At 37.8% G+C, this 212,782-nt stretch overlaps 3 protein-coding genes across 13 annotated transcripts; 1 reads left to right on the top strand and 2 right to left on the bottom strand.

Annotated features, from left to right (window-relative positions):
• Nucleotides 1-6,955: 6,955 nt before the first annotated feature.
• On the bottom strand, nt 6,956-44,457 carry SGCG (sarcoglycan gamma). Of its 3 annotated transcripts, none has more exons than XM_037527020.1 (8): nt 44,350-44,457; nt 35,427-35,621; nt 33,412-33,513; nt 27,701-27,788; nt 25,192-25,311; nt 13,164-13,236; nt 9,792-9,915; nt 6,956-7,514 (listed from the first exon to the last, which is right to left on the bottom strand). In XM_037527020.1, exons 2-8 carry the CDS (start codon nt 35,619-35,621, stop codon nt 7,341-7,343), a joined length of 876 nt encoding a protein of 291 aa, XP_037382917.1. In that variant the 5' UTR covers nt 44,350-44,457; the 3' UTR covers nt 6,956-7,340. The 3 variants fall into 3 exon arrangements, with proteins under 3 accessions (XP_037382917.1, XP_054543765.1, XP_037382918.2); XM_054687790.1 differs by lacking the exon at nt 44,350-44,457 and adding an exon at nt 39,291-39,316; XM_037527021.2 differs by lacking the exon at nt 44,350-44,457 and adding an exon at nt 38,891-39,004.
• LCP1 (lymphocyte cytosolic protein 1) lies at nt 39,112-195,773 on the top strand. Of its 7 annotated transcripts, XM_054687783.1 has the most exons (19): nt 39,112-39,575; nt 42,005-42,059; nt 71,616-71,770; nt 106,066-106,161; nt 156,860-156,954; nt 157,866-158,029; nt 158,188-158,317; nt 159,670-159,802; nt 161,766-161,847; nt 163,351-163,516; nt 165,432-165,574; nt 169,114-169,209; nt 171,263-171,458; nt 173,444-173,522; nt 174,050-174,164; nt 175,049-175,182; nt 186,292-186,415; nt 189,095-189,219; nt 192,531-195,773. In XM_054687783.1, exons 5-19 carry the CDS (start codon nt 156,891-156,893, stop codon nt 192,661-192,663), a joined length of 1,884 nt encoding a protein of 627 aa, XP_054543758.1. In that variant the 5' UTR covers nt 39,112-39,575; nt 42,005-42,059; nt 71,616-71,770; nt 106,066-106,161; nt 156,860-156,890; the 3' UTR covers nt 192,664-195,773. The 7 variants fall into 7 exon arrangements, 6 of the variants coding, with proteins under 6 accessions (XP_054543758.1, XP_054543760.1, XP_037382916.1 ...); XM_054687784.1 differs by lacking the exons at nt 39,112-39,575; nt 42,005-42,059; nt 71,616-71,770; nt 106,066-106,161 and adding exons at nt 146,110-146,274; nt 147,110-147,313; nt 153,697-153,805; XM_054687787.1 differs by lacking the exons at nt 39,112-39,575; nt 42,005-42,059; nt 71,616-71,770; nt 106,066-106,161 and adding exons at nt 146,110-146,274; nt 147,110-147,313.
• On the bottom strand, nt 70,680-106,452 carry LRRC63 (leucine rich repeat containing 63). 3 transcript variants are annotated; one of them, XM_037527023.2, is made up of 10 exons: nt 105,778-106,452; nt 105,320-105,487; nt 94,711-95,448; nt 94,199-94,255; nt 91,975-92,135; nt 86,571-86,669; nt 80,388-80,524; nt 78,765-78,848; nt 75,820-76,059; nt 70,680-71,738 (listed from the first exon to the last, which is right to left on the bottom strand). In XM_037527023.2, the coding sequence occupies exons 2-10, from the start codon at nt 105,405-105,407 to the stop codon at nt 71,579-71,581; spliced, it is 1,764 nt and encodes a 587-aa protein (XP_037382920.1). In that variant the 5' UTR covers nt 105,408-105,487; nt 105,778-106,452; the 3' UTR covers nt 70,680-71,578. The 3 variants fall into 3 exon arrangements, with proteins under 3 accessions (XP_037382920.1, XP_054543763.1, XP_054543764.1); XM_054687788.1 differs by lacking the exon at nt 70,680-71,738 and adding an exon at nt 73,812-73,849; XM_054687789.1 differs by lacking the exon at nt 70,680-71,738 and adding an exon at nt 74,319-74,592.
• Nucleotides 195,774-212,782: the final 17,009 nt, after the last annotated feature.

Below are 212,782 nucleotides of genomic sequence, written 5' to 3'. Positions count from 1 at the left end.
ACACAGAAAACCCTGTTTAACCTTTGTGATAGTTGATTTAGTTGAAAATTGTGTTTTTCTAGTCTTTTCGTTAAAAAGTAAAGATTCACAATCCTTTATATATGTAGAACCCCTAGATCCAATGTATTTCAGAATTTGGACTTAATAAAAATAATGCAGTAAATATGTTTTCATGAAGCATTTCAAGCATCACAGGCAATACCCTCCAGTCAAATATACTAATATTTCTGCACTTATTCATTCTGAATGTAGGTCTTTTTTCACTTTTTGTTTTTGATTTTTCTTTGGTACCATTTGATCAGAGAAAATATTTGATATTTCAATCTTCAAGAAATTGTTACTTCAATATGTTGTTTATCCTAGAGAATGTTCCAATGCACTTGATAAGTATGTGGACTCAGCTTTTTGGGGTGTAGTACCCTATAAATAGCTACTAAACACAACTGATCTATTTCCTTATTTAAGGCTGTTGGTCCCTTGTTAATTGTTTTTTGTCAGGTTGATCTGTTCATTTATGTGCATAGGTGTTGAAGTCCTCTACTATTTTGTATTACAATCAATGTCTGTTTTTCAATTTGTTAATAGTTGTCTTACGTATTTTGGCATTCCTTTATTTAGAATGTGTGTGTGTGTGCTTGTGTGTGTGTGTGTGTACAGATGAGTGTTATTTCTTGCTACTTACTATTTCTTGCTACTTATTTGTCCCTTAATTTCATAATGTCCATATCTGTCTCTTTTTAAACTTTTTTTGGTTCGAAGTGTATTTTATCAGATTTAAGAATGGCTGTTTCTGCTTTTTTTAGAATACCAGTTGTATGTAGGATTGTTTTTGCTACTTTTTTTTTTAAGAATCTGTTTACTTTGGTATTGGATAGGTCTCCTGGAAACAGCAAAAAGTTGGGTTTTGTTTTCTGACCCAACTAGCCATTCTACATTAAGAGTAATTTGTGATACATGAGGTATTGCTATTGCCTTTTATCTTCATTTTTTTCTGGTTAATGTTTAATTCCTTGTTTAATTTTTGTATATTTTCTACTTTTCAGTTTATGTAGGAGAGGTCCTTTCAACATTTCTTGTATGGATGATCTAATGTTGGCATGCTCCTTCAAGTTTTGTTTATCTGAGAAGGGTTTTATTCCACCCCCTCATATCTGAGAGTCTTGCAGGATAAGTATTCTTGCTGAAACTTTTTATCTCTGAGTATTTTGAATATGTCTTTCCATTCTTTCCTTATCTGCAGAATCTCTCCTGCAAAGTCTGATAAAAGCCTGATTGGAGTAACTTTCTATGTTACCTGCCTTTTCTGAACCCTTAGCTGCCTTCAATATTCTTCCTATATTTTGAACTCTTGGTAGTTTCATCACTGTATGGCTTGGTATAGGTCTCTGCATTTAACTAACTAGGTGATCTTTAACTTTGTGGACTTGTGTATACTCAGGTCCTTTCAAAGTTTTCTTCTGTTATTCCTTTGAGTATGGTTTTTCTTCCCCTTTAACTTCTCTTCCCACTTGGGGAAATCCATTATCCTTATGTTGCCTTTCCTGATGGAGTCGGATAGTTCTTGAAGTGCACTTTCATTTTTTCCCTTCTCTTCTTTCACCTGAGTCGTGTGCATAATATGTTCCACTAATTAGGTCCTCCATTTCACTTTTTCTGCCCCTATAGGTTTCTCTCAAGTTCTTGATCTTGTTTATTGAGCACTTTGCATTGTGAATGTCTTTTATTTAAAGTTTCAATTATGACCTGTACATTAATTTTATTTCTGATTTGATTCATTTTTAAAAATTTTGTTGAATCTTTCCTTAGTTTTTTTGAGGTCTGATATATCACTTTGACTTGCTTTTCTGAGATTTCTCCTGTTTCTTGAGGTTTTTTTTAAATTTTATTTTATATATTTTTTACATCATTTTTCATTTTTGCACAATGCATGCATTTTCATCTTGGTTATAGTCCCCATACAATTCCCACTCCCCTTATTTTGACCATAATCCCTCCTACCCTTCATCCCCCATAGTGTGTCTCTGGTTTATAGTTTGCTTGTTGATTTTGATTTTGATTTTATTATAATTAGTCTTTTTCCTGGTCCCTTATTTAGGTTTTCTAAATTCCTACTATGAATGAGACCATCCGGTATTTTTCTTTTTCTTTCTGGCTTATTTTGCTGAGCATCATCCCTTCTAGCTCTATCCATGTTGCTGCAACTTGCATGAGTTTATCTTTTTTGATTGCTGAGAAATATTCCATTGTGTATATGTACCACATCTTCTTGATCCAGTCATCTATTTTTGGGCATTTGGGTTGTTTCCATAGCTTAGCTATTGTAAATAGTGCTGCTATAAACATAGGCATGCAGGTGCCCTTTGGAATTAATGTTTCTGTGTCCTTTGGGTAAATACCTAGGAATGGAATTGCTGGATCATATGGAAGCTCCATCTTTAGCAGACTGAGGAATCTCCACACAGCTTTTCATAGTGGTTGGACCAATTTGCACTCCCACCAGCAGTGCAGGAGAGTTCCTTTTTCTCCTCATCCTCGCCAACATTTGTTTTAATATGTGCCATTCTCACTGGTGTTAAGATGGTATCTCATTGTAGTTTTGATTTGCATTTCTCTGATTTCAAGTGATGTTCAACATTTTTTCATATGCCTGTTGGCCATTCACATTTCCTCTTTGGAGAAGTTTCTTTTTAGCTCTTCTGCCCATGTTTTGACTGGATTATTTACTTTGTTTTTGTTGAGACTCTTCAGCCTTTGTAGATTTTTGTGATCAGTCCTTTATCATTAGTGTTGTGTGTAGAAATTTTCTCCCAGTTGGTGGGGCGTCTGTTTGTTTTCGTTATTGTCTCATTTGCTGTACAGAAGTTCTTTAATTTGATGTAGTCCCAGCTGTTTATCTTTGCCTTCACTATCACTGCTTTGGGTGTTGAGTCTTTAAGGAAGTTACTGAGGTGTATGTCATGTAGTGTTTTGCCTATATTTCCTTCTATATATTTTGTGGTTTCAGGTCTTATGTCTAGTTCTTTAATCCATTTGAGTTGGTTTTTGTGCACGGTGTGAGGTAGTAGTCAAGCTTCATTCTTTTGCATGTAGTGACCCAGTTTTCCTAGCACCGTTTATTGAACAAATTTTCTTTGCTCCATTGCATATTCTTTGCTCCTTAGTCAAAGATTAGTTGACTGTAAATTTGTGGGTTTATTTCTGGATTTTCTATCTGGTTCCATTGATCCGTGAGTCTGTTCCTGTTACAGAACCATGCAGTTTTGATGATTATGACTTTGTAGTATAGTTTGAAGTCTGGGAGTGTGATGCCTCCATTCCCTTCTTTTTTTTTTTTCCCCCAGGAGAGCTTTGGCTATTTGGGGTTTTTGGTGGCTCCATATGAATTTCATCAATATTTGTTCTGTTTCTTTGAAGAATGTCATTGAAATTTTTATTGGAATAGCATTGAATCTGTAAATTGCTTTTGGTAGGTTGGCCATTTTGATAATGTTAATTCTTTCAATCCATGAGCAGGGGATGTCTTTCCATTTCTTTGTGTCTTCTTCTATTTCTTTTAACAGTGTTTTATAGTTTTCTTTGTATAGGTCCTTTACCTCTTTTGTTAGATTTGTTCCCAAGTATTTGATTTTTTTTTTTGTTTCAATAATAAAAGGGATGGTTTTCTTGATTTCTTTCTTCAGATTTATTGTTTGTGTATAGGAAGGCTACTGATTTTTTGTGTGTTGATTTTGTGTCCTGCCACTTTACTAAATTGATTGATTAGTTTGATTAGTTTTTCTGTGGAGTTTTTGGTGTTCTCTAGGTATATTATCATATCATCTGCAAATAGTGATAGTTTGACTTCTTCCTTCCCATTTGGATTCCTTGTTTGTCTTTCTCTTATCTTATTGCTCTGGCTAAGACTTCCAGTATTATATTGAAAAGCAGTGGTGAGAGTGGACATCCTTGTCTTGTTCCAGACCTCAGTGGAAATGCTTTCAACTTTTCACCACTGACAATGATATAGGCTATCGGCTTGTTAGCCGTATGTTGCGGTATGTTCCTTGTATCCTTAGAATTTCTCTTTTTTTATTATTTAAATTTTATTTTTATATTCCCCTTACATATACAACCCCCTTATTATGACCCCAAGCCCTCCTTTCCCTGCCCCCCATCCCGCACAGAGTGTCTCTGGTTCATAGTTTTTGTTGATTTTGATATCTTCTTTCTTATAGTTATTCTTTTTCCTGGTCCCTTATTTATGTTTTCTAAATTCCTGCTATGAGTGACACCATCCGGTATTTTTCTTTTTCTTTCTGGCTTATTTCGCTGAGCATGATCCCTTCCAGCGCCATCCATGTTGCTGCAAATTGCATGTGTTTATCTTTTTTGAATGCTGAGTAATATTCCATGGTGTATATGTACCACATCTTCTTGATCCAGTCATCTATTTTTGGGCATTTGGGTTGTTTCCAAAGCTTAGCTATTGTAAATAGTGCTGCTATAAACATAGGGGTGCAGGTGCTCTTTGGAGTTGATGTTTCTGTGTCCTTTGGGTAAATACCTAGGAGTGGAATTGCTGGATCATATGGAAGCTCTATGTTTAGTAGGTCAAGAAATCACCACACAGCTCTCCATAGTGGTTGGACCAGTTTGCACTCCCACCAACAGTGCAGGAGAGTTCCTTTTTCTCCACAACCTCACCAACATTTGTTGTTGCTAGTTTTTTTAATATGTGCCATTCTCACTGGTGTAAGATGGTATCTCATGGTAGTTTTGATTTGCATTTCTCTGATTACAAGTGATGTTGAACATTTTTTCATATGCCTGTTGGCCATTTGCATTTCCTCTTCAGAGAAGTTTCTTTTTAGCTCTTCTGCCCATTTTTTAACTGGATTATTTTCTTTGTTTTTGTTGAGTCTCATCAGCTTAGTAGATTTTTGTGATCAGTCCTTTATCATTAGTGTTGTGTGCAAAAATGTTCTCCCAGTCAGTGGGATTTCTCTTTGTTTTTGTTATTGTCTTTTTTGCTGTGCAGAAGCTCTTTAATTTGATGTAGTCCCAGCTGTTGATCTTTGCCTTCACTGTCACTGCTTTGGGTGATGTGTCTGTAAAGATGTCTTTGATGTGCATATCATGTAGTGTTTCGCCTATATTTCCTTCTATGTATTTTATGGTTTCAGGTCTTATGTCTAGTTCTTTAATCCATTTTGAGTTGGTTTTTGTGTATGGTGTGAGGTAGTAGTCAAGCTTCATTCTTTTGCATATAGTGACCAGTTTTCCCAGCACCATTTATTGAATAAACTTTCTTTGCTCCAATGCATAGTCTTTGCTCCTTTGTCAAAGATTAGTTGACCGTAAATCTGTGGATTTATTTCTGGATTTTCTATTTTATTCCATTGGTCTGTGTGTCTGTTATTGTTCCAATACCATGCAGTTTTGATGATTATGGCTTTGTAATATAATTTGAAGTCAGAGTGTGATGCCTCCATTCCCTTTTTTTTGTTTTTCAGGAGAGCTTTGGCTATTTTGGGTTTTTGGTGATTCCGTATGAATTTCATCAATAATTTTTCTATTTCTTTGAAGAATGACATTGAAATTTTGATTGGAATAGCATTGAATCTGTATATTGCTTTTGATAGGACGGCCATGTTAATAATGTTTATTCTTCCAATCCATGAGCAGGGGATGTCTTTCCATTTCTTTGTGTCTTCTTCTATTTCTTTTAACAGTGTTTTATAGTTTTCTTTGTATAGGTCCTTTACCTCTTTTGTTAAATTTATTCCCAAGTATTTGATTTTTTTTTTGTTTCAGTAATAAAAGGGATGGTTTTCTTGATTTCTTTCTTCAGATTTATTGTTTGTGTATAGGAAGGCTACTGACTTTTGCATGTTGATTTTGTATCCTGCCACTTTACTAAACTGATTGATTAGTTTGATTAGTTTTTCTGTGGAGTTTTTGGGGTTCTCTATGTATATTATCACATCATCTGCAAATAGTGATAGTTTGACTTCTTCATTCCCTATTTGGATTCCTTGTATGTCTTTCTCTTGTCTTATTGCTCTGGACTTCCAGTATTATATTGAAAAGCAGTGGTGAGGGTGGACATCCTTGTCTTGTTCCAGATCTTAATGGGACTGCGTTCAGCTTTTCGCCATTGAGAATGATACTGGCTGTTGGCTTGTCATATATGGCCTTTATGATGTTGAATTATGTTCCTTGTATCCCAAGAATTTCAAGGGCTTTTATTATGATTGTGTGTTGCACTTTGTCGAAAGCTTTCTCAGCATCTATTGATATTATCATATGGTTTTTATATTTCTTTTTGTTGATGTGTTGGATAACGTTGATTGATTTTCGGATGTTGAACCATCCTTGTGTTCCTGGAATGAATCCTACTTGGTCGTGGTGAATTATCTTATGGTGTATCCTTAGAATTTCAAGGGCTTTATCATAAATGTGTGTTGTACTTTGTCGAAAGCTTTCTCAGCATCTATTGATATTATCATATGGTTTTTATATATTTTTTTGTTGATGTGTTGGATTACATTGATTGATTTTCGTATGTTGAACCATCCTGGAATAAATCCTATTTGGTCATGGTGAACTATCTTATGGATACTTTGTTGGTCTGATGGCTAATGTTTTAAGGATTTTTGCATCAGTGTTCATTAGAGAGATTGGCCTGTAGTTTTCTCTTTTTTGTTTTGTCCTTGTTTGGTTTTGGTATTAGTGTAATGTCGGCTTCATAGAACATGTTTGATATTATTCCTTTTCAATTTTTTTAGAGTTTGTGAAGGATAGGCACTAATTCATTTCTGAATGTTTGGTAGAATGCATTTGATACAATGTGACCTCGTTCTGAGTCATTGTCACCAGTAATGGGGAAAAATAATAGCTAACCCAAAGGATTGTTGAGAGGATTAAAGAAAGACCCTCACACTGTGACGTTTGTGGAAAATGTAGGTTGATTTTTATTGCTCATTGACTGTATATACGGAAAGAATGATTATTTTTTATAATTTATTCCTTTACATATTGAAAATCAGATTAAACTATTTCAAAACCTGACATTTTCCTGTGAAATCCACCTAGTGGGATAAACACATTTTGATATTCTTTGACTTCTGTGTTTAACATCCACATGCCACTTTGAGATCACCTAGTTTTATCCAGGCACTTTCACTGGCTTATTTTTCTTTCTGAGTTCCTTTTGAGAGTGTGTCCTGTTACTGTGTGCTGTCTATACATTAGAGGGTGTCAAGTTGCTTTCTAAGTGTGAAGACATGATGTGAGCACTTAAACATTCATTGACATGTTCGCTGAAATGAGGCAGGTGCTATGTGGAAGATGCAAACAGGTTATAGACAGACATGACTGTTTTCGTGGCATGTGGTATCCACATCAGCTACAGACAGGTAAAGCTTTCCACCTGGACACACACAAATTTCATAGAGGCTTTGTGAGCTGCCGGCAGGACTCCAAGTCCCATCAGCCAACTTGGGTAATAACAAAGTTTCAGCATCAAGCACAAGCTGTTTGAGAGAAAAATGGGAGAGGAAGTAGTAAAGTAGGAATGAACGTGATAAACATGAAATCCACATTCTCAAATGGTTCCAAATTAATTTTTTTCTCTGCATAGAGAATACAGTAGGCAACTGGCTTTACTTAAGTCATATTATAACTATCTGATTTTTTTGAAGCCTAGTTCCTGATTCACATTCAGTCAGGAACTTAATAATTCCTTCTCTAAATTGGAGAAAAGTTACTTTTTCTTTTACCCATTGTGGTAGTTAGGGAAATTTGCGATTATATATCTTAAAAATTCTTTTATGGATTATCTGACAAAAACTGGAATTATTTTGCTGAGTCACAATTACCTGTGGTCCACACTGTATGCTGGCTTATCTTCTCCTCAATAGGATAACATACAACTCACAGAAATATATTTATCTTAATAATTTCTACCTGAGAATGTTGGAATTTATCCTGGTTTTATTTTTCTATGAGAGGCAAATTCATCATTAGCTATCTACAATTTCCCTAACTTGTTACTATTATTTGAGACTATGCTGCCTTCTAATAGATGCTGAAAAGCAGTAGGTACACAGACTAAAACCAACCAAATAAAATGAAAGTTGCCAAATTTTTGCATCCTATTAAAATCTATTTAAACTGAACTGCAAACATATTCTGGCCAATGATTGAAATCTGGAAGTCTTTTGAAAAATAAAAATAGTCATATTGAGCAGCAAAATGTTACCTAGTCTAGGGCACTCGCTTTTTAGAAGGAATTAAAGTGTATTGTAGGCAGGCATCATTTTCTTCCAACAAAGTTAGAGCTTTTGGCTTACATAACACCCATGAATTCCAGTCTTTTAATAAATTGATATTTGCAGACTGTATTTCCTCTTGGCATGCTGACCATATGTGGGAATCTAGGAGTGTATTGCTGGGAAAGCTCTACTCTGGTCTGGGACACTCAGAGTAAAATAACCAATTAGGTGGGTTTTTGGGGTTTTTTTTTTTGTCTTTTTTTTTTTTAAAGAAGAACCTATTTAAGTTACTGTCCAGTGTTTGGGGATCTTTGGTTGTTTTTCCCATATATACTTTGCTTTCCCTAACTTGTTAGCTTCTCATCTTTCTTGTGGTTCGTTGGTATTCTTTAGTTAATTGGTCAATTTTTTTCCTGCTTTTGTAACTAGTAGTCCACATACTGCTTCCTGGCTCATCTTTATTTGCCTTTGTGAGACAATATTTTGTGGGATGCCACACATGTCTTCACATTGACCTAGCTCCTAGTAATAAGGAATATAAGCATTAAATGTGGGTCAGGACATATACTTCTTGTAAAAATGACAATTTATGGAAACCACTAATATTTCAAAATTAAAACCCATACATACATTTTCAGTGTAATAAATTTTCAAGTATGTAGTAACTTCATGATTTAGTAATGAAATTCCAAAATTTTTGATTTCTATTTTTCTATTCATCTGCAGCTCTTGACTTCATACCAATGAGTTGAAACTTTCAGGGGCTTTTCCAGATGACTTGTGTAGGTCCTGTCCCGAGCTGCCACTAAGGACACTATTTGCTACCTCAGCTACACCAACCTTTTAATATAATTTCACAATGTTGTCATACATGCTGCCACATTGGTGTTTCAGAACCTCATGACATAGGTAAGCAAATATTTTTTTCCCTATTTTATAGTAAGATAGACCTCAGAGGCTTGTTAACTGTCCTGAATTCAAATTAGTGTATTGATCTAGTCCTAGAAAAATACATACTGGGTAGCATGTGAACTATTGCCACATTATGACTTCTTTTATCAGTGATTTTTTTCTTTCTGGACTTGAAGTTCCAGGTTTTATCCTCATTGAAGCTGTCTTTAAAGCTCTTTTCATATTTAATTTCCATTTAAACACTGTTTTTTTGTAAGCAAGAATAATGCTTTAGGCAATATCAGATGATGGTTATCATTTGCAGGTAATTCTCAGAGTCAATTGAAATGGCAGAATTGATAGTCTCTGTAAAATCAAAGTCTGTAGTATTTTTCCAAAGCTTAAAATAATAAGAGACTTTATATAGCACAAATACCAATCCAAGAAATTTGTGTGAATCCAATATAAAATCATTTTAACTGTTTTTGGCCCTTCTTTTAATGCTAACTTATCTTTTGCCTTCCTTTTCGGTTTCTGCTCTTCGACTTTCATAATACTTCTTTACAAACTGCTATAAATTTAAGGTACTGATACCTTAAAGGACATGATACTAGTATCATCAGGGGCTTGATTTATTGAACTCACCATTCCATCACTACTATGAAAAATGATATCCATTTGAGAAAGGCCCTCAATTTTCCCAGCATGAGCTTTAATATAAACACCCTTTGGGGCATCCATGCTTAGACTCCGTGTGGGGGCTTCTAATCTGAAATGGGGAAAAGAAACCAAGAAAAAATAGTATTAAAAAAGTCACCCCAATAATGAACAGTTCAGCACAGAAATATGGTTAATAAAGTATATAGTATCTCTGTGTCATTCTTGAATGTTAACATATTGTATATTATTCATTGATAAATTCAGAAATAATGTGCAATAAATAAACTTAGCTTTAATGAGAGTTTATGAAATTAGTGTGCCCTAAAAGTAGATAAAAACATTAAACAGCCCAACCCTACACAGCAGTTTCAGATGTTTAAACATTTTGGCATAGCACAACAGAAGAAAATTCTACTTGTGAATAACTCCTAAAACTAATTTTTTAAGTTAAAACACAAATTTGTTTTGGAAAAATACAGATTTAAGTACAATATATGTATTTGTTACATGTTCATAAAATAGAAAATAAGTTTGTCCTTTAGGTTTTGTTTGCATTTTTTTTATAATTTAGGAAGATTGTTACAGAGCAGATGCAAGGATTGTTTTAAGAAGCCTTGTACTCTACAGAACGAGGAAGACACACACATGAAGAGGTAATGGCAAATAATTTTCCAGAATGTAAAAAATAACAGGAGTTTCTAAAATTGAAACAGTATGTCAAGACACAAGTATGAATTCAAACATACCCAACACCCAAACACTGTGGCTAAACTGCACAATATTAAGATTAGTGAGAAAATCTTGAAAATATAATGAAGATCAGATTGATTACAAAGAACCTAAAGTGCCTAGTAGTACTTTTAAAATGCTGATGTAAATTTAGTCAGTCTGGAGGAGATATACTTCAACTTAACTATTATTCAACTCTGAAGGAATTAGACATTTCAGACCCAGAGGGGAGAAGTTTACTATAGATCCTTACTGATAAAAGTACTTATGGAAATGAAAACCAGAAGAAAAGAGTATTCTGCAAGAAGCAGAGTAGACATTAGAAAAATTAATAAAATGTGTCATTAAAGATAAATATGGGGCCTCTTTGATGGCGCAAGGGGTTAAGACGCAACCTATGAAGTCATCCACAGTCGCTGCAAGCATGAGTTCAATCCCCGGCCAGGGAGCAACCCACAGCAGACCTCTCCTGTCTCACCCGCTGCTCCCCTCAGCAGTATATTTCAGTCAATCTGCCTATTCTGTTCCCCACTCTGTCTCTGGTGAATCCTCTCACCACCCCCATACCTCTGGCCTGTACCCCAGTTCTTATATGCATAAATAAATAAATATTAAAAAAATAAAGATAGGGCCTCCCCTGGTGGCACAGCGGTTGAGCGCTGGGCTGTGAGGCTACCCACAGCCTCTGCAGCGCCGGTTTGTTCCCCGGCCGCTGGCGAGGGTCCCACAAAAAAAAAATATATGTATATATATTATAAAATATATGTATAAAAATATATATGTATATATATATATATTTTATATATATATAAATATGTATTGCCTGAAAAATATAACAGTGGAAGACAAGTAAAAATAAAAATTGAGAGGGAAGTTTGGATAGAAATAACTTTCTAAATTTGTTAGTATTATTTGGGAAAATAATGAAAATGCCTTAGAAAGTACTAATTTATCTCCATGCATGTGAAGAATAATCATTAGAAGAATAAATATAGAATATTGAAAGGAAAAATGAGTGGGGAGAATAATAGAAAAATTACTAATCAAAAAAATCAGAACAGAGAAACAATGAAAAGAAGCAGCACAGTAAATCATATAAAAATATAGCAAGTAAACCAATGATCATAATATGTAAATGGTTAAATTCATCTATTAAAAGTTAAAAAATATATAGGGGTTAAAAGAAAAGCTCAATTCAAGAAAATTACCCTAAGAGAAATAACTAAAACATAATAGGGCAAAAATATTGAAGAAAAAGTTTGGGAAAAGGTAAATTAGTACAAAGGAAAGTAGACCTGTGTATAATAATATTAACACCAGACAATATAGGGGCAATGACTTAATGATTCAAAGGAACAATTAACAAGATTAGTTGACACAGACTTGTATGCATCTAAAAATGCATAATGAAGAGGAAAGTCAACAATATAAAATTATAGTGGGAGTTGTAACAAACTTCTTTGTGAACTGATAAAGAAGGCAAGTATAAGTATATAGAAGATACTAACAATGGAATTCATAATTTGGTATAATAGTATATATATGTGTATATATGTGTATGTATATATACATGTATATCTATGTATATATATACACCTTGCTGTAAAGAAAAGGACATACTTTCATCATAAAAATTTATTAATTCCTCTCTGCCAAAAATCTGGAAATCTTAAGTAGGAAGGAAAAATTTCTACCAAGAAATAAAGAACTAAAATGGACTTAAAAATAGAAAAATTGAAAATAACTTCATTAAAGAACTGGCATTGATAGAATAAAATCCAATCTCCCCCAAAGTACTGGTTTTTTTCATTCTGCAGATGAGTTTATATCAAATTTTCAATTGTTCTTATTCCTTGTTTCAAAGACGAGGGAAAGGAGACCTGGGAACTTAGACTAAAATGGAAATTTCCTAACTTGATAATAGATATTTACCAAAAATCTATAGCAGACATCATTTAATTTGGAAAGTTAGAAACATTTCTCAAAGTCAAGAAGTTCACACATATTTCCATCATTTTGCTGGCAGAGCAATTAAGGAGAGCATCTTGAAAGAGAAGCGGGGTCAGCCATGGCTTCTGCAGCACAATGACACAGTATACTCACAAATATGTTTAAAGGCCTTGAGGCTCTCACTTTGCAAGTTCACAATGGTATTATTTATTTGTTGTTTAATACAATACAAATATACTATTTGTATTTGGAATATACAGTTACAGCAGTAAATGACATTCAGTAGTCTAATGATAAAGTAAATATACATGGGCATATATAGCAGGAATTAGGTAATTTTATATATTCTGATATTATTTAAGGATGTACTAAAGGTTACAGACATGTTAAGTGAAGTGAGCCAGTTATAAAGGGACAAAGAGGTAATTCCACTTATATGAGGTACACTTAGAGTAGTCAAATTTATAGAAACGGAAGGTAGAAAAGTGTGGCCATGGGTTGGGGTGGGACTAATATCACTGGGTATGAATACATAATGATTAATTATAAGCAGAAAGTCATGAAAATAAAGACAACAAATGGAGTAAGAATCTGAAAATAACTACTAAAACATTATCCCAGCACATATCCAGCTATCTTCCACAAGAGAACTTGTTTATATTTGAACAAAATTCTTACCTAAGGTCCTCAAAAGGGTCAGCTCTTACAAGGGGTGTCTCCACTGAATGTTCAAAAAGAGCCCCTTCAGGACCTAGACAAGAAACAAAATGTATCATTTTACAAAAGTTAAGTAAATGACACTAAACAAATTAAAGAATTAGCCGACATCTTTGTTGCTGGATTTGTGTAGATCCTTTGAGTTGTAGATAATAAAAACTGGCATAGATCTGCTTTCTTACTTTTCCAAGGATTACGTGATTTCACTAGGTTCCTAGAAACAAATACTTTTCAAAGCATTTATAAATACTTATTTTAAAATTAGAGTGCAATATTTAATCCTTAAATTGAAAAAGTAGTAATTTCTGTTGAAAATTGCTTCAGCACATTATTTTAGGGTGATTGAATTTATTCAATTTTATGGCTAAAACTTGTATCTTATACTATCTGTTTCTTAGAGCACTACAGGACATTTATAGAAAAGCAAAAAGTTTTAAATATTTGAAATTGAATTTCTGATTTCTAGGAATCCACATGTTTGTTACAGAGGCTGGCACTCTGTCAGCTCCACTGCTTCTGATTGTCCAGCATTTCCCCCTGGTGCTGTTAAGTCTAGCACTGTCCCACACCTCTAGCTGCCACCACGAATTGGATCCTGGTGCACTGCTTACAGAGTGCCACCAGCTCCAGGCTTTTACTAAAGGGACTGCCCCATCTTTACATGAGCAGCTTTTGTTTTAGACTACTGGGTACAGTGGATGCTATCTGGAGCAAGAGCCAGCCACTGGTGATCTTAGAAACTCTTTTCCCCAGTTGCCCCTTTGCAAATAAACCCCATTGTTGTTGCACCTAAGCCTGAGTGGTGTCTTATAACTGTCAGCACACAAACAGAAATCACAGATAGTGACCTCTCACCCCCCTTGGCACTGTTTTAAATATATGGAAGGTGTGGACAATGATTTTCAATACAGTAGCTTATAGACAGGAAAACGTGACAATTTAAGAATGAACAAACAATCCAGTTCCCTGGAAAAGTAAAGGATTTGATAAGGAAATATATCTTTCATATTATATTTAAAACATTTCTTATTTTTATTGGCTTATACAGATTAAGTAGCACCACACTGCTTATAAAAATACTTTTTTTTAAAAAGATTTATTTATTTATTTTATACAAGAACCGGGGTACAGGCTAGATGCGCGGGAGGGTGAGAGGATTCACCAGACACAGAGTGGGGAAGAGAACAGGCAGACTGACGAAATAAACTGCTGAGGGGAGCAACAGGCAAGACAGGAGAAGTCTGCCACACCATGTGGGACCCTCGCTGGTCAGCCGGGATCGAACCAGCGCTGCAGAGGCTGTGGACAGCTTCACAGCGCTGCGCTCAACCGCCGGCGCCACCACTATAAAAATACTTTTTTATGATTTACCTAGGTGCAGCTGCCTGTCTTAAGCTCTACCCTTTTTTTTTGACGTGCCTCCTTTGGCCCTTCTGGTACCTCCCCACCAGTCTTTTAGGCCTCTCCCCTGTCGCAGGGCCCATTTGCAGTTTGCAAATAATCTGTTCATCTCCTTCTTTGTTCCAGAAGTGGCCCAGAACTGTCTTACATTGTGCAGAGTTTCCTTTTTAAGAAACACTGAAAGCAATTCAAATGTTTACTTTCAAATATACTTTTGCACTGGTTTTGATATTTAGCATTGAAATAAAATTGCTGGTGTGAAAGTTTCCGAGACACTAGTTTGAGAAATCATAAGTCTGAGCTAAAAGGTTTTGTCAGCAACCCTTACTAATTTAACAATTTACAATATCCTCACATTTTCAGCACAGTATTGCTAACTAGATCAGTTTTGTTAATATAGCTACTGCTTCTTCAGTAACATTTAAATATGAAGGATGAACAAAGCATACATTGAAAGCCCTCACTCAAGAAATAATAGTTTGTGGCACATAAGTAAAAGAGACTTTAATCAACATAAAACAAAATGTCAAAATTACAAACCAGATTAAGTAACATAGTTAACAGAAAAATATAATCAACTGAAATAAAAAAACAAAAGTGAAGGGTAACATTTCATGCAATTTATATTCAGATGAGAAACAGATGTTCACACATGCTGTAACAGGATATACCTCTTAAAATACTACTTAAGCAAAGCTAAATGATAATGGAAGTCATTATGTAAAGTAAGGCTATACTGAGGATTGGAGTTTCCACAATAAACTGTGCTAATCAAATTTTGTAGTTCAATGTCTGGTTTGCCTGAAATATAAAAACATTTTTCTATTTGACATGGGAAATAATTTAACATAGTATGCACGTGTTATCCTTTATCCTTTTCCCCTTTATCCTTTTCTTTCCCCCCTTGCTTTTCCTGATTGACAAAATGTAAAAGAAAAAAATAAAGAAAAACCACTTCAAATCATCCATTAATAAGACAGGTAGAGATACACTATAGTTTTATTCACTAGGTAGATTTATTGTCTAGGTTTATATAACTGTTCAAAACGTGACTAGAAAAACCTGCTATGAAGAAACTAGGATGAACTTTAAAATAATCATCAAAAAATAATCATTACTTTCCATAGCTAGGAACAAAAGGAATGCAGGCCATAAACTTGTATAATTATTTTTTATCTATTTTATATAAACAAATGAATTCATGAGTAAGAGAAAAAGTCTCAACACATTTTAACTATAAACATACAGTCTTTACAAAATCCAGCTAGAAATTGCAATAGGCTATAATTTTAAAGGCAATTATTATTTTAACACCACTTCAATTCTTTTCCCCCATGAGCTAAATTTTTAAGAGTGTCAATGGCACTATTTTACAAGGAAATGTAACTCCATAATTAGTTTTTAAATGCATGCCAAGGACTTAACTTCTAATATTACCAATTAGTGATATTATAGTATCATGTGATAATGGTAATACATTGATAGGCAGTCTGTAAAATAACATGTTAATAATAATAATAATAAAAGTACTATGTTTAACTAAGAGGAGCAACTTTTTATTATTTGACTTGTAAATGCTCAAATTATGTGATGTTGATTATACCATTACTGTTAAGTCTCAAATACTCCTAAGATCTATTTGCATATAAAAATGGATGCCTCTAAATAGTTTCATAAAATAACTGTCAGTAAATGGTTGTTGATTTTCAATGTAATTATATTTCATTTATATTTGTAATCATATTTAATGTTCCCAATCAAGATTATATTAAAAATTGGTGTAATATCTGTTTCCTGTGGGAAATAGTACAAATTTTTGATTGTATATTCTAATTTTTTTCTAATTTTTAACAGAAAAAAGTTCTACTATATCATATAAATAAAACTATCCTGTATAATATGACCCTGTATAAATATATTTATGTGGGGAAGCATAATCCAAAAAGAAAAAAAACTCAGTTGAACTTTATAACTTTTTTTAGAATATGTCACTGAGATTAGACAGTAAATGATCTGGTCATTTCTACTATAAAGTATCAAAAGTATTTGGATGACACAATTCTTCCCCTCTAGATCCTGGAACAATTTATAGTGAAGATACAGATTGTGATATAAAATCAATTGAAATGGTAGTGAAGGCAGTTGACGGAGTTCATGGATAGAGCCCAGTGGTTGAAAGGGAAATTGCTTCAAGTTGACCATTCTTCCCACCATGATGTTGTTCGAGTACTTAAGAGTTTAATATTAATACTTCTGTTCAAACAGTGGATGATACCCACCCTGACCTTTGTTAGATTTTTTGTATCTACAGAAATCATTGTTTATAAGATTAACCTTACACTTTTATTGGACTTTTATGGACAAATATGGCATTTCAAGTGCTGCCCAAAAAAAAAAAAAAAACATCCATTGCTTTGCTTTACAGCCAAACTTCCACGTAATGTTTCTATTGTCTATTCCATTCACATTGTCACCACTTAAAACTGTTTTTTGTCCATGAAAATGCTTGTGTTAAGATAATAATGACCATAATAATCAATTCAATGGTAATTTCTCTCCTCCTATTTTCTGGACCTCTTTGCAAGAACATAGACTCTCTTGATTCCATGGCTCTTGTGGTATTTCTCCCTTAACATTGTCTTCCTTCTCACACTCCTTTGGTATTTACTCTTCCTTTACCTCACCTTTAGTTTTGGCATATCTCAGCATTCAGTAAATTTTTTTCTCATTTTTTAAAAATTTTTTCTGCTAAGTAAGTGATCAACAAGATAACTAATACTTTTGTTTTTGTTGTTTTTTTAAAAAGATTTACTTATTTATGCATAAAGAAATGGGGTACAGGCCAGAGGTATGGGGACTCACCAGAGACAGAGTGGGGAACAGAACAGGCAAACCCACTGAAACACACTGCTGAGGAGAGCAGCGGGCAAGACAGGAGAGGTCTGCTGCACCATGTGGGTCAGCTCCCTGGCTGGGGATCAAACTTGCGCTGCAGTGGCTGGTGATAGCTTGATAGTGCTGTCTTTAACTCCTGCACTACCAGGAAGGCCCCTTTTTCTCATTTTTTTAAAGACCTTCCACCAAACCACCTATGCCATACTCCATCTGCCTCCCTCTTCCTAACCCTTTATTCTGAGTTCAAATTTTTATTCCTTCTATTTTTAGCATGTAATTACTTTTGGGGTATTTATTTCCCACAGATGAGTGAAACCATCTGAAGTTGTCTTTCACTTTTTGACTGATTTCACCCAGCATAATTACCTCGTTTCATCCTTTTTGTCCCAAATGCCACCATTTCATCTTTCTTCACAGCTGTGTAATATTCCATTGAATATATGCTCCACAATTTATCTATTTATCTCAGAGTTCAGTTAATTGACGATAGCTTCATTTACATCTCTAATCAAGACTTAAGCTTTGAGCAATAGATAGCTCACATAGCCAATAGCTGATTTGGCACATCCATTCACTTGGCCTTTTCACAGATATATTCAATTAATGTGTCTACAGTATTAACTGAAGTTTCTTTCTGCTAAATTATTCTCCTCAGGCTTCTCCATAACCAAAGGAGTAAGGCTATCATTTACAAACAAGTGCATCTTTTCATCTTTGATTCCCTTCCAAATGCCTGCTATCCATTTGATCCCAGTTTCTATGTTAACCCTTAATCAGGAGTCATTAGCTTCCCTCTATGTCATTGCTATTACCTAGTCTAGGTCACCATCTTCTATCACACATTACTAGTAACATCCTCTTAACTGGTCTTATTGTTTCCATTCTTTTCTCTTTCCTTGTAATGGTTATATTGATCTTAAGATATATATTAAATCAAAGAATACCCTGTTCAAAGAATTCAGTCCCTTTCCATTGCATTTGTAACATGTGCCCCCTGGCACTTCAGCATCAGCATCAACTGAATACTTGTAAGAAATGCATATTCTTAGGTTCCATTACAGACAGACAATATATATATAGGCAAAATCTCCAAGTGATTCTGATATATGCATGCAGGTAATATATGATTTTTCTCTTCTGTTATACTAAAATTGACGTCATAGCTTATAAAGAGGTCTAGGCTAAAAAAAATGAGCATTTTGCTAATGCCTTGTATAGGATGACCTGGGTTTGAAGCCTCTATGCTATTTATTTTTTTTGAAATTTTTATAAATTTTATTTTTATATTCCTCATACAATTGCAACCCCCTTATTTCGACCCCAAGCCCTCCCCTCCCCACTCCCCACCCCTTATAGTTTGTCTCTGGTTCATAGTTTTTGTTGATTTTGATTTTCACTTTCTTATAGTTATTCATTTTCCTGATCCCTTATTTAAGTTTTCTAAATTCCTGCTATGAGTGAGACCATCCGGTATTTTTCTTTTTCTTTCTGGCTTATTTCGCTGAGCATGATCCCTTCCAGCGCCATCCATGTTGCTGCAAATTGCATGTGTTTATCTTTTTTGAATGCTGAGTAATATTCCATGGTGTATATGTACCACATCTTCTTGATCCAGTCATCTATTTTTGGGCATTTGGGTTGTTTCCAAAGCTTAGCTGTTGTAAATAGTGCTGCTATAAACATAGGGGTGCAGGTGCTCTTTGGAGTTGATGTTTCTATGTCCTTTGGGTAAATACCTAGGAGTGGAATTGCTGGATCATATGGAAGCTCTATATTTAGTAGTTCAAGAAATCTCCACACAATTCTCCATAGTGGTTGGACCAGTTTGCACTCCCACCAACAGTGCAAGAGATTTCCTTTTTCTCCACAACCTCGCCAACATTTGTTGTTGCTAGTTTTTTTTTAATATGTGCCATTCTCAATGGTGTAAGATGGTATCTCATGGTAGTTTTGATTTGCATTTCCCTGATTACAAGTGATGTTGAACATTTTTTCATATGCCTGTTGGCCATTTGCATTTCCTCTTCAGAGAAGTATCTTTTTAGCTCTTCTGCCCATTTTTTGACTGGATTATTTTCTTTGTTTTTGTTGAGTCTCATCAGCTCTTAGTAGATTTTTGTGATCAGTCCTTTATCATTAGTGTTGTGTGCAAAAATGTTCTCCCAGTTGGTGGGGTTTCTCTTTGTTTTTGTTATTGTCTCTTTTGCTGTGCAGAAGCTCTTTAATTTGATGTAGTCCCAGCTGTTGATCTTTGCCTTCACTATCACTGCTTTGGGTGATGTGTCTGTAAAGATGTCTTTGATGTGCATATCATGTAGTGTTTCGCCTATATTTCCTTCTATGTATTTTATGGTTTCAGGTCTTATGTCTAGTTCTTTAATCCATTTTGAGTTGGTTTTTGTGTATGGTGTGAGGTAGTAGTCAAGCTTCATTCTTTTGCATGTAGCAACCCAGTTTTCCCAGTACCATTTATTGAACAAACTTTCTTTAACTCCAATGCATATTTTTTGCTCCTTTGTTAAGGATTAGTTGACCATAAATCTGGGGGTTTATTTCTGGATTTTCTATTCAATTCCATTGGTCTGTGTGTCTGTTCTTGTTCTAATACCATGCAGTTTTGATGATTATGGCTTTGTAGTATAGTTTGAAGTCTGGGCATGTGATGCCTCCATTCCCTTCTTTTTTTTCAGGAGAGCTTTGGCTATTTTGGGTTTTTGGTGATTCCGTATGAATTTCATCAATAATTTTTCTATTTCTTTGAAGAATGACATTGAAATTTTGATTGGAATAGCATTGAAACTGTATATTGCTTTTGGTAATATGGCCATGTTAATAATGTTTATTCTTCCAATCCATGAGCAGGGGATGTCTTTCCATTTCTTTGTATCTTCTATTTCTTTTAACAGTGTTTTATAGTTTTCTTTGTATAGGTCCTTTACCTCTTTTGTTAGATTTATTCCCAAGTATTTGATTTTTTTTGTTTCGCTAATAAAAGGGATAGTTTTTTTTATTTCTTCTTCTTCAGATTTATTGTTTGTGTTTAGGAAGGCTACTACTTTTGCATGTTGATTTTGTATCCTGCCACTTTAATGAACTGATTGATTAGTTTGATTAGTTTTTCTGTGGAGTTTTTGGGGTTCTCTATGTATATTATCATATCATCTGCAAATAGTGATAGTTTGACTTCTTCTTTTCCTATTTGGATTCCTTGTATGTCTTTCTCTTGTCTTATTGCTCTGGCTAGGCCTTCCAGTATTATATTGGAAAGCATTGGTGAGAGTGGACATCCTTGTCTTGTTCCAGATCTTAATGGAAATGTTTTCAGCTTTTCACCATTGAGAATGACACTGGCTGTTGGCTTGTCATATATGACCTTTATGATGTTGAGGTATGTTCTTTGTATCCCAAGAATTTCAAGAATTTCAAGGGCTTTTATCATGAATGGGTGTTGTACTTTGTTGAAAGCTTTCTCGGCATCTATTGATATTATCATATGGTTTTTATATTTCTTTTTGTTGATGTGTTGGATAACGTTGATTGATTTTCGGATGTTGAACCATCCTTATGTCCCTGGAATGAATCCTACTTGGTTGTGGTGAATTATCTTATGGATACATTGTTGGACTCTGATAGCTAAAATTTTATTGAGGATTTTTGCATCAGTGTTTATTAGGGAGATTGGCCTGTAGTTTTCTTTTTTGTGTTGTCCTTGTTTGGTTTTGGTATTAGTGTAATGTTGGCTTCATAGAACGTGTTTGGTATTGTCCCTTCCTTCTCAATTTTTTGGAAGAGTTTGTGAAGGATAGGCACTAATTTGTCTCTGAATGTTTGGTAGAATTCATTTGTAAATCCATCAGGTCCTGGGGTTTTGTTTTTGGGGAGGTTTTTGATTACCATTTCAATTTTGCTGCTTGTAATTGGTCTGTTTAGGTGTTCTATTTCTTCTTTATCTAGCTTTGGGTGATTGTAGAGTTGTAGGAATTTGTCCATCTCCTCTAGATTGTTGAACTTGTTTCCATATAACTGTTCATAGTAGTTACTGATTATTCTTTTAATTTCTGCTGTGTCCGTGTGATTTCTCCTCTTTCATTTATGATCCTGTTTATTTGTGCTTTCTCCCTTTTTTCCTTTGTGAGCCTGGCTAGGGGTTTGTCTATTTTATTGATTTTTTCGAAGAACCAGCTCTTGGTTTCATTGATCTTTTGGATTATTTTTTAAATTTCGATTTCATTTATTTCTGCTTTGGTTTTTATTATTTCTTTTCTTCTACTAGTTTTGGGGTTTTTTGTTGTTCTTTTTCTAGATCTTTGAGCTTCGAGATTAGGTTGTTTCTTTGAGTTCTTTCTTGTTTCTTGATGTGAGCCTCTATTGCTACATATTTTCCTCTTATTACTGCTTTTGCTGCATCCCATACATTTAGGAAATTGGTGTCCTCATTGTCATTCAATTCAAAGAATTTTTTAATTTCTTCTTTGATCTCTTCGTCATTCCAGTGGTCTTCCAGTAGTGTGGGTTTCAATCTCCATGAGGTAGGAGTGTACCTTGCCTTCTTTTTATGGTTTATTTCTAGTTTGATGCCTTCATGGTTGAAAAGATCATTGGTATGATTTCAATCTTGGTGTATCTGTTGATGTTTGTCTTGTGTCCCAGTATGTGATTGATCCTGGGGAATGATCCATGTGCACTTGAGAAAAATGTGTTCTCAGATTTTTTTGGGTTTTGTGTTCTGTAGATGTCTGTTAAGCCCAAGCTCTCTAGATCCTTATATAGAGCTTTAGTGTTTTTACTTATTTTTTGTCTCGTTGATCTATCCATTGTTGATAGTGGTGTGTTGAAGTCTCCCACTACGTATGTGTTTTCTCTGATGTCTGTTTTCAGAGATGACAATAGTTGTCTGATATATTTTGGTGCTCCTTCATTTGGTGAATATATGTTAATGAGTGTTATTTCTTCTTGAAGTATTGTCCCTTTGATCATAATGTAGTGACCGTTGGGGTCTCTTTTTATCTTTTTAAGTTTGAAATCTGTTTTATCTGATATGAGTATAGCTGTTCCTGCCTTCTTTTTTGGTCCATTTGCTTGTAGGATTGTTTTCCATCCTTTAACTTTGAGTCTATTTTTATCTTTTGTAGCTAAATGTGTTTCCTGGAGAGCTCAAAAGGTTGGGGTTTTTTTTTAATCCAGCTTGCAACTCTGTCTTTTTATTGAAGAGTTTAGTCCATTTACATTTAGAGTTAGTATTGATATGTTAGCATCTGTATTTGCCATTGTGTTTGTCTTTCCTTTGATTTTATTTATTTATTCTTTTAATAACTATTTTTTTTTTGGCCTTCTTTAGTTGTTATTCGTCCCTCTGAGGTTCTGGCTTTAGGACTCCTTGTAGTATTTTTTGAAGTGGGGGTTTAGTTGTAATGAAATTCCAGAGTTTCTGTTTGTCTGGGAAGGTCCTTATTCTTTCTTCATAGAGGAAGGAGAGCTTTGCGGGATAGAGTATTCTTGGTTGGCATCTGTTTTCTTGGAGTCTGTTGACTATGTCCCTCCATTCTCTCCTTGACCCTAGTGTTTCTTCGGAGATGTCTGATGTCAGCCTGATTGGTTTTCCTTTGAATGTTATCTGTTTCTACCCTCTTGTCAGCTTCATTATTTTTTCCTTGTCTTGAATTCTTGGGAGCTTTACTATTATGTGTCTTGCTGTATTTTTCCTTTTGTCATGGAAGTTTGGTGTTCTTTTGCTTCTTGTATATCAATTTTCAGCTCCTTCTTCACGTTTGGGAAGTTCTCTTCAATTATTTCCTTGAATATTTTCTCTGTTCCTACATCTCTCTCCTCTCCTTCTGGGATTCCTATAACTCTTATATTTCCTTTCCTCATGGAGTCAGATAGTTCCCAAAGTCTTTCTTCTGTCTTTTTCCTTCGTATTTCTCTTTCCTTTTCTGTTTTAGTTCTTTTTATTTCTGTGTCTTCAAGAGTACTTATTCGTTCTTCCATTTCATCTATTCTGCTTTCATTGCTTTTCCCAGAGTTCTTAGCGCCTCGGTTAATTCTTTGATCTCCTGCATTTCTTTTACTTCCCTCTTTAGGGACTCAGTTTCATTCTTCTGATCGTTAATTATTTTTCCCTTATCATTGTTTTCCTTTATGACTTCTGTCCATTTTTTAATCATTGCAATTTTAAATTCTCTTTCTGGATGGCTCAGAAGTTCTTCCAAGTTACTGTTGTTGCAATCTGGTAGGTGGTTTTCTTTTTGTGCTGTGCTTTTTTCCTGAGGAGTTCCTGGTTTGCATGTGGTTTTTCTACTCCCTACTGCCTGTTTTCTAATTTGCTGTATTCCTTGGGACACTGTGTTGCTGGTACTGGCCGGCATCTTGGGCAAACTTCCCAAGTCACCTCTGGCTCCTCTGGGAGCCTTCTGCCAGTTTCAAGCAGTCTTTACTGAAGAAAGGTCCCTGTTCTAAAATGCCGATGTGGGGGACATGCTCCCCTGCGCGCCCAGTCTGCCCCGGCGGTGGGTGCTGCTCCCCTCTGGGCTCGGACTGCAGGCAGGAAGGGGCCTAGTGTGGGCGAGCCTCCCAGCTCACCTCTGGCTTCTCTGGGAGCCTTCTGCCAGTTTCAAACAGTCTCCACCAAAGAAAGGTCCCTGCTCCAAAATGGCAATGCCGGGGACATGCTCCCCTGTGTGCCGGGTCTGCCCTGGTGATGGGTGCCGCCCCCCTCTGGGCTCGGACTGTAGGCCAGAAGGGGCCCGGCGTGGGCAAACCTCCCAGCTCACCTCTGGCTCCTCTGGGAGCCTTCTGCTGATTTCAAGCCGTCTCTACTGAAGAAAGGTCCCTGTTCTAAAATGGCGATGCGGGGGACACTCTCCCCTGCGCGCCCGGTCTGCCCCAGTGGTGGGTGCCACTCCTCTCTGGGCTCAGACTGCAGGCCAGAAGGGGCCTGGCGTGGGCGAACTTCTCAGCTCACCTCTGGCTCCTCCGGGAGCCCTCCTCCAGCTTCAAGCAGTCTCCACCAAAGGAAGGTCCCTGCTCCAAAATGCTCCTGCGGGAATGCCCTCCCCTGTGCACCCAGTTTGCCCCGGTGGTGGGTGCCGCTCCCCTCCTGCCTCTATGCTATTTATTTGAGAATTTTCCCCAAAGACTTCATTGCCCTGCAGTACAATAATATTCAACCAAAACCTTTATTGTCAATTTCATACAGTAGACATCAACCCATTTTTTAAAATGAAGAAACAGCATACTAAGATTAAATAAATTGCCTGTGATCATGCAGCTGACATAGGAATAAAAATCTACATCTATCAAGTGTGTATTCTCCTAACTATACACTGCTGGATTTCTGATGACCAAGGTATTTGGGAAACCTGGCCATTTATTGATTAGGGATTAATTAATTTCCTATAATTAGATTTCTTAGTCTTTTAGGGAAAAAAAACTGCTTTAATGTGTATTGTCACATAGGTTATGAATTTTCTAGTTTGAACTAGGACTACAGAATGAGGGTACTGAAAAGAGGAGTGGGGGGACAAAAGGGTGAGTGTCTATAGAAGAAGATTATGGGTGCTTTGGTGTTGGGTATGGTATGATACCATACACCTGAAGAGGTGTGAACCTATACTTCTAAATTATATAGCTTTGTTAAGCCAATATTACCCCAATAAAAAAAGTTACAAATAAACAAACCAGAATTACTACATACCAGTTACTCGAAGTTTATCTACACCGATTACCACTTCCTTTTCATCAACAGTAAACAGTGGCTTGCCATCCTTGTTGTTGATCTGAAACTGTTGACTCTGAACATCTACCATTTTGGGACCTGAGGAATTAATTTAAAAGTTTATTGTAAAATATTTACTATAAGCATTGTTTAAATATCTATTTTTACACATGCTATCTCACCCAGTAATACCAAATTTCTAAATATTTAAGATTTATTACCATTATGTTTTTCGACTCTGTAATTAAACCTCAGTGCTATTCATGGCAATTATCTTGGATGAATCCCCTTTTATTTATTCTCAGATTGCTTTGTTGAAGTTATATCTGTTTTGACTAAAAAATCTTGGTTTTATTTTCAATTTGTAAGCCTTTCTGTGACCAAAAGATCTCCATGGACACAGCTCAGACAGGCCATCTTGCTCCATCCATCTCATCTCTTGGAATACTCTCCCAGGTTTAAACTGGCTTTTTCGTCCTTCCCATCTTGCACAATATTTAATTCAGTGGTAACTTGATTGTAATTTAATTCCTCAAATCTCCTCCCCATGTTATATGGAATATTTTCACAACTATAAAAATTATAAAGAAACTACACTTTCAGCTAATTACTTGAAGACAGGGATGACTCAAACTACAAACTTTGAGTCAAAGGACAATAATTTACAAGTCCTAGGGCTATAATTGACCACATTCCTGCTTCCAATTCTGATTTCTCAAAGGTTCTGTGGTGACAAAGACAAATCGAGAAAAGTGTGGGAAGACAAATGAGAGATGTTAGTGAAGGGCCATTTAAGGGACAGAAAAAATATTGCAGATTCTTTACATATTATTAATTACTTGACAGTCTATAAAAACTAACCACATAAAAAAGATGGGTCACACAATATCTATAGAGAGTGAAATAATTTAAAGAGAAAATGAAAAAGATAAATCACAAATACTATAAAACTCTTCAAGAAAATATAATTTTGACAAGTTCAAAAATGTATGTTTGTCTCTAGATCCACTGAGAATTTATTTCATTAGACATTATAATCAAATAAACTTTTAAGCAAAAGAATACAATTCATTATTTAGGATAGTTATATAGATTAAAGTAGAACATAAAATGTGGAGCATCTGTATTAGTACAATAAAAAAGGAGTCATTGGGTTAATACATAGCTGTAGTTTCTATTGTAACATTATTCTGTTTTGTAAAAGTCGTTTAAAAGGAGAGACACTTGGGCCTCCCCTGGTGGCACAGCGATTGAGCGCTGGGCTGCGAGGCTGCCCGCAGCCTTTGCAGGGCCAGTTTGTTCCCCGGCTACCAGCGAGGGTCCCACCAAAAAAAAAAAAAAAATTAAAAGGAGAGACACTTAAAGTTACCCATTTGTGTTAGCAGTACACTTATCATATATTTTCTCATAATCTTAAGGGCCATCCAATTTCTTAGATTTAGCAAATGCATAGCATGTTTGATAGTACAGAGAATGTATACATATTCCTTGTACCAGCTGGTTTGCTCTTTTTGTTTGTTTTAAATCTATATTCTTTCTTTGTAATCATTTTCTCACCATGCTCGATTTCATGCGACCTCAATTCCATATGACCTCATTCTCTGGCCTTAGCTGACTCATGGGTGTACATAGCTGACCCAAGGTAGTTGGTTGAACAGATGAGTTGGGCCAATTAGAGAACTTTGTTATGAATTTATAGTTCATGATATTCAAGACTACATTGGTTGGCACTGAGAGCTTTCGTCAATCAGATAGAGAATCAGGGAGGCTAAATAGAGTTAAAACTGATGCAGTGATAATACCAAGTGAAAATGATCAGTTGAGATATATTGGAAAAGAAGTGTCTAGAAAGAAAATGGGCAAGGGAGGCCTTTAGCCTTCTGATCTCTGTTCTCTCGAGGTCAGCTCCTAAAGTTGAGCGTGGAGCTCTGTTCTCTTGAGGTCATTAACTTTACCTTGATCTTGAATGGTCCTCTAGTTCTTGAAATCAAAATAATTTTAATTAAATTATTTCAGACCAGGGCCTCCCTGGTGGCACAGGGGGTTGGGCACCACACTATGGGCCAGTCCACAGCCTCTGCAGCACGAGTTTGATCCCCAGCCTGCCACATGGCGCGGCAGACCTCTCCTGACTCACCCGCTGTGCCCCTCAGCAGTATATTTCAGTCAATCTGCCTGTTCTGTTCCCCACTCTGTCTCTAGTGAATCCGCTCATCCTCTCACCCCCCCGCATCTCTGGCCTGTGCCCCAGCTCCTGTATGCATAAATAAATAGATCTTGAAAAAAATAAATAAATAAATTATTTCGGACCATCCTCCCGTGTGGTAACTATTCTTTCATGTTGTCAACACAGCCTAATTGCAAAACTCATACTTTGATCATTCCTAAATAACTTTGAATTGTTTAGAAGAAAAAGCAAATTCATCCATTCATTTCAACTATTTATGGGCCACATGATTACAAATTATTGTGATGAAGCTGGACTCACCCACTTTTAATCTGCTTGTGACCTCTCCTTCAGAGTTTCGTGCATTTAAAGTCACATTCTGAGTTGACTGTAGAAGCAGAGACGTGTCCTAGGAAAGGATTTACAAAATTAGCCAGATGGATACTATTTTAAGTGACTATATTTTATATTTATATATAAATTTAGGGTTGATATAAAATAGTTTCTCCATAGTCACAGATCCAGTGATCCTCTTTCATGGGTTTAATTAATAGTACTTTCTCTTTTACAAGTAATTAAAATTTCATTTTTATTATTTATCTCTAGGACACAATGTATTTCAAGAAGATAAATCAAATCTTCTATAATATGGTTAGCACTTCTATAATAAATAGAAGTGCTTACATTCAAAATGCAAAGGTTTCTCACATACTTAAAAGCTTTCCAAATTTATTTGGCCAACCCTATATATTTTTCAGTTTTTTTTTTTTTTTGAGAGATAAAGTGGTTTTATAAACACTCAAGTGTTTTCAATCATAGTTCTGATTGGGTGGTTTTGTTTTATACATTATTTGCTTTTATATAAACAATTTTCTTCAAAAGGAATATAGTAATTTTTGGTTGTTGGATTTAGATAGTTTTATTGCTCATTCAGAGGAAATCAAATATCTTCCAAAGTTATAGGGAATAATGTCTTTTTTTTTTTTTTCATAAAGGAAAGAGCCCTTTGGAATTTTATCTACCTGGCGAGAAATTCTCCAACTTGCTTTTTGAAAACAGATGGATCTGTCTCACATTTAATCCTGTGAGACGTTAATACTTGTTTTTGCACTGTTAATAATTTTCTAACTAGCATGATAATAAGAATTAATAATAATTCACCAGTAGCATCCATTCTTTCATTTCATCCTTCACATTATGAAGTATCATTACTCCTAATACATAGATAAAGAAATTAAATTCAGAGGTTAAATTATAGCTCACCCAAAGTTACAGCTAGTGAGTGACATTTCCATGACAGAACCTAGTCTTTAGTTGCCAATTTCCATGCTCTTTTTTTTTTTTTTTTTTTTTTTATCATTCTCCTGGAATGGTAGGATAGGGCTCAGGTTAGAGCTGTGAGATACACTCCCATTCTTAGACTAAGGAAGTTACTCTGGGAAGCACTTATGTTGTCTGATCCAAGGAGGATCCTCAAATCCTTTGTCACCCTTGCTTTCCACTGCGGGGATAGAAAGGTTAATTGCTTTCTCATCCCCTCTTGCATGCAGAAAAAAGCGAGTGACATGCTTCTAGCCAATGAGATTTAAATTATCTCACATCTGCTGAGAGTGGGACTGGGAGTTTTTGGGCAAACATTTGAAAGGGTTACACACAATGGCATTGCATATTTCCTGTCCACATACCTGGGATATGGCCCAGCAGATAGCTAGTGACTCTGGGGAAGGCAGGAGATGGTAAAAATACTGATCCCAATGTTGCTGAGTGCTAAACCCATGATGTAGGTGCCCTTTCCAGCTTCTTGTTATGTGAGAATAAAAGAACTTATAACTAGATTTTCTCTTGCTCATAGTAAAGCAGAAATTGCTCTGTAACAATATTAATAACTAATATAAATATTCCCTGAACTATTTACCAAATCCTCTCACATGGAATTTCACTTGTTCTTTAATCTACTTTTTTGATAAGTAAAACAACTGACAGGTAACTGTAATGTTTACTGTGAGGTATAGGGGGCATTATTTCAACTTTCCAGATGAGGAAGGTGAGAGCTACCTCTTGCGAATTAATTTTTCTGTTTTCATAGTTAGCTAGTGATATCCTTTAGAAAAATTTTGTGATATTAATAGATGACAAGTCGGTAGAAAAAGAGCTTCTAAAAAAACCTCAGATTTACTTTATTTTTTCTTTTCTTAAAATTGAAGTATCATTATAGTAGTATATAAGATTCAGTTGTATGTCATTACAATAAACATCTGTATATTTTACAGATGTTTACCCACTGCTAAAAGCCCAATTATATCCTTCACTACACAATTGAGCCCTTTCCCTGATTTACCCACCCCTCCTTCCCTTTTGGTAAGCAGTCATTCGTTTTATAGTCTAGACGTTTATTTTTAATTAATTTAGTTCATCATTTGTTTGGTTTCTGTAAAAGAGCATTTCATGTTTTCATTCATCTGAGTTGAATTGTTGGCTATATTTATAATTATCACATTTATATATATATGGGACCATACTTTCATCCCAGGAATAAATCCCGCTTGGTCATGATGTGTAATTCTTCTTTTAGTGTATTGTTGAATTTGGTTTGCTAATTTTGATGATTTTTGCATCTCTGTATAGCAGGGATATTGGTCTGTTATTTTCTCTTATTGTGATGTTCTTACCTGCTTTCAGAGTAATGTTCATCTCGTAAAGGCTAATTGGAGACATTTCGTCTTCCTCAGTTTCTTGGAAAATTTTTGTGAAAAATAGATATTAGTTCATCTTTGAGGGTTTGGTAAAACACAGTAGTGAAATTCTATGTTCCTGAACTTTTGCTTTTTTAGGGGTGTGACTTTGCATTAAATTTTCAATTTCCTTTCTTGTAAATGGTGTGTTCAATTTTTGTATTTCTTCCTGATACAGTCTTGAAAGGTGCATAATTCTAAGAATTTGTCCTTTTTTTTTTTTTTGAGTTTTTCCAATTTGTTGGCATAAACATGTTCAGGGTAGTTTTTTATGATTTTCTGTATTTCTTTTCTGAGATGTCTGTTGTAACTTCTCTTTTGTTTCTTTTATTATTATTTTATTCTTATGAGTTTTTTCTCTTTTATTCTTATGAGCCTCCCTAGAGGTATGTCTGTTTTATCTTTTGAAGAAACTCTTTATTTCATTGATCATTTTTATTGTATTTTTATTTTTTTCATTAAATTCTGCTATAATTTTTATTATTTCCTCTTTTTAATGGCTTTTGGTTTCATTTGTTATTTCTTTAGTTCCATGAGTTTAGATTATTTGTTTGAGCCCTTTTTTGTTACTTTTTTTATTTTTAAAGATTTTTTTCATTATTATTTTTTTAAAGATCTATTTATTTTTATAAGAACCGGGGTAGAGGCCAGATGGGTGGGAGGGTGAGAGGATTCACCAGAGACAGAGCGGGGAACAGAACAGGCAGACTGAAATACACTGCTGAGGAGAGCAGCGGGCGAGACAAGAGAGGTGTGCCGCGCAGTGTGGGTTTCTCCCCGGCTGGCTGGGATCGAACCTGCCTTGCAGAGACTGCAGACAGCTTCACAGTGCAAGGCTCAACCGCCTGCACCACAGGGAAGCCCCCAAAGATTTATTTATTTATTTATGCATACAAGAACTGGGTACAGGTCAGAGGTGTGGGGGGTGAGAGGATTCACCAGAGACAGAGTGGGGAGTACAACAGGCGGATCTACCTAAATACACAGCTGAGGGAAGCAGCAGGAGAGACAGGACAGGTCTGCTGCGCCATGTGGGTCAGTTCCCTGGCTGGGAATCAAACTCACGGATAACTTCACAGTGCTGTGCTTAACCCCTAGCACCACCAGGGAGGCCCCCCTTTTTAGTTTCTTAATGTAGGCCTGTATTTTTCATTTCTTTCTTTTTTTTTTTTTTTTTTTGGTAGGTAGCAGTTTTAATGAACAAGAGAACTTAAGTTGCATTGTCTTGGGCAGCAAAGCAAGTGGTTTTCTGTACCTAACTTCCACCTCTCATACAAAATCTCAAGGTTTTATAGAGGCTTTAACTGTATCTAGTCATGTATACAACCCACATGGGCTCAACAACACAGTGCAAAGGCAAGATTGCATCCATCAAACAGTTTTGAAAAACTCCAGAGAAGGGAGTGAGAAGTCTCCAATTACTCTGGCTGTTTTTGTTTTGTTTTTTTAAGATTTATTTATTTTTATACAAGAGCTGGGTTACAGGCCAGAGGCGCGGGAGGGGAAAAGGACACACCAGATGCAGAGCAGGGAGCAGAACAGGAAGATGACAGAAATACACTGCTCAAGGGAGCAAGGGACGAGACAGGAGAGGTCTGCTGCGCCGTGTGGGACCCTCACCAGCCGGCTGGGATCGAACTCGCACTGCATGGTCTGCAGACATCTTCACAGCACGGCACTCATCCCACTGCGCCACCAGCGAGGCCCTGTTTTGTCTTTTTCTGTCATGATGTTTATTTATCATACATTTGGCTTCCATCCTTGTTATAAACCATCAAATACATTGCTCTTATTTCTACTTTAGTAAAGTATCTTTTCAAATATTTAAAATAATTTATGAGTATCTAAAATACTTTAGATACTTTACATAATACTTTACATAAATTTGCTATTTTTTTATAAAAGGTGTATTAGAGATTTAAAAAATCTGATAATATAGAACAAAGTATTATTAAACACAAAATTTTAAATTTGCTATGATCTAAGATCTAGGCATCTGATTTCAGTCACCACACTATTCTTCCTGTCTCACATCTTAAAAAATATGGTAAGGGATCAGTCAACCTAACTCTGAGGAGTAAGAATGGAAAGGCTAATTTTTAATATTTGAGTTCTTTCTTCATATTTGATTTCCTTTTTTTAATGAAAGTTTATGGTAATTCTCCTTGGTTTTAATAGTGCTTCTGTTTAATACACCAAAATGTCATCAAGATGGATGTGAGTGTATTAATTGAATAAATTGACAGAATCAGGCTCTTCTATGTATTAGCCTGTGATATTCCAAGTCATAGTGTCAATTGAGATACTTTCAGAAGTAAAATGATTGTGCCTAATACCTGCTTGTGCTTTACATGCTAGAGGATCTCTCCTTTGATATGTGTGTGTGTGTGTGTGTGTGTTTAAGTTTCGCTCTATCACTTTACAGTTGGTAATAGAACTTGGTGGTGGTTCTGATGTCCAGTTGAGTAGTGTACAGTTACCTCTCTTACAAGACCAAATGTTTCCCAGTGGCGACTTTTTGTCTCCTTTCTAATTCTCCTAGAGTAGCTGGAACAAAATCTGCTTGTAGGAAATACTGACATATCCTTTCTTCCTCTATATGTGAGGAAAATGAAGTGTATATTATTCATATAATTGGTAAGTTATAGTTGGATGAAGTTTTAACATTTTATCTTGATAATATTACTTAATCTAGCAAATTGTTTATATCTACAATGAGGTCATAGCATCACATAAGGAGAACAGAACATTTTACAAAATTTTTTCTATTTTTTGCTTGACTCTACTTGTTATAAATTCCATATTTGTAAATGAAGACAATGGTGATACAGTTTTAATTTGAGATTACACAGTTATAGTATTGATTTTTCATCTATTTTTGGATAATACCATAGGATGATAATCTGTAATTAATATAATTAGTACAGAACATATTAATACAAAATAATTTCTTTCTAAACCTATCATACAATTAACATGCCTTGAAATAAGCATGGTGTTATGTTTTAAATTACTTGCACTAATGGAAAGAGATCTAGATTGTTTTGGGTAAAAGTTTTCATTTCTAAACTCCTTTACTATGGTCAGAATTGGCGAGGCCATCAAATTCTAGTCTGAAGCACATGAAAATAATCTCTTTAGAATGTAATATCAGAAATAAGTTCTTGATAACAAGTATTTTATAGTATATGAAAAATGTGTGTACATATATACATTAAGAAATCACTGAAATATATTGGATTTCTGTCCTTTTATTATTCTTAAAATACAAATTATTTAGATGTTTCATCATTTTCTTACCATTCTGGAGCGTATTTCTTTGGCATACAATGGGAATAAAAATTCTGATTCTCCTTCTAGGCGAAGTCCATCTTTTATAACACGCAAGTGACCCATTCCTGTCTGTTGCAAAAGATGAGACAATGGGTTTTTTAAAAAACTTTTCTTTTTTACTTCAGCAAGACAATGTCATTGTGCATCTTAACTTTTGATCCCATAAACACTGTTATTCTTCAGTGGTTTTTTGTTGAAGGGCATCATTAAAGAATTCGCAATATTCACTACCAATTAGCAACAGATGTCCAGTGTTGAAGAAAACACCATGCTCAAAGAGGACATCTCACTAGGAAGTACAGGCTAGAAATAGCGCAGTGATGATGGAAAAAAATTGCTGATCTCAGTGATTAGCTATCCTAAGTTGCGAAAAGCACCCAGCAGCTGGCATTATTTAATAAATAAAGATTTATAACACCTAAAACTTGTTTTAAATGCTGTGAGAACACAAACTAGCAATATGGTCACTTTATATTCATATAGTTAGCAAAATTAATTCACACATGTTTCTAATATAATGCACATTTCTATTCACCAATATATATTTACTGACTGTGTCAGCGTCAAAAGGTGATTGATAGGGCTCACAGCCACAGGTGCGACTGTGAAAGTCTGACAGTCTCTGGGACACAGAGTGGCTTCTTTTTCCCAGGCTCATTTAAAGGTCTTCTTCCTAGTAAATTATCTTACTTAGCGTTTTGCATAACTGAGGAACTTACTTCAGATTGACGTAGGGCCGTCTAGTCAACAGTGTAGCTGAAAGATCCCATAATTTGTAATTTGAAGATTCCAACCTTGATTAAGTCTCCAAAAAGTATTAAAGTATTTTAAATTTAGACATAAAGTGCAGATAATATACAAAAACATCTATGCCACATGTTGTATTACTTTCATAAAGTAAAACTGTACAATAGAACTAAATACTATTCTGGCATTGCAAAAATATTGTTTTTGCACATTTTAACTAGAAATCATTACTTAAATTTGACTAAATATATCTTTGTTTACTAATATAATGTATAACATTTATACTAAATATTTAATATATTAAATTTATATTAAATAACATATTTCAAGCTATATTTTGTTTGGATTGGTATTTCACCTCTTTGCAAGTATGAAAAGTAAACATTTATGTATTGTATTATGCCAATGAAATTAATAATGTATCTACTGGCTGTACAACTATAAAAAAATACAGGCAATAGCATAGAAAGTAAAGGCTAGTAAGTCAAGGAGTAATCTGATTATAAAAAGCCCATGTCTGTATCACACCGTCCAGATACACATGGGAAATATATTAATCTCCCTGTGATGTTGACTGTGGTGTTTTTTTCTCACTGTGACTATCTTGCAAAATTATGCCATTCTACATTAAATGAGTTTTTTTTTTCAAAAATTACACCAAATATCATCAGAGCATATAAAATCACTCAGCTATCCTGAAAACATGAGGATATTAGAATAAAATATAAACTCCTTAGGACTACTGATATTTTATTGTTAAATCTGTTGTTAAATTATCATTTGACCTCTGGACAAGAATTTATTGTATATCAAAATGAAGGGTTCTTTTAGGAAAATAAGAAAGTAAGATTTTAATAGTAAATATGAATGAGATTAGGAAAGCATGAATTGAAAAAATTTACAAATTAGTCACTTAGATCATTAAGCAATCATTACTCAATAAATCTCAAACTTGGATGAATCTGATTTCTTCACCATGTAGAGACAATGACTAATGAGAAAAATTACAATAAAATTACAGTAAAAGTAAACAAAACACCCAGTACACTATAGTTCATAGTAAAGTTTAATAAAAAGGTAAAAAGATTAAAATTTTATATGTTTGTTTTGCTACTGATTCTGATCCAGACAGAGAAGAAACACCAATTACACTAAAGCAAGCTTCTACTCATACAATATGGTTAAAGTGATTCAACAAACAAAACAAGAACATCTTGCCAGGAAAAAATACTTACTGGGAAAAACCACATCACTTTCAGAATCCAAATTGTGAGAGCAAAATTCACCAGAAGAATGACGAGCAAGAGAAGAACAAATAAGTAGAGGCAACGCTTTCTCCAGCCATAAATGCCAATCTTGCAGACAGATTGGTTCCCTGGTCTCTCAATGTGGGTGCCTTCTGTGGTTGTAATGTACTGTTCACGTACCATCTACCATGGAGGGGGGTGGTGCAGGGAGTGAAGGGAGGGGAGCAAATGGGATTAAGGATGGAGGAGGGAGAGAGGAGGAGAGAGAGAACTGGTTTGTCAATAGTGATTCTAAAATAATATATTTTCATCCTAATAGTACATTTCCAAAATTGATGATTTTTAAAAAGAGAATGAAATATTACTTTGAAACATGTCACTGTGTTCCAAACACAGAGTGGCATTTCATCTGTCATTAAAAGTATCTTAATTATGACATAGCCACTTGAAATCGGTGATCATATTTTCAGATGTTAATAAATAAACTCAATATGTATAAATCTTTTAAAATTCTGCAGGATTTAATTTGGAATTGAACTATCATCCCAAAATAATCAAGTTGTCAAGTTCTCAAAAGATTCAGTGGGGAAAGAATCAAGTGGGTACCTATATAGCTTTTAAGCAATACAATTGAATTTGTAATTTTATGTCAAATGATTAAATTATGTCTTTCTTCAGCTACTAAATTACAAATAAAAAGCTCTTTGTACAAAACCGACCACACTAACTTTTGCCTATAATAAAGTTCCTAAATAGTAAACTACTTCCAGGAATATCAGAAAATGTGTTTGAGTAAAGATATATATAAATATTTATTATTGCTTTATGTAAATTAAGGTAATAGTTTTTAGTAACAATTTCATTTCTATCAAGGGATTTTACAAAATTATTCATTTTCCCTTTATGTAAAGGAAAAATGGTTTTAACCATTTTAACTTAAAAATGGTTTTAATGGTTATAACGTGAAGATACGAGATCAAGAAAACTTTTTGACTACAAATGTAGTGAAATGATGAATCAGAATAAAAGATATTCTCCTCTGGGATTTTTTTAAATGCAAAGGTCGTGCATTTATTTTAGGAATGGCTTGGAGGTATTGTCCTTACTTAAAGTAAATCATAGGCTGAAATAGTTATTGAAATCTCTCTCCAATTTAACAATAGGTAATTTCTCATGTTTTGCTTATATAAAATTGTGCTATTCATCATGATAATCTCAAATACTCAGTAAGACTAATAATAACCTACATTAGTCAAGACTTAAATGTTTAATGATTTCATAATGGCATTATTTATTAATTTCTTTGAACTCCTCAATTTTCCTTATATTAGAGTCCTCCACCACCCACCCAGTTGCTCCAGTCAAAGTCTCAGAAGTCATTCTTCTTTTTTTTTCTTCCAGGCCCACATCACCAAGTCTCATCAACCTCACTGTCACAGAAACCCCAAATCTGTACTTCTTTTCATGCCCATTGCCATCACACTCATTCAAGCCACCGTGAACTTTCATCTACACAACAGGAAAAACAACTTTCCTTCTTCCCTCTGGAAGCCATTCTGTGCTCAGTAGCCAAATGTGTAAAATGCCAACATTCCACACTTTTCTCCACACTTAGAACATCCAAATTCCTCTTTCGTCTATCAAGCCATGCATGTCCTAACCTTTGCTTATCTCTGGTTTCACTACCATTTTGGTTTTGGTCACTATGTTCCATCTGTGCTTTAAACAGACCAAGTTAATTCTCACACAGGATCTTTGTCCTGGGCACTCTCCACCTGAAACACTCTGCTGGCTCCTTCTTAGTTTCCAGGAGCAGCTACATGTAATCTCCTCAAAAAAGCCTTCTCCAGACATAGTCACTCTCCATCATGTCATTCTATTATTTTTATTTCGAAGTTTGGTCATTTTGTGAAGTAAGGTGGCTACCTCAGAATATTTGTAAAGAATATACCAAGAGACTGCAGCTGGATTGGGAAAGGTGACCAGAGTGACTGAAACTGAAAGCTAGTGCATAATTTTACAGTACTATTACTAATCAATAAAGATAAGTTTCCTAAGAATGTATGTGTGTAACATACACACACACACACACACACAAAAGAGTTTCCATCTGCTATATATATCTATTCCTATATATATATTCCATCTGCTATATATATCTGTTCCTAGTTATATATTCCTATATATAATTTCTTATTGGTGGTATAACAAATTGTCACAAACCCAATAAAATTTTATTATTTATAGTTTTAGGGTTCAAGTCTCAAAATGGTTCTTCTTCTAAGGTTAAAAAGCAAAATGTTGGCAGGAGGGTCAGGGAAGAATCTGTCCTTCCCTGGGCCTCCCAGGTGGCGCAGCGGTAGAGCGCTGGGTTGCGAAGCTGCCCGCGGCCTCTGTGGCGCTGGTTCGATCCCCGGCTGCTCCCCAGCCACCGGAGGAGGGTCCCACATGGCGCGCAGACCTCTCCTGCCGCCCACTGCTCCCCTCAGCAGTGTACTTTGGTCCTTCTGCCTGCTCTGCTCCCCACTCTGGCTCTGGTGAATTCTTTCACCCTCCCGCGCTTCTGACTGTACCCAGTGCATGTATAAACAAAACAAACAAATAAATAAATAAAAAAAAACATGCCTCTATTAAAAAAAAAAAAAAAAAAAAAGAATCTGTCCTTCCCTGTTCTGTCTGCAGTAGGCTCACTGAATTCCTTGTCTGCAGCCTCTAGTTTCCATCCTCACATCTCCTCCTCTGAATCTGACCCCTCTGCCTTCCCATAATAAGAATTCTTGAGATTAGATTGGGCTCACCTGGATACTCTGGACTAATCCTCGCACTTACTGCCTTAATGTAATCACACCTGCAAACTCCTTTTTACCATGTAAAGTCCAAGAAATTAGGACATGGGCATTTTGGGGAATCATTATTCTGCCTACCATAGAAATCTTTTGTTCACACATAATAAAATTGAGAAAACTTTAATATCCATTTTAGACAATTTTGTAATGATTTACAGGAAAGTTAACAGCAATTCTGCTATAGAGGTGCCTCTTAAACATCCCTATTTCAGTCCTGGACACACCCATTTTGTTTATTTGGTTGTTTACTTGTTTATTGACTGCCCTTTAGAATAAAAAATCCATGTGGCTCTTGTTCATTGTTGTGGCTTTAAAATACTACAGCTAATATGTAATAGTCATACAATAAAATCTTGAGTGAAAGAATGAGAGGCCTGTTGAATTTGATAAAAATATTAATTGAGCAAACTTCTAAGGATGATGCTAGAAACTAGAGCTGTGACTTGGGCTGTAACTTAATCCATTAAGATTTAGTATTTGTGGTATAAGCCCAGTACTCTTCAGCATGTACAGTGTGAATCCCCATCCATTCTGGGGTTCTAGATGCAGGGCCAGGCATGTTGCCCAGGGCACCCTGCCACCAGGCAGGGAATCTCAGCTACCCACCAGCACCCAGTTCTCCACTCTCTGGCCAAGGAGGGTCCTCCTTGGTCTTGGCAGCAACTGCCCCCATAGGCCCCCACATGCTTCCAGCCTCATCTCTGGCTTGGAACACAGAGGCAGGAAGATGCTCCAGGAAAGGACAGCTTTGTTACATCACAGCCCCACTGAGAATGCCAAGCAGAGGGGTCAAAATCCCATTGTTACAAGTTAAATATGATGATAACTCAATGGTTTCTGCTCTTTACATTGAGGGCACTGGACAAAGCTCAGTCTGGGAAGGCTCTGTGGCTGAAGAGGTGACATGTCCTTTTGGGTTTTTTTTTTTTTTGCCTCCTCCTGCCATGGCACTGCCTGCCATTGACCTCCCCTGCCCTGCCCTCAGGTGACCATGGGCACACATCACCTGCTGAGCTCTCTCTGTCCATCCCAGTGTCTTAATTACTGTAGCTTTATAGAAAATCCTGGAATTTGGGGACATCACTTTCAGCTTTCTTCTCTTGTTTAAGTTTGCTTAATAGTTGCAAACTTTCTGGAAGGTGAGTCTTGTGGGAGGCTCAAGTTTCATAGATCACGACCCTCAGAAGAAAGGAACAATGGGGAGGTGGAGCCAATCTCCGCACAGAATACAGCTTGCTGTGGAACAAGAGGTAGCGTGACTAAAATCACTCCTCAAACCAAGATGAAGGAGGTAGGCCCTAGACCCCCTGTCTACCTCCACCACATGGTAAGGTAAATTAAGAAGAAGACAAAGATAAATCCCCAGCACCCCAACCACACAGACATAAATAGCAATAAATAAGGCAATATATATGCCCAGGAAGCAAGGAACATCTCAACACAAGATGTAAAAGCGAAGTGATAAGGACAAAAGTCCCGGACACAGGTAAAGGAGACAGCAATAGAGAAACTATCTGACAACAAATTCAAAACAACAATATTGAAAACGTTAAATGAGACACTGGGAGATCAGTCAAAGGCTGACAGACAGGCTCAAAGTCTCTCAGAAAGGAGATCCAGGAACAAAGAGAGTCCTTCACTGAAGAGACTGAATATATAGATTACAAAAAGAGATTACAAATGAAATGCAGACAAATGTAGATAGTGCTTCACACAGAATCAAAAAGACAGAAGGAAGCATTTCAGCAGTGGAAGACTTACGTGAAGTTCCTAGAAGCATAGTTTGAGATAAGGATTCCTATGCAAGTGATATATTAAAGGAATGCTCTCTGGTGGCCCGTGTCAGGCAATGAGACCAGCAGCTTAGGGCAGGAGAAGGAGTTGGGCAATGATGTGGGTTGAGATGAGGGCAATTCTCTGGAGAAGTGTGCAAACCTTTTTTGGCGACTTAAGAGCCAGTTGAGTATCAGTCCTGCTGAGGGAAGGGGAACATCTTATATTACAGAACCATTTATCCTGTGTAGCTAGAACCCTCAAGTTTGACATTGTTTACAAAGGAAGACAGAGTGTAACAAAGTGTTGAATTAAATTATACTTGAAAGCTGCATTTAACCAGAGATTTAGGTAGCCTGTCATCTACTTCATTAAGACGTTTGATTTTATAACTGATGCTGAAATTTCCAGGCAAACCAACTATTAAATCCTCCTTCAAAAACCTCAATTTTCCTTGTCTTTAAAAATAGCACTTCACTAAAGTCTAATTCTAAAAGATATCTACAAATAATTAAGAACAACTTTTTAAAAATAAGATTGATTTATTTATGCATATTAGAACTGGGGCATAGGCCAGAGGTGCAGGGGGTTAGAGGATTCACCAGAGACAGAATGAGGAGCAGAACAGGCAGATCTACTGAAATACACTGCTGAGGGGAGCAGTGGGCGAGACAGGAGAGGTCTGCTGTGCCATTTGGGTTAGCTCCCTGGCCAGGGATAGAACTCATGCTGCAGTGGCTGGGGATAGCTGGATAGTGCTGAAACTTTAACCCCTGCATCACCAGGAGGCCCAGAAAATTAAGAACAACTTTTTAAAAAAGTTATTTAAACTTGTCAACCAATCTGAGTTTCTTTTTAATTGCAAATCTTTAAATATGTAAACAAAAAAGAAATTCTCGAGGTAAACATAATTAAGTTTCTTAGTTATCAAATGTGGTGTATATGAAACTTGTGACTGTTTTGACAATTCTTTGAAAAGTTTCATAGGATTTTTTGGGCTGTGATTAACTTCAGTCCTTATAGTCACCATTTCTTTGGGACTGGAAAGATTTAATATGATTTTCAAATGTGAAAATTACACCTTTACAATAAATACATCCTGATATGGGGATAGCACACTTCACACTTCTAAGTTTCATTGAGATGAACATTTTAGAATATTTTTTGTAAAGATTTATTTATTTATGCATACAAGAACTGGGGTACGGCCAGAGGTGTTGGGGGTGGTGAGAGGATTCACCAGAGACAGAGTAGGGAACAGAACAGGCAGAATGAGTGAAATACACTGCTGAGGGGAGCAGCGGATGAATCAAGAGAGGTCTTTTGTGCCATGTGGGTAGCTCCCTTGCTGGGGATTGAACTCGTGCTGCAGTGGCTGCGGATAGCTTCACAGGTTACATCTTAACCCCTTGCACCACCAGGGAGGCCCACATTTTAGAATATTTTAACAAAGATTTTCATTAGGATCTAAAATGTTTTATGAAAGAAAAATATTCACCTGTGCAGTCATTTGATTTATTTTTTTCCTTTATAAATATAAAGATACTGTTAGGGATTTTCAGTTCATTTGGTGACAATAACAGGGAGGGCTGTCTATTTGTGTTCTGGAATGTACACATTCCTCTCAGCATTGCTGAGTGTGGAGAACATTCTCTTTTGGAGCAAAAATAGCCTCAGCCTAGACTCTCCTGCCTCCATAGGCCTCCTGGTGCCTTCTTAGGGAATCCAGGAGAAGCAGTTTAGAAAACTCATCACCATTTTGAGGTCCTTCCCTTACTTCCTTTTAGTGGAGGAGAGAATAAGAAGCTACATGTTTTCTTGTTACTGATGGTGGTGGTGAGGCGGAGGAGGAAGAGAGGATGATAAATAGAGCTAATGCTTACCAAGAAGGTAGAAAATTTCTAAGTTTCTTGTATGGACTAAACTGATGCTCCTTTTTTGCTTTAGGAGGTACATACTATGGCTAGCTCCAGTTTTACAAGTGAAGAGACTGAGGCAGAGGGTAAGTATTTCACACAAGGGCATACAGGTAGAAAGTGTCAGTCTAACTCCATAGCTTAAACATGAGATAACTTGTAGTCACTACTTCTCCGTTGATAGTAGACTTTTCAGAGATGTCTCACAAGTACAACCAAGTGAGAATCTTTAAAGTAGAATTAAAATAGCCACAAAGCTAAAGCTGGTTCTAAGATAACCTGTTTATAGCAATGAGAACTGCCTGTTGGTTCCATTTCCCAGTCTTCAGGTGAGGCCATCGTTTGCCTTTTTATAGCTTTCCTGTCTACCTACTTCCTTCATGCCCCCACTTCATTCGCTATGGCAACCAGAGTGACCTTCCCAGAGAGTAAATCTGTCCATACTACTTTTCTGTTGTAAATGTTCAAATGGTTCTCTACTGCCTTAGAATGAAGCACACACTCTTTGGGCATAAGCCTTCCTGACATCCCTAGGCTCATCTTCCCTCAGTGGGACATGACCCACCAGTCACATGAAGTCAAATGGACTCTGATATTTTGAGAGGTCTTGAGACTTTTGAAAATCTACAAATTATTAGATACTCCTGTATCTATCTTCCTATAAAATTCTCTAAGACAGAATAACATGTAAAATTAAAAATGAAGTTGGAGTCCGAAAAGGCAGGTATAGCAGAAGGGGAATTCTAGAATACTTGTGAGAACATCATAACAATGTCTGTCATTATAGTAGGTCCAGAGATGAACAAGCTAGACAGGTGCTGAGGAGACTGAGAACAAAAGGTAGAGGGAAGGACAGAAAGAAACACAGAAGGGGCATCTGAGGAAATGGGAAGGTGGTGGAGTCACACACAGGACATACAGTGGGCATGGGAGGACTGGGCTCAGGTGCGAAGAAGCAAGTAGCTTAGATGAGCCAAGAAGCATAGGAATGAAGGGAGATCATAGATCCTACAAAATACACAAAGTAACTTCATAATTTACATTATTATTTGATTTTCATATTCAATATAATGACTAGAAAGGATGCTTTTTAAAGGATACCTTGGGGCCAATTTTACTTTCAGCATTTCTACTGCAGCTTAGGTAACTTCTTTTGGAAATTGGGATTTGCTATTTTTTGAAATTCAATATATATGTCTATATGTATTTTTTAAATATATGTTGATTGAGGTAAGGTTGGTTAATGATACCATATATGTTTTAGGGATATAGGTTCATATTGCTGCACATGTAAATTATCACACCACAACCACCAGCAAAGCCCCAGCAATCCTCACCATAGTCCAGTGGGTCCCTTCCCCCTTAGTCCCCACCCTTTACTGTCCCATTCTGGTGGCCTCTGTTCTGCAGTGAGATGAAATTAAGTACTGAAATATTTTGAAAAACTACTTTGCATTTTGCTTCGAAAGAAAGCCACAGAAAAATGTTAGAACCTGTAAAAGTAAGGAACTTGTACACTTCTTTGTGTCTAGCTCTACAAAATGTTTCCAAGAAAATAGCAAAAAATAAACAGTACATTTTCTGGGACATTTTGTACCAGTGAGTTACTTCATCCTGCTGACAAATCTTTTAGCTAGTTGGTTATATTTTCCCTTATTGTCTCTTCTCTACGCCTTCTTTTAAAAACTTGTTTTCTGACTGTCCCATATTAACCTAGGAAACACAAACAACTGACAACTTTAGTAGGTCAAAGCATCATCACCACGTGTTCACCTTTTATCCTAGTTATACCTACTTTTTAGTATATATTTTGAACAACAATTTTTTTTTCACAGATTTTGGGAGAGAATTGCCTTCTTTTATCCAAGAATAATTGGGAAGACAGAGTTGGTGTTTTGCTCCTGTTCTGCTTCTTCCCAATTTACCAAACAACCTGGATTTTTGCTCTTATTAATTTAAATCGGCTCCTTAATGCCTACGACAAAAACACTGACAAACTGTACAGCAAATGCAATTCTAAACAGAAATTTAAGAGTAGTGTAGCAGTAGGGTATCTTAAAGAGTCAACTTTGTCAAGAGTAATTACAGTATACATTGAATACCTGATAGAAATTGAATACCTGATTAGAAATACAATATTATGCAAAAGTATATAGCATGTTAGTGGTCAGGAAAACTTCAAGAAAGGTTGAAATGAGAAACTAAGTACATTTTGTTGCTTCTTAGTATGTAATTATTTTCAGATAAATTTATTAAACATTTTATATCACCTATGAAGGAAATTATCAAGAAACCTATATCTTTGTGAATTTTTTAAATTGTACAATTTTTAAATCACAGAACTGTATAAAATCCAAGTTAAATCTGATTACTTACCTTAGATGTATTAGAAAAGCACAGTAACTTTAATCAGCTTGAGGGCGATCCAAGAACAAATGTTTCAAACTTTCCCATTACTTGTAGAATGAAAGTGAACGATTTAAACTCCTCCAACTCTGCCCGGAAGAAAAAGCTCTCACATGTTGGCCTTGTCTCATATTTCATTCTCCTCATATTAGTAACAGGCATCTCTAATTTTACTCAATGACATAAACAGCTCATACCACACTTAAAATTGTTTGGGCACCAATTCCAGGACACAGACCTAAATGCCAAAAAAAAAAAAAAATCTTACAAAACCAACACTTAAACCCTGAATCATGATATTCTTATGTAATCATAACTTTCAATAAACTTTACCTTAAATGGGTAGCAAAAGACATCTGAGACTAGTTTCCAGTTGAATCTAACATTGACCAAAGCTCATAAAAATCACTTGAGGTTAACAGGAACATTTAGAATGTGTGACTCTATTAGTATTAAATGTATGCTACTACTCTCATCTAAGTGAACTGTCTATTATTATTTTTTACTGTTTAAAAACCAATTTAAGTCTCTTTTTAAGTGAAAATATTTAATATTTGAGGTGATAACCTTAAATACCAATCGATATAAACAGAAGATTAACAAACTACATGTCAACATAATGACAGCTCTTTTCTAAGCAGCCAAGTTTATATTATGTTTAATAAATTATGTGAATGTAGCAATATGATGTTATCTTGGTGTTCTTTATTTAAAAGGAATGACAGTAAGATCATTCAATTTCTATATGATGTAAACAGACTACATATCACACTATTGGATAATCTTAACCTTTTGCTTTGCATTATTTTTATATAGCCTGCTTCTCAGTATAATATAAAAGTACATTTTATACTTGAAATTTATATTTCAGCATTATGTTTTGAATATGAGAAGCAAAGTAATGATAATCCATGTGCTTAATTTTTACTTTATTTCTTCTCAAGAAACTGTTTCACTTATTCTATTTATTCACACTCTAACTTCTTTTGAAATTTGATACTGCTTACACCAACAGCTGCATGCCTTAAATTAAAAGCTTCAACTAATCATACATTTATTTTTAAGACATTTAAGAAGCTTTCATGAATTCTCTGCACCTATTTTTCCCATTATGGCAGTTCAGTTAGATTTAAAAAAAAAAAAAACACTATAGCACAACTGTGAACTCTTAAAAATATTGAATACATTTAACATTGATGATATGGATGCATTTTTCAATCAGTTATTTCTGAAAAGTCAAGATTTGAGATACCTCACTCAATATTCTGACTGAAATGTCACACATTTGAAAGGATACAGTTTTTCTCTTGTGACTATCTTGACTTACTTCCATCAGAAGAAAATTTTTATTCTTTTTATTCCAAGACAAGGGTCTCTCTTATATTCGCTTTTGTTAACAATTGTGGTTTTTGTTTTTTCCTCTCGGGATAACATTGGTTTACATCAGTGTGCTTTAGAAATCAAGGATCGGGCCTCCCTGGTGGTGCAGTGGGTTGAGCGCAGTGCTGTGAAGCTGTCCACAGCCTCTGCAGCATGGGTTTGATCCCTGCCGGCATGCCAGCGAGGATCCCACATGGCGCAGCAGACCTCTCCTGTCTTGCCCTCTGCTCCCCTCAGCAGTGTATTTCTTCAGTCTGCCTGTTCTGCTCCTCGCTCTGTCTCTGGTGGATCCTCTCACCCTCCCGTGCCTCTGCCTGTACCCCAGCTCTTGTATAAAAATAAATAAATTTAAAAAAAAAGGAAAAGAAATCTAGTATCTCCCCCATCAAGTGTCATTACCCCAGGGCACCCACCACCAAAGTCCATTGTCCTCTCTCCACTTTGCTCTCACCCCTCACCTCCTGGTAGTTCTATAATCAGCTTTCTAAGGTTGGTTCTTAGTTTGGCTTTATCTGACTCTTAAAGTTTACATGACTTTTCACCAGCCATTACACTGGTTTTATAGCAATGGACTTCTCAATGTTTTTGAGAGTGCTTTGTAAAAATATTGAGTTGTGTATTGGATTTCCACTCATTTAGCACTATCAACTGCTACATTCAGTTATGCAGAAGGGTGACATTGTGAAAAAAATTTTTTGATTTTATAGGGTAGTTGAAATTATTTAAAACAGGATCTTCAAAGCTTTTAATGTAGGTCTAGTTTAAGTTTGTAATTCACATCACACCTTGTATGTTTTCAATAAAATAATCACATTTTAAAGCTTATAAGAGGTCTTTAAAAACTTAATATAACACTAAGTTTTATAAATGTAAATTTTTTTTTAAGATAACAGAATCCGTAAGGGCATGTAGAGAAGTTACCTTGAATGACCCTGGGCTCCACTACAAATGCGCTTCTAGGCACCAGTTGGAAACTGAGAACTCACAGATAGGAGATAATTCTGACAAGTATTCATTGCTAAGCTGCCATTTTCCTCAGGAGAAGATAAAAGATGGGCTAAACCAAAATTACAAAACTGTCAAATTCTCCTTAAACCCTACAAAAATACACTCATTATTGCTTAGTACCTTCTCTGTTAACTGGAGAACTTGGGTCATTATATCGATCATATATAATTATCATATATAATAATAATTTTACTCTTCTGGAAGAGTAAAAAGTTTATAATTCACCATTCTGAGAACACTCTGAAGAACACTGCATGACCTTTTCTCCTTTATTTTTTTCACCAGTGCTCTAACTTTTGCTTAAAATGTTCTCAGTTCTCTTTTTTGTCTGACAAATGTCTACTTTTAAAACAGCATTTTTCATGTGCTATTATAAAAGAAACACTTTAGAAAATATGAAAATACATAAAATGGAAAAAATAATCATCTTTATTCCCACTAAAATATTAGAGCTGAAACTGTAAAACTCTTAGAAAAGGACATGCAGCAATAGAAAAATATTTAAAATGTGGTATTTCATTGTTCTTATATGCATGATACCAGTCTTGATTGAGCATGATAGTCTTATATAGTAATTTATTTTCACATATGGTCAGACTGATTTTTTTTAATTTTTTTAACATATTTTTATATTTCCCATACAATTGCAACCCCCTCATTTTGACCCCAATCCCTCCCCTCCCTGCCCCCCACCCCCTATAGAGTGTCTCTGGTTCATAGTTGTTTGTTGATTTTGATTTTCACTTTCTTATAGCTATTCTTTTTCCTGGTCCCTTATTTAAATTTTCTAGATTCCTGCTATGAGTGAGACCATCCGGTATTTTTCTTTTTCTTTCTGGCTTATTTTGCAGAGCATGATCCCTTCCAGCACCATCCATGTTGCTGCAAATTGAATGTGTTTATCTTTTTTGAATGCTGAGTAATATTCCATGGTGTATATGTACCACATCTTCTTGATCCAGTCATCTATTTTTGGGCATTTGGGTTGTTTCCAAAGCTTAGCTATTGTAAACAGTGCTGCTATAAACATAGGGGTGCAGGTGCTCTTTGGAGTTGATGTTTCTGTGTCCTTTGGGTAAAGACCTAGGAGTGGAATTGCTGGATCATATGGAAGCTCTATGTTTAGTAGGTCCCAGAAATCTCCACACAGCTCTCCATAGTGGTTGGACCAGTTTGCACTCCCACCAACAGTACAGGAGAGTTCCTTTTTCTCCACAACCTCGCCAACATTTGTTGTTGCTAGTTTTTTTTTTTTTAAAGAGGCATGTATTTTATTCATTTATTTATTTATTTGTTTGTTTGTTTATACATGCACTGTGTACAGTCAGAAGCGTGGGAGGGTGAGAGAATTCACCAGAGTGGGGAGCAGAGCAGGCAGAAGGACCGAAGCACACTGATGAGGGGAGCAGTGGGCGGCAGGAGAGGTCTGCGCGCCATGTGGGACCCTCCTCCAGTGGCCAGGGAGCAGCCGGGGATTGAACTGGCGATGCAGAGGCCGCGGGCAGCTTCGCAACCCAGCGCTCAACTGCCGCGCCACCTGGGAGGCCCGCTAGTTTTTTTAATATGTGCCATTCTCACTGGTGTAAGATAGTATCTCATGGCAGTTTTGATTTGCATTTCCCTGATGGCACGTGATGTTGAACATTTTTTCATATGCCTGTTGGCCATTTGCATTTCCTCTTCAGAGAAGTTTCTTTTTAGCTCTTCTGCCCATTTTTGACTGGATTGTTTTCTTTGTTTTTGTTGAGTCTCATCAGCTCTTTGCAGATTTTTGTGATCAGTCCTTTATCATTAGTGTTGTGTGCAAAAATGTTCTCCCAGTTGGTGGGGTTTCTCTTTGTTTTTGTTATTGTCTCTTTTGCTGTGCAGAAGCTCTTTAATTTGATGTAGTCCCAGCTGTTGATCTTTGCCTTCACTATCACTGCTTTGGGTGATGTGTCTGTAAAGATGTCTTTGATATGCAAATCACGTAGTGTTTCGCCTATATTTCCTTCTATGTATTTTATGGTTTCAGGTCTTATGTCTAGTTCTTTCATCCATTTTGAGCTGTTTTTTGTGTATGGTGTGAGGTAGTGGTCAAGCTTCATTCTTTTGCATGTAGCGACCCAAGTTTTCCCAGCACCATTTATTGAACAAACTTTCTTTGCTCCAATGCATAGTCTTTGCTCCTTTGTCAAAGATTAGTTGACCATAAATCTGAGGGTTTATTTCTGGATTTTCTATTCTATTCCATTGGTCTGTGTGTGGTCAGACTGATTTTTATAATCACCATTCTTCATGTCCTCTTGTTACTTTTTCCCACCAATTCCTCTTTAGCCTCAGAGACCTAATATTTATTAATATAAACAATTTTTGTAATTTTATTTTATTAAGTCATCTTTTATGTAAACATCCAATATTTTTAAATTATTCTGACTTGCTTTACTACACATCATTCTTTTTTCCTAATGGCTGAATAGCATTCCATTATGTGCATACACCACATCTCTTGATCCAGTCATCTGTTGATGACCATTTAGGTTCCTTCCTTGTCCTTACTATTTTAATAATGCTGCTATGAACATTATAGAACTTTTTTTTTCATTGATAGTTTCATATTCTTTGGATAGATGCCCAAGAGTGGTATTGCAGGTCATATATTTCTATTTATAGGTTTTTAATGTATATCTGGATTGCTTTCAATAATAACTGTACCATTTCACCCTTCTCCAAAGAGTTTAACAGGATTCCTCTTACTCTGTACCCTCTCTAGCACTTGTTGAGGTTTTTTAATATGTGCCATTATTACAGGTGTGAATGGCATCTCATAGTGGTTTTAACATGCATATCTCTTCTTATAAGCTATTTAAGTGATTAAAAATGTTCTATTTTTTCATGATTTTATTTAATAGATACACATTACTCATACTGTTCTATGTCCTTTGAGTATAATAATTAAAATTAAAGGCTAAGAAATCAATGTACAAAACTCAATTGCATATTTAAACCGCAGTAATGAAAAAGCTGAAAAAGAAATTAAGAAAATAATTCCATTGATAATAATATCCGAATGAATAAATGATTTGGAATAAATTTAATCTAAGATATGAAAGACTTGTATACTGAAAACTACAAAAATTTCCTGAATTAATTTTAACAAGATATAAGTAAATGGGAAAATAGCATGCATTCATGAAAGACACTCCCCAGTAAAATCTCAATGACTTTTTTTTTTTGCACAAGTAGAAAAACCCATCATAAGATTGAATGGAATAACCAAAGCAATCTTGAAATTAATAAAGTTAGAGTACTCACAGTTTTGATATTTAAAAAAAAACTAGGATATTATCATAAGAACAGATATATAGATCAAAATAATAGAACAGAGAACCCAGAATAATCCTTGCATAAATGGTCAGTTGATTTTCAATAAGGGTGAAAAGTACATTCAATGGGGAAAGAACAGTTTTATCCATGAATAGTGTTTAGAAAACTGAATATGCCACATACAGAGAATTAAGCGGGACAGCAAACTTATATAATAAAGATTAACTTAACATCAATTGAAGACCTACATGTAGGAGCTAAAATTTTAAAACTCATTGAAGAATAGTGTAAAATCTTCAAGACACTGGAATTGGTAATAGTAGCAATGGAAAACACAAGAGATGAGATAGATGAGGAGAATTTGGAACACAGTGGTTGGGTGGTTGCTTTTGGGAATGTGAAATGACATACCCTCTGTGTAAAAGGAAAAAAAAAAGTTAAACACAGAATTACAATGTATTCAGTCCAATCCAGCCCCTGGTATGTTGGGAGAACAGTATGTGCTGAATGAACTCCACCCAGTAATGTTCTATGTATTCCACTGACACCTCCACGCCAAGGAGATCCCAGGCCAGGGGACTACAAATCCCATCATGCCTTTCATCTGCTACCACGCTTGACTTCCTGAAGGAGGGAGGGTGTTGCTGGGAACGAAAGGTGGAGTTGACTTCCTGAAGCGGGGGTTGCTGGGAACTAAGGGTGGCGTTAAGCAGCCATAAATTGCTTGGTGTAGGAGGGAAGCACCTGTGGCCTGAGCTCCCTTGGTATTGCCTGCCTTCGGCGAGCTCTCGGCAGCCCCAGCGCAGACAGCGTAGGCGGTAAGCTGCGTTAACCAATTTCTCTCTCTTTCTCTCTCTCTTTCCCTCCCCTTTACCCTCCCTTTTTATTTCCCTTGTAAATAAACCTGTCATTAACCTTTTCTATCTGTGCCTGCACTCTGTGCTTGTTTGAAATTTTTTTTTTTTTAAGCCTGCGGGTAAGGACTCACACCCAGGCCATCCCATTTCCTTTTGGGGTTGTCCTGTAACAGAACTGAAAGCAAGAACTTGAACGGATACTTCCACCCCGACATTGGTAGCAGCACTACTCATAATAGCCGCTGGTGGCTCGCGTGCACCGGAGCCCCTCAGCGGAGCGTCGTGGAGTCACGGCGCAGAGGCTGGTGTGGAGAGGGCAGAGGGCGAGGGAGGGACAGGGAAACACAGCTGTTGCGCCGCCCTCCAGGAGGCCAGTGAGGCTGGGTGGCTACGGGGGTCTTTTCAGGGTTGATGGGACCAGGGTGTGGAGCGGGTCACTCTGAGGTGGTGTGTCCATGTGTCCCCTTGGCTCTGTGACCAGATGGCATCCCTGAGGGCGGATCCTGCATCTTTTGGCAGAAGTAATGGCAAGTAGGGCCTCCCTGGTGGCGCAGGCAGTTGAGCGCCTCACTGTGAAGCTGTCCGCAGCCCCTGCAGCGCAGGTTCAATCCAGGCCAGTGAGAATCCCACGTGGCGCGGCAGACCTCTCTTGTCGTGCCCGCTGCTCCCCTCAGCAGTGTACTTCGGTGTGTCTGTCTGTTCTGTTCCCCACTCTGTCTCTGGTGAATCCTCCCACCCCCCCGCACCTCTGGCCTGTACCCCAGCTCTTGTATAAATAAATAAATCTTAAAAAAAAAAATAATAATGGCAAATACAAAAGGCTCAAGGGGCAGAGGAGTCTGCTTTGTTCAAATGATCATGGCTGGAACAACTCAGGAAGAGAACAGAGAGCAAACAGGATAATGTTAGACTGCCAAGATCAAGGTAAAGAGTCTGGATTTTACTCTGTGTACAACAGGAACATGCTAGAGGATTATGTGAAGAGATTTGTGGGTTCGACTATACATTCGAAAGTGATCTCCCTGAAGGAGGGAATGCTCTGGGTAGAAATGAAGAATAGGCAAACATTTGGAGGAGATTCCAAGTGCATGTGTGAGATAATGGTGCTTGGAATGGCAACAGTACTATTACAGGATGGGGAGAGGGGCACTCTAAACCCTGCAAAACTGCCTGCTCTAAATAGGTTCTGCCATCCACCACATCAACACAAAACATATAAGACTTTAATGGAAAGGTACTTTAATACAATTAGTAAACAACACAGAAAAGACAAAGAATATAATTTCTAAATAAAGCACCCAAAGTTACCCATCCCCTCATGGGTAAAGGTCCCCCCAAACAGGATGGGCCCACAGCAAGGCCCAAAAGCCTGCCACAAGTCCAAAGCACCTTTCAGTGGGGACCCACAGAAAAGGATCAGAAATAACCAGACAAGTCTGGGAGGAAAAGAGCAAAATCAAAATCAAGATAAAAACTGCCATTGTCACCTCCCCACAGTGTCTCACCCACATCTGTTTCAGGACCAAAAGGCCAGCGTAGTTTCTTCACATGTCTCTGTTCCACGCGGCTCCTTCTGGCTCCCCATCCTGCTTGCTTCCTTCTTCAGTCTCCTCTGCGGCTTCTTTTTCTCCCTGCTCAGCTCCGCCCTCCTTTAGGTGGGGCAGGAAACCTGAAACTTCCCCTTTTCTTGGGGACCATCCTGTTACAGTATCAGTGAAAGTTGAGAGAAATTGATGGTCTGTTTTTCAGGCAACATGGTGATAAAGAAGACTTCAAAACATATCTATGTGTTAAAGAAATGCAGTAAGCAAAATTATGTCTTTGGTCATAATCACAACTCGGCACCAACTCAGCACATGAGGAGATTAGTTGATTGGTTGCGAATGATCTCTCTCCCTACTTTCACCTCTGTCTTTAATTTCTGTCACAGCTAATGTTGCTTTAGGAGAGGGGAAAAAAGAGAGATCCATCTGTACAGCAGGTGGCAGCATTGCTCTGAGTTCTGTACATCACAAGCCTCAAGCAAAGAAACATGGACCTGTAGGTGAACAAAATCAACAGCATTTCAGCATTCTACCTTGGTATCTCTGAAGGAAGAGAAGCAGCTAGACAATTACCCTTTAGGAAAGTGTTTTAATCAGATTGTGCTTTAAACTTGTCATTTCCCTTTAAGGACAACTTGTAGCGTTTTTAAAAGGAGGAGTTAGTTTTTTCTTTCCAGTCATTACAAAGCACCATACTTCTTGATAAGCCTGTGGTGCCTTTATCATTTGATAGAAGGGCTCTAATGACTGTGTCCATAGGCAAGTAGGAGCTGCATAGTACAGAGCTTCGGAACCAAGTGCTCATCACCTGAAGCCAGAAGCAACTGGCTACCTCCTTATTTTCCCAAAGTAGATTATGGGTTGTTGAAAACCAAAATTGGAGTGGACTGAGAGATGCATAAGATGTGTCCCTGCTTCCAGAATGGACTGTACACCAAGTATATGTGAAACAGGATAGAACCTAGTCCAACATACAACTTCTGTGGATTCTTAATTTCACACTTCAAACTCTTCTCGAACACTCAGAAAGCACAGTATAAGTTCTTATCTGACCCCATAACATTTATACCCTGATCCAACTTTCATATTCATATCAGCCTCAATAGATGTTTACATTCTTTGTATAGATACTTAAAAGTGAAATTGGTGGATCATAATTTTTAATTTTGGGGGAACCTCCACGCTGTTTTTCAGTGGTTGCACTAATTTACATTCTCACCAACAAGGGTAGTTTTTTCTCTGTATCTTCACCAACATTTGTTGTTTCTGGTCTTGAGACAGGCCATTTCACAGGTGTGAGGTGCTATCTCATAATTTTGACTTGCGTTTTCCTAATAATAAATAATTATCAACATTTTTTTCATGTGCCTGGTGGCCACCTGATGTCTTCTTTGGAGAAGTGTTTGTCAGATCTGCCCATTTTTTGATTGGTTTGTTGGTTTATTTGTTGTTGAGCTATGTGCCTTCTTTATATCTTGGGTATTAACTGTTTTTCAGATATATGATGTGCAAATATTTTCTCCCATTCAATAGGTTGTCTTTTCATTTTGATGATGGAGGAGCTTCTCACTGTGGAGGAGCGTTATAGTTTGAGATAGTCCCATATGCTTATTTTGCTTTTGTTTATCTTGCTGTTGGTCCACAAGGTCTATATCACAGAGAATATTTCCTATATTTTCCTCTGTGTTATTTTTGTGGCTTTAGATCTTAAATCCAAATCTTTAACTCATTTAAATTTTTTTTGGATGGTCTTAATGACCCAGTTTCATTCTTTTCACATGGTTGTCCAGTTTTCCCAACAGCATTTGTTTTTTTGTTTTTTTTTTTTTAAAGATTTATTTATTTATTTATACAAGCACTGGGTACAGTCAGAAGCACTGGGTACAGTCAGAAGCGCGGGAGGGTGAGAGAATTCACCAGAGCCAGAGCGGGGAACAGAACAGGCAGACCGATGAAATACACTGCTGAGGGGAGCAGCGGGCATGGCAGGAGAGGTCTCTTGCGCCATGTGGGACTCTCACCGGGGGCTGGGGATCGAACCCGCACTGCAGAGGCTACAGGCAGCTTCGCAGCCCAGCACTCAATCGCTGCGCCACAAGGGAGGCCTCCAACAGCATTTGTTAAAGACACTTTCTGTTGTTCACTCTTGGCGTCTTTATAATAAATTACGTATCCATATATGTTCATTTATGAGCTATCAATTTTATGCCATTGATCACTGTATCTGTTTTTATTCCGGTACCGTATATGTTCATTGCTATCACTTTGTAGTATAGTTTGAAATCCAGGAGGATGATACCTCCATTTTTCTTCTTTTTTTCTCAATATTGCTTTGGCTCTTTGGGGTCTTTTGTAATTCTTTTAGTAATGTTAGTCCTATTTCCTTGAAGTGTGCCATTGGGATGTTGAGAGGGATTGCACTGAATCTCTATATTGCTTTAGGTAGGAGGGCTATATTAACAGTATTAATTCTTCCAAGCCACGAATAAAGAATATTTGCAAGCTTTCTTTAGCCCAGTGTTTCTCAAACATGTTGATCATGAAAAAGTCACCTCCCTGCCCTCACCAACACATGACCATAACTTCATTCTCCTCATGTGAATTGCTTCTAGATAGTACACCATTTGGGAAAATACTGGCTAGATGATATCTAAGCAGTTTTTCATTTTAATAACCATTTAAAGGTATTTTGCTCTGATGAGGAAGCATAATTCTGAGTTCTGAATGTAGCCCAGTAAGAATCCCATTGTTTGAGTTCAGTCCCACTCTGAGAACTGTGAGCATGTGGACAAGTTACTCTAAGCCTTAGGTTCTTCTGTTTCTTCACTTCTGAAGAAGCTGAAGAAAAACCGCCCATCAACATCGGAGTACTAAAAGGCTAAAGGGGGTGATACCTGTGAAGTTTGTAGATCAGTATTTGACACTAAGTGGTAAATTAAATGTTGGTCACTATTATCTAAGAGTTTATTCTGACTGTAATTTCCTCAGGGCACTGTGGTTCTAGTAGGTGTCACATCTTCCCACAAGAGGGCACTGTTTTACAGGCTAAAACATTTTTTTCTTTAAAATGTTTTCAAATCTAGTTGGAAGGTCACACAGCTTAGCCTCCGTCCATGGCCCAGTTTATTTTGTGAACTACTGAACCACAGATTTGAGAGCCATAAGAGACTGTGCAGATGATCCGATCCAATCTGAATTTTACGATTACAAGCCACAAAAAGTTGACTGAGGGGTGCTGAGTGTAGCTTACAAAACCAATAGAGTGATAGGAAATACAGTAACTTCATTCTCTGTGGACCTGGATTAGGACAGAAACACCATCTTTCTGGGAGGAAGAAAGATATCAAATGGGTTAACAGTAGTACCAACGAAAGGAAGCCACTGCTCTGTGTGTGTGTGTGTGTGTGTGTGTGTGTGTGTGAGAGAGAGAGAGAGAGAGAGAGAGAGAGAGAGAGAGAGAGAGAGAGAGAGAGAAAGACAGAGGAGGAAGAGGGAGAAAGAGGCAGAGATCAGAGATCTATTCACCCAGGAGTGAGCAATGCTATTTTTACTGACTACATAAAACTTGCAGCCTCTGATTTCTGAGGTGAAGTAGTCCTGGATGGAGTGTGAGGTTATTGAGCTAAGAGCTTTGTTGCATTTAATAATATGATGACAAATGACAACAGAAGTTAGAGCCTGAGTCAAGTATCTTATGTTAGCTCCTCCAGAACTACTCCCCACACTTCTCCACCCTGCTGTCTGCAGGTCTAGCTATAAACTGTGTGCCTGTGGTTCCCTTGCCTCTACACTCCAGGTGGGTTTGTGAGTTTAAACAATCAGGAACCCTGTGGGCCTCCCTGGTGGCGCAAGGGGTTGAGATGCAACCTATGAAGCTATCCACAGCCACTGCAGCACGAGTTCACCCCCCAGCCAGGGAGCTACCCACATGGCGCAGCAGACCTCTCCTGTCTTGCCCACTGCTCCCCTCAGCAGTGTGTTTCAGTCAGTCTACCTGTTCTGTTCCCCACTCTGTCTCTTATGAATCTTCTCACACCCTGCACCTCTGGCCTGTACCCCAGTTCTTGTATGCATAAATAAATCTTAAAAAAAAAAACAAAGAAATGAACAATGAAGACCTGAAAGAAGACCTGAGAGAAGAAGGATAATGAGGTCACCCAAATAGCCTGTTCTGTATAGTTCTCTCCTCTTTTTAGTTCTGGAAACTTCTGTCCTCCTCATTCCTTCAGGCATCTGACATTCAGCGTCTGGTGTAGGTGGCTAACATTTTGGCTAAAATTGCTTGTCTTGTCATGGATAATGCTGTAGACTGAATGTTTTTTCCCCCTATTTCCCCCAATACACACATAATTAATATGTTAAAATTTGAACCCCCAAAGATGATAGTGTTAGGAAGTAGTCTTTGAAAGTTGCTTATGTTAAGGGTAAAGCCCTCGGGAATGGCATTAGTTCATTTATAAAAGTGACTCCAAAAAGATCCCTAGCCCTTCTACCGCGTGAGGACACAGCAAGACACACTGGCTATGATGCTGGCTAGAGGTGACCATGCTGGCACCTTGATCTTAGACTTTCCAGCTTCCAGAATTGTGAGCAATATATTTCTGTTTTTTTATAAGCTACCCAATCAGTGTATTTTGTTATAGCCAGAACATACTATGACAGATATGCAAGAAAACTTTGTGTACTGACCGTGATCCACAACCATGCATTGAATGGCACTGTCCTGAGTAGAGTGGTTTCCCCATAGAATTGTACAATCTTAGAACTTTAGGGCAGGAAGGTGTGCTAGATACCATCTAGTTCAAACTCCTGGTTTTTTGGTTGCGAATCCCCAAAACCTGAAAGAGTTAGCAAATGTCTGAATCATATGGTGGTCTCATCATCAGAATTCCCTGAAATTCTCAAAGAATTGACTATTCCGTTCTTTCGGAATAGTCTTGAGGTTCCATCTGGTTTAGTGACTCAGTGGAAGAGCCTCTTGGGTGAAAAGCATGATGTGGAGGATAAGCACAGGCTTCCAAAATAGATATGAATCATGTTCTAGTTCCCTCTCTCACTAGCCGAATTATCTTTGGGAAAATTTCTTAAATTCTCAAAACCTCAGTTTTGAAAAACCCCTCAATTTCTTACTTTGTAAATATCCCACTTTGAAGGTTGATATTGGGATTAAATACACAAAACTGAAGTCTTTGGTGTTTCCTCTTGTGCTGGGCAGAATGATGATTCCTGCGGAGATTTCCATGCCCTGATCCCTGAAACCTGTGACTATGTTATGCTACATGACAAGGGGGGGGGGAGTTAAGGCTGCAGGTAGAGTTGGGTTGATAATCAGCAGATCTTGAGATGGGTGGAAGCCTGGATTATGTGGGTGGATCTGATGTAATCACAGTGGTTTTATAAAAGAGAGAGACAAGCAAAATTAGAGAGATGGCAATTTGAGAGAGACAGCCTGACATTACTAGATTTGAAGATAGAGGAATAGGTCATGGGCCAAGAAATGTGGGTAACTTTTGAGATTGGAAAGGACAAGAAGATAGATATTCCCCTAGAACCTCCAAAAGCAACACAGCTTTGCTGACAACTTGACTTCAAACCATTTCACACTCCAGATCTCCAGAACTTGTTTTGGGTCACTGATTTGTGGTGACTATTTAAAGCAGCTAAAGAAAATGAATACACCTTTTATCTGAATGTTGTTCCTGTTTCCATAGAATAGTCTTTTTTTTTTTTTACATTTTTATTTTTTTTATTTTTATTTTTATTTTTTTTAATAATAAATTTTATTTCCATATTCCCCATACAATTGCAGCCCCCCATTCTGACCCCAATCCCCCCTCCCACCCCCGCCCCCCCAAAAGCGTCTCTGGTTCGCAGTCTTTTGTTGATTTTGATTTTCACTTTCTTATAGTTATTCGTTTTCCTGGTCCCTTATTTAAGTTTTCTAGATTCCTGCTATGAGTGAGACCATCCGGTATTTTTCTTTTTCTTTTTGGCTTATTTCGCTGAGCATGATCCCTTCCAGCGCCATCCATGTTGCTGCAAATTGCATGTGTTTATCTTTTTTGAATGCTGAGTAATATTCCATGGTATATATGTACCACATCTTCTTGATCCAGTCATCTATTTTTGGGCATTTGGGTTGTTTCCAAAGCTTAGCTATTGTAAACAGTGCTGCTATAAACATAGGGGTGCAGGTGTTCTTTGGAATTGATGTTTCTGTGTCCTTTGGGTAAATACCTAGGAGTGGAATTGCTGGATCGTATGGAAGCTCTATGTTTAGTAGGTCCAGAAATCTCCACACAGCTCTCCACAGTGGTTGGACCAGTTTGCATTCCCACCAACAGTGCAGGAGAATTCCTTTTTCTCCACACCCTCGCCAACATTTGTTGTTGCTAGTTTTTTTAATATGTGCCATTCTCACTGGTGTAAGATGGTATCTCATGGTAGTTTTGATTTGCATTTCCCTGATGACAAGTGATGTTGAACATTTTTTCATATGCCTGTTGGCCATTTGCATTTCCTCTTCAGAGAAGTTTCTTTTTAGCTCTTCTGCCCATTTTTTGACTGGATTCTTTTCTTTGTTGTTGTTGAGTCTCATCAGCTCTTTGCAGATTTTTGTGATCAGTCCTTTATCATTAGTGTTGGGTGCAAAAATGTTCTCCCAGTTGGTGGGGTTTCTCTTTGTTTTTGTTATTGTCTCTTTTGCTGTGCAGAAGCTCTTTAATTTGATGTAGTCCCAGCTGTTTATCTTCGCCTTCACTATCACTGCTTTGGGTGATGTGTCTGTAAAGATGTCTTTGATGTGCAAATCACGTAGTGTTTCGCCTATATTTCCTTCTATATATTTTATGGTTTCAGGTCTTATGTCTAGTTCTTTAATCCATTTTGAGTTGATTTTTGTGTATGGTGTGAGGTAGTGGTCAAGCTTCATTCTTTTGCATGTAGTGACCCAGTTTTCCCAGCACCATTTATTGAACAAACTTTCTTTGCTCCAATGCATAGTCTTTGCTCCTTTGTCAAAGATTAGTTGACCATAAATCTGTGGGTTTATTTCTGGATTTTCTATTCGATTCCATTGGTCTGTATGTCTGTTCTTGTTCCAATACCATGCAGTTTTGATGATTATGGCTTTGTAGTAGAGTTTGAAGTCTGGGAGTGTGATGCCTCCATTCCCTTCTTTTTTTTTTCAGGAGAGCTTTGGCTATTCGGGGTTTTTTGTGATTCCATATGAATTTCATCAATAATTGTTCTATTTCTTTGAAGAATGACATTGAAATTTTGATTGAAATAGCATTGAATCTGTATATTGCTTTTGGAAGGATGGCCATTTTAATAATGTTTATTCTTCCAATCCATGAGCAGGGGATGTCTTTCCATTTCTTTGTGTCTTCTTCTATTTCTTTTAACAGTGTTTTATAGTTTTCTTTGTATAGGTCCTTTACCTCTTTTGTTAGATTTATTCCCAAATATTTGATTTTTTTTGTTTCAATAAAAAAAGGGATGGTTTTTTTGATTTCTTCTTCTTCAGATTTATTGTTTGTGTATAGGAAGGCTACTGACTTTTGCGTGTTGATTTTGTATCCTGCCACTTTACTGAACTGATTGATGAGTTGAATTAGTTTTTCTGTGGACTTTTTGGGGTTATCTATGTATATTATCATATCATCTGCAAATAGTGATAGTTTGACTTCTTCTTTTCCTATTTGGATTCCTTGGATGTCTTTCTCTTGTCTTATTGCTCTGGCTAGGACTTCCAGTATTATATTGAAAAGCAGTGGTGAAAGTGGACATCCTTGTCTTGTTCCAGATCTTAATGGAATTGCTTTCAGCTTTTCACCATTGAGAATGATACTGGCTGTTGGCTTGTCATAGATGGCCTTTATGATGTTGAGGTATGTTCCTTGTATCCCAAGAATTTCAAGGGCTTTTATCATGAATGGGTGTTGTACTTTGTCGAAAGCTTTCTCAGCATCTATTGATATTATCATATGGTTTTTATATTTCTTTTTGTTGATGTGTTGGATAACGTTGATTGATTTTCGGATGTTAAACCATCCTTGTGTCCCTGGAATGAATCCTACTTGGTCGTGGTGAATTATCTTATGGATACATTGTTGGATTCTGATAGCTAAAATTTTATTGAGGATTTTTGCATCAGTGTTCATTAGGGAGATTGGCCTGTAGTTTTCCTTTTTTGTGTTGTCCTTGTTTGGTTTTGGTATTAGTGTAATGTTGGCTTCATAGAACGTGTTTGGTATTGTCCCTTCCTTCTCAATTTTTTGGAAGAGTTTGTGAAGGATAGGCACTAATTCGTCTCTGAATGTTTGGTAGAATTCATTTGTAAATCCATCAGGTCCTGGGCTTTTGTTTTTGGGGAGGTTTTTGATTACCATTTCAATTTCGCTGCTTGTAATTGGTCTGTTTAGGTGTTCTATTTCTTCTTTATCTAGCTTTGGGTGATTGTAGAGTTGTAGGAATTTGTCCATCTCCTCTAGATTGTTAAACTTGTTTCCATATAACTGTTCATAGTAGTTACTGATTATCATAGAATAGTCTTTATGCCATTGGAAGATAAAACTTTTGAAGGACACATACCTCATAATAGTATTCTTCGACAGAATCTGTTTTAAGACAAACTAGCCAAAGTAGGAAGGCAGTTCTTTTGAGGATATACCTCTCCACTTGCTGCCTCTGAATTTCTTTTTTTTTTTTTTTGAGTTTTATTTTACTTTGTCAGTTTATTTTTACATCATTTTTCATTTTTTCACAATGTATGCATTTTCATCTTGGTTATAGTCAATTTCTTTTAGCTATTCTGGTTAGAACTGAAGAGAAAATAATGGTTTGCATGGAATCATGGCACTTGAGAATTCAAATGTACTTAAAAATAGCTGGTAATCTGATTTTTTCCACTGTTGTCTGATGTACATTTTCGTTAGAGGTGCCCTATTTCCGGAAAGCACTGCCTTCTTGCAATGTACCAGAAGCTATTTGCCACAAAAGGGTGAGAGAGAGAGAAGCAGCACGGCAGTTCCCGTGTGCATGGCAGTGGTGACAGACGGTTTGTGGTCTCTGCCCTTGTAACACCCATCATCCTGTTTGATGCAACCCTTTCATGCTGGGTGAAAGGCAATGCAACAGGAACAAGCTCCGCTGTTTGACCCACTTCCTTACACTTGAGCATAGGTATTGGGATTTGCTTATTTCATAACCACATATATATTAAGTTGTAAAAATTCTCAGCATGTGGACACACTTTAATGTGATTGTTGCCAGTGAAGCACTTATACAAGAAAAGGAGAAAAAGCAGAGTGAGGCTCAACCTAGTTTTGACATATACATAGCCACAGGCTTTTGATCATATGATCTGTCACTCTCAGCTTCTTGAAGGTGCCAGTGCTGGTGCTGACTCACTGGCTATTGAGGAGAGAAACAGAACAAACTTCTTTGTGGTTCCTCTGAATAAAGAGGTTGTTCCTATTTCTGGAACAAACTATAGAAATATCGGAAAGCACGATACTTTTACCTTCTTTGTTTTCTAATTTGTTCTTTCCTTTTAAAAATAAAATAGTTAACACTGGCTCCAGGTAAAACAGGGAAGCATTTTATGTATTTATTTAACATTTAGTTATGTTTAACAACCCACAATATTCAGGGCTACAAAGTTAAAATATTAGAAAATGGAATTTCAAATAAAGACAATGAAAATAACTACAATAAAACACCTTCACCACTTTCACCCATCAAATGATTAAATATTTTAAAAGATAATCCTTGATGCTTTGGTGAGTATGTTTGAAAGGACGGTAGTGTTGTCTGTTGGTTATGTACATGAGTCAGTATAACTTTTCCAGAAGGCAAATTAACTACTTTATTTTATTTTATTTTTAAAGATTTATTTATTTATTTATACAAGCACTGGGTCAGAAGCGTGGGAAGGTGAGAGAATTCACCAGAGCCAGAGTGGGGAACAGAACAGGCAGACTGACGAAATACTGCTGGGGGGATCAGTGGGCGTGGCAGGAGAGGTCTGTCGCACCATGTGGGACCCTCGCTGGAGGCCAGGGATCGAGGCTGCAGCGGCTGCGGGCAGCTTCACAACCCAGCGCTCAATGGCTGCATCACCAGAGGTGGGCCAAATTAACTTTAATATGCTTATATTTAACCCTGAAATTAACTGTTTAGATTGCATTCTTTTTAAACTCATCCTTTCTATTTCCTCAATATTGAAAGAACTGTTTCATATAGTGATGTGAGAATTAATTAATGGGTAAGTGGCATACAGTGTATTTTCAACAATTGTTAGGCATAGTTATGTTTCCATGTAAAATTTATTACAACATCGTGGCATAGAAATTTCAGGCACTGATATCTCCATGTGTTTGAATGAACCTAAAAATCATGTATGGAAGGGAACTTGGCCCATCCACTTCTTATTCAGTTCTTGAAATAGATCTTTTAAAATGTTCAAAGTTATGTAAATTGAAGATCACTATTCAATTCAGACATATTGTCACTACAAAGTTAAAGGTTTTTTGACAAAATGAAAGTACACATGTTATTTTTGTGGACTGCTTTGTGGCAAACATTCCAGGGAGGTCTCAGTTCCTGGAATTTTGTTTTGAGTGTGATCTGTCAACCTTTGTGAGTGGGCACTGCTGTCAGACTAGGATCTGGGTCCATTTGAAATTTTACAAAGGGTTTTGAAGATAGAACTTTCCCAGTTCCTGAGGAAAAGGGATCCAGATTGGCTTAGGTTGTTAACAATTGGACTATGGTTTAGATGGAGAAATCAAAGTCTACTGTGAACAAAAAGAGGAGAATTCAGCTGTTCAGAATGTTGGTAAAACAGTATGCAACTGGAACTCACAGAGAATAGAGGAGAAAAAACCTGAGTTCTGATTAAGAGAATCATGCCAGGTTGTCACCTGGACCGGAGCAGGGGGGAATGATCAGAACATGGGGAGGGAGGCTGGCCAGGGAGTGAGAAGGGAGTTAGGGGACTGATTGGGTGGGTCCCTCTTATAAACCTAGGAGCTGCCTTGAATGCTATCCTCATCACTGACCACCCTGCCTGCCATCCTTTCTGCATCTGCCCTGCAGCCAATATAAATGGGCTCCACCTGTCCCTGTGCCTTGCTATCAGGGATGATCTTTAGCAGTGCCACAAGACCTGCTCCTGTCCAACTATCCTGTTGGACCCCTACCTATAACTCCCCAGGATACTTATAAACCTGGACCTGGAGGTGCTAGTGTGCTAGGAGGAGCTCCTTATCCCATGCTTGGGTAGGGATCCTGCCCTAATGAGAAAGATCTAGACCCTCAGATGGGACATGGCATCTTAATGCCATCTCCATTACCTTTATAAGGTAATACTGTTTTCCTACTTCATTGAAGCTGATTTATCTTTTTTCACAGGACATAATCTATACTGTGTCCACTGAGAAGTACAAATAGCTATAATTCCATTTGCTCTGTAAAAAGTGGGGGACAAAGCATTAGATCTAGCAGTCATGATAAGAAACACCCTCTATTATCATAATGGGATGAATGCAGTTGTAATCAAAATACAGGGACATTTGAGGGTTCTTTGAGCTTTGCCAAAAGAATACTGTAAATCATTTTGGGTCTCTTTCTTGGTGTATTGCCAAACAAAAGGGGAAAAAGAAATTGGAAAGTTCCAGATAGGCAATTCTTTCTATGATGCATGATGTTACAAAGAAATGCCCTTGGCTGCTGTTTCAAGGACTGTCGATTATTTTGCTTTCTGGGCCAAGAGTATCTGCAGTTAAGGTCACTTGGAAATCTAGTGTTAGAGTAGATATTTCCCAATTAGATAATGACTTTTTGTAACTGTCTCTCTATCTGTCCTAGGCCTTTTGGAGACTATTGATCTGCTTGTTGAGCCAAATTTTGCATTACTATAAATTACTTGGGTAATTCTTACATTTTAGAATCTCACTCCTCAAATTAAAAGCATATGGCAAAAGCAAGAGTGACTCAGGGATCTAAAAGTGCAATTAATGTGCATCTCTTTTTAGTACAAAAACATTATGCAACCCAGAAGCTATATGAAATTGAGCTAGAGACAAGTAAAGGAAGAAAATGAAGTTATTGCTTGTATATTTTCAAGTAGCCCATGATTCTTACTAAACTGTGAAAAAGTATATAGTAGGGGATTGTCTGAGTTCCTTTAGAATATGCCTAACAGTCCCAGAAAGTTTCCACTTAAGGGGACTCTAGTCATAATAGTATTTTGGAGATTTTACTGGCTTCTATGCAATTTCCTAACATCAGCTTTCTGTATTTAAACATGTTAAAAATTTAATCGGCTCAGATTTTCTGTATGATCAAGCAAATTTAGCAGGTTTCTATGGAAATGTCTCTAAGGAGGATAAGGCATTTCAAAATTGATGGGACACTTTGAGGAGACTTACCCTACTCTTTTCATGCTCCAGGATCAGGAAACATCCTTTCTAAATTTCAGGAGCAGTTGTGGTAGAAATTCCCTGAAAAGGAACAGGTGGTTTGAATGCCCTGGACCTATGCACTGTCTCTGGGCCCCACCATGACTGCTTTTTGGAACAAAGGTGGGGAGGGGAGGTAGGGGGGAAGGTGGATACAATGGGGAGCAGCACAGAATAACTTGATCCTTTCTCCCCATAGCCCTTTATAACATCTCATTGGTGTGAGATGATATCTCATTGTAGTTTTGCTTTGTATTTCCCTGATTGCAAGTGATGTTGAACATTTTTTTCATATGCCTGTTGGCCATTTGTCTTTCCTCTTTGGAGAAGTTTCTTTTCAGCGGTTCTGCCCATTTTTTGACTGGATTTTTGAGCTGTTGAGTCTCATCAGCTCTTTGTAGATTTTTGTGATCAGTCCTTTATCATTAGTGTTGTGTGCAAAAATGTTCTCCCAGTTGGTGGGGTTTCTCTTTGTTTTTGTTATTGTCTCTTTTGCTGTGCAGAAGCTCTTTAATTTGATGTAGTCCCAGCTGTTTATCTTTGCCTTCACTATCACTGCTTTGGGTGATGTGTCTGTAAAGATGTCTTTGAGGTGCATGTCATGTAGTGAGAAACTTTGGTTTGTTTTATTCAATACTATCACCAAAATATCTAGAGCAGTGTCTGGCATACAATGGGAACCCAATAACTATTTGTTAATTCTAGAAAATACTAATCTATGTCTTACTCTAAAACACCTTGGGAAAAAAACTTAAGTTATTTTGCAAGTTTATACATGTCTGTTTTTATAAAATAAATATTTACGAGGAGCAGTATATTAAATCATTTTTATCTGATAATTTAGAAGTATCATATAAAGATTTTTTTATAAACAAATAATTCTTTTATAAATAGAATAATCACCCTTATTTTGTTTTGCGTATCTGGGCTTTTTAATATGTGATATTAAATAGAACAGCCTCAACTTCACTTTCATGCTCCAAAAAAAATAGAATATGAATTAAAACCAACATATATTGATATATATATATATATATATGTCAGTTCTATAAAACTGTTTTTTCTTTGACAAAGTTATGGGCTTAATTAATGAGTAAAGATTTTCTTCTTCCTATGAAATGCAAATCAAACGAATCATTGTAGAGATTCCCCTCTTCCCTCCTGTTCACTATCCAATCTGCTAATATTATATTCTAATATATTACTCTTGAAAATTCTCCTCTCTCCTACTACTGTTGTGCCTGGTTGAAAACCTTAGTATCTTCTCTAAAATTCCTAGTATATTTAAAATACACAATTGCTCATGTTGTTCTTCTGTTAATATCTCTTATTGACTTATTAACATTCAATGTCCCTCCCTAGCATGGTGTGTGAGCGCCTTATGACCATGGTCTTGTTGATTTCTTGAGCCTTGTCTCCCATAATGCTCTGCTGTACACATTACATAGATGACCTTGCTCATTTGGTTCAACTAATAAGCCCTCAGGGTTCTCCTTGAATCACTGTGCTTCTGTGGTGTGCTGGTTACTCCTCTGTGTCATAGAACATTTCACATTGTATTTTAGCCAGTGGGCCTATATTTTGTGGTGTATGGCATCTAGTAGGTGCTCAATAAATTACCAGTGCATTAAAATCAGCTGAAAAAAAGAGTGCTCTCCAGGGAACATTAGTTTGAAAGTTTTACCCAAACATTGTTTATGTGACTGTTACTTATTTTCTTTCTTCCATTACAAAACAACTAATCACTAAGTCTCCTCAGAGGTATGCAGCCAGACATCACTCTGAGACCTTTGGTACTGTAGGTCCTTCAACAACCAATTTCTCATTAAATATTCAGTGTTCATACAGGGGAAAAAGAGAATTTCCTGACATGTTAGAAAAGAGTGGCTAGTTAAAATGGGTTGGCACTCTTGATTTGTGGAGGTATGGGTTTCTGAGATTAATTGCATTTGGAGCATAGACATTGCTCCCTAGCCAAGGGAATCCTTTTTAAAGATTAAGAGTGCTTAACTAAGCACAAATTAGAGAAAATAAAATCAATTTTTGTCATTAATCACTACATCCTCCCCCACCCCTTAATGTAATGGAAAAAACAAATTAAAAAATAGGAGATTCTCAATTCACATTCAATCAATTGGAAACATCATTGTATTTATAATTTAAAAATTGAAAACACTGAAAAAACCCATGTATCTAAAATCTGCATTAGTAAACAAACCATAATGCCCTTGAATGCAGCATTATGTATAGGAGAAGGGTAAATGGTACTCAACCTAAGGAGAAACACTTTCTATACTAGAAAGAAGAGCTCTCCATTTCTGAGCACCTACTCTGTGCCAGGTTCTGTGCTAGGTACCTCCTCAGTCCTATAATGAGCTGAGGAGTGCTGCACAAGTCACTCAATCTCTGCCTTTCTTCACCTTATGGAAAGGAAGGATCCTGAGTCTGTGTTCTGGGAAGAAAAGGAATCAACTACCATCCTCTCACCTCCCACCCACAGTGGCTGCCCATGTCAAGTTGTTGGCTTGCTAGAACAATTCCACTTACATATAAATTCCCATTATGGCTCTCCAAAGGAGAGTCAACCCATACTTACACTGAGGGGAAGTAGGAGAAGAGAGAAATTTGGGAAGAATTGAGCATTGGTAGAGGAAGTTATCAAGGGTCTATTCACCACTGGACTGACTCTTTTTTGGTTTTCCTGAGGAAACCAACACCAAGATTTTAGGACCTGACCTACTGGGGCCTACAGGGAGCAAGGTGGTAGCACCTAGAATTATTATTGCAGTTGCACCAGCCCCGGATCAGAGAATGCTCCAGACTGCCTTGATTGAAGCGCCAGTCTTCAGTCTTTGTCTTATATCTAATCAAGAGGAAAAGCTTTAATTTTTTATCACTGAGATAAATGGAATAGAACTGAGATAGATTAATGGAATAGGACTGATAGTCCAGAAATGAACCACGCATATATGGACAATTAATTTAGAACCAAGGAGCCAGTAGCATACTTTGGAAAAAGGAAAGCCTCTTCAACAAATACTGGATGGCCACATGGACAAGAATCTAAACCATTGTCTCATGCCATACATAAAAATTAACTCAAAAGTTAAAGGGATTACAGACTTAGATGTAAGACTCAAAACCATAAGACACATCATATATATATTTTTTCTATGACACTGGTTTCAGGGATACCTTTGGATGCTCAACTCCCAACAACAAGGGAAACAAAAGCAAAAATAGACAAATGGGACTATATCAAATGAAAAGCTCCACAATGAAAGAAACCATCATCAAAGTGAAAAGACAGCCTACTGAATGGGAGAAAATATTTATTTGCACATGATAGATCTGACATACCCAAGATGCATAAAAACCTCATTAAACTCAATAATAAGCAAACCAATCAAAAAATGGACAAACTAAACAAACTTCTAGAGAAGATATACAGATTTCCAACAGTCGCATGAAAAGAAATGTTTGTCATCCCTCCATCATCACTTATTATTAGAGGAATGCAAGTCAAAATCAATGATATAACACCTCATACCTGTGAGAATGACTTATATATTAAAAAAAAAGAAATAAAAAGTATCGATGAATGTGTGGAGAAAAGAAACTATTATACACTGTTGGTGGGAATGTAAACTGGTGCAACCTCTATGGAAACATTATTCAGGCTCCAGCAAAAATAAAAAATATTTTAATTATAATATCTACCATATGTTCCAGCAATTCTACTTCTAGGTAAGTCTCTGAAGAATATTAAAAACTCTGATACAGAGTGATACATGCACAACTATGTTTATTGTAGTACTGTTTACAATAGGCAAGATATGGAGACAACCCAACTACTCAATGATGGATGATGGGATAAAGAAGATGTGGTATATACGCACAATGGAATACTATGCTCAGCTATTTGAAAAAAAAAGATGAAATCTTACCATTTTCAACAATATAGATGAAACTGGCATAGATTTTGCTTAGTGATATAAGTCAGAAGGAGAAATAGCAGATTTCACTAATATGAGGAATATTAAAAAGCAAAACAAAGGAACAAACAAAACCAAACCCAAACAAAATCTTGGATCCTTATTGTAGAACTGAGGTTAACAGGGGATGAGGGGGTGATAAAAGGAAAGGGTGGAGGGGGTCCAGTGGACTGTGGTGGTATTTTGGTGGCTGGCATTGTTTGGGGATCTGTACTCCTAAGATATGTACAGTCTTGTAAACCACAGTTACCTGTATTTTTAAAGTCATTTTGTTAAAAGACCTAAAGATAGCTTAGATGGAAGGTTAATACTATGAGAAGTAAGATTGGACTCTAAGGATCTCTTATATTTCTCCAAACATCTAGATTTATTTGTTTCTCTGCAATGTCTCAGAGATACAACTTTTCTTAAAGCCTTTTTTATTTCCTATCTCATTGTAACAACGTCCAGTTACTCAAACTATAACTAACATTTTTTTTTGATTAACAAATAAGCATACTTGTCCCTGCAAGAAAGATTTTATGAACAAGGGTGAATATAAAGTATATTTCACTAGATTTTAATATTATTTATTAGTTTATTTCATAATTATGGGTATAATACATTTTGTATTAATTCATTTTCTCATCGTGTTACAAACATCCCCTTCTGGTTTACAAGTGTGATATAGTAGTTATTTCTATGAACAAACTGTAAACTATTCTGGAAACACCCCTTTCTATTTTATTAGGCAAGAAAGCAAGACCAGGGCCTCCCCGGTGGCGCAGCGGTTGAGCGCTGGGTTGCAAAGCTGCCCACAGCCTCTGCAGCGCCGGTTCAATCAGACCCGGTTCGATCCCTGGCCACCGGGTGAGGGTCCCACGTGGCGTGCAGACCTCTCCTGCCGCCCACTGCTCCCCTCAGCAGTGTACTTTGTCAGTCTGCCTGCTCTTCTCTCCCCTTTGGCTCTGGTGAATTCTCTCACCCTCCCCCACTTCTGACTGTTCCCAGTGCTTATATAAATAAAAATAAAAAAGCAAGCAAGACCATCTGCATAGACTTGCAGTCTGTGGGACAGCTATGCAAAAGCTACTGCCTGCAGGTAAAGCCAGTCTTTTCACACACACACACACACACACACACACACACACACACACACACACACACACACACACACCAATGACCAAGCAGTCAGATAAAGAAGATTTAAATATTGGGTACCCAGAGTTTGCATGTCCATAGTCCACTCTGGAAAAACAGAGATTCAATTCTTATAATTAAATTCTTAAATTAAATTCTTGCCTTCCTCTACATATAGATAGCATCATTTTATCATTAGATCAAACAACATAGAACCAGAAGCCACCCTATGAGGAATAATTATACTTTTAATGCCAATGGCTCACTATTCCTACCTATATATGTATAAACTAAATTCAAACTTGTATTTGTTGGAATAGTTCTCCCAGAGTGAAATCTGTCTGACCACTTTCCACTTTAATTAGCTAATAAACTCCTTATTATATCTTTATAACTATCAATGAAATTTTATTTCCAGTTAGCACTTATATATAAATTTTCTTTTGTTGGAGAATACAGTATATACTCTTGGAAAGGATTTTCTATTTTTGCTTAAACTCGAAGTCTCGAGAAGAATATAAGCAGCTCAAATTTATTGAAATCAGTAGTCAGAAATTTTTTTTTCCTGGTTTGTTTTATCTTGGCTTTAACTAATAATACAAAATGATAAAGCCTGACATAAGGTACATTTTCTGATATTCTCTACTGATAAATTTAAACCCTTTTATTTCATTCAGGTAAATTAGCAATTACATTTTGTAGCTGCAAATAAAAGATGTGCCATATGTGAAACCTATGTCTTCTTAAATTATTTGTATCAAAATGTTCTTTTACCTTCCTCTTACCTAACACTAGTCTAAATCCTCGAGTTCTACTGTATGTGTTTGTTACTTTGTAATGTAATTTTGCAAGATTTGCTTTATTTTCTTGCCAGGATAATACTGAAGGCCTGTTGAATGCTGATACCAGCTTATGGAATCAATCTTTATGAATGAAGGGAAGATAACTGAGAGATTGTACCAATTTTCTAATAATTCAAGAAACTAAATAAGGGATAGGAATTAATATTTTATTTTCAAAAGCAATTCAAATTGAGATGTCTGGCACTGGGCAGATTACCACAGAAATGCACAAACATTGAGAACTTGGGTACATGGCTTCGAAACCACATGAGGCATAAACCCCACAAATGATCTTAAAATGTCATCTTGTCACTTGGATATTTGAAAAGGCCAGTTGTCAAACAAATCCTTTTTTGCAAAGGAGTCTAACATTTTTCTTTTTAAGTAAGCATGCGCTGAAGGAAAAGTAAATATATATCAAAATGTAAAGACCATTACTAATCCTCTTTGATTATTCTGCAACAATTCCACAACAATAACAAACTTTCATAAGGAGCTAGGTTTAAAAAGAGGATTCACAGGAGAAACACTTAAATCTCCCATATGGAACCTATACTCTCAAAGAAATTAATTACAATATATATACATTTTAATGGTTTAGAAAGTGGGACACATAGTGGGCTCATGGATGATCACATGGCACATCCACTTAGAATCGACTGCTTCTCTTTCAGGGAACTATTATTCGAAATAAATATTTTCCTTTACTTTTCTATAGCATGAAGAAGAACAGACATGAAACAAAACAGGAAGGTCTGTTGCTCCAAATATATCATAGAATTGGATGATGCGAAAACCTTCACCAAACTTGGGACCCAGGCACCATTCACATCTGGATGTGCTGCAATGGAGGAAGCATCAAATCATTATTTAGTAAGTTTCTTCTAAAAGAAAGACATTTTGCTCATTCTGTGTAAAATCTAAGGTAGTATAAAATATGGCCTTTATCATTATTGATCTTACCAGCTAATGGAAGTGCTAAGACATATACAAGTGAAAAATTAAATAATGAAAAAATTAAGTTGATATATGTATATTAAAAAAGATTTTTTAAAACAGAGAAGTGTAAATGCATAGCAAGGACCACTAAAGATAAATCCCAAAAAGATATTAACTATCCTTAAACAAGAAATTTAAATTTCTGTATTTTCCAAGTTCCCTTTTACATATAATTATATATTATCTTTATAACTCAAAAGTAATTATGTTGTTTTAAAAATAAAGGGACTATAATAACCTAAGTGTAGGATTAGTGTCCTTATATATTTTCAAATGCCCAGAAAGCCGATAAAAACAGATATCGACTCAATGGTACATTCATAGTGGCACATAACCAAACTATCCAGAGAAGAAACCCAAATGTCCAGAGAACACTGAAAGTAGAGCTTCTCAATCTCTTTTGTAATCAGGAAAATAAAAGACAAAATAGCAAAGAAATACCATTTCACAATCATCAGATGAGCTTAATGTAAAAATTGACAGTACAAAGTTTAATGAGGTGAGAACCATTAGAGAATCTTATACTTGTTTGGTTGGGTATAAATTGGTGTAATCACTTTGGAGAGCAAATTGGCAATTCCCACGTAAGTTGAAAATGCACATACTCTCTGACCTGCTGACACTTGTATTATTTGCATAATGAGATATACTTTAAGATGCTCATTACTAACATCTTGGAAATAGTGAAATATTGGAAACAACCCAAATGTCTGTGAGCAAGAAAAAGGATAAATAGGTTATTAAATATTCATTCTGAGAAAAAAATTATGACCTAGAATTGCAAAAAAAAAAAAAAAAGTTGAATTTAAAAGACAAGTTGAAAAGGACATATTTCAGGATAGTTTAAAGCATGAGAAATAGTACTTCATATTAGAGTTTTTTTTCCTGACACCAGCCAATTCTCAATTCTCTGCAGATGACAACTAGACAATTCAGTTCAGTCTGACACTAATTGCCTAGAGTTAGTTTCAGACTCTAACAGTTTAAAGGCTCAGTCCCACATGATTGCCCTCACTTTGGATACATTTGCAAAGATCAGTTCTTCAAGTTACCCACACATCTGTTTGACTTGGCTACAAATTGGGAGTTCCCTACCCCACACTTTTGATAATTTGCTAGAACAACTCACAGAACTCAGGAATATGCTGTACTTTCATATTATGTAGTTTATTAAGGAGGATGCAGATGAACAGCCAGATGGAGGGAGGTCTGAAAGGACCCCCAGTGCAGGAGCCTGTAGAGTTGGGGGAAGCCACTCTCGGGGCATGGGATGTATTCACCAATTTGGAAAATCTCTGAACTCTGCCATTTAGGGATTTCTATTTAAGTTTCATTATGTAGACATGATTAGTTAAACAAATGGTGAGTGAAGTCAAATCTCTAGTCCCTCTCTCCTCAAAGATGGAGGGGTGAAGCTGAAAGCTCCAAGTCTCTAATCAAAGATTGATCTTTCTGGCTGCCAGTACACATCCTGAAGCTATCTAAACCCCTCTCCACCAACATCCAAGTTACTTTACTAGCATAAAACCAAGTACTTTTGAAAGCGCTTTACAATTGGCAAAAGACATTCCTATCACTCCAGAAATTCCCTGGGTATTAGAAGCTCTGTGTCAAGAAATAGAAGTAAAGATCAAATATATTATCTTTAACTATCCAGTTTAAAGATTTAGAGCGGTTACCTCTGGGGAGAAAGCAAATGAAATTGGAGAAAGGCAAAAGGCAGCTTTAACTTTATCTAATATTTTATATAAGAAAAAGATATAAAGCCAATATAACAAAATAAGATTTGACAAAGCTATGAGGTTTTTCAAATACTTAATTCTATTCACTATATGTATTACATAATGGGAAATTTGTCAATGACTACTTTATAAAGGAAATTATCAAGATATGGTACATACCGTAATTTAAGCAGGTTGAGTTCTGAATCAGATTGAGGCATTTGAAGCCCATCTCATGGAAACAAAAAGTAGAATGCAGGAATTCACAGTGATTTTTTTGTCCGATATAAAGTTTTGATATATATCATGAGAGCAAACTGAGCTATGTGTTCTCCTATGCAGATTAATTTGTCTTTCCTTGTATTTAATAGCAACTTGAATTACTTACTCTATCTTTATAATAAGTCTCAGTATCTGGTAGACAAGTCCTTTACATTTTACCTTTTTTTCAGGTTTGTCTTGGCTATTTTGGAGTTTGCTTCTCCATACACATTTAATGATCAGTTTATTAAGTTTCTCAGAAAATTCTATTGGAATTTTGATCAGAATTATATTGAATTTATAGCTCTTTTTGGCAAGGATTGATATATTTTAGGTATTGAATCTTATCCCTAAATCTGTGCCTCTCTCCCACTTGATTCAACCTTATAAACTTTTTTTTAAATATTTTTACTGTTTTTCTTCATAAATATCTTACAAATATATTTCACTTAACATATTTCTAGGTACACCATATTTTTCCTTGCTATCACAATAAGTATTTTAAAATTACATTTCTCATTGTTTGATGTCTGATTATAGTGCCATCTTTTTTCATGCCATAGCATAGACATTGTTGTTAATATCCACGGAGATCATCTTTGTTTACCTATATGTTTTTCAACTTCTTTTCCCTCCATTTCTTTTTTACACTTTGGTACTTCTTTCTGGAGTCATTTCTAATGCACATTCTTTTCAAGTTTCTTTATTGAAAATCTGTGAGGAGTAAATTCTCTGTTTTATTTTTTTATGAAAATACTATTCTTTCTCCATTGTTCTTGAAAGTTTTTATGGAAAAAATATTTTTTCAATTATCATTCTACTGATGCTGGTGACAATTTGTTGTTTTTTGTAAGTCACTTTTTTCCCTACTGGATGATTTTAAGTCCTTTCTCCATACTTAGTATTTTTCAGTTTCATCTCAGGTTATTTTATGTAGGTAAGACCTTCACGTTTCTGTGAATTCACATCTTCTGTTACCTCTGAGAACTCATAAGCACTATTTCATTGAACTGACTCCCAATAGTCTCTCTACTTTCATTTGCCATGACTCTTAAATGTATGTTAAATGTTCTTTTATTATCCACATCCCCTTCCTATATTCACAATAATTTCTTCAGATCTTTCTTTGTGTGTATATAATTGTTTGCTTAACCCTTGCACCAAATTAATTTCAAATACTAGAATTTAGAATTTTATATCATTAAAAATGTTTTTATATTTTCCTGGTCATATTTAATGCTTTTTATTTCTTGAAAGATTTTGAAAATTATGTTTTATTTCTTTAAACACAAAGTAAGAAATTGTAACTTAAAAATTTGTATTTATTGATTTTTTTGCTGACTTTTAATCTTGATGACTTATTTTCTTATTGCAATGTTCTGATTTATAGGAAATATATGTGTATATATATGTATGTATATATAAAAATATATGATACATATCAAATATATACCCAAATATATTCCTCATATATATATTTGATCTTCATTCACAGTTCCTGACTCACAGCTCCCAAAAGCCTTGGCATTTCCTAAGTGTTGAGAATGATTTGTTAATTTGGTGATTTTTGAGGGACACACCTAAGATGGAGGCTGGTTGCCAGCAGAATCAGTCATGTGATTAGGAGGTTGGAATTTCCAGTCCCACCCCCTGATCTTGGGGGAGAAGACAGAGGCTTGAGGTTGAATTCAAGTGCCAATGGCCAGTAAGCTCATCACTCATGCCTAAGTAATGAAAGCTCAAAAGGAGGCCCATTGGAGAGCTTTTGGGCTGGTGAACTGAAGAGCCAGGAGGAGCAATTTGAAAAAGTATGTATGTGTTTGGTATGTAAAGTGAGGTACATGTGTGTGAATAGTAAAACTATCATCTGGGCCTGTAATGAATAACAATTTAAATGCTTAGAAATGTATTTTGGTTAAAAGGGCCCCAGAATTTGCTTACCATTTTAGCAATTTTTGAATTTCCTCTGGGATCACGTCGTAATATTTAAAAAGATTTCTTTTTAAAAACAAGAAAGCAGTAAGTTGAGTAAGTTTCTGTGGATTATTCAAAATGACATCTTTCCAAAAAATAGGATGAGTATAATTGTTCTCAAATTGGATTTTTTTAAGGTTAAGCATCAATATTCCAGGTGGAAAACTTCTCAGGTCATTCCCATTAATGGCTAGTTTTGTAAGTGATCTGCAAATAAAGGAAACATAATATGAAAGGCATACATGCAATTTAGAATACCAAAGTAAAATTTTATCAATATTCCTGAAAATTGGTATAAAATTTAGTAATAAAATACAAATAAAAGAAATAGAAGTATTTCTTTACAATCAAGAGAATTAACTTTAAAAGTAACTAAACCACTATATTTTTAGGCAAATAAGTATATTTGTGTGAATAATAGCATGAAAACAAGTATTTTTGGTTTTGTAACATGTCATCACTATGGAAAAAAGAAATAATATTCACAAACACAGCAACAGGAAGAAATATGTCATTACATAAAATATAGTATGATACAAAAAATACATTTTCATAGACATTAAATAATCACACTTTTTTTATTCAACTTCAATCAAGACTGAAATTGAAGCTTTTCAAACTGCATTATGTGCTGTGTTATACTTTGACTTTTCATCAACAATGTCAGTTTCTAATAACTCATATCTTTATACCTTTATGCAAAGAAAACCAACATTGATTTTCTCATTTTATACCACTTGCCTTAATGGTACTTTAAAAATATTTTCGGGCCTCCCCGGTGGTGCAGCAGTTGAGTGCTGGGTTGTGAAGCTGCCCGCAGCCTCGGCAGCGACGGTTTGATCTCCAGCTGCACCCTGGCCACTAGAGGAGGGTCCCACATGGCGCGCAGACCTCTCCTGCTGCCCGCTGCTCCCCTCAGCAGTGTACTTGGGTCCTTCTGCCTGCTCTGCTCCCCGCTCTGGCTCTGGTGAATTCTCTCACCCTCCTGCGCTTCTGACTGTACCCAGTGCTTGTATAAATAAATAAATAAATCTTTAAAATAAATAAATAAATAAATAAAAATATTTTTGAGTCACTTGTCGCCTTTCTAATTCTGCCTATTTATGCAAAATAGACAGAAAAATATCTGTTCATGAGGGACATATAAAAATCAAATCAAAAGCTGGTTCAACTTGTCAACTATACAAGTACTGAAAAGGTTGATAGATGAACTTAGGCTTAAGATAACCTTATAAAAATGCCATCAGGGGACTCTAGCTTCTCAGTTGCAGTCTACTTTCATATCTCTTATCTACACAATTCGAGCTCCTTAATTGTACTTCCTTCTGCTATGGCCAAAATATAGTCAAACTGGCATAAGGTACCATAAGAGGAGAGTGCTGCGAGAGGAGCAGAGAGAAGGCCAGGGAAGTAAGAAAGACAGGAAAAAGAAAGACATGGAAAAGTAAGAGAAGGAAAAGGAAAAATAAAAGAAGCATGAGCTAGCGTCAAGTTGTCTCAAGCCCCTCATTTCATCCTCAGCCCTTCTCTTTTCGTGCCTACGAATCCCGCGGGTCGGGACATTCCCCCCCCCCAAAAAAAAGAAAGAAATGGGAAAATGAGAACATGCATAAATGGGTAAAAACAAAGTAAAGTGGAAGGCAAAAACTAAATATATTAGTGATAACAAATGTTAACTAGCTGAATTGCCTATATTAAATACAAAGATAGTCACATAGGACATTAAATAATTGATATAAAATAGAAAAACAAACATAAAATTTCATTTTAATGAAGTTTATGCTCCTGGAAAACTATACAAAATCAGGTAAAACTCTATCAGGACTTATAAATCATTTGGTTACATGGTTTGATTTTAAATTAAAGAAGTACATAGCTTTTCTCCAGTCTTTTCTGGTGGTAGTAATGAAAATCAGAGAAAATATTCATTTATAGTAGCACTACAATTACAAAGTACTTAGAAAAGGTTAATAAGATAAAAATCTTGTATGAAATGGGTCATATAGTCTTATGAAGAACATAAGAATTGAACAAATAAAACTTGCAATTTTTTGATGAAAGGATTTATTGTCAGAAATGTAAGTTCTGATAACTTTAATTTTTATATGTAAATTCAATGCAATTCCAATTAAAGTCCCAACTTTGTGCTTCTGTGTTTTGGGGGTGGAATTCTCAATCTAAAGAGGATAGTTAAGAGCTATTATTGAAAAATAATCTCCCTACTTGATACTATTATTCTAAGATTACAGTCAAAATAATATGATACAAAAAGGAACAGATATGAACATCAAAAAATTTTAAGATATTAATATGAGAAAAAACAGAGCCTAGCAATGAAATTATCCTTTGTATTACTTGTACTTGTAGATGTATTTCCTTATGAAAATAAATAAAACCACACAAAGGAAAATGGACAAAATAACTTGTCATTCTATTAAGTGGTCATTGTAGCTTCCCTTTAAATATTGAAAGTGGTATAACTTTAAAATATTATATACCAACCATTCAAATTACATTTTGGTAAACTTTATGCCTCATGTAAATTTACTCCATTGCAATCATCACGGAATATTCTTTTTTTTTTAAATTTTGTCTCTTTTTAAGATTTATTTATTTATACAAGCACTGAGTACAGTCAGAAGCGCAGGAGGGTGAGAGAATTCACCAGAGCCAGAGCGGGGAGCAGAACAGGCAGAAGGACCGAAGTACACTGCTGAGGGGAGCAGCGGGCGGCAGGAGAGGTCTGCACGCCATGTGGGACCCACACCCGGTGGCCGGAGATTGAACTGGCACCACAGAGTCTGCGGGCAGCTTCACAACTCAGCGCTCAACTGCTCTGCCACCCGGGAGGCCCATCACGGAATATTCTTAAGGTCATATCATTTTATACATACTTACTACTTCCAAAATACCTGAGTTTCTGGATTTCGTTTGGAATAAAATCAATACTATTGTAGGAAAGATCAACTTTCTCAAGATGGGACAAGGAAAAAAACCTTAATTGGAAAAAGAAAATTAATTGTAAAAATGAGTATTTATACTGGACATAATTAAAGAATTAAGTACGTGAGTAAATAGTATGAAAATCAAAGAATTAATACATGAGTAAATAGTATGAAATAGAGAGAAACTTTTTCTAAGATCTTGGAATTTAGATAGACTTCTTTTTATTATAGATAACATGATTACAATGAAAATTCCTAAAAATTTTTCATTTATCCATTAAAACCGGTTTGAAATGTTTTAGAGTAGATAAAACCTCATCTACAAAGGCCACCCAAGAAATTCCTCACATTTGAGAATGTTTTTCCTGGTGTAATGTTATGATAAGTATATGTGTAATTTATACCAGTGATAAGTATTGTGTGAATGATACTCTTTTAAGTGACTGAGTAGTTAGTTCTATATAGTACAAACATGAATTTGGATGCACTTCCTTAATTACTATGCAGATTTTATTTTGTAAAATGTTCAACTACTTAAGAATCCCTGTTCCTTTACCCATAACCTACATTCAGTTTTTTAAACTCAAATTGGAAAAGATACCTTCTTTTGGCATTTGGTTTAAGATTTTGGTTTAAAACTTTGATTCAGAGTTAAATAATTAGCTGTCCATATGTGGGGGAGAGTCTATGATATTTGGTCTTCATTCGTAGTTCCTGACTCACTGCTCTCAAAAACCTTGGACTTTCTTAAGTGCTGAGAGTATTAAAAGTGTCTCTTAATGGACCCAGATAGTATCAGTGGTGGTTCCTTGCTTCATTCCCTGGAGGCTCAGCTACACTAACCCATGTAACAGCACCTAGAGACTCCCATAGCATACAGTGAAATTAGAACACCCCTTGGACATCAGGGACCAGTTAGACTGTACCAGAGGGAAACAGAGGAGATCCATGCTTCATTGAACAAGAGGTGGGTAGAGAGAGACTCCTGGAGGCTGTGGCCTAGTGTCGGAGTCTGCAGTACAAACTATGGTATGACCACTTGGTCAGCCACTTGACCAGTGGTCCTGGAAAGGAGGGATGGATGGTTTGGAGGCACACGCCCTTATCTGAAGGAAATTTGTGTGGAAAAGCTGAGGGATTCCTGATGGGATATCGTCCACAATGAAAAGAGAAGGACGGTGAGATGGATTACGAAATCCCTTGCCACCCTTTAGGTCTGGTGCTGACCTTGTGGAGTGCATTGACAGCAAGTACTAGCAGCAGAGTCGAGATTTCCTAATTCAAAGTTCAGTGCTTCCCCATACCCAAAAGACTATTAAGTGATAGGTGTAAGGTTCTTATTTGAGTCTTTTTATATTGTGTTCATTTAATCCACACTGAGATTATGAATCTCTACATATATATTCACTAGCCTTATATTAATTGCCATCTCTGTAGCTGGTGAAATTATTTTTAACACAATATTAAAAAGCAAATAAGCTAACTAGAACAGAATAAGAATTATTAAAATTGCAATTTTCAAAAAAAATTGATGAACTTCTAAATAATAAACTGTATATTCTATGTTTATAATCTCAGACTGACTCTTACCCAGGTGGAAGAGTAGTGATAAAATTAAAGGCTATGTTGAAAATTCTAAGGTACTTAAGTTGTTCAATTGCAGAAGGGATTTCTTTGATAGGATTATTTCTCAGAATCAGTACTTGTAAATATTTAACACAAAATACCTGAGGAACAGAAAAGAGAAATAACACAAGTAGAGTAATAAAGTATGCAAATGCCTTTTTGTTACATTTTATAAACCCTTTGAACTAATGTAGTAAAATCAGGGTAGTAACTTTAATTGGCTGTATTATTTATCTCAACAAATGCCTTGGTAATAACTGATCAACATTAATATGTACAATATAGTAAGATAATGCAACTACTATATTCATACACCCATGACTCATGAATGATCCCAATCTAAATGGGAAATTCATCCTGTTTTGATCAAGCTCATGGTTTCATAATAAGCAATTACGCAAACAGTGAGGGAGGAAGGAGATACCTGCAGAACCAGGAAAATAAGTAAGTAACCTTAGTAATCTGTGGAGTGTCAGCTATCATAGCCATATTGTTTTACTGTGGCATCATAGTAATTGCATGTACACTGATTTTTCATATGAAGTGTAAAAAAAGAATATTCCATTTAAATCTGTCATCTTTGCGTGACTAATATATTTTTTGCTCTCTGGTGAATCTTCATAAGGTGTACATTAGCTCTCTTGAACAAATTAAGCCTTTTTATATTCATAAGGATCTAAAATTGGTAGAACAGTGCAGGATAATTCTTGTAATCAGAAAGTATAAGCCTTCCAATATTGTTTTTCCTTTTCAGCATGGTTTTGGCTATTTGCAATTCCTTTCATTTCCATATGAACTTTAGGATCATATCAAATTGGGGAGGGGGAGTCAAGTTGTAATTTTCACAAGCATTGCAATGAATCTATAGGTCAATTTGGGAGTATTGTAATCTTAGCATGTTAAAACTTCAGATTCCTGAATTTAGGATTCTTGCCATCTAAGTATATCTCCTTTAATTTTTAAACAATGTTCTACAGTTTTCACCATAAACATTTTGCACTTTTGTTAATCTTACTCCTGAATATTTTATTATTCTTTTTTGTGGAAATAAAGTCTCTCTCTCCCCTTCATCTTCTTTCCTCCTTCCTTCCTCTCTTACCTGTACCCTCCCTCTCCTCACTGTTCCCCTGCCTCTTCCCTCTCCTCTCTCTCCTCCCCTTAACTCTGCCACTATCTTCTCCTCTTCTTTCTCTCAGAGGTAGTCACAATCATTAACTACATTTTGTGGGATTTCTTAATTAAAAGTTTTTCCCCTCCACTATCCCTTATATTCTCTTGACCCTTTCTACCTTCCTCCTCCTTAACCTCAGAAAACTCACTTCATTTATTAGTGTCTCCAAGTTTTTATAGGTATTTTACTTTGTCAAATCATCTACACTGTAAACGTCCAATATTTGTCTTTGTCATTCTGATTTGTGATACTGCACATGTTTCCCTCAAACTACTTCCATTTTGCTTTAAATAGTAGCATTTAGTCTTTCCTTATGGCTGAATAGTATATCATAGTATGGATTGTTTTTGGTATTATGAAGAAATTCAACAGATTTTTGTATATTGATGTGTGCTACAACCTTGCTGAATTCAAACATTAGTTTTAGTGGTATTTTTTGTGAATTCCTTAAGATTTTTTTTTAAATTAGTATTTTATTTTATATAATTCTTACATCATTTTTCATTTTTGTACAATGTATGCATTATCATTTTGGTTATATTCCCCATACAATTGCACCCCCCTTATTTAACCCTAGTCCTTCCTCTTCCCTTCCCCCTCCCCCCCAATGGTGTGTCTCTGGTTTATAGTTGCTTGTTGATTTTGATTTTTACTTTGCATTAATTAGTCTTTTTCCTGGTCCCTTATTTAGGTTTTCTAAATTCCTGCTATGAGTGAGATCATCCGTTATTTGTCTTTTTCTTTCTGACTTATTTCACTGAGCATGATCCCTTCTAGCTTACCCAAATGACACAGAAACATTAATTTCAAAGGACACCGCCTGCACCCCTATTTTTATAGCAGCATTATTTACAATAGCTAAGCTATGGAAACAACCCAAATGCCCAAAAATAGATGACTGGATCAAGAAGATGTGGTACATATACACCATGGAATATTACTCAGCATTCAAAAAAGATAAACACATGCAGTTTGCAACAACATGGATGGAGCTAGAAGGAATTCCTTAAGATTTTTATATACAAATAATGTCATCTATAACTAGAGATAGTTTAAAGAACTCTTTCCTTTTAAATCTAGAATACTTTTATTTCTTTTTCTTACCTAATTGCATTGGTTAAAAAGCTAGTACAATGTGGAATACAAAGTAGTAAAAATGAACATTTTCATCTTGTTCCTCATCTTAGAAGGAAAACGTTCAGTCTTTTACCATTAAGTATGATATTAGCTATGAGGTTTTCTCTTTGTGGCTGCCCTTTAAGAAGTTGAGACTGTTCCCTTCTATTCCTAGATGTTGCTTTTGTATCATAAAAGGATGTTATATTTTGTAAACTGTTATCTGCCTCTACTGAGGAAATAGTGTAGTTTTTCCCCCCTTCACTATGCTAATATGGCATATTACATTGATTATTGTTTTTGTTTTTTTGCTATGTTTCACCAATCTTGCATTCCTGGGATAAAGCTCACTTGGTCATGGTGTAAAACCTTTGTTACTGAATTTGATTTGCTTGAATTTTCATGAGGATTTTTGCATCTGTATTCTTGTTCTGTAGTTTTTCTTTCCATATTTTTGTCTAGTTTTGGTATCAAAACATTAAAGCAGGGACTGTTTCTTCCTCTATATTTAGAAGAGTTTGTGAGAAATTATGTTAATTTTTTTAAAGATTTTTATTTATTTATTTACACAAGAACTGGGGTACAGGCCAGATTCACCGGAGCGTGAGAGGATTCACCAGAGACAGAGTGGGGAACAGAACAGGCAGACTGACTGAAATACACTGCTAAGGGGAGCAGCAAGTGAAACAGTAGAGGTCTGCCATGCCATGTGGGACCCTCGCCGGTCAGCCAGGATCAAACCATTCTCTACTGCACTAATCTCTGCACAATTTTTATTGTTATCTTTATTCCTTTTGTTAACTTGCCCTTTATTTTTCCCTAATGGTTTCAATGGAGAATTAGGTTATTGATTTCCCTTTTTTAACATAAACATTCAGAGCTATAAAATTCCCTCTGGATACTGCTATACATATACCCTATTCATTTTGGCATGGTGTGTTTTCATTTTCATTCATGTCAAACTATTTTCAAATTTCCCCTTTGATTTCTTCATTGAGTCATTCATTAATGAAGGTGTTGTTTAATTTACATGGATTTAATTGCCATATACTTTCAAATTTCTTTTAGTTATTAATTTGCAATTATATTCTATATGGTAAAAAAAATTCTCTGATTTTTATTTATTTTTAATTTATTGATATGGTCCTACTTGGGAAATGTCCTATATAAATTTGTGATTGTGTATTTTGTTACTGTTGGTTAGAGTATTGCATAAATGTCTATTAGGTCTCATTGATCTATAGTACTGTTCAAGCCTTATATTTCCCTGTTGACTTCTGGCTAGTTGTTGTATGCATTATTGAAAATGGAGTATTGAAGTATCTAATGATCTAATCTAACTATTATTCTTGAATATTATATTTCTCCTTTCAATTTTTCAGTTTTGTTTCATGTACTCTGGGGTTCAATTGTTAAGTATTTATGTGTTTATATTTGCTGTGTTATCCTAATATATTGACGCATGTCCCCTTTTATCTCTAGTAATTTGTTTTAAAATCTATTTTTTTTATATTGTAATTACTCCAGGTTCCTTTTGGTTGCAGTTTGCATATCTTTACCCATACTTCTATATTCAAACTCCTTTTTTCTTTCAATCTTAAGCAAATCTCCTGTAGATAGCATATCACTGAAGCTTGCTTCTTTTAGATCCAGTTTGATAATTTGGATCTTTTGATGTCTTCACATCCAATATTATTATGACATGATTGAATTTATGTCTGCCATTTTACTATTTAATTTTCTCTTTTTGCCTTCTTTCGCATCAACTAAATATTTTCTAGTGTGCCATTTTAATTACTTTAAAGATATTTTTCATTATATTCTTGAGTTATTTTCTTAGTTATTGTTTTAGATTTACACTTATCAAAATCTTAAGATTTACACTAAATACCAGTAAGCTAAGCAAATGTTGTTCTTTTTTTTTTTTTTCTTTAAAGAGGCATGTATTTTTATTTATTTATTTATTTGTTTATTTGTTTATACATACACTGGGTACAGTCAGAAACGCGGGAGGGTGAGAGAATTCACCAGAGCCAGAACGGGGAGCAGAGCAGGCAGAAGGACCGAAGTACACTGCTGAGGGGAGCAGCGGGCGGCAGGAGAGGTCTGCGCGCCATGTGGGACCCTCCTCTGGTGGCCGGGGAGCAGCCTGGGATCGAACCGGTGCCGCAGAGGCCGCGGGGAGCTTTGCAACCCAGCGCTCAACTGCTGCACCACCGGGGAGGCCCCCCCTTTTTTTTTTAAAGATTGATTTATTTATGCATACAAGTTATGGGGTGTAAACCAGAGGTGCGGGAGTGTGAAAGGATTCACCAGAGAAAGTGGGGAGCAGAACAGGCAGATCTACTGAAATACACTATTGAGGGGAGCAGTGGATGAGACAGAAGAGCTCTGCTGCACCATATGGGTTTCTCCCTGGCCGGCTGGGGATCGAACTCATGTTACAGTGGCTGGCTACAGTAGCTTGACAGCAGTCTTCAATCCCTGTGTCACCAGGGAGGTCTGGAAATGTTGTTCTTAAATAGCTCTATTCTCTCTTCCTTTTTGTACACTGATTGTGATATGTATTGTGTCCATATGTATTACAGATACAACAATACATTATATAATTATTACTGTATATAATTGTATGTCTTTGAAGGAAACTGAGAGATGAAAGAAAACCAATTATTAGATACAAATAGGGCTTGTTATATTAAACTTCCTATTTACCATTTCAGCTTCTGTCTTTATCTGTCCCAAAACCATTTCCTGTCTCTGATTTCACCATCTTGAATTTTCTATGAAATTTGCAATAATTCCAGTTACCACATTTGTTCTCTATTCATTGCAAGTACACTTTGTTAATAACTTGGCTCATTATCCTACCTCCAGTACATCCCTTCCAAGTTTGGACACTACCATCCTTGTTGGTATATATACAGTATATACCTGCATTTTAATAGCAAGTTCTATTGAGTTCTATCACTTTTAAAATTGTCACTTTATATTTGACAACCGAAGTCCTCCTTTTTATTTATACATTACTTTTTAGTAAATAGAACATTCTTTGGATTCTACACAACCCTCATCTATGATTATTTAGAAGAAAGGTTAAAATTAACATGAATAACTAATATCCCCATTATTCCTTGGGAATTCTGGTCAACTTGTGTTAGTCAAATTAATAAAAACTGGTATTGTGTGTTAAGAAAAGAAAAAATAATTCTAGTGAAAATAAAAACAGCATCATCAAGAAATTATGGAAAAACCATTTTTAATACTATGTATAAAATATAACAAATCCATTTACTAAAAATAATTCGTGAAAGCCAATTCACAAAATAACCAATTACCCAGTGACCTGTAAAGCAATGAGTTTAGAAACTGAATACATAATAGTTCATTTATTTTAAATGATATTTAATTATCTCATACCATATGTGATTATCCTTGATATGTTTTTATAAAGCAGAATATGCTATTTATTTCAGTCTATTATCATTAAAATTTTGTCACAACAACATATTTTCTGGTCATTAAATTTTTTTAATAAAGCTTTTGAGCAACACATCGTTAGGCTTATTTTAGATTTTATTTGGAGTTAAAAGAGTAAATTAATTACTTTATATACATTATACTATTTTGAGAAACATATTTAAGAATATAGTTATTAACTGACTATGGCACTGTCCTTGAGAATTATATCATGGAACTTCCTAAAAAAAAAATATATATATATATAGTTCTTTAGACATTTCTGAAAATAAGTCTTCTTGGATGCAATATAAAATATATAGTAATGCCAAGACATCTTAAGAGTCTAACTCTTATTATAATGAGAAATGATTGCAATATATAATATAAAAAAATGAACTCACTTCTGTAGGAAAGGAAGAGATATGATTAAATGACAAATCAATATATACCAGTTGGAAAGCCAAAGGTGTTAAGTCTGGACAATTGGAGATAAAAAACCCCTAAAAGAAAGTGACAAGAGATAATAAGTTAATTACTAATAATGCACAAAATATTTTTTACAAGAGTAAATAAAAGAGCACATAATCTAATCTAAGTGAAAATCTTTGACCCAATACACTAACTAGTCTGTGCTCACCTTCCATTAGTTTATTTTAGTCTGTCATCTTAACAATTTCTTAAATATGCAAAGGAAGAAACAAAATAGAAAAACTACTAAGTATTTTTATATGTAATAACTATAGTGTTTTATAGATATAACAGGCATTATTTCAATTATTAACAAGCAAACACTGAGTGTCTACAGTATGCTGGAATATAAATAATTAAATCTTTTATATTTAATTATCTTTTCACCCCATTATTTTCATGTCTCTACTTCTATTTCTCTGTTACCTTTCTATTATTAATCTAACACCTATCTAAATTATCTTGCTTGAACATGCCAATGTCTGATTGAGAAAGTCTTATGCCTTGATATAAACTAAATATTTGTGTGCCCCCAAAATTCATATGTTGAAACCCTCATCGCCAATGTCAGTAATTTGGGAGTGAGAACTTTGGGAAGTAATTAGGATTAGATGAGATCTTAAGGGTGGAACACTCATGATGGGATTAATGCCCTTATAAGAAGTGGAGGGGACCTCAGTACTGCCTCCCTCAGACTCCCAACCCCTACTCCCTACTATGTAAGATCAGCTGTGAATAAGAGTGCTCCTGCTAGGTACTGATTTTGTTGACACCCAATCTTGGAATTTCCCAGCCACCAGAACTATGAGAAATCAATGTTTGTTGTTTATGCCATGCAGTCTGTGGTATTTTGTCATAGCAGTCTAAATTAACTAAGACCTGCCTAGTACCTCCAGTATTTTCAGTGCTTCAGGAAAGTCAGAACATTTGTTTCTTAAGAATCATAGAATTACTAATGATGAACCAAAGAATTCTAATGCCAGGCAATAAAATCTCAGGTTTATTGTGAAAGGAGGCATTGCTGTCAGTGCATTAGGCTTTGGCATGTACTATATAAGAATGAAAAGTTCCTGGCTAAAGAATCTTGGAGTTGACAGAACTGGTTTTAAGACTGACTTATTATTAAAGTATTAATATTTGTGACTGTGTATATCTTCCTAATAGACAAAACCATGTGTTCTTGCTTCCTGTCATTAAGCATTTTTCTCTTCTCTGCATCACTAGTGATGCTTTAAATTAAGTAGCAGAAATATATCTGTTACAGTCTCTAGTATTTCCATATCAGTGTGTTCAGATAACTAGTGCCTTTACATTTCCTTCTGTCTGGAGACCTCTTCCCTATCTATTCCAGTGAATTAACTTCTCACTTATAATCACTTGTAATTAACTTCTCACTTCTACTTATAAGTCATCCAACCGAGACTTCCCTGACCAACCTATCAAACTAGTGCTCAATGGATAGACCCTCTTTCTCTCCCCTTGCTTTGTTTTTCTTCATACCTCTTAGCACCACAGGCAGATTATGTAAAAAATATGTACGTGTGTGTGTATATATGTATGTGTGTGTGTATATATATGTGTGTGTGTGGGCTCTCACCCCCACTAAAGCTTATAAGTTCCATGAAATGGGCATTTTTTCTGTTTTGCACACTGATACAAAGTGAAATATATAGCTTACTGCTGATACCTCGTTGGTTCTTAATAATAATGGTTGAACAAGTGACCATTCTAATAGTAATGGGCATTCCTAGTGCCCAGATCTTGGCTTCCCCACTAAAAATAACAAAGGATCTTTGGAGAATCCTGGGAGAAATGACTGTTCCCAGGTCTTGGGTAGGGAGAGTACAGAATAAATCTGAAAGAACAATGGGGGTATGTCAAATGGACACTGAAATCAACTTGAATGAACCTTTACTAATGAAATCTGGGACAACCTGAGAATAAAAATAAATTATGGTGTAATAGATTACACTCATTAATAAAATGGTGATATAAATTAATGAATAAATAAATTGAAGGTCTGGTAAAAGGATTATTTGCATAGTTTCAAATTACCACATTCTACTTATTAAATACAAAGGGGAAAAGAGTAATAGTGAAGAAAACTTGCAGATAATCACCTTAAAGACAATATTAAAGTGAATACCACTAATGAGGGAATAAATTGAAGCTCTGCATCATCTGATCAGATAGAATGAGAAAAAGCTTTTGAGGTATTAATGCCAAAGGTGAATGACTTATGTCTAATCATAAGAAAATGAGACAAACCCACACTAATGGACATTTCACAAAATAACTTTCTAAAGTCTTCAAAATTTCAAAGTCACAACATCAAAGAAAACTGAAAACATGCTAGCTTGAAAGAAACTAAAACGACTATATACAATGTGTGACCCTGAGTTGGATACTTTTGTTACATTATTGGATAAATTGGCAAAATCTGAATGTGTTTCTTTGATTGGGTCAGTAATGAGAAAAGTATTATTTTCCTGATTTTGAGGGCTGCTCTGTGGTTTTATAGAAGAGTGTATTTGCTTACAGGGAATATACACTGAAGTATTCAGAGATAATGGAACATAATGTCTGTAGTCTTTTGCAGTGTCTTTGTCTTCACCTTGAACCTGTGTTATACTAACAGCATAGACTGTGTTAGAGGTAATTTTATGATTAATAAAAAAAATGTGTATTTCTCATTTTTCATCCACAGTTCCTGGCTCATAGTTCCCAAAACCCTTGGAATATTTTTAACAGTAAAAATAATGGGAACATCTTTTGTCTTTTGTCCACAGTTCCTGAAATCACTTTAGAGTCATAAAGAAGAAATATGTGTCATTTTTCATAACAAGTCCCTCTCCACCACCACAACTGGGTTTATGTTAATGAGGTAATTTTTGGAAAGTATCTAAGGATGGGTTGCCAGGAGCACCAACCAAAGACTAGAGAACATTTAGTCTCTCCAGCTTCTCCCTCCTGGCCTCTGGGAGGGGAGAGGGAATGGAGATTGAGTTCACTTATCAATAGTCAGTGATTTAATCAATCATGACTAAGTAATGAAACCTCCATAAAAACAAAGGGACAGGTTTCAGAGAGCTTCTGAGTTGATAAACTAGAGGAAATTTTGGAAGCATGGTGTACCTGAGAGGGCATGGAAGCCTTGTACCATTTTCCCAAACCTTGCCCTATGTCTTCATCTGGCTATTAATTCATACCCTTTAAAATCCTTTGTAATATACTGATAATCTAGAGAGTAAATAGGTTTTCTGAATTCTGTGAAGCACTCTACAAAATTAATCTAATCCATGAAAAGGGTCGTGAGAACCTTTAATTTATAGTTGGTCAGAAGTAAAGGTAACACAATGGATTTGTAATTAGCATACTGAGTTGCAGGGTGGGGGTGACTGGAACCTCCAATTTGTATCCAACTGGTCAGAAGCACAGACAAAAACTGGATTTTCAATTGGCATCAGAAGGAGAGGAGAATGTTATAGAACTGTCATTTACCTGCGCAATCTGATGCTATTTCTGGGTTGGCAGTGTCATTATTAAGTTGAACTATAGTAAATCCAGCTAATTTTCAGGAATTGTTTGGTTGTGTGGGGGAAAATACCTGTATACCTAATGGTGGAATTGGGTCCTAAACACTTTAAGAGGTATGCCCCCCTCATTTATTTTCTGAGTTTGAGAAGTAAAGATGTTTTCTTTAAATGATTAACAAAATTCACCAATATAGCCATCTCATCATGGACTTTTCTTTGTGAGGAGGGTTTTGATTATTCAATCTCTTTACCTGTTATAGGTCTGCTTAGATACCTATTTTTTGTTGAGTCATGTTTTATAATCTGTGTTTTTCTAGAAAATTTTCATTTATATATCTAAGATATATAATTTGTTGAACTACAGTTGTTCATTGATTTCTTTAATAATTCCTTTTATTTGAGGCCAGTAGTAATGTATCCATTTTCATTTCTGATTTTAGTTATTTGTATATTCTTTCTCTTCTAGTTTCCTTTAGTCATTTGATCATGTTTAAGACAGCAGACTTGAAGTCTTTTTCTCGTAAGGGCAGTGTCTGTTCTTCCTTAAAGACAATTTTTGTTAATTTCTTCTGTTAATGGGCCATATTTCTTGCTTCCTTACCTGTTCCATAATTTTTGTTGTTGCTGAGATCTGGACACTTAATATTATAATGTGGTAACTGTAAAAATCATATTCTTTTCCCTTGTAAGGGCTTGCTTTTTTTTGCATGTTGTGGGCTAAACCTGTTGGTTTGCTTAATGAATTTTTTCTGTGCTATATTTGTTAAGTTCATATTCCTTTCATTTTGTTGTCTTAGGAATATGCTCCTTTAACTTGTGTTTAGTTAGTGTTTTGACAGAGTTCCTTGGACAATAGAAGAGAATTTGAGAGAGAGTGAGAGCCTGCAGGAATAAGAGAGGGAGAGAACAATACTTCCTCCAGTCTTTTCAGATTGGCTTTATGAAAGGACATCCTGTCAATACTTAGACCATTTAAAACTATGCATTAACCTTCACTTTCTGCTTGGGCTGTACCTGGAGATTGGCCAGAATTGAAAGATTGGGGTCTCCTCATTTCTTTTCTAAGAATGCATCATGTCTGAACAAGCATGTGGCTTTCTAAGCCCCCAGTATACATGGGTATTTTTGAATGGCCTGATTTCCTGAAAACACTCCCCAGGCACCTTTTGATATTTTTGTAAATTTCTTATGAGTTTTAACTTATTTTAAAAAAAACTAGTATAAATATTTGAGGCCAAAGAATTCTTGATATTATTCCAAGCTTAACTACTTGATTGCTTGTGTGACATTGTGCAAGTTACTTTCATTTGGGCTTCAATGTTTTCATCTGTAAAATGAAGATTATACCTTCCTTGAAGAATTGCAAGTTTTAAGAGTAAGAGTAATATTTGCTTTGCACATAGTGGGTGCTTAATAAATGGTAAACTGTATTGTTATTCATCATATTGAGCTTGTATTCAGTGAAAAGCTAGCTTGGTGCTAGACTTGGCATCAGGGTTAAGATTACAGGTAACTTAAAAATATATCTCTGCACCTCACTTTTCTTATTGTGCTGGGTAATAAAATAAGTATTATAATTATTTTGGATTGAGCATTTTTTAAACTTAGTTGGTGGAATGAAGACCAGCTAGGAGAAATAGGGTTAGTAATGCCATGTGAATATGTGAAGGTGGTCCTGGGAAATTTCTACTATAACAGAAAAGACCCCTTCAATATCATGGCAACAACTTAAGTTAGAAAACATAAAGCAAAAATAATTGATAATATAATAGGAAATTGTCATTAAAAGAATTTAGCATACCTTAAGACTAAGTGCATTTCTTTCATACATTTGACAGGTTAGTAGGGCCAGGTTGATCATAGATAGTACCGTTTCATCTTGTGTTGCTGCAACAGTCTTATAATGACCAGAATGCAGGGATTGTATCAATGGCTCATTTCCTTTTCCAAATATAGTGAGGACTAAATAAATAGGACAAAACATCAAATTTAAATGTGTTACCACTTAGAGTAAAAGTTAACAATCATCATAAATTGTTATTATAAATAGATTAGTTGTATATCCTTTGGATGAGATTCCCATCCAACCCCGTTATTTCTGTTCTTCAAACTGGGTTTTGTTTGTTGTTGAAAATTAGATAGCACAATTGTCGTGGGAGAAATAGTGGTCTCAAAAGTCCTGTGGTTCCTGTAGTGAACAGTACTATATTGTGTATTTGACAGTTGACAGAAGGGTAGATCTTAAATTTTCTCAACACAAGAAAAACATTGTAACTATAGTGGTGAAAAATGTTAACTTATTGTACTTATTTCACAAAATATACATATATGAAATAATTATGTTGCACACTTTAAATTTATACAATATTTTACATCAATTATATCTATTAAAACTGGGGGGGGAGGAAGAAAGTTCTATTGTTGGTGTGTTCTGCTGGGTATAATCTCCTATTAAGCACATCTATTATATCATTACTATGTAACGCTTTTTTTTTATTATAGAATTTTGATTCTTATTTTAGAAACAAAAATTTCAATTCTCTGATAAAATTTTCCAACATTTTTTCCTTAATTATAGTAATCACCTTTTTAAATCCTTGTTTGAAAAGTTTAATATCTGATTGAACTATGTTTATTTCTATTAGTTTTCAGACATTTAACCTATTTTTTTAATATACTTTGTGAATTTTAAAAATTTAATACTGGATGTTGTGGATGAAAATTTTAAAGGGTGTGGATAATGCTCTAACATGTCAGATTTTCTTCAAGTAAGGCAGAAACAATCACTTTGACTTATCAAGATTGGTTTTGAGGTTTATTAGGGGTAACCAATTTTTATTTTTCCTTTCTTCTAGAACATCATCCTTATTCTTAAGGCACAGATCATTCAGATCTTCATCTGCAACCTCAATATGTTTACCAAGGCCCATAAACTTTGGCTCAAGCTTGGACTCCAATAACTGTCTGCTATGCAACTAAAAACCTATGCTTAGTTTTTTAGGCTCTCAGCTGATGTTCACTGTGTTTCTTAGAGCCTTTTCTTGCACATGCACAGCTTAGAAACCAGCTAACACCCTTAAAGCAGTTTGTGTGCAGATATTTGGATTCATTTCCATTCTCTTTGAGATTTTGCCCCTCATGTTCCAGATATATTGGCAGCTCTGAATTTTTTTTTCTTTTTTTTTTTTTCCCTCTTTCATGGCAGCTCTGAAGACTTATCGCTATCTCCTTAATTCATGAATACTACCACTTTCTACTGATGCTCTAGTCTCCCAATATCACAAATGCCCTCAGGCAAAAGCCAAGGTAAATGTGGAACTAATTCATGAGTTTACATCATTTTAAGCATTATAGCCACTGAAGTCATGCCTACAAATGGTTACTCTCTAGTACCTATAGTAGCTTTTTATACATTTTGGGTATCTTTAATAGTTTTTTAGAGAAAGGGTTTGTCTGATAGAAGCTACTCAGTCAATCATAACCAGAAGTCATCAGGTTATTTTAAAATCTGTATCTTATAATTCTAATAACTGGAACTTCTTTGGCTATATTTCTACTACTTTCTGTTTCTGCTAGCTTTTATTTACTCTAATTTTCTTTTTGTATGCCTGGTGATTGTGAATTCTGCACTATAATTTAAATTTGTGAAATTGTTTATAGGAACAATGTGAGGCTTAGGATGAGGAAATCTTTCTGTAAAGGTGATTTTCATTTATTTCTGCTAGGTAACTAAGGTCAAAGAACTTAGAACAGCATCTGGCACAGGCAAGTCATTAACTCTCATTATTTCATGCCTATATACCCCAACCAGATTAAGAATATTCTATCTTCTGTGTTCCCAACATCCATATAAAATTTGGTTTATAGTCAGTACTTTAAAAATAACTGCTGAGTAAATGTCTTAAGGAACTGAAAATGAGATCTATATGTGAATCACATACATACATAAAAGACAAAATCAAATTCTTTTTTATAGAGAGATTATCTTACAGTTTTTAGAATAATAATGCAAAGCTAGCATTTACCTTCATGTTGGATTGACTTGTGTTTCCTTGAGGCATTTTCATCTGTTACCTGACTTTCTAGAAAAAAGAAATAATGGGGTAACTTTTGGATATTGTGAAAATTCACTTTGAGGGTGTTATGATTTCATTATACTCTTATGTTCATTTTTTAATGAATTGAGATTATTCATGGAAATGTACCCATGAAAGCATCCATCACTGGCATTCTGCTTCTGCAGTTCATCTAGATCACCTTCTAAATGATTGTTCATTCTCATCCCTCCTTTATATTAGCTTTTATGATTTGGAACTCCCTTATCCATTTCCACCACCACTACCTGAGTGGAGTACCCAGTGTGGCCCTAGCATATTTACAAGGTTAGGACATCTGTTACTGCATACTGGCTCATATATTAAATGTATAGGCAAAAATTCCCACCCTTCCACCTTATAAACCCATTAAGGGAGCACAATTTGCGTACTTTCTCATTTCTTTTTTCTACTTGTCCCCAATCAATTTTAGGTTGGAGTACCTATCATAGATTGTTTTTGAGGTTTCCTCTGCATTTTTGCTGCTGGTATGGTCATGAAACCTGAAAAAGTAGTCATTTTTAGGACCGCTGTACGTTTACGTTGGCGACTTTGATACCAGTTTCTTTCCAGTTTAGCAGGTATAGTTTTTAATGGAGGAGTTGGCACTGGTGCACCTGTATATGCCAGAGGCGGCTTAAAAGCATCAGTCATATCTGCTGATAAATGATACTGAGAATGAACTTCCTTGTGTTTGGGAGAGGTGATTAGGGAAGAAACTTTTGAAGATTTGGGTGTATCTGAAGAGAAAACCAACAAGTTCATTAACACATTCTTCACAGAAATACTTTTTATTTTTGATGGCTCTTCTTTTGATTTTTTTGGACTTGTCTCTTGTCTTGTTCTTTGCCTAAAATGTTTAGGTGAAGTTGAATGAATAGCTGGGGGAAATATAGTAGTAATAGCAGCGGTTGTAGGAGTAGCAGTAGGAGTAGTAGTAGTAGCAACAGTAGTAGTAGTCTTTGGAAAGTACCAGGAGACCTTCTTAGACTTTTTGGGTACTGAAATAGTAGTCATTCTTTCTTGCACATGATAATCAAGAAGGATATTTTGGATATTGACAGGGGATCGTGACTGATTTCTTGACACACCATCAAGAAAATGACTTTTATCCCTTTCAGTGGAAGTGGTTTCATCATGAATGATCTCTACATGTGGTGGTTTAATTTCACTTGTCTTGGCTAAACCAGAAAAAGAACAAAAGATTAGATTATATTTATCCAGGTATCAGAGACAACGTAATTTGTTTTGTCTTAATTAATATTAGTGAATTTAATTAATATTAATGAACCTTAATATTAAATGTTAATTAGCATTCACAGCTTATTTTTACCCTTTCATATTATAAAAACATTTCTGTATATACATTTTCAGCTATTGAGGCTTGTTTAGCTGACTGACTGAGGTTAACTTTGAGTGAACAACTGGAGAAGTAAAAAAAGGCTAAACTGTATTAGATATAGAAAGCATAAAGAGCTACTTTTAGAAGAATGGAATTCAAGGACCAAAGGGTAGGCTATAAGGCAGATTTTTGAGCAGTTGCCATTAAAACTCTGGCAATATGGATGAGTATCAATGATTTTGTCGAATTTTTCTATTTTTTTATCATTTATTACGTCCTCATTTAAAAGTTCTTTGAGCAAAGGTTTTCCTTTCTCCCTCCTTCCTTCCCTTCTTTCTTCTTTCCCTTTCTCTCCCTTCCATTCTTCTCTCCTATTTTTAAAGGATGGTTTATTAGGAAAAGGACAAAGAAAAAGAGAGACACTTGTATAGTAACAGTGGGCAGGAGAGCTGCCTTTTGCCAGTGCAGAAATTATACTAATATCTACATTTCTTTTCAATGTCAGATATTGGAACAATGTGTCTTTTCAGCATAATATTCTTTTTTTTTTTAAAAGATTTATTTATTTATTTATACAAGCACTGGGTACAGTCAGAAGCGCGGGAGGATGAGAGAATTCACCAAAGCCAGAGCAGGGAGCAGAACAGGCAGACAGATGAAATATACTGCTGAGGGGAGCAGCGGACGCAGCAGGAGAGGTCTGTCACGCCATGTGGGACCCTCACCAGCGTTTCGCTGCCCAGCGCTCAACTGCTGCGCCACCAGGGGAGGCCCATCAGCATAATATTCTTACACTGGTAGGAAGGTACAAGTTCATTTAGGATAGATCAATAAGTATTATTTCCTCTTTTATCTCCAGAAAATGCCCTGCTTTCTTTGGTACCTCTCTCTACATCAAATATACTTTCTCTTTCTTATGCAACATAATGTTACAGACTTTTTCTGTTGTCTCAGTTGAGTATCATAAATGATAAGGACTTCTGCTTTCTAATAAGGAAAAACTATTCATTAGGCAAAACTTGCAGAGAGACAACCAAAAGAAGTCCAGCTTTCCCACCTGTTGTCTCTAAATGAGAAGGCTAGAGATTGATTTGGATTCAGAAAGTTTTCCTCTGAATAGGGCTATTGGAGTGTTATGTGTTTCTTTCTCCCACCCCCTGCATGGTTGCTAAAATGGAATATTTTCCCCACTTTAACCCATGTGAGGGAAATTTTCAGATAACCATTTATAGAAAATAGAAGTCTATACTAGAAGGAGAAAACAGCATCACATTATTGCCCTGGCCACATTCCCTCACTGGCACTTACAGATGTATTAGCCCACCCAGTACTAAAAAAAATTCTTGAAATTTCATGACCTGTATTTCTGTATTTCAGGGGGTACAGACGTGGATTTCCTAGCCCACCTTGTTCTCAGGATGTTGTCTTGGTGCCCAATGTTCCTGTTGGTCAAGCTAAAATGTAGTCAGGAAGGGGGCCTTTTACCATGACAAAAGTCTTGGTATAAGGAACATACTGGAAAAACCAGTATCTGCTGAAGAAGGCAGATATTATGGCTAGATTTGCATAACCAGCTAGACCACCTTAACAGAAAGTTAAGTATAAACAGGAACTAGAGATAGGATGTTTTGATCAGAAGCAACAATGGACGCCCCCCCAGGCAACAGCCCCTATTCACTCCCCCCAAGCTTGTGCCCGACATTTATGTATCGCTAATACACATCCCCACCATTATGCACCCCCAGTCCACATCCCCACCACACACATTCCTCCACATACTTTCCCACCTTCCCTGAAACTGATTTCCAATAAATATGAGACTGTCCTGGGAATAGGCACTGCATCTCCAGAGGTGTAAGCCCCCTAGATCTTTCTCTCTCTCTCTCTCTCTCTCTCTCTCTCTCTCTCTCTCTCACTCTCTCTGCTTGGACTTTGAGTTGTCTTTCCTCCATCCTGTGCTGCTCCCAATGCTGCTGCCCCACAAGGCAGCATACAGAGATTGATGTTCGGTTCTTGCCTTAACTCTTTAAGTCCTCCCCACTCCTAACTCCACCATTGGAGAAGCCAGAAACTGTGATTTGGGGAAGAGAAGTGAAAGAACAATATGGAAGAATTATCATGCCCCCTCCCACCCCCCTTTTTTTTGTCTAAAAATTAGCAGGATAGTCTGAGCTGGAAGGAGCATGGTTGACTGAAAACTACATCGAAGTATTGATACAGATTTTTTAACATTTGAAAATGAGACAAAGTTAAAAGAGAAAAGTAATAGCAAGGTCTTGAGAGAGAGATGTGTGTGTCACATGAATCTGAAAGGCAAGTAGAAGAATAATGTTTTCTTCCTGCTTATATGGAATTAATCAAAGTTAACTCATTCAGTAAAATAGTTCCTTCTATCTTCAACTGCATTTCCTATCTTTCCTATATTAAAACAAAACAATAACATGAGCAAAAACTTCAACGTACTCCAGAACACCTTCCAATCACCACTATTCCACCAGTTATCTTTTCTTCAATGGCAAATTGAATTTAACCTCATCATTTGACTTTCTCTCCTCTCATCTTTATTATTTCACTTTTTTTATTAAATTAGTAGACTATTTTTAGATCCACTTTTCAATCTATAAAAACAAATAAACAAGACTGTATAGTTACCATATATCCTCCACCTACACAGTTTCATCTATTAACAGATTGCATTAGCAGTGCACATTTATTACAATTAATGAACCAATGATACATGATTAATTAAATCTCATAATTTACATTAGGGTTCACTCTGTGTTGTACAGTTCAATAGGTTTGAACAAAGCATAATGTCATGCAAATAACTGTATCACCCGAAAAATCCCCTAGGCCTCACCTATTTATCCCTTTCCCTCTCCCCGAACCTCTCCCAACCATTGATTTTTTTTACGGTCTGTATAGTTTTCCTTTTTTCAGGAAACCGCATTTGGAATACCAAAGAATGTTGCCTTTTCAGACTGACCTCTTTCACTTAGCAATATGCTGTTAAATTTCCTCCATGTTTTTGATAATGATTTTTAGTTTATTTTTCCTTATCACTAAGTAAAATTCCATTGTGTGGATGTGCCAGTTTGTTTGTCCTTTTGGCTACTGAATTGCTCTCAGTTTCTTGTATGAATAAATATGATACAAATACTCATTTGCAGACTTTTGTGGGGACATAAGTTTTCACCTCAATTGGGTAAATATCCAGGAGTGTGATAACTGGATTTTATGGTTAAGTGTATGTTTAGCTTTGTACAAAACTGCCACACTGTTTTCAAAAGAAGCTGTACCATTTCGCGTTCACACCAGCAATTAATTAGAGTTCCTCTTACTCTTCTGAAGTATCTGGTATTGTCAGTGTTTTGGATTAGCTATTCTAATGAATCTGCCATGGTATATGGCATATCATTATTATTTTAATTTTTTCATGTTTATTTGCCTTCTGAATCTCTTGCTTTCATGAGGTACCTTTCAGATCTTTAGACCAATTTTCAGTGGGATTGTGTTCTTATAATTGAGCTTAAGAGTATTTTAGATGCGAGTCCTTTATCAGATACGTATTTTTCAAATATTTTCTCCCAGTATGTCACTTGCCTTCTCATTTTTTTAACAATGTCTTTCACAGAGCTGAAGTTTTTAATTTTCATTAAGTCTAACATCATTTTTTTCTTTCATGGATTTTTTTTCCCTTAATGTCATATCTAAAAACTTATCACCCAATCCAAGATTTTGGAGAAAACCTAGATTTTCTCCATTGTGATATTAGAGTTTTTATAGTTTGCATTTGTAAACTATATCAATATTTTGTGTTAATTTTTGTTAAAGGTGTGAGATCTGGTGTAATTTTTTTTTTTTTTCCGCAAGTGGATGCCCAGGTGTTCCGGTATGATTTGCTGAGAAGATTGTCCATTATCCATTACTCTCCTTTTCTTTTTTTTAAAGATTTCTTTATTTATTTATACAAGAACCAGGGTACAGGCCAGATGCGCAGGCGGGTGAGAGTATTCACCAGAGACAGAACGAGGAACAGAACAGGCAGAAGGACGAAATGCACTCCTGAGGGGAGCAGCAGGTGCAACAGGAGAGGTCTGCTGTGCCACCTGGGACCCTTGCCTGCTGGCCGGCCGGTTGGGATCAAACTGGCACTGCAGAGACTGCGGACAGCTTCACAGCATAGCACTCAACCTCCTTCGCCACCAGAGGAGGCCCTACTCTCCTTTTCTTTAGGTAGAGTTTATGACCTATGTTATTTTCTTTTTTTAGCTTAAATAACTTTTGAGGGCCTCCCTCATGGCGCAAGGGTTCAAGTCTCAATGCTATCAAGCCGTTGCCCGCTACTGAGGCATGAGTTCGATCCCCTGCCATAGAGCAAACCACATGGCACAGCGGACCTCTCCTGTCTCACCCACTGCTCCCCTCAGCAGTGTATTTCAGTAGATCTGCCTATTCTGCTCCCCACTCTGTCTCTGGTGAATCCTCTCACCCCCAACACCTCTGGCCTGTACTCCAGTTCTTGTATGCATAAATAAAAATAATCTTTAAAAAAAAAAATAAAAGAACTTTTGAAAAGGTAGGTCTAATAGCAACAAATTCCCACAGTTTTTGTTTGTCTAAGAAAGTCTATATTTCTCTTTCACTTTGGAAGGATAATTTCACTAGACACAATTTCTAGCTAAGTGGGTTTTATTGCTTTCAACACTTACAATATTTTATTTTGGCTCTTTTTGCATGGTTTCCCATAAGAAATCTGAAATAATTCTTACCTTTTCCCTCTGTGTTCTCTCCTATCCTCCTATCTTCTATCTTTTCTTTAGTTGTATGCAGTGTGAATATATATATATATATATACACACACACAGTAAATACATAAAATAAACATATATCCTGGTAGATATATTCCCTGAGCTTCCTATGTTTTAGTCATTAATTTTGCAAAATTCTCAGCCATTACTACGTCAAATTTTTTCATTGTTATTTCATCTCTTCATTATTTCATCTTCTCTAGTATTCCCCATTACATGTTATACCTTTGTAATTTTCCCATGGTCTTGAGTATTCTGTTCTTTTTGCTTGTTTCTTTATTCTTTTTATAGCTTTCACTTCAGTCTGAGAATTTTCTATTGTCCTGTCTTGAAACTCCATAGTGTTTGCTCAGTCCAGGCTACAGATGAGTCTATAACAGACACTTTTTACTTCTATTACAGTGGTTTTTATTCCTAGAATTTCCTTTTGATGTTTCTTAGAGATTTCATATCCCTGCTTGCATTACTCTTCTGTTCTTGAATGCTTTCTCTTTTCCCATAAAGGCTCTTAACATATCATAGTTATTTTCAATTCCCATAATTCCAGTATGTGTGTCATAGCTAAGTGTGGTTCTGATACTTGGTTTTGTTTTTTTTTTTTCTTCTTCAGTCTGTATTTTCTCTAGTCTTTAAGCATACTTTGTAATTTTTTGTTGAAAGCTGGGCATCATGTATCATGTAATGGAACTGAAGTAGTTGCTTAAGTTTCCTTATTATTTTTTCTCCTCTCTTTGGGCTTCCCTAAAAAAATCCTTAAATCAGGTCTGCATCTTATGTCTCTCTGATTTAATGCACTTATTATATTGGAGCTTGCTGAAGTAATACGGTATTGGGGAAAGGAACTATTCTATAATCTTGTGATTAAATATGATTTTTAGTGGCCTGATTCCCTGGGTTATAACTTTCAAAAGTATTTCTAAGTCTTTTCCTTCTCCGACATGAAACAGAATGGCTACAGGGTCTACAGTTGACTAATTTACTCTTCCTGAAGATCAAATGACTCTCAGGTAACCTAACTTCCTCTAGAAGACAGGACTTTTTAATTGAGAATACTTTGGGGGTGTTTAAAAATGGTTATTCTTACTCCTCCTGGAGGAAAAATCAGCAATTTTTTTCTCTGATATTCATGAGAAATTGGTGTGACTTCTGAGGGTAAGACCCACCACAGTGTAAAGGCCCCCATAAGATTGGATTCTCCTGAGTTTTTAATTCTCAAGTTAGTCCATACTCAACATCCAGCAGATTGTCAAAATTAGCAATTAAATGACTCAGGCATCCATCTTCTTATCACAAAATATCTACTCTTATTCTATACATTTGCCTGTTTCTCCAGATTTCAGTGTGGTAATTTTCTGTCACCTGAATTCTCTGATGGATCTGAGAAGACTCATTGAGTATCAGTTTGTTCACTTTTTTTCTTGTTAAGTGACTACCCTTTATATTTTCAAGCTGAAACCAGAAGTCTTCTCATATTATCTTTTAAATCATTGTGACCTGGAATTTATCACCTCTGCTACTGTTACCACAGAATTCTTACTGATATCTTATTACTAAGTCCATTGATACATAACATTACTTATGTTTATATGACAGCCTCTTAGCATATAATATTTATATCCACTCTCCTATTTAGAATATTCACTCTGCCTTGGGCTCCCATAACACTATTCTAATTTCTCCATTTCTACCTCTCTGGCAATTTATCTTTCCTTTCTAGGCAAATCTTTCTTTTTCCTAAGAGTCTATCATCATTCCTCTTCTCTTAACTCATTTTCCTTCTACCATAACTATTCTAAAATTTGGCTTTTAACATTTAAAGATTATCATGCCCAAAACAAACTCATCAGCAGCTTCTACATCCATTTTCTCATAAAGATACAGCTGCAATCAAGTCATACAGTTACACAGAGATATGTACACACACATACACACATGCACACTTACTTGATTCCTCCTAAATTAGTTTTCAGTGACTGCTGTAACAAATTTCCACAAACTGAACTTAAAACAACAGAAGTGTATTTTTTTGTAACATTAGTGGTGGATCTCAGACCTGAATTCACATCTCTTGAACTCCCTACCTAGGGCATTTTGCATTGTTCCAGGTTGCTTCAAGTCAGTAAACACTTGCCAGTCAAGTGAGAAGTGTTACACTTTTAACAGTTTACAGCTAAACCCTGGTTTCATAGTCTATAAGGTGCTTTCACCAGGCTATTACATTTTAACCTTTGTATAGTTAAGTGGTCAAAAAAAAATCCCAGATTTTTTCTTCTGATTCTTATTACCATCATCCTAGTCTACATCAGCTTAACCTTCCCCTTGATTTTCTGACATAGCTTTCTGAAATTTCATCAAATTATCTGAATTTTATGAATGATAATTCAGATTTCTTGGTTTGGTATATAAAAATCTTTCTGAACTGAATCCACTTCCCCTCACCTATCTGTGTGATGACTCATGAATTTCCAATGAGAACACAGTAGGTAAGATACTCCAATTATTATTGACAATCACGAAGGCCAAATGCTTATTTGTAACTTCATTTCTTATGTCACACTGTGAAATGCCTTCTCTTACTAACCAATTTAAATCATTTTCTTCTTTTGCAGACTACCTTACACATTATGCAATCCCTCTTTATTAAAATGACCCATACTTTTGTTCTAGCTCATTAAGTCAACAAATATTCAATACCAAGTGCTAGCTATACTCATAGTCCTGCAGTTTTATAACCACACAGCACAAAACTTACTACCTGCAAATATCTCACAACTTGGTATATAGAAACGAGGAAGGCAAACAGTTGTACTAGAGAATGATAAATGCTCTGTTGGGGAGAAGTGTGCAGATATGATAGTACAAAGTATGTCATTCTGACTGGGTGAAGAAGGAAAAGGTGCTTAATCCTTTTTCAAATAAGGAAACAGATCCAAAGAAAAGGATCACTTATGATCATAGAAAATTGATGGTAGAGCTGAGATCAGGTCTCTCAAATCCCTGGTTTCTCTACTTTTCCTTAGAAGAAACGGCCCCACTTCTCCCTCTTCCAGTTTTATGAAAACTTTATGGCAGCTTCAGTATCTCTAATACTGAAGATCCTGAATTTTCTATCAACGCTTTATCATTTAACCCTAATTTTACAGGTTTTGTGATCACATCTGTTGTTACAGGGATTTTAGCCACAGTTGATTGTTGTCTTACTATAAATTCAGTAACTTTAAATATTAATGTGTTCATTCAACAAATATCTGAATATTAACTATGTCTAAAGTACTCTGCCAAGAGCCTTTAAAGACATAGGATTAATAATAGTAAATATCATATATACTCCCAGATACCAAAAGTAGCAGAGCTCCCCACAAAAAAAAGGATTACCCAGTCCAAAATGTCATTAGTGAAAAACTGTAATAGAAGATAGACTTCAACTAAAAGATGAATGAAAAAAACAACAATGGAAGACTCTATAGTGAGCAGCATGTCTACATAACTGTGGGCATTATTATTATTACCACAGAATAAATTGTAAATATAAAAACATACACCATTATAGGAATGTAGAAATAACAAAAATTGATAGGGAAAGTAGGAGAGGAAAATTAGAAGTAGTACAGGTATGTTGATATACACATCTCTAATAGCCAGGGATCGAAAGGTATTAAGTTAATATTATAAATCAACTTTTAGGCTAAGCATATTTTCGCAGTATAAATACTGACAATGAAGTAATTAATACAATCAACTAAAGATAAGTGGTAGAGGAGCCTGAAACGCGGAAGAAATATTCTAACTTTGTCATCACTTATAATTAAGAAGTAAATAGCATATACAGAAATAGGGGATTAAAGGTATTAGGTAAAGTTATAGAAGTGGCTCACTTTTACTTCATTTCTACATGTATCAGAGGGTAATTTTATATTGTTATATATTTGATCCCACTAGCAGGTAATTAAGAAGAGTGGCAGGGTCTGTTTTCTTCACTATTATGTCCTCAGTTCCTAAGCATTGTGTTCATGAATACAGTCAACTCATGGTAGCTCTGTTCTATAAAGTCTAACACGTTGTCTAACACTGAGCCACTGATTCTAGGGAAAATACAGTTAGGTTCCTGCAAAGCCTCTGGTCTCAACATTGTCATCAGCTAATCCATACATGTTTTACCTGTATTCCTATTTAAAAGACACCTTATTTAACATATATTGCTGATTCAACATTGAACAAATGGCCATCAATACTGTAATTCATGCCTGAGGGAAGATTATCTAATGTAGGTACTTTTTCTGTTAGGCACAATCACAGCCTTCTTTTGCTTAGGAATGCAAGAGAGCACATCAGCACTATGCTTGGGGGCCATTTTATATAGTGAAATCAGCAGCAGAAAGTACATTCAAAAAACATGGTACCAAATACACAAGGAAAAGGGCAGTTGTTTGCAGTATGAGAGCTGAAATAACACGTTGGGTATCTTTGACCTCAGCTGAGAACGTGTTTTCACTGTTCTGGGAATACGTCCATGATCCATCCAGAATTACCAAAATACTCCTTTCCTGCACATAATTTCAATTTACTACAAAAGGAGTGAGAGAGAGGTCTATGTACTGCTCTGAAGTATGCTTCATAATATGCTGTTGAGTTAGAAAGATAGATACAGCATGATGTACTGATTTCGGGGTTACAAAAAATTTAATAATTTAATATATTTACACCCACAGAATCCACAGAGGAGGATTGACTATAGAATTGAACTGGAATGTTATATCCCCTTACAACAGCTATTTTTAAGTTACTTGTTATTAGTAAAATTAGTGAAAGACTAAAATTAGTTCTTATTATGATGCTAAGCTGCACACATTGAGGAATTTCTATGAAAAAGAAAGTTAATTACGTATCTGATTAACATACCTTTATAAACTCGCTTTGGAATGTACAAATGCAGTTTAGGGAGTTTTGGAGGTAAAGGTCTTCGAAGAAGTGGTGGGTAGCTTTGCATTTTAATTAATTAAAAGCACTGTTTTGACAACTGTTGGTTAAATGACAGTTGAAAAGTTTTTGAATATATTTGATTTGTTGCTGAAAAAGAATTCATTGAAACTAGATTACACTTTAATGAAAATCACTGTTATACTATAATGAGCCTAAATAGAATTCCTATAAAAAAAGACTGTACAAGACTAATTCTTTAAGATTTCTAGAAAGAATCTAGATAAAATTTAGTTTTATAACTAATGCAAATTTTTAGAATACATATACCATAAGCAGTCAGGTTAACTCTGAAATTTCCCCATGTTAGCAAACAATAGTCTGGAAATAGAAAATCAGCTAGTAAACTGATTTTCCAGAACAGAAGAAATGATACTCACTTTTTTTCCTTTAAAATGTTAAAAGTAAAAACTATGAAAAAAGGTTTTTGGTCAAAACAATGAAGTTTCCTCCCTGCTAGCCTCTGAATCACACATTATCTAACCCATTAACAGTTTTCTTTCTGTAACAATAATTTATTTTAAATCCCAAGCACTATATTCAGCTTTAACTAATCCAAAATTAAGATGGACTTCAATATAATGAGATTTTCCAGAGTCGCTGTCCCAATTAATACTTTTGGAAATGATGCCAGTAGAGAGACCCAAAATTATGTGTTTGGTTTGCAGGTCAAACATCAAAGTGGCTGGCACATCACGATTCCACTGACAGCCTCGACCCGGATGCTTTGGAGCTGTTCAAACGGACCGATTCATCCTCAGAAGGTAACTTTGCGCTCAAGGTACTCTCCCTGCTGTGTACCACTTGATGCCGGTAATTTTCCTTCCCTACGCGCCGAAGAGACGCCCAGAAACGTACTCCTACGCTCTCTGGGGCAGTCAGCTGCATCTCAAGATAGCCCAAATTTCGTCTTTTTTCTCCTTTCCCTTGGAATTTAGGCAGGTAGGTAACGGTAAAGTGAGGTCGCGAGTGTTCCCGCGGGATGCTGTTTGGAAAGAAAACCTCCAGGCGACCCCTTCCCACCCGCACCCCCGCGCCCCCTAACCCTGGGGACAGTGCGGCCGGGGGCCAGAGTCGGGCCCCAGCACCCGGAAGCCCAAAGCCCCGCCCGCCCGCTGTGCGCGGCGCCGGAGGGGCGGGGCCCGCGCTGGCGGGAGGGCAGGTGAGCGGCCCGCGGCCGGGGGAGGGCGGGGCGCGGGCCCGCGGAGCTGCGCGGAGGGTCCCCGCCCCACGGCGCGGCGCCCACTCGCCTCTCTCGGCTGCCGAGTGGGCTGCCCGGGAGGCTGCGGGCGGTGGGGCTGGAGGAGAAGCCCGCTCCTTGCGCAGCAGCTGTGTGGAACCCGGTGGTGACAATCGTTTTTACTCTTCTTGTTGTTAAAGACAATTACCATTGTTAGTTACTTACTTTTCTCGATTTCACGTACGTCTAGGGTCGGGACTGGCATTCTTTAATCATGCACTTTTGCGGTACCGGGTCCCTTGCCAATTTTGCAGTGCCGGGTAAAAGGGAACATTCTGTTTTCTTTCTCTTCCTTTAATGCAACCTGTTTTTACTTACTGATCCTTTAAAGTTCCTGGTTGAAAGGGAATTGTGTAGGACTAGGGGCATTTTAAGAATCCAAGTGGGTTTTTTAATAAACCCATTTCTCACTGCCTTCTAGGCATGTGTTCTGATTATCGCGTTGTAATTTGTTTCATAATGTTGATGAACCTGCATGAAAATACAGTGACCGATGCATCGCTTGTTTTTGCTTATATGTGTATGTTTCTCTGTAGATTTCAGGAGAAAGCATGTTAGAGAACTCAGGTGGATGTGTCAATCCTGACTCAAAGTAGATGAAAATTCCTTACCGTCTTGTGGGGTTTTGTTTGTTTTTAAAGTACAACTGTAGGAACTTTAGTAACAGGTGTTGGAGGATACAAGACTTGAGTATAAATTTTTCTAGCATTTGAGATTGTTAAGGGTATCTCCCAAACCGAGTTTCCCCTTATTTTCCTTAGGAGCAAGCATGTATTTTAAAACAGTCCGCGAAAAAGTGGAAAAGTAAAAAAGTATTTTTTCAGACTGGAAAATATCTTGAACCTTGTTTTCTTTTAGAGTGTTGGCATGTGGTTACTTTTCCTGGTAAGATTACTGTGTCTTTATTAGACTGCCACCCAAGAACACGAATCTTCTATTTTTTTTTTACTTTTGCCTATATCTACTTCATAGCTTCTCAGAAAGACAGGAAAACTGACCACAAATATCAGATCTGGTTGCTAGGTTTCATGTAAGTAATATTTGTTCTGCATATTTTGTAAGTGTAAAAAATATATTCTTGATCATAAAAAATGTTCAGTTTCCAATAGATAAATTGAATTAGAGTCCTGTACTCTTAAAAGCAGTTTGAACTATGACTGCTGGGATTCAACTAAATCAATGCTTGACTTTTAAATTTTATGCTTAGTATTGCATAGTCAAAATCAAGAAAATGTGCTTAATATATTTATTTTTAAATGTTTTGTCTTGGAATCAGACATCAGGCTTCCCTACAGATTTCTTTTAGCAAGTATCAGGCAAAACATGTTTAATACATAAAATCCTTAGGTATGAATAGTGTGTCTTCTAATACTGCTATAATGAGATAGTCCTGAAAATTAAATCCATGACTTGGTGTATTTTATCAGTTATGCTAATATACCGTACATGCTTCATCTATGGAGAAGATATACAGAAGTAGGCTGGATTTTATTTTTTATTTATTTATTTATTTATTTATTTTTAATAGAGGCATGCTTTATTTATTTGTTTGCTGGTTTGTTTGTTTGTTTTGTTTATACATGCACTGGGTACAGTCAGAAGCGCGGGAGGGTGAGAGAATTCACCAGAGCCAGAGCGGGGAGCAGAGCAGGCAGAAGGACCGAAGTACACTGCTGAGGGGAGCAGCGGGCGGCAGGAGAGGTCTGCACGCCATGTGGGACCCTCCTCCAGTGGCCGGGGAGGAGCCGGGGATCGAACCGGCCGCAGAGGCCGCGGGCAGCTTCGCAACCCAGCGCTCAACCGCTGCGACACCGGGGAGGCCCAGTAGGCTGGATTTTAAAAGCACAAATCACATTTGATGTGGATTATTTTTCATTTCGGAAAATATTGCTGCTTGAATTTCCTTTTTAAAAAATAATTATGTCACTTTAAATAATAAAGCTCCCTTTCTGAATTTAAAGGTTGGTTTCACCTAATGTATGGTACAGTCAGTACCTATTTATTTGTCCCATCAACTTTGTAATTTGGCAGAACCCTGTAAAGAAGCTTGTCAAACTGAACCATAATGCTTATGCTGTATTAAGGAAGTCGGGGTAATGGTGAATGCCAAGGTTATGTACATCCTGTGCTGTTTGGTTTTTTTTTTTTTAAATGTTGCTAAAATGAGATAAAAGCCTTATGCGAAAACATCTCTAGGCACAGCAGGTAATGCTATTGATTTTTCTAATGAATGGGGAATGCTTAGGGACTCTCAGATTTGCTGTTGTGAGAGGACATGTCTGTTGTAATGATGTATAAGTTACTAGAAATCTTAACTATTTTCCACATACCCCTCTCCTCTTCTTTACTAATCCGTTTATCTGTTTTCCTTTTAAACAGGACAGAAGTTTACTAAACAGATTGGTCAGTGTAGATTTAATCTAACATTTTCCCTTAAGAAAATAACTGGAGAAATGTATGTTTTTAATGCTCTTATTAGTTTTTAGAAGTTCTTTTTTAAAAAATGAATAGTTATTTTTGAGAACACATTGGGTAAACTGTTCAGACCCCTACAGCACCCAGGGCACTAACATACTTCTGAGAAAAGTATTTTCTTGGCTTGACTTTATCTGATCATTAAATCATGTATGCTTGGAAATATCTTAACTCTTCACCAATCGGTGACTTGAAGGTATACATTTATTTCACATGATTTTACACTGTGGCGTAGAGAACAGTTTTATATTTCCTTCCATGTTAATAAAGATATTTTGAGGAAGCTTCTTTTCTTTTTTTCCCTCATTTCTTACTGCAAAGACAAAAACTTCATTCCTTCTATTTTTTGGCCAGTTATTTTTATCTTTCAGTTGGATAGTAATTTCCTTTCTTCTTTTTGAACTAGAGATTAAGCCTGGAATTCCTTTCAAAAATGTCGTTACTAAGGAGAAAATGTCATGCAACCTGTAATAATTTTTTTTTAATTCACAAACATAATGAAAGATCATATTTGTAAAGGTATATTCATGAGTTCAGTCATTCCAGAGAGAGCTATTGGAAGCCACCTATGTCTAAGGCAGTTGGTAGATACTAAACTTTAAACTTTACTAAGACAACTTAACAGTGATCCATTTGAGGCTTTACAATTTTAGACATTGAGATTAAATTTTAAATCATTTTCAAAGGATTTACCTATCTGTATTTATAACTACTTAGTTTAAGAAAATTTTTTTTAATTTTATTTTTTTAAAGATTTATGTATTTATACATATAAGAACTGGGGTACAGGCCAGAGTTCTGGGGGGTGAGAGGATTCACCAGAGACAGAGTGGGGAGCAGAACAGGCAGAACTACTGAAATACAGTCTCCTCTCAGACTGTCAAAAAAATGCTCTGCTCTAGTATGGTCCTACATTCTCTCACTGATCCTTATACACACCCTGGTCTGCACAGGAACTTTGAGACAGCTCATACCTGAGAGAGTCCAAATACAGTGATCTAAGGAGACCTTGACTCGTCTTCCAGGTAAGTGGAGTCCACAGCTGCTATTAGCACTGACTGAGCTGGACTGAATCCATGATGAATTTCAGTCAGTTCCCAAGTATGAAAGCTGCATTGTTCTCAGTGTCCTTCAGACCAGCTGGTGAACCTAACAAAGTTTGTGGAAAAAGCAAAAGGGGCTAGCAACGCCAGCTGCTTTGTATGGCAAGAGGAAAAGGTGCTCCAAAAGCACATGATCTTTCTCAAGCTTTTTCTAATGTGCACAACACATTTGGGAAGATTAACCGACTGAGTCCTTGGCACTGGTAGAGAGTTAGTCTTAAACTTACAAGGTATGTGTGCCATGTCATTAAGGTATATGAGCGGCATGCTTTCTATCCAGTCCTCCAAAAAGACCTGTAGTATTTAGAACCATAGGTAAGCAGAAGTATTTTCTAATGACTTACTCTTCATTCTAAGACAGATAGCAATTTATGACCATAAACAGTAAATATAATGGATTTGATCTTCAAACCTGTCATTCTGCCTTATCCTCATTGTTCAGATTGTTTTATTCTTATAGGTAATGAGGATAAAATATGTGTAGGGGCTGAGGGTGTGAAAGAGCAGCGATTTCCTGGACATGTAATTGTATTCACTATATTGATGAAGAACTTGTATTTCTGATACCACAGCTGGACAAATAGAAATATAATTTATGCTTCAGTATCTCACAGATAATATAGCATAGTTTTGATAATTCTTTTTTTTAAAGACTGATTTATTTATGCATACAAGTACTGGGGTGTAGACCAGAGGTGTAGAGGGTGAGAGGATTCACCAGAGAGAGTGGGAAGCAGAACAGGCAGATCTACTGAAATATACTGCTGAGGGGAGCAGCAGGTGAGACAGGGAAGGTCTGTTGTGCCATGTCAGGTAGCAACCTGGCAAGGGATCAGGGATGGAATTCTGCTGCAGTGGCTGGTGCTAGCTTGATACCGCTGTGTCTTTAACCCCTGCACCACCAGGGAGGCCCAGTTTTGACAATTCTTCAAGATTTACAATTGCAATCCCCTACCTTTGTTTGATGTCCCAGATTTTATCAGGGTTGAAATTAGTAAATTTCAGGACATTGCTCCATTCCTTCTACCTGTCCCAGGTAGCTACCTGTCTTGGAGGTTTGGAGAAAGTTCCTCCCTTTCCTCTGCCAGTTATTCCATACAAATTAATATCCTCCAGTGGAAGAGGAGCGGTGTCCAGTTCTATTCAGTAGCCATGGGAAGAATAGATTATGGGGCTTTGCTCTTCTCTTCACTGAAGTTCCGAGCAACGTTTGACATATTAATAAGGCTCTGTGACTAAAAGAGATTAGCATGTAAACCACAAAACTGGGTGTTTTTAGATGCTTTCAACCTCGACATTTAGTTTGTACTTCTGCTTCTCCATTGGATGGTACCTTGCACTAAGTAATGGAAACTTAGTCATTGCTGATAGGATACCTTTCTTGCACTCAGGAACCCCAACACCACATGACTTCCTCCTAACCTACCTAGAGTCAAATTCATACAAATACAATTCTAGTCACTACTTCATCAGAAGCTAAGGAAACCAGAACATTCCCTTCTTCCCTACCTCCTATTTCCCAAACACAGACTCACGGCATTAAAAAGGATTTTCTTTCAGAGGATTTGTAACTTGGGGTATCGCTTTACCCAGGTGATCCTACTTGGAAGGACAAAAAACATCTTGTCGGGTACAGTCTGTGGTTATTCTCAGTACATAGGTGTGGAACACTTGATGTCCCCAGAGATGACAATAATGGGGTCAGTGAGTAGCTAAAACATGGTGATATAAAGTGGGAACATGAGTATAACAAATCTGGTTTGCTGCCATTTGCTTAGCAGAAATTATTTAGTTAGGAACCAGAAGAGCCAGTTTTCTAATCTTGTACAAATGAGCTGTAAAATAAGCCTTGGTGAATTAGAACAGCTGTGAGTTTTAAACCCACACCTGAGGACTACATGCAGCCCAGCATGTTTCTTTATATGTGTATTTTACTTATTTATACTTATTTTCAAGGGAAAAGAGTCATTTTCAAAGAGAAGTGTTTTATGTTAGGTATAGAAGTATTAGAGTATGGAATACTTCAAGAACTTTCTACAGTAGTGGAGGTGTGCATTTTTAGATATCACAATTCTCCGAAAGTATTATTGACATGTTCTGGCTCAAGAAGAAAAGAATCACATAGAGGAAAGTCTCCTGCTGAATTGGAATCTAGGATTTTAGCTGCTTGCCCTTTATACCTCCCCCCAAATGACTTCTGCCCTTTAGAAATACTGCTCAAAGATTAAGTCACCTTTCTTCCAGGTAACTCATAGTAACTCTCTGAAGTAGAAGTATTTCGCGTAGTTGTGAAACACTTGATGTCCCCAGAGATGACACTAATGGGGTCAGTGAGCAGCTAAAACACTTGATGGAGTCAAGATGAAGCACAGAAAGTTATTACCTCGGGCTCCCCACAGCCCTAATCAGAGATGAGATCAAGATCCTCTCTCCTGAATACAGTAAACTGCTCTTCATAGTGGTTTTATATTGTTTGCTTTTAAACGGTAGGTATATTTCTCAAGTGTGATCATGAACTTTGCTTAAGAATTATTACTGGTTACTTCAGGATAGCTCCATCCTAAATCTCCAAAGGCAGATCCAAGGGAATTGTTAGAATTGGTGTCATCTGTCTTACCAATCTAAAACTGAACTAGGACTCAGGACTCTCTAGCTTCAGCTGGCTAGTCTGTGAAAGTCTGTTTCCTCTCCTTTAAGCCTCTTTCCATAGTTATGCTCTCATTCAGTTACCAAGTTCCATTCGTGAGCTATAAGGGAACTCTCTGGGGTGTCTTTTATAAGGACACTAATTCCAACCTCAGTATTGTACCATTCCCCAGATGTCCCACCTCCAAATAACCATCACATTGGGGATTAGATTTCAACATTGAAGTTTAGGGGAGACACAGATTTTCAGCTATGGCAATAAGCCATAGCTTAGCTAGAGAAGAAGTTGGGTAGATTGCAACATTCTAAGATTGCAAATGTTCAGTCTGTGAGGAACTTAGTTGTCAGGATTTTGACAAGCAGAAAGATTTGGAACTGAGAATCTACATTAAGAGATGAATCTGGAATTGAGGCCAAATTGCTCCCTTCATTTTCAAGGGCTAATGAGAAAAGAGCCAACTCCTAATAAATCATGAGTTTGTGCAGTGAAGGCCAAATGAGGTTACTGAAGGCAGCAGTAGTTCAAAGAAAGCAAAGTGGGAAAAATAAGCTACTGCAGAGTGTAGTAGACACAGTGGATACAGAAGGATCCATACCACAGGATCAGTACCACATTCACAGGGCAAAAAGTGATTTAATTCCAGAAAAATCACCACTGTCCTCATTAAAATAATCTGATTTATTGTTCGCTTGAATTAAATTTTTTAAAGTACTTTTACATTCATAGTTAGATTCTGATTGTGTTATCGGTTTACCCTAAATTTTTTATTTGCTTATATAATAAAGTTGGCCCTTGAACAACTTGGGAATTAAGGGAACCCACCCCAATTAAAAGTGCAAGTGTAACTTTTGACTCCCACAGAACTTACCTGTAATATCATCCCTTGTTATACCCAGGGCTTTGTTTTAGGACCCAGATACCAAAATCCTAGGATGCCCAAGTCTACAGGTTTTACATTCTCAATAGCTGAGGTTGGTTTGAATTTCTGAATACGGGAACTTGCTAATAGCAAAAATCTGTGTGTAACTGGACCCTTGAGATTCAAACCCGTATTCAAGGGTCAACTATAGTTAGAAGCAACTCTAGAAATCTAGAATAATTTTTTGAGATAGTTATTCATGTTAGAGGACTTTTGGTCTGGTTGATTCCCCTCCTTTTACAGTTACATAAATTGAAGATCAAAAAAGGTTCATATAGGGCCTCCCCGGTGGTGCAGCAGTTGAGCGCTGGGCTGTGAAGCTAGCTGCCCAGCTGCCCGCAGCCTCTGCGGCGCCGGTTCTATCCCTGGCTGCCGGGCGAGAGTCCCACATGGCGCGCAGACCTCTCCTGCCGCCCACTGCTCCCCTCAGAGGTGTAATTCGTCAGTCTGCCTGCTCTGCTCTGCTCTCCCCTCTGGCTCTGGTGAATTCTTTCACCCTCCCACGCTTCTGACTGTACCCAGTGCTTGTATAAATAAATAAATAAATCTTTAAAAAAGAAAAGGTTAATATAATAGAATTGAATGTTAGTATTGGCACTTTCAGAGTATATGCTCTGTGTTACCATCATGCTAAGCCCTCTCTGTGCATCTCATCATTCTTTGTAGCTATGCTAGGATGTGAGTTCTATATCCTTTTTCTAATTTGCTAATGAAGAAATAGAAGTACAGAACTTAAACTTGACTACAGTCAAAAGTCCATAAACCTATGAGTCAGCTTTGGAATCCAAGCCTGTGTAATTCCAGAACATGTATATTTTTAATTTTTAATTTTTAAAATTTGGTTTATTGAGATAGTGTTGATTTGCAGCACTGACTGTGTTTTAGGGATATAGGTGCACACTTCTGCAAATGTATGTTATCACACCATTACCACCACCAAAACACCAATAATATACCATTGTCTATTGAACCCCTCTACCCTTTGTTCACACCTCTCTCCCTTTCTGGTAGCCCCATTTCTTAAGTCACATTTCAGGGGATTTTTCTTGGTTCATTTTTATCTTTTTGCTTTGTTTATATTCCAGGTATGAGTAAAATTTCTGGCATTTTTCTTTTTTCCTTCTGACTTAATTATTTGGATTAGCATAATCCCCTCCAGTTCCGTTCATGTTGTTTCAAATGGCAAGATTTCACCTTTTTTTATAGCTGAGTAGATTTCTATTTTGTATCTATACTTCATTTTATCGACTCGCCTGTTATTGAGCACTTAGGTTGTTTACGTAGTTCAACTATGGTACATAATGCTGCAGTAAGCATAGGAATACATACATTTCTTCACCTTACTTTTTTGGTATTCTTTTGTAAATAACTCAGAAAGGAATTGCTAGATCACCTGGTAGATCTATTTTTTTGGTATTTAATTATAAGTTGGATTGCTTTCTAGAGTTCTCTCTCTTCTATCTTGTTTGCACATAGGAATTCAGCAGGCTTTTGTATATTAATTTTGTAGCCTGCCACTTTACTGATTTATTGTTTCTAATATTTTAATAGTTAGGGTTTTCTATGATTATTATGTCATCTACAATGACAGTTTTATTTCTTTTCTATTTGGATTTCTTGTATTCCTTTCTCTTACCTTATTACTTTAGCTAGGGCTTCTAATACTATGTTGAATGGTAAGAATGGGCATCCTTGTCTTTTACCTGATCTTAAAGTAAAAGCTGCAAGTTTTTCACCATTGAGTATGTTAGCTATGCGTTTATCACAAATAGCTTTTCTATGTTTCTATGTTCTGACTATCCCTACTTTATTGAGAGTTATCAAAAATCACTGCTGAACATTGTAAGATGCTTTCTCTGCATCTCTTGAAATGATCATATGATCATATTCTTCCTTTTGTTGATATGGTAAATGAAATTAACTGATTTGCATATATTGAACCTTTTGTGCTTCCCTGGAATAAAGATCACAATGTGTAATCCTTTTAATGTATTGGTTTGATTAGATTTCATTGAGTGTTTTTGCATCTGTTCATCAGGGATATTGGTAAGTAGTGTGTGTATGTGCACATGCACGCTATATCTTTGTCTGCTTTTGATGCCAGGGTTATTTTGGCTTTATAATACATTTGGAAGTATCCCCTCTTCTTTTCTTTTTTTGGAGAGTTTGAGAAAAATAGCTATTCCAGAGCATGTGCCCTTAACCACCTTGCTATAGCAACTAGCATTGGCTATTCAGGTTGATGCCCAGTGAAATTTAGATCGAGGATTTCTTGACTTGAGCAAGTATGTTTTCTACCTCCCCTTTGGCCTCCATTTCTATGAAAGTATATATCTGAAACCACAGAATAGCTCATTATCCTATTGTATGGAAAATGTTTAGGTACAACTACCATATCATTATCATCTTTCGAGTTTCATTTGGAAAAACCTTTGACTTTGTTGAAGCCCTGGAATGGATTAATTAGATTTAATTTCATTTAACTTTATGTTGGACATATCACCTGTACCACACACCAGGTATTAAGATTTTAGGCCAGATATTGGTCTAATAGGTATTTGCTGGATGGCAAAATGAAAACCTAGAATCTCTTTTCTACTTATGAACAGGTTATATTTCAGGGATACTTACATATTGTATAAGGACAAAAATGGATTTTTAAGAAGTATTTCCACTGAAGATTGGTATAAATCAGTCCTGTCAAACTTTAAAATCATGTCTGTTTCTCTCTTTTGAGATCATATGTAATCTATTACTTCTCTGTAGTTTACTATCTTTATAGGTCTGCATTGAAAATCTATTGAGTTAGTTAAGTATTCTTTTTGATGATATCTGCAACTATTTTAAATTGTACTTTAGCTAAGGTACTCACTTAATAAAGTAACTAGCCACCTACTCTGCACCAGTGGAGATGAATGGGGTGGGAGAAAAACTGCACAGTGCAGTGATCACCCAATTATTAATTACAAAGGAAAAATGGTAGTTATACAATGGAGGATCCTACTCTGATATGTTGCTCTAAAAAGGACACATAACTTACATGGATTTATTGCCAAAAATACATATTTGAATCAAATTGTGAAGAAATAGATGAATCCAAACTGAGAGACATTTTCTTTGTTCTCAAAAGCATCAAGCTGATGAAAGACCAACTGAAGAATTGTCCCAGATTATAAGAGAATGAGACATCACAACTAAATGGAATATGGGATCATGGAATGGTTCTAGACAAATAACATTTAATGGACAATTTGCTAAATTTGAAAGAGGCCTGTAGTTCAGTTAATGTGGTGGATCACTGATAATTTTTGATATTAATAATTATATTATGGGGGCCTCCCCGGTGGTGCAGCGGTTGAGCGCTGGGCTGCGAAGCTGCCCGCAGCCTCTGCAACGCCGGTTCCATCCCTGGCCCACCAGCGAGGGTCCCACGTGGCGCGCAAATCTCTCCTGCCTGCCAGCTGCTCCCCTCAGCAGTGTATTTTGTCAGTCTGCCTGTTCTGCTCCCCGCTCTGGCTCTGGTGAATTCTCTCACCCTTCCGTGCTTCTGACTGTACCCAGTGCTTGCATAAATAAATAAATCTTAAAAAAATAATAATAATTATACTATGGTTATGTAAGATGTTAACTTTTGGGGAAGCTGAATGAAGGGCATATGGGAATTCTTTCAACTAATTTTCTGCCTTTTTATAATCTCTAATTTTTTTCAAAATGAAAAACTAAATAAAGAATATTTTAGAAGTTTTAATCATTAGCCTTGAATATTGTTCAGCCATTATGCCATATTCCTCTTCACTCTTCCAAACTCTAGACAACTTTTTCATAAACTCTTCTTTCTCTACAATCCTTAGATAATTCCTTCCTTAAACTCATTCATTGTGAAAATAGAAGCAATCAAAAGAATTTCCACTGGTCCACCTTGTAGCACTTGTGGCCACTTTTTAAGATACTTTCTCTCCTGTCACTGTGGGTCAGCTGTCCCTGTTAGTCAAAGACAAGCCCTCTCCTTGCTTACTTTTCAAGAACACTATGCAAGAATACTGCTTCAGCAAACCTTCTCTCTGTCTTTTGTGTTATTTTTTTTTTCCTTTCTGCTGAATAATTTCTGGAATTACAGAAACATACTGTTATTTCTCCTATCTTAAATAAACAAAAACTAAACCTCTTGCATTTACTTCCCCCTTGAACCAACTTTCTCAATACTTCTTCCTTTTACAATGAGTCTTTGGAAATATTTTTACAGTTGATGTCTTAGTTTCTTCCTCCTATTCTTTTGGGAAAACACACCAGTGGGACTCTTTCTCCATTACTCTATCAAAATGTTCTTACATGATTACTGATGGCCTCCATTTTTGATATGTAGTAATTAATTGATTCTCTATCTTTAGGTGACCATCAACATTTCTCAGGGATTGATTTGAACTTCTATCCTTGAGAACTATCTTTAGGTCTGTAAGTCCTAAATTCTACCAGGCCTGGTAGAATTTCACTTCCACATTACCCTACTCTCTCATATGTGTGCACACATACTACTGCTGCTACTACCACTACTACTACTACTACTGCTACACACAGATTTCTATTCCTCTTTTATTTATATTCCTGCCTTTATTTTTCTTCTCCCTAAGACTTAGCACTATTGAATATGTACTTAGCTATCTTATATAGTGTCTGTCTCTCAGCTTTAATGTGAACTCTATATCAGGATCTTATTCATACACTATTTCCAGTCTTATTCATATGCTATTTCCATTACCCCTGATATTACCTGGCACATAATAAATGTTCAATAAATATTTGTTGGATGGGCAAATGAATGCATGACTATACACCAGAATCTCAAAACAAAGTTTGATAAAAACAATGGAATCATCCATGTCTTTTAGCAACTTCTAGCAGGAATTTGTCATGATATGTTAATTACTCAAATTCCTAGCATTATTAACACTGGGCATCTACTATTTACCATGCCAAAAATTATCTCCTAAATTTTTGCTGCTGCTGCTAATGATAATTGCATAGATCAAGACCATTTAAATATTTTACATGTCTTGTTGCTAACCTTTCAGTATCATTCTTACATTGAACCTTTCATCTCATATAGATCAGTAATATTCATCATTTTTTTACCATGCTTAAGTTTCAATATTTTCTCTTTTTGTTTCCATTGAATCTGCATGTCTCTTCTCTTCAATTCTTTCAATATTCTTGAGTCTTTTGTATTTATATATACTAAGTTTAATAAAGTTTGTGAACCTGCAATAGCATCCATATTTCTGTACAAACACAAGCAAATTTGCTGTAGACAAGAGGTTCTAAGTTAGTGATCCCTGGATGATTCAGTTTACAGATTAGCCAAAATATTCATTTTTTAAAAATTCATTGCCAATATTTTAAAAATCAGAGGATTTCACATGAAAACCAAGATTTCAGGTTTCTCTTGAAAATTAATCTGCATTCCTTCTGTCCTGGCTTTAAACAAGAGATATTTTCTAGTGTATGGCAGTTCCCAGCCCTTAAGCCCAGCCCTTTTCATTTAGTTTCGCTACCCTCCTGTACATATTTGAGGTTGACTCAAACCATAAACCAGGAAATGACTTAGAAATTAAAACAACCCTTTATGCCCATTAACCACCCACTAGGGAAGGCAGAGCAAGCACACTTATTCTGAAATACTGCTTTCTGAGGACTTACACAATCAAAGTTTTAAGTTCAGAATTTTCAGTAAATCTACGGAAAGCAGAGATAGTATGGAGAGGCCATGATGCTTTCATTCTGGTCCTTTTTTAATTTATCTTTTTCATGTGCCCCTTATTTATTGTGATTTAAAGAGGAAAGCTCAATGAGGAGATGAGGTATTCTCTGTTCCATGGAGTTCATAAAGGAGTAGGAGGACCTCTCAGACTGAAACCCTCACTATGTTGACATAGTGAGCACTCAGCTTAAAATGTGTGGCCACTTGTGCATGTATTTGTCTCCATTTCTAGCTACTATAAATTCATCTAAAAGAAGACGTCTGTTGATTAACAAGTACTCAGCTATGAAAGGTACATAGCCAAAGTGCAATGGAAAATAGAACTGATTTAATTCCTCCAGTATATTCTTGACATCTGGCAGTGTCGAGAAAGTAGGATGAATGAGGAAATAGTAAATGAATTTGGGTGTTGTGAACACTGTGGCAGAAAAAAGTTCAGATTTGCTGGTCACTACCTAGGTCTTGCTAGGAAAGATCTTACACATTGGTATATATGAAAATGGATTATTAATATTCATGTTTGGTTCAACGAATGTCACTTTAGCTATGAATTCCTTTTCTTGAGTATGATTCTTCTCAAAATGGACAGAATTTAAAGTGCATATGCTTTTGTCTTTGTTAATGTTAATCTTTACTAAGTACAGAAAAACAGTATTGTAATATAGTCCTTTATTATCTAATCTAGTATAAAATAATTGAAAGCTAATATATTATCTAAATATATTCCATTTTAGCACCTGCTGAAAAATTTGTTAAATTGTTAGCTCCTCCTCTCAATGTTAGCTTTCTCCTCCTCTCAATGTTAGCTAGCAGGCCTTGAATTTCTGCTCATTTGTTTCTAAATGCTCCTGCTAAAACTTATCTCAATCCCATACCTTTATAGTTACCTCATGCTGATGAGGTCCAGTCCCTTATCTTCTGCCCTGACGGGGCCCCGCAGCTCCAGTTGCATGGCTTGCATTGTTCACAGGCCAACTCTCCTGTGACTATTCAGTGCTGTCTCAGGGTGGTCAGGTGAATTCCATCCTTATCTTCTCTCAATGCCACATTTCTAGTCAGGATATCACTGTTTCCTAAATTCCTCAAGTGATTAACTTTGTTCTTGCTTAACTCTTCTTTCCTGTTTATCCTTTACAGACAGTCAACCTCTGACATATCTCAAGCCCATCTCGGCTTCCGTTGCCCCTTGCCACTATCCCATGCCTGGAAGTTATTGCCTCATACCTTGTCAAAAACCAGGACTTCCTAACCTTATTAATTTCCAGTCACCTCCCATTCTATTTCATTCCTCTTCCAACATGCTACTCTAAAATCACCCATTTCATTCTACCACATAAGTTCCCTGTGAGTCTTTACCTATTTGTTTTATGTCTTCCTTGGCACTTACACAGTGAATACTTGCTTAGTAAATGAGTGATTGAAATAAGGAAGTAGTGTCACATGAATTCATTGAAGTTATGCTGACTGTCCTTAGATCTAGTATGCAGAGAATTTGCAAGTGATTCATATCTATATTTAAAGAATGGAGAATTTGAGCAGCTGCAGATAAACAGTAAGAACAAAACCTTTTTTTTTTAATATTTCATTTTATTTTTTAATTATTTTTTACATCTTTTTTTTTTTTTAAGATTTGTTTATTCATACAAGAACCAGGGTACAGGCCAGATGCCTGGGAGGATGAGAGGATTCACCAGAGACAGAGTGGGGAACAGAACAGGCAGACTGACTGAAATACACTACTGAGGGGAGCAGTGGGCAAGACAGGAGAGGTCTGCCGCGCCATGTGGGTATCTTGTCAGCTGGCAGGGATTGAACCTGTGCTGCACAGGCTGCGGACAGCTTCACAGTGCTGCACTCAACCACCTGCGCCACCAGGGAGGCCCTCATTGTTCATTTTTAAATAATATTTGCTTCCCCCCTGCCAGGTGTAGTCCCCATAGAATTTCTTTCACCCAATGCACCTGTGCACCATCACCTCAGTCCCCTGTGCTCTTCCCTCCCTCCCTCCCTCTGATCCCTCTCTCTCCTTACTTGCAGTATGTCTCAGGTTTATAATTGTCTGTTTTTGCTCTGTTGTGTTTTGTACTGTTATTATTTTTTAACACTGTTGTCTTATTTGGTTCCCCTATATTCCTCCTATAAGTGAAACCATCCGATATTTTTCTTTTTCCTTCTGACTTATTTCTGAGCATAATTCCTTCTAGCTCTATCCACGTTGCTGCAAATGGCATGAGTTTATCTTTTTTGATTGCTGAGTAATATTCCATTGTGTCTAGAACAAAACCTTTTCCTCTCAATCTCAGTTTTCTTACTTTAAAAAGATTATATGCCACCTATTGTCATGGGTTTTCTAATAGTATTAAATGTGATATGATAAAGTATCCAGTATAGGGTAATAGAGGTTGACTGAATGAATTTGAATTGCCATAATGAAATACTTAAAAAGTAATATCACAATATAAATCACAAATTGCAGATTCAGATTCAATTAAAATTTGGCACTAGCTCAGACCACTGTGTTAAGTGTATTATCATATATTATCTTATTTATTCCTCAAAATAACCCTGTGATACAGTGCTGTTTTCTCCAATTTACATATAAATTCAGTTGCGGAAAGGAAAAATGCTTGCACAAGATCCAGTTCAGGTGTTGGAATTAAGGGTTTTGTCCTAAGCTTTCCAATTTCAGGCATTTTAGTTTTCCATGTATCATGCTTCTCAATCTTTTTTCTTATTCTTATTTTTATTTTTTTATTGCATTGTTAAAAAGCTCATGACTTTCCATTTTAATATGTAAGTCAGACCTTTTATTATTTTCTTTTATTGTCTTATTATTTTAAAATCTTTGTCCTTGTATTTGAATTTTTGCTTGTTGGGAACATCTCAAACATTATCTGAGCAGCAACGGCAGTATATCTGTTTACAAAAGTTGAGGAAGTTTTGTATTTTCAGCAAGGGAAGGTGACGGTAAATGGTATACATTCACTTCAGTCTGTTTTAATGACTATTAGTGAAAATGGGTTATAAAAAGTCAGTGGTTATCTAGGGAGTTGTTACAAAGGTATGTATATTCTCTACTCAAATGAAATGGTCAGAGCCTACATAATATACTGAATTTGACATTTTGATACTTAGAAATATTTCAAAGATAACATTTTTATGTACTTGACATTTTATGAAAAGGAAATTTACAGCTATGACTAGCCCTCTTCCTTTTATAATCTACCTGATGATAACAGCTATAATTAGCTTTCATTGCACTGTTATCAGATAATGTTAGTAAAATTAGCATTAAATTGGTATAGTATCAGTCTTTATATACAGCTGGTTATATAAATTCTCTGGAAACATGGGTAGAGAATGAATTTTAGATATATATTTAAAATATCTAATTACCTTGTTTTTTGGTTTAACTTTTAAGTGTCATATTATTTATAGAATCATTTTACCTTCTCAGCTAATCAAATATTTACTAAATTTGTACTATAAGCAATAAATTGTGTGCTAGGAGAAAATACAATTTCTTTTCTCCAGAAACTGACATTTCATTTGGAGGTATGCATCACAGTGTTCCCACACTGTTAATAGATGCTGGTCCTTCTGTCTGAAATGCCCTTCATCACTCTTTCCTCTCCTTTGCTGTGCTAGTTTCTACTTACTTTTGGAGACTCAACTACACATTCTCCTAAGATGCCTTCCTGCCTGCATATCCACATCCATGTTTTTGGTATCCTATCTCTCTACCTCAGTATTATAATTGCTAGCATGTTTCATAACCTCTAAAATTGTGAACTTCTTCAGTGCATGAGCCTTTTGTTTTCTAAGGCCCTGCGACATGGCAATTCCTAGTAAGAGCTTGATAAATGAATCAAGACATATAGACATATACTCATACAGATTAAATGAAAAGAAACATGGCATGCAATAAATACCAAGAATAGCTTATAGTCAAGCATTGTAGATTTGCAGAATAGAAGGCAAGAATAGATTGATGGTCAAGGAAGGATTCTTGGTCAGGGTCAATTTCATGGGCATGTAACCCAAGCCACACAGGACCTCTGTGCTCTGAAGGGCTTCATACTCGACTCAATGCTCTGTTGTCACTGTCTAAACATTCTTAATCATTTTTTTAACAAAGAGATCATTTTTTCATATGACTCTGGGCCCACAAATTCAGGTGGAGGTACTGTGTTTGGTTCTAGGGGAACGTTTCATACTTATGGAAATGAGTGGGGAGAGCAGGCAGGAAGGGAGAGCCCAGGAAACTTACAGGTATGGTGAGGAGTATGCTGAGCATGTGAGAGGTCATTAATAGTCCAGCTCAACCACCAGACAGCTTATGTTGCCTAATATGAGACCTGAAAAATGGATTGAGGGAAAGTTTGACCATTATCCTGAGAGTAATGAATAATTCCAGGTTATTGGTGAGCAAGAGAGTGATGAGAGGAAGAGAAAGCTTCAGGAACATGGTGGCGGTACACAGGCTGGATTAAAGAGTAGTGAAGTGGGACATAGGAAGCTGGTCCAAAGCCCAAGGTTATGGTAATAATCAGCATTTAATAAGGAGAAAGAGGCAAAGAAAACACAATATTGGGAAAGACTGAGGAAAAAAATAGATGCAACTTTGACTCCACGAGGAGTCAAGGAATATCCCAGACTATCATGAGCCAATGATGCACTCTTAGCTGGACTAAGAAAGTCAGGGCTAGAATAGAGCATAGTTTATTTATCAGAGGATTAGTGAGTTTTGTTTTAGATGTTTGAGGTGATAATTGGATTGCAAAGTAGAATTGTTCATTTTGCAATTAAATATAAGTAATTGCTTATAAAGAAGAAAGTTTGAAAAAAGAAAGGATGATTAACAATGTCAAAGGTTGCATTAAGACAAGGACACTGAAGACTGAGTGAAGTCCTTTAGATCATAGTTTTAGGAGTGCAACCTAATAATGTTGTGTGGGAATTGAAATAATGTAGAATTTCCTAAATTCACGTCTTCCCCAAAGCCACCCCTTGTGTTTCCTGTTTCATTGAAAGGTACCATTCTCCACCACCTTTTCCCCACCAGAAATGGGGGTCAGCCTTGACTCATCCTTCTCCTTTATTCAATCAGTCCCTTTTTATCTTTTCTGCCTACCAAGTGTGCTGAGTCTACCTATCTATCTTTGTCCCACTACCACTTACTGTGTGAAAGACAGAAGCCTCTGGAATGATCCAATCTTCATCCTCCCCATCACAACTCTAACCTTTACCATCTCATTCTTATTAGTGGTAGGGAGATTTTCCAGGTCTGCTTGTGCCACTTTCTTTCTTTCTTTTTTTTTTTTTAAAGATTTATTTATTCATACAAGCACTGGGTACAGTCAGAAGCATGGGAGGGTGAGAGAATTCACCAGAGCCAGAGCGGGGAGCAGAACAGGCAGAGTGACGAACTACACTGCTGAGGGGAGCAGCGGGCCGCAGGGGAGGTCTGCGTGCCATGTGGGACCCTCGCTGGTGACCGGGGATCAAACCAGCGCTGCAGAGGCTGCAGGCAGCTTCGCAGCCCAGCACTCAACGGCTGCACCACTAGGGAGGCCCAGATTGTGTCACTTTCTATTTAAGACCCTGTTATGAATTGTGTCCTCACCCCAAAACATGGAAGTCCTAACACCAGTGCCTGTGTATGTAACCTTATTTAGAAATAAGACACTTATAAGTAATCATATTAAGCTGAGGTCATTAGGATAGGCCCAAGTCCTTTATGACTGTCTCCTTGTGGAAAAGGGAAATTTGGATACTAACTCTATAGATCTGGGTGATGTCTCTGTGACCTAAGAATACCAAAGTTTGCCAGCATATCACCAGAAGCTAGAAGATGGGCATGACATAAAGTCTCCTTCACAGACCTCAGAAGGAATAAACCCTGCTTATACCTTGATTTCAGACTTCAGTCTATTCTGATTTCAGACTATTCTCCAGAACCATGAGACAATAAATATGTTATTATAATAGCCTCACCCCCCAACTTGTGGTACTTTGTTAAAACAGTCTTAGGAAATAAATAGAGCCTCTAAAATTTTAAAATTCCAGTTATGAAATGAAAATCCTAAATATTTCTGGAAAGAAAAAAGAAAAGACATGCAAGAAACTATAGTCAGGATGATATCGGACCTTTCAAAAGTAAAACTGAAACCAGGAACACACTGGAACAGTTCCTTCAAAATTTTAAGAGATTTCCATTGTGGACTTCCAAAAATGAGGGCAGATTATGTATGTTTTCAGCTAATAATATCTCAAGAAATTGTCACTCTTTCTGAGGAATCTATAGTGGATATGCTTAATGAAATAGAGAAGTAGACCAAGAGAGTAGACAATACGTGATCCATAAATAGAAGATCCAGCCCAGAGGGAAAAGAAGGGAATCCCAAGACGATGGTGAAGGGAAGCTTCTAGATGATAGTTGGGCGATTGGTGAAGGGAAGCTTCTAGATGATAGTTGGGCAGTAACTAGTCAGGAGGATGAAGGACTCTAGGAAGGCAAAAAGAGAAACATTGTTTTCATGATACTTAAAATTATATTGTAACTCTCATGGGAAGATTGGTACAGAATTAGTAATAGGTATACATAAACCTAGCAAATGAAAAAATATATATAGAAAGGAAATATAAATATACTTCTCTGCATAATTCAAGCTATGACTATTTACATAGTCATTGTAAAAGCTCAGTGTTGATTTAACTGAAAAAGGTTATGCGCTATTAGAGAATGGTAAGTGTGTTAGGTTAGCATGCTGGAGAAAGAGGGTGATATGTTCATCTCCCGAGTAAAATTAAGAGTAAAAGAAAAAAAAAAGCAGAACCTTAACAATCAAGACATAAAATTCTAGAAATATGAAGCAGCAGAAGAAATAACTAAAACTATTTAAAATAATTGTTTCTGGGGAATGGAAATCAAAGGTAGAGGTTGAGTGTGTCAGGAGAGTGGTGTTTCATTAGAAGCTTTGAGCTAATATTTACCGTCTAAAACTATATTTAAAACTTATTTTTATATGTGTTTTTATATTTAAAACTTTTATTTAAAAATTAATGAGGGGCCTCCCTGGTGGCGCAGCGGTTGAGCGCTGGGTTGCGAAGCTGCCCACAGCCTCTGCAGCGCTGGTTCGATCCCCGGCTGCTCCCCAGCCACCGGAGGGTCCCACATGGCGCGCAGACCTCTCCTGCCGCCCGCTGCTCCCCTCAGCAGTGTACTTCGGTTCTTCTGCCTGCTCTGCTCCCCGCTCTGGCTTGGTGAATTCTCTCACCTTCCTGTGCTTCTGACTGTACCCAGTGCATGTATAAATAAATAAATAAATCTTTAAAAAAATAAATAAATAAAATAAAAATTAATGAAAACAAGAGTTCAGCAAGATGGCAGCAGAGTGAAGACACTGCACTGGCTTCCTCCATAGATTTGCAGCCAAATTACAACAAAACAAAGACAACAATCCCTGAATGATAAACAGATGACTATAGCGTGCAGCAGTAGCAACAGCACAATGGAAAGGTGGGAAGATGGAAAGACTTAAGAAAAACTGCTATTAAACTATTTGGCGCAATAGTAGAGCACTATAACACATGAGAGAGAAGAATGGCTGTGTACAGAGACCTTCTGTCATTAATTCAAGGGCACACATCCCCATTGGAGACTTTAAAAACCAAGTAGTACACTGGAGAAGGGGGTGCACAGAGTTGGGGTGTGGGACAGAGAGGATACACCAGTGGAAAACTATAGGAGTAAGTGTGTAGAGTATGATTACTCGCTGAGGCTGAGGCTCCCAAACTAAAATAGCTGGAGCCAGAACAGATGGGAAGAGCCAGATTAGATCACCTGTGTCTCTTCATAGAAGGAGCTATTATTTTTTGCACCCTAAGGGTGTGATTACCTGCCTTACCCTCAGCCAATGTCAAAACCTACATAGCAACTAGGTGAATGCTCTCACTAGCCAGAATTTGAAATACCTGAGTCTTATCAGGAGCTAGTGCCTCTGGATAAGACTATACTCACTAGTGAAGAGAACAATTCCCAGCTTGTGGCCCTGTCTTAACTATAGTTCCCAACCAGAACCAATGTACTGCTCAACTACAGGCTTGAGGTTAAGGCTGGCACAAGACTGTTTAGATACCTTTGACCAAAGAGGTTGACCTAGGGGAGAGGATCACTATGGGTCCCCACCACTTAACTTGAGTGCTTACAGCACTGTAGGAAACTTGAACCCTTGATGCTCTCTGGATGCAAACTTTCAGTGCCCTATGGCCCCAATTTCTTTCTCCCTATCACCCCTCTCCAGCACCAGTGTCCCGGCCATCTGAACAGGTACAAAATCTATGAAATAATAGATACCTAGAGATCCTGGTTTAAAAAAAAAAAAAAAAAACGATTATACCTAGCTCTGGCAGGAGGAGAATAACATTTGTTTTCAAGACAAGAAAAGCAAAACCCCTATTGCAAACAAATAAACAAACAAAAACCCTAAAAATGAAGAGACAGAAGAACCTCTCAAATTTTGGAAGCAAGAACATCTCAAGAGAAGTCTCAATCCAGCAGAACTGCAGACTATGCCTGATACAGAGTTCAGGCATAGAAAACTTACAGCTGAGAACTATCTCATTCTGGACAAATCAGACACCCTGATCTAAGAGGCCCAAAGATTTCCAAAAAAAAATACCCGATGACAACCTCCAAGAGACATAACTAAACTGTTAAAAGCTAATGACAAGGGCAGAATATTAAAAGCATTGAGAAAAAGATGAGTAACCTGTAAAGAAGTACCTCTTACTTTGTCTAGGGACTTTGCGGTGGAAAATGTAATTGCAAGAATTGAATGGCAGGAGATATTTAAAGTACTTGAAGAAGAATATTTCCAACTAGGACATTTTATCTTGCAAAACCATCATTCAAGAAAGAAGTAAGGTATTTCACTGAAAACAAAAATTAAAAGAATAAATCAACACCAATCCAGACATGAAAGAAATACTAAAGGGGCTATTATAAAGCAACAGTAAAGCAAATGTAGTAGTAACAAACACCTGTATCATACAGTGTGGAGGAGGAATAGAGTAAAAGTGTGCTACATCAGAATGAGTTTGAGATCAAACAGTCCAACTGGCCACAAAAGTATTTCATCCTGGAACTGAGAGAAATGGAAGCATGTTATCTGACATTATGGTATAAAGCAACAGTAATTACAACATGATATTGGAATAAAAATGTACATAATGATCAATAGAATCAAAAGCCCAGGACTATACATACCTAACTGTAGGGTTAGGACTGGACACAGTGCAGGTTTTCTAGGATCCAGCAGACCAGTAAAGGAGGAGTCAGAGTACTCAGTGGCTTTTTGCAGGTCTTTTATTGGGATTTAGCGGGTACATAGCAGGCAGGAGTGCTGGGGGGCCGGGAGGCTGGCAGTCCTCCCAGCCCCCAGCAAATCTTCACTCTATCTGGGCTCTCTGGCTTTCTCTCTGCTTCTGCTTCTGCTTCTCTTGCTTCTCTCTTGGCTTCTCTTTCGGCTTCCGCTGCTGCTGGCGTCCCCGTGATGCCGCCCTTAAAAGCACAGTCTTAGCCCAGGTGAATCCCATCTACCTATGCCCACAACCTATTCCAGGTGCCCACCATCAGGCATGCATTCAGGACCGCAAGGATCCATCATCTATCCTGATGGCAGGAGGGCAGAAAAGCCCGACATTTTTCCTTACCCTACAGTCCACCCCCTTAGGGTTTTCTGCCATGTAATCTACATATATATACAATTTTCTTAGCAAACATAAACAATGCACCCATGGCCCACAAAAGCAAATACATCACAATATAACAAAATACAACAGAACACAAATAAGTCCAGGCAGGGCCCCAACCTAGTGCAAAAGACAATTATTGGTACTAGCAGATGAGCCACCAAATATGCTGCCAAAGGCACTGCTCATACAAGGGAGGGGAATCACTCACGGCATCTACTGTAACATACCAGGAGCCGTCGGGCTTCCTGGCCTTCTCTGGTTGTAGTCTCGGCTACAAGCCACATACCGCATCCACCCCCAGGATGCACTCACTCTGGGATTGGCGATTCTATTCTGTTGGGGGTAATCACCAACCCTCAGGGTTTCTGTCTGCAGTCACTCCAACATTCGGCCTTCATAGCCACCAATGCGATTCGCAGACCCCTGCACTCAGGCCAACCCACTGCACAAGCACATGGGTCGGAGATCCAAACTCTACATGCGGCTTAGGCTCCACCACAAGCCACGTTCCCCACCCGTCCCTCAGGGACGGGTTCCTCAGCTCCTCACCCTCACTCGACAATGAGCAGGGCATCACCCACAGGTGATTTTACGAGACTCACAGGTCTTCAGCATACCCAGGCTGCTTAATAGTAGCTCACGTCTTCCCAAATTTAGCATCAGCACCAGCTTTTGCCTTCTCAGTTGGCTTTTCTCCTCTGCCTGGCTGCTGGGCATACACAGGCTGCTTTTGGCCATCAAGGCCAGCTGGCCACCCCCAGATTCTCAAAAAACATAACCTGCCAAGGTCTTCTGCCTTCTGGCGGGATTGTCAGTCTAAGTCCATCAGTCCAAGTCCATTAGGCCTTTCCACCAGCACTGGCGAGCTCCGAATCGTGGTCCTCTCTTCTCCGACAATTCTGCTGCCTCAGGGGTCGTTGGCTGGTCCTTTTGGGTGTTGTTGGCTGGTCCTCTTGGGCATCTCCTCTTCCAGGCATGGTCTTATTCCATAGCTCCCAGACCGTGTCCACCTTCTGTGCCTTCATGCCACCTCCAGCGTCATCACAGGCAAACACAGTCTGTTACTCTTTAGTCCCTCCAGGTCTTCGGAGGGCTCCAATACCCATCTGCATGGATCATCCTGCCAACTACGCCAATTGTAGGGTCAGGACTGGACACAGTGCAGGTTTTCTAGGATCCAGCAGACCAGGTAAAGGAGGAGTCAGAGTCCTCAGTGGCTTTTTACAGGTCTTTTATTGGGATTTAGCAGGTACATGGCAGGCAGGAGTGCTGGGGGGCCGGGAGGCTGGCAGTCTTCCCAGCCCCCAGCAAATCTTCACTCTATCTGGGCTCTCTCTGGCATTCTCTCTGCTTCTGCTTCTGCTTCTCTTGCTTCTCTCTTGGCTTCTCTTTCGGCTTCCGCTGCTGCTCGCGTCCCCGTGATGCCGCCCTTAAAAGCACAGTCTTAGCCCAGGTGAATCCCATCTACCTATGCCCACACCCTATTCCAGGTGCCTGCCATCAGGCATGCATTCAGGACCGGAAGGATCCATCATCTATCCTGATGGCAGGAGGGCAGAAAAGCCTGACATTTTTCCTTACCCTACACTATGATGAAGGAGCCAGGACCATATAATGGGGAAGGGAGAATCTCTTTAACAATGATGCTGGGAAACTAGAAAGCCATATATGAAAGAATGAAGTAGGATTACTTTTTAGCTCTACCCACAAAAATAAATTTAAAATGAATTAAAGACTTAGATATAAAATCTGCAAGAAAAAGATATGTAGAAAAAAAATACTGACAATATGTTTCATGGCATCAAAAATAAAGATGTTTTTGGAAACTCAACCCCTGCAACAAGGAAAATAAAAGCAAAAATAAACAATTGAGATTATCCAAATTTAAGAACTTTACACAGTAAAAGGAATATATATATATGTGTAATTTAAAAAGATACCCTATGGAGTGAGTGGAATTACTCACATATTACACAACTGACAAGGAGTTAATACCCAAGACATACCAAAAAACCTTACTTAATTTAACAATAAAATACCCAATTAATATATGGGCAGCAGATCTGAACAATTTATTAAAAAGAATATCCAGAATGCCAATGGATACATGGGAAAATGTTCGTTATCACTTTTAATAAGGGAGCCACAAGTGAAAATCACAATCAGATGTCATCTCACCTCTATGAGAATGGCACATAAAAGATTCTCTGTAACAAGTACTAGAGAGAATGCAGAGAAAGAGGGACCTTATTGTTGGTAATAATTACCTTGAAAAAATGAAAATTCAAATACTGTATGACCCAGCAATCCCATTTTTGGACATAAATCCAAAGAATCTGAAACCATCAACTCCAAAATTATATGTTCTACAATATTTGTTCCAGCATTGTTTACAATGTCTAGGATATGGAAATAACCTTAGTAGCCACTGATATAGGATTGAATTAAGAAAATGTAGTATAGGCCTCCCCAGTGGTGCAGTGGTTGAGCACTGGGCTGCGAAGCTGCCCGCAGCCTCTGCTGTGGTTCGATCCCCAGCCCACCCGTGAGGGTCCCATATGGTGCACAGGTCGCTCCTGCCACACCTGCTGCTCCCCTCAGCAGTGTACTTCGTCAGTTTGCCTCTTCTGCTCCCTGCTTTGGCTCTGGTGACTTCTCTCACCCTCCCGCGCTTCTGACTGTACCCAGTGCTTGTATAAATGTATGTATAAATAAATAAATAAATAAATAAATAAATAATAAATCTTTAAAAAAAAAAAAAAAGAAAAGAAAATGTGGTATATCCATATAAACAGCCACAGGGAAAGAGTAAGTATTGCCATTTACAGCAAAATGGGAAGAGTTTGAGGGAATTACATATAGCAAAGTAAATCAGAATGGTAAATAAATATGTATAAATGTAAATTTATAATATACATTATATAAATATATAAATATTTATATAGTGGTTGATTTGACTAAGCAAATATTTATAAAAACTAGCAACACTAATAAAGTGAGGCTTCTGTGAGGGACAGGGGGAAGAGAAATGGTTAAAGGGATATAAGACATGGTGGTGGGAAAGAAATTTTTAAAAAATGAAATTCAACAATAGGAAAAGAAATTATTTGAAAAGAATGAAATATGTCCATACAAAAATACATACACAGATGTTTATCAAAATATTATCTATAATGTCCAAAAAGTTAAAATGACTGAAATGTCTATGCCTAATAAGGGGATAAATAAAATGAGGTATATATATGTAATGAAATCTTCTGTAGACAAAAATGAAACAGTTATATGCTCCAACAAGGTTGGTAAAAGAAACTTGTCACAAAAGACCATATATTTCGTATTTGCATTTATATGAGATGTCCAGAAGAGACAATCTACAAAGAGAAAAAAAATAGATTAATGGCTGGGGGATTGTGACGTGGGGTTGATGCTCACAAGGGTTTTTATTGAGGGTGATGGAAGTATTATGGAATTATATAGTGTGTGATGGCTGCCCAATTCTGTCAGTTTACTAAAAACCACTGCATTTCACTTTTATATGGTGAGTTTTATGGTATGCAAGGCATATCTCAATAATTAAATCATTATCAAACAATTGTAGGAAAAAAACTAGTTCATGGAGTTACTATGAATAATAAATGAAATAATGTATATAGAAGATCCAGCCAGCTATAAATATTAAAAGACTTGTAAATTGAATCATGTAATAAGTGTACATCATGTATTATGATGTACAAGCAGTTCTAAACCCTGATAATAAAATACTTTTCTCAGAAACCACTTTACCCAAAGGACACAGAAACGTCAATTCCAAAGAGCATCTGCACCCCTATGTTTATAGCAGCACTGTTTACAATAGCTAAGCTTTGGAAACAACCCAAATGCCCAAAAATAGATGACTGGATCAAGAAGATGTGGTACATATACACCATGGAATATTACTTAGCAATCAAAAAAGATAAACTCATGCAATTTGCAGCAACATGGATGGAGCTGGAAGGGATCATGCTCAGCAAAATAAGCCAGAAAGAAAAAGAAAAATGCTGGATGGTCTCACTCATAGCAGGAATCTAGAAAACTTAAATAAGGGACCAGGAAAAATGAATAACTATAAGAAAGTGAAAATCAAAATCTACAAAAAACTATGAACCAGAGACACTCTATGGGGGTGGAGGGTGGGGAGGGGAGGGATTGGGGTCAAAATAAGGGGATTGCAATTGTATGGGGAATATAAAAATAAAATTTATTTAAAAAAAAAAAAAACACTTTAAAACCCGAGTGACTTATGCCGCTGAGCAGCAGATAAAGAGATTACGATTAAGGGAATAGTCCCGGATGTGGGTGAGGTGGTGGTGGGTGGCTGATAACGTCAGTGCTAGAGTAGAAAATCCTTCAACTAGGTGATTATAAGTAGCACAATTCGGTGACTTTAATCTTTTAGAATCTAACCGTTGTCTGGAATCCTGAACCCTTTTAACTTGTAATCATAGCTGTAGGCATATTTCATCATCTTCAGTGAAAGCTCTGCTCACATCTGCATCTGCCTCAATGTTCCACAGCCTTTTTTAACCCCTCACAGTAGGTGGCTTTTTTTTTTTTTTTTTACTTACATGTTTTTCTCCCCTACCTAACTTTGTAATCCCTGAGAGCAATGATCACATCTTATTCATTACTGAATAACCAGTGCCTATATACAAGCATTCAAACACTTAGTGAACCAACACTCAAGTGTATTTTGCTCCTCTTTATAGATTCCTCCAGTACTAAGGCACCAATAAATACTGGCTGCTTCTGCTCCCAGGTGAATGAGCTGTATCTCTGTTCCCCTTTATGAAGGGTTCCTTCTGCATCTTCATTTCATCCTAAAACCACAAGGATGCAGAATCATATTAGAAACACCCACAGTCATCTCATATTTTCATCCTTAAGACCATAAAGAACACTATCTGTGACATCCTATGACAGGGAATAGAATAATGATTATTCTCACCAGAGTGGAAAAGACCAGCATTTGACCACTTTGTAGGAGTGATGAGTACTGTCACAGTGATGCATAGGTGTGTCTCTAGTATCCTGAAAAGAACTGAAGTGCTTCTGGAAGATCTTTGCAACCTATTACCTGGGAGTCATTTATACAATGGAGAAACTGGCGTCTGATTTACTCTCTCAAACTTCCCTAAGGAGCAAAGAGGATTGATAGTTTTGGGGGTTTTTTTTAGATGAGCCACTTCTCAGATGAACTGAGTCTCTACCACCTCTTCCCATTCCTCTGCCTGCCCTCTTCCCTAAGATGCCCCTTATGGGCATCTCACCAAGCAGTTGCCATAACACTGGTAAATGGAGTAAACAAACCAGAACAGTTTGCTTCAACATTTGAGGTCTGAAACAAAAAGAATGATCAGATTCAGTTCACCATCAGCCCTTGTGCACAGCTGTGTGTTTTCCTTTTGCATCAGTAAGGCTGACCGCTGGAGCTTCACAGTCTCAGGAGATGCAAAGACTATTCACTGGTAGTCAACAGTTCTCAAGTGTCACACAACCTTTACAACCACTATTACACCATCAGTGCTTACCTATGAAAGTGAGAATTTTCCCTCATAACAAGCATCTGGATTTGGGGCACAGAATTGAGCATTTGTTTTTTCTTGCTAATTTCATAAACTGTGTGTTCAAAAAATAAATCTTCACTGTATGAAGGAAGTTAGTCTTGCGTTTAACTACAGCAGCTGCCTGTGTGATCCACTGGTACTCTATATAGGAAATGTCTAAATAATTGAAATCTTTAATTGGGTTAAAGAGATCCCTAGCACATAGGTGTTCTATAAATAAAAGAATGAGTAAATAATATAGTGACATTCCTTTTCAGGCAGTTTCCCTTAAGAGATCATTTTGTTTTGTTTGCACCAATAAGATCACTGTTAGGGGACTCTTCAGGAAGGTTTGGTTTCAGCTGGGGCGGGGCTTTCCGGAGGAAATCCCTTTTAGTTTACTTCAAGTATATGCCATCTTCTTCTCTCCAATTTCTCTGAAAATGAAGAATTTGTTTATCTTTGTTGTAAGTATCAAGGCACCTTGGATTTGTATTTGCAACTGGGTCAGAGAAAGAAGTCAAGCTTGCAGACTGACTGTACCTTGTTACCTGAAATCAGACAGGTTTAAGTAGCCCGACCTAAGCTGGAGGGCAAAAGAAACGGAAGTCAATTTAGTGTGACCTGTTTGTCAGGTGATTTTTGCCAAGGAGGGGCCATGAAAACAGTTAGGGTTTTGCCCTTATAAGACAAAATCTATTTCTTTCCGACTGATGATTTGTCATTTACTGCACTTCCTGCCTTGTGACCACAAGGGTTGACAAAGTTCTTGCAGATCAGAAAGAAGGGGGTATCTGGTCACACGCCAGTACCAGTACTGCTGAGAAGAGCTTTCCTACAAGGTAAATTTGTCTTTTTTTGTTACTTCAGGCTTAACTTTGCCTAACTTTGCTGGTTATGCAGCTCAGTTGGTATGGATTGTATAGTTTGCCTTCAGGAAACAAAGATCTGAGCACCTGTCACCAGAGCCCTCTGTGTGCCCCACCAACACTGAACCACCCAGCAAAGCTGCAACTGCCTTGGGTTGCCCCCCCAGAGGGGCCCCTTGGCTCTCTGGGTGGGTTCTCCAGTTATCCACAGTTACCACCCCATCCCCAAGTTAGGATTGTTTTTCCTTTTTTAAAAAAACCTTGTTATGATTTATTTCTATCACACTATTTCAGGGAGGCTATTTACTGTGATTTTATCTACTTTAAAATGTTCAGGAAAGTACATATTGATTATTTAGATTGTTCTGTTCATTGGCCTAATGGGAGTAGTCTAATTTTAGCTCCTGTGGTTCTGTTTTTCTAAAAAAAAAACAACAAAACTTCTTTACAGTGTTTTAGTGGATATATTAACATCTCAAATCATATGTTACTGAGTGTGATACTGTTTATTTAAGTGATTTTGGCCCCAAGGGTTTTTAATGGGTGTGCTTAATAACCACATGGAATTGGAGGCATCTTCATCTCCATTTGTGCTCTAAAAATAAAAGCAATTTGTGTTGGTTAATTGTACTGTTTTTGCAGGATTGTCTGAACTATTTGTTATGCTTATGACCATACAAATGACCATTAAATTCTGGATGAATGGTTTCTGTCTGCAGTAGAAATTCTTTTAAAGTTGATATGGGGCATTTATTCCAGAAACTTTGTTGAAATGGAGACTTTGGACTTTGTAGTATCAACCTTTATTTAATTCTTGTCATGCAGCAATATTAAGAACCATTGACAAATGTTAACCATAAAAACCATTTCTACTAAAAATGAATTATCACCATTATCAACATATTTATCAAAACCCAATTTTTCTTAATCAAGGATAGCAACTTATTTTCTGGAATTAGTTCTTCAGGACAGCTTTTAAAAAAATAATTGTTATTAAATAAATAAAAGGGATTATCCACATATTTTGATTTTGAATTTACATGCATTCATCATAATTGGTTTCTATTAAATAAAATTACTTAAAGAATTGTGCAAAAGCAAATTTGCATGTAATTAACTGTTTACCTAAAATGTGAATATCTGGAAGTTATAAAATGTTGCCACAGTATTGCCACATTCACCTAAATAATTTTAAATTAGGAAAAATGTGGAGCTGGGAGAGGAAGATTTGAAGTCCAGAAAAGAACAAATTAAAAGTATGCTCTGTCTTATTTTAAGTAAAAATATTTAATTAGAATAAATAAATTAGGATGCATGGGACTGTCTATATTTTCCTTATATCGAGAGTGAAAAAAAGAACATAAAAAGGTTAATTCAAAGTAGGAAAAAAGTCTCTTGATTGAAATTCAGGTGGACTGTAAAATATCAGTCTGGTGAGTTATAAAATATCTATTCCTCTTCATTTTAGCTCATCCCCAGTAACATCAGGGAAGAATCTTCGGGGTCCCTCCCAATAAGCACTGCTATGATGGAAGGATTATGCTAAGGGGAACATTTCTTTGGCTTCAGGGATGCTCTCCTTTGTCACATTTAAAATGTTGTCTCCTACATCAATTATGCTTTGGCAAAATCTGTAATTTGGAAAATAATGTCAGTGTTTTAATTTCAATTGTAAGTTTTTCTCTGAATTCTTTGTGGGAAGAGGAAGCCAACAGTAAAGTCTCATTCAAATGTATCTATTTAAATTAGAGAAGAAAGGAAAGTAATTTTAACACTTAGTATTTGCAACTACTTACTATATTCAACCACTCTTCCTGCCTCACCTCATTTAATCCCCACTCTCAACTACCTGAGAGTGGGCTTAGGTCATTGTTGGAACTCGCTCAAGGTCACTAGTCAGGGGAAGTTGGGAGGTAACCAGGATTACAGGCTCCATTTGGCCTCTCTATAAGGATCTGTCTACTCCAGGTCCTCTCTTCCAAACCAGTATACTTTCTCAGATGTAGATTGCTTGTATGTAGACTTTCATTTCTGAAGCTGACTAAGAGAGAGAGTCTTGTCACTCACGATTTTAAGAGAGAAAGAGACAAAGCAAGAAATTTATAATAAACCCAGAAACATTTTTTTATTTTTCATAAATGAAATACCACTGAACTTTTCATGTAAGTTGAAGGCGTAATTCAAACATTTTTTTCATTGAAGTAAAATTGGTTTATGACATTATATAGGTTTCAGAGACATAGCTTTGTAAATCAACACCTAGTTATACTACATTATGTTTGCCACCAAAAGTCTAATTTCCATACTTCACCAGCAGTATTTTCTTTTCATTGACACATAATTTCACTAAAGAATTGTGTGTACAAATTTGCTTCAACCACTTCCCCAACTCATCTCTTGTTACTTCCTTCTGCTCTAATCATCCCCCATCTTTCATCACCACCAAGTGCACAAGACCACACGACACCAGAAAGTTCTATGCTCTTTCACTTCTTTTCACTCCAACAGTCTCTCCAATTGCTTTTTTCTTTATTTGTAAAACATCTAGTTATTTTTCAAAAACTAAATAAATCCTAACCCCCCCCCAAAACAAACAAACAAACAAACAAACAAAAACCACATCTAGTTATTTTTCAAGGCTCCTCTCAAGAAATATGTTCTGCTGGGGGGGGGTGTCTTCTCTATTTGTCTCCCCCCCTACCTTCTTTGTCTTCACTTTTTCTTCTCTATATTAAAATTTGTTAGTACTTTGATCTTGGGGTAAGAATAGCAAGAATATTGTTTTAGTTTCAAGTCCTTATTTGCTGACAACCTGAGTTCCTTCTCTAGTTCTCCTGGCATATAACAAGTGCTAATGATATTTATTGAATTGAAAATTTGTCACAAGAATTTTTTCTCAGTTCCTTAGATATTTGTGGAAGTCTTTGTGGATCTCAAAACGTAGTATTTACTGAGTTTCTCCAGTGACTGCCTAGAAAGAAGAGATACAACAATAATATTTTGCATTTTAAACACACAAAAAAAACATGTCTTTTTGCCAATGTACTAGTCTTCATTTTAGCTTCAAAAAAGTAAATGGATGTTGACTTCAGGTAATTTAAAGAATTACCAAATGACCAGAGCAAACAGGCAAAAGTATAACTTCGTTATTTTAATCTAAATATATGCATTGAGCTGAGATGTAGCTAACCTTACTTGATCTTAGGTTTCTTTGTTGATAAAGAACATGGGACTAGATATCATTACCTTTTACTTGGTCACTTTGGATTGTTCTCTGAAAATTCTCAAGTCAACTTTTTATTATCTAAAGAATGAAGGCCTTTCTCTGTGTGCAGGCAAGTTGGCAAACACATTTTAAAATCAGTTTAAGTAAAACAAAATTAAAATCTCTCATAAAATTATACTTATGAGAGTCAAAAATGTGTAAAGTAAAATTATAAAAAGTATTCCTATCTCACAGCTGTCGTCAAATAGAATGATACAATTCCATCTGCATGTTGAACCACACAGAAATAAAACTCAGAATTAGAGTTCTTCAAAACTAATCACTGTCAGCCAATTTCAAGAGTTTTAAGTGTCCCTAATTTGCCAGATGGTAATGTTCTTCTTAAATCAGACTCTTCATGATTCACGTTTTCATTTTCAAGTTTTAAGAAGTTGCCTCCTAGTTAGACGTTTATCTTCACAGATGGCTTCTCTTAAGTTCCCTCCTGATTCAACTTCCTTATACTATAGACTATTCCTGTTGCCTTGGTTTGTCAATTGCAGGCATTACATCATTATTCCCAGCAATTTCATAACAGTCTATCTTGTAAGATACTTTAAATAGCCAGAGAGGGGGAAGAATTTCATTCCATCACCCTAATAATAACACCTATATTTATATTTTACTCACTTTGAAATGGGTATTTTTCTAAGCATATTAACCATATAAATGCATCATTGTCATAAGACGCCTATAAAATGGTTACTGATGTTAACTTCATATTTTATTACTTTAATGCTCTACAATTGAATCAGTTTTGCATTAACTGCCCAACTCCAGGGAATCCTCCTGGAATAAATAGGCAACAGTCATGGTACTTATTTGTACCAGGGTCCTTACTTGTACCTAACTAATCATGATTTATTCTGAACGCACCTATATTATAATTGTTTTTATTAAATGGGCTCTATCATCATCATCAGTACTTCTCAGTCTCTCTCAGCATTGACTGAGTATTTGGCTTTTACCAATTGACGGGTCTTTGGCCTGGGTCCCAAAACATGAGCTCTACCTTCAAAAGTTTTGAAAGGTTTTTGGTGTTAGAAGGTTAGGATACTTTAAGTGGCATTCACACTTTCTAACTGTTGTGACTAATAGACACAAATAATCTAATGTTTATATTCATGAACACATAATTATAATTATATAGTAATGGCCAAATATAGATGTCCTAAAAACTGAAAAAATGAAAGATTGTTTTAAATAGTGAGTCGAAGAAAGGAGGTAAAAAGTGACCCACTTACTGAGTTAAAATAACTTTTGCTCAACTCTATGAGTATGTCAGCCCCACTTATAAGTTTCTTAATTATGGTATTCTTTTTGATGGAAGGAAAAGCTAAGATGTTAAATTGAGGACCAGTGAAGCCACCGTTCTGTGGTTGCATCATTGATTCTTTTTTTTTTTTTTTTTTATTTTTTTTTTTTTTTTTTTTATAGAGGCATGCTTTATTTATTTGTTTGCTGGTTTGTTTGTTTTTTTTTTTTGTTTATACATGCACTGGGTACAGTCAGAAGCGCGGGAGGGTGAGAGAATTCACCAGAGCCAGAGCGGGGAGCAGAGCAGGCAGAAGGACCGAAGTACACTGCTGAGGGGAGCAGCGGGCGGCAGGAGAAGTCTGCACGCCATGTGGGACCCTCCTCTGGTGGCCGGGGAGCAGCCGGGGATCGAACCGGCGCCGCAGAGGCCGCGGGCAGCCTCGCAACCCAGCGCTCAACCGCTGCGCCACCGGGGAGGCCCTGCATCATTGATTCTTATTTTAATCCGACATCAATTACATGGAGGGAGGGATGGTCTGTGTCATAGTCTCTCCCTCTCCCCCCCCATCCTCCCACTCTCCCCCTCCCCGCTCCCTCCCACACACTTACACACACTGGGCTAAAATGGAAAAGATTTTGTTCCCCACAGGCAGAGAAGCCAAGATACCAAAATAGGCAGGCAAATGAATAAATTATGCAAGCGAATCAAATTGCCCAGTTAGTTTTCCTCTTTTCATTGGTTGCACTTTCAAGAGGGAAGTGAATTTGTGGGATAATTAGTTTTCATTTAAATAATACCTGCATTTTGATCTCTCAAATTTGTCCAAGCTTTGAATTGAAAGGTATAAAGGAAGTAAAGCACATAAATGTACTTGTATAAAATTCGCTGCTTCCTTTTGGCATTCCACTGGCAATGTTTAGAATTAGGTTGTATCTTTGTTACCCCAAGTGTAACATTTTAAAATGTTGGTCCTCTGTGACATGGTAGGCAGGCTCACTTTACCTTCACCGGGAGGGCTAGCTTAGGAAAGAATAGTGGAATATCCATTCCATGTGGAGAAAAGTAAGTAATAGGTACAAAATGAAAATGAGAAAAATGATGAATTTGCGATACCATTTGACATTGTTGAGCTCCCTTTCTTCATCTCACTAAAGTGAAATAAACTTCCTCTGAAATTTCCAGTCCTTTTAAACATTAATTTCCCCACATTGGAAAGATTAAATATTATGGGATCCTTTGAGGACTTTTCCAGATTTTCTTTCCCTCATTGTCTTTCAAGTTGGAATTGTTCATCCATAATATCACTAATTTTCTGTTTCTTTCCTATGATTACAGAGAAAGACAATTGTGACTCTTATGTCACCTCTTAGGGGGATGATCACACAGTTTTTTTCCATCACCCCATACCTACTTTGCTGCTCATTGCATTTTCAGTGTTTTGATTCTTCTTCCAATATTATATATGATATCATTGTTCAAAAGTTTGTCAATCTGAGGGTCTTTAGTTCCTGTGCAGGATGCAGATCTGACAAAAAGAAGACAGAGCAAATTTGGAGGCAAACTGGGCTTCATATTTGAGCTTTTTACTAAATGTGGAGCCTAATCAGGTCTCTTAAGTCTTCTGAAATGCAATTTCTTTATCTATAAAATATAGGGGAAGTACAGTGAATGTCCTAAGTCTCTTCTTGGGTTTCCTTTCTCTCCCATTTCCCATTTTATCAATCTATGTGCATATTCCATTTTATTTATTTATTTATTTGTTTTAAAGATTTATTTATTTATTTATACAAGCACTGGGTACAGTCAGAAGCGCGGGAGGGCGAGAGAATTCAACAGAGCCAGAGCCGGGAGCAGAACAGGCAGAAGGACCGAAGTACACTGCTGAGGGGAGCAGCGGGCGGCAGGAGAGGTCTGCGCGCCATGTGGGACCCTCCTCCGGTGGCCGGGGAGCAGCCGGGGATCGAACCAGCGCTGCAGAGGCTGCGGGCAGCTTCACAACCCAGCCCTCAACTGCTGCGCCACCAGGGAGGCCCAAGACCTCTTTTCTTGTCATGACTCATGGGTGTGTTCAGGCTTTTTTTCAGGATTACTGTACATTTTCCGCCTTTGGCCACTTCCTCAACTGTTACAAGGTACTTTCCAGAAAAGGCTAAACCGATATAGCCCTTGACCCTTCAGTATGAGATCAATCAATACCAATGCTGCTGACTTCTAGTTGAGCTTATCAACCAGTCCTGAAACACCTTTGGAACCATAGAAGTACTCTGGGTGAGGAGAGTGGTACTAAAGTCAAAACAAGCCAAGTTAGCACTTAAAGATAGAGCACAAAAGTAAGGCTAGGTTTATACATACACCCTGCACACCATGTAGTACACATATAATCAACTGTGGGTTTTAGGTGGTTACATAGTATTTCAAACAATTTATAGTAAAAATTGGGTTTGTATCCCAAGATAGTATTATAAATTTTTTAGTCATTTTTTTAGCTTCCATTCTTGCATGTTTCCTCCCTCTCTCCTTTGCTTCCTTCCTTCACCAGGCACTGTTGTGTGCACTTTAAACACTTTGTCTCAATTAATCCTAATAGAATCCTGTGGAGTAAGCACTGTGGTTGCATTATTAATACCCTCCTTTTACATATGAAGAAACTGAGACTAAGGAAATTTAAATAACATACAAAACCATACAGCAAGCAGTAGTTGTGGCAAAAAGTCCAGCATCTTTTTACCATACCACATTGCTTCCTAGTTCGTTCTTGTGTGTGTGTGTGTGTGTGTGTGTGTGTGTGTAGCCTAATTTCATAAGGAAAAGTAAGATCATTAGCACTGGTGGGATTCCTAAAATGCCTTTAATTCTCACCTAAACTGGGAGAAAGGTGAGCTGGATTCTAGCATAGGTGAAGTAAAGCTGTCAACTAAGAATTCTGCTACCATTCTTGAAACACAGAGACAAACTTCTTATTCTCCTTTCCTGATTCACACAGCTAAGATGTCAAGTAGGCCCCATGGGCTATGCATCTCAAGGGGTTTTTGGAGGACCCACTTCTCTTTTTTTGAACTTGTCACTGACTCACTTTGAGACTTGGGTGAACAACTTCGCTTTTCAGGGCCCCCCATCTTCCCATCTCTAACATGACCAGGTTCCTCTTTACTTCAGTGTTGGGTTTTCTGAATAGGAACTGGTGCTATAAAGAGGAAGCCATGTATCTTGCACTACCTGTAATGACTTACAGGCAGAATCAGCTTGGGGAGGCAGAGTAGTGCTTGTATTACCTGAGGTGAGTGCAGTAAGCTCTGACTAAAGATAACAAGGGGATTCTAGTTCACCAAGGTTTTCCTTCTGCAACAAGAGCTAGCTGGCACCTGCCGGCCTTTCTCCTGCATCCCTGGCTAGTCATACCAACCCCTGACAGACCCCTTGTGTGCTCCTGCTTGTCTTCTCACTCTGCAGCGCTCATTTCTCTTACATGGAGAAATGGAGCACCCTTCTCCATTTTCTGTATTTGGAAAACTTTTAAGATGTGGTTCGGTGGTCAATTGCAACTTCTCCAAAAATCTTCCCCTTCTCTTCTCAGGCAGAGTAAAGTGTTTCCTTCTCTCTGTTCCTGTAGCACCTTGATAATAATATCTTTAAGGTGTCAGATTAGTGTGGTGTTTAGATTGCATAACCTTTTTCCTTCACGATACTTTGTATCCCTCAAAAGCAAGGCTCATTCACTATTCCTCTTTGTGTCGCCAGTATGTAGGACAAGGCCAGGGCTCCGTTAAATATGAATGAGTGACAGGGCCTTGGATGCTAGTGATGGAGAGGCTCCGTTTGTCCACCAGAGACAGGGACATAGCAGGAATAGACAGGATCAAACCTGTTGGTTCTGACTCTCTTGATGCTCCCCTCCAGATATTGAGGAAACAAAAAGAAGAGCTATTTAGAATCTCAAAAGACACCAGAAAGAAGTCCAGACCTAAGTAAAATCTTGTAGAAGTGTATGTGCCCCTGATTAACATGAAGTCAGATCTGAGTAATCCCAAAGAGAGCAGAACACTTTGAGATACAGAAATCCAGTAACTGAGGGTGGTAGGAAAGTTGTGTTCTCTTGCATCCATGTTGGCCTGTAGCAGAGGCAGCATATGGGGCTGGCCCACCAGGCTCTGGTGAACTCTGGTGAGTTGGGGGAATATTTCCCAGTTCATAGCAGTGGAACCCTAGGCCAATTACTAAAACCTCAGTTACTTCCTCTATAAAGGGGAAATCATAATAATGCTATATGAGGTTGTAGTGAAGTTAAATATGAAAATGCATATAAAATATTTTGCATTAAGGAGCCAACCACTTAGTAAACCCTAACCAGTTTTTTCAGTTGTTCTTTAGCTATTGTTTTCTCTGACTTCAACATGGATAGACTTTCTATGGAGAGAATATGGTTAAATATCCTACATGATAAAGAAAGGCTGATCTTTTAAAACAATTTTTATCCAAGTTTTAGTTAATGTACTTATAAAAATTAGTAATAAAAAAGTAATAATTTAGGGCTATCCCTGGTGGCGCAAGGGTTAAGTGTCAGCACTGTGAATATATCTGCAGCATCTGCAGCATGAGTTTGAACCCCAGCCAGGGAACTAACCCATATGGCACAGCAGGCCTCTCCTGACTCTCCTGCTGCTCCCCTCAGCAGTGTATTTCAGTTAATCTGCCTGTTCCCCACTCTGTCTCCAGTGAATCCTCTCACCCTCCCAGCCCCCCCACCTCCCCACGCACCTCTGGCCTGTACCCTAGTTCTTGTATGCATAAATAAATAAATCTTTTTTTAAAAAAAGTAATTTAGGGCAAATAATTCATGATGATTAAATAAGTGCCCCTAAATAATAGCTAATGTACAGTACTCTGTCAAAATTTTTTTAATTTTTTTCTTTATTTTAATTAATTTGTCTTACATATCTATAGAACTTTGGGGATACATGGAAGACTGATCTTTAAGCAATCTCCTCCTTATCTGTGGGAATACAAGTGATATGTGGGGCATATAAGACTCTCCAGGAGAAAATATTTCACCCCCATCCTAAGGATCTTAGAAGTCCTCCTGTATTCCACTGACTGGTATCTTTTCTCTACTAAACAGGCCAGCACTGCATCTTATCTTTGTGTTGCCAGCATCTAATCCAGGACAGTCATGTAGGAGGTATTTGGCATATGTTTATTGAAAGAAGAAATGCAATATATGAGCTTGCTTAGCGGCAGGCATTTAGAATAATCAGAGGATGAATCATAGTCCACACAGTGATAAGCAAATTACATTAAGGTGAACTCAAGCACCTACTCCTAATTATTTGTCATATGCTTCTGATATCATATGATTATTATAGAGACCCACACCAAGCAGTGCCAGCAGCTGGGAGGATTTGCAGAAATAGCATGAAGGAACTGCCAGGTTCTGCTAACTCAGACAGAAACCTGCTGGCAGCTGGCAGCGTGGGGCCAGTTTGAAAACTGCCTAGGGACACTTGCTTCTCTTTAGTTCCCAAGCCATCTCATCAAAGCCATTTTTCCAACAAAGTGGTTTCATATAAACTTGAAGCATCACTTACTTGCCTTGTTCTAAGTGTTTGTATTTCAGTGGGATGGACATTCTAAGTATGTACTCAAGAATATTACTGTTAAACTCCTCAAAGAAAGTGCCATGAATCTCAAACCCTGTGTTCCACTAGTTTATGGGTTTGTTTGTTCATGTCCACAACTCATTTTCTGATACCTACTGTATGCTAGATACCAAGACAGTGCTGAGTAGTTCACTATAGTTTGTGAGCTCATAATCTGCTGGGAGAGATGGATGTGGACCAGCAGGCATGCTTTAAGTGGTACATCAGAGTTCAGGGGGCCCACTGGTTCCTCCAGACAATCATCAGAATGAAACATCTGAAGCCATGCTGCCTTTGAAAGTCCGAAGGTGTCATTTCTGTCTTCCTCTGTGAAGTTGGTGTTTTGTCTTTTGAACATTGTGCTTCAGGGTGAGTTGTTTTCATTGGTTTACTTTTTGGTTGTTAAGGAAGGACAGAGGGCCTTAATGCAAAGTCGAAAATGACTATACAGATGAATGCAGGGGGCATTCACCTAGTCTTGGTCGTTGTAATCTATAAGGTGCTAATGGTTTTTGAAGCCTGGTCCTAGATAGTGTCTATTCAATACCTCCATTAAATTCTCCTTTTTGTACAGGAACATACGGAATTACATTCACAAGATTTGATATCATGGAGGAATCATACTTGCTTTATGTTGAGCAGGTCTTACTTAAAGAACAGCATGCCAAAAAAAAAAAAACAAAAAAAAAAAAACAGTGTGTCATCTTAGGTTTAAAACTTGTCAGAAAGGAAAAAGGAGAGCGATCTGGAGACCTGGGCTCCAGTGCCAGCCGTATTCCCAATGAACATTATGATATTGGGCGCTTCCTTTAATTTGGGTGTCATTTCATTCCTTCGTTACAGAGGACAGTAGTCAGATAAGATCCTTGCATTCTGTTATTCTTATGCTCATTATTTAAGGTACTTGGCATAAATACACCCAAATGATAGCAAAGGAAACTATTAAGTCTTTAGAAAATAAGCCCCCAGACAGGTTAAAAAAAATTTCAAGGCTTGGTGGTAATCACCAAGGCATGTGACAGAATTTTTATGAATTGAGCAATTTCTGTAATTCCCTCTGAGAATAGCTCAAGAGGGAGGAAGCTGTAATCCTATCAGAAAAGATTTAGGTTACAGGGTAGGGATATGAGAAACTAGAGAGGTTGTAGGGTTTCCTTATTTGGATATTTTAAGAAAGTAGTAAATGGCTCTCTTTCTGGGACAGTTTGCATACAGTCCTGCCTAGAACTAGGCGTGAACTGGATCAGACAGAATGTCTTAACTGTATGTGGTGACATCCCAGAAAGCCAATCCTGCGGACTGGCCTGGTAACTTCCCTGGCCTGTGCTGAGCAGCCGCAGCTGAGCTGTGGATATGGCCTCGGTCAGTGAGGAGGAGGCATGAGGACAGAGATCTACCTGCTGCTGAGGTAAGAGCAGGACACAGGTGGGGCTGGGAGAGGCCAATCCCTCGCAGGGTGCATTTCAGAAGAGGCGACACCCAGAAAAGGCTCTGCAAGGCCACAGCCACAGCTCCTGATGGCCACTGCTCCTGCTTCTAGGCGCATATCAAACATACCTTACCCTGCTGTAAGTCACACGTGAATCTTGGCATTTAACTGTGGGCTTCAGGAAGCCGCAGTCTTTGTGATTCCCATGCTTATAGCCCAGCACCCAGAGCATCCGCAGTGAATGAGTGAATAGCATCTAATGTTGATGTAATTGTCTAATGGCGGATCATCAGCAAGTCAATAATAATATCCAGCTTTTTTGAAAAGATGTATCTTAGACCCCCAAAGCTGTCAGCGGGAGTGAATCTGGCTCTGAAAGTAATTGTGGTAGAATGTGAAGTGGAAGGTAGCTGTGGATTTTCAAGTTGTTAACACCAAGAATATTGTTTACAACCTAGGGAAGGAGAGAGAAACTAAGGCAGTGAGGACTCCCCCAAGCCCCAGCCTGTATCACCCAGCCCCAGAGTATCACCCTTTGCTTGCACGAGGTTTGCCCTGTGTCAGATGCTTATTGGCATTGGGTAACTTGGTTGACAAGAGAGGCATCAGGGCTGTGCTGGGGGAGGAGGCGAGGAGATGGGAACTCCTGAGTGGGAGACAGAGCTGGGCTGGGTTTGCTGTGCTTCAGAAGCCTCTGAATTAAGCTCAGACCACAAAGGCTCCCAGAGTAACATCACGTTTGGAGTAACCTACTGGCTTCCCATGAGTGTTCCCTCAGCCTGAGATAGTGAGAGAAGCAAGCAGATGAACATGTTCTGTGAATAGCCTTCTCCTTCCTTGCTCTGGGCCTTTACGTCAGAAACTATAAAGAACTCTAGACTCTGAAGCAGCCCTTGGGAGAATCAGTGTAGCTATAGAGAAAGAAAAGGCAATCTAAAGGAGATTTGGGGCCTCCCTGGTGGCGCAGGCGGTTGAGCGCAGCACTGTGAAGCTGTCCGCAGGCTCTGCAGTGCCAATTCTATCCCCGCCAGCCTCGGAGCAACCCACAGGGCGAGCAGACCTCTCCTGTCTTGCCTGCTGCTCCCCTCAGCAGTGTATTTCAGTCAGTCTGCCTGTTCTGTTCCCCACTCTGTCTCTGGTGAATCCTCTCACCCTCCTGCACATCTGGCCTATACCCTGGTTCTTGTATAAATAAAAATAAATCTTTAAAAATAAATAAAGGAGATTTTGATTTGCCAAAGGCATTCATAAGATTCCCTTTACATGGCCATCTGTTTCTCAGGCCATTTATATTTACTGTATATTTGGCTTGCTAACAACAAAGTCATTTTTATTTTATTATTTTTTTAAATAATAAATTTTATTTTTATATTCCCCATACAATTGCAGCCCCCCCATTCTGACCCCAATCCCTCCCCTCCCGCCCCTCACCCCCAAAAAAGTGTCTCTGGTTCATAGTTTTTTGTTGATTTTGATTTTCACTTTCTTATAGTTATTCATTTCCCTGGTCCTTTATTTAAGTTTTCTAGATTCCTGCTATGAGTGAGACCATCCGGTATTTTTCTTTTTCTTTTTGGCTTATTTCGCTGACCATGATCCCTTCCAGCGCCATCCATGTTGCTGCAAATTGCATGTGTTTATCTTTTTTGAATGCTGAGTAATATTCCATGGTATATATGTACCACATCTTCTTGATCCAGTCATCTATTTTTTGGGCATTTGGGCTGTTTCCAAAGCTTAGCTATTGTAAATAGTGCTGCTATAAACATAGGGGTGCAGGTGTTCTTTGGAATGGATGTTTCTGTGTCCTTTGGGTAAAGACCTAGGAGTGGAATTGCTGGATCATATGGAAGCTCTATGTTTAGTAGGTCCAGAAATCTCCACACAGCTCTCCATAGTGGTTGGACCAGTTTGCACTCCCACCAGCAGTGCAGGAGAGTTCCTTTTTCTCCACAACCTCGCCAACATTTGCTGTTGCTAGTTTTTTTAATATGTGCCATTCTCACTGGTGTAAGATGGTATCTCATGGTAGTTTTGATTTGCATTTCCCTGATTACAAGTGATGTTGAACATTTTTTCATATGCCTGTTGGCCATTTGCATTTCCTCTTCAGAGAAGTTTCTTTTTAGCTCTTCTGCCCATTTTTGACTGGGTTATTTTCTTTGTTGTTGCTGAGTCTCATCAGCTCTAACAAAGTCATTTTTAAAGCCCATTTTTAGCATCATCTTTTATGTGAAAGTTCAGAATATCCATATCCATAGAGAAACATATGCCAAGAATGTATAGGAAATTGCTCATAGTTAGGCCCTCTACTATGGTCTACTTTGTATTGAAGGGCACAAGATTAAATGAAAACAAGGCTCCTGTCTTATGTGATGTAATATTATCAAGCTGGCTTTTTAAATAACTTGCAGGTATTTTATTTTGTTTTGGAGTCTTATGTATTTTATATTTCAATCCTTTAGTCATCACAGTCAGTGCTAAAGGTGGCAATATTAATGATGTTTTAGATTACATGTTGTTTTGGATTATTCATTGCTTCTTGAGGTGTTTGGAAGTTACACAACTTCCCCATTAATACACACTGAAATGATTGAGGTAAAGCTAGGAATTTGGGTCCTGAGTTTCCAGTTTTACTTTATCTGCTGTGTCAAGTTGCAGGAAAAGTAGGGCACATTCAAAAGAGTCCCTTGGCAATGTGACGCTGTGGGTTACAGATGCCTCGTTGATCCTGCAGTTATATAATTGGGTGTGAATAAATTGACTCAAAAGACTGACCAGCATGGCACTACCACTTTCTAGAAATGGTTCTAGCCCATGCCATCTCCCTCTGGATACGCCGTCTTTTTCCATCCTTTCTTGCTGCTTTTCATTCACGGTGATGAAACTTTTCAGAAAAAATTCAGCATAGTTTTTTACACTTATTTTAGAGAGCCTATTTCCTTCTGTAAATTCTATAGCACTATGTACGATAGTAAGCTCCTACAAACATTTTCTATATTCAGACTTAAGGGAACTTGACTCAGGTACTTTTATTATAAGAAGCCTTTCTCAGAAAGTCCCTTGCATTACTGATCTGGGAAATACCAACCACCTTTAATCAGAGACTCAAAACTCATTTGACTTTTAAGTAATGAACAGGTTTTGTGGCTTTTGCAGTTTGGAGGAGGGGTATTTGATTATCTTATGACTTCAAAAATAATCTCATGGAAATGAACAACTGGTACTTTCTTCAGCTAAATATCTTGGGATTCTATAACTATTGATTTAATAAACTTAAGTGCTCACAGAAAACCTAGCAGCCAGACATGAATTAGATGAATGATTTGAGATTTGTCATCTTAGATTTATGATTTGGGCAATGATTCAGAATTGGTGTTCCAAAAATCACTTCTAATTTGCAAGAAACTTTAAAATGGTTCCCGGCAGGGCATCGTTAGATGTTACAGTCATTAAAAAGGACCTTGCTCAATCCAGGAAGAGTAGAGCAGAGCCAAAGAAACTGCTCTTTCCTGCCCTGAACAGGACACACTTTCCTCAGTGCTTTCAGGCTCCAACTGCTTAGCACATCCCATTATTGCAGAGACCTCTCTAGATTGCACTGCCTATATGGTGCCAGTAATTAACAAACTGAAACCCTAGACAATTATCCTCTTGAATCTTGCTAACATTACTATAACTCATATCTTTAAATGTACATGAATTAAAATAGTTATATATTTTTTCCAGGAAAACATAGTCATAGTCAAACACAGTCTAATTCCAGCAATGTCATTCTGAGATGGTCTGATCTGCATGTGTTTTACATTAATTACCTCCTCTTCCTGCTTTGTGAAAATGCAGATTCAGTTCAATTAGTAAAGGCTCTCTTCTCAGTATGGACTTTAATGGCCCTTTTAATGGCACCTCCATCCTTTTCCTGCTCTTCTCACCGACAACTGCACTTACAAACTCTAGCTTCTAGAACTTGAACGTTGGCGAAACAGTTCATCGCACTGAAACTTCAGTCCCCTTATCTTTAAAATGTGGGGGATGAAAGAAGTTATTTCTTAGATTCCTCTGTTTCTTAAAGTTGAATTGTGTTTCCTGGACTTGGCACTCATTCTGATAGTAGAAGAGACTCCAGATTTCTGTTTGGGTGTGGGTTCAGAACAACAGTGTCACAGACACATAGGTCGTTGACCATTCCTTTTCCAATTCACCATTTAGATTAATTCAATCTACTCCTTTCTCTTAGAGCTATTAAATCACTGCAGGGTTTTGATTTGGGGTTTTTAAAATTTGAAGTCTTGTCTCATAATTTGACCTCTCCAAGTTGAGATGTATAAATGTCTGAGAAAAATGTGCTCAAGTTTTTTCATCTTGACCTGCCTTACATTAGTTTAAAATCACATGGTTTTAAAATAACTTTTCCGGGCCTCACCTGGTGGCGCAGGCGTTGAGCGCTGTGCTGTGAAGCTGTCCACAGCCTCTGCAGTGCCGGTTCGATCCCCACTGGCCAGTGAGGGTCCCACATGTAGCGGCAGACCTCTCCTGTCTTGCCCGCTGCTTCCCTCACCTGTGTATTTCATCAGTCTGCCTGTTCTGTTCCCCGCTCTGTCTCTGGTGAATCCTCTCACCCTCCCCCGCATCTGGCCTATACCGCGGTTCTTGTATAAAAATCAATAAATCTTTTTAAAAAAAAAATAAAATAAAATAACCTTTCCCTTCCATCTTCCTAGGTCAATTGCTTGAATGGATAATATAATTTTTATGCTAAAATATTTTCTGTACTTTTTCACTATACCTTAATCTTTAGATTCTCTTTTTAACCCAAGACTATAATTCTTCCCTTTCTTACTTGGCCCTGCCCTCAAACCTTATAATGCAGTCCTGTTCATTGCCTTTACTCATATTCCACCCCATTTTCTAACAGTGCTCTACAGTCTGAAGCTATCATGTCAAAGGATGGGCCAAGTTTAGATTCAGAGACCTCATTCATTCTCTTTACTTTTGACATTGTTTTGTGCTTTCAGGGTAACTAGATCAGTATAGACATTGTCAGCAGGGGTGTGAAGAGCACTGCTTGATCTGTTGTAGGCATTCATAAAATATTGTAGAGTGAATGAATTTATCTCAGAACCCCAGGAGCATCTATGAACCAAGAAGTGTTAAGAAACCTTAAAACAAGAAGAACCAGGCCACTTTAGAGCTTTAGGCCAGATTTTACCAGCAGACCTGGTTAAAATATGATGAGGGAGTGTCTTCTTCTAATGTATATGTGAAATACTAGGGAGGGTATAAAGGAGGACCCAGAAAATTGGTCGTGAGAATTCAGTAATGCTGACAGTACAAAAGAAAAACTCAACTTCTTAACATCAAAGCAAAAGCTCTCGAAGCTTCTCGGGCCTCCCTGGTGGCGCAGTGGTTGAGCGCCACGCTGTGAAGCTGTCCACAGCCTCTGCAGCACTGGTTCAATTGCCCACCGGCCAGGGAGAACCCCACATGGCACAGCACACCTCTCCTGCCTCGCGGGCTGCTCCCTGCTCTGGCTCTGGTGAATTCTCTCACCCTCCCCCGCTCTGACCTGTGCTCCAGTTCTTGTATAAAAATAAATAAATAAATAAATCTTTAAAAAAAAAAAAAAAGGCAAAAGCTTCTCAAGCTATCCAGGTGGATAGACTCTTTACTAGGCTTTTATATCTCCCATGGGCTATACATTTTAAAGATACTTAATGAATAATTGCTGGGTGAATGAATAAGAGGATGAAATGAGTGTCTAATAGAATGTGAAGGTATTAGATACGAATAGACAGCATGGGAGACAAGAAAAACTTGACAGCTGGAATCCTGGCTGTTACTCTACTTAGCTGTGTGGTCTAAGATATGTACCCTACGTCTCTGAGTTTTTCTTTCCCACTCTGTTGAGGGTCATTATATGAAACACAAAATTTGTGGTGTTTGCTACATTCTCTAAGTGTCTCTTCTTGAAGGCTAAGATAAGATCATTGCTTCATACAAGAACCGGGGTGTAGGCCAGAGGTGTCAGGGGGGTGGGTGAGAGGATTCACCAGAGACAGAATGGGGAGCAGAACGGCAGATCTACTGAAATAAACTGCTAAGGAGAGCAGCGGGCAAGACAGGAAAGGTTTGCTATGCCATGTGGGTTAGCTTCCTACGGTTGGGTGGGGAATCACACTCAAGCTGCAGCAGCTGGCAGTGGTTGGCGATAGCTTAATAGAACTGAAACTTTAACCCCTGTGCCACCAGGGAGGCCCCCATGTGAAAGATCTTTAACTGGTGTGAAAGTTCAGAGAGCAGAGAGAGAAAAGAAAGCATTTCAAGTAACAGATTCCCAATCAAACTCAAAAAATTATGTTCAGCCCAAAGCAGGGCAACTGAGGCCAGAAAGCACCAGAACAAGTCCAAGAAATATACCAGCAGGAACCACAAGAAAGGGATTAGGCAAGTCTCAGAGATCTGGGACAGAAGGTAAGAACCAAAATTCAAAATGTGCCATGTAATCCACCAGGAGGTCAAGATGACGGCTGCCATTGTCTCTGAACATCCAAGGAACAGCCTTCCCACGTGTCTCACCTACATGTCTCTTCTCCACATATCTCCTCTGTTATAAACCTCAATTTATATACTCATCTCACTCCTTCCCAGCTGCCCTGCCCTTTCAGGAAGTTCATGGCCTGCAGGGAATTGTAGTCCAAGGCAGTTGCTTATAAGTGTATGCAGGGGATATGGTACCTGTTCCTGTGCTGCCATGCTCCTCTTCCTTTCAAGAGATGCATTCTGTAACAGTCCTAGGCAGATGTATGGTCTCTGCCATATATTTGAAATATCAAGCTCTTTCCTATCTTCATCTTATTTTGCCAGTACTTATTTCTCCTCCTCCTGGTGACATTTTATTGGTCTAGCCCTTAGGTTTGGATATATCTTTGTAACCTAGCTCAAATTGTTTGGAACAAGACATGATAGAGGAAAAAAAGGGAGAAAGAAATGGTGGAGGAAGATAGAATGCGAGACAGAAACAAAAAAAAAAAAAAAAGGAAGGCAAGTGAAGAAGGCAAGAAAGTGATGAAGCCAGTACCCATCTCTGGGGTTGTTGTGATATGGAATGACACTGTGTTTACTATACAATCAACCCACAACAGTTTTTGCCTTCCTTCAAAGAACCTAATGGACCAATACCACTTTAGATATATAAGGCAAATAATAGTTTTACTAATAATAATATATAATGTGGGTATACATACAACATATGTATATTATATATAAATATCTATATATTGTATATATGCACACAATTATATAGTATATTGTATAGTATATAGTATATTATATAGTATATACAGTATAATAGTATATATAGCATAATACATGGTGTATGTTATATATAATATAATGTATAATATATTATATATAGTGCTATATATATTAGTATTGTATATAATACATATTATATTACATATAATATGTATTATATATTATATATAATATCTATAATGTATATTATTATATATTATATTATACATTGCATATATCATGTATTACATATTATATTATGTATAATATGTATAGTATATAATATTCAATACATATAATATATATCATACATTATATATAATATATAATATATAATGTGTATAATATATAATATATTATAGATAAGATCTATAATATACAATACATAATGTATATACTATATAGCACTATATAATATATACTGATATATATTATACCAATATAATATATAATATACTAATATATTATATAACATATGCAATATATAATATATAATATATACTAAAATATATTATAGCACTCTATATAGTGCTACATATATTAATATTATATTATATTTTATTACATATTTTATTATATTAATATTATATAATATTAATATATTATATATACTATATTATATATAGTATATTATATATGTAGCACTATATAGAGTGCTATAATATATTAGTATTATATATAGTGCTATATAGTGTATTATATATATAGTGCTATATGTAAATCTATAATTTTTAAAGTGTTTTTGGGAGTTCCTACCAGTAAATAAATAGGGTAACAGGGAGTTGGGATAGGGAAGGACATGGGGACCGTTGGGGTTTTTCAACCAGAGTTTCTTACTTAGGGTTGTTATTTTTATTTGTTTACTTTTATTTATGTGTGAAGTTTCTGTTAACAAAGGGATGCTTGGGGGAACAAAAGTTTGAAGCATTGATGTGACAGCATGGTCATAATGAGTATGGATTTGCAAATTTGACTGTAATGAATTTTTGGCCTATAGGTTTAAGTATTAAAACTGTTCGCTTTTCTGTGTGGTTGTTGGCTATCACTAAGAACAAGTTCACCACTATAAGTACATGTGAAAATATAGAAAAGGAAATCCATTTAACAACATCTGGGAACAAATTTAAAATGTTTTTTAACTAGTAGCTTCATTAAAATATCCCAAATATAATTATATGTTAAAATATCGCATTCTCCACACTCCCACCCAACCAGGAAATCCAATAAGCTTTAATGGTACTCTTATTTCCAACATGGTGTTACAGATTAGCTAGGAGCATGGAGAATAGAATGCATTTCAGTTACATTCTCTTTCTACCCACTAGAGGGCAGCAATTACACACAGGGGAAAGGAAAGTACTCCAGTGTTAACATAATTTTCTCAACAAATCTAGCCTTTCTGAGAACTCCTAAAAAGTCCCTCAGATTCCCGTCTATGAATTATTAGGGGGTCAAATTCCTTTCCTTTCCTTCTCTAAATATTTAGAGAATTTAATAATTCCCTTTGAAGTCATGAAATTTATCTGTTGGCTTAGGCAAACATATTCATTTTAAATATGAGCAGAAAAATATCTCTAAAGAGACACTTATGTAAAAGTTAAAGTTTTTGTTGTTGTTGTACATTGTGTGACAAGCTATTCCAAAGTTTAATGACTTAAAACAACAGTCATTTTATCATCTCTCTTGAGATGGTTGGTTGATTGGACACAGCTGGGGACCTTCTACTCCATGTGATATTGACTGGGATTTTGACCGTCTGAGGGCTCACAAAGTTTGGAGTGTCCCAAATAGCCTAATCGGGTGGCTGGCAGTGGTGCTGGCTGTTGACTGGAAACACAGCAGAGACTGTTAACCAGAGCATCCAGTTCTCTTCCATTGGCTTTTTCATGTGGCTGAAGCGTCTCAGAGATGACAGTTTCCAAGAGGGAGTATCCCAAGAGTGAGCGTTCCAAAAGGAAGGAAGCAGAGATTTCCAGACATGATTCTCCATCCTTCTAAATGTTCAAAGCAGTTACAGTATCAGTGCAGACTGAAGGGAAGGAAATAAGCTCCCTCTCCAGAGGTGAGAAGCAGTCTCTGTGCAACGCAGAAGGGTGAGATTGGTGAGGACCATTTGGAAACTATCACTTAAAGGGTTAAGACAAGGACTATTTCATGTCTCTTAATGTGGTACTTGTAAGATTTAAATGTTCAAAAATCATTCCTTATGTTCTCTCCTCTACCCTTCTATAGGTCTGTGGTCTAAAGCAATAATAAAAAAAAAATGGCCAGAGGATCAGTGTCCGATGAAGAAATGTTGGAGCTCAGAGAAGCATTTGCCAAAGTTGGTAAGTGGACCTGAAATGACACAATTCTCTGCTTTGTTGAGTAGTTTCAGGACAGATTCAATGCAGTGCCAACATGAGCAAAATATTGGAAATGACAGGAATAAAGTTGCATTGATTAAATAAGGAATTAGAGAGAACTTATTTTTTAAAGATATGCTTTTACCCCAATAAAAATAAAAGAAAGATATGCTTCAGGAAAATTACTTCTTTCTCTATGGTAAAATTACTTTTCTCAACTGTAGCTTTTTCCTGGAAACGGCCCCCAAGTCTCATCTTTTATACCTACTCTGCTTTCTTTGGTTTCCTTTGTTACTATGCCATACTTTTTCTTACTCTTTTTCTCTAAGCCTGTGATTCATTTTCCCGTATTTTTCTGTAAGAGTCCCTTCAAAATCTCCCTTCTCCTCCCCTGCAGGATATCTCTGCTTTATAATTGTCTGTTTTTGTTTTGTTGCATTGTGTTTTGTATTGTTTTTTTCCCCCCTGATGTCTTATTTGGAGGGAGAGGGGTCAGAGGGAGGGAGGGAGGAGCACAGAGGACTGAGATGATGATACATGGGTGCACTGGTGAAGGGAATTCTATGGGGACTCCTCCTGGGGGGTAAGGGAAAGCAAACATTGTTTAAAAATGAACAATGATGTAAAAAATGTATAAATAAATTTTTTTTTAAAAGAGTCCTTTCAAAATCTGTTGCCAGAAGCTCTGTTTTGGAATTACAATTCTTCCACACTGGAAGATTCACACCTAATAGCAGCAGACTTCTGGTGAGATTCCCGCTCTTGCATCGGGTCATGCTGAGACTCCTGAGTGATATCCTCCCCTAACCCCACACCCCCAGTCTCCTTTTCTCACCTGTTTTCCTGCTATTACCTGTATTGCCCTGAAACTTCAGCTGTCATTTGCCTTCCAGATACTGATGGCAGTGGGTACATCAGCTGCAATGAGTTGAATGACTTATTCAAGGCTGCTTGCTTGCCTCTGCCTGGTTACAGAGTGAGAGAAATTACAGAAAACCTAATGGCTACAGGTGATCTGCACCAGGATGGAAAGATCAGCTTTGATGAGTTTATGAAGGTACGCATGATACAAAATACAGAGAAGCATTTGAAACTTGAACTTTGAGTCTGTTTTAAAAAATATGTACAATACATTTCACCCTCCTTGATTCAACATTACATATTCTTTCCTTTGATCACAGATTGCATTTCTAAAGATACATTATAATTTTGCAGGTTTTTCAGGGCCTGAAAAGCACAGAGGTTGCCAAGACCTTTAGAAAAGCAATTAATAAGAAGGAAGGGATTTGTGCGATTGGAGGCACTTCTGAGCAGTCTAGTGTTGGCACCCAACATTCCTATTCAGGTAAGTTTGGACTAATGGGTGTAAGTGCAAGTGGAGAGGGTGTTGAGATGAGGAGAGAAATGAGGGTAGAAAGAGAGGGGCCCTTACAGAAAGGAAATATATCTGCCTTCTGGGGTTACGTTTTAAAACCATTATTAAATGTAAGGAGTGTAAAGAAAGGCAGGAACCAACACTGTTTTCTTGGGCATAAGTAGACCAGAATACAAAATGGGAAAAGCAGTTCTAGCTCCAAGTAGTGTCCAATATCAAATAATCTTATCTTCATTTACAAAATTCATTTAAAGGCTGCCAAAATTCCTTTGTAAATCTTATGGACAAAATTAGCTACTCAAACTTCTACCTCCAGACTTAATGATTATTCTTAATGCCTGCTGAATGGTCAAAAAAAAGGTTTTCATTGATTTGAAGAGAGTTGTGTGTTTATTCTGAAGACTGCCATCTAACAGCCTTGATGGAAATTTCTAACAGCTCAAACACTACAGTAAATCAACAATTCCAAACTGAGTTCTACAAAATGCTAGTTAATCTTAAAGATAAATTCATGGTTAAGTGCTATCTACAATTGCTAAGACAAAGTTTAGTCTTTTGTTTTTTAAGACAGAAATTTTCAGAGCTTTTTGCTATATAATTATTTATACTGAATCATAAAGACAATATATGCTACTCAGTGTTTCACAAATTTTTGTGACAGGATTCTTTTGAGGGACACTATTGTTTTCTGTGACATGGGTTTGGGAAGCAATGTGTTGGGCTATAAGGCATAACTTGAGGTTTTATAAAATTTTTAAAATCAACATTTGGCAGCATTACTGATGAGAAAGAAAAATTTATATATTGAATGCGTAAATTATGATTATATCATAATTATATTAAGAAGCTCAGCGATTTGCAAGGATTGCCTATGATCGTTCCACATTTAAACCAGCAGAGCTAAAGGCAGAGTCCTGAGTTTTATTCTGTAAGCATTAGTCATATTCATATTTAACCTTTATATTTATAAATAAAATGCAGTTTATATATATTTACATCTAAATATAGATGTAAGTATATATTTATTTTAAATATAATACACTTGAAAGTATGTCTTCTGGATATGCTGACTTGTATGTTTTACAGCCTAGAGTGAATAGTCCCAAGTCAGCTGTAATTTTTCTTTTTTTTCTTTTTTAATTTATTCTTTAGTTGAAGTAAGAATGTAATGCAACACTTCAATAAATGTGGGATGATAGGATAATAGACCAAATAACCTTGTGTTGTTTTCCTGTGTATGAGAATCTAAGACCCGCGTGTATGATTTTGCTTATATCTTATTTTCACTTTGCAAATAAATCCTTTTAATCATCTACTTGCAGAGGAAGAGAAGTATGCCTTTGTCAACTGGATAAATAAAGCCCTGGAAAATGACCCCGATTGTCAACATGTAATCCCAATGAATCCAAACACGAATGATCTCTTTAATGCTGTTGGAGATGGCATTGTCCTTTGGTAAATAACATTTCTTTTATTAGTTTCCAAAGCTTTCTCTCGAATTTTCTGCAATACTGACAATTTATTGTATTTATCCCAGTCCAACTTCCTTCAGTGCTCAGCTAGATCTGAAATACTTTTCTGGACTTTCACTTGGCAGGTCTCAGAGAGCAAACTAATTTCAAAAACAGCTTATGAGAAAGGTAAAACTACTGTTGCTTGGTTGAAGGAGAGGGATGCACAATATAGACAAACATAAATTAGCTAGAGATATAATAATACAAAATCAAAAGCTTTTTTGGGAATACATGCCGTTTTGCTTCATCTGAACATGGCTTATCATGAGAGTACATATTAGCACGGTAAGTGAAGCAATGCAATGAAAGTCCTTAAGCAGAGGGACTTTTGAATGATACACAGAAATATATAACTGTACCGGGACACCTGGGTAAGGATGAATGTGTTCTCTGTAGTCTGTCACAATTCAGTTCAGGATGGTTTCTTTGGAAATGCCTCTTGGAGCTTTGCTTTCCCAGCTTCTCTGCCACTGTAAGACATGGTATAAGTGAGGAGGTTTGCAATGCCCAATGCCAGGTGGGCTCAGGAGTTAAAAGGAAGGATGATGGGCAAGACTTTGAACCCTATCCCCACCCCATTGTAATTGAAAACTGTGGCTTTGCCTTTTATTTTGTTTTTGAGAGACTGCTCCGTCCCTATCCTTTCCTCCCATTGAAATCCAATTACCATAAAATTTTCTCATCTATCCTAACCCCCAGTACTCTCTCTCTTCATTGAATTTTTAAAGGATATAATGTTTATAATACTTTGGGAGCCATTATAATATTCTGCTTTGATCTTTCATGTAACTGTTCATGTTCATATATTTTGTTTATGTTATTTGACTATAAGCTTTATAAGGGCAGGGGCATCTTATACTTTTAAAATCACACCACCTCCCTACCATGTCAGAGTTTCTAGTTAACTAATACTAGTTTAATAGTTTCCAAATGGTAACTTTAAAGTTGTTTTGCCTAAATTGCAGTAAAGTACCTTTTATTAAATATCTGTACACACATACACGTAAACAAAACAAATTTATGGAAATATATTTTTAAAAAACAGCCACAAAGAGAGGGGAGTTGCTTAAAATTGTTAGGAAAGTGTGTTAATATTGATTTCTCATTAAGAAAAAGAATCACAGATTTATTACTAGCCTTTGTTTTTTTTGTTCTTTTGGATTTTTTTTTTAACTTCATTTCTTTAAACAAAGTGGGAGTAACCTAAAGATATTTTTTTTGCTCCACTACAGTTTATTTTTTTTTTTTTATTTTTTTTTTATAAAAGATTTATTTATTTATTTATACAAGCACTGGGTACAGTCAGAAGCGCGGGAGGGTTGAGAGAATTCACCAGAGCCAGAGCGGGGAGCAGAGCAGGCAGAAGGACCGAAGTACACTGCTGAGGGGAGCAGCGGGCAGCAGGAGAGGTCTGCGCGCCATGTGGGACCCTCCTCTGGTGGCTGGGGAGCAGCCGGGGATCGAACCGGCGCCGCAGAGGCCGCGGGGAGCTTCACAACCCAGCGCTCAACCGCTGCGCCACCGGGGAGGCCCTCCACTACAGTTTAAACCATTGCTGAGTTGGTACTGGGCTATATATCCAAAAGTCTACTTTTTTTGGAAAAGATTTATTTATTTATGCATACAAGAGCTGGGCTATAGGCCAGAGATGCGGGGGGTGAGAGGATTTACCAGAGACAGAGTGGGAAACAGAACAGGCAGACTGACTGAAATACACTGCTGAGGGGAGCAGCGGGCGAGACAGGAGAGGTCTGCTGCGCCATGTGGGTAGCTCCCTGGCCAGCCGGTAATTGAACCCACGCTGCAGAGGCTGCGGACAGCTTCACAGCACTATGCTCAACCCACTGCACCACCGGGGAGGCCCCAAAAGTCTACTTTTTTAAATTGAATTATTTCTCTTTCAGTAAAATGATCAACCTTTCAGTTCCAGACACAATTGATGAAAGAACCATCAACAAAAAGAAACTCACTCCTTTCACTATTCAGGTATATCTTCCTTCTATTACTTTAATACAGGATTGTGCTTAGAATGAGTTCGTACCTTGACTGCTGAGTCAGCCTTTTTCAGACATCAGCCCAAACTCCAGGTTATGGGCTGGTGAAGTCATGACTTGTGGGCATATAGGGACACTTACCTGTTGTGTCTTTATTAATATAGCAGGGTGGCATGCTGATGGAGTGTTCGTAGTTGGGACATTCTTTGTTCTGGCCACTTATGAATAATGATTCAAACTGGCTAAGTTTTAACTCAAAATTTCCCTAGCAATTTATCTTTGAACAGATGCCAAATATCAGCATTTTAGCTGAAAAGATAAGTAAGCCTTTTTAAGAAGAGAGGGGGTGGAAACAGGAAGTGCTCTGACGACCTTCACTGTGGTGTCACAGCCACTTGCTTTCAGTCCTTCAATTTATTGATTAACTAGAACAGTAACTAGTAGTAAGTAAACTGTATTTCTGCATTATGTTTCAGTATTTTAATGTAATTCCCTTGCTCAGAAACCATGTCTCATGAACAATATGTTATGTTCTCTTTGGATCGAGGCCACTTCCCTTTTAAAAAGGGAAGTGGTAACTAAAGTGGGAGTAATGATTAAACATATATGAATGCACTTAACGTCAAATTTACTCCTGATCATGGTCACAAGTAGAAGCAATACTTTTTACTAATCGTTTGTACTCTACTCTTGGACAAAAACCCACTTTTCTTTTGCTCCCTTTCCAATTCACTGGACTGTACTTTGTTTTGTTTTTAATTTGTCATTAAAAAAAAAACAAACAATTTCTGTGCATCTCTGACTCTGATATCTTCTCCTTTGAGGACCCAAGAGTAGTATATAGATTCTAGACTGGAAATTTCAATGACCTATTACAATGTATGTGAATTATATTACACACACTCTGGCTAGTTATAAGAACATATAATCTATACCTGTGTATGTGCACAGACATGTTTGTGTTTGTACTCAAATTCCCTAGATATTATGGATAGTCAATAAATTGTCCTAGTAAAAACTACTATCTTTCCCAGGAATAGGATTAGTAACTTTCTCATTCCATTATATCTAATTTGCAAGTCAACAGTTTTTCTGTTACTCTACATTGACCCTGATTTACATCAGCAAATGTGTAACTAATGATAGTTGTGACAAGACAATGACTAAACTTAAAGGTGCCACCTATATTCTGCCTGATGGAGATATTGAATATGTAAGCACCATCACAGAACAAGATGGAAAAAATATAATGAGCTTCATCCTGACTAGAACAGGCCTTCAATTCCAGGTGTTGGTTTGGTTGAGTTCACTGCACAAGTCCAATGTCTGGGTTTCAGGATTTCTCTTCCAGTAATTACTTATTGATAAAAGCAATTGCAACATGCTTCTAGACCTGGGAACCTTCCAGTGGGAAAACATTGTTGCTCCTGCCCATCAGTAATCATCACTTACTATCTGCATCAAGAAAAAAACTTGCATATGTTTTGTCTTTTAGGAGAATTTGAACCTGGCTCTGAACTCTGCCTCAGCCATAGGGTGCCACGTGGTGAACATAGGGGCTGAGGACTTAAAAGAGGGAAAGCCTTACCTGGTGCTGGGACTTTTGTGGCAGGTCATCAAAATTGGGTTGTTTGCTGACATTGAACTCAGCAGAAATGAAGGTACAGTAAAGCCTCAAACATTAATGGTGTGACTTTTTATTAATGCATGTTTTGTGGCCTATTGCTGGAAAATGTCAAGAATAGTTAAGCTCAGAATCCTCCATTTTTGAAAACTACTAGTTACTTTGAGGCTATTGTGTTAATGTAACAGATTCTATTCACACTGATCAGACTTTTGTAGAGGACGGAGCAAAAGCTTTTTAAGAACACAGTCTAATAATAATGCTCGATTAGTACCTATAGCTCAGTCTAGCTGCCTGGGACTCCAACCTTAAGAGCTTTTATAAATTCACTCTGTATTTGGATACTTTATATATAACTTATATATAACTTATACTTTATATATAACTTAGTAGACTATTTCAACTTGTATTTTTTGAAGTGATTCACCTCACTGCAGTGATTCCTCCATTTTAAGAGAAACTTGGTTTATTTCTTTTTTTTTTAAAGATTTATTTATTTATGCATACCAGAACTGGGGGTACAGGCCAGAGGTGTGGGGATGAGAGGATTCACCAGAGACAGAGTGAGGAACAGAACAGGCAAACTGACTGAAGTACACTGCTGAGGGGAGCAGTGGGCAAGTCAGGAGAGGTCTGCTGCATCATGTGGGTAGCTCCCCACCCGGCCGGGTATTAAACTCGTGCTGCAGTGGCTGCGGATAGCTTCATAGGTTGCGTCTTAACCCCTTGAGCCACCAGGGAGGCCCTGGTTTATTTCTTACTGAAACTCTAGAAAATGATTGGGGTTTCAGTGTTCTCAACTAAGCACGTTGCTTTCAGTCTTTATCTTTTCTCGGCAGCTTCACTGCATTTAAACAATTACAGCCCCATTTTTTTTTTTTAAGATTTTATTTATTTATACAAGAACCAGGGTATAGGTCAGATGTGTGGGAGGGTGAGAGGATTCACCAGAGACAGAGCGGGGAACATTACAGGCAGACTGACTGAAATACACTGCTGAGGGGAGCAGTGGACAAGGCAGGAAAGGTCTGCTGTGCCATGTGGGTTGCTCTGCGGCCGGCGGGGATCGAACCGGCACTGCAGAGGCTGCAGACAGCTTCACAGCGCTGTGCTCAACCGCCTACGCCACCAAGGAGGCCCAATTACAGCCCTATTTTTTAGACAGAAGAGGCAGGTGTTGATAAGCATCATTTAAAAAAAAACAATGTTACCTTAAATTTTCAGGTACAGATTTTACCAATATGAACTCTATAGCCATATTCTAATCAGATAGATAGACAAACTGACTGATAGTCACTTTTATTTATATGTCCAAATCACAGTAACCAGTGAAGAATCCTGAAGTACCACTTTAAAACCAATATATTAAATATAATATAAAGAAGGACAAAAAGCAAATAGGGAACTTAGAACTCACAAGAAATAATATTGATTTGCAAATAATGACCTCAGCTAAACCTCTAGCTGAGCAAAAAAGTATTTATTCATCTGGGGAAATATAGAGACAGAGTTGATTATGCTTTGGAGATGCTATAAATATGTAGGTAAGCATTTGAAATATAAAGCACCAATGGGAATAGACAAGAGGACATTGCCACTATTACAAAATTGATCTTTTAGAGCAAAAATGTTATCACAGCAGGAAATGTGCTTTGGCAGCCCTAGCGGAGTATTCAGAGCTAATAATCTTTGCTATTTCTGATCCTCACCCACAGTATTCAGAGGCATATGTAACATTGAGATCTACTGGTGCCTTGTCTTCCCCATCTGAAATATGGGGACAGCAAATAAGCTCACAGTACCTTATGCCTGTTTTAAAGAATGGGAACAGTCAGATACACCTTTACCCTGGAGAGAGAATGTCATGGCTTTCTAGCAGAGTTCAGTTAAAATTATAACACATTCTCCCAAATAACCCCTGTATTTGTTTTTCTTTGGGTTTTGTCCTTCAGTTCTGGTTGCTCTTTTGAGAGAAGGGGAGAGCCTGGAAGATCTGATGAAACTCTCTCCAGAAGAACTCCTGCTGAGATGGGCTAATTATCACCTGGAAAATGCAGGCTGTGGCAAAATCACCAACTTCAGTACCGACATCAAGGTAGGAAAAGTGTCGTTTGTTTAAGTAACTGCAGCGAGAACAGGAATTGGGGCAGGAATGAAGAAAACACAGATACTGGCCAGGGCACTTCTGAAGCTGACTGGGTAGTTTGAGTGAGACTGGTGCTGTTTTCCAGCTGCTCCCTGCCCTGGAGTCCCTTGAAGCTCTAAGGCTGGCCACACACAGATCTGTTCAACTACTATGCAGCTTCAAAGGGAGAGGAGTTAAATTATATCAGCACTGAGACAGGTTTACGCCCTCTCCCCGCGGATGCGGCGCGCCAGCTGGATTCTATGGCATGATGGTGACACGCTTGGCGTGGATGGCGCACAGGTTGGTGTCCTCAAAGAGCCCCACCAGGTAGGCCTCGCATGCCTCCTGCAGCACCATCATGGCCGAGCTCTGGAAGCGCTTAGAGTTTCAATATTCAGAGGAGAGATGAGGGTGAAACAAAGGGAAGGCAAGAGATGCAACTGTTTTTTAAATAGAGAAGAGGACTATATTGTGGTTGATTCTATAAAGGAAAACATGAGGATTTCCTTGAAAAAATTAAATGAGCACTCTTTTAATTACACTAATAACTAACAAACATGATGTCTACTGCATACTAGACATTGTTCTGACTGCTTTGTACAAGTTTTTGACTCATTTAATCCTCACACACCAAACCGATGAGATATGAATTATTTTCTCATTTTACAGATAAGGAAATTGAGGAAAGAAAATTAAGTAACTTGTTCAAGTTCACGTAATTGGGGACTGGGGTCAGGATACAAACCCAGAAGTCAGTCCCACATACTTGATCCCCTTACTGTACTGCCTCTCTCAGACAACTCATGGATATCTTGCAAGTTTTTCATTTGTAGAAACCAGAGTAATTTTTACAAAGATAATGGTTCTGGAAAGCCCCTGTGAAGAGACTTTACTCCAGAGCATGTGGAAGATGCAGAGACAGTCCTACCACAAAGATCCAGAAAGGGAAAGGCTGAGGGAAGCAGGTAGTCTCATTTTCTAGGTGAAAGGAACAGCTACTGATGTTGATGACAGAGGCAGTTTAAGGAGCAGGAAGGAATGTCAGAAGGCAGTCCCTAGCAGTTGATGGTTAAGGATGCTGGGAGGCAACCTAAGAAAAACATTTCAGACTCCATTTTCTCAAAAGTTAATGAAATTTTATGCAAAGAGAAAGTCAAAGGAAAGGTTACATGACACCAGTAGTCAACCCAGGCTTCTATATTTCTTAGAATGACAGTTTTCCCCTGCTGTGAACTCACTGACCTTTATATTAGAACTCAGGGTCTTGCCAGGCCCAGTGCCAGTTAGAATGAAGCTTCTAGATGGAAAGTCCCTCAGTCTTTAGGACCTAAATAATAATGTCAAATTCTTTTTTCTAACTACACAGCTTTCTTTTGTTTGAAACATTCTTCCAGCTCCACTGACCAAACCAGGATTTAATAGGACAGGGCGGCATTATGTCCCCTTTGTGTGGAACAGTTTCTCTATAATTGTTTCAGCCAAAATTTTCAAACTTTTCAGCCACAATTAGGCTGCTTGACCCGAACCACAAATTTATTTAATTTTCCACCATTAAATGGCTGTGTTCTGTGGAATAATAACCATTTTGGCTTGCGCAGTATCTGTATGTGATAGGAAGTCCAAGCTGAGCACTCCTATAGCCTGTGCCTGTTCCCAGAGAGCAGCTATATCCCAACTAGGGTCACAGGGGTGTCTGAACATCCAGAAACTTTGGGAGATGCCCTCAAATCACACATGGTGGGCAAAGGTGGGAGGATGCCCATACTAGAGTGAGAAAAGTTTATTAGGGACAGATGTAATAAGGTGACTCTTAACACATGGTAAGCAGATGGTATTGGTGCCTAACACAGCATGGAACTTTCACTGATTTAAAAATAATGACAATGAAAAGTATGGGGAGGAATCTTACACCAGTGAGAATGGCACATATTAAAAAAACTAGCAACAACAAATGTTGGCGAGGTTGTGGAGAAAAAGGAACTCTTCTGCACTGTTTGTGGGAGTGCAAACTGGTCCAACCACTATGGAGAGCTGTGTGGAGATTTCTGGACCTACTAAGCATAGAGCTTCCACAGGATCCAGCAATTCCACTCCTAGGTGTTTACCCAAAGAACACAGAAACATCAATTCCAAAGAACACCTGCACCCCTATGTTTATGGCAGCACTGTTTACAATAGCTAAGCTTTGGAAACAACCCAAATGTCCAAAAATAGATGACTGGATCAAGAAGATGTGGTACATATATACCATGGAATATTACTCAGCATTCAAAAAAGATAAACACATGCAATTTGCAGCAACATGGATGATGCTGGAAGGGATCATGCTCAGTGAAATAAGCCAAAAAGAAAAAGAAAAATACCGGATGGTCTCACTCATAGCAGGGATCTAGAAAACTTAAATAAGGGACCAGGAAAATGAATAACTATAAGAAAGTGAAAATCAAAATCAACAAAAACTATGAACCAGAGACACTTTTTGGAGGGTGGGGGGCGGGAGGGGAGGGATGGGGTCAGAATGGGGGGATTGCAATTGTATGGGGAATATAAAAATAAAATTTATTAATTAAAAAAAAAAAAAAGAAAAGGAAAGTATGAGGAGGAGATAGTAGAAAGAAAAGAGACGAAAATCATTTTCCCAGGTGTAACATCAGTGACTGGTATTCTTTGTCTCATCAGTCTAACATCACAAGCAGTGAACTTACCTCTGCTCTTACCAGGCCCTACCCAGTTTCAAAGCACAGAAACAGTTATTTTTCAGTCTTTAAGAGAAATTAAAAAATCTTTAGACTTAAACAAATTAACTGAAAAATGTATATGCTTTCATTGAATGGGAATACATTTATAATTTTAAGACTTACCATTCTGAGAATTCTTTTTGTCATTAAGCATATTTCCAGAATCTAAGAAAGCATGAGAATTAAATGTCTATATCCAATCTGCTGTAACTAAATTTAACCATTTTTCCTGGCTTGTAGGTGAACATTAAATGCACTTATTGTAATATCTCTCCTTTTACACGGAGACTGCTTGTTAATGCTTCCACTTTCTGTCTTTGGAATCTTTCTTTTGCTGATTGTCCGTTTGAATGTATTTTTAAACTCTGCTTTAAACTTCTACTTCCTTTTTGTCACTTTTTTTTTTAATTAAACATTAGCTGACTGACTTCTACAGCAATATGAAGGTATATATATTTTCCTGTATACAATTTAATATGTGTAAATAAATTCTCTCCTAAGGACAACAGAATAGCATTTGCTTCTTTGAGTTGCCTTTTGTGTATGTCCTGTGCTTTTGTTATACTCCTTTTGAAAAGAAAGGCAAATATAATTTGTAAACAGACAAATAAAAAATTCAAATAAATAACTATATCCAGCTTTGTTAATTAAATTTTTTTCTTGAATGATAGTCAAATAAAAAATAAAATATGTTTGCTTTTGGAAAACTGTGCTAAATGTGTGATTAGCTATGCCATTTCATAATTGTAATTCCTTAATTTCTCACAGGATTCAAAAGCATATTACCACCTGCTTGAACAGGTGGCTCCAAAAGGAGATGAAGAAGGTATTCCTGCTGTTGTTATTGACATGTCTGGACTAAGGGTAAGACAACGTACCAAGTTGTGTTTCGAGCTTGCAATGCTTCCTTCCCCTTGGCAGTTCCATTACTTGAATGGACCTGACTCTGGGGTCCCATAAGTGGCATCTCTGCAGAAAGCCCTGTTAAAGCTGTTAACATTTCTGGATAATAATTGTGGGAAAATGAGTCTGGAAATCAACATTAAGTAAAAAAGAAACTAATGTTAATTAAATACCATACACCATGCGAGGTACTCATGTTTATCAATCATTTAATAGGCTCTACAACACCAAGAAGTGTTAGTATTTCCATTCCATTTCTAGGTACCTGAATATTATTTCTGGAAATGGATGGGATGTTTGCACAAGTAAATTCTCACTATAGCAATGAAAAACTATGATTGTAAGGGATGAGTTCATATGTCCCAGATCATATGACAGATTAATGGAAGTTTTTGATTCAAGGCTCCAAAATTCACCCAGTCGCAACCCTGCCTTACTACACTAATAAGAAGACAATGAGGAGAAAAAGACTGGGAAAGATCCTGAGTTCTTAAAAGTATCTGCAAGTCTCCTTAAAACAATAGGCACAATATGTGTCTGAATGTTAGAAGGTCATTTTGCCTAGACTTCTGACACTTCAGTATTGATCTTGAGAATTTGCCTTACCCATTTTTGTGCCTCATTTAATTTTATTAGCATTAAATCCAGTGAGTTAATATTATAAAAGTTAACTAATTTCTGAATGAGAAGCAAAATACATGAAAGGTATACTGTATAGTGTTTCCTAATAAGGCATCATATTAACAAGTACTTTGTGGGCCTGCCCTGGTGGAGCAGCGGTTGAGCGCTGGGCTGCAAAGCTGCCTGCAGCCTCTGCAGCGCCAGTTCGATCCCCGCCTGCCGGTGAGGGTCCCACATGGCGCGCAGACCTCTCCTGCCGTGCCCACTGCTCCCCTCAGCATTGTGTTTCGTGGGTCTGCCTGTTCTGTTCCCCGCTCTTGATCTGGTGAATTCTCTCACCCTCTCGCGCTTCTGACTGTACCCAGTGCTTGTATAAATAAATAAATCTTTTTTTAAAAAAAGAAGTACTTCATTTGAAGTTTAGCTTTCTGAAAATTGGTGGTTTCACCAATTTTTTGAAAGAGCTTTAAAGACAGTGGACCATATTTCAATAAAACTATAGTCTTCTCTGCTGCATAGGATTGGAGATTGTCTAGAACTATTTGAGTGGGCCTTTAATATCTTCAGTGAGTGTTTCTCAGTCTGAAGTCTACAAGAACCAAACTGATATATTTACCAACAATAGTGTATAGCTTGTGTTACTGATCATGTTTATTTTATTTGAGTTGCAAGTATACATTCTTGGTGTGGAAAAGATGGTTGTAAAGGAATATAATTTATAACTCAATAAATATTTTTTGGTAAACAAAATGTCATGAAGTCTGTACAACAAAAAATTACAATGTAAGTTTAATCATTGAAAAGAATTAATGCCAGCACAAATGATAATATTGTAGAACCTTACTGAAACTCTTTAAAAGCAAGACAGCATTTGAAATGGTCCTAAATGGAAACAAAAGGATTCAATTACTTAAATTCTAAGGTTCTTTTTTTTTTTTTTTAAGATTTATTTATTTATTTATTTATGCAAGCACTTGGGTACAGTCAGAAGCACGGGAGGGTGAGAGTATTCACCAGAGCCAGAGCGGGAGCAGAGCAGGCAGAAGGACCAAAGTACACTGCTGAGGGGAGCAGAGGACAGCAGGAGAGTTCTGCGCACCATGTGGGACCTCCTCAGGTGGCCGGGGAGCAGCCGGGGATCGAACCGGCGCCACGGAGGCCTCGGGCAGCTTTGCAACCCAGCACTCAACCACTGCGCCACCAGGGAGGCCCTCTAAGGTTCTTTTTACTGTGACTTTTTGATTTTGGTTCAGGTGACTATAAGTAATAATTTGTTGTTGTTAAGTGTCTGAGTGTGTATCAAACACTTATAAGAGTCACAGTTATTTTCATGTTGTTCATGCCTGCTTTGTTGTGGAAGAGCCCTGACCAGCCTCGTCCTTTCTCATTGCAGGAAAAGGATGACGTCCAGAGGGCAGAATGTATGTTGCAACAGGCGGAGAGGCTAGGCTGCCGGCAGTTTGTCACAGCCACAGATGTTGTTCGAGGAAACCCCAAGTTGAACTTGGCTTTCATTGCCAACCTCTTTAACAGATACCCTGCCCTGCACAAACCAGAGAACCAAGATATTGACTGGGGGGCACTCGAAGGTACTGGAAACCAGTTGCTTAAGAGTTTGGGGAAATATTTGCAAGTCTAGTTCAAAGGCAATTCAGAATCATCTCACAAGCAAATAAAAACCCCTCACACACTGAGGGAAGATTTGCAAACAGGTCATCAATTCTCTGGTACATAACAAAGAGAATAAATAGATTAATCAAGTCAATTACAACCAAGCAGGAATAATCAAATACCATTATATCACATCCATTATACATAAGCTCCATCCATTATCAGAATTAAATGTTTTAGGGAAGACAATGCATTTAATTATCAAATGAAATAAATTCTAAGGTCCAAAAACCTAATTTATGTACTTAATGGACTGAGTGTTAATTCCTAGAAGCAAGAAATTGCAGCCACTTATCATCTGTAAGAGATACTTAACTTAAGCTAGGAGGAGCTCACTGAGGTTTTTGTTTTGTTTTGTTTCTTTGGAATGAATTATGGAGAGCAGGGAATCATATTTTGAGGCAGAATCCATGACAATTATATTTTGGAAGTTAATGCCCCATGTTTGAATAAAAACATATAGCTTTAGTTAATACCTAGTGCCAGAGATGTTTACTTTTTTTCCTTCCAGCATCAACTAATCTCAGTATTGGGATAGAAAAATCAAGAGAGAATTAACATTAAATTAATATTAACAAAGCAATAACAGATTTAAGGTTGATCCTTTTCTGCAATGTTTACTCCAACTGGAAATGCACCATCAATCCATGATCCAACTGCTGCATTTGTATGATTTGATAAATCATGGTCAGAGATTCAGAGGCATTGTTGACTACTATCTATCCTCTAATCACCCATTTCCAGCTGCCTCTAAAATAGCCCTTTTTGGGTCCTTCACTATCACTTGAAATTCAGTACATTCAATACAAAATTGATCATCACTTCTCTTATCCCCATTGTCTTTCTATCCTACCCCCACCATGCCATCAGCTCTCCTGTAGAAATTCTCCATTATCCATTAGTCGTGCCTCTTTTTTTTTTTCCTATTCTTTCTCCAAAGCTGAAAACCCTGGATTCCACTTTAATATCTTCCTCTTCTTCACTCTTAAATCTATCGAATCAGCAAATGCTAATATTTTTTCCTATGGAGTAACTTTTAGATTATTTTTCCTTTCTGCTCCTCTGGACTTTAAGTCACACACCAACTATTCCAATAGGTCTGAAGGGCCTTTTCCTCCATTCATCATGCATTGAATGTGCCCATATGCTATGTCAAACACTATCCCCTCTGTGTGCTCAATTGAAATGCATATTGCCTTCCAGTAATTCCGCACACTGCTGCCAGATATATCATAGCACTGCTTTCATTAGATCTCTGCCTTGCTCAAGAATTTATGATAGTAATAAAAAAAAACATAATGACTGACATTGTCTAATATATTAACAAAAATCTGCTACCTGACATTTATAAGAGCCCTGATTCTGGTTTCAGTCACCAGACAGCCTATCTCTGTGTACTGTACAGCATGGATTTCTGAAAATCAGTTTCTAATGGTTTTAAAACAGACCGTGCCTATCACTCACTTTGGATTCCTATTTGCTTGCTTTAGCTCCAGCTCCTTATAAGTGCCCCCCTCCCATCTACTACTCTTTCCTTTTCACTATCAGATTTTACAAACCCTTAAGGTGAAGTCCAAGTTCCACTCCCTCCAAATTTAGCCCAAATTCTTTCCTTCTCAACTCAGATTACAAATATATCTGTCTCATATGTTAGCCCTGTAGCATCACGATTTCTCTTTGATGCCTAAAGTCTTGTTTTTCCAGAAAGAATGTTAGCCTTTGAGAGCTAATCTATAAGATTTCCCTACATAGGATCCTGCATACTGCTAATAGATACTTGGGAAATATTTGTTGATTTGAAATGGAAAAAAATAACTAGCCCAGAATAGCAACTCTCATCTGAATTCATTAGGTTTTTATATTTTCTGAAGGCCTGAAAGATAACCAGTCTTCATTAATTTAGGTGAGACGAGAGAAGAGCGGACATTTAGGAACTGGATGAACTCCTTGGGCATTAACCCTCGAGTCAATCATTTGTACAGGTAATAGTATTTGGGGACTCCTTTAAGGTGAGACACTGACACCATGAAAGTTCCTCAAGATTTCAAGTACCACAATGAGGTGCAATTGTCCTTGATGAAGATAGGAAAGTAAACTGCAGATGCCAGATATTCAGCTGAGAAATCCACTTTGATACATAATCCTTGTGTGCTTAGCAGCAAATCATAATCTCAGTAAAAGGACAAATGCACTACATTTTTGAGGTGATGATGTCACAAGCAGGCAAAACAAATGTGGTTAAGTGCCTCCTATTCCATTGATAAGAGCTGTATTCCTTTTCCTGGAGGCAGTTATGTTTTGGCTACAGGAGCAAGGTAGTCACACCTGGGGGACACCTTAAGTTCCCCTAATGTTTGAGTCAGAGTTTCTGCACCTCTGAAGATGGAATGCCTCATACCAGTGTTGCGAATGTCCCTTGAGCTAATTAATAGGTAAGGGAGGGCCTTCCTCCACTTTAGGACCTTGATAAATGATGTCTGAGAATTCTTTTTTGTTTGTTTTTTTTCAGTGACTTATCAGATGCCCTAGTCATCTTTCAGCTCTATGAAAAGATTAAAGTCCCTGTTGATTGGAACAGAGTAAACAAACCACCATATCCCAAATTGGGGGGCAATATGAAGAAGGTAAGCAGTGACTCTTCTGGTGTTCCAGAAGGCTGTGAGAGGATCCTGGAAATACCTACCAGGAGGCCAAACTTAGCTAAGTAATGTCTATCCAGGGATTAAATTTATAGTACAGCAGTCAGAAACCTGAATGGTTTTATTAAAGTGAGTTCATTATTTCAGTTGATTACTTATTTATAATTCCATGCTGGGTGTCTTCAAACATTATGATGTAAAAATTCTAATTAAGATAATTAGAGCAAGCAGAGCGACAGGATTGCTTTCCCCCAGCAGGATCCTCATTCTAATTTTCTAAAGACGTGGGGCTTTGTACTGACAGTTGGACTTGTACAAATAGTTTGTCTTCTTCAACACAGTGGGAACACACTGTTTGTAAAAGCAGCAGTGGGGTTTGTACAAATATTTCTCACCATTTCTCATTCCTGTGACTCTTAATGATGCGCGCATAGCCACAGGAATATCTGTCCCACAAGTCTGTCCACCGTGTGCATACAAAATGGAGAGTCCAGATTCCCCATGTCATTCCGCACACATTCAGCTACTTGGGGAATATTTGGACAGGTAGATGAGCATGACTCTCTACTAATATGATGCTATAGAGCCTTGAAAATGTTCATAATAATAAACTCATTTCCATTTTGGACTTAGAGGACTCATAAATATTTTTTGGTGAGAGTGAGAGGCTCTTTTTAAGAAAAGATAGAAAATTCTTTGACCAATTTCGAGTCCTATAATTAAAGAATGAGACAAGACTTGAGAAATCATTCTATCTTGCCATAATTATTTCATTTTGTGTATTCATTTTTACTATCTTATTTTAGCTGGTATTTGTCACCATGGAGATGATAACAATTAAGATTGTTTTCCTTCCTGCTCATTAACAGCTTGAGAATTGTAACTATGCAGTGGAACTGGGAAAGAATCAAGCCAAATTTTCTCTGGTTGGCATTGCTGGACAAGATCTCAATGAGGGAAACCGTACTCTAACCTTGGCCTTGGTTTGGCAGTTAATGAGAAGGTAATGCTAGTCGGGAACTGCTTTTTATTGAATGTATTATTTACCTAGAAAAGATGCCAGCAGATTTTCAGGAATGTGACTCAACATAGTAAAACTGTATTTAAGTTAAATTTAAAACAAAAGGATTTTTTCCCCTATAGTTTTTTTTTTTTCCTTTAGTTTTATAAGTTTTGTTTCAGGTATGAAACTGTTAATAGGTTCATAAATATCATTATGTCCCTTTAATGAATCACCTCTCTTTCATTATGGAGTAACTCTCTTCATACTTAGTAATATTCTTTTCTCTGAAATCTACTTTTTCTGACATTAATATTGCTACTTCACCTTGTTTCTTTGGATTAGTGTTAGCATGCATTTTTTTTTCCATCCTTTTTTTTTAACTCATTTTTGTAAATAGCAGTTAATTATTTTTTAAAGGTATTTTCAAAATAAGGTAGAAAGATACTTTATTTCTCTATATATTTACCATTTCTTGCTAGGATGGATATCCAAATTTCTATCATTACCTTCTACTTGAAAAATTTCTAATAGTGCAAATATGCTGGCAAGGAGTTACTTCAGCATCTTTATGTCTGAAAAAGTGTTTCATTTTAATTTTTGAAAGATAATTTCTCTGAGTGTAGAATTCTAGGTGGATAGTTTTTGCTTTCAATGTTTTCAAGATAGTGTTTGCTATCTTCTGGTTCACATTGTTTTCAATTAATCTGCTGTCATTCCTTTTTTTTATTTATTTATTTATTTTTAAGAGGACAGAAGTTTATTTCTCCATCCTCAAAGTCCAGGGCTGATTTGATGACTCAGCTCCTAAAAGTCCTCAGAGATTAGAATTTCTCCAGCTCTATGGCTCATCTATCTAATGATGTGTCTCAGACATATTGTCCAAAGTGGCCATTACCATTCTTATCTTTTTTCATCTGTATATGTCTTTCTTCCTTGACTTCTTTAAGATTTTCTCTTTATCATTACTTTTAAGCGATTGTATTATGATGTGTTTTGGTGTTTTTCATGTTGAGGTTTGTTGAGTTTCTTGAATGTATGATTCATTCAAAAATTAGGGGGGAAATTTGAGGGGTGGAACAGCCGGCCTTTATTTCTTCAGTTGTGTCTCCTGTACCCATCAGCTTCATTTGGGGAACTACAGGTGCAAATATATTTGCTCATTCGAAGTTGTCCCAGGGTTCATTGATGCTCCATTATTTTTTCTCCCATCTCCTTTTTTCCTCACATTTATATTGGATAATTTCCATTGCTTTGTCTTCATATTCACTGATCTCTTCTTCTGCAGTGACTTAGTTTACATTAGTTCTATCTAATAGGTACTTTTTTATCTCAGAATTATAGTTTTCATATGTACATATTTGGGTCTTTTTTGGCATCTCCCATGTCTCTTTTCTCTACCTTGAGGATATAAAGGTAATTCTGTAATTTCTGCGTCTGTTTCCATGAATTGATTTTTATCCTCATCTTGGGTCATATTTTCCTGCTTTTTTGCATCCTTACTTATTTTTTTTTTTATCATGTGTTAGGCACTAAATTTTACTTTGCTGTGTGCTAGACATATCTTTATATATTTAAATACTCTTTTTTCCTGAGGAGCAGTTTAGTTACTCAAATACAGTTTGATCCTTTTTTAAAAATTTTTTTTATATTACCCTCAATTACACCCTCCTTATTTTGACCCGAATCCCTCCTCTCCCCGCCCCCCTACCCATAGTGTGTCTCTGGTTTATAGTTGCTTGTTGATTTTAATTTTTTCTTTATTATAGTTATTCTTTTTCCTGGTCCCTTATTTAGGTTTTCTAGATTCCTGCTATGAGTGAGGCCATCTGGTATTTTTCTTTTTCTTTCTGGCTTATTTCACTGAGCATGATCCCTTCCAGCTCCATCCATGTTGCTGCAAATTGCATGTGTTTATCTTTTTTGATTGCTGAGTAATATTCCATGGTGTATATGTACCACATCTTCTTGATCCAGTCATCTATTTTTGGGCATTCAGGTTGTTTCCAAAGCTTAGCTATTGTAAATAGTGCTGCTATCAACATAGGGGTGCAGGTGCCCTTTTGAATTAATGTTTCTGTGTCCTTTGGGTAAATACCTAGGAGTGAAATTGCTAGATCGTATGGAATCTCTATCTTTAGTAGGTTGAGGAATATTCACACAGCTTTCCATAGTGGTTGAACTAGTTTGCACTCCCACCAGCAGTGCAAGAGAGTTCCTTTTTCTCCACATCCTCGCCAACATTTGTTGTTGCTAGTTTTTTTAATATATGCCACTCTCACTGGTGTAAGATGGTATCTCATTGTAGTTTTGATTTGCATTTCCCTGATTACAAGTGATGTTGAACATTTTTTCATATTCCTGTTGGCCATTTGCATTTCCTCTTTGATCCTTTTGAGACTTACTTCAAGCTTCATTGATCTCTGGCTAATACTGTTTCTCAATACTGTGATATTCTTTTGAGTACTTTACTTGATACTCCATGTATCCTGGGGGGTTTTCCCCTCCAACTTGTGGGACCCAGATTATTTCCACTCCTGACTGACCTCCAGGGATTGTTCTGCAAGTTCATTTTTATCAGTTCTTGTTCCAGCCCCTATAGCTTCCTTGCATGCACTAACCAGTGCTAAGCCAAAAACTTGAAGCAAACCCTCTGAAGATCTCTGGAGCTTTTTTCTAGATGACTGTCTTCTCCAGAAGGTAGTTTCTCTCTGGTATGCTGCCCTGCAAATTCCAGGTACCTTCACTTTCTTGAGTTCTCAACCTTGGATGAAGAACTGCCTCACCTCACCTCAGAAGAACTGCCTTGCTCTGCTTGTGTTCTCTCGGCTTACACTGCAGCCTGGAACCTCTCCACCCAATGTTCTGGGACAATCTTAAGGCTAACCACTTTCATTTTCCTTCTTTCAAGGGCCACTGTTTTGAACTTCCTGTGGTCTGAACACTGTTTCATGTGTTTTTCATCATTTTCTAGGTGTTTAAGGCAGAAGGATAGACCTGATCCCTTTACTTCATTGTGGCCGAAGCAGAATTTCTTGACAGCTCTTTAGGAGAAAACCTTAAATACCCTTTATGGTTGCATATAATAACTTGATTAATATGAGGAGCTTTGTGGCAAAATTATTTAAATGGCAGTGGAATATAATAAGATATACAAATAGAAGGTAAATTATAAGAAAATAAATAATTTCTGGTACATAAGAATTTTAGAGAGCAAATCTGTAGTATAAAATAGTATACTTTGCATACTCTTTCCCCCTATACTGATTGTTCTGACTAGGCAAAAATCTTACATCCCTTAATTAGAATCTGTGTTAGTGTGACTTAATTCATTTTTTGACCTGGAAAGAAGCCCAGAAGCCATATATCACATTACATATGTCTTACAAGGTCATGGCAAAGACAGGGTTTGCGGTGCCCCTAGGCACTGGGGCTTCTTCCCAAGCAACTGTCTGCAGTTCGTAATATTCATAATGGTGCTCCAAGTAATTGTCAGTATTTCTAGGTGATGTAGGCTAATAGAAGTGATCATAATGGATTTCATTAGATTTTACTGATTCACATTTGCTTTACTAAGTATAGCTCCCAACTACCCATTTCTTAACTGGTGTCTCCTTAATGATTGAAGGCAGATGTCAGTCATAAGGCGCCTCTAGCCCAGAAAACTCGAGAGCTAAGAAGCTTCAACTTTCCCTTACATTTTACTGCATATATCTAGAATATCCCTGAAAGTTCCTATGGGCCATTCTCATCAGTGTATTTTCAGAAGAAATTTCTGAGTTAGTCTTTATTGTCTTCCATGTATTATTAATTCTTAGCAGACTGGTTTTGGGTACTGATTCCTTTAAAAACAACCAAAGCAAAAGTCTTTTTAGTTGTAGCAGTTAAATCAAATCATAGGTTTGAATATAAAATGATCTTTGATATTTTCTGCTTTAATGAGATAAAAAGAACTCAGGTCAACACTATTCTGTATTTAATTTCATAAAATCTGAAAATCACCTTATAATGATCTTTGTTCTGGAAGTTTTATAAAATGTGGCTCATAGTCATGCTTTATGGCCAATAGATATACAATAAGTTCTATCTGCTGCTGCTGTCTCCACTTGGTTAATAAGCCATATTTCTCACAGTGTTTACTCTCCAAGAATTGTGCATATAAGCAAGTGGACAGCAAAATACATGACTGTGAAGGAGATGAAATGACAGATAATTTTGTAAATGCCACCAGAAGGGACTTTTTTTTTATTATTAAATAATAAATTTTATTTTTATATTCCCCCATACAACTGCACATGCCCCATTCTGACCCCAATCCCTCCCCTCCCGGCCCCCACCCCCCAAAAAGTGTCTCTGGTTCATAGATTTTTGTTGATTTTGATTTTCACTTTCTTATAGTTATTCATTTTCCTGATCCCTTATTTAAGTTTTCTAGATTCCTGCTATGAGTGAGACCATCCGATATTTTTCTTTTTCTTTTTGGCTTATTTCGCTGAGCATGATCCCTTCCAGCGCCATCCATGTTGCTGCAAATTGCATGTGTTTATCTTTTTTGAATGCTGAGTAATATTCCATGGTATATATGTACCACATCTTCTTGATCCAGTCATCTATTTTTGGGCATTTGGGCTGTTTCCAAAGCTTAGCTATTGTAAATAGTGCTGCTATAAACATAGGGGTGCAGGTGTTCTTTGGAATTGATGTTTCTGTGTCTTTTGGGTAAATACCTAGGAGTGGAATTGCTGGATCATATGGAAGCTCTATGTTTAGTAGGTCCAGAAATCTCCACACAGCTCTCCATAGTGGTTGGACCAGTTTGCACTCCCACCAACAGTGCAGGAGAGTTCCTTTTTCTCCACAACCTCACCAACATTTGTTGTTGCTGTTTTTTTTAATATGTGCCATTCTTACTGGTGTAAGATGGTATCTCATGGTAGTTTTGATTTGCATTTCCCTGATGACAAGTGATGTTGAACATTTTTTCATATGCCTGTTGGCCATTTGCATTTCCTCTTCAGAGAAGTTTCTTTTTAGCTCTTCTGCCCATTTTTTGACTGGGTTATTTTCTTTGTTGTTGTTGAGTCTCATCAGCTCTTTGCAGATTTTTGTGATCAGTCCTTTATCATTAGTGTTGGGTGCAAAAATGTTCTCCCAGTTGGTGGGGTTTCTCTTTGTTTTTGTTATTGTCTCTTTTGCTGTGCAGAAGCTCTTTAATTTGATGTAGGCCCAGCTGTTTATCTTTGCCTTCACTATCACTGCTTTGGGTGATGTGTCTGTAAAGATGTCTTTGATATGCAAATCACGTAGTATTTCACCTATATTTCCTTCTATGTATTTTATGGTTTCAGGTCTTATGTCTAGTTCTTTAATCCATTTTGAGTTGATTTTTTTGTATGGTGTGAGGTATTGGTCAAGCTTCATTCTTTTGCATGTAGCGACCCAGTTTTCCCAGCACCATTTATTGAACAAACTTTCTTTGCTCCAATGCATAGTCTTTGCTCCTTTGTCAAAGATTAGTTGACCATAAATATGTGGGTTTATTTCTGGATTTTCTATTTGATTCCATTGGTCTGTGTGTCTGTTCTTGTTCCAGTACCATGCAGTTTTGATGATTATGGCTTTGTAGTATAGTTTGAAGTCTGGGAGTGTGATGCCTCCATTTCCTTCTTTTTTTTTCAGTAGAGCTTTGGCTATTCGGGGTTTTTGGTGATTCCATATGAATTTCATCAATAATTGTTCTATTTCTTTGAAGAATGACATTGAAATTTTGATTGGAATAGCATTGAATCTGTATATTGCTTTTGGAAGGATGGCCATTTTAATAATGTTTATTCTTCCAATCCATGAGAAGGGGATGTCTTTCCATTTCTTTGTGTCTTCTTCTATTTCTTTTAACAGTGTTTTATAATTTTCTTTGTATAGGTCCTTTACCTCTTTTGTTAGATTTATTCCCAAATATTTGATTTTTTTTTTGTTTCGATAATAAAAGGGATGGTTTTTTTTATTTCTTCTTCTTCAGATTTATTGTTTGTGTATAGGAAGGCTACTGACTTTTGCGTGTTGATTTTGTATCCTGCCACTTTACTGAACTGATTGATGAGTTGAATTAGTTTTTCTGTGGACTTTTTGGGGTTATCTATGTATATTATCATATCATCTGCAAATAGTGATAGTTTGACTTCTTCTTTTCCTATTTGGATTCCTTGTATGTCTTTCTCTTGTCTTATTGCTCTGGCTAGGACTTCCAGTATTATATTGAAAAGCAGTGGTGAGAGTGGACATCCTTGTCTTGTTCCAGATCTTAATGGAATTGCTTTCAGCTTTTCATCATTGAGGATGATACTGGCTGTTGGCTTGTCATAGATGGCCTTTATGATGTTGAGGTATGTTCCTTGTTTCCCAAGAATTTCAAGGGCTTTTATCATGAATGGGTGTTGCACTTTGTTGAAAGCTTTCTCAGCATCTATTGATATTATCATATGGTTTTTATATTTCTTTTTGTTGATGTGTTGGATAACGTTGATTGATTTTCTGATGTTAAACCATCCTTGTGTCCCTGGAATGAATCCTACTTGGTTGTGGTGAATTATCTTATGGATACATTGTTGGATTCTGATAGCTAAAATTTTATTGAGGATTTTTGCATCAGTGTTCATTAGGGAGATTGGCCTGTAGTTTTCCTTTTTTGTGTTGTCCTTATTCGGTTTTGGTATTAGTGTAATGTTGGCTTCATAGAACGTGTTTGGTATTGTCCCAGAAGGGACTTTTTTACCCTCTCTGTGCTGCACATTAACAAATCTATTAAATCTAGAGCCAGTTCTAGCTGGAATTTATTTTATTGGATTTCACAGATGTGCTAATTTAGTCTTTTATCTGGATAACAAATGGCATGTCATTTTTCTCTTCAGAACAAATGAGATGTGCGTACTTAAACCTGCCTTTCCTCTTCAGTAGCCTGGAAATCACTCTCAGATTAGGAAGCTGGCAAACAGCATGTGTACAAATTTGGAGACAAAGGGCTGAAACAAGTAGGCTACCAGCAGATAGCCACAATAGTTAGACTCCAACAAAGGACCAAAGAGTAAGGCAGGGAAGTGAGGGAATTCTCCCTAAAACAGGTATGGACATCATTGAGTTTGTAATAAGTGCTTAAATAACAAAACACTGAAGTTTGTCCCTCTGGGTCAAATGTTAAATAATGAAACAAGTGTTGGAAGGCAGGAAGGGTAGCAGGTCAGCATTGCAGCCTGACAGCACCACACCTGCACCCTGTAGCACCATCCTCTTGTTGAATGAGGCACTGGCTGTGCTGGGGCTCGTGGGGCCCTCTCCTTTTTTGACAGAGGACTTTTCAGCACAGTGCATTTTGCAAACGCTGGTAGTATTGGGATTTTGTCTGGAGGGTTTTGTTTAATAATAGCACAGTTGCCCCAAAACATGTTTGGTGATAGGGAATGACTGTCTCACAAGACATCCTTGATAGACACAAGTCAAATTCCTTTTTGTTTTAAATTTTGAATATATATAGTGCTTAGTGGACGGTCTAGAGTTGAGACTCTGGTCTAATTCTACCTTTTCTTCTCTTTGTTTTTACTATTGTACTTACATGCAAGTATCTGATTCCTTTTAAATCTCTGGATCAGTCCTGAGGTGTCAAAAAAGAAAACTTTGTGTTCATAGAACTCTGTGCCACCCTGTGGGGCCATCAGACCCCTGGATGCAGTAATGGCTTCCAGGCGGTCAGTAAGCTGCCTTCATGATTTTCTGCATTTCTGTTTCCCTGCTCCTTTGCAGCTTTTTTGTTTTTCACAGTAGACTTTTGTGTAAAGATGAGCGTCTCCTCTGTACCATTCCCTTCCCTAACTCAAGAAGTGGATCTAAAGCACAGTTTCTGTTCACTTGGGAGTATCAGCAAGGCAGATTGGGACCCTTGGCAAAAGGCAGTGACAATTCAGTCCTGAGGTGTGTGAAGCTGCTAGACTGAATTTAGTTTGTTTCATTGGGTTATATGTAGACATGACCCACTGAAACAGCATTAGCTTATTGTTTCTTATGAGAAATTCTTTTTTTATTTTTATTTATTTTATATATTAATTTTTAAAAATTTTTTACATCATTGTTCATTTTTAAACAATATTTGCTTCCCCCCACCCCCACAGGTGTAGTCCCCATAGTGTTTCCTTCACCAATGTACCCATGCACAAATCACCTCAGTTCTTATAAGAAATTCTTAAATGTTACAGAAAATGCTAATAACTTAGTACATATGCAAACTATCAGCAAGCAAGAAGCCAGTTATGCCATAAAGCCTCATCTAAGAGTAGGGCCTACACATTAAGAGTAGGGCCTATTGCAAAGTAGGACTATTGTAAAAACCTATCTGGGACATATCCCAGTTGTATTCATTATTCCTTAGCATTCCTTAGTGGCCCCATCCCTGAGCCCAGATGAGGCATTTCTCCCCTCTACTTTCTCCTTGCTTTTTCTGGGAGAAATTCTATTTCTTTTACCCACCACTCTAGTTTTTCATTTGCTAGATGCCCCATGTTCTCTAGCCACCTGCTAACGCTGAAAACACCATGATGAACTGGGTGTATGGACTTGACAGAGGGACATGGTAGGCAGATGCACATCAGCTCTATCAAAAATTCAGGAAAACAGGCTAGAAGCAAGTAAACAATAATGATTAACATCAGAAAAATGATGCTTGAGCTGGGAATTGTTCAAAGGATTAGAAATTCACTAGAGAGGTAGGACTTCCCAGGCAGAGAGCACAGTCACAGAGGTGGGAGGCAGGAGGTGGGAGGACATGCAGTGTGGACACGGAGCTGCTGATGGTTCTGTACCATTGAGATGTGAGTGTGTGTGTCCATGAGGGGTGTGAGGTTAAGTCCCAGAAGAAGGGAGGGAAGGAGGAAATCAGTGGTGTATTGAAATGGGACATTAGAACCAAATTGTGCATGCCTGAGGAGTTTGACCTGTATTCTTTGGACCAAGTAGAGTCACTTTAAAAGACATAACCAGGATTGTACTTCAAAAGGGTAAATTCTGGGCCTCCCTGGTGGCGCAGGGGTTAAAGACAGTGCTATCAAGCTACTGCCAGCCACTGCAGCACAGTTCACTCCTGGGCCAGCTGGCCAGGGAGATAACCCACATGGTGCAGCAGACCTCTGCTGTCTTGCCCACTGCTCCCCTCAGCAGTGTACTTCGATCAACCTGCCTGTTCTGTTCCCTACTCTGTCTCTGGTGAATCCTCTCACCACCGCACCTCTGGCCTACACCCCAGCTCTTGTATGCATAAATAAATAAATCTTGGGGGAAAAAGGTAAATTCTGTGAGGATGAGAAGCAGAATGAAGAGGACCCAATTAATAGGATATTTGGAGAGTTATAATTGAGAGAATGTTGATGCCAGATTGGCAAACATTATCATTATCATCATCATCATTTTGATAAAGAAAAGTTGCAGAAGTCGTTTTCCTCCTCAGCTACAATGATGCGAAGGTGCTTCACCCTAGAGGAGGTAAGGCAGCACTCCTATTTCAAGGATTAAACTTGAAAACTGTGTGGGAAATTCTGGCTGAATTGTGTTTGCCATAGAAGAGTAACTAGAGGAAGTCACCAAAGGGTTATGTAAGCAAAATCCTAGGCAACCCGTGGGAACGACCTCATTTAGGTAGGTCCTTGGAGAGGGATTCGGTGGCAGAGTACTTAGGTTGCAGTGTAAACAGTGCAACAGTGCACACTGTAACTCAAGCCCTCTGAGTCTCTCCTGGGTAACCTGACCCTGCCCTGCAAGCCCAAAGCCTGAGGCCAACAAACCTTCCCAGCCCAGCTGCTTGGCTTTCTTTTCTGTAGTCCCCTTTTGCTGGAAGTAGCTTTAGGGAATGATGAGTGTTGTCTGCTCTGTGGACTTTTAAGAGCTTGGAGTCTCCTCTTTTTTTTTTTTTTTTAATAAAGATTTATTTATTTATTTATATAAGCACTGGGTACAGTCAGAAACACAGGAGGGTGAGAGAATTCACCAGAGCCAGAGCAGGGATCAGAACAGGCAGACTGACTGAAATACACTGCTGAGGGGAGCAGCGGGCGCGGCAGGAGAGGTCTGTTGCACCATGTGTGACCCTCGCCTGCAGCTGGGGATCGAACCGGTGCTACAGAGGCTGCAGGCAGCTTCGCCGCCCAGCGCTCAACTGCTGCGCCACCAGGGGAGGCCCTGGAGTCTTCTCTTAGTAAATGTTTCCCCAGCATGCCTGACACTCCTAAAAGTATATATCTGGGCCTCCCTGGTGACGCAGCGGTTGAGCGCTGGGTTGCGAAGCTGCCCGCAGCCTCTGCAGCGCCGGTTCGATCCCCAGCTGCTCCCCGGCCACCTGAGGAGGGTCCCACATGGCGCGCAGACCTCTCCTGCCGCCCGCTGCTCCCCTCAGCAGTGTACTTCGGTCCTTCTGCCTGCTCTGCTCCCTTCTCTGGCTCTGGTGAATTCTCTCACCCTCCCGCGCTTCTGGCTGTACCCAGCGCATGTGTAAACAAAACAAACAAACAAACAAATAAATAAATAAATAACATGCCTCTATTAAAAAAAAAAATCTTAAAAAAAAAATAAATAAATAAAAGTATATATCTAAGGCGATTTACTCTCAAACTAGAGTTTAACTTTGGTTGATGTATTCCTAACATTTCTAATTATATAAAGAAGAAAACTCTTTTATATTTGTCCCTTATTATGTTGACTACTAGGATTTCTCTGCCATTGTATTGTGCCTTGACTTTTATGGTTTCTTTAAGAAAAAGCATCACTCATTCAAATCCTTTGCTTCCTTTTCTTCTCTTCCGCCTTTTCTTCCTACCCAGAGCAATGACAGTGCTTAGAAGGAGGTATTAGCTGTGCATTTCACTCTAACAAAGTTACATTTTAAGTTATTCTAAACAAAACTAATGTATTATATATTCTTTTTTCAGCAAACATTATGCTGTCCAAACTGTCTTCTGTGACATGCCTAGAAAGACAAAAACATTTCTACCCTGGTTACTCTCTGAATTGAATGAATTCAAGTACTCTATTGAATTCTTTAGCAACTTTTTTCTAGAAACCATTCTTGATTTTGTTCAGGTACACACTGAATATTCTTGAAGAAATTGGAGGTGGACAGAAGGTCAATGATGACATTATTGTCAACTGGGTGAATGAAACATTGAAGGAAGCAGGGAAAAGTTCATCCATCTCGAGTTTCAAGGTAAAACTCTTAGGTTGCTTGTAAGTATAAGTATAAAAACCTGAGTTTTATACTTATTCTTAGGTTTTCACTCTATTAGAAAGTGACCTTCCATGTGAGGTACTGAGATTTCCCCTTCCATTTTGATTTTGTCTGAGTTACCCATTATTGTTTTGGTGTTCATAGGTCATTTCATTGACGAATTTCTTCACTATCTCTTGAAATAATTTTTAGAACCCATCATTTTTCACACATTATTTTAGGCATTGTTTTTCCAAAGTAACATGAAATGTAATATTTTTTAAGTGTGCAGAGCCCTGTGATTCAGATTCTTAATGGAAAATGGTGAAATACAAAATGGTGAAAGATCTCTGGTGTTTATTGAGAAAAAAATAGTTGAGTACTTGTATTCAAATCCAATTTTTATTAATGGCATTCAATTTTATTAAACTTATTAACACACATTTCAAAGAGTGCATGGATCTTTCCTCAAGGTACCTGTGTACTTGATCCATAGTAAAATAGCTGTGCTTATTTAACTACATTTTTCTGGTTTAAAGGTCAACACTGTGGGGTTGGGGGAGACGCCTTCTGAACTGTATTAACAGGCTCAGTGAGGCAGTTCATTAAATCAATCCTCTACTTCAAAATCAAGAAAAAAAATAAAATAAAGTTCCTCCTCAACCAGAGAGGAGAGAAGGCATCTCTGGGTTCATCTGCACCAGAAGTACCCACCCCTGGGAACTCTTCATAAAACAGCCTCCTCTGTCCCCTCCAGCTTACCTTTCAGTCTGAATGGTGAGGGGTAGCTGAGCAGGGCTAGGAGTAGAGGCTGGTGAAAAATATGAGCAACTACTTCCAAAAATATTTGGAAATGCTGTGAAGAGTTCTCAATATTGAACACTCTCTGAACCTCCTTATTTGTAATGTCACATTCACCTTCACAGACATTGTGAAGTTGGTTTTGCTGTTTTCCTCCTTTTATAGGTGAGGCAACTGGAGCTCAAGTAACTCCTGAGGTTACAACTGGTAATTGCAGGTGATGGTCCATCAGTGAGGGGAGAGCGCCTATTACCTGCAGGGTGAGGCTGTAGGGCAAAGCGTGTCCATCCGGTCACATAACCATGACTACACAGTGACAGGTCAAATAGCCAAAGCCCAGTGTGTGTCCCTGTAAAACAGCTCCCACTGCTGTCCATATTGTCACCCTGCATTTTCTGGAATGTTCTCATGGGAACTCACTCATGAGAATGTTTGACAATTCTTTTACCTACTGTGACACTCTAGGCCAGTTTTCTCCTGTTTTCTCACTAGATCATTATAGATAGAATCAATAAATAAAAAGAATCACAAAAATAAAATGTCAGAGTTAGCTCTACCTTCCTTTAGAATGAAATCTTAAGAAAGTTAACACAATCCACTCTTGATTTACCATTTTGGAAATAATCTCTGTTCCTTTCTCATCTATGGTCAGCCACCACTTGCTGATCATTTCCCCTGCCTGTTTTCACCTTCACAAGACTGGCAGAAACTGGGAAAGGAGACAAAATCCAACCCCCCATTTTGTTTTTCTGTGCTTCTTCACCAAAAAGTTTTATGAAGATAGAAGCTCAGGATTATGGTGAAAATTAGACCGATTTTAATTTTGTAGTTCTTACATGACCCAGGAGTAAATAAAAATCCACCCATTATATATTCTTAAATGTTATTCTGCCTATCCAGAAGATGCTAGATGCTAGAGACTTAACATCTTGCAGGGGTCCAGAGTTGCATTCCTTGAGTAGAATCGATTTAAGGGTTGGATGGACCCTTAAAGTATGGGGTGTGGGATGGTGGCAGACAGTTGCCTTTCCATTTCTGCCCTCTAAGTCCCCAGGAGAGAGGAGAACAGCTGACACAGAGCTTGGTATCATCACACCTTAGGAACACCCATAGTTCTAGGTGTGAACATCAAAATGTTTACAAATGCCAGAGAAAGATCCCAGTGCTTTAGGTAACTTAGGGACTTTACCAGCAAGTCCCTTAACCTCAGAAACTCCTTTGACTCACCATAAATTAAGATTAGATGCCTACACCTGAGGGGTGGTGACAAGATAACCTAGGAGAAAGCGCTGGGCAAACTGAGGCACCAACAAAGACTAATTGCTGTCACTTAGTCACGTAATTGGCTTCACCATCTCTATGAGCCTGGGGATTCTTTTCTTTACCTGAGGTCTCTAAGATAGGAGCATCTACTAAAGCTTCTGTCCAGCTGAGCCCTCATTTCTAACCTTGCCCATCACTTCTAGCCCCCCCCCAACACACACACATAAAGCAGGGCTTCTTGTAATAGTTTTAGTCTCCCTTTGCTGATCATTTCCTTTTCAAATCCCCCCATCTCTACTATGTTACCAGTTGGTAAGTTAGACACGATATATATCAATTTCTCTGTTTTTCTCCAATTGCACTAACTTCCTTCCATTCCCTATTTGAGAGTGACTCCCTGCCTGTTAGTGGACAGTGGATTTTCTCTGTTCAGTGAGTCACCAGGAAGTTAGTGATGCCCCTACAAAAACTACAGTTGATGTGGTACACTGTGGCACTTCCCAAACCAGGCTGTATATGTTTCATATTTAAGATAAAACAACCACCCACATCCCTTGAGTTGAATAGAAATAACTTGGGGCATGTTAACAAAACCTTCCCTTTCTTTCTCTGCAGGATCCAAAGATTAGTACAAGTCTGCCAGTCCTAGATCTCATTGATGCCATTCAACCAGGTTCTATTAACTATGACCTTTTGAAGACAGAAAGCTTGAATGATGAAGAGAAACTCAACAATGCGAAGTACGTAAATAAGCCTGAGGTCAGGGAGGGAGGGAAATAACTGACAGCCGCATGACTGCTTATACCTTTGTGCAAAGAGTTTACTCTTCCCATTAGTGCTTTCTCTTCTCATCACTTACTGTGTCTCTTTGTCACTACTTTAGATATCACACAATAGCCACGCAAGGCTCCTAGTGTTAGAATGTGAACAAGACAAAAAGCAAGAATATAGTTGCAATATACTAATCATAATATTTAAGAGACTTCCTAAATAAAGTTTGTATGTGAAAGACCCAAATACAAACACTCCATTTGTGAATATCCATGAATATGAGTGGGCAGAGGTGGGTTCAAGACCACAGTCTTCCTCTGCCTGACAGCAGCTGCCATTTGCTTGACTGTGTAGACTGAGAGTCAGCAGACTATAGACTCTGAGCCAAATTGACCTTTTGTCTGCTTTCATAAATTTTTATTGAAACACAGATATGCCCATTCATTTATATATATATATATATGTATTTATAGATATATAGATATATAACTTCTGTAGTTGCCTTCCTGCTAACAAGACAGAGTTGAGTTGTGACAAAACCCACAAAATCTGAAATGTTATTATTGGCCCCTCACAGCAAGTTTGCCAGCCTCTACCGTAGAAAGATGCCTTTCTCAGTGGAATGCATCAGCTTCCTAGGACTGCTGTAACAAAATACTATGAACAGAGCATCTTAAAACCACAGAATTTTATTCTCTTCTGACTATGAAGTCTACATGCCTGAAATCAAGGGTCAGGTTGATTCCTTCAAAGGGCTGTGAGGGAGAATATCCCACATCTCTCTCCTACCTTCTGGCAAGCAGTCCTTGGCTTATGGATGCATCACCCCAGTCTCTTCCCCATCTTCATGTATCTTCTCCCTGTGTGTCTGTGATGTCACATGACTGACTTTTCTCTGCATGTGTGTCTGTGTTTCTTTTATTCTTACAAGGACTCCAGTCACACTACTCCTGCATGATCTCATCTTAACTAGTTACTTCTGAAACAACCTTGTTCAAAATCAGGGTTCTATCTGAGGAATTCAGACTTCCAAATATCTTATTAAGGGGCACAATTCAACACATAACACAAAATTAGCAAGTGACTAGTGCCTTGTTATATATATAAACCCAACCATGCTCTTCTCTATGTTTCCAGTTTGGGAGAGTGAAGACCTGTGTTCCTGGTATACTGATGCTTAGCACAGTCTCTTCAAGAGAAGATAAACAATTAAATGGCAATTATAATGGAGTATGATGGGGTGGTGACATGGAAAGGGGGCTATCCGGTACCATCGAGGGGATAGGAAAGGAACTGAAATCCTACAGAGCAAGTGACATCTAAGCTGAGATAGACTGCAAGACCAAGTAAAAAGGAGGTAGATAGGGCCTCCCCTGGTGGCGCAGCGGTTGAGCACTGGGCTGCAAAGCAGCGTGCAGCCTCAGCAGCACCGGTTCAATCCCCGGCTGCCAGGAGAGGGTCCCACATGGCGCGCAGACCTCTCCTGCCCCCTGCTGCTCCCCTCAGCAGTGTACTTCGGTCCTTCTGCCTGCTCTGCTCCCCGCTCTGGCTCTGGTGAATTCTCTCACCCTCCCGCACTTCTGACTATACCCAGTGCTTGCATAAATAAATAAATAAATCTTTAAAAAAATAAAAAAGGAGGTAGATAGGTGAAGGAGATAGGAAGAATATTCCAGGTAGAAAGAAGAGTGTGTACAAAGACCAATAAATTTAAAACAAAAAAGACATTGAAAAGTCCTTGAGTGTAGATGGTCAAGAAGCATGTCATTAGGTTTAAGCACAATGCCCAGGGTCCTAGTAATTCAGCTGGGATTCAAATTCTGACTTCAGAGCCCAGGCCTATAAGCACTATCTTGTAAGGGCAAGACAGAAAATTACTTAGAAAAATGGATAAAGGAAATTATGCAAAATGTTACAAATGGTAGGGGCCTCCCTGGTGGCACAGCGGGTTAAGCGCAGTGCTGTAAAGCTGTCTGCAGCCTCTGCAGTGTGGGATCGATTCTCAGCCAGCCAGGAAGATACCCACATGGTGTGACAGATCTCTCTTGTGCCTGCTGCTCCCCTCAGCAGTGTGTTTCGGTCATCTGCCTGTTCTGCTCCCTGCTCTGTCTCTGGTGAATCCTCTCACCCTCCTCCGCCTCTGGCCTGTACCCCAGCTCTTGTATAAAAATAAATAAATCTTTAAAAAAAAAACCAAAATGTTACAAATGGTTATGTTATGGTGACAAGATTGTACATCACTTTTTTAAGCTCTCTTTTCTCATTTGGCAATTTTTTCTCTTTTTTTTTAATAATAGAAAAGTAAATTTTTATTTCCTTAGTAATACAAAGGAAGTGATTGAGAGATAGACAAGGAGAAAGAATATGGACCACTCCCACCTGGTGTGCTTACTTTAATTTGATCAATAAAGTAAGAGCAAGATTATTTTAGGAGATCAGGAGGAGTAATGGGAGCTTGGGTGAAAGTGGGAACCCTGAAGTAGTCACTATAAGAGGTTACTAGATAATAGACGAGGTGAATAAAAGATCTGTCAGGTGATACTGTGGGCTCATTTGAAAATAGATTATAACTAATAAAAGTTATAGACCTGTAACTATAAATAGGGCAAACATGTTCTGATGCAGCTATGGTAACTTTATATGAAAAATGTATAATGTAAAAACCTGGCTATTCTAATACTGTAGTTACATAAATGCACATTTATGTTCACAAAGATGGAGTGGGGCGAGGAATAAAAGAACTGATATGTAAGGCCAAGGTAGTACAGATGCATTTCTCCTCTTTTCTTCCTTGCATAAAATGTTTCTATAGTTGAAATACAGTCTGTAACTTTCCTAGCACAAATTTTTAGTCAGTTTTATGACTCTTTCTGTGGATATATAGCTCAGGAAAATAGTTGTGGTGTTTGGGTCAAAAGTGGCAGGAACTAAGAAGGTCTCTGAGGACAAATAATAAAATCGGTGATTATCATGAGATTAGACAATAAATCTGGTGAGCCAAGATTTACCCAAAAGAGTGGTGGATGCCAGTGACTGGCTCCAGCTACACTGGGAGTGGGCTCTGCATAATATTTAGTATGTAATATGTTGTTTGTGTATACTGTTTGGTACATATTATATAGTGTGTAGTTTGTGCTGTGACTGTAGCATGTGGTATGTAATATGTAGGGTATAGTGTGTAGCATATAACATGTAGAACCACTGTAACTTTGGTCCTGAGGGGTTCCCTTCCTACTTTGTTGCTCTGGCTCTCCTCATTGTTCCTATTTTCTCCTTTTAGGTACGCCATCTCTATGGCCCGAAAAATTGGTGCAAGAGTATATGCCCTTCCAGAAGACCTGGTTGAAGTGAACCCCAAAATGGTCATGACAGTGTTTGCCTGCCTGATGGGGAAAGGGATGAAGAGGGTGTAAGAGGGTGGGGCAGGGCTGGAGAAGGCACTCTCATTCCTAACTGCTCAGCTCAAGATGCCAACAGAAAACCCAGGAAGATAACAGCTGTTCCAAGTTTTAACTTGCTAGCGTTATATGAGATTTGAAAAAGGGTATATTTGGCCAACCAAGTGGGCCTGTTTGTAACAAAAAATTATTCATGCTTTGCAAATGCCATTTCTTGCAAATATTTTTTATCAATGAATTTATTGCTTTTTAGAAAATCTGCAGAGAAAAACATCTTAATTTCCAGGCACCCTTCCTGCTTTAGCCATAGTCCTATATAGAAGCTTTGGTGTTTTTAATTTTACCATAACCTTGCAAACCAGTTTATTTTGATTTTGACTGCCTTTCTCTTCAAGTCAAGGACCGGCTGGGAGAGTCATCATACTAGCCCACTAGTCCAAAAGCCTGTTTTTAGAAGCCGATATTTGCTGTTTTTAGACTTTCTAACCCCCTTCTCTTATGCCCTATGACTTTGCTCTTCCCCCTTTCACAACTTTCTCTATAGCCCACCTCTGCTAGACCTCCCTCATCTCTGGGCCATTTGGAGCATCTGACAAATCTGTCAGGCTAGTGGGACCTCAAGCATCTCTGGCAACTTGCTAAAATAATCATCAGAGCCTTTCCTCAGAACTGGAATCATCAGTTTCTTGTGTGTTGTTTCTGGCCAATTGGATACCCTCTGTTTTTAACCCTAGGATTTGGGTTCAGGCTAGATCTAGCATCTTTGAATATTGTGCCTTCAGATGTTTGGCAGGTGAGCTCTAAGGAGCATGTAATGTGTCAATGAGCCACTAGGGGGCATTGAGAAACCAGTCCTCTGGGGTACTGCCTCTCCCTGTATTTAGTGTTGAAGGTTAAATCTAGCTGTTGTGATATGGCTAAACAATCCGGCTCCTTTTTATTTGTTCTTGCATAGTGCATCTGATTACTGCCAGGACACATTATCAATGGCTACTTTTTTGGTACGGTAGAAGCTTTTTGTCACCCTCTCCCCACCTCCCAGGTGGCATATGTGCCAATGAAGAGTACCCCCAGCTCTCTCTGTCCCCTTATACTCACTCTCATGCAAAGAAATTGGCCAGGTATCAAGCTGGTCGAGGTGATGAGAAAATATATTATTGAGTAAATGAATATAATAAAGATTCCAGCAGAACTTCCAGCCCAGGTGCAATGAACACTCCAATGCAGGCATAATTAACAAGTTTGCTTACTTACAGCTCTTTCCCTTTAAAGATTCATGGCCAGGGCCTCAGCACTCTTATCTAAACAAAGTTGCAGTCAGATAACCTGTTTTTTGACATTTGGGTTGTGTCCATAGCTTACCTATTGTAAACAATGCTGCAATAAACAAGGGGTGCAGGTGTCCTTTGGAATCAATGTTTTTGTGTCCTTTAGGTAGATCCCTAAGAGTGGAATTGCTGGATCATATGGTAGCTCCATTTTTAGTAGACTGAGGAACCTCCAGACAGCTTTCCATTGTGGTTGGACCAGTTTGCACTCCCGCCAGCAATGTAGGAGAGTTCCATTTTCACCACATCCTCGCCATCATTTGTTGTTGCTGTTTTTTTGATATGTGCCATTCTTACTGGTGTAAGATGGTTCTCAGTGTGGTTTTGATTTGCATTTCCCTGATTATAAGGGATGTGGAAGATATTTTTATATGCCTGTTGGCCATTTGCATTTCCTCTTTGGAGAAATGTCTTTTAATTTCTTCTGCCCATTTCATGACAGGTTTGTTTACTTTGTTTTTGTTAGAGTAATGTGAGTTCTTTGTATATCTTTGTGATCAGTACCTTATCAGTTGTATGGAGTGCAAAAATGTAGGAGCAGGAAGGCCGCAGAGCAGGATATCTATGATTGGGGCAGACCGGGTAAAGGAGAGTCTTGAGCCATTGGTGTCTTTCTCAGGCTTTTATTGCGCTTTTACATGTAGTGCAGCAACCAGGTACACGGAAGGCAGGGAGACCAGGAGGCCCATAGCCATCCAAGCCCCAGGCAAGTCTTCACTCTGGGCTTCTGGCATTCTTTCTCCTGTTCTGTCCCATTCTTTCTCCAGCTTCTGCTTGTCTTGGTGAATATCTCAATACTCCAGCCATGGCCCATAGAAGTAAACAACATAACTTATAACTGTAACAGGGCCTCCCCTGGTGGTGCAGGCGATTGAGCACCATGCTGTGAAACTGTCCACAGCCTCTGCAGCACGTGTTCAATCCCAGCTGGCTGGCGAGGGTCCCACATGGCACGGCAGACCTCTCTGTTGCTCCCGCTGCTCTCCTCAGCAGTGTATTTCGTCAGTCTGCCTATTCTGTTCCCCGCTCTGTCTCTGGTGAATCCTCTCACCCTCCCACGCATCTGGCCTGTCCCGGTTATTGTGTAAATAAATAAATCTTTTAAAAAAAAAAAAAAAAACACTGGCCTCCCCGGTGGTGCAGTGGTTGAGCGCTGGGTTGTGAAGCTGCCCGCAGCCTCTGCAGCGCCGTGGCTGCTGGGCGAGGGTCCCACATGGCACCCAGACCTCTCCTGCCCCCCGCTGCTCCCCTCAGCAGTGTACTTCGTCGATCTGCCTGTTCTGTACCCCGCTCTGGCTCTAGTGAATTCTCTCACCCTCCCATGCTTCTGACTGTACCCAGTGCTTGTATTTAAAAAAAAATTAAAAAAAATAAAACCAATGTAACAAATGCAGGTGCCCCATCAGGCAGGGGAATCCTAATGGTGGAGGGTAGATAAGCTTGAAAATCATTTACCCTACAAAGGAACGGTGGTGATCTGTGCATGGACGCATTGGTGATGGAAATTATATGGGGACTACAACTGAGGGGGTGGAGGGAAGCAAATATTGTTTAAAAATGAACAATGAGGGGCCTCCCCGGTGGCGCAGCAGTTGAGCATTGGGTTGCGAAGCTGCCGCAGCCTCTGCAGCGCCGGTTCCATCCCCGGCCACCAGGCGAGGGTCCCACATGGCACGCAGACCTCTCCTGCAGCAAACACTGCTCCCCTCAGCAGTGTATTTTGTCAGTCTGCCTGTTCTGTTCCCCGCTCTGGCTCTGGTGAATTCTCTTACCCTTCCATGCTTCTGACTGTACCCAGTGCTTATATAAATAAATAAAATCTTTAAAAAAATAAAAAAAAAATTTAAAAAGTAAAAAAAAAAAAAAGATAACCACTTGAGCAGTCCAGTCTCTGAGGTAATTTCCCAAGGGTGGGGGACAGATCTACATGGCGGTGAGGAAACGCTGCGAGTAAAATCTCCCATTAAAAAAAGTTAATAGGGAGGAAAAGCGGCAGGTCCCAGTGAGAACTGGGACACGGAAGATAAACAGACGACTCCAGCAAACTACCCGAAGAAGAAAGCTGCCATTAAAGAGGATTAGAAGGAAGGAAAGCTCAGAACCCTGCTACCCTCCCCCAACCACAAAGTCGGCACTCTCCGACCAATGGGAAGGAGGAAAAAACAAAAAACTAAAACGACCAACAAGAACAAACTACGCAGCAAGCGGGACTGTGAGTGGAAAGGAACTATTTCAGCCACCACACCCCGTGAACTGGAGCTGTGGAGAACCCTGCAGGATTCGCCGCGGAGGTGAGCGAATGGCTCCAGGCGCCATTAGAGAACACTCTGGAGACCTACACACAGCCCCAGGCCAGCCCGTAAGCTTGCGTGGAAAAGCGGCACGCTTGAAAAGCAAACGAGGAACGCAGCTGCCCAGGTCCCCGCACCTGTGACCTAGGCTTGAGGGGAGACGCGTGGGGGCCCTTACTGAGGTGAATGTCCCTCACTGAGTAATCAGAAACTAGGTGCCCAGGCACAGGAGTGGGGTGCAAAAGGCGCCATTTCTGCGGACACTGAACTGGGCTACAGCCCGCGTCCTGGACCTGAGGGTTTTGGAACTGAGACCCAGGGCACGAAAATTGGGGTGTGGGTTCCCCTCGATGGTGGGGCACAAGGTAGACACAGCACCCCAAAACCGTTGAGGCTTTCCCCCACTCTGTTCCCTGTCCCATGGGGTGAAAAAAAAACAGCTCCCCAAGGACACTAGGAGAGATCTCTGGCGCCACCTAGCGACCAGAAAAAAAAATCACCAACACCCCATAGAACAGGGACCTTTCTTCAGAAAAGACTGCTTGAAACCGGCAGAAGGCTACCTGAGGAGCCAGTGGTGAGCTGGGAAGTTTGCCTATGCCAGGGCTCTTCTGACCAGCAATCCAAGCCCAGAGGAGGAGAGGGCACCCACGCTGGGGCAGACCGGGCGCGGAGAAGAGTGTGCCCGAGACCGGGCGCACAGGGGGTGCGTCCTGCATCACCATTTTAGAACAGGGACATATCTCCAGTAAAGACTGCCTGAAACGAGCAGAAGGCTCCCGGAGGAGCCAGAAGTGAGCTGGGAAGTTCGCCCACGCCAGGCCCCTTCTGGCCTGCAGTCCAAGCCCAGAGGTGGAACGGGAACCCACCACCGGGGCAGACCAGGCACACAGGGAGTGCATCCCACATCAACATTTTAGAACAGGGACATTTCTCCAGTAAAGACTGCTTGAAACCGACAGATGGCTCCCGGAGGAGCCAGAGGGGAGCGGAGAAGTTCACCCAAGATGCCGGCCAGTCCCAGCAACACAGTGTCCCAATGCATATGGCAAATTAGAAAACAGACAGTAGGGAGTAGAAGAACCACACACAACATAGCAACTCCTCAGGAAAAAAGCACACCATAAAAAGAAAACCACCCCCCAGATTGCAACAACAGTAACTTGGAAGAACTTCTGAGCCTTCCAGAAAGAAAATTTAAAATTGCAATGATTAAAAAAATGACAGAAGTCATAAATAAAACAATGATAAGGGGAAAATAATCAATGATCAGATGAATGAAATTGAGTCCCTAAGAGGGAAATGCAGGAGATCAAAGAATGCAGGAGATGTAAAAGAAATTTAGGAGATCAAGATCTAAAAGAAATGCAGGAGATCAAAGAATTAGTGGAGGCACTAAAGAACTCTGGCAAAAGCAATGAAAGCAGAATAGATGAAATGGAAGAACGAATAAGCACTCTTGAAGACACAGAAATAAAAAGAACCAAAACAGAAAAGGAAAGAGAAGTACGAAGGAAAAAGACAGAAGAAAGACTTTGGGAACTATCTGACACCATGAGGAAAGGAAATATAAGAGTTATAGGAATACCAGAAGGAGAGGAGAGAGATGTAGGAACAGAGAAAATATTCAAGGAGATAAATGAAGAGAACTTCCCAAACGTGGAGAAGGAGATGAAAATTGATATACAAGAAACAAGAAGAACACCAAACTTCCACGACGAGAGGGAAAAAACAGCAAGACACATAACAGTAAAGCTTCCAAGAATCCAGGACAAGGAAAAAATAATGAAACTGACAAGAGGGAAGAAACAGATAACATACAAAGGAAAACCAATCAGGCTGACATCAGACTTCTCCGAAGAAACACTACGGTCAAGGAGAGAATGGAGGGACATAGTCAACAGACTCCAAGAAAACAGATGCCAACCAAGAATACTCTATCCTGCAAAGCTCTCCTTCCTCTATGAAGAAAGAATAAGGACCTTCCAAGACAAACAGAAACTTTGGAATTTCATTACGACTAAACCCCCACTCCAAAAAATACTACAAGGAGTCCTAAAGCCAGAACCTCAGAGGGATGAATAACAATGAAAGAAGGCCAAAAAAAAGTTATTAAAAGAATAAATGAATAAAATCAAAGGAAAGACAAACACAATGGCAAATACAGATGCTAACATATCAATATTAACTCTAAATGTAAATGGACTAAACTCTTTAATAAAAAGACACAGAGTCACAGGCTGGATTAAGAAACAAAACCCAACCTTTTGCTGTCGCCAGGAAACACATTTAGCTACAAAAGATAAAAATAGATTCAAAGTTAAAGGATGGAAAACAATCCTACAAGCAAATGGACCAAAAAAGAAAGCAGGAACAGCTATACTTATATCAGATAAAACAGATTTCAAACTCAAAAAGGTAAAAAGAGACCCCAAAGGTCACTACATTATGATCAAGGGGACAATACTTCAAGAAGAAATAACACTCATTAACATATATTCACCAAACGAAGGAGCACCAAAATATATCAGACAACTATTGTCATCTCTGAAAACAGACATCAGAGAAAACACATACATAGTGGGAGATTTCAACACACCACTAACAACAATGAATAGATCAACGAGACAAAAAATAAGTAAAGAAACTAAAGCTCTAAATAAGGACCTAGAGTGCTTGGGCTTAACAGACGTCTATAGAACACTAAACCCAAAAAAAAACGGAGTACACATTTTTCTCAAGTGCACACGGATCATTCTCTAGGATCGATCACATACTGGGACACAAGACAAACATCAACAGATACACCAAGATTGAAATCATACCAACCATCTTTTCTGACCATGAAGGCATCAAACTAGAAATAAACCATAAAAAGAAGGCAAGGAACTCTCCTACCTCTTGGAGATTGAAAACCACACTACTGGAAGACCACTGGACTAATGAGGATATCAAAGAAGAAATTAAAAAATTCTTTGAATTGAATGACAATGAGGACACCAATTTCCTAAATGTATGGGATGCTGCAAAAGCAGTAATAAGAGGAAAATATATAGCAATAGAGGCTCACATCAAGAAACAAGAAAGAACTCAAAGAAACAACCTAATCTTGAAGCTCAAAGATCTAGAAAAAGAACAACAAAAAAACCCCAAAACCAGTAGAAGAAAAGAAATAATAAAAACCAAAGCAGAAATAAATGAAATTGAAACTAAAAAAACAATCCAAAAGATCAATGAAACCAAGAGCTGGTTCTTCAAAAAAATCAATAAAATAGACAAACCCCTAGCCAGGCTCACACAGGAAAAAAGGGAGAAAGCACAAATAAACAGGATCATAAATGAAAGAGGAGAAATCACAACGGACGCAGCAGAAATCAAAACAATAATCAGTAACTACTATGAACAGTTATATGGAAACAAGTTCAACAATCTAGAGGAGATGGACAAATTCCTACAACTCTACAATCATCCAAAGCTAGATAGAGAAGAAGTAGAACACCTAAACAGACCAATTACAAGCAGCGAAATTGAAATGGTAATCAAAAATCTCCCCAAAAACAAAAGCCCAGTACCTGATGGATTTACAAATGAATTCTACCAAACATTCAGAGAGGAATTAATGCCTATCCTTCACAAACTCTTCCAAAAAATTGAGAAGGAAGGGACAATACCAAACACGTTCTTGAAGCCAACATTACACTAATACCAAAACCAAATAAGGACAACACAAGGAAAACGACAGGCCAATCTCCCTAATGAACACTGATGCAAAAATCCTCAATAAAATTTTAGCTATCAGAATCCAACAATGTATCCATAAGATAATTCACCACGACCAAGTAGGATTCATGCCAGGGACACAAGGATGGTTCAACATCCGAAAATCAATCAATGTTATCCAACACATCAACAACAAGAAATATAAAAAACATATGATAATATCAATAGATGCTGAGAAAGCTTTTGACAAAGTGCAACACCCATTCATGATAAAAGCCCTTGAAATTCTTGGGATACAAGGAACATAACCTCAACATCATAAAGGCCATATATGACTAGCCAACAGCCAGTATCATTCTCAGTGGTGAAAAGTTGAAAGCATTTCCATTAAGATCTGGAACAAGACAAGGATGTCCACTCTCACCACTGCTTTTCAATATAATACTGGAAGTCCTAGCCAGAGCAATAAGACAAGAGAAAGACATACAAGGAATCCAAATAGGAAAAGAGGAAGTCAAACTATCACTATTTGCAGATGATATGATAATATACATAGAGAACCCCAAAAACTCCACAGAAAAACTAATTCAACTCATCAATCAGTTCAGTAAAGTGGCAGGATACAAAATCAACACGCAAAAGTCAGTAGCCTTCCTATACACAAACAATAAATCTGAACAAGAAGAAATCAAAAAATACCATCGAAACAAAAAACAATCAAATACTTGGGAATAAATCTAACAAAAGAGGTAAAGGACCTATACAAAGAAAACTATAAAACACTGTTAAAAGAAATAGAAGAAGACACAAAGAAATGGAAAGACACCCCCTGCTCATGGATTAGAAGAATAAACATTATTAAAATGGCCATCCTACCAAAAGCAATATACTGATTCAATGCTATTCCAATCAAAATTTCAATGTCATTCTTCAAAGAAATAGAACAATTATTGATGAAATTCATATGGAATCACCAAAACCCCCGAAAAGCCAAAGCTCTCCTGAAAAAAAAAAGAAGGGAATGGAGGCATCACACTCCCAGACATCAAACTATACTACAAAGCCATAATCATCAAAACTGCATGGTATTGGAACAAGAACAGACATACAGACCAATGGAATTGAATAGAAAATCCAGAAATAAACCCACAGATTTATGGTCAACTAATCTTTGACAAAGGAGCAAAGAATATGCATGGGAGCAAAGAAAGTTTGTTCAATAAATGGTGCTGGGAAAACTGGGTCGCTACATGCAAAAGAATGAAGCTTGACCACTACCTCACACCATACACAAAAATCAACTCAAAATGGATTAAAGAACTAGACATAAGACCTGAAACCATAAAATACATAGAAGGAAATATAGGCGAAACACTACGTGATATGCACATCAAAGACATCTTTACAGACACATCACCCAAAGCAGTGACAGTGAAGGCAAAGATAAACATCTGGGACTACATCAAATTAAAGAGCTTCTGCACAGCAAAAGAGACAATAACAAAAACAAAGAGAAACCCCACCGACTGGGAGAACATTTTTGCACACAACACTAATGATAAAGTACTGATCACAAAAATCTACAAAGAGCTGATGAGATTCAGCACAAACAAAGAAAATAATCCAGTCAAAAAATGGGCAGAAGAGCTAAAAAGAAACTTCTCTGAAGAGGAAATGCAAATGGCCAACAGGCATATGAAAAAATGTTCAACATCACTTGTAATCAGGGAAATGCAAATCAAAATTACCATGAGATACCACCTTCCACCAGTGAGAATGGCACATATTAAAAAAACTAGCAACAACAAATGTTGGCGAGGATGTGGAGAAAAAGAACTCTCCTGTACTGTTGGTTGGAGTGCAAACTGGTCCAACCACTGTGGAGAGCTGTGTGGAGATTTCTGGACCCACTAAACATAGAGCTTCCATATGATCCAGCAATTCCACTCCTAGGTATTTACCCAAAGGACACAGAAACATCAATTCCAAAGAACACCTGCACCCCTATGTTTATAGCAGCACTGTTCACATTAGCTAAGCTTTGGAAACAACCCAAATGCCCGAAAATAGATGACTAGATCAAGAAGATGTGGTACCTATACACCATGGAATATTACTCAGCATTCAAAAAAGATAAACACATGCAATTTGCAGCAACATGGATGGCGCTGGAAGGGATCATGCTCAGCGAAATGAGCCAGAAAGAAAAAGAAAAATATCGGATGGTCTCACTCATAGCAGGAATCTAGAAAACTTAAATAAGGGACCAGGAAAAAGAATAACTATAAGAAAGAAAATATCAAAATCAACAAACAACTATAAACAAGAGACACTATATGGGGGTGGGGGTGGGGAGGGGAGGGATTGGTGTCAAAATAAGGGGATTGTAATTGTATGGGGAATATAAAAATAAAATTTATTTTAAAAAAAAATTCCCAAGGGCTGCACTTTGCTTATTTACAGCTCTTTCCCTTTCAAGATTCATGGCCAGGGCCTCAGCACTCCTATCTAAATAAAGTTGCATTTCAGAAGGGTGGGGTGGCAACCCCCCCTTCTGTTGTCTAGGGACTTTGCAGCAAATAGTTGTACCTGCTCAAAAAACGATGCAATCAGTATACCTGATTTGAAGACTGTTATGTATAAAAGGAATCCCTTGTCCTTAAACCAGTGCTCAGAGCTTACGGGCCTTATGGGGCTACCCAGGTCTGGGACCTCATGTGTGAGTAATACTTATCCTGACCTCATCATTCCTGAAGTACTGTTTGGTGTTCCTCTGCCTGGGTAAAAGGCCAGAATTTCTACAAGAGAGCTATAACTGTAACAGTGCTATTGTTTTAACACTGTTATAGCTACAGCTATAACAGTGCACTATAACTTACAGGTCAAACTGGTTGACCTCCCTGGTGGTGCAAGGGGTTAACACACAGCGCTGTGAAGCTATCCTCAGCCACTGCAGCACAAGTTGGATCCCCGGCCAGGGAGGTGGCCCACGTGGCACGGCAGACCTCTCCTGTGTTGCCTGCTGCTCCCCTCAGTAGTGTAGTTCAGTCAGTCTGCCTGTTCTGTTCCCCACTCTGTCTCTGCTGAATCCTCTCACCCTCCCATACTTCTGGCCTGTACCCCAGTTCTTGTATGCATAAATAAATAAAAGAAATCTTTACAAACTGATTGAGTGGCATTACAAAGATCTAATTTGTTGGCTATTTAAAGAAATCCAAAACAAATCCAGAGGAACAGTGTGAATTTGAGCAGCCCTAATAGATTATGATTTCCATGGATACCACTGCCCCCCAGGGCTAAAAAGCAGCAGAGCATTGTGAACCAACACTAGGCTCCCCAACCAACAGTAGGGCTCCTTGGTGAGGTATCTTCATTAGGAGTGGTATGTAATGGAACTTAGCCATTTTTTGAAGCTATTAAGATGCATCACCCTGGATTTGTTCCTTGGCAGTGGGCTCAGGAAGCCAATATATGGCCCATAACCTTGTATTTCTGCTGCATGTGAATGCAAATTGGTTGGCTTTGTCTTTGTTTCAGTTTAATAAATCCTCAGATGATTCTCCCCTGTCTGCCTCCAGGAAGAATTATTGCCTTAATGGGAAATGAAGATAAAATGATACTCATGGTCTCTCCAAATAAAATATTCCCTATACTGGATGTCTCTGTTTCCTTTTGAAGGTTTCATAAGAGTGCACTATAACTTATTACTTTATTCACTCGGCCAGCGTGCACTGAGTGAATAATACTTGCTAGGCACTGTGCAAGGTTTGGGGAATGTGCCTGTAAATGAGACAGGCATTATGCTCAACTGGTCAGGAAGACATGTTAGATAAACTGACAGATATAACAAGTGATCAATAAGACCAGGGTGAGATTGGAGCTTATGCCAGAGGAAACAATCCAAGGAGAAATGTTTTAAGTGACAGCTGGAGAATAAGCTGGAGTTAGAGAAACAGATGAAGTTAAAGTAGAGATATAAATTCTGAGAAACACATTGAACCCAGTCGTGAACAAATGCCAGTCTTGGGGACTGGTGCAAAATGACCTCCGGAGTGGTTTGAGGGGGAATCTGCCAGACTGCTGCTATCTGGAGCCCCTCTCTATTCTAGCTGAGCCTCATTGGCCTTGCAGAGAAGGGGCAGAGGAATTTTGCAGCCAGCTCCCTCCTAGGTGTGTTGCTGTTTCAGAGAAGCTTCAGTTTGGTCTGGTTGCATCCTGACCTGTGAGAGGCCACTTACACAGCTTCAGGGAAGCAGGGTTTCTGTGCATGAGCAATGTGTCCCAGCTTCACCTTCCCCTTTTTTTGGAAGTAGATCTTTTCTGGCCTGACCATTCCTACAGCTGCAATACTTCACTGTCTTCCTTATATATATCAAGAGGCTACAAATATTAAGTGTGTTTTGTACGTGATTGCACTAACAGATATGCTGAACAGAAAGACTGAACAGATACGAGACAGAATAAATACTGCTAAGAAGAGAAGGCTAGAAGAATACAGGTAAGTATAATTTTTCTGAGTTTAAAAGTTTGTTCTTCCATTTATAATTGTCAATCCAAAAATAGCATTAGAAACTAAAGTTGTACCAAAGGGTCTAACTAAGTAGATTGTATCTAGCAGTAAATTTTGAAATCAGTTCATATCGACTCACTGGAACCAATTTTGTGAGCCTATTGTTAAAACATTTTTACCTTGAAATTGGCCATAATCGATATTTACACCACAGCAACAAGCCACAAATAGAACTTTTTAATTTCCAGAAAACTAAGTTTATCCACCACCACTACCTCTGTCCCAATTCCCCAGTTCTCACCCTGGTCAGCCACCACTGTTACCAATTTCTTTTGTGTCCTTCTAGAAATATTTTCTCCCTCGCACACACATACACATATCTGTTATAAATATTAACAATCATACTCGCCATTCTGCATCCCAATTTTTTCACTTAATACCGTATCTTGGGGATTGTGACCTATTAGTACATACAGACCTACCTCAATCTTTTCATTGGGTGCATAGTAGTCTATTGTAAAAGTGTGCCAGACTATATTTAACCAGTGGCCTATAGTGGATATTTATGTTGCTTTAATTTATTGCCACAACAAACAAAGCTATGATAACTTTATACCCATTTCTTGTGCACAAAATATTAACTTCAATTTAATGTGTATTTATCAAGTTTCTGTACTAGCTAAGATATTGAACAGTAAAACAGATCCTCCTCTCAGGTGTCCTCAAACTATTTGACACAGAACCCTGAGCTGGACCACAGAAGGATTCCATTTCCTCCATTTTTTGTCTAAAAGAAGCGTGTGAGTCCAGCAAGAAGATAATGTATGCAGCAGCATACACACACACAAGCACAGTGCGATATGCTACAACACATTTGTAAATATATTATGGGAACTCAGGAAGCAAATTGATTCCACGTGGCTAGCAAAAGTTTGTGGAAGAACTGAGCTCCGACGAAGGAGAAGGGGCAGGAAGCACACCTTACCCATGTTGGCTGCCTCCACAGAGCCAAGCACTTTTCTAGCTTTTAAATAAGAGCTATGTAAATAAAAATGGATTTATGTTAGCCATAAACAAATGTTTCCTGATTGCAGGAGATTCCAAAGTTATCGTGGGAGCTGTTGTGTAATAGACCTACCCACAGAGTTGTTAGAAGGGAGTAGATTCCTGCTTGTCTGGAAGCTGTGACTGTAAAGCCGGTCTGACTCAATGGGTCAGGTGAGGTTAAAAGTCTCTGTCAACCTAGTAATTTTCTCCACCTGGATTCACATACACACATACATCAAATCTGTACCTGGGAGCCCAATTTTGGTCTCAATTTTAAAGACTACACGAATGCAGCCCACCTCAGACTGATGCTTAATGTGTGAGACATTTCCATGTGCTCCAGTGCCTGTGAATGTCTCCTAGTTCCACCTTCCTTGCAATTACTGTACCCATGTAGCACAGCAACTTCTGAGATACTGACCTTTGTTTCAGTCCACCCCAGTGTACAAAAACACTTGGATTAAATGCATTTGACTCAGTTTTGCCCAACACCTTCCTGCCAGCTTCATGATCCAGAAACCAGAGCTGGTGCTCAGAACAAGTTAGCAGCCTTGACTGATCCTCTTGTGCAATCTAATCACTTTGACCCTTTCCTAATAAAATTCTGGTAATTAAACTCTTCGCTGCCAAAGACTGCTTTTTACTTGCTCCCTATTTCTGAGAATTTACCAATTAAGTCTGTGCCTGGGTGACCGAAAAAAAAAAAAGGGGGGGTGGGGAGCCAGTTGAGAAAGCCCCTGAGCCACAGGCCCAGAGCTCACTTAAAAAGTTCCAAAGTTGGCCGACCTGTCTATATTCTAAAGCCCACCTTCCCCCCCTACCAAAATTAGGTAAATGTTTTCTCATGCCTAAAATCTACCTTGATTTAATAACCCACTTTATGTCAGGCACAGATACATAGATAATCTTTTCAACACCCACTGTCTCACTGTTAACAATGCAGGAACAGGTGTGTAAAATGACAGTAACTTTTGTTATCTGCCATGTCAAAATCAGGGAGTTCCATTTCAACAAGTATTTTTGGGTTAATAGGAAGCTATGAAATTGCAACTTTTAAAGCATTAGAACATTTAATTCCAAAATATTTAATCCCAAAGCTATGTGTAATCTAACATGGAAGTTGATGATTGCATAGGTTTACCAAGAGGCCACTGGGTCACACGTATTTAGACCTCCTTGCTCTAGGGGTGTTCAAGCCAGGGACACCCAGAAGCTGGTTGGAAATGCAGAATCTCAAGACACACTGCAGACTTACTGAATAAGAACCTGCATTTAGTACGTTAATCTGTGTGCTCATTAAAGTTGGAGAAACTGTCATAAAAGAATTGAAGTCTTCTTTTAAAAGACCTACAGTCAATAGGTTGAAATAACCAGCTTTTAAATTAAAAATTATACATTTCTAATTATACTGGACTTAGACATTAAAATATCTTTCTACTAACAGTTTCCCACTGTAAGAGAGCAGTGGGCCTCACAGTTACATGCCCTGACTTCCTGGGTGGGCTGCTGGGAGTGAGGAGCTGGACAGGCCTGCAAAGTAGACTTTGGAAGACAGGTGGGCGGGGCTTGGGATTTTTCCAGCTAACTCCTGCCTGTGGCTCAGGGATTTTCTCAGCTGGCTCCCCTCCTGCTTGGCCCCTGGCTCAGCTGAGCTATCTAACACCCTTCCATTTGCCAGCCAGTAAGTTTTCTCTTCCTATGCTTTCACCAGTCTCCTTTTTCCTCACTTGATATGTAAATACATCTTTTTTTGTTTCTCTCTCAAGGATGTGGATGAAGACCCATTAACTAAGTCACTCTTTTCCTCAAGCCCCTCCCCATTTTGCCATCACCAGTATTCATTTTGGATTACCCTATTACAATTTGAGGTAGTCAGAGAGGTTCTGCCTTCCACTTGGGTCCATCACCACCCAATCTCGCCCTTTACTGTCTTCCTCCTCCTGTCTTCCTCCTACTGTCTTCCTCTCTCCCTGTAGCACCCACTCCCAGACACAGACCTAAGGTGCAGCATACCCTGGTCCTGAAGTCTCTCTTGGCACAGCCTTCTCTTGCTGGCTCTCCAGGGCAATCACGTCTGTGTCTCACACAGTTGATGTCACACTGCTGAATTCCTCCCTCCCTAAACCAAACCGACTGGCTATTTTTAACATTGTGTCTAGAACATCTATGACTTTCAGTGCAGCTAGCTGACTTATTTAGTCAAACTATAACAGGGTGGTGCCCAGGAAAGGGGGAAGTTCCAGGTTCCCTGTCCCACCCAAAGGAGGGTGGAGCTGAGCAGAGAGAAGAGAAGAAGCTGGAGAGGAGTCTGGAGAAGGAAGGAAGCAGTATGGAGAGCAAGAAGGAGACCTGGAGGAGGAGGCACATGGAGCAGAGATATGTGGAGAAGCTGCACTTGCCTTTTGGTCCTGGACTGGCTGAAGCAGATGTAGGTGAGAGACCCGTGGGGAGGTTAACAATGGCAGCTTCTATCTTGGTTTTGATTTTGCTCTTTTCCTCACAGACTTGTCTGACTGTTTCTGACCCTTTTCTATGGGTCCCCCACCGGAAGGTGCTTTAGACTTTTGGCAGGCTTCTGAGCCTTGCTTTGGGCCAATCCTGTTTGGGTGGACTTTTACCCATGAGGGGATGGATATCTTTGGGTGCTTGATTTAGAAACTATATTCTTTGTCTTTTCTCTATTGCACGCTAATTGTATTAAAGTTCCTTCCCATTAGTCTTATTTTGTCTTGATGCAGTGGATGGCAGAACCTATTTAGAGCAGACAGGTTTTGGGGTTCTGGGGTGCCTCTCTCCATGACCTGTAAAAAACCTGGAGATCATGACCCTCCAGTGCCTATTCTCCTTCAAAACTTTGCAATGACTTTCTGAGGATATAGCTTAATCATCGTTATCTTTGCCAATTCCCTGATGGCAACAAGAGAAAAAAGCATCTTCCAAGTGAACAACAAAAATGTACAAAGGCCCTGAAAATGGAAGGAGCTTTTTATCATTGAGGAACTGAAAGACAATTGGGGCTGACACAAAGTGAGAATTGATTGCCATATCATGAGAAACAGATGGCGAAGGAGATCCAAGATAGTGGCAGAGGACTTTTCCAAGATGTATACCAAAAATGACCCAGGAATAGGACACCACTAAGAAAATCCCAAAGCCTGGTAGTGAGGCTGAAGCACCCCCCTGCACTCAGAGACCAACACAGACTGCATTGGAAGGGGTGTGAAGGACAGTGGGTAGACAGAAGCCTTAAAGAGGCCGTGAGGCCAGAGGGCTGGGGAGACACAGATTGTAATGGGAAGAAATACAGGGACGTGACTAGAGGCGGGGGAATGAAAGAATTCACCAGAGACAGTGGAGAACAAAAAAGGTAGATGTATTGAAATACCCTGCAAGGGAGCAGAGATGAGACAGAGAGGTCTACATGCAAAGAAACATTTGATACTTTCTTTCATATTCTGTTTTTGTGGACTTTCTAACTTGGGGCAACACTTAGCACCAATTAACTGCTGTGATGTCTGGTGTCCGGTGCTGGCCTTTGGCACACAACATTCCCTGGCCTCTGCCTCTGCATTTCTGGAGCTGGGCAGGTTTTTCTGGTCACTGGTCCATCTTACGGCCTGTCTCCAAGGCAACCTTATCATTCCCTTATCTATTCAAGCCTCCAAGCCAGGCTGTAGGGCAATGAGTAAGTAAGGGCTTAGTTTTTAAATGGCACCCTGGAAGTTTATTAAATGGCCCACTGGAAGTGCCACCAATCCAGCCAGGAATTTTGGGGAGAGAAGAGCAGAGGCTGTGTGGAGACACTTAACCTTGGCCTTGAAACTCAAAGCTGAGGGGCTGGTGTTCTCCACCTGTGCTGGGACCCCTTTAAGGAGGACGTCAGCAACAAACTTGTGAAAGGTTCAGGAGAGATTCTCAGACTTCAGAGATACCAAAAGTCACCTTTAGAGCTTGTTAAACTATACATATCCCAGATTCCCCTTGAGAATTAGTGTTTATAAATTATAAAGCTGGTGGCTGTAGCAATCTACATTTTACACAAATATCGTTATCGCCGGAGATTCTGTGACTCACAGACCTCACAGACCATACTTAGCGAGGCGCTGGTCCAGACCAGCTGTTGTCAATGTTGGCTGCTTGTTGGAATTATCTCAGGTGCTTTAAAAAATACTGACGCCTCTACCCTTCTCTCTATGCAGCCTAGAGGTATTTAAATGATCCTTGCAACAATATGATTTATGGGAAAAGTATATTTGGTCATTCAGATGACCAAAATATGTTATTCTCACCCATATTTGGTCTTCACAGATCCAGTCTCAGTTTCCCCAAAGCCTTGGGGAGTGTTAAGAGTGTTAAACTTGTCTCTTGTTATGCTAATGAGCAATTTGGAAAACACCTGAGGTTGGAGGTTAATTGGTTGGGAAACCAATTTGAATAGCAGGAAGGACTTTCAATCCTCCCCCTCCCCATCCCCCCAACTTCTGGCAGAGAAGGAAGAGGTCAGAGTTCAGGCACCAGGAGTGGGTGATTTAATCAACTCTGCTTCTGTACTGAAGCCTCCAGAAAAGCCAAAAGGAGAGGGTTGGGGAGTTTTCATATTGGTTAACCTGGAGATTCGGGGAGAATCCTGTGCCTGGAGCAGGAATGGGCGCTCCATATCCTTCCCCCAGAGCTTGCCTACGTGTCTGTTATTGTTCTGAACAATAACATTTGTAATAAATTGGCGATCCAGCAAGTAAACAGGTTTACTGAGCTCTGTGAGCCACTTTAGTAAAAAAAAAAAAAAAAAAAATGAGGCTGAAGAGGGAGTCAAAGGAACTTGAGAAACACAGGCAATAACTGGCTATAAGGGCAGGAAGGACACGGGGCAGGTTTTCTGATCCCATGCAGACCGGGTAAAGGAGGAGTCAGAGTCCTCAGTGGTTTTGGGAGGTTTTTATTGGGATTATCAGGGACACGGCAGGCAGGGGTGCTGGAGGGCCAGGAGGCTGGTAGGCCTCCCAGCCCCCAGCAAGTCTTCACTCTATCTGGGCTCTCCGGCCTTCTCTGCTTCTCTCTCGGCTTCTGCTCGTTCTTGGCTTCTCTTTCGGCTTCTACTGGCGTCCTCATGACGCTGCCCTTAAAAGCCCAGTTTTAGCCCAGGTGAGCCCCATCTACCTATGCCCACACCCCACTCCAGGTGCCCACCATCAGGCATGCATTCAGGACCGCAAGGCTCCATCATCTATCCTGATGGCGGGAGGGCAGAAAAGCCTGACATTTTTTTCCTTACCCTACACTGGCTTTGTTGCCGGCATCTGAATTGGGCGGGCTTGGAAGCTGGGATGAACTGAGTTGAATCCTTAGACATCCTGCTGGTGTCTGAGAATTGCTTGGGGTATGGAACTTCCATTCACACTGAAACTGGTTCCAGGAACCCTAAACTATCCGGAAATGACTCTAGTTGATTCTCAAATTTGAGAATCAAAGGTCTCTAGCCTGGGGTACTCATCACAGAGCAGGCCTGGTTGCAGCATCTTAAATAGCGGAGTGGGACTTTAGAAAAAGCGAACAAAAAGAGAAATGTTCCGAGGGCAAAGCTTGCTTATATATTCTAACCAGTCAACAAGGGCTTGTCTGTCTGGGTGCCAAGCAGTGCTCCTGGGGCTACAAATCTCAGGATCAGGCTTGCTAGCCAAAGCCAGGGAACCAGAACCTGGGACAGAGTTCTCTCTTCAAGTCTCAAATCCCTGTTATTCCTTGGCCTTAGAAACACAGGGGCCGGGTACACCCAACCTGGGCGCATATTTTAAGACTGCTTCATTCTCCATGAATAAACATGAGAGAAAATGTGTGGAGAGAAAAAAAAACATTTATCAATTATGAGTCTTCGAAAACTCCCAAGACTATGCAGCTTTAATGGCTGGGTGATTTTGAAAGGAAAACTTGTAAATTGAGCTGCACCTGAACTCCTAATAAAAAGCCATTAAATTAATTGACTCTCAGCACTCACTAACAATAAGCCTGAGCTGCATTTCCAAGTCAAAACTGGCTGAAATCACAATGATCCTTATGTTCAGGCCACTCCAATTAAACAGACACTGCAGATCTCTCCTCCCAGGGGAGGTTATCCCAGGCAGTCTTACTAACAGAGGGTTAGAGCTCTTGAAAAGAACACTTGTCATAGTATTTTTGTCACCTGAAGTTCCAAATTGATTGGAGTACAAATTACAAATTAACTAGATCTCTGGGGGTATGATCAAATTGCAACAGGGTGGTCCCCAGGAAAGGGGGAGGTTCCCTGCCCCACCCAAGGGAGGGTGGAGCTGAGCAGGGAGAGAAGAAGCGGCAGAAGAGCTGCCCCTCTCCCTGTCCTATAACAAAATCAGTCCGATCCCCCAGGACCAGACTGCTTGCCTAGGCTGTGACTCATCACCTACCTCTCTGGGAGCAGCCCAGGAAGAGGACCCCAGTCTCCAAGGTCATGATGAGCAGGATAAGGTTGGGGCAAAGAATGCACGGGCCCTTGACAACTCTCATCCTGCTTTATATTTTTAATATGGATGAGATATGTTGAGTACCTGTTTTCACCCTATTCTCTGCCCAAATCAGTGTAAATAATACTTTGATTAAACTCCTCACAAATTAATTAAATTGAGTGTAGCATCTAGGAGAAGACTAGGGAACCTTCTTAGGTTCATCTAAGCATTTAGACTCATAAGACTCATTCCATTTGCCCAGAGCTAAGCCTGACTGTACAGGAAACTTAGGAGTTCCTCTTCCATTGGAGTAGTTGTTGGAGCCATTAATGAAGAGGTGAAGAAGAACAGCTTCCCAGGGATCCCCAAATGCCATTTTAGGTGTGAGGGAATGACAATATATCCAACAGAGAGAGGAATCACGCTGGCTTAGAAGCTCTGTGCCTCACAGCACAATCTTCTGTAATAATTCCATAGGCATAACTTCCAGGGTACCTGTGAGACTTTCCCAGTTACAAAAGTCACCACACGCAGAGAAACCTAAAAGCATCATGTCCCAGTCAGCTTAGTTATGGCTCCTATTCTAGATACAATTTACCCAGTAGGAGTTATTTCTGCCATAATCAATCTTGGTCTTTGTAGGACATGGAGGAAAGCAAAAATCTACCACCCCAAAATTGATGTTTTTGGGAAAAATTATTTCCAGCAATGTTGCCTGGAATATAACTGACATTTTCCCTTTACCAAGTTTTTAGGGAAATGGAGTAAGAAAGATAAGCA

The sequence above is a fragment of the Talpa occidentalis genome, unplaced genomic scaffold (assembly GCF_014898055.3).
Source record: "Talpa occidentalis isolate TD23 unplaced genomic scaffold, MPIMG_talOcc4v2.1 talOcc4.5, whole genome shotgun sequence".
NCBI lineage: Eukaryota > Metazoa > Chordata > Mammalia > Eulipotyphla > Talpidae > Talpa > Talpa occidentalis.
Note: the sequence above shows the minus strand (reverse complement) of the source record. Positions and strands in the feature narration are given on the sequence as shown.

What these genes read in the sequence shown, in the direction of transcription:
- LRRC63 (XM_037527023.2), bottom strand. Translation starts at nt 105,407, where the DNA reads ATGCAAAGCTACCCACCACTTCTTCGAAGACCTTTACCTCCAAAACTC. An exon ending in CAAGTCAATCCAACATGAAG is followed by an intron (nt 92,136 to 94,198) that starts GTAAATGCTAGC and finishes CTATTTATTTAG; the next exon opens with TCCTCACTATATTTGGAAAA. An exon ending in TCTCTTCCTTTCCTACAGAA is followed by an intron (nt 80,525 to 86,570) that starts GTGAGTTCATTT and finishes TCTGTTCCTCAG; the next exon opens with GTATTTTGTGTTAAATATTT.
- SGCG (XM_037527021.2), bottom strand. Translation starts at nt 38,983, where the DNA reads ATGAGGCTGGAAGCATGTGGGGGCCTATGGGGGCAGTTGCTGCCAAGA. An exon ending in GAGTGGAGAACTGGGTGCTG is followed by an intron (nt 35,622 to 38,890) that starts GTGGGTAGCTGA and finishes CCTCCATGGTAG; the next exon opens with ATGGTACGTGAACAGTACAT. An exon ending in AGATAAACTTCGAGTAACTG is followed by an intron (nt 13,237 to 25,191) that starts GTATGTAGTAAT and finishes TTTCTTGTCTAG; the next exon opens with GTCCTGAAGGGGCTCTTTTT.
- LCP1 (XM_054687783.1), top strand. Translation starts at nt 156,891, where the DNA reads ATGGCCAGAGGATCAGTGTCCGATGAAGAAATGTTGGAGCTCAGAGAA. An exon ending in AGAAGCATTTGCCAAAGTTG is followed by an intron (nt 156,955 to 157,865) that starts GTAAGTGGACCT and finishes TTTGCCTTCCAG; the next exon opens with ATACTGATGGCAGTGGGTAC. An exon ending in TGACTGGGGGGCACTCGAAG is followed by an intron (nt 171,459 to 173,443) that starts GTACTGGAAACC and finishes TCATTAATTTAG; the next exon opens with GTGAGACGAGAGAAGAGCGG.